Source organism: Spermophilus citellus (assembly GCF_964194105.1).
Source record: "Spermophilus citellus genome assembly, chromosome: 6".
Lineage (NCBI taxonomy): Eukaryota > Metazoa > Chordata > Mammalia > Rodentia > Sciuridae > Spermophilus > Spermophilus citellus.
Window position 1 is genome coordinate 100,282,500 of NC_138187.1, and position 283,768 is coordinate 100,566,267.

The 283,768-nt window shown below is 51.7% G+C and overlaps 1 protein-coding gene and 2 long non-coding RNA genes across 5 annotated transcripts; 2 read left to right on the plus strand and 1 right to left on the minus strand.

Annotated features, from left to right (window-relative positions):
• Positions 1-46,038: 46,038 nt before the first annotated feature.
• Positions 46,039-46,732, minus strand: LOC308651727. Its single transcript, XR_014022653.1, has 2 exons — positions 46,593-46,732; positions 46,039-46,512 (listed from the first exon to the last, which is right to left on the minus strand). It is a non-coding gene; the product is annotated as an uncharacterized lncRNA (long non-coding RNA).
• A 371-nt stretch (positions 46,733-47,103) lies between these two features.
• SIPA1L2 (signal induced proliferation associated 1 like 2) lies at positions 47,104-192,146 on the plus strand. 2 transcript variants are annotated; one of them, XM_081298625.1, is made up of 22 exons: positions 47,104-47,332; positions 114,870-116,595; positions 130,311-130,444; positions 131,343-131,531; positions 135,501-135,675; positions 138,828-138,931; positions 144,631-144,788; positions 146,698-147,274; positions 150,755-151,029; positions 162,102-162,359; positions 163,794-163,877; positions 165,059-165,159; positions 165,536-165,639; positions 166,919-167,307; positions 169,421-169,645; positions 172,819-172,969; positions 174,875-175,094; positions 178,996-179,127; positions 188,246-188,299; positions 188,798-188,921; positions 189,641-189,722; positions 190,748-192,146. In XM_081298625.1, exons 2-22 carry the CDS (start codon positions 115,116-115,118, stop codon positions 190,892-190,894), a joined length of 5,163 nt encoding a protein of 1,720 aa, XP_081154751.1. In that variant the 5' UTR covers positions 47,104-47,332; positions 114,870-115,115; the 3' UTR covers positions 190,895-192,146. The 2 variants fall into 2 exon arrangements, with proteins under 2 accessions (XP_081154751.1, XP_081154752.1); XM_081298626.1 differs by lacking the exon at positions 188,246-188,299 and having other exon boundaries at positions 190,748-192,145.
• Positions 192,147-251,116: 58,970 nt separating this feature from the next.
• LOC308651566 lies at positions 251,117-258,286 on the plus strand. 2 transcript variants are annotated; one of them, XR_014022587.1, is made up of 3 exons: positions 251,117-251,253; positions 255,746-256,606; positions 256,967-258,286. It is a non-coding gene; the product is annotated as an uncharacterized lncRNA (long non-coding RNA). The 2 variants fall into 2 exon arrangements; XR_014022588.1 differs by having other exon boundaries at positions 255,746-256,163.
• Positions 258,287-283,768: the final 25,482 nt, after the last annotated feature.

Consider the following 283,768-nt stretch of genomic DNA (forward strand, 5'->3'; position numbering starts at 1 on the left):
ACTCCTCATGTCATAGAGCCATAATGATCCCTCCACAGAGTACCTGGCTGGTGGGTAGAACATGAAGATCACCTTCTCTGCTTCCTCCTCTTACTGAGAGCAGTTGTACAATTGGCTTTTTATTGCTTTTTATGTTCTAAAACTGTCAGTCACCTGCTGATGGAAGGCAAACCCCACCAGTGACAACTGGCCACAGGCTTGTGGCAACGAACGTCCTGAACCTGTGGAGGCCTGGGGTCAAAACTTCCAGCACACGCTGGCCCTCAGCCTTGTCCAGCACATGCCTCTGTTCTGTTCCACAGGTGGGTCCCCTGTGGGTCCACTGAGCTCCTGCACAGACGGAGCTTGGGAGGGCGTGGGGTCTGGTGAGCTCTCACGCTGCAGACTCTTTCCTCCTCCTGGTGTGGACACCACCCTTCCTTCCCAGCTGGCCTCTAGCCACTGTCCTTCTCCCCACTCCCCACAGGAAGCGTGTTCTCCCAGTGATGGGTGCTAACTTTGCATCAAGAAAGCTGAGGCAGCCTGGGATTTCAGGGCTGAGGTCATGGCTCAGTGGTAGAGTGCTTGCCTAGCACATGGGAGGCCCTAGGTTTGATCCTCAGCACCACATAAAAATAAATAAATAAATGTATCATGTCCAACTACAACTAAAAAATAAATACTTGAAATAAAAAAGCTGGATTTCAGTGCCAACCTGCCAAGTACCAGCTAGAGAACTTGGCCAAGTGACCCTTGTGTCTAGGTCTTGATTTTCTTATCTGTGAAATAAAGATCAAAAATATATTCCAGTGAACACCAATGACATAATAAATGAGGATATTTAAAAACTATAAAGTGACCTATGAATGGAGCTCATCGAAGTCGTCGTTCTATCTTGCCTTCCCTGGCTCCCAGCTGCCACGCTGCTGCCAGGCCTGGGTCAGGCGCGGTGGGTGCCAGGGACATGCCACGCTTTCCTCTCCCCTCCCACTTGGCCTACTGCTAATTTTGTCTTCTCAGGTTATGTTCACTTTTGTAGCTATCTCAAAATCGTCCCTCAGGACTTAATTAATTATATAATAAAAAATAATAAAACAAATAATCAATTAATGGTATGAGGTATAATCCCTACCCCTACGGGCTTATATCCTAATGTGGGACATGACATATCTTTAAAGCCATCTCACAGCACAGGATTTTGGAAGCCCTGGGTGAGTGATGGGTGGCAGGGCACAGCCTGAGGCTGGGAAGGCAGGAAGAGAAAAGGAGGCAGTAAGAGCTGGCGTGAGCGCAGGGCCCTGAAGCCCGGGAGGAGCAGGAGACCTTTCAGGCCAGGGGAGAGATACACCTCAGTGGGAGCTGTCACAGAGGGGAGCCCTGGGGAGGAAACTGCAGCAGAAGGTGGGGAGGTGACTGCTGGGGCCCAGGTGGGGGTGGGTGAAGCTGCTGGCTCTCGGCCACCCACACCTCCTATCCCGATGGCCTGTCAGCCTGACGGCTTGTCGGAGCTCCAAGCCTGAGTCACAGGATGACTCTGGGCTAGGTTTGCAGAAGAACAGTTCTCAGCATCATATGTGAAGGGGCCCTAGGGAATGTCACACACATCATTTGTTGCCGCATGAAGGTGTTAGAGTGGCTGAGAATTTCAGTTAGAAATCACTTATTCAGAATTTCCTGACTAGGATAAAGGGGGTGGGGTTATGGTTAGTGCCAGGTCCCTGGGAGTGTGTGGGCTCATAATCAGAGGTCATCGGTGTGACAGCACCCTAGTGATGTCCCAGCATCAGGGTGGGAAGGAGAGTCCACCATCCTGGAGCCTAGAGACAGATCCGTACACAGTACCTTACTGCAAAGAACGGATCTCACTAGGTCTGGCCTGTGCCTATGAATGGAGAGTCTGAGGACGACTGGCCCTGGAGAGGCGGAAGCCAGTTGCCTGACACTGGGCAGCTGGAAGGGGAAAAGAGCAGGAAGCCCTTGCTGGTTCCTGGTATCCTGTCCAGGCTCTGCAGTTTAGCTAGCTGCATTCACCTGTGACTGTTCTGAGTTGGCTCAGCTTAGCCCTGTGGTCCTGATCTGTGCACCCAGGACAGGCCTGCAGCCTCTGCTCCTTCCTCTTCCCCAGTTCAGGAGGCTGACCTTGATACCTGCCAGGGGGCCCTCTGCTGCAGGTTCATCTGCTTCCTGTTCCCCATGGATTCCGGGAAACGTGTGATTTGAATCTCACTTGGTGCAATGTCTCATACTGTTGGAGGGAAACCTCCCTAGGGAACACCTTTCATTAGAAGAAGCATCTTCTCTGAGATGAGCCCTGTAACTGACCCCGAGCCCTTTACCTCTGTGTTTGCAGCATCGAGCTTCCTTGAGAAGAGCGTGGCTGCACTGCCCAGCACCACTGCCAGCCAAGCACTGTCCCAGGGCTTTGGGGCACTCCCGGGTTCCTGGCATTCTGTGCACCTAGGCACATGGAAGCCCACCACTTTCCGTCTCTCACAGTCCATCCTCCCAGGCCTCAACTTCACAGAGCCCCTTGGACATGAGCAAGAGCAGCACATCTTACGTAAGAGGAAAGTTCACTGCCCAGAGCCAGGTATGAAGGTTCTGAAGTGAGGGAAAAGAAAAAGAGGAGGGCAGCCACATCTCCCATACTCCCCCATGTGCCTGTGAGCTGGGGGGCAGCAGGCCCTGGAACACGGAGGGCTGTTTGCACAACACACTGGGTCGTAAGTCCTCTGCAGGGGCCAGCGGGACACATTTATGGAGGGAGGCAGCATTTCCTCCAGCGTGGGAGGAGGAGGAGGCTACGTGAGTCACCAGTGGCTGACTCAGCAGCAGCCATGAGCCAGCCCCCAGTGGACAGAGGAGTGCGGTCCTTCAACCTCCATAGAGGAGAACTCACACATCAGAGTTGGGCTGAACTGACAGATCTAGGACTATCACTAAACAGTGGGGACCTTGGGCCTGACGATTTTGGAGACTGAAACTAGGAAACATGGATGTTTACACTCAGGAAGCTCTCCGCCTCCCAGGAAGGGTCAAACAAGGCTGCTCAGGTGAACGTCCTGTCCTCTCTGCTCCTCTCACGACACCATGCAGTTGTACTCCTGCACTGGCACCTGGGTACCACTGCCCCAGACAACCCCTGCTGCTACCGCAGAGCCTTTGGTTCCTCATCACCCCCTTGTGAATATGTCTCCCTAAGGGGTCCGGAGGCAGTGGGCTTGGTGGGTCGACCTTCAAGTATCCCCAGCCAGCTGGACAGAGAGTGACAGTGCCCCGGCCCCACCTGGAGGCTCCAGGACAGGAACAGGATCACACTCCTACAGCAGCAGGAGCTGTCTGGAGGAATGGGGCCGGTCACCAGGGAAACCCTGTGGCCAGGCTGGTGTCTTTGCTGCAGGGTGGGCGAGAGCAGACCTGTGCCCAGGCCTCTGCAGACTGCAGAGATGCAAGCAAAGCGCCCACTGCGCTCATGGAACCTCAGCCCGAGCATCACAGGGCAGGGGCTGGTGTGGGCATGCGCTACCTTCCTCTCCTGCACACCCCCCCCCAGCCTGCCCTGCCTCACAGGGGACTGTCCTTCAGGCAAGGGAGGTGAATACCTCCTCCATCCCCACCCCCAGGCCTTGTGCTGTCCTAGACTGAGGTTAGGCCACCTCTTCTTTCCTCTTTTGGGAAATAAAAGTCTGGGTCAGAGTCTCCTAAACTGAAGAAGTTACTTGGAGAAGAACGACTTTCTCTGTGGAGCTAAAGGCAAGCGGAACCCCCATGCCAATGAATCAGCAGCACTGGCTCACGTCCATGAACTCTCCAGAGCAGGGGTGGACAGGAAGAGCCCAACACTCCACAAGTAGCTGGGCTCAGATGAGGGGCAAGTCCTAGAGACCAAGGGCAAGTCCTAGAGGCTGCACGCAGCCCTGACACAGGCTGTTTCCTCGCCCCTGCTTATCTGCTCTCACTCAGATCCCATGGACTCTGGAACGAGGCTGCACCTGCTCCCCAGCCACTTGCTGGCTTTCACCACTGACCCATGAGCACGCTCCTCAGTCCTGCTTATCTGAGATGGCTTTGGCTTCTTGGATCTGGGGCTCATGGTTTCACTCTTTGCTTTCTACTCTGACCTTTTCCTATGCCCCAAGGAGCCAGTTTGGAGAGCCAGAACCCAACTGTAAGTAATTGCACACCTGTGCAGGGCTTGCAGGCGCTGCACTGTGGAGCCCAGCCTCCCCCGCGGTGTCCAGTCCAGTGCAGCATATCTCACTCTTGCTCCCAGCAGCTGAGTCTGAGGGCGGCGTCCCAACTTGGTGTCACTGGCCCAACCCAAAGCCATGACACAGGGTAGCAGAGAAATAGCTGTGCATCTTCATCTCATTCTGCAGAACAGGGCATGGCTTCCCCTAGCCTTTGGGAAGCAGATAAGACTAGAATGTGTGTTGGTGTGAAGTCCATTATCTGATGGTCCTGGGAAGTCCTGTGATGCTCGGGCTGAGGCCCCGTGAGCGTGGTGGGTGACTTGCATCCTTGCATACTGAGCATGTCTGAGAGAGGAGCCTCAGGATCACAGCCTGCCTTAGGAGAGTAGGATCTCGCTCCCATGGAACATGATTTGGATAGAGTGCTCAGCTCAGAAACCGATAACAGGCCTCCGCCCACCACTGTCCGTTAACAGTATCCATTCATTCGCACCATCAAAACCTCAGCACCTGCCATGTGCCTCACCAGGAACAAGCACTGGGCACAAGGTATTTCCATCTTTGAGAATTTGGCCTCATGAAGACGATCAGAGGAATAGGAACTCCTGATACAGAGCCTGAGAGGCAATGCGGAGCCAGAACAGGGGCGATCTCGAGTCCTAGGAAGTGACTGCCGGAGAATCCACAGGAGGCCCGGGGGACCCAGAGGCAGCTTGAGCACCCCTCTATGAATGTGGATCTTGGGGACCCACCTGTCATTGGCGACTGTCTGTGCGCTCATGGAGACAGTCATGGAGACAAGTTCTAAGACGCCATCTTTAGGAAACCGATGTCAGATGGCTTTGTACGTCTTACCCTGGCAAATACCCCCTTCTTTCAGTGCTGTCAAGAATCCCACCCCATGGGATTGGGCATGGAAGGACCCGAGTAGGACTTGGAAGGTCATGTTCTTTTATCCTCGCTTGCTCTTTAGGGAACCAGGTAATCTGCCAGGCAGAGAGCTCTGCTCACTACCTTACACTGGGCACAGGCAGTCTCTCTGTGTCCTGTTCCTGAGACCTGCCAAGGCTCTCTGGTCATGTTGATGTGGCCAGGGTTTCATGTGGGTCTCTGTACCTGACCTGCAGGCTGTTGGGAAAGCCTTGCTCTCCTGCGATCCTCAGGTCTCTGCAGCCCTCAGACTGTCTGGACAAAGCACTCTGGCCTATTTCTAAAGCTGTCCTCAGAGTGCCTCTGGGAGGCCTCGCACTCTTCCTCCTGCAGCACACAAAAAAACCTACCTCAGGAACCTGTGAGGCTGCAGGCAGCGGACTCAGCACACCTATGAGGGCCCGAGGACAGAGGCAAGCTTTTGCCTCAAGGGCTTCACGTCCAGCGGGGAACGCCAAACATCTACAAATTAGGAATGAAACAGTGTCATAAAGAAAGACTCAGACATTTGGCATTTGTTTTTTAGGGATTGGCTAGCTTCACTGAGCATAATCTGCTCTAGTGCCGTCCATTTCCCTGCAAATTCTATGAATCTAATGTATGAAGTATGATATGTCAAGAGCTTTGTAAAGTTGTGAACAACCAATAAAAAAAAAAAGAAAAAAAATTAAAAAAAAAAAAAAAAGAAAGACTCAGCGCTCCAGGAGCTCCATTCTGTTGTTCCTGAAAGACCAGGCTGCCAGGCGGGCCACGTCTCCATTGCCACCCAGTGCCTAACTGCCACGAGGTGTGTAGTCCGTGAGCCCTTGATGGATACTGTGGGCCAAGAGCTGGCAGTTCCCGCGCTTGGTAGGAAACAGTCACAGGAGCCTGCCAGCGTCCCTGTCACATGCCACGTTCAGGGCATAGCATGGTAAGGGTGGTTCTGTACAGTCACCAGGGCGACGTGTGCAGAGTGCCCGTGTCCTTACACACAGGGCTGTGTCCACGCAGGTGCTCCTGGACTTTAAGGTAACACCCAATGAAACCACTGTCAGCGGGAATACCCGGGATGGGAATGCACACGGCACAGCTCAGGCACCTACCACCTTGCCGGCCCCAGGCTGCACTGGGGAGTTTCTGCTCCTGGCTGCTCCCACTCAGGACGGAGACTGCATAGCTGACCCACTGTGCCTGGGAGATGTCAGAACCCATAATTCAAATCCAGGTTCTACTGTGTCCACATTTTCTTTGTACCATTACAAACTGAGAAATCCTGAACCAGCGTCAGGGATTGTGTGTGTGTGTGTGTGTGTGTATGTGTGTGTACATACATACACACAGGTGCACATGTATAATGAGATTTGGGGAAATACCAGGACAACCTCTAATAAAAATTTTTCAAGAGGAGGGGCAGAGGAAGTCTTAGGGACTTAATAAAACAAATTGTATTTGACACATGTTTGATCATGTCAAAATGAACCCCGCTATCATGCCTCACTGTAATGCACTAATAAAAACATTTAAAATTTTCCTACTATTTTCCTAAACCAAAAGATTAATGTGGAAGAGGGAGATCATAGGAGGAGAAGAAAGGCTGATGACATGTGTCAGGAAATGGGGCCAGGTGAAGGGACCCCAGGTAGACTGCCAAGTGGGGGTTCCTGGCCCAGCTTCTGAGGACGTGGGGACAAGGACTGATGGCATGACAAGGCAGTGGCAAAGCTGGGAAAGCAGGGATTTGAGGAGATACCCTGTGGCAGCTGAGGGGCCAGGCATCTGTCCACCTGCTGCTCTGGTGGCTGAAGAGGCCCTGATCCCTCCAGCTGGCCCGGGCGGGAGTGTGTGGCCCTCAGGGAGCCTGCTCTGGAGTCTGAGGAGCCTCGTCCTCATCCTGGCTCAGTTACCCATCGCTGGGGGAATTCTCAGCTCTCCTCTGAGCTTTTCCTCATTTCTGAAATGGAGCTGTGACCTGACCTCGTAGGTTGTTGAGGGAAATAGAGCAGAAATCCCTCCGGATGGGGCCTGCCTGGTAGAAGAAGGTCACGTTCATGGTTCTCTCTGGATGTCCTCTTGCAGGGGTAGCAGCTCCCCCAGGACGGTTGGATTCTCCTATGAGTCCCTGGAGTGGAGCTGGGCCCGGCCAGACAAGAATTCCAGGAACATTTCCTGCTTACTAACCTCCGAAGTCTTCATCGTGACTTATTCCTTGATGTGAGAGGACTTTCCTGGAGCTGGTTTTGATTAAGGCAGGGAGAGGACCAGTGAGAGAGACAGTGGGAGGAATTTCAGGCTCCTAGATGAAAGGGGAGGTAGCGGGAAAGCCTTCAGGGCGTAAGCCCTCCTCACTGCCTGCCCCTGTTTTGCTGCTGCTGGGTAGGGGGCACCCTAGCACCCTGTGGCTCCCCAGCACCCCCACCTGGGCAGAGGGTCCCTCTCCCTCCATCAATGTCCTTCCCCAGCACCCCTGGGGCCCCGTGAGTGGATGTGGCCCCTGCACAGTCACCACGAGGAGCCTACTGCCCCATCACACCCTGCATTTCTGCATCCTGCGCCCAGCTGTGTTGAGAATACTCCAGTCCCCCCGCCCCCCATTCTCCTTTCCATGTTGGAATTAGGACTGAGAGGGTGAGATTAAACCAACTTGACTCTGCCAATTTCAGAGTCAAATCTCATGATATTTTCTTGAAGACTGTGGTGAAAAAAACCCAAAATACTCAAAAGAGTTATTCTGGAGATATTTCTGATTTATCTGGAGCCAGAAAATTGAAGACATTTATAAAAGGCAGATTTCTGTGGGGGGAGATTTTTTTTTTTTTTTAACGATCCCCTTACCTGAAAGCCAGATTGTGTTTAGAATGTGAAAATTGGAAGCAGATTGAATAGGAGCTGCTGCTTGTGGCTTGGGCCTTTTGAAGTTAGAAAAAAAAATGTGCAGCCCTCAGTCTGGGCTGAGGAGGCTGGTGTCAAAGGCTTCTAGGTGACGCATAGGCATGAACACGCCTGCCCACGGATAAGGCATTCATGGAGGCAACAGTGGCCACATCTACTCCATGCAGAACTAGTTCCCCAGCTGAGCGAGTCGGGAGAGTGCCAGACTCTGAACCCACACTCAGTCCTCTTCTTCAGGGACGTCGAGTCTTTCACGTGAACTCAATGTATTCATTCTTTGTGCTTTTTCAAGAATGAGCAGTTAATATTGAGCATTTCCCAGGCTCATTCAGCAATTGTCTTTTCCTCTGAAAACAAGATCGAGGCACCCACGTCCCGAGGCTGAGCCAGTCGTTCATCAGCTGACTGAAAGCGTATGCACAGCCTGCTCTTCCAGACAGTTCTAAATTTGCTAGCTCTCTAGGTTCTTTAACCTTCAACACCCAGGGGAAACAAAAACTCATCACTCCAGCAAAATTAACCAAAATGAGAGCTCGTTCAACAGGAAGCCAGCAGAATTCCTGCATGGAAGATACATAAAATATACATGAACACAATTGTTGATATTTTTTTGTTGTTGTTCTGTTTAAGACGTGGCCGTTATCAACAGAGTCGAGCTTGTTCTTTGTAGATTTCAGACTGCAGAAACATATGGCAAATAACTTGAAATCAAAGAAGATACCGATTTCCTTTACACTGATCATCATCCATTTCCAACCAAAGGAAAAAGTATAGTGGGATTCTCATTCCCAATGGAAGAGAGGAGACTGGAGTCGTGTGACCCAAGATGATATTCATTAGGGTGATGTTGTCCAGAAATTTAGATTCTCGAGGAAACAGTGAGTGCCTGCAGCTTGCACACCTCACTCCAGGCTAGGTTATAGGTGAGCAAACCAGATCTAACTGTGCTGGCCATTGCATCTGGGATTTCAAGCTCAGCATTTTCTCACTGCACTGACAGTGGAGCTTTTCCACTCACAGGCGGCCAGGGGAAGGCAGGAATTTGTCGGGATGAGAGAATCCAAGGGCAATGCTCAGTCTCCTGCTCAGAGAAGGCTCTGCTGCAGCTCTTCTCAGTTTACCCATAGCCTCTATACCCCACGCATGGCAAAGCCTGTCAGAGAGGAAAGTTCATATGAAGTCTGCCCTCCAAGAGACACACGTCTAGAGTAGGGCTATCAGGAGACTCTGGGCTGCGTAGGCAGGTGGGGACAAACAGAGACATGAACAAATGGCTGGTGTGGAGAGGGAGACAGAATTACTCATGGCACCTGAATTTGTCTTTGAAAGATGAGTGGACTTTTATCATATGAGAGAATGTCAGTTTACCCGTTGTCTAAAAGGATACAGAAACCCAGAAGATGGGGGTTCAGTGACAGGTGACAGGCCATCACTGGTGACCGAGAGGAAGGAGGCGTCACTGCTGATGCCCGACAGCTAAGTGGAAGTAACTGCAGGAGGAGGGGAGCCTAGGAGTGGCCAGGTGGGCACGGCATGGAGACCCTGGCATGGGGGCACGTAGAGGGACATGCAGAAGGCACCTGGCACCGTTCTGTGGGTCAACTCCTGATTTGGTCTTGACTGGAGGGGCTGGCTGAATTTCTCCCTCTCTCTGTAAGGAACCTTGAAGGCACCACTGGGACTGTGGCAGGGTGGGGGCGTCACAAGCACAGGCCCCGAGGCCGGAAGCAGCCGCGGTGCTCAGGGACCAGTGAGTCACACACGGGGCTCTGCCTCCTCCGCTCTAGGAGGAACTGGACAGGCATCTAAGAGGGAGGTGGAGACTGCAGACGGATCCCACCTCTGCTCCCGACCCTGAGGGAGCAGTGGTGGGAGGAGCTGCCCTCCTTGGGCAGGAAGGACCCTGTAGCCAGGAAGGCTGAGAAGCAAGCACAATTTTTAAGGCAAGAAGGGCTGGTTCTGAGGGAAATAAGTCCCCACACAACCTGCTCCGTGTGAGAGCCTTGAAATTGTCCAGGCTGCATTAGACCTTTTCTGACCGAGTGGAAAGGGTCCTGTGAATTCAGCCTGAAATGGGCAGCCCTCGACAGGGTGGCCTTGAGGCTATCTGGAGGTCAGGGAAGAGTCCCAGGGGTGAGCTGTGAGACAGGAGCATGGGCACAGGACCCTGGCAGCACAGGTCTTGTAGGGACAATAGGTCTTCCCATCACCCTCCCGGTGCCACACCTGGGCTCCAGCACTGCAGGGCAGGGCTGCTCCCTGAGCTCCGGGGCACTGGCACCGTGTGCACCAGCTTGGGGGCTGCTGGGGGTCAGCACTGAGCTGATGCCCTGTGTGCCTCTCAGACACAGCCCTGGAGGGAGCATGGGCTGGGGATTGTCGTCAGCACTGGCTCAGGGACAGGCCTCTAGGGAGCCCAGGACATTAGCACCGCCGCTTTTGTTCTGAATGAGTTCCGGTGACTCTTCTTGAGGGTGTTTGGGGACAATGGAATATCCCCAGCAAGGGCAGGCTCCGAGGACGCTCACCCAGGAAGGTTACTGACGGCCACGTCAGGCTTTATGAGGAAAGGAAGTCAGAGTTAGAAGAGAACATGGGCCCCAAGAGCCAGTGCTGGGCTTGCCAGCCAAGAGAAGTGCTCCCGAGCTCCGGGGTCAGCTCCTCCTGAGGGCTCACATCCTATTAAGAAATAGACTTCAGCCACATCCTGACAGACAGGAAACTAGGGCATCTGGCCACTTCATTTCTTCAGGGTTTGTTAACGAAAGAAGACCAAAAACATTAGCACTTGCTGTGACATCTGGCTGCACCATGGGGTCCTGGAAGGTAGCTGGTGGAGCCCCTACAATTGGTAGCTGAGTACCAGCTTCCCTTCCTGCCTGTGTGCTCAGAGCTGAGGATGGACCTGGACCTGGAGCATGCAGAGGCATAGTCTGCCTATGGGCCACATCCCGGTTCTTGCTTTCCCTTCTTGAAAGCATCATGTCCAGAGCTGTTTTCCTGGTAGGCTATGCTCTTCTGGGGACCACCAGGCACACGGCAGAGCAGGGTCTCACTGGGGGAATCCGCTCTTGTGTTCCCAGCATGCTTCAGCAGACCCTGATGGACCCTCTAGAGGTCTAGGAAGAAGCTACTGCCCTCATGGCCAGCTGTGGAATCCAGTTGGTGACACTGACCTCTGTCACCAGCACAGCGGGAGATTCCCCGGAGAAGCCTGGAAACCCACAGACGGCCAGTACCCTGCCCAGGTGTGCATGAAGCATGTCTGCAGCCACCATGTATAAGGCACTGCTCTGGGTGGTAGGAACCCAGAGACAACTAGCTCACGTTGGCCTCCCCACCTCTGGGCTCCACATGCTCAGATGCAACCAACTACAGACCCGAAGTGTCAGGGGAAACCCGAGTTTGCACTGAATATGAGCAGAGTTGTTCTACTCATCATTCCCAGCATTAGGGTGTAACAATGACTGGCCTGGTGTGTGCATAGTATCTAGAGGTCAATGACTGGCCTGGTGTGTGCATTCTATCTAGAGGTGATGCTTGGGTATCTGTGGGGGTCCTAGAGCTGAAGGTCCCCTGAGTGATGAGATGCCTTAGAAGGAGCCAGCCCTCCATGTCAAGAAAAGCACCCATCGAGGGCTAGCTTTGGAGCACAGAGAAGAAGGAATTTGTTTACTCTGCACCTGGAACAAGCCACCTGTCCAGGGCCACAGCAGTCTTTTTCCAAAGAGGGGGAGGGGATCTTCTTGGGGCCTTCAAGCCTCCCGTGCGCTACTTGGTGGGGTGTGACTGCCAAGGTGAGCCTTTGTCTCCAGGGACTCAGGTGGAGATACCAATCTCCAGAGGAGTGCTGGCCATGGGACTGCACTTCCTGTCTCCTTAGCCCCTGTCCTCCTGCACTTCAGGACAGAGGAGGAAGTCGTAGGTCCCAGCAGGCCTGCGACCAGGAAGGGAAGCTACTTGGAAGTGGAAGAAGAGCCATCTCTGCAGAGCACCTTCTGTGCAGCAGACCCTGCACCCACTAGCTTGTTGGCTTATCAAGACCCTTAACTCGTTCATACTAAAATGCTCTTGGAAGGAATCACTTCCTTCTTTTCCAAAGACCAGGACACAGAGAGGCTGAGTAACCTGCACAGCATTACCCAGAAGACAACAGAGCCAGGAGTCGCTGGGAGGCCTTGAGCCAGGGCCGTCTCTAACGCCATGGGTGAGTGAACAGATGAGCTCTGGGTGAGTGACAGACACTATCTGTCCACCTGCTGCAGTCGGAGGCCTGCCATGTGACCAGCCACCAGCACTGGGTTGGACACACGGCTGATGCTGGGTCGCTAGGGGTACCACTCTGGTTCCACAGTGACCAGTGGGAGCTGCTCCCTGGCTCCTCGCTTCCTACTCTCTCTCCAGCCTGGTGGCATAATAAAGATTCTTGGAAACACGGTCCCAGCACTGTTTGCCTGCCCACATCCACCCACCTCGAGCTCATGAAGAAAACACCACTAGAGATTTCCAGAAGCACTCCAGGCAATAGCATTGCCCACAGCCACACACTGGACAGGCCGCACCCTGGGCTCTAGTGCCTCATCCTGGCTTTACCTCTGGGAAGCACCACCCACTGTCCACCACGCTCTGCCTGCTTCCAAATATGTTGGAGGCACAGGTTCAAAACGACTGAAATGAGTGGTAGGCTGAGCTCAGAGCAGTGGGCAGGGAGAATGGGATCCCAGAGGCCCAGAACTAAGAGACCACTGGCCACAGAAAGTGACCCTCAACTTGCTGGCCACCAAAAGAGAAATGGCCAAGTGGAGCTTTGCAAATGCGGTGAGGCAGGTCTCTGCACCAGCAGATGTGGACGTTTGCTCTGCTTGGTCCTGAAACAACCCTGGGTGTCATCCCTGTCCCTGGCTTTCCTTTTGGAAGCAGGTCTGTTCTCCTGGCGTTTCCACCCAGGCAGGGAGCCACCGGAGGAGGACAGGGACTGTGGCACAGTCCCCCCTGTCTGCAGAGGTGTCACCTCACAGAGGTTCATAAGTGTTCTGTAATGAACACTTGAGCCAATACGTCCTTATGTCACCATCCCTTGACAGCAAGGAGGAGCAGCCTCTTAGAGATGTGCACATTGTCTCTCTGGCCACGTTTGATGTGGCCAACTAGAGATCAGGCAGACCATCCGGCGAAGCCACCAAGTGTGCTGTGAGTCCCAGAGTCCACAGAGATCCCCAGAAGTGACCTCCACCAGCTTTTTAAAAGACATCTGTGGGTCTTTTATGCACGCTGTGGTGTGTAAGCCCATTTTCTCAAAGAGAGACGCACAAGGTTTAGCACCGTTCCTACAGCCAACGCTGACCACATCCATGACCCAGTGCGTGGCTGAGGGAGGGAGGGTGTGCCTCTGGCCCCTCTGGGCCTCCTTTCCTAATGCATTGAAGATTCATAAGCAAAGGTTTATCTGGTAAGGCCAATTAGGAGTATGCACATGAAGTCAGGTACTGGCCTGCAAGTTCCCAGGCCACTGCCAGTTGCCACAGCCCTTCACTGTCCCTCCCCTCCACCAACCCTGCCCAGCTTTCCATTCCACAATAAACTGGGACATACCAGTGAAAAGACACAGGGCCTCTCTTCTCTTCTGTCTGCATGCCTTCCATGCACATAGCATAGACACCCACCATCTTTGGAGAGAACATTTTAGAATGTTGAATCTGCAAATCAGCATTCGTGTTGGCTGTCTTGGTTTTGGTTTGATTTTGCGTTGGCTTTGGTGCAGTTGGCACTGCCCACAGTGCTTTATCTCCTCTTGCTGCAGCCCAGGTGTCCCGGGCTACACAAGCATGGCCCATGTTTGTCACCTAATGTGCTGTGACAATTCATTAACATGGTCAGAGCCTAACTTTATTCAGGATGGCCATTCCAGAGGAGGAGCTCCAGGTATGCTTTCTAAAAGGCCAGCCCTGGGAACTAACCAGGAAGCTCCTTGAGGCAACTCAGAGGCCGCACTTACCTGGCTGCACAGCATGTCTCAGTGACGTGGCTGAAGAGAAGGTTTTGTAACTAAGGTCCTTCTTATCTCTGGGTGGCAACCAACTGAAAGGGCAGGGACTTTTCTGTCCCAGCATGTGTAGTGTGGGTGGCTCAAGTCCTCTGTCCTGCCCCCTCATGCCCTGAAGGACCACGGGCACTCACGCTTTCCATCAGCCCCACTCAAGGGAAGGACCAATCCTGGCCCCAGGGTCCAGGGGCTCAGGGGAGTCCACAGGCTCCACTTCCCTGGCAGAGGGCCCAGCATCTCCATTTGCCTTTCTTCAGATATAGGAATTATCTTTGGGAAGATTAAGGGCGGTCAGCTGGGAAGCTCCCTATGAGCAGGTCCAAACAGGCCCCAGAACATCAGTGGGAAGGATCTAGATTGTGTGCTGTTGAACAACGTGGGCTGCCAGGCCAGCTTCTAACACAGCCGGCATGATACCGCCTCTGCTTACCGAGGTTTGACAGAGCCTTCGGAAAGAAAGGGTTTAGATGGAGGGATTCTGGGATGAGCCTGGGGCCGATGCATCAGCAGGCCACTGAAATCCTGGGAGCCTTGAGGGCATGGTACCTGCTGCTTGGAGCTGGCTGCTTTTCCCTCCAGGAGCTCAGCAGGCCCCCAGGGGCCTGAGAAGAGCACCAGGCAAGGGGGAGAAGTCTCGCCCACCATTTTGGGATTGTGGCTCTGTTTGGGTCAGTCAAGGTGTGTTGAGTAGCCAACTAACGTGTTTCTATGTGAAATGTTTACTAAGCGGTCACTTTCGTCCTGTCGATGATGCTGAGTCTACATTCTGAAAACATCAAGCTCCAAAGCCACCTTCACCCTCCGAAGTTGGGGGCCAGGGTGGTTCCCGCAGAGAAGCAGAGAGCTCTGCCTCCCACGAGTTGGTGGAATGCAGTTCTGCCCTGCTCCCACTCAGAGCCTGGGACCTGTCTGGGCCAGCACAGGGGCCCCACCTCCCCTGCAGCGTGCATCCCCACCCCTCAGCACCACTGCGTTCTGCTGGCTCTCAATCTCCACTCTTGTGCTGACTTTGACCTCTACTGAAACCTGGTGGGGGCACGGAACCCAAGACCTCAGGCACCTGGGCACGGGCTCCACCACCCAGCCCACATGACTTTCCTTGTCAACCCCAGGAGCTGGCACATGGCCAGGGACGCAGTGGGCACTGAACACGTGTCTGTGGGGTGGGACAGCAGCGAAAGCACTAACTCTGCAGCCTGACCTTGCCTGCCTGCACATGTGCCTCCCACAGCCCCTGCCATTAGAGCTGCTCCCACTCACTGCCTGGCCTGGCCTCACTGCCATCCACGTCCTGCATGAACACATGGTCCCCAGCCAAAAGGAAGTGGTGGAGCCCCAGGTGGACCCTTTGGGTGCAGTGGAAAAGGAGCAGACGAAGAACCAGGCACCCCTCCGAGATGTCCCCGGTGCCTGGCTCTTTGTCTGCTCCTTCGTCCTCCTTGGCCTTCTCTTTTCTCCACCTGAAATGAATCTTTATCTCCCCCGTTACATGCATCCAGCAAAAAGAGCAAAAACTCAAAAAAAAAAAAAAAAAAAAAACCAACAACAAGGCCAGGCTGCAGTACTACTATCAAGGGACAGCTCCTCCACAAACCTGCCCTCAGGGCTCCACCAGGCTGGGGGTGGACCTCCCAAAGCAGCTGCAGGTCTCAATGTTAGCACTTACTCTGGGATCTTGGCGGTGCTCACGTCTCACCTCCACGGCTAGATTGTAAGCCCTGCAAGTCAGGATGTTTTTATCTTGTTGCTCCTGGGTGTGCCCGGCACAGTGGTTTTCAATAAATACGTGTCACACTGAATTGAGGAAAGGTGAAGGCTTCCAGAGAAGCCTCGTGAGAAGACAGTCCTGAACTGGACGTTGAGCTGTTAGACACTTGTTGAAAACCTCCCTCAGGACCGGTTGCACCACACTCCTCACTGACATGGAGATGCACTGTGGCCTCTGGCTACCCCAGGTTGATTTCAAAGGGCCTTAAGGGTTTCAATGACTCTGTGTCCTTGGATTTGATTTACAGAGACAAGAAGTGACTTTCTTTAAAAGCCAACACAAGTGGTTGGCAGAGTGGAGAGCGCAGGGCCTGGCTCAGCTGGGAGCTCTCCCTGCAGGAGCACCTCTCCTGACCACCACCACCATGCAGAAAAGAGGACATCTTCCGTAGGTGGCACTTTTCCCTGTGGGCTGCACACAGAGTTCCATAAACAGTAATTAATGCAGCTTAGACATTGACTCGATTGTTTACCCTGGCTCTCAACTAATTAGTTAATTGCCCAGCTAGGAAGCCTGGGTTGGTGGGTAATTGTATCAGGACACGCACAGGGTGACTCACTGCAGATCTGCTCTGGAGACAAGGGGCACACGTGCTGCTGCAGGAGCAGCCCTGGCCAGCAGGCTGCCTGGGCAGGTGTGCTCAGGACGGCACCCCCACCTTAGTGGGCGGCATGGACCTCCTCAGGCGGGCCGCTTTCCCAGGGCGTGAGCAGGACTCTTCCTGTTTTCAAGAGTGCTCTGCTTGTTAGAATGTGCTTTACAGATTCCAGGAAAGGACTCTTCCTCTGGGTTAACAGAACACGAAGCCGCAGTATTGGTAAGGCACGGACAAGGACAGGGTGGCTCGAGAGGCTGACCTCTGTCACCACCAGGCCCAGGTGGTCTAGGTGGTGGCTCCAGGCAGGCCCTCTGCACTGCCCTTTTTAAAAGCCTTTTGTTTTTGTTTTTCAAGTGATACAGTTGGATGTCTCTGCTACGCACAATGTGAGGTTCTGATGCTTTTGTGGGTCGTGTGTGGGCTAGTTGCCACAAGCCAGCTGACTGGAGTGCCCTCCCCACCTTGGTTTTTGTCTTCTGTCCTGGGGTGAGAACACTTCAGATCTCCTGTCTTAACCAACGTCAACCCGACACACTGTGTGATCACCTGTGATCTCCACGCTGCGCCAGACCCCTGGAGTTGGTCCCTTCTATCCACATCTCCAACAGGGGCTGAGCAGGTGCTCTTTGCAGACGTTTCCCATTACTGCCCTCCCAAGCGATGTCTCTAGGGGCGTTAGGACACTCTGACCTCTGGCCTCTCTGTCTCTAGGAGTTCCCCTATTTTATGATCTGCATAGAGGCAGAGTCATGGGGGATACTGTCCCTGTCATCTCACCTCCTGTCCTCGGGGCTCATCCATGCTGCTGCAGGTGGTGGGCCTTCCTCTTGTTCTGTGGCTCACAGCTCCCCATCGCATACACACCCCGGTTTTGTCTTCTCCCCATCGGGCGTCAGCGGGCACACAGGCTATTTCCACATCCTGGCTACAGTGGGCGATGGTGCAGTGTGTGTGTGTGTGAGGGAGGGTAGATACCCTTCAAGACACAGACCAGCTTCCTTCACGTGCACTGCCCAGAAGTGGGGGTGCTGGATTAATAAGGGATGAGAACCTGAATGGAACTGCATCAGAGAGGCTGTGGAGAGAAGGGAATTCTGGTATACTGTTGACGGGAGTGTACATCAGGACAGCCATTATGAAAGACAATACGGAGCGCCCTTAAAAAATTAAAAAAATAAAAAGAACTTCCATGTGAGCCTGCTCTGCCTGGCGGGATGCAAACCAGGGGTACTGGTGGCTCACCTCCCCGGTAAATGTGCCTGCTGGGAACAGAGCAATCTGCCCCTGAGGGGAGGCTGGCAGGAGGCAGGTCTCAACCAACAGGTCAGAATGGGACTCCAGGTGCAGCAGGGAACTGGGGACACTTATCCCAAGTCCCAGGGCAGAAATGGGTCAGCAGGGCCAAGAAGTTTGGGTCAAGCTGCACTCGACTCCTGCCTCTCTCTTCCCCTTACCAGGTCCCAGGTTCAGGGTCTCAACTCATCTCTTCCTGTCCTGGTCAGAGTGGAGGAGCCGTGGTGAGTGGGCTTGAGCCCAAGGTGGTGAGTTCTGTAGCGACAGCCAAGCCAGGCTGGAGAGGCAGCAGCCACAGCTGTTCATGCCAGGTTAGAAGTACCCCGTCCTCGTAGTAGGGTGACCTGAAAATCAACGCAATGCTTACCCTGAGAGGATCTGGCCCTAAGCTGTGTTTTTGTTTAAGGGTTGTTAGCTAAACAAAGATAGCAATTAGTGTTTAAAGTTATGTCGTGGCCTTAACGAAGGGTTGTCTTCTATAGAGAAATTAATGAAGGTTGAATTGTGGACAATTACTGCTTATCTCAGTGAACCATAGAGGAAAACAGACCTGCTAACTTGTGCACCAATGGACAGTCCCCACTGCTGTTTGCCAGCTGCTGTCAGTATTGAAGACACTGGGGGGACAGTACGGCCATTAGCAGCACTAGACCACAGACTTCCACCAACGTGGAGAGACGTGTCTGATGCCTGGCCCGGCCCCTCTTGCCCACCTGCCTTCCTTTGTGTCTGCCTTTCTCCCTCCCGCATTCCATCTCCCTCCTTCCCACTGTGGGTCAGGGCACAGGGACAACGACCTGGCTGGTAAGAGCCCGCAGACTGCTCACAGAGCACGCTGGGTTAGAGGACAGGGAAGGCTGTCTCTGCCGGGACCAAGAGGCCCTGAGTCCTTGTGGGGTGTGGGCTTTGGCCAGATGGAGGATGTTCTGGGTAGAGGGGGCCCCAAGTATGGAGACCTGGCAGTGTGAAAGAGAGTCACTCACTCAAAGGATGGTCAAGTTTGTCCGTCCAATATTTAACTGAGGAAAGATAAGTTTTATAGAATAATGGCTCTTCCATGGGTCATTGTTAAATTTTCTATTAATTTCTTAGGGACGTGTGCAAAGAACAGTACAAGGTAACACAATTGTTCGGCTCTTCATGCCCTTTATCTCTGATTCCAGGAAAGCAGTGTAATTTTTTTTCGTGGGAACTCAGATCTTGAATTCTGACACCTTTTCAAAAATCAGGATTGGCTAAAACAGATGTCTGATGGTTGGGGCATCAGGCCAGGGAAGTCCTGCCGCTTCTGTCTCCTGTCCTTCTTAATGGCAGGAAAGCACCTGGAGGAGCTGGGCACGTGCCTCTGCCGTGGAGAAATGCAACAGCGTCTTCTCTCCTCGGGGCGATAGGGAGCATTTCAAAAGACAAATTCTAGTGGCTACCGTGGCCATAAAGGCGACTCGACACTTAACCAATCTGTAAACTCTGCTCGTGAGCGGTCGAAATGGTTCATTTTAATCAGAGGGCTTCTTGCAGCTGTCACTGGTGCTGCTACCTGCGGCATTTTTCTGCGGCTAAGTTGTCTGGTGGAATCATAGGAAGCCATGTGCTCCACTAGCATTTCACAGAAGCATTTTACAGGTTTGACTGTGGCTCCGGTGGGGACAGATTAGCAAATCCTATCATCTTGAAGGTTTTCCAGGCGGAGCCATCCGCACCCACTCTGCAGGCCAGCACCACAGGGCATCATAAAGTGCTTGTCCATTTGCTGCAGGAGACCGGAGGCTGCTTCCTGAGCAGCACTGGGGCTTTGCCTGCAGAAAGAGAGGGCAGAGGGGCCTGCTCAGAAAGCCACGGCCCGGAGTGAACTAGCGCACCGGGGTTGGGGTCGGCAGGGAGTCTCTGAGTCGTCCCTCAGGGGAAGAGGCTGGGGCTCAGCACAGGTGCAGCACACAGGGCATTGGCTGCAGTGACAAGGGGATGCTCCGTTATGGGTGAGATGACTTGGGCAGGGCTGGCCATATAATTTGCAGAATCTGATGCAGAAAAAAAAAGCCTGTAGGGCTTTGTTCAAAATTTAGGAATTTCAAAATGGCGGCATTGGAACCTTAGTTTCAGGTGGAGGAAGCAGGCCCTGCCTGTGGGAGGAGATAGAAAACAAGGATTATTGAGGAATTCTAGGGAAGATCAACCTTTAGGGAAGGTAAAAGAAAAGCCAGAGAAGACACTGAGTGGGAAGGACAAAGAAGTAGATGGAGACCCGGGTGAGAGGACCCACAGGAGCCAAGGAGAACACACAGAGTAACCAAGTGGGCCTTCCTCCACCTCCTGGCAGGTCCAGGGCCCGGGCAGAGGACTCGCACCCCTTGATGCAGAATGTAGACATGCTCCTCCTGTTGCCAGCGCCAGGTGATGTCAGCTCCAACGTGTCCTTGCATTTCATAGCTCAGAGGTTGTCATTGATCTGATGAAAAAAGTCTTAGTAATGAAAAAAGGAAGAGCCAGATGTCAGGTTTCGAGGTGCGAAAGCAGAAGGGACTGAGTGGTGGCGGCAGCTCTGGCGATGGGCTTGAGGAGAAAGGATGGAGAGAGGGCTGCGCCCGGGGCGGGGTACACCAGGTGCACCTGAGAGAAGATGCTGAGCTGAGAGAGTTGGCGTGGTGGGGTGGGGCGGTGCCTTCTGTTGGCTTTACGGTGGACAGGACTGAGCATGTTTTCACAGGGAAGTTGAGTGAAGAAAGGAGAAAGGAAAGAAGAGAGGAGACAGGAAAAAATATATTGGAAGAGACACTTGCTGAGTTACGGAAAGGCGCAGGATGGGGGGGGTCTATAGAGGGGCAGAGCTGAGGCTGGGAGAGCTGATGGGCGGTGCCGAGCAGGTCCAAAACTGGTGAGCAGAACTTTAGGAAAGATGTTACATCAGTCCCAAAAATGGTAACAAGAAAAACAAGGACTGGACAAACAGTCCTGGAGCGCCAAGCTCTCAGGCAGGGGAATTTGCCCTTTGTGTATAAGTGGAGTCTCCATGGTGCCTGAGCTCACAGGGACTAACATGTCCATTTCTGAGAGAAAGGGAGCATTTACATTCAACTGTGTGGAAAAGACAGTAAGAATGAGTGAGTGGAGAGTGAAGGTCCGTCCTCAGGAGCATGCTCACATTTCTGGGAAAAGACGGGTCAGTAACTGAAATAGTCTCTGCCTTTGATCTTCCCTACCTCACAGACTAGTGGGAGACCGTGCTGCCTCGTTATCAAGACCCGCCTGGACTTGCCCAGGCCTTCCTGCAGGCCTCCAGAGCCTTCAGCATCTTGGTGGACCCTTGTGTTGTGGGATTGATTGGTTTCTTTTCCACTAATTATTTCTTTACACACACACACAAAAAAAACTTAGAAATTTGAAACGTTTCCATAAAGATTTAACCAGTTTCAGAAATAGATTCTCTCTATTGAGCAATCATGTCCAAACCCACAGAACTCAAAATCAGAATACGATGTCTAGAAATGTGAGACTAACAGAGCAAGCCTCCCCAGGAGAGAGCATCCCCGGAAGAGCACTCCCGTGGGAATTACTCTGTCAATTTTACATCAGTAGTACAGTTGATTTCGTTGCTTTTCTACAGGAAAGATGTATTGGCTTCTGACTTCTCTCCTGTGGGGTTTACCAGTTCTTGGGCTTATGGTCTGCTTCCCCCACTAGACTGTAAACTGTGTGAGAGCCGGGTTATGTTCTGTATCCCAAACACCTGGAGCTGTTTCCAGCTACCATAAACACTCAGTGAATACTTGTCAAAAGAATAAGTGAACATGTTGAATGTTTTCCATTTTGGCATACCCCATCAACCCACATACTGATACACAGCTTGGCTTTTCATTCTGATCCCATTTCTCTTTGGTTAAAGTAATGGGAGCCAGTCTCTTAAAAAAAAAAAATTAGGCTGGGCTAAGAGACAGCTTCATCCAACTGAGATGTCCCACCTCTAACCACCAGAGGTGGTGGGAGGAGATCCACCCATACAGGTCCAGAAGACCCATGACAGGTAACTCCTGGCTGGAGCCAGGCTGGGTGTCTCACACTGGACAAGGCAGCGACTTCTCAAATAGCTTTTTGATGTAATTATTATTTTCTTCTTACACAGGTAGACAATGAAGCTCTCAGAGGTTCATTTGCTCATAGTTAGAAGCTCATAAGTGAAAATGCTGAAGCTAAGCAAAGAATCTTGTTCCCAAATTCTTCCCCACACTGGAAATTGCTCTCTGAAGTGCAGTGTACCGAGAAAAGAACTAAATAGAACACAACCAGAGAAGGAGGGAGGAAGACACATGCCTGCAGATTTCATTAGTGATTCCAACACAGGAAACAAATCTATTTCCAATCTGGCAACTCTTCTAGTTCTCTTAGCAAATCGATACATTGGCTTGGCTCTGAGAAATCATGTAGATATAATTCAAAAATTATGAGCAATTGAGAAATAATTTCTAGATTGAAAAAAATGTCCGAGGCAAGCTTCCATTTCTTCTTAATACAGGGAAGGTCACTTCACTTTGTTCAGGGGTAAGTTCCAAACCTATCACCCCTTTGACTCCACCTCCTCAGAGGTGACTCACAGAGCTGGCTCTCAGACAAGGAGGTGGAGGGCGTGTGTGGGCAGCCACAGCATGTTCATCCCGCTCCTTTTTCTTTTTGGTGTTCATTCATAAATCATCAAAACATCTGGCCAGTTTGCTTCCCATGCAGATGTTTGGTCTAATTTATGTTGCTATGTTTTATGCATTGGCTTTATAGGTAGATGTAGCTTAAACAAAAGTGAGGGAACCCCGCAGCAGTGGGGAGATGGAGCCTTCCAGCCATCAACCACCCAGTCTGCTCCTCCTTCCATGATGGCTTCCTGGATCAATCAAAAATAACGTGTCATCACTGAAGAAGTTCCTAGGGAAGTAAAAATCACTTGGAGTCTCTCCTGATTGGTATCACAGCCTGAGAGAAGCTGGACAGGGCCAGAGGCGGAAACAGGACCGCAGGAGGCAATGATCAGAGAAGACTCTCACACTGTACCAGGGGCTAGCATAGAATGAGAATTCAGACCCAGGTTGTCAGAACCACCAGCACCAGCTCTGCCACCCACACTGTCTCTCTGGCTGCACCTCAGCGTGCCCGTGGTAAACTCAGTTCATCACCTCGGAGGGTGCCAGCCGGTGGAGCCACTCACTCACAGATGACTCTCCACCCTCCCTCCAAGCACCGTCCAGGCTTCAGGCCATGTTGAGAAGGCCTATGTCCATGGTGATGGCAGTGGTCCGCCCTGCAGCCCTGGCCCAGGCAGGCAGCGTGGATGGGGACATCATGCCCTGTGTGCAGTAGCTAGACTGAACCACGTGGGACCATTCCTGTCAAGTCCAAGTTACTGACTCTTGGGTAGTGGGTCACCAGTCAAAACTCTTTTCCTTGTAGGTGCCATGTACTTATTATGGTCTCATCTTTAAAAGACAAAAATACCAAACCTGATTATGAAAAGTCTCAACTATAAAACCATGATTTTGCAACTATTTATTAATAATAAAAAACAAAGAACTTTATTTGATCTATTTAAATATTGCTTATATTTTCTCTATAATTTTTGCTTGTATTGGACCATTTTTTGAACTAAAAAAACAATTTCATATGACTCAGCACAACATTTATTAACTGATTTGTCACGAGAGCAAAGCCTAAGCTGCTTACTTCTTAATATCACATGCAAGCAGACAATGCAGAAGTCCCACATTGTGGCTTGAATGACTTCATGCACCTGGATAACCAGGCCCAGGCAGAGGAAGGCCCCCCACCCCCAGGGAGACCCCCACTCTGGGCACTAACTTATGCCTTCAGTCATTCTCTCCTCATTTAATTTCTTTCAATTGTGTTTTATGATTGCTTCATAAAGATCTTGTACATTTCTATAGATTTATTCCCTTTTGATAGTTTTCAATGTGAATGTCAAGGTGTCCTATAAATTTCATTGTCTGTTTATTGTTGGTATAAGAACAATTCCATGCTGAATTAAAGAGCTTGAGAAGCCACCTGTAGGTTCCAGCACTCTGTGGACCTTTTGCATTCTCTGCCAGGCCTGGCAGCTGTCACCGTGAGTCCTGGCTCAGCCTTTCCTGGGTTGTCTTCTCTGTGTCTTGCCTCGCTGGCTGGGCCTTCAGGAAACTCGACTGGAGTTGGTGGTAGGTGCCAGCCCCTTGGCCTCCTTGGCCTCCTGACCTTTGGTGCAGCACCTCCCCCTGGGCCTTGGGCTAACGTGCTGCGTGGTGATGTGGCTGGGCTGTATTATTGACAGATCTGGAATGTTCTCTCTTCTTCTCTTGGGGAGGATCTATGTGCAACAGGGTGGTTTTTTCCTACTAGTGTTCAGAAGAGCTCACTAATGCAGCTATCTGGGCCTGTAGTTTTGTTTTGAAGGGCTAACTATGAGTTTATCTTTGTGTGTGTAATTTTGAGGCACTTTTCTAAGGATGTATGCAATTTAACTCATGTGGCAAATGCATTCACTTGGGATGACGCTTTGGGGAGGAGATTACTGGGGATCGGACCTGGGGACGCTTCCCCATTGAGCTACATCTCCTATCTTTTCTATTTTTTATTTTGAGTCAAGGTCTTGCTAAATTGCTGAGGCTGCTCTCCAACTTGTGATCCTCCTCCCTTAGCCTCTCAGGTTGCTGGGATTACAGGCATATGCCACTGTGCCCAGCTCTTAAACTTCTTTTATCATCTGCAGAATATGTAATTTTTTGTATTCATTTGTCTTTTTTATTCTTTTTCCTGACCTTTGCCTGAGATTTAGTGAATTTTGTTATTCTTTCCAAAGAACTAAATTTTGCCTGTGGATTCTTTTTGTCTATTTTTTTTTGAAGTCTTGACCTTATCTTTGCTATTTCCTTCCTTGTGTTTCTCTGAATCTACATAAATTTTTGAGATAAATAACAAGTTATTTGTTTTCCACCTATCTTCTTTTCTGATATAAATTTATAAGTTTCCCTTTACCCATGACTGTAGTATCCCCCCAACCTGTTTTGTTATGTAGCAATTTTTATATCATTAAGTTCAAAATATTTTCTAATTTCCAGTGGTATTCCTCATTTTATCAGCATGCTGTTCAGAATTTATTGGTCCATTTTCCAATACACAGACCTTCTAAGTTGTGATCAATGTCACGAGGTGGTCAGCAGACATGAGTGCCTTGTATCAGCACAGTCAGCGTGGCTGAGTGCTTCCTGAATACGGAGGAGCAAGCATATTCTTCAGCCAGTTTGTCAATGTGTCACCAGGTCAGATCTATTCCAAACTTGTTCAGGTTGTCTAGGTCCCTAGGGATTCTTGCACATGTGTTCTGTCAGTTACCAAGAGAGACCTGTGAAAATCTTGAAATCACTGTGATTTTGCATTGTTCTTTTTTCTCTTGGCCCTGCTGATTTTTGCTTTGCATACTCGGAGCCTATTACTAGGTGGCGTGAATGTGTATCTCTCACACCTGTGTTGCTTGTTAGTGAACTTTTTGCCTTCCAAGTCTGTATTTGATAGCATGTTTGTCCTGCTTCCCTTTGCTGGGAATCTTCACAGTCATTCTCAACGCTCTACCTTCAGCCTCTCGGTCCAGAGCTAGTCTGCGTGTCCCAAGTTTCAGCACAATCCGTTTGGCCTTGGTGGCTGCTGCGTGTTCGTGGTCACCGTTTCCATCTTTCTTACTTTCTTTTTTCCAGCTTGCCTTTGGCTGATCAGCATCTCACGACGTCACCCCCACTGCACTGCACACAGCTCCTCAGCACTACCTGGAGGTGAGGGCCACACGGCCATTGAGGTCTGCATGGGGCCACTTGGAGTCCTTGGCTAAAGCCACACAAGACACTGTCATTACTGTTCCCATTTGGATTCACACACACACTGGATGTTCCCAAATAAGATAATTTGCTCCACCCAGAATCGTTTCCCTTATTGTTTATTCTGTTCTATCATGGATCTGCCAGTCATGAATTCCCTTGATTTTTATCTGAGAATATATTTCCCCTTAATTTTTTCAGCATTTTAAAAATGCAATAATTTTCTTGACTAAATGACTGACTTAAAATCAGCATACTAGAGTGATGTAGCCACATTGATGTTTACAGCAGCTCAAATCACAATAGCTAAACTACGGGACCAACCTAGATGCTCTTCAACAGACAAATGGATAAAGAAAATGTGGTACATATACACAATGGAATATTACTCAACCTTAAAGAAGAATGAAATTATGGCAGTTGCAGGTAAATGGATGGAGTTGGAGAATATCATGCTAAGCAAACTAAGTCAATCCCCCCAAACCAAAGGCTAAATGTTTTCTCTGATAAGCAGATGCTGATTCATAATGGGGGAGGGGGCTAGGGAAGAATGGAGGAACTTTGGATTGGGCCAAGGGAGTGAGGGGAGGGGAGGGGGTGTGGGGGTGGGAAAGGTAGTGTAATGAAGGACATTATTACCCTATGTACATGTCATTGAGGAGCTGGACCTCTAAGCCCTACGAATATGTATTGCTTATTTGAAAGGCCATTTGATGCTACTTTGAATGCTTCTTAAAGACCTACCACACTTCAGTGACTCCTGAACCCACAGGAAACCTACAGACCAAAGCTGAGTCAATATTCCCTGAGCTGTGAAGGAGAAAAGGAAGGCACTCAGTCCTTGGTGTACACGATACAGATTGGTGCTTAGAGGAACACTGAAGGGTGAGCAAAAACATGGAAAGCTTCAAGGAGTGAAGAGCATATACGTGCTTCTAGTTCTCACTGGACTTTTATTTAGAGCAGTAGTTTTATAAATCTCCCCCTCTGGCTGAAGGCAGGGCCGAGTGGAGGGAAAGCCGGAGTGCTCATGCTGGGAACGCCTGTCTTCAGGAGCACGAGTCTAACACGAGCTCAGATCAATTTTGAGTTGGACAGAAGTGTAGGTGCTGCCTGCTGGACACCTTCATGCTAAGAAGACGGAGGTGAGCATCTGGGCCAAAGGGAGGGTCGGAGGAATGCAGATCTAGGTAGAGCCAACCCAGAGCAGGCTCCCGGAGCTGAGCTCTGGGTGGGGGGCACAGGATGCCTGGGCAGAGCACTGCAGGGGGAGCACCCGCCCAGCTCCCCGAGGTGATGCCACCAGGTGGGTGGCCTGATGCCACAGCACTAGCCAGCCACTCACCACCACATAAGGCAGGCCCTCCCCAGCTTAGTGTGCGAGTCAGATCCTTGCCTGAGTCCTTGGGGTATCTCCAACCCTTTGCCCAGTGCCAGCCTCCCCCTTCCCAGCCCACGCATCATGGGCTTCACCCTGGTGGGCTGCTCCAGAGCTGATAGCCTGTCCTCTCCCTGGGCATGACCAGGCCCGCTCCTGGGCTCCTGCACTCTGCTGTAGGGAGATGGGCTGCTGGGAACTGGGGTGTGGGGTGCAGAAGGCCTTCCACACTCTCGCTGGGATATAGGAAGATGGTTTCCCTTCCTGCTTTTCTTTTCCTGCCTGTGGAGTGAATGCCTTTCCCAGGCCCTGCTACCAGAAAAGTGTCAGCTTGTTAGTTAAACTCTCAGAGCATGCAGTTGAGAAAACACTGACCATGAAAAGTCCATTCAGCAGACTTGAGAAACGGAGCCGTTTTCTTTGTAGAATTCACATGAAACAACAGAAGAATCTTTAAAATTCATCAACATTGTTTATCTACCCTATATTTAAGTTTTTGAGAGCTGCTTCAAAAATAATGGCTAAAGATCTATATGCTCTATCTTGTGTTTTTTAATAGCTGGATTCATCTGCTTCCTCTGCTCTGTGGTTTTATGGCTCTCTCCAGGCCCATAAATCACATGGTCATTACAGGCCCTTCCAGAAGAGAGGGACAGAATGCCGTAATTGACATCTCCCCCAAACTTATAGTACTTGGGCTCTGTCATTCTTTTCTTTAATGGACCTGTCCCTCAACCTCCCTGCCCTCAGCATAAATCAGATGCCAGCTGCACTTTCCAGGAGCCTGGGAGTCTGAGCAGGGGAGAGCACTGGACAGCGGGTCGGAGGCTTCACCCACCTGGACTTCCAGTGCCTGTCCAAGGCATGGCTCTGTGGCCACCAGCACCTGCCTTTTGCTCTGGGCACGTGTTGGGAGGGTGGACATCCCTGCACAGGGGCACAGCTCACATCTTGGTATTGTCCTTGCTTCTCTCACCAAGCACTAGTGTGACGGCACCAGAGATGTGAAGGACTGCTCATCACAAGGAACAGAAGCAGCTGTGTCGGGCAAAGTCCCCAGAGGGCAACAAGTGGCCCTTCCTTGGGGCAACACAGATATGCCAAAGCTCAGGAGCCATTCTTGGATCATCACTGAGGTGACATGGCCAGATGTGCACCTCCTTCAGCGAGGTCAAGTCTCTGGCTCGAGGTCCTGGCATATTGCCCGGCTTGGTGCATTAGCAATGGTAGCTGTGTCCTTGCAGCAGTGTGGCCGTGGGGGGTGCCAGCCCTGTCCTGCCCTGGCACGGGGAGGCCTGCCACATGGTGCTATTTCTTGTGGCGTATTCATGCTGGTCCTGCCACCTTCCAACATAACCCTGCTCCTGAGGAAGCAGGAGGGCCTACCACCCCGATCACGTAAGACACATTAAATGTTCACCATTGACCAAATGGGCTGATTTAAGACGAGTGGCTTCACTTTTCACCTCAATTCCTTCACTTACAAAAGAGAAAGCTCCCTGCCAGACCCCAGAATACCATTCATCTTGTGGGACCTGTGAGGGGGACCCAGCAAGAGGTCCCTTCACAGAAACGGCCTCTCGACAGACGGCTGCCTCCTGCAGGCAGTGCCTCAGGTGAATGCTGGGCTCCTGGCATGTTCTGTGGGCAGCACTAACCTGCACTCAGTGCTGCAGAGGGCTCCAGGAGCCAAGGGAAATGTGTGACCTGGGGTTCGTGTTGAGAAGGAACCTACCTGCCTAGAGGAAAGAGGCCATGACCGTGGGGACTGTGCTTCTCTAGCCACATGGGGACTTCAGCGTGAGCTGTAAGAGGGCTTCCCAGGGGGTGGTGTGTGAGTGCCATCAAAGCTGCCAAAGTTGGGGGAGACCCAGTTTTTGCAGGCCCCCTTCCCAGGTCCTGGTCCTTCTGGGTCTACCTTGGAAGTGACTGTAAACTGCAGCATGAGATCCAACTGCCCTCTGTGTTTCAGAGTGGGAGGTCAAGCCCCGGCCCCGAGTGGGGGCCTGGTGTCACTGGTAGTTCTTCTGCACTGCTAGCTGCTGGGATGGACTCCCAGCTGGCCCTGCTCGCACATTTTCAGTGGTGTCCTGCTGGCTGTGGGTAAGAGAAAATAAACGTGTCTCTCTTTGTGTAAGTCCTTGCAAACAAGAAGGAAGAGTGGTGTGATGCATGAGAGTAATTGTCCCCACAGGTTCCTCCCCACCAGGCAGGGCTGCGATGATGTGAGCGAGTGGGTAGCCCCCAGGTGGAGGAGACCTGGACTCTGGAGACCCTCCCAGTTCCTGCACCATGTTTTCCTGAACCAGTCATATTCTCTGTCCATGGAGGACATCTGCAGAGAGACATGGAACGCTATCTTCACCCTCCCAATTTGGGCGTCTGTTTTTCTTTATCGCTCTGCACAAATAAAATGTAAGGAGGCCGGTTCCACCTTGGCATGTAGCCTACAGAACCGGATCTGGGTCCAGCTGCATGTGCTTGTCACATGGCTGTGTGAACCCCAGCATTTCTGCTTGTTCACTCGGGAAGTGATCTGAGGATATTGCAAAAGTTTTTCTTCAGTTGTCTCCAGAATTACTTTATGTAGAACTTAAAGTTGTCTATTATCTATTCTGAGAAAAAAAAATCAATTAAAAGGATCCCATTTTTGGCAGAGAGAGTGAGAAAACTTGAAATGCAGGCTCATCATGTTCCTGGAGGGACTGTGTGCTGGACATTCCCTGCCAGCAGGTACGAGGGGCCTGGGTCCACCTGCAGCTTGCTCCAGAACACGATGCTGTCCTGGCATCTGTGGTGCACACTAGGCTGCCTTCCTGAAGCCTGTCCTGCTCCCTCTGAGGGACTTAGAGCCTCCTGGTGCTGGTGCCTCTCTGCTGCCCTGCTGCCTGCTGTCCCTCTCCACACCTGGGAGGCTGAGGGAGTACAGCTGGCCTGGGAGTGACCACAGAAGCAGGATCCTCTGAACTGTGTTTTCTCCCAGGACCATTCTTTGTTCTGCATCTGGGTGTGGCCTTTGAGAAGTTCCCAGAACCTAGTAATTAAATGGCAGATTGACTTCTCTCAAAGTGATGCGGGTTGGTCTGCGCATTGGGGATGGAAGCTTATTGGGGGCGGGGGAAGCAATAAATTATTCCTTTGGGGATTTCTTCCAACACTGAGAACCTGTGATGATGCCTCATAGATTGTTTTAGGGACAGAAAGGAGGAAAAAATTCATGTAGATATCTCCTCCCCCAGTCTCACTCAGTCTGGGTAGGATAGAGACTGTCATCTATTTTATCTTTAGGATTTTGCTCCATAAAAACATGCATATCTCTTATAGAAGCCATTGTTCCTTTGTGGGGTGGGAGCCAGCTCAATACCACATTATACATTTATGTGGTTTTGTGGAGAAGTGAAGATCAATAGGGTCTTTCCAGCCACATGACCATAAGGATGGCTCTCTTCCCCTGCTCTATTTATTATTTATTAAATACCTGCTTGTGAGAAATACTATCCCAGAGCTTAAATGTGATCAAATAAGAGGAATTCATATGGGCCCCAATCTGTGTAATGATATCGCTTGAATCTTTGGGGTTTATTGAAATGTGTTTACAATTATAGAAGATTCGTCCAAGGGAAACATTTTATCAATCACTATCATGTTAGCTTGAACCACAAACTCAGGGAAATACGTGTCTTCCTATCCTTTGAAAATTAACCAAATTTAATTAGAAACATTCTCCATTTTCTAAGATCATGATGAGGAAGCGCCCAGGCAGGAACGCTCCCTGACCAAGGCGGAGCTTTCTCACAGGCTGTCACGCTGGTCACATTTCACGGAGGTTTTTTGCCAAGCAGCATAAGGTAGAGGGATGAGTTTTAGAATGTGGCAAAAGGAAGGGTGAAGTGGTGGGACCTATGTGAAGGTCAGAAAGCTAAGATCGCACGTGACCTTGCAGAAGTGGCCAGCCGGGTCTGCCAGTGCCAGAGAGCAGGACAGAGAAACCCAGAAACTGAAGAGCTTCCTGAGGGACTCTGGGTCCTTCACCCCAGCTGGGGTCCCTTCCCCTGGGGGAGACCATCTGCAGAGCACACGGGTGGCAGGTGAGCCTGAGCTCACTTTGGTCATGAGGCGCAGGGTCTTTTGTAGCTGGCGTGGCCTGGCTGATGCTCTCTCCAGAGCAGACTCATGTCCCCAGTTGCGCGCTCACCTGTCTTTTGAGGAAAAGCTGGGGAGTTTTGGATTGTGCGTCTGCTCAGATGGGAAAGAACACCAAAGGCCTTTGAAGCCATCTCCAAAGGGCAGCCTGAGTCCTGGGCCCTCCCTGTGGCTCTATGGTTTTGCAGTTTCACAGAGACTGTGGTAAACAAAACAGGATGCCATCAGACCTCAAAGTGGGGATAGCTTGTTCAGCTTTATTTACGAGCTGCCTTGGTGCAGAGAGGAGGGCAGGGAAAGGAGGTTTACAGTGATGACCTCACCAGTGACTTATTGCTGAGCCCAGGTTATGCTTTGGCCATGGCTTTCTAGGCGACAGGATGTGTCCAATTTGTCATTGCTTCCCTGTGGAGGTGAAGCCTGTGTTGCTATGGCTGCTCCTGAGCACACAGGAGATGTTAAAAATGAGTTCCAAGTGAAAGTTTCCAGCTGCCTGGAAAACGAGAGTTCTCTTTCTCTTGTGCTTCCATGCAGTTGACTTTTGAACGACTGCTCTGAGAAACTGGATCCCATACCCATGCAATGCCCGGCCTCAGCAGATCAGCTGGCTGTGGAAATAGCTGTTCAGGCAGGGGATGACTAGGGAAGGCCAGAGCCCATGTCCAGTGACCTTGCAAACCGCGTGCCTTGGAGAAATGGTATCATGTCCCAGGGTCTCAGTGTCTGTAACTCAGGCACACTCTGATTGTGGGAGCATGCTCAATTCTCTGCCTTTGAGGTCCAGGCATATCTGTGTGCTGGACTTCACTCCTGCATCCTCTGAGTGGGCTTTGGCAGCTGGTCATCACTGCCCAGCTATCATCAGACTGGACAACATGCTTCATGTGCCCTGATGTTAGGATCCCTATGACAGAAATTATACGCAGACACGCAGACCCTAGATTTTGTGTTCATTCTTCCCTTCGCTCTTTTCCCAATTTGACAACTCATGACTGGGTTCCTTTGAGGCATCAGACTTTCATGCAGCCAAGCAGAGTACTACTAAGAAAAATAGTAGCTAAAGAGCCCTGGGTATCAGATTAAATAAATATAGGCTTGGAGCCAGGCACAGTGGCACATGTCTGTAATTCCAGAAACTCTGGAGGCTGAAGCAGGAGTATCCCAAGTTCAAGACCAGTCTTAGTAACTTAGTGAGGCCCTAAGCAACTCAGTGAGACCCTGTCTCAAAATAAAAAATAAAAAGGGCTGGGGATGTGGTTCAGTGGTAAAGCATTCCTGGGTTCAATCCCTGGTGCCACTCCCCTCCCCAAATAATATAGACTTAGGAATGAGGTGGTATTAACAAAATAGGCATAAAAGCCAAACATAAGTTATTTGTATGATGTCTGAATATAAAAGATGTCTGTTACAGTGGTGCACATCTGTAATCCTAGCTAGTCAGGAGGCTTAGGCAGAACTGCAAGCTTGAGACTACCCTCAGCAATTCAGGGAGACCCTGTTTCCAAATAAAATTTAAAAAGCATGGTGATGGGGGCTGGGTATATAACTCAGTAGCAGAATGCTCTTCTAACATGTGTAAGGCCCTAGGTTCCATCCTCAGAATAGCAGGAAAAAGCCAAAAAGATATCTTTGTAAAATCAATTGCAAAAATCTTTAAAGTTAACAATAGTATTCCTGACTCATGTCATTTAATTTCTGAGTTTTAGTAATTCTCCCAACCTAGGATATAAGAAGAAAGTAGAAAAATTATTAGTCAAACCCCAAGGGAAAATACGAAATACATTCCAAGAATTAACTGGAAGTTTCACAGAGACTAAATTATGTGCTGATCAGTTCCGATAGCTTGTAGTACACACTGAAAAGAAAGACTCAAAGATGCAACTGAAGTCGACATGGAGATCTGCAGCAAGCCCAGTGGGGCAGCAGCTGCCATATCCTCCCGTCCCGGAAAGGAGCAGAGGCAAAGCAAGGTGGCCAGGATTCTGTCAGCAGCAGGCATTCTTCCAGTTCATGCTGCTGAGCTGTTTTTGAGGACCGGGGCAGTGCAGGTGCCTGACAGGGGTGGTGCAGGAATGGGCAGGGATGGGTAGGGACAGCACTACAGGGACACGGGCAGAGGAGGGGTGGAGCCTGGGGCCTTGCGGATTTGCAAGTGGATTTAGAAATAGAGGATTCCTTGGAGATTTTGAAAGCTGTGCAGATGGAAACTTGTACTTTGAAACCGGGAGAGACGGGAGCTTAGGGTCAGTTGCAGATGAAGGCAGAGGAACTGCAGACGGGGTAGACACGGGCATCTTCTGTATCTCAGAACCACAAACAGGCCCAAGTCGAGGCCTCTGTCCTCCCTGGGTGAAAGTGAGGTAAATACACAGATGTCACCTTTCGCGCACCCACTTTTTGTAACTTCCTCAGCACTGAGCCTGTCCACACCAGCCGGGCCTCAAAGGAGGCCAGTGTGCCGCGGGCAGGATGGAGGCCTCCAAGACACTTTCTCCTCCTCTGACTCTGGCATTCAGCCTCTCACTCTCCATGGGGGTCAGGACAGCACTGTGGGAGGTACTGATCTGGGTCCCTTATTGCAGAGTGCAGCGGTAACAGCAGAAAAAGAGCAGCATAGGGACCAGAGGTGGCCAGCAGTCCTTGTGGGCAGCGCCATCTTTGTGATGTTCTTGCAGGATAGGTGCAGGATGCAAAGGGGCAGGTGGCCACATCAGACTGATGAGGACAGTTCACAGGGCGATCATTCAAGCATCTTGTGTGTTCGGCCTGTTGGGCTAGAGGTGAAGGGCCCTCAGTTCACTTTTCAACAGACAATCACCAAGTTCCAAATTCCCACACAAGGCTGAGGTAGCGCTCAGGCAAGGAAGATGAAGCCCTGGGCCTAGGCAAATGCATCTACCTCCCGTGCCCTCAAGGCCTCTGGCTGGATCGCAAGGGGAAGCATAGAGGGGTACACACGTGACAGACAAAGCCAACGGTAAAGGCACAAAAGCACAGGTTGCTGGGCTGGGGTCCAGAGGACATGGACCCCAGGGAGAGATGGACGTGCAAGGCCGGACCTTGGCCCATCATGGAGGAGAGTGAAAAGGAAGCTGGAGGGAAGGAGGAACCACTAGGGATTTTTGAGCAGAGAAGTTGCAAGATTGGACCTACAGGCAAGCTTACTCTGACAAAATTGTGCCCAGAGACGAATTACTGAGGTTCACTCAGACAAGGCTGCAGGGATGAGGAGAGCAAGGGTTCCAGGTGCTCAGACTCAAGACAGCATAAGGCTCACGGGACCTGTGCCTCTGAGCAAGGCTCCCACTAATGTGATGGAGACAGCTAGGGTCACGTTCGTGCACAAGAATCCCGACTTTACGTGAGGCCATCCTACTGTGCCAGCCTGGGAAGGTGGGAGGTGTATCTCTGGTAACACTGAGGTTGCCTTTCTGTGTCCTGTGTCTTGAGGTCTTAAAGGCCCAAGACCCTCCCATGAGTAAATGACATGCATATTCACAAAAGGGCAGGTGATGTTTCTGGGGAGACCGCTCCTGGAGCCACATAAAAAGTTACACGATGACACCAAGCCATGAAGAGCCTTTCCTCCCTGCACTCACAGTGATGGGAAGGAGAGGAGCGTGGAAGGAAAGCGGAAGGAGCTAGCTCTACAGTAGCTTCAGAGAAAAGCCATCCAAGCCCAAGCTGGTTGGCTACAGAGAAAGTGGAAGGCAGCAGAAGCCAGATGCCTCACCCAGGGGGTGAGGGAGAAAGCGCGTAAGCCCAGAGCGCAGGAAGCCAGCTCAGGGTTCGCACAGCAGTGTAGGCTGCAGGACCTGGCTTGGAGGTCAAGGAGTGTCTGACCTCTGATCAACAATTTGGGACTGGAATTTTAGGAGGGGCCTCTGGAGGTATATCTGCAAAAAGGTATTTGGAGAATTGGAGAAAACACTGGTTAGTCAGATAGACATGGAGTTCTGACAATTTCTGGAAATATTAAACATGCTGCCACAGAAGTAAAGTCCCTATCGTTTTCTCGCAGGCACGACTGACCAGCTTCTTCTGCTCCTGACCCAGGCTTCCTCAGCCTGCTACTGCTGACTCAGGCCTCCCCTGTAGCGTGGGGTTCTGGACCATACCCAGCCTTCTCTTTGGCATGAAGGCATGTGCTCACCATTCCTGCTTCCACTCCAGCTGGAGAGCGCCTGCCAGCCGAGGCAGGGAACGGGGAGAGGCTTTCAGGAGAACTGGCCTCTTCCATTTTCCCTTCATCCCTCCTGGCACACAGCATTGCCGCCCTGCCACACTGAAGCCACAAACATATGAGAAGGGCCCAGAGAACATAAAGGCAATGGCCTTGGCAGACATAGCCTCTGCGCCGATGCCAGAGGCCTTCCGCTCCGCTGTGTGTGCTGACCCCTGCAAGGCAGATCTCCTGTGGCCAGCCAGACACAGTCCTAATTCAGGTGCTCTGCCTCTCTGGGGGTTCCCAGGGGTAGGCTCTACTTTCCTGCTGCTGTAATAAATCACACGGTGGCCCAAAGCACATCAACCACTTGTTTTGCTCACAAATCCACAATTGCAACAGGGCTCAGTGGGGGTGGTTCCTCTCTTCCAAGTGGCACCAGCTAACTAAGCAGGACAGGGCACTTGCAAACACTTTCAGGTTGTCTACTGGCAAAATCAGGGCTTGGGGCAGAGGCCTCTGTTCCTGCCTGTGTGGTTCTCTCGCAGTTGCCTGGGCTGCCTCGCAATGTGCAGGTTGCCTTCCAAGAGCAAGAGCAGAAAGGGAACAGGGGCACATTGGTGGCATCGTTCTGACCCAGCCTTAGCACCTTCGTGGCTGGCTGCCCCCACGGCTGTCAGTGGAGAGGGGCATGACACCCACCAAAGTTCCAGGGGAGCAGACGTGGGAGTCCACAGCGTGTGGAGAAGGGGCTGTAGCCTCCTGGAAGATGCAGACCCCCTGGAGGCCTCACTGCTCCTGGGCCCTCTGCTGATGAGAGGCTTCACGGCTCCTAGGGCCTCTGCTGCCCTGCTTCAGAGATGGGTGTGGTCGTTTGCAAAAAGGGGAACAAACCAACACCAGATGCCCGGCTGATTGCAGAAACCCTGTCACGGTTTTCAGATAGAGGAGTCACAGTGGACACTGGGGTCTCCTGCCTCCCATGTGGTATGAAGGGGGATCCCAACCCTTGTCCTGACCATCGATCAGGCAGGTAAAGTCCTCCTCCTGAGCACAGATGCAGGTATGTTTCTCCTGTTCCTGAGCAAGCAAGAAAGCTCTGCTATGAAGCATGGTCAAGCGTGTGCACGGTGTTAGGCTCTTTGGTGGAAAGGAAGGTTGGCATATGGCACAGTGCCACCTCACAGGAGACTAGAATAGTATCCGTCAATCCTAGGGGCACAATTGCCAGGAAATACTTCTCTTTGGATAGAGTCTCGGTGTGTTTGTCCATTATGTCAGAACATCTAAAGGGACAGGATGCCGGGGTTGCAGCCAGGCTGCTCTGGGTCCCATCCCTGCTCTGCATCCCCAGAACCCTGCCTCTGGGGGCCTAGGGAAGGCCATGGGTGCCAGAGAATGAAGAGCCAGGCTCCCTCTCTACTCTCTGCTTTCTCCACTGTCCTTGGTGGAGTCTGAGTCTTGTCGTGGGACAGGCAGCTTCAGCACGGCTCTGAGGCCCTACTTCCCTGCTGTCCACACCCCTGGGGACCCTTTCCCTGTGGTGGGAACCAGACATAGGCTGATGAGGAGAGTATGGCAAGCATGATGGGTAGCCACTTCCAGGCCTGGGGGAGGACCACGGCTTCTGTCTTGCTCACACCCTCCCTCCTGTTCCCACCACTCGCTCCCATGCAGCAGGGGCCATTGAGTGGCCTGAAGCATGAGGCCTCTGGCTAGCTGCCTGGGAGGAGCCAAGGCCTTCCAACAATGGCCTGTGTGAATAGCTCCACCCCCACTGGGACCTTCAGGTGACCACAGCCCTGGCCAGCTTCCTGGCCAGAGCCTCCAGGGCCATGGAACCCTGGTGAGCCACACCTGGAACCCACACCACAGACGCTGAGGTGGTGCACAGTGCTGGGAAAAGCCCAGCCACGGGATGCACCTGGGCAGCTGTCCCTCCAGCATCTCCTCCCTCTTAAGTAGCGAGTAGGGTCTGATGGGCTGGGTGTCGCTGTGGTCACTCAGCCTTGGGGGCTACCTGCTGTGGTAAGTGCTGTGTGGCCCCGTTGACCCTGTGGGGTCTCCACACCCCACCATCCACTTACCATCACCAGGCCCTTCCCACTCCAGTGGTGCCCATGTCTGCACGATGCCTGACTGACAGCAACAGCTCATGGCTGCCAAGTCCACCAGGCTCTCTGTGTCCTTGAGGCCATCACTCACCCTGTGAGAGTCAGAGGCTGGAAGGTAAAGGCCAGAGTCGGGACCAAAATGTCATGAGTGCCCTACCGTGTCCAGCACCAGACACGGGTAAGGCATGGTGCCGCGACAAGGGACACTGCCTATCCCAAGTGTATTTACCATTAAAAACCGGCTTCTTGGGCTGGGGATGTGGCTCAAGCGGTAGCGCGCTCGCCTGGCATGCGTGCGGCCCGGGTTCGATCCTCAGCACCACATACAAACAAAGATGTTGTGTCCGCCGAGAACTAAAAAATAAATATTAAAATTCTCTCTCTCTCTCTCTCTCTCTCTCCTCACTCTCTCTTAAAAAAAAAAAAAAAAACCGGCTTCTTAAAGGCAGCGCTCAAACTTTTTAGACCTCATTTCCACAAACATGGGTCTGTCTCTAATTCAGACATTTTGCAGACTGAAACCTCTAAAAGCCCCAAAGCATACCTTTAATTCAGTGAAGACAGTATTTTACTTAGACCAAACAGCTAAGTATTCTGTTGCCATGTGCCAAAGGCCTATGACTTTTTAATTTCCTCTTGTCCCTAAGACTTGCAATTTCTGTTTTCACTGGGTCAGTCTTAGAAGGAAGCACATAAAGACCAAAGACCACCGGGCTCCGCTTTGTGGTAGTGGGTAAGCTCACAGGCCAGTCGTCTTCCTCAAATGGCTAAGCTGCCTGGCCTTTGCTCAGAGAAGCCGGCCAATACATTTCCAGCTGGTCATTAACCAGGGCTTAGTCCTAGGAGTCACTTCCCTTCGGGGAAAGGTTGGTAGCTAAGAAAGTCAGTTCTGCCTCTGGAGAAAAACAGAAGTCTCCAGGAAGAACCCCCACATGATGGCCATCATTCTCACAGGCGAGGTGGGAAGATCTGAGATTGCTAAGAGCAGTGACTTCAGAGAGAAGAGTCCTGCTCAGGCACCGGGCAGTCAGAAACAGAGCGGACAAACACCAACAAGAAGTAGTGATAAGACACACTGCCACCACATTAAAAGTCTGGAAGGAAAATAAAAATTTAAAGTCCTTTAAAACAAGGACAAGAACAGCAAAGGTTCCAGTTGGTCTTAGATGAAGCCTGGAGACCAGGAAGCTCAGTTTTCATAGTCTGTGACTCCATTGCTCAGTGACAGATTCCACTCCACACAACCAACCTTTAAATGAAATAAAGATCGTAACATGTTCTAGCTCTAACAGCAAAGAGTCAGACAGCTCTTTTGGGTTTAGAAATTTAGAAGAAATATTCTGTCTAAAATATGCTTTTCCCAGAACAAATGAACAACAAACCATACTTAGAAAGTGGTCTCATGGGAAAGGCCAGAGATTTCCTTTTCTGTAACAGAGCAGTGGCCTCTGCTGACCTTGGAGGTTTGCATCATTTCCTGTCCAGGAGCCGGGGGGGTCTTAGAGGGTTCTCATCTCCTTTCCATGGTTGGTAGGTTAACAGATGGAGAAGCTCAGGGATGGAGAGCAGTCCTGCTTCCCCTGGCTGGTTCATGGCAGATCAAGGCTAGGCCTCGAACACCCTGGCTCCAGTTCAAAGAGAGAAGCATGCTTTACCCAGAAAATAATCACTGGTAAGTCAGACTAAAGGGCAGGTTAGGCTCCATGTAGGAGGGTCTCGATTGTCAATCGTGGTGGCAGGACCTGTCTTACCTGAACTGTCAGTGTTCTGTCAGGGTAGCGGGGATGACAGGAGTGACAACACTGTCATGATGAGTCACAGCAAAGAGGGATCACACCGTCCCACTGTCTGTGCAGTTCAGACTAGTCCCAAGAGGAAGTCTATCCAGCCCTGTCCTTGTGCCCTTTGTTATCCTTTTAATGAGCATATCTATTACCCACATCAAGAGGATTAACTTTCCTCACAGCAGCTACAATAGGGATACAGCACCTTGCTTGGGTTCTGTGCTTGTTTCCTTTGGAAAGAGTTAAAGGGCTGAGCTAGCTGAGTTTCAGGTTCTGAAGGAGGTAAGAAAAGCCTGTTATGCCTCTGTAGAACGATTCGATAGCAGAACCTATACACAGAAATAGAAATAAAATCTATATTCTCTCCGGTTAGAAGGAATTTCCCTCTAAGGTTCAATAACTTTCAGGCAAATGCTGACTGCAGTTTTCAAGAACAGAAGGCTAGGCTAAGGTCTGAGTCTACACACACACATCATCCTGGTGGAAATCACTGGTGGTCTCATGGCATCTGAATTTAAGGAAAGATGGCAATTGTGCCCTTGCTGGGAAGAGGGGCTGACTCAGGGCTCAGAAACTCAGACTTTCACATTTCCTATCCTTCAGTTACACTTGATATTTCGTGCTTACTTTTGCAGTCAGAAGGTAAACGTGGATTAACTGATTAAAAAAAAAAAAGCCACGTTAGCAAAGCAACAATTTCAGGTTAGTAAGTAGCTGCTTAGGTTCTGGAGATTCCATTTTAAGAGCAAAAGAATCCTTTTTCACATTATAATCACATTATCTCTAAACTGGAAAACATTTCACCAGATTTGGTTCAAAGTAAACTAGACGCACTTTAACCTTGAGCAAAGACCAAGGTTAAAGTCAAGATTCAAGGAAACACTGTTGTATTGTGTGGAAAGGTCCAGAAAGGTAGAAAATGGAAAGTAGCTCAGAGGGGACGGGGCGGCTCAGAGGGACAGGGCGGCTCTGGGCTGACCTCACCACCATCCCCCTCCTGGTGGCTGCAGTGGGTCCAAGTCCCAGTGACCAGCAGTATTTGGTCTGGTTTTTCTTTCTAGAATTTTCATTCACTTGTTTGTCTCTTCCACTAGAGATACAGCTCAAATTCATCTTTGTGGAAAACTTTTACACTGTTGGTGGGACTGCAAATTAGTACAACCACTATGGAAATCAGCACAGAGGTTCCTCAATGGGCCAGGCATGGGACCACCATGTGACCCAGCTGTGCCACTTCTAGGTATTTATCCTGAAGAAGTAAAGCCCTCTTACTCCAGTGACACACGCATACCTGTGTTTACAGCAGCACAATTCACAATAGCCGAACTGGAACCAGCTCATTTATCCACTTATGGATAAATAATAAAGAAAATGTGGTATCTAGACACAATGGAGTTTTACTCAGCCACAGAGAAAAATGAAATGTTGGCATCTGCAAGAAAATGGATTATGTTAAGAGAAATAAGTCCAACTCAGAAGGTTAACGGTTGAATGCTTTCTCTCATATGAGAAAACTAGAGAGGAAGAAGGAAAATTGGAGTGGATCTTGTGGAAATCAAAGGGAGATCAGTAGAGGAAAGAGATCAAGGGGAAGGAGAGGGGAGGGAGGGGGAAGGGCTGGGGAGTGATACTGGCCAACTTATATAGTTAATATGTGTGCATGTACAAATATGTAACAACAAATCTTATCAATACGTACAACTATAATGCACCGATATAAAATATGTGAAACAAAATTCACCTCTGCAATCATGGCGCCTGCCTAGCACATGTCTTGGCAGACAACAGCACACAAAGAATATTTGATAAATGGATGGATGAGCAGATGGATGAGTGGGTGTATGTATGTATGGACAGATGACTAGAAAGAGTGAGTGGGCATTTATCCTTGGGTTGTTTTATATTCTTGTCACCTGTTCTATACTCGTTGGGGACTTTTCAGCCTCAAAGTAGATATGAACCCCTTTCACCTATGAGATAGGCAGACTTATGGCATTGCTCTCCTCTGAGGGTGTCCAGCATGTAGGAGGAGTTCAATACACACATGTGCAGAAGTGATAATCTTGGAGAGGTGCTCTGATCTCTAGAGAGCACTTAACAAGCTGAGATCACCAACAGCAGGGTGCTTGGGAGGAACCAGCTCAGCACTGTAGTGGACAGCACCTACAGATGCACATTCCTCTTTGGTATCTGCTCCCCTTCAGGCCCTCCCCCTTCCCCCAGTCTGTTCCAGGCAAACCCCTTCCCCAAACTTCCTCTCTTTGTATCCATGAAGTGCGAGTCAAGTGCCAGCAAATTTGATTTTACTGCTCCACATGAATGCTAGCCAATTTTCCAAGTGGGAACCCTGAAGATAATAATTGAACGTTGTCTTGTCTGGATGCGTCCCCTCTAGTGGTTCCCTGGTGGTAAACCACTGACACAAAAGGATCAGAACAGCAGCCAATGGAGTGCAGTGTGGTGTGTGCTTGGCACTCCCAGGCACTGCTGTGTGCAAGGCCCCACTGGTTTGTATGGAGATGGGTGACATGGGCATAGAGGTCCATATTTTTTCTTGGGCAGTTTGGCTCAGGGAGTATGGTGAGCATAGTCAATGAGCCAATTGGGGCTGGTGACCTGCTCCATGGTTTGGGTCCTTGGCTGACTACTATGTCTGTGTCTGTGGAAGAACATGGTGCTACAGAACTTCAGGTACCACTCCTGCTCTGGGGACACAACCAGCAGAGCCTGTCCTTGGTGAGCAATTTCTGGGCAATCAGAAACAGTCTTGAACTACACACTAACATAAGAAATTCCATCTGAGATGACATGGCTTTGTGTTGTATTTCGCCTTCTAGGAGGGAGCGATCATACTCCATTATTGATGACTCCGGCTACTGCACGGAGAGAAGCTGTGGCTAGTGAATGTGATGGGTGACCCTCCTGCAATGGCTTTGCACTGTGAGAGTAGCTGGAGAGGCCACTCTGTCACGATTACTCACCCATAAGTACCTGCAACACTCACCCACACCCAGCTTCCTCATTTCCTCTGGGCTGATGAAGGAGACAGGAAGGGAAGGAGAGATGACTAGGCCAGCACAGTGAGATCACCGTGAAGCTGGGGTTCTGGCTCTGCATGGTGAAGGTAAAAGCTCCGATTGCATTTTATAGGTTTTCCACTCTCAGGAGGCCAAAGCTGAGGAGTGAGGCCTCCGTCTGAGCCACAGTCTCAACAATCCCACCAGCTGGCTGTCCTCATGTTTTCTGCACAGTGGCAGAGGTGCCCAGGGGATCAACTCCCTCACTGTCAGCCTTGGTCAGTGAGACAATAACCAAGAGCTCAAGAAGGTCTCTGTACAACCTGGGAACATGGGCAGTAGACATCTGTGCCACTGGAGACCCCTAAGACCAGCTTCAGCTGCAAAAGGGCCATGTCCAGAGCTACCATTTGTCTTTCCAGGCTTGTGCCCTATCTGCTAATACAGAATTCCAATTCTCCACAAAAACATCACCTTTCTTTTCCTGACATCCTCAGGGGATGAGTTTCTACACACGGGATTGAATCTGCTGGTATCTCTGCAGTGTGCCCTGGGCACACTGTGCAACATCAGTCCAGTTGTCTCTGTAGGACACCACTGCCTCCCAGAGCCTCTGCCTCACCACCTTGGTCTGCTTATGGGCTCTATGGTTGCCTCTGCCACCACCCACAGGGCAATGGGACCAATGTGTCTGTGCCATGAGCAGGACTTGCTGCATCTAGGTACGAGCTCTCTGTCGGGTCATGCTGTAATAAAATCAGAGGCACTGGCTGGTGCCCTGCTGCCACACTGAATTTTAGTCAGTAATGTTGAATAAGAGCCATCTCCTGTTATGCAGAGATGGGGACATGAAGGCGTGCTCCCAAATAAGTCAATCAGTGACAGGCATCACCAGGTACTGTGAAATGTCTTGCACATTGAGGTTGCTTAGAGTTTACTTAATAACTTTTAAAATGTTACAGAAGATTGTTAAAATTAGAAAAATGGTTTGCCAAATTAAACACAGCTCTAGGTTCATAGATACCATTAAAAATAAGTAACATGTAGAAAGTGAATATGTGTTAGATGGACACACACCTTTTCTGTTATTTATTTCCTTAGAATGGTCACCTGGCAGCATACCTGTGGTGCTTTGGAAACTTCCTGTTGACAGACGCCACCTAGTGGACAGGGAGCAGCTGCTCTAGATCCATTCAATGAACATGCTGACTTAGTGTTTGTGAACAGGGGAACCCAGAGAACACTGGCTCCAGAGAAGTGCGTCCCAACTGGCAACATGTCACGTGGAGGGTTAAGTCATCAACTTTAAGTTGGCTATGGCAGGACACAGGAAAGCAGCAACAGTGCTTCATCTCAGTGCTTCCATCCCTGACACACTGACCAGCTTCCAACCAAGCTCTCCCGCTGACAGGTCTGCATAGGGGCAGGCAGTGGTCATGGTCCACACTGGAGATCACAGCATGCCAGCTGTGGAGCTTCAGAATAACAGCATCTTTACCTCAGAGATTTTATTATCTGTTTTTTTTAAGATGAGATAAATGAAAAATTGAGATGTAACTTGTTTATGGTTACATATCTAATAAGCTTTCAAACCAGTTCAGAGCCAGGGTGGTTCGATTCCCATGTCTGTGGGCTTCTAAAGAACCCTGCTCTTTGGGCTACCCAAGTAAGGATATGCTGGAGGATGCTTCTGGTCCCATGCAGTTTCTACTCTTCCCCCACTCCTCTCCCTCTTTATCCTTCCTTCTCTTCCATCTTCTCTCCTCTCTCTCTCTCCTTTTCCCCCTTCCTCCTTGCCTGCCTCTCCCCTTTTCTTTTGTTGGCGAGGCAAGAGGGCAATAAGATATATACAAGCTGTTCAGCAGTAAGCTTGGATTGGTGAAGATGAGACACTAGGAGTAGGAAAACGTGAATTGCAATGGCCAAGAGTTTGAATCATCAGAAAGTAAAGCACCTGTCCTGGAAGGGTCTTGGAGATACATGGGATTGGGCACATTACAGCAAAGACCAGTATATAGGACTTCTTGCTTGTGAAGCATACAATGAAGAATGTAGAAACATTTCCCTGCGGGAGGATATTTGTCCCTGAGCCTACTTACTCCATCCAGTGTCACCTTTCCAGATCTCTATGGCATGTTCTATGCAATATTAAATTCCATGCATGCACATTTTAAATGCATTGCCTTTGCACTGCTCTTAGAATTGTTTCCCGTGCAAAAATCCCAGCTGAGCACTCCTGTTCTTCCCTGGGAATGGCCTTACTATTTAAACATAGGACTCTTCTGTGGCCCCCAGAGCACAAAAGAGCACAGAGTGGGCCTCCAATGTATTTGTAGAGCTGAATTTTTATTAGGGGGCTTGTTGGGCTCCTAGAGATAGAGTGGACTTACACCATGAGACAGTATTCAATAACTCTTACATTACTCTTTTGAGTTCCCTTCTTCTGAAACAGATGCTTTCCTGCTATCAGGACTACTGGTATATTACAACACCAGGGCTTTCTGAGCTGTAACTAAAGCATTTTTAAATTTCAGCAGGACTGCTACTTTATTTTACTTACTAGACCATATCTAAACACATCTGTGCTTTATGAGAGGTTCACATGCTCCTGACATGCTCTACTGCATGGGAGGACATACTTTCTGAGAAGCAAACTGTACTTGGCAGATGAAGTGCCAGGCAACTGTGGTTACATAAGTGGTAAGTTGTGCTTGGCTAGAGGGCACTGCTGTTTCCCAGACAGGCCTGTGCAATTGGTTCCTAGATGTATTGCCCATGCTTCCCTGGCCAGCAGATTGCCTCTTTCCCTCCTTCTTGCCTGGCCCTCTGATAGCCTTGGTCAGGAGGCCTTGGCCCACTGGACCCTTGATTTACCTGCAGGACAGCCTCTCTGCTTTCCATGGGCGCCACCCACAGGCGGTCCTGAACACCTGCTTAAGCTCCACTTGTTCTGAAATTCTTTCAGGGTGGTCAGTAGCCCTTGGGTCCCATGCATCTAACACAATGCCCTGAAGTCTAAGTAATCAGTACCTAGTTATTGCAAATTACGAATATCCATTTCATATTAAATAAACACTTTAAAAATGATTTGTAGTAGAACAGAGAAGGAGGAATATAAACCCATATTAGCCATTCAGGTTTATTATAGTGTGTGCACATTATTGTAGCTTGAATCTTGCCGTGGTTTATTATGGAAATAAAACTCGTTTTGCTCAATTCAATGGTGAATAAGTACAAGCAGCATGCAAGGTCAACGCACAAGCCGAAGTCCTTAGGACGGGTAGATAGCTGGTTTGCCTTTGAACTCTACCCCTTTTGTTTTTCCTAGAGGAAAAGAGGTAAGACTGCCGCTGGAATTACTTCAGAAGGAGTCCACGTACCGAGGCATAATTCTAGATAAGTCATCCCTATAGTGTTTCTTTAGGCTGCCCTGGATCATGGTGAAATTTCCAAGAGGAAGGAGGCCTTTGAGGGGCGGCAAGTGGGGGTTAAGCAGCGAAGGGAGCCGCTTTCGGTTTTAGGGAAGGTAAAAGACTGAAGATACGCTCACGTGAGCTTTTAGGTAACCCCAATTTCATACTTCGTATCTGATATTTTTCTTTAAAATTTACGCAAAACCTACAGCTTTCCTAGAAAAAGCACTCTTTCAGGAAGACCCGAGGCAGCGATGCGCTGTGCAGGTATCTGTACAGGTGCTGAGCTCCTGCAGTCTCCGCCCTAGGGTCAAGGCTGCATTCCCTTCCTGGAAAGCCAGCTACGGGCTGCTGGGAAGAAGACCTTTCAGCGAGGACGCGAGCAGCAGGTCTTTTAGCGTATCCTTAAATGTTAGTGGAATGAATACACGACGGTCTTTCAAATGCTGATTATGAGGTGACAGGAAGCCCCCAAACTCGGAGAACTCAGGAATTTTATCTTGACACAGGATCGCTGCCCGACGTGTTTTATTACACCCGTTGCCATACATCATGCCCATTTAAAAATAAGATACAAAGGACTGTACGGTGTGTTCACAGAGAAATACGGCGCGGGAGGCCCTGTTTAACTTTACCAGGGCTGTGTCCTGGACGTGCCTGAGCTGCGAGCAGAGAGAACACCTCTCGGGAAGAATTCTGCCTCCTCAACTGGACGCCCGACCCAGGCTGGGCACAGCCCCTGGCTCGGTCGCGGCGAAGCCCGCTAGGACAGGCCTCGGTGGTTGGGGGCAGGTCAGCGGAGACCCGCATCTGCCGCCTCGGCTTCCTGCGGGCAATGACTCCTACGGCACCCTGCGGGCGGCGTCACCTCCAGCCACGCTCGGAAGACTCCCCCGAGGCCGCCAAACTTCCAGCGTCCAGGTCGGGATCCAGCGATGCACACTCATGGTTCCGGCGAGGCTTCCTCGCAGGTGATGCGCGTCTCCTGGGAAAGTAGAAAACGGAAAGTTATTTCCCCGCGGCTAGGCGAAGACCCGCGCCTCTCCCGCTCTCCCGGGGCCGCGCCTTCCCAGCCGACAGGTCCCCGCGCCGCGACTCGCCGCTGGTGCCTGCAACGCAGTGCTTCCGCCTCGCTCCTCCCAGCCCCGGGCGGCGGTGCCGCCTCGGCAAGGGGGCCGGCGCTGGCTTCTACACCGCGGGTCGCTGCGACCCCCCAGCCGTCCCGGGCGGGTGCCGCGCAGGGCCCCCGACTACTTTCGCCCCGGCCGGCGACGCTCAGGCCCCGGGCGCACGATCCGAACGCCGGCGGGCGTTCGTCGCAACTCGGGCAAGAGGGTGAGCACGGCCGGGTCCCGGCCCGCCCTGTCCCTGCGAGGGCGGAGCGGACCGCGGCCTCGGGCGGCCCCTCCCGCCGCCCGCCTGGGAACCGCGCACCGCTGCGGGAGCCGCGGACGGAAGGGCGGCGCGCGCACCCGCGGAGGCGGGGCGAGGTCCCAGCGGCGACCAATAGGAGGCGGCATTCCCGGACGCCGGCCAATGGGAGGCGGCGGGCGGTGCGGGGGCGGTGCCGGGCGGCGGGCGGCGGCGGGAGCCGGCGAGGAGACGGAGCAGGAGCTGGAGCCGGGCAGGAGGACGCAGCGCCGCCGCCCGCGCAGCCAGAGCTCCTGCCTCCGCGGTGCGCCGCCTCCGCCTGAGCGCAGCGCGGAGTCCGGGCCGATGGGCCGCGCGGGTCGGCGGCGGGCGGCGAGGTGGCGGCGCGTCCTGCGCGCGCGGGCCGTAGCGGGTCCGGGGACGGCGGCTCTGAGGTGCGTGGCGAGCTCGGGGACCGTCCCGGGGGAGCCGCCGGCTGGGCGGCGGGCGCGCGCGAGCCGGCGCTGTGTTGGGAGCCGGGGGCCGCGGGTCTCCAGAGCGCCGGGCGACCGGCGAAGGGTCGTGCCCATCGCCGCGCGCGGGCCGGGGCGGATGCGGCGGCGAGGCTGGGCGTGCGGGCCGGCCACCTTGCGGGGTGGGTCCCGGGGCCCGCGGGCCCTTTGTGAGCGCGGGCCCGCGCCCTCCCGCGCCGGCCGGCCCGCGCCCCACTGCGTGCGGGATGTCCCCGCGCGCGCCCTCAGATCAATCTCAGCCGCGCCGCAACCCAGGAATCAATTGCGGCTTATCCTCCCCAGCGAGAGCCTGGAACAAGTTGGCGTTGCCCCCCGGGAGGTATTTGTCATCATTAACCTGCTTCGCCGAGATAATTCAGCCCGGGGGTGACTCCAGCCCGAGTGTGGGAAACGGCGGGCGCGCCGGGCGGGGAACTGTGCTCCCAGGACAAAACGGCACTGTAGACCTGGGGGGCTTTGCTTTGAGTTTGAGAGTTCGCCTTGGTGTGGACAGGGCTGGCTTAGAAAGGAAAACGAACAAACAAAAACCTTGGCGATTTTCATGGGTTTGCTCAGTAAGTTCAAAATAGTCTCACAAATTTTTCTTTTCTTTGCCTCTTTTGTCTGCAGTTTTCATTTCTAAACTTTAACACTAGATGGCTTTCTTATGACAAGCCTTTGGTAAACTGCGCATTTGAGTTGCCTATCTGCAATCTAGATTGTGATTTTTATAGTGTTACAAGTAGTAATGAAAGGAAGAAAATCTCCAGGGTTGTTGACTTTTCTTTATTTTAATATTCTCTTCCCTATAAGAGGTATACAAACCAATATTTTGCAGGCTTGGAAAACTGTCCTTTCATTTCTGGCATTCCCAAAGGTGAATTTCAAAGGAGAACTTGATTACCGTGATTACATATTTAGGAATGTCTTTCGTGTTTTGATTTATTTATGGGGGAATTCAGTTATTGGGTGGGCTTTGTAATTCTGTTTAGATAATGTTTCCTCTTATATGATCTTGCGTTTCATATGTCTCTCTGATAATTCGCGGGAAAGGGCAGTCTTTCTTGAGCTGTGAGCATACACTGCAGGGATTGTTCCTGGAGACCAGCTGATGCATTTGGGAAGAGGTGCAGTTGGAGTGTGTCTGCATGATTCATACCAGGGATTGTGTCGGGCAGCTTCATTTCCTCTCCCCAGATGATGTTGCATCTTCATTTCTGAGCACAAACCTTTTGTGACAGGTACAATTGCCTGTAGTTGACCGGTTTGGCGGCAGCCGTCTCCCAGTTATGCTGTTAAATACTTGATTCTAAAGCAAGGATGCAGCAGCCTGTTTAAATCCTGCCTTGGTAGGCAGACTTATTTATAAGCAGGAGAAATATCTTGAAGTTATCTTTATAGCTGTCATTTATTGTGTGCCTTGCTCAGCGTAAACTATGACACATTGAATTTGTTTGTTCTAAATTAGAGTGTATTCATAAGTAGCTGAAGGAAAAAATAAAAGCTACTGAACAAACATCTGGGAAGTAGGGAGTGAAGTGAAATGAGGAATAGCTTTTTATCAGTACCCACCTGCTGCCTATAGATGGGGTGAGGGGAGTTTGGGCAAGAAGCAGTGCAAGCATTTGGTCCAGAAAATAAAGAGAGGGATACACATGTGGGGTGGAGCTTCTGGCTTTGGAGCAGGGCCTGGGATTTCCCCCAGATGGCTTTTTTCGTAAAATGCTTTCTATGTTTTCAAGTGTTAGGCTTTCTTAAAGAGCTTAAATTTTATTGTTTGTAACTTTTAGCTAATAGTGAAATGATCAGATTATCATGACTTGGCATCTGTGACAGTATGGTAGTTAAAGCTGTATAACATGGGATTCGGAGGTTTCTTATTTTTTTCCCTTGAGGCTGGGGTTCCCTGATACCTGAGCTCAGTCAACAGCTGTCCACCTTGGAATCTATTTATCTGAGGCAAGGGGAGAAGTGGGTTATTAATTTTGAAAATCTGTCCATTTCTGAAAGTGAGGAAATAGTAGCAGGTATCTTGAAGGAGTGATGGTTTGGTAATTAAAACTTTGGACATCAGAATCCTTGACTGCATCATGGAGAAGAACTGCAAGTTCACCTGTGTGCAGCCCCTGCTCCCCAGTCCCAAGGGGTCAATGCCCTGGTTACCTTTTGGAACTGAGGAGTCATTTAGTGTTTGAAGAGCTGACCTTCTTGCAATGGTGCTTTAGGGTTATAAGCTTCCAAAGACGTACTAGGTTGGAAGAAAAGTTAGGCTGTTACTGTTAACTGAAAAGCTTAGCTCTTCTTCTCTGTTTTAAGCCTGAGTAAAGTAGGAAGCAGAGCTCTAAAGAACCCAGAACTGTGGCTCTGCTGCTTCTGTCAACACAGCTGCCTCCCTTTCAGGGTGGGCAGAAGGCACCAGGCAGGGTGGTGGAGGGGTGCCGGGGGAGCAAGCTTCCTCTCTACTGCTTGTCACAGACGAGTTGGGATTAGTTATTTCCACAGTCTCCTTCAGTACCAGAAGTTTAGGTTGCTTTATTGTTTAAAATTATCAGTAATGCAAATGTCAGGCTGGGATAGTTTATGTTTTCCTGATTGTGTCTTTCTTGGTCTTGCACGTTTGTGTTTGAAACCTGTTTTGGGTATTAGCTGCTTGGTTTACCTTGAAGTCAATGATTCAGAACTTTTCTATTCCAGTTGCATTTACCTGTGACCCCTTTTAAGGAGAGGTATCTGTCTGGTAAGAATTTAAATGCCTCACAAGTTCAGGGATAATTTATTTTGATCCTTTCTGAACTTGATTCATAAGCTTTGTTCTGAAGAGCAGAAATCCTGGGATGGGGCCAGGTCTGACCAGCTGTATGGGCCCTCTTTCCTATAAGATGTCGTGTTTAGTGTGATTGGCTTCTTGCTGTATTTATCCCTGTTCGACCTTGCATGGCAACCTGAGTGTTGGGAAGGAAGAGGGTATGCAGTGAGTGTCATTGTCTTAGCATCTCTGGGTCAGAAAGGACCTTAAAGGTTATCTTTTCCTTATTTTACACTTTCTATTTCCATCCTCTTGTAAAATTAAAAAAAAAACCCACAAATTTTAGGGATGGGCATATTTGTCTGCATTTAACATTGCTATAGAAGTATATTGAAATTAATAATAGCAGTTACTCTCATCATCTAAGCATTTCATCAAGATGTATTGATACAACCAAAGGTTGTATATGCTGTCAGACTGCGGGGGGCTCTTCCCATCTGGAGAGAACATCTGTACCCAGCTACCTGCACGCCCATGTGCCCATCCGTTCTCCTGTTGTATGGAGCACTGAGAATGTCCCCAGAGGACCAGGATGTGGAAGTCATGGACAGCCCGGCCCAGCCTTCCTCAATGCCTGAATTCTCTGAGGTGGTCTTCTGGCAGTACCCAGGCATGGCCAGTAAGGGGTGGGAGTGCTACCTTTTAGATGGCCTTTAGAACTAGAAAGGTTTTTGACTTAATGGGATTGACCTAATTCTACCTGTTTATCCACATTTTACTGTCTTGGTGGCCTTTAGAACACATCCTTTTATAGAGGTAGTTTAGTTATGGAACAGTCCCTGTAGGAGCTGGGCCTAGGATCCAGTGCCCCACCTGCCCCTGACCTTTCAGAGTAGAGCAGGAACATCCTTTTTGGCCACCTGCTGCTGTGCTACTGTGTTGCTGTGCTCTGAGTTTGCATTCGCCTCTGGGCTTCTCTGACTTGGTGGCTTTCTGGCCACCAGCCCTATGCTCTTTGTTCCCTACTCCTGCCATGGTGTGCCAGACTTTATTGGGCTTTATTTTGGCTGGTTCCTCCCAGGGTGCTTTGGGAATTTGATCCTGTCACTTAACACCTTTGCCTGTCCTCCCAAAGAAACATGGTGCATGCCTTAGCTCAGTATTGTCCCTTGGGCTGTATCCTGATGAGCCTGGTGAGCTGGCTGAGCACTAGCAGCTGTGTCCCATTAGCCACAGGGCTCCTTCCAGGCTTACCAGGGTCACGCCTGGGCTGGGGGAAGTGCTGCTCCATTGCTCGTGATGGCCACCTTCCGCCTTCCCGCACAGGGTTGTGAAAGCGTGTTCTCAGCTGCTTTGCTGGTTCTGCCTACCAGGTTGCTATGAGGAAGAAGCGAGTCATTCTTAATGTGTCCTTGGTAAGTCAAGCCCTGTTTTGCATATAGTTGGTGATTAGGAAATAATACATGTTTCATGACTGAGTGACTAGAAACTAGGGGGCCCCATGACTTCTGAAGACCTTGGGGGTACCAGAAAGGACATAGGAAAAATGAAGAAGTCTTGAACTTTCTCAGCCCATTTGTCATATCATCCTAGTCATGTAACATGTATAAAACTTAAATGTAGTAAAAATACATATGATTAATAACGAAAATTATAACATAACATAAATTAAAACAGTCACATAGATAAGTCCTTGGTAGTGATCTCCAACCTATTTTAATACACCTGAATTAATTTTGTTGCAACATTTACAGAATAGAATCCTTGGGACTTAATGGGAAAGTTTGCTTCTCAGTGTGGTTACGGTAGTATTTTGAGTTGCTTCCCGACAGGGGGGATGGGAGCCACAGTCTTGTCCTGTTTTCTTGGTGCTTTAGTTTATACACTTTTTTCCATTTCCCAGGTAAATCTGCTTCAGCCGTAGGGCACCTGAAGCTCTGCCATGTGGGTGCTCTACTTTCACCCTTGCTGTTGCTGCCTTTCCTGAGAACGTGGCAGGAGACCAGCAGTCCAAAGGCTGCTGTATGTGTCTTCAGTTACTCTTAAGTTACCCACTAAGTCAAAAAATCTGAATAAACCATCTAAGCAGTTAAAAATTGTTTCTTTGAGAAATGGGAATGTTGGGCAGGCCAAACTGCTGTGTGGGCTGAGAAACTTTTGACTGTTGGCTCTGGTAATCCGTGTCCCCAGCACCGCACTATTCTCACTGTGTCCCCAGGTGTCTTGATGGTTCCTTGTGCAAGCAACAGTGGGATTCCGGTGGCCCAGGAATAGCTCTGGGATGTGGTTCCTGTTTGTACTGAAGGTTCTAATAGTGATGTTAGGAATTACAGTTTGATCCTTCCTGCAGAGGAAATGCTACTGTTTCAGCTGTTTAATGCCTCAATCCAAGGAACAATGGTTGCTTGGAAGTAGGTTCCTGAAGTTTCTTCCTCTGTGCATCCTAGCTGCACAGCCAACTCCCAGATGTCTATACATGTGGGCATATACATGTACAACCTTGAATGTGCACATGTGTGATATACATGTGTGCATATATGTACCTTTTGCCATGCCGAGACATCTTGCGCAAGACAGTGTATATCTCATGAAGAATGAGTAGCAGCGGAGGTGCCCTCTATGTACCTCAGTGTTCATTTGTCATCTCTTGAAATCTGTGGCCCTCACTTGGAGCCGCTGCTCCACCACTCTGCCTGTGGAGCTCCTTCCTGTGTTTGAAGAGTTTCTAGGTGCCTGCAGCCTCTCAGGGGAAGCTCCACTCCTCATGGCCCTGTGATTCGCATTCATTATTTTTCCTAAGGGCCTTTCTGACATTGGCCTGTATTTCCCCAGAACTGTTGTGGTTTACATGGTTTGGGCTTTGATTTGGAGGAGAATGATGTCATGGTGCTACCTCCTTGCCGTGACCAGAGCTGTAGAGTGCTGCAGTTGTGCCCTCATGAATGAGAGGAGCATCTACTTCATCAGGCAGTTTTGTTATTCGAAGGTCATTCTAAGTCATTTGCTTGGAATATTGGGTCTCTCCACCCATTCAACAGTTCTGAAGGCCAAGTGTGAGGAGACTGGTGTTCTGGCTCTGCAGCCTGAGGACCACAGGCTGGGTGGTGCCTGCTCTCCCTTCTGTCTGGCAGGGCTTCCCCTTTACAGGTGCAGAGGCTGCATTTTAAAGGGGAAAGTGGCCCTCTGAACCTTATTAGTTCTTTCAAACCCAGGCCTCTTGATAGCACATCCAGAGCTCCCCACTCTGCCCTGCAGCTGCCTGCAAGAAGGGGGCCCTCAGTTAATTTCTGTGGGAGGGGAAACAGGAGGGCAAGGAGTAGAGCAGGAGTGCACATGTGCAGTGTAGGGGCCCACTCACTATCCCTGGGGATGGCGGGGCTGCCTGTGAGCTGCAGGTTCTGTGTACAGAATGCCTGGTCTGTAAGCCAGTGTGCTGTTATCAGCTGGGAACGCTGTGTTTGGTGGACCCCGAGCCAGGCAGTGCCTTTATTGGGAAGCTGGTGGGCTCTTCTGTGGTCATGCAAAGAACATTTCTTTAGCCTCCCAGTCTTTGCCAAGATTAAAGGAAGTATAAGAGGAAAACAGTTTTTATTTTGCATTTATACTTGGCTAGATTTGCATAATCTTTGTTTAAGCCAATTCAATGTGAATCCCTAAATAAATTTCAGGCATTTAAATATTTAAAAGGATTCATCTACAGTACTTTACTCACCCAAAGAATAAATGCTTTCAACAAAGAAAATAACACCCTTGCAGATGCAGCCCATATAGACTTTGTTCACCTTGTCATTGAATTATAAAACATTAATATCGAAGCTGGATTTGAACACTCACTGAAATGCTTAGTTGGCACTGTGCCAAAACATTGTTCCCCTGGTAGGGAACAGGACAGTTTGTTTAAAACTGGTGTTTTGCCAGCCGGCGTGGCTCTGACGCAATCACTGCTGCGCTCCCACGGATGATTTTAGGGCAGTTAAATCTGGGATGTCTGTTGGCGCTGTCGCAGTGTGTGTGGTTCTGTCAGGCTTTCTAAATTCATCCCTCTGCTTGGCACCACAGCCTGGGTTCTCGGGGAAGTGAGCTGTGGAGCCAGGGGATGTGGACCAGCTGGGCTGTGTGTGAGTGCTGGGAGGTGCCAGGCCAGTCCTCAGTCTCACCGTGGAAGAGACTTTTCTGGGCTTCCTGCTTTCTTGGAGCAGGGATATCTCCGGTTTCCCTTGCTGTTCCTGCCACGATTAGTTTGTTAAAACTGAACCTTAACCTGCTTTTCTGGAGAAGGTGAAATGAAGGAGAAGGATGATAATTAAACATACAAGCAGGCCTCTTCCCTTCAAGCTATGTGGAGCATCATAGAGAAGTGAACTAGAATTTCATGCTGTTGCAGAGGACGGAGGTGGGTGAGGGCTGCTTGGTGGTCTTGTCTAATTTGCTGAGTTTCCTGGACAGCAAGGGTAGTCCACTTTTAAAATGAGGATGGGGTCCCCACAGTCTCCAGGTCATTTTACCCTCTGGCATTCTGCCATGGCTTCTAGGAATCAACTATGTGTTGCAAATGCCTCACTATAAAATCTCAAAACACCACCCTGAATTGAAAATATTATACTGTGTGTAGATTGTCATGGCATCCTAGGGTGTGCTGCCCTGAGGGCAGAGACATTGCTCCATCTCTGTCTCCAGCCCTGGGCAGAGTGGGACACAGTCAGCAAATCAACCAACACCTAAGGACTTCAGGCCTCAAAGGGACCTGTGGGTTCTCCTGTAATGAATCTCCCCATGTTGCGCACTTGGAGAAGAGAATGTGTAACTGTGAGGGCTGTCGCCCGTGGAAGGGCTCTTTAATAGGTGAGTAGCTAGTGCCCACTCAGCTGTGAGTGTCTTGTGTATCAGGAGCAGGTTCCTGTGTAAATGAGAACTGAGGACAGATGGCACCACACTTCTTCTGTTGGACATTCTGGGAGCTAAGAACGGTGGGTGGGTGTGGTCAGGGGTCATTTGAGGGTCGCAGTGGGACTTGGGTTGAGCTCGGGAAATAGTTAGGTCTTGAGTGCTTTCTGGGGTCTTCCTGTCCTCTCCTGGTTCTGTGGGGACCAGCAAGTGCATGCAGGGGTCTCAGTTGCCCATTTAATCCTGGGACTCTCACTCGATCTTGCCTGCTCAAAACCAGACTCTTCTTTTGTCTGGGTAGTTTCAAGGCTCCAGAAAAGGACTTTATTGACAAAAGCAGCAGTCAGGAGAAGCAAGGGGCAGCGTCTCCCAAGAGCTGACGGTCTGCTCTTTCATGGAAAATGGGCAGTCTGATTTTTTTCTTACAATTTGTAAAATGTTATAGAGTGTGTCATAAACCTACAAGAAAAGTTACTCTGGATGCACCTGAGAGATAAGCTGTACTTTGGTATGAAATAACTGAGTCTGTTTCACTTGTTTGTCCAGAGAATCTACACACAGTATAATATTTGTAATTCAGGGTCGTGTTTTGAGATTTTATAGTGAGGCATTTGCAATATATAGTTGATTCCCAGAAGCCATATATTTTAGAGTTATGCCATCAATCAGTTTTAAACTGGCACTTAGAAAAGACAGCTGTGGAAAGTGGCAGTGTCACTGCATCCCACCTGTTGGTGGGCTCTGTGGGCTGTCCTCCAGCTGCCCATGCTGTCCCTTGGTTCATGTCTACTTCTGTGTCCCAGGAAGGAAATGCTGGAGAGATTTGCATCCTCATTTGAAATCCAGAATAGGACATAGCCACACATGCTTTCCCTGGACATCTTGCACAGAGATTTCAAATCTCTCTGTAAGAGAATTGAAAGTATCTTGTGGTGTGGGGACCCACACCCGCCACCCAGCCCCTCTGTGGCTGACACTGGACTCTCTTGTCTCTGCCCATCTCCATCTCCCATTCACCCCGGGGCCCTCTCCTCCTTTAGCTGCATCTCCTCCTAAGTTGCGCACACCACATCAGATCAGCTCATTACAAAGCACTTTGGCACACAGATGGCCAGTGGATTCAATACTTGCATTATTTGAGGTGAAATTTATGGAATGAAATTCACAAATACTTAGTATCAGTTTGGGAATGTTGATAAATCCATACACCCATGTAATCCATACTTTTGCCAGAATATGAAATGTTGATACCACTGCATAAAATTCTCTCCTGCTTCTTCCCAGTCACTTTACTACCCCCATGCCAGGAAATGACTGCTTCTTTTTCTGCCATAGCTAAGAGTTGACCAGGTGAATGAAGATCAACCTAAGTGGGATCCCGCAGTTCGTGCCCTTTTACCCACCAGGTTTGCTTTGCCCTCCACTGATCGCTTGCCCTTTTCGAAGGCTGTGTTGGTTGTCAGATGATTTTGCATATGTCTTGGTGCATTTCTGCTTCCCTTTTCCTGCAGGGATGTGGTATCCCATCTGGTCTGGTCATTTGCCCATGGGGTCCTTCCCACTGAGCTTGGGGTTGGAAGTGCCCACTGTGGGATTGCTGATATGTACTGCAGGCTCACTGTCCTGGGCAGACTTTGCTTTTGGAGATGAGCCCTGCCACAGGAGCTGCTTAATTGTGAGGGCTGCTTGAGAGACAAGGTGAAAAAAATATACCTGTGTTTCTGCAGAGCTGAGGGATCCTTTGTAGCTCAAATGTAGCAGTTATTAAAACAAAGGTTTCCTGAGTTCAGTTTTATGATATGAGGAGATTAGCCAACTAGACCCGAAGAACCAGATTTTAAAGTCTGCACCGAGGGGGTGTTGCCTGGCAAGATAGAATCTGGTTGACTTGTAGGTTTCAGGGCCTCATAGCTGCCCCTTGAGCCCTGTGCTGCTGAGCCTCTGGCGCCCTTAAGCAAACTGGTTTTCATCAGCTGTCCTGGCTGATGGTGGTTCTGCGTGTGCCTTGTGCTGTCAGTGTGGAAAGATTCTTGAGGGGCTGGATTGATAGGGTGATCATCCTCCCTGCTCCAGGGACACTTCTGAATGTAGTGTCAGACAGGACAGAGGCAGGCTTTCTTTTTTTGTTTGTTTGTTTTTTGTTTTTTGGTGATACTTGGGATTGTGGGGATTGAACCCAGGGGTACTTTACCCCTGAGTCATGCCCCAGCCCATTTACTTATTTATTAAAATTTTGAAATGGGGTCTCACTAAATTGCCCAGGCTAGCCTTGAACTTGGTGATCTTCCTATCTCAAACTCCCAAGTTGCTGGAATTTTAGGTGTGTGTCACTGCTCCTGGCTAAGAAGCTGAGGTCTGGCGTGTGGGCACTTCTCTCTGGTTTGATGCTTTCAACCCAGGTCCTTCCATCCACCATCTGTCTCTGTCCCAGAGCTTCATTCCAGCACACTGAGGAGTCTGCAGTGGTGGGCCCAGGAAATGGGTCAGTTGAAGGTTTGGTTCCCTGGGTATACTTCACTTCTGCTCTTTCTCCTAGGGATGACATGTCACCTCTAGTTGCTAGGGAATGCCTTGTAGCTGCCAGCCCTGGGCCTGGGCCTATGGAGTAGCATAGTGTCTTTCGGTTCTGCCCCGCCTGGTGTCTGGCGATGCCTCATTTGATGCTGGTGCTGGTATTTGGGGCTTCGCTGGCACCTGCTTCTGTGGTAGGATGAAATTCCTTGTGACGTGGAGACCCTGGCTTCCGTCCTCTGATGCCAAGGCATAGATGCATTCTGAGAGGATCACAGGGATGCTCCATGGGTATCCGGAGGCCTCTTGCTTCCTCTTCAGGAGCCTCAGTTTCTACACCTGTGAACAGGCAGCCATTGACCGACCCTGTGGTGTCCTGAAGAGGGACAGCTGGGTGGGGCACCTGTCTGCTGGGCACTCAGGTGTGTGCACTTACTTTCTCTTGGAGCAGGTGCGGTTCTGGGGCCTTGGGCTGTGGGGCTAGACGAGATGTTGCTGTCTGGTGATTCTGGATGGAGCAGGTTGTGTGATATTTCTCTAAATTGGTTTTAGCTATTTTTTGTTTTGTGGTTTTTGTTTTTTTGTTTTGTTTTGTTTTGTTTTTTTGCTGTTGGAGGCAGTGGTGCCACCCTCTGCTCTAGACTGTGGTGTGGTTTAGTTCTGGCTAAGGAGACTGAGGTTGCAGACAGGTGCTAGAACTTGGGAGCAATGTCACTGGGGCGTGGGTGGGCATCATCGAGCACCTCATTCCTGGTCAGAGTCGCTTGCTGAGTGGAGTCACAGTGCTTGCTTACAGGTCTCACAGGGGCCTGGGGAGCAGAACCCTCTGGCTTGCATGCTGCTTGGGTGCCTGGGGCCAGGCACTGTTAGGAGCTGGGGTCTGGGAAGCACTTGGCCTGTGATGAGCTCATACCACACTGCTTCCACCTGAAAGGAAGCTCACTGGCTAGCACTTTGAGGGACCCTTGAAGCCAGTTCTAACCCATTGATGTGGCCACTTTGAGGGCCACGTATAGCACATCCTATGTTGGGCTCCAGGACAGCAACATGTGGCCAGTGACCCTAGGTGTCAGGGTGTGGCAATGGGGTGGGGCCACTGTGCTGGTCCTGCATTGAGTCCTAGGTTACTCTGTGGCTTCACAAGGATGTGTGGAGCTGCCAGACCAAAGCATCCGTTCTAGAAGGTCAGGTCTTTTTCCTGGGTGCTGGAGAGAGCAGGCTTTGCTCCTGTGCTCCAGGCTGAGAAGTTGTGTCCAGCTTTGCCCTGAAACTTTTATTCTGATGGTTGGAGTGTTCATGTTCTGGAATGATGATGCACAAAAGAAAACTTGGTGATAGGGCTACATTTGTCACTTCCCACTAAAAATTTGTTTTGAACTCCTGTTTGAAACATGACATTTAAATTTTTCTGAGGTGGAAAGGTGAACGGGCTCTGTCACGGGAGTGCTTGTGTTTGGAGAGCCTGCATAAGGTGTCCATCCCCCTTCTGTTGCTGCTGTCTGCTGGGGTGCACTGCTGGCAGGTGGGGGATGCCAATCTTGCTAATTTTTGCCAGGGACTTAAGCACGGGTGGGTCCGGGGAACCTCCCGCTTGAGGGGAGGATGGCTGAGCAGAGGCACGGTCTTGAGCCTCCTTTGATTTGGTGGCAGTGGCTGTGGGTAAGCAGCTGCAGAGGGGGTGTTTCTGACTCTCTAAGGCAGTTGGGAGTTTCTCACATGACTTGTGGGCAACAAGAGCTGTGGCCCTTGACCGTGTGTGTGGACTCTGAGGGCTGTGACTGTCTCAGCTGGAATGTGAAACTCATGGGTGAGTGGGACTGGCCTGTGGTGTAGGGAGTGATGAAACCACGTGCCCGCTGGAGCCAGGCGCTAGATTCTCCTGTAAGGGTCCTACTCACACCCACCTCTGCCCTGGTAGCGCTGCTCCCTCTGTTGGAGCTTTTATCTTTTTCTGCTTCCACAGGCATTGTGGGCACAGGGTTGGTGGTGTTGATTGGTATGTAGCTGGATGGGGGTGGACGGGAGTCCTGCACCGGGCCAGGTTTCTCAGTCTGTGTCCATGGGAGTGGGAGGTGCAGGAAAGCTGCCAGTGCACTGGTGATTCTAAATGAGGTGCTCTGCCCAGCGCCTTTCTGCTCAGTGCTGTCACTGTTAGACTCAGAACAGAGGCCTGCTGGCTGTGCCTCTGGTCCTGTGGGGATCTGTAGGTTTTTTCATTCAGAGCCTGCCTGGCTGCCTGCAGCTTAGAGATGGGGTGCATTTCATGAGTTTAAAAAGCACATAGCATCTGAAATATCATATTTTGTGCTTCCTAAGCTGAGATGAGCTAACTCACTCATCAGCATTTTTGGCATTAATCAACATTATTGAATTATAACTTAATTGGAAGTTTCCAACAGCCTGATCCTTCTAATCTTGCTTTATAGTAGTATTTCTGTTTCACATTTTTAAATCCTTGCTCTGTTCTTCAAGTTTAAATTCTTGGTGACTTGTGGAATTGTCTGGACACAGTTCTGCATTTGACACCTCGAGAGGCTGCATGGTACACTCTTAGCTTGGGGAAGGTCCTCTGGACCCCATGGGGAACATAGTGCTTTGTGGGGTGCCTGCCATGATGCTCCTGCTCCTTGTGTGAGCTTCTGCAGCTTTGCCACTGTTCCCCTCAGGGTTTGCTTCAGTGTCGTCTAAAGGTCCTATAATGTCAAGGCTCCTCATCTGATTGAGGCCTTAGCTGAGATCACAGCATCAGTTAGAAGTGAGGGTTGAAGCTGCTGAGCTGTCTGCCTGGGTGTTGTGCCCATCCTGTGCCTGTGTTCAGGCCCCTTCCCTGGGCCCTGATGTGACCCAACTGCTGGGGATGGATGTGGGTGTGGTGCCTCCTGTGGCTGGTGTGGGGTGACGGTTGCTGCCCTGCATGTGTGCAGGGCCAGGGGTTGTTTGTGTGCTTGCTTATTCTCTTGTTTTTAGAACTCGGAGGCAGACACTGGCTAACATACAGGTGTTTAGCTGTGTATAGAGTTCTCTCTGAATTCCTTACATCTTCCATTTGAATAAAACGACAGAAATCACTGAGGTGGATCTTCCTGCTCTTGTCCTCTGTGGCCCTGGCCTGAGTCTTGCTGCTGCTTGAGCCCTGGAAGCCTGCTATGTCCAGCCCCTGCTGCCCTCCTGCCTGCACAGAAAGCTCCTCTAGGTCAATGCAGGCTGCAGAACTTCTCTGTGGAAAGGACCTAGGGAGCTTCTCTTTCTCCAATTGCAATCCTGTGCAGGTGGGTCCTTCTGAGAACATAGTGAGGGCTAATTATTAAATAGATACAAGTGATTGGACACATTTCATCACAAGATGGAAATAAGACACACTTATAGCTTTGTTCCTGAAAGTCTGCTCGAGAGAAATGAACTTGGGGACAGCAGCTCCTGTGACTCTCAGTTGCTCTGCAGTTGTAACTAGATTCATGCTGGTAGGAGCTCAGTCCCCACGTGAAGTGCTCTTACCAGGCAGCTATTAAGCAGGTTGGTATTGGAAGGTTTCAGTGTGGGAAGTGGCTTCTTGCTTGGTAGCCAGTCAGGCTTGGTTGACGCACAGCTTTGTGGGGGAATGCGTATCACAGCAGGCACCTGTGATAGACTCTCTCCTAGAAGTGTCCATGGGAACTGAAAGAGATTCTGAAACAGTTCCAGCAAGTTCGTTCTTCATTTAAACTTTTATCTGGAAAACAAACAAACAATGTTGCATTCCTTAACTTACCCTATTCTGTCGGCCAAGTTCCTCTGTCCTTTGAGCATGGTGGAGTCTGGGTGTTGCACTCTTCTGCGTTATAGTTGACAGCTAGCTGTAAAATGTCACCATCATGATGCCATCCTCATGGTTTCAGTCACGTGCTCATCACTCAAGTTCTGCCACATCTGGTCTGGTCTGTGGGTAGTTTGTGTATGAAAATTACCTTTCAGAGGATCAGGATAAAATTTTGGGGCACAAACTACTAAAAGAGGTTACTTTTACCAGCTGCCCCTTTTTAAAAGGGAAGGGTGTGGGTTGCTGTCAGATCATGTGTTGACCTTGTGAAGACTGGCCTATTGCAGACAGTGGGCCAGGAGTTCCTGGGAGGATTTATTTGGGGGCTGTGATTTAGAATGTAGTCATGGTATTTTGGAGCCCCTCTGCCTAGTGACCCCTCTTCCCATGTGAGCCTGCCTGGGTGACTGCTGTCTGCTCTTCATTGGCATGGATGTCTGACCCACGCCTTTCCTTTTCTGGGCATGCTGGTCTGTTCTGGGTGCACATGGAGGAGCGCCTGAAGTTTGTGGAATATGCAGGATGAGCACACAGAGGAAAGCCTTTATTAACTTGAGTTACCTGCTGACACCAAAATGCTAAGTAAGCTGTCTTTGAGGGAGAGGACCACATGCTTGGCTAAACCCATGCCAGGAGGGCGGAGGGAGGGAGTGTGTTGAAATGGGGCACGGGCCCTGTGTTCCAGCCTGTTAATTTGTCTTCTTTTGTTTTGGAGTCATTGCCACATGCAAGTGGCCTGTCCTCTGCAGCAAGCCCCCACTGGACATTGGCCTCCTTGCAAGAAGCTCTGTCTAAATATTCTGTGTTCCCAGCAAGACGTGTGCGATTGCCAGGTCCCTGCACCTGTGCCTGAAGGCCCTTCCAGGACAGGCCGAGAGATCAGAGGAGAAGGGTCAATACTGCTTCCCAGTGCTCCCTGCTTCAGGTATGGCTTCTGCATCTTCTAGGTAGAGCTCTAGTTGTGTGTGGGTTTGTTTACCCCAGTGAAACCACATAAGGATACTCAGCGTAGTGTAGGTTCTAGTGTGAAAAATATTGGCAGTAAAATGGACTTCTGATGTTGTATGTAATCAAGTAATTTAAATCCATTACATATCTTATAAGGCTATTTAATAACGTGGAAAAATGTTTGTAGAATAGTAAGTGAAAAAATTTTCTTACAGAGTAGTATATATCTCAGCTTCCCAGGAAAATCAACAATGCATATGTATTGTTCAGACAAAGATACATTAAAAATTTGTGGTATTACTTACATTTTATGTTGTGTTACATGTGTATAATTATCTTTGTCCTTTTGCACTTGTTTTCCAGTTTTTCTAAAATGAACATACTAATTTTGCAAAAGAAGAAGCATGCTATTAAATTATTTGAATGACTTTTATATTTCTTTAAAAATGATTAATCTATCTCATTATAGTTTCCTGGTTCAATATAAGTTGGGTTGATTTTCTTGTATTATGCAGTCTCCCTTGTGCTATTCTTTTGAGTGTATATAACAGAAGTTTTTAAGGAACGTAATTAGTAAATATTGACTAGCCTTCTACTCCTGAATGTTCTCAGTACCTGTTCTTCACCACGAGAGCATCTGTAGTCTGTTGAGTCTCACATAGGTAGATCTCCTTTGAAAGTCATTTGCTGGTCTTGAATGTTGGACCTTAAGCATCGTGCTTTTCCACCTTCTAACTTCTTTCTTTAAACTTGCTACATGAGAAAGAACATATACACATGTGTAATTTTTAAAACATATTTTTATAAGTTATAGTTGGGCACAATACTTTTATTTTATTTTTTCTATTTTTTATGTGGTGCTGAGGATCGAACCCAGGACCTAGCACGTGCTAGGTGAGCTCTCTATCATTGAGTCACAACCCCAGCCCAAAATGTATAATTTAAAAGCATTGAGATTAATTCCAGGGTATTTTTTAGTACTAAGGAGTAATGTCATAGTTTATTGGTGAGGCACTGAAGGAATTACCACAGCAACGTCATTTAACCCTCACAGTTCCATTCCTGTGATGGGGCCTGTGAAGATCACGGGCAAGGGGAAGTAGTTCCGTGTTGCCACCAAGCGGCAAGAGATTCTTGGCATTTGCTTTAAAAATACCATAGAATCTCTCTGCTTATCATTGGAAGCAGACATACCTTGACTCAGATCATTTTCATGTCTTTTTAGCAGAAAAATTGCCAGCCCTTTGATACTATGCTTTTTGACATTTACATTAAAAATACAAATTAGCTAATTTGTAAGTTATAAGGTCTCAAAAGTAGTTCATTACTCTTTCACGCCTGTTAATGCTTCTATTAAAATTCCGAAATGGCTTATTAAATTAAATGCAGTGTCAAAGGCTAATTGTCTCTCTGTGAATTAGCCTGTGTGACATATGGAAGCGTGATTTAAGAACCGTGTTTGAATACTCTGAAGTCAATTCTTAGCATCAGAGTGCAATGGTTTAGGACAGAAAGCTTTAGTGGATGTTGAAGTCCATTCTCTTGTCGTTGCCAAGGACACCTGTGCATACACACAGTATTGACGTGTTTGCAGTGGTGTGAACCTGGGGTACTGTGTGGCTCAGTGCTGTCGGGCGGCTGGGATAACTGTATCTGGCCCAGCACTCTCTCAGGCAGCAAGCAGTAGGGGCACCCGTCTGTGGGCACACACGGGCAGATGCTGGTGACATGTGTGAGAAGTAGCACTGTGCTGTTGGAGACTCAGAAGTCTCTTCTTATCTTTATAATTTAAACAGCTGCATCCCTGGAGTAGGTATAATCTCAGTGAAATGGGCGCAGGGTTTGGAATACCGTGTTCTGTCAGGTCTTTGGACACCTGCCATGGTTTAGGTACAATGATGACCCAGGAATTATTGAGCTGGGTACCCTCTTGGGCCAGCAGACCCCAGTTTCCACACTGCTGCCTGGAGCTAGAATGTGTGCTGGGAAAGGCAGCCGGGAGGTTCTGGGCCATGCTCACGAAGGTGCTTTTCTGGTGCTCGGCAGAGCAGCTGTGCCGAGGTGCTCCTTTTGTGTGCCACTGAGCGCCTGGTGTGTTCCCAAGAGCCCGCAGGCTCAGGCTGGACCTGGGAGCAGGTGGCCAGGAGGGCACAACTGTGACCACCTAGAAAAGCTGAGCAAATTTTGGTGAACGTTTTAAAGTCAGAAGAATTGTGTTCAAGGAGTGCTGTTCCTCTCGGTGATTCGAGCCAGAGTGCAGGTTGGAGAGGCATGGCTGGGGCGTTCCCTCTTGCTGTGCAGCCTATGGAGGGTGAGGAGCAAGGTCTGCAGATGCCATGTGCCTTTCCTCTGACTGCACTTGATCCCTGCACTGGAATTGGGTCTTCTGCTTGATCGGGGCTGGGAGGGAGCTGCTGTAGCTGACAGGTGGCCAGAGGGCCGGCTGAGGACTCTGATTAGTGGGCTCCTGTCTCGCTGCCTGCTCACTTCCCGTCTGTATGTTGAATGCCTCTTTCTGTTGAATACCTTTACTTAACAGGTGGTCAGAAAAGGGTCACCTGGACTCTTCTGGGGGTTGCAACTGGAGCCCAAAAGAAGAAACTCTTGATGAAGATGTGGTGCAGCCATGCAGCTGCTGCCGGGGCCTAAGGACCCCCTGTGGATCTGCTGTCCCCTGGGGTGGTTGGCATCTGCCAAGGGAGGGCTGGCCCTTAACCTTGCCACTGTGCTCCCAGCACCCCTCCAGCCCCTGTGCTGCCAGCTCACTTCCTGGGCACAGACCCCTCTGTGACCCTTCCCGACTCTGTAGGGCTGTGGCTTGCCTGTACACCCGCCCTCCTTGCCTTCTGCTCCTCTGACCCTCATGTAGCCTCTGTTTTAACACCCCAGTCTTGGCTTTGGTGGCACTTCTCTCGCTGGGTCTCATCCTGCACCTGCTCATTTCTGGCTCTGCTGGGTTCCATGGTCGTCTTTCCCTCTGGATGAACATGTCTTCCTAAGGGGCTTCTTTTGCTGTCTCTGAGGTGATGACCTCGAAATCTTCACTTGGGCGACCTTCTCGTTGCCTCTCAGGTGATGTTGGTTTCAGGAGCTGAGTTCACCCTGGGTCTGCTGCCTACCTACCTCTGCAGACGTCTGCGCCCTGCTCCTACAGTCGTGCTGTCATGGCCAGCCTGGCATGCCCAATTGGAGCCCTTGTCCCCCTGCGCTGTTCCTCCTCCACCGCAGCTCTGCCTGCTCACCTCCCGGCCTCCCCCTGTTGGGACACTGGGACTATCTTGCTGTCCTTCTTGGAATGGAAGTAGCTTTCTAGCCTGGTGTGTGCGAGGGTGGCACCTGTGACCGCTTGCATTCAGGTTGTGCAGTTCCTTGGTCTCAACAGCTATGTCCTGTGTGCTCAGTCCTGTGATGCTGGTGGCTGCCACGTGGACAGCAAATGGGGAGGTTTTTCTGGTGGCACAGGGCTCTGTGTGGATACCCCGCACAGCTGACGTCCATGCTCGGCTTCTCTCTTTGACAGCTTCATCCTGCACATTGCTACACACATGCTTTCTGGGCAAGTCCAGCTCTGCCCTCCCTGCTCAGAGCTGCCCCACTGCTGAGCAAACAGGAACCTCGAGCCCACCACCTCTGCACCCTTCCCCTGCTCAGCATGTCTGCGGGCCACTGCTTCTTCAGGTGCACCTGCGCTTGGTCCTCTGGTGACACATTCTCAGGCCCTGAGACATCTGCATCCTGGCTGGCCTCCCCAGAGGATGCCTTCTCTGCAGGCGTGGTCTCAGATGTTTGTCCTTTGCACTCTGAAATAACATCTTAAATGTCACATACTCCGCACATTTCTGGGGATATGTCACACATCTCACATTTAAGCTGTCTGTTTTTGTTACTAGAGGTAGACAGTAGCAGATATGAGGCTTGGCCTGGTTGGAGTCTGTCTTTCCGTGAGTCCAGAGAACTGATTGTAATGGCTGATTGGAAATGTGCTTGTGGAGGATGTAAATGAGGTTGTGGCTGGGTAGCCCCAGCACGGTGGCAAGACTGCCAGGTGTGTTTAGGAACACTCCGTCATCAGCCCATTGACTTCTTGTGTCCTGAATCCAGAATCCCCACATGGGCTGAGTTTCCCAGGGATTGCCTTTGACACTCAGAGCTGGATTCCAGAGGCCAGGTGGGTCCTGATGGACTTCTTGATGCTTGGCGTTCTCAATTGTCCTGGGCCAGTGACTGGAGGGTTAGGACTGGAATGCTGCAGGGAGGTAGGAGCTGGGGAGAACGGAACCATGGGCAAGACAGGGCTGCTGGGCCAGTTTTTGAAGAGTGGCAAGTGGAGAGTGAGGGTCTGGACACTGATCCCTTGAGCTGTGTGCATGGACCCTGGGGCTTCCGTCCCTTACATGCAGCCTGAAGGACAGGGTGGTCTCTGTCACACAGGTCCCTCAGTGGCACCTGCTGTCCCTTTGCAGTGTCCAGGGAATCGCTCTGGAGCTGCTCTCCCTGTGAGTTGTGTCAAGAGTCTTAAGCTGTGCCTTTGGGAGCAGTGGAAGTACTTGTGTCACAATGCCCAGTGACTGTGTTTACGGAGGCCTGTGTGGTGTTGGCCGTTGTGTAGGATGCGATGAAGGCTGTCTGACCTGGTGGCTGTCTGGTGTCACATCCGTGTCCTCCTGGAGTGGCTGCCATCTCTGCTAGCCTCCTGCCCCCTGCAGAGCGGAGCCATGGTGAGTCATTCACTGCCTGTCAGGGAGACCATGCTGTCTCCACATGCAGGCTCCTTTGTGTGGATCGCCACCTGTGTTAGGAAATTATACACAGGCACTCCTAGGCAAACGCCAAAACGAGAAGCTTCTTTCTGACAACAGATAGGTTCTTGGTCACCCCGAGACGTGGTTCCTCATCTCTGCTCGCTTGAACACACTTCGCAGGCCGTGAGGCTTGCTGAGATGAGGCCTGCTCTCTCACATGGAAGCTCAAAATAGTGAGGATGTGTGAGTCAGATTTTGTTGTTGTGACAAAAACCTGGAAAATAACAACTTGGAGGAAAGAATTGTCCTGGCTCATGTTTCAGGTTTCAGTCCACTGTCCACTGTCAGCTGGCCCTAGGGCAAGAATCTGGGGGAAGGAGGTGGCAGAGGGAAGCTGCTCACTGCATGACAGCCAGGAGCAGAGAGAGGGAGGGGCAGGGACAAGACAGTCTCCAGAGACAGAACCCCAAGGCCCTGTGTCTCCAGTTTCCCCGCCTCCCAGTAGTGCCATAAGTCAGCAAGCCATCAGCCAGGTCGTACTCTCACCATCAGTCACCTCTCAGGGCCCCGCTGTGGACACTGCCTCCCACTTATGAGCCCTCGGGGACCTTCTGGATCCAGACCATGGTGGAAGTTAGAAAGGCTGATTGGACAGTGTTGATCTGGGCTATAGCTTACTAGGGAAGGTAACTGGAAGAAAGCTGATTTCTTGTTTTCAGATGCTGCTTAATAGAGCACAGAAATGTACGTTTGTCACTCTAAACGCTGCCCCTTCTTGGGAAACCCTCAGTGGCCACTGTGTGTATAGCCCCTTCTATGCTGAGCACCCGGTTCTCAGATGTTCCCAGGAGGCAAAGCCTGCAGAGTGGTTCAAGCCTGTGAGAGACAAGCTCATCCATCAAGACCCAGAGAATAGCCTGAGGCAGGAGGCAGCATGGAGCCAGGCTTTCACTGGAGGTCTTGCAAGATAGGGTTTCTGGGGACAGGTGCACCCAGAGCAGTTACAACCAGCGTTCCCCCCACCACCACCATGCACAGGGCCCTCTCCTTTCCTCACTGGCTGAGCACTGTAGGGACACAGTCCTCTCAGATATCCCCTGGTGTTGCTGCTGTCCCCTGCTCGGTTACTTAAAGAAATGTGCCTTTAGCTGTCCCCATCTCCCTTTGACCTCTGGTGGCAGGAGGCCTTGTTGGGGTGAGTGCACTGGTTGGTCAGGTCAGCCGGCCTGCTTGAGCTTCCCTTGCTCCTGTTTGTCAAGGGTCTGTGACCGCCATATGCAGGTGTTAACTGTGGTGACTATTTGTTCCATTTCCCTTTGGCATTTTCTTTTTACATCCCCAGTAATTTTACACTGCAAGCTATAGGCTGAAAATTGAGCACTGGACTTTCCAATTCTCAGAGGGCCCAGGGACCTCTCAAGGAGGACAATCACTGGCATGGGCCGGTTCCAATGGCCAGCTGGACTCTGTGTGCGTGCACGCAGAGCCCAAGGTTTGCTTTCTGATGGTGGGTGCATTAGTCTGAATAGCACTTTGAGAAAGGTATTTCTTGTGTGGGATGGAGAGATGCAAAGCAGACAAGTGACTGGTTTGTTGGATGCTCTTGGGCAAGTGTTCCTGCAGAGCTGACCAAGATTGGCAGTAGTAGTCCTCCTGCTGGTGCTGAGTGGCCTCCTATGGGGAGGCTCAGGCCTTGGCTCAGGGCTGCTAGCACAGATGGATTTTCACAGCCCTACCCAGGGCTGTAGCATGGACCCAGGGGAAGCTGGCCTCTGCTTTCAAGGGGAGTTCTGCCCCAGCATGCAGCTGCATGGGCCTGTGGCTTCCCCCACAGTTTCCCATATTTTGACTTAAGGGTGCAGAACATGATGCAGCTTCCAGCAACAGGTAGGAATTTGCCCCTGGTCACCGTGTCTGCTGCTGGGGCTGGTCAGCTATCAGCACTTTGCTGCCCTGGCCCCCCTGCCCTTGATGGCCTTGGGGAAGACAGTGGTGGAGCAAGCTATTGGATTAGGCCTCATGGCCAAACTCAATATTAACTGTTGATGACCCAGGCAAGGTGGAAGGTAGTCCTAGAAGCTGCTGTACTGAACGTGACCAGCAGCCCCTGCTAACTTTAAAATGTGTAATGAATCTGGAACCTGTTCTGTTACGTTCCAAAGAGTAAAGCATATGCCAGGTGCTGCTACCTAGCATATACTCACTCTTACCAAGGGAAATAGAGTCTTTGGGGCTGATGGACTTGGGTCATCAAGGAGATTGTACACTAAAGGGCCTGGAATTATGATGAAATGGACAGGATAAAATCCCTAGAGTTTGGAAGTTTTATTTGGGGGACTGGCTTCTAGTCAAGTAATAGGGTGGTTTTGTGGGAGGCCCTCCTCGACTGCCGACTCACCATGGCCAGGCCAGGTTGTGGAGTCCACCTGCACCTGTGGCCTATTTTCGTTTGTCAGTCTGGCTCATCAGTCTATACGTGTCCCTAGATTCCTGTGCTGGCTCCTCTCCCCCATGGTGCTGGTGGGGCCCTTGGGAGGGGACTGGATCATGGGGGTGATCAGTGCCCCAAGAGGCCCTACCAGCGTGTGAAGGATTGGTGAGAACATATCTTCTGTGAGCCAGGCATGGGATCTTCCAGCGCCTTGATCTTGGACTTGTCTCCAGAACTTTGAGAGAGAAACTTCTTGTTTGTAGGGAGCCCAGTTTGTTACTTTGCTAAGGCACTGGAGGACTGAGACACTGCCTGTTATAGCTGTGTATTTCCCCACACCTTACGGGTTAATCAAAGGACAATAGGTATTGTTGAGTTTGCTGCCAAACTTTTTTTTTTTTTCCTTGTACTGGGGAATGAACCCAGTGGTGCTTAAGCACTGAGCTACATCCCCACCGCATTTTATTTTTTTATTTAGAGACAGGTTCTCACTAAGTTGCTTAGGGCCTCACTAAGTTGCTGAGGCTGGCTTTGAACTTGTAACCCTCCTGCCTCAGTCTCTGGACTTGCTGGGATTACAGGCGTGTGCCACCATGCTCATGCAAGCTCTTTATTTAAAAATTTTTTAAAAAATTGTTGATCAACCTTTATTTTAATTAAAAATTTTTATTTTTTTTATTTTTATTATTTTTTTGATATTTATTTTTTAGTTTTCGGAGGACACAACATCTTTGTTTGTATGTGGTGCTGAGGATCGCACCCGGGCCACACACATGCCAGGTAAGCGCGCTACCACTTGAGCCACATCCCCAGCCCCCCCAAATTTTTGTTTTTTAAAAATTTATTGTACTTAGTTGTACGCAAACAGAGCACACATTTCAATTCTCTGGTTGTATATGATGTGATGCACCATTCGTGCAATCATACATGTACCTAGGGTAATGGATGAAGTCCATCTTATTCCATCACCTTTCCTATCCCCTAGCCCCTCCCACCCTCCCCTTTGCCCAATCCAAACTTCCTCCATTCTTCTCATGCTCCCCCCGCCCCCATCATAGATCACCATCCACTAATCAGAGAAAACATTCGGCCTTTAGTTTTGGGGGATTGGCTTACTTCGCTTAGCACAGTATTCTCTACCTCCATCCATTTACCTGAAAACGCCATAATCTTATTCTCTTTTAATGCTGAATAATATTCCACTGTGTATATATACCAATGTTTCTTTATCCATTCATCTATTGATGGGCCCCTAGGTTGGTTCCACAGTTTAGTTATTGTGAGTTGAGCTACTATAAACACTACTGTAGCTGCATCACTATAGTATGCTGATTTTAAGTCCTTTGGGTATAGATTGAGTGGGGTAGCTGGGTCAAATGGTGGTTTTATTCCAAGTTTTCTAAGGAATCTCCATACTGCTTTCCAAAGTGGTTGCACCAGTTTGCCGTCCCACCAGCAATGTACGAGTGTACCTTTCCCCCACATCCTCGCCAGCATTTATGGCTTATATTCTTGATGATTGCCATTCTCACTAGGGTGAGATGAAATCTAAGAGTAGGTTTGATTTGCATTTCTCTAATTACTAAAAATGTTGAAAATTTTTTTATATATTTGTTGATTACGTATATATCTTCTTCTGAGAAGTGTCTGCAAGCTCTTTTTTAAAGGAATGCTGATGGTGCAGAGCGTGTTTGTCCTTGGGAGCCAGGCTCTGGTGGCCTGAGAGCAGGCCAGGGTGAGGGCATGGTTCCTGGCAGGCTGTGTGAGGGTCAGGTGCAGGCTGCAGTTCATAGGTGGTGCCTTGCTTTAAGAAGGTGGGGATGTAGAGGCAGCCAAGGCTCCTGTCTTGTGAAAGTGTTCTTTCTGGTGCCTGGGCTCAGCCTGGGGCGCAGGGATTTGTTTGGGGTTCCAGTGCTGACTTTGCTCCAGCGTTGCCCTCCCTGGCCTGGGTCATGGTAGCAGTGGCCTGGCACCCTCATCCCCCTGCGACCCCCAGATCGAGTGTTCTTGCTTCCTTTGGCTGGAGTCTGGGTCTGTGCCAGCAGCAGGGCTGCTGCTGCCGGCTCACCAGCCTCCGCCTCCATGCAGACATTGATGCTTGAGAATATGGTGACCAGTGTGTGGCTTGCCAGAGCATTGTGTTAGGATCCTTCCTAACACTGGGCATTCCTTCAGTGTCTTCTCACCTGTGGGATACAGCAGGGCTGTTCTCCTGGCCACGTGGTGTTGGAGGACTCCTCCAGGGCTGTGTTCTTGGTGTCTGGCGCTGTTTCCTGAGGTGGTGGTGAGCTCAGAATCCACAAGGTGTTCTGGGAAGTGCAGAACCACTCCTGGCCAGCCCCTTGCTCCTGTCCTGTGAGTTCTAGACCTAGTTTTCCTGCCTTTCTGCACCTTCTTTTGTGTCTGCCATCCTCACCCTTGGCTTAAACCTGCCTTGACCTCTGCAAGGACAGCCAGGAAGGCACCCTAGTGAATGGGAATAGCTTGGGAGTGGCCAGGGGAGCCACAGGCTTTCCCAACAGTGGAACTCCCAGGGATGCAGCCATTGTGCCCTGCAGTGTTCTGATTGATTCTGGTCTGGTTAGCCCATTCAGTCCCAGGTTTTCAATTCTGTGACTCTTTTTCAATGAACTCGACCCAGGTGCACTAGAGGTGATGTTGTTTTGATTGGTATTAGTGCTGAAATTGTATTCACATTGTTACATAATTGTGGTACATATTATGCAATTATGTCCTATAGCCTGTATTTAATTTGTGCACTTTTCACATCTGGACAATGGGAAAAAATGGGCTGATGTTTGGTGTACTGGTCCCGTCTGAACCTCTATGCTAGCATTTCAATGATGATTTCCATCTGTTCTTAATGAAACTATTTTTTTTGTTTTCCTTTGAAATTTTAAGGGAATAAAAGCTTAATCTTCACATACTGTCCAGAGTCAGACCTTCCCTTTATATTGAACGTTGAAGACAACTGTCATTCTCTGCACGGTGCCAAGGCTGCGGCCGTAAGGTGGCACCCTATCTGAAGTTGGCGTGCAGTCCTGTGCAGATGGTGGTGTCCTTGGCTGGCCTGATGCTCCCTCCTGGAGCAGGGAGCCACGCAGAGTTAGTCTGGGGACACTGCAGACAGAAGGAAGGTGGAGCCGAAGCCTTAGCAGCAGGGCACTGGCACAGAGAACCTGGGCTTCCAGGTTCTGCCTTATGGAGGCACCCAGGAAGGCCATCTCTTCTTGCTGGGTCTTCAGTGGCCGTCAGGAACCGGGAGCTTTACGCTTTCTCTGACCTCTGGCTTAGTTTCTTGTCATTTAATCAGGCCCTGTATGATCCCTGATTGGAACTAGGAGGAATTAAGGTACACAATGGTGCAGGAGGGGGTGGCAGGGAGACAGAGCTCCAAGCCTCTCCTGGTCCCCACTGGGGTGCATGCTGGCTGCATGGGACAGCTGTAGAGTCTGCCTCCTGGGTGATGTGAGAGTGGCAGAGGTCCTGGGATGGCAGGAAGCACCTCCAGGACTGGCTTGTCTGGACCTTGAGGCTTTTCCTCACTGTGGCTGTGCTTGGCCTCTCCCCAGTGCAGTGAATTCAGGGAACAGAATTTAAAGGTGGTTAGGTGGCTTCAGGTGACTCAGAGGCCAGACTGGGCCCAAGGAAGAGTGTGTTCACTTCAGGAGGCTAGAGTCCTCTGAGTGGTGGTGTTGGGAAGGGGGTCCTGCTGCTTGCTGGAGAGCCGGGGAGGTGGGGGGATGGGCCTGGAAGACCACTGAACTGAGGACGAGGACAGGTGCATAGCTCAGGATGTGTGGCGGGCCTGTGCTCACCACGGCCCTCGGCAGGAGCACCCTGGTGAAAGCTCCCCGAGTCCCTCAGCCCCCCTACTCCTCAGCTGCTTTCCAGCACAGCAAACACCCAGCTCTTAGCCCTGCCTTCTCCTTTCTGTGTTATCAGCCAAGTGGCAGGGTCCTGCTAGGCAGGTCCCCTCTAGGGGGTGGGGCCGAAGGAGTGAGGTCATGGGAAGGCCATGGTGGGGGAAAGGGGGTGGCTGGAGAGGCTGTTCTGGAGGCTGCTCTGGCTGCCCTGTGGGAGTGGGCTGAGGCCCCACCTGCCCTGTGGGTGTGAAGCCTGGTTGGTGCTGGTTCCATCCAGAGGAGTCTGCCCATGGTATGCTCCAGACCAGAAGGCCCTGTGTGAGGCCAGGTGTGTGGCCAGAGGGTAGCCCCCAGGACCTGCTCTGAGGATTTTGCTTGCTTGACACAATGTTTTAAGTGGGTGTCTTTATTTTGTCTTACTCATTGCAGAGAATTTTTATCTTCCCATCTGGTCCAGTGGCATGTTGGGAAGTCCTTGTCACTCTGCTGAACTTCCGAGGTGCCTAGCGGTATACTATAGTCTGTGCAGTGTATGTCCCATCGTTTGAATGAAGCTGTAATAAACCATCTCAGGTAGAGTGTCCTGGAGACAGTGACTCTAGGATGGACCCCGAGGCTCTTTTGCTGTAGAAGGCTCACTTCTTGGTGAGGTGTAGTTTCCAGGTACAGCCTTGAAGGGAGCTCACCTCCAGGGATCCCCGTGGTGTCTCCCCAGTGGTGTCCAGCTGGGATCCTGGAGGCAGGCAGGTGCTCTCAAGGCACTCTCCCAGTTGGGCAAGTGTTTGACTTTGGACTTGAAAGGGCACCTCCTTGCTGTCCTCAGTGCTATGGAGTCTGGTGAAGGCTGGTGCGGTGGCTCTCTCCTTGCTGGACCAGGCCAGGAGTGGCTTTCTCACTCCGCATTGTTGAGTCACACAGCAGAGCAAAGTGTTTCCATTGTTTTCCTCCCATGAACATGGGGACAAAGTGCTCTGAAACCTTGAAGAGTTGGTGCTGGTCCTTGTTTAGGCCTGGTCTTGTGTTTAGTTTCTCAGGGCTCTTTAAGGGAGGTTGGAAAGGTTCTGACAACAATTTTTTTTAATTTATTTTTTTATTAGTTGCTCAAAACATTACAATGATCTTGACATATCATACATTTGATTCAAATGGGGTATGAATTCTTATTTTTCCACGTGTACAGATTGCAGGATCACATTGGTTATACAGCCATGTTTATACATATTGCCATACTAGAGTCTGTTGTATTCTGCTGCCCTTCCTAACCCCCCTCCCCTCCCCTCCCCTCCCTTCCCATTACCTCTCTCTACCCCATCTACTTAACACATTTCTCTCTTTTTTTTCTTCCCCCTCATACCATCTTATATGTAATTTTGTATAACAATGAGGATCTCCTTCCATTTTCCGTGCAATTCCCCTTCTCTCTCCCATTCCCTCCCGACAACAGTGTTTTTTGTTTTTTGTTTAGTTCTAGGAAACTTACCAGTCCATTGAGTTCTGGGTAACTGTGCACTGTCCACATCCTTTTCTTTGACTTTAGGTTTTCCTTAGTCCTCTAGCCCTAGGGTAAGGGTTCAGACTGCCCGTCAGTCAGCTCTTGCTTTCATCTATCCACCAGCCATGTTTATTTAAAGCCAGCAGACAGTGTACAGTGGAACACTCTTTTTAAAGAAGTGAGCATTTTAGGCATCCACAGTTGTGGGCCCAAGTCAAGAACCCTTGGAACGCGAGTGGCAGGTGGCCTACTGGCTGCACCAGCTCATACTTGTTCACCTCTGGAGACAGCGAGAGCCACTGTGTTGGAGAGAGCACTGCTCATGACTCGGTGACTGCTATCTGTGTAGCTTCCCGTTTTAATTCTGACAGTAAGCGTCTGCCAATGTCTGCTAAATATTCCTCCGGCTTGTAGAGGGCCTCAAGTATGCCTGCTGTCAGAGCTGGTGATTTTCTCCCCTCCCCTCCCCTTCCTTCCCCTCCGTTCTCCTCCCCTTCCCTTTCCTTCCCTCCCCTCCCCTCCCCTCCCCTTCCCTTCCCTCCCCCCTCTCCCCTCCCCTCCCTTCCCCTCCCCTCCCCTCCCCTCCCTTCCCTCCCCTCCCCTCCCCTCCCTTCCCTCCCCTCCCCTCCACTTCCCTTCCCCTCCCCTTCCCTTCCCTCCCCCCTCTCCCCTCCCCTCTGCAGTGGTTCATGTTCAGCAGGAAGTCAGTGGGAGCTGGTCTTTCAGCAGTGATGGGGCAGAGGCTTGCTAGGAGCAGTCTGGGAGTGGCCCGCTCCAATGGCCCTTGGGGGCTGGGGCTGCTGCAGTCTTAACTGTGGTTTTGTTTCCTTAAGCAAGAGTCATATTGTGTCTTAGTGAATTAAAGATTAGAACTCAGAAGTGCCTTTAGTTCTTTGTGGGCCAGGTGGGTGGGTGGTGAAGTGGCTGACACCCTTCTCTGGCCAGCGGGGGTTGGGTGTTTGTTAGCAGGAGGGCTGAGGTGCATTTCCCTCCTGTGACTAGCTGCCAGGTATCTTTGGCTCTCTTAGATTGTTCTGCTCTGGCCCTAGCAGGGGACCCAGAGACCTAAGAGAGCCATGCCTGTCAGGAGACCCGAGGAGGGAGTTCCAAGGCCACACAGTGCAGGCCAAGGGGCTCCATGGCCATGCCATTTGAGGCCAGAGGTCAGGTGGAGGCTGCTGAATGGGGCAGCTGGTCTGGGAGCCCCACTGCCCACTGGGGTAGACCAGGGCAGCGTTGGCCACGTGGTAGAGAGCCATTGTGGGAAGAGAGCACATCCCTAGTGAGTAGCCAACCCCATGGGGTAGACTTCAGCCCTAGCCGACCTGGGTGTGTGCGTGCGTGTGTGTGTGAGTGTGTATGTGTATGTGTGTGTGTGTGTGTATGTAAACCTCTGCTCAGAAGTGCAGACAGGTAGGTGGTGTTCAGTTTGGTGGGTAGGTGGAGAATCACACTGAGATGTTTATACCAGGCTGTTGCTGATTTTAAGTCTTTCCATTCACACGCTTTTCTTGTTTCCTCATGCTGTCTGGGCAGATGCCCTCAGGTGGGCTGAGCACCCTGCAGTCCTCCTGTGTGGATGGCCTTCTAGAAGCACCCACTGGAGATGAAGAACGGAGTGTGGCTCTCTGGCCTCCCCCTGCCAGAGCTTCACTGGCCAAGGCTGAACACCTTTTGTGGACAGTGCAAGGACTGGCCAGGCACAGCCCTCCTGCTCGCTGTCTTCTGTGCTCTCTCTGGGTGGGTTTCAGCTCTCTTCTAGGGTGCCCTGTCCAGCCGGCTTCCTTTGTCCAGTGCATGTGGGTGAAGTCACAGTTGGATGTGGCGACTAGCTGGGGGCTACGGGCTGGAGATGTTCCTGCTCATTGAAGACTGCACCTTCTTGGTGGTGGGGCAGACTGAGGAGGAATGCCAGGAGGCACTGTCAATGTGTGGCCCTGCTGTGGGCTAGGCCCAGGTGGTGTGTGTCTGCAGGCCAGGGTCCTCCTCTGGAGTGGGACAGTGGGGCTGAAATTGCATTTGATGTCCACACCACCGTGTCTTTGCTCTGTCCCCTCCTTTTCCAGAAGACAGTGTGCGCAGAGTCCGACTGCCTTTCTCCCCGCAAGCTTCAGCAGTCTGTCTTGCTGAGTTCCAATTCCCCCTTTCTCCTTACCTTTTGAAGGTTTGATTTGTTGTTTTCTCCAAACTCAAGTGGTTTATGAACTAAGTTGAGTTTTATTGACCATCACTGTCTGTTGGTGACACATGCCTTCTGGACACATGGAGCCATTGTTAGAGGAGTTCTTGAGATAGACTGCAAGGTGGCTGCCTGGGAGGCCTCAGGGTGAGGGGGGCTGGGCATGTCTGCTGTGTGCCCCTCAGGTGTCCAGGGATCTTGTTGCCTGAGTGGTGTGGAGGACAGGAGAGTGGACGTGCAGGCTGGGCAGGAGGCGTGGTTGGAGAGGAGAGGTGCGTGGCCACAGGTGTGGAGATTTGCTTCTCTCAGCCCTAGTGCTGCAAGCATGCCACTTCACCAACAGGAGCTCACACCGAACTGTACATCACTACTCAGAATTTCTTTTCAGTGCTGGGTCTGGAGCCCAGGGCCTTGGCCAGGCAAGTGCTTGCCACGGAGCTACATGGCCAGCCCCCAAAACATGGATCCCAAGATGCACATGATAAATGAAGTCCTCGATGGAACCGAGGGAAAGACTTCAGTGGAAAGCACTGAGCCAGGAATCCAGTGGCATGCCCGTCTCTGCTCCTCACTGTGCTGAGCACATTTTAGAGCTCAGGGTCCCACCCTCCGCTCTCCAGCTATTTTGTTTCCCTGGCTGACTCCACAGGCACAAGCGAAGAGACTACAGAAAGACAGCTCCTGTGAGGCAGAGGCCAGCGGGTCTCCCTGGATGAGTGACTGGCAGAAGCTGGTGATTCATCGAGAAGTCTCAGCCTGCATGGCGAAGCATGGGCATGCTCCAGAGGCAGGAGGGGAGCAGTGTAGTGAGTTGGCTGGGGAGGTGACACTGCATGACTGCAGGGTCATGCAGTCAGTTTTGGCCATCTCTAGGAGACTGATGGAGACACAGGTGTCCCAGCAGCTCACCGTTTCCCCTGAGACCTCAGTGAGTGTGTCTCGCCCAGTGGGGAGAAGGTGACTTGGCTCGCCTGCTGCCTGGCGTCACAACACATCTGCTCACCTACGTCCTTGATCCTACAAGTGCCTCTCCATACTCCTCCTCCTCATTGCTCCTGGGAGTTGCCATCAAAGTGTTCCCTTCAGTGGTGTCTGAGATGTTTCGGTCCCAAGCCTGTTTTGAACCCTTAAAAACTACTGGGAACACCAAAGAGTTGTTTTATGTGAATTCTGTCAGATCATGTTAGAATTGAAAAGCTAGTGATTTTAGAAATCATTACTCAACTTAATTTTAAAGTGAAAGTAATATGCTCCTTAGGTATTAATGAATATTTGCGTGGGCCCAAGCAGAAGCACTTGAGAGGTTTGCTGTATTGGGTGCAGATCCCTCATGCCTGGCTCCTAGAAGCAGCTGGGTGCTGGGCTGTGCCTCTGTGTCTGACTCTGGTGTGTGGTCTTGGTTGCCATCCTGTCCAAGAGAACCCTGCCTTGCCTGATCTATAATGGGAAAGGAGGGAGGTTTTAACTTCTTTTCAGGTACTTGGGTCTTCTTGAAAGCCCCTGAAAGGGGGCAGCTCTCTGAGAGGGGGTCAGGTGCAGGTCCTGAAATGCATCTGTCACTCCTTGTTTTGGGCAGTGCTGGGGACAGAACTTAGGGCCTCATCTGTGCGAGGCATCTACCCCTGAGCTCCATCCCCAGTCCCTCTGTGAGCTTTTAAAGCTATTTAACCATGTTCTATGTGTTATTTTGAAAATCAGGCATTGGCCATGTGGAAAATCTACCATATATCAATATATTTACTGGCAATATATTGCCAATCAGAAAAGCCTTAAGTTCAGGGACATCTTGAAGGTCTCAGTGGTTAATACAGGTGTTTGGGAAGTCTGACTTTTGCATGAAAGCATGGATCTTGTTTTCCGTGAAAACAGGCCCACTGGTTCCTCTGAATACAAAGACAGGTGGGTATCATTCTTCAGGTGAAGGTGGTTTTCCGTGAGGAGCAGCCCCTTGGGACGACATCGGTGTGCCACACCAGGGCTCACTGGGTGGCCCTTGTGATGTTCCAGGGCCAAGGCTGTCTACCCAGGCCAGGCAGTGAGATGGCCTTTGTTGTCTTCATTTGTAGCAGTGTGGAGTGAGGCCTTCAGGTTGGCAGGCACACTGTCCTGCTTGGAAGGGCTCCTTGTCCTCTGTCACTGCCCACTTTATGCTGGGGTGCTGGCGTTTTTACCTGCTGTTTCTTTAGCCCGTTTGAGTTATTGTGAAATGAGTTTGACCACAGATCCAGTCCATGAGCCTTGAGGACCCGAGGGTCCATGGTTCATGCCTTTCAAGGGCCATTGCTGTGCGGTGCATAGGAAAGGTGCCCAGTGAACCAGATGGGCCCGGGGTTAGTCCAGCATCCCAGAAGTGGGTTCAGGGCCTGGGTGTGTGCTGTAGGTCTCCACGGCCTTCAGGCCTTCACTGCCAAGGCTCGGGTGCTCAGGCCCCACCGTGGCTGAGGAAGGAAGGCCACAGGTGCGTGGGTGGCTTCATGGTTAGCAAGTCCGGCCACAATGCACAGAGCATACAGGCCCTAGCCAGATGCCTTCTTCAACCTTGGGTTCCCAACCTCCAGAACCAAGAGACAGACAACCCTCTGTTTTTAGATTACAGGGTCTATGGCATTCTGTCATAGCACGCAGCACAGAGTGAGTGTGAGATGGGTGTGAATGTCACCGAGCGTGGAGCCCGTTGGAATGCCCGCCTGTGCCCTGCATACCTGAAGCAGTAAGTCATGAGCCACCTCGGTGGTTAGTGGGCAGCAGGCAGAAAGGCAGTACTTCTTAAGAGCTGGCTTCATGTTATGAATAGGCAGACTCAGGGTCAACTCTTCTGGTATTATAAACATGATACACTGGGAAACATGGGACCAGCCCTCCCATCCCGCTCCTGGGACCTGCTGTCCTCGCCAGATTCCCAGTCCTGTGTCTGTGTTCTTGTACCCAGAGGTTGGTACCAGCTGTATGGTCATTCTCCAGGACCACGGCTGCCACTGGAGCTGTGCAGGTCAGGGCAGTTGGCGGTGCCTGTGTGGCTGCAGCACCCAGAGTCCAGGACCTGCCTGGCTGTTGGCTGGTGCAGAGTGCTGCCTCCTATGTGTCCTGTCTTGGGTGGTTGGAGAAGGGCTGCCTGGAGGGATTCCTCTCTGCTTTTCCTCAAGAGAAGCCTCTGGTGGATGTGAGGGCTGTGACTTTATCTTTGTGTCCAGTTCTATCTTAAGACTTTCAGGATGGCTGTTTGCAGAGAGTTGTCACAGAGTTGATGTCCCTTGCTGTGTTTCCTGTTGCATTTCCTGAGTGACTGCAGGAGGGGATACCTAGGTGGAGGAGATAGATATAAGCCCTGTGCTGCCCTTTCATAGGAATTTCTGTCCTGGGAGTGGTGGCAGCAATAGACTTGTCTGGGTATTGAAGTGAGCTGTCCCTTGGTCGCTGACGTGCCACTGTGGCCCGCATGTCCAGGGGAAGGATGTCTGAGCTCTGTGGCAGGAAGGCAGCGGGAGCTGTGCCCTGTGGCACATTGTGCAGAGATGCAGGCTGACTGTAGGTCTGCAGCAGGTCCCCAGCCTGGAGTCTAGCTCCCCTGAGGTGTTGCTGGGCTGGCTGGTGAAGCCATCAAGTCCTTGATGCCTCCTGTGGGGTTTTTTTTATTTTTCTTTTTGGTTTTGAGTATTAAACCCAGGGGCACTCGACCACTGAACCACATACCCAGCCTTTTTTGTATTTTATTTAGAGACAGGGTCTCATTGAGTTGTTTAGCAGCCTCACTTTTGCTGAGACTGGCTTTGAGCTTGTGATCCTCCACCTCAGCCTCCTCAGCCCCTGTGATTACAGGGGTGCGGCACCGTGCCCGGCACCTCCTGTGGTTTTGAAGTACTCCAGTGCCATTGTCCTGCCTGGAGTTCTGCGAGTTGACATTATTTCTACAGATTGGAGACAGCCCTTTCCAGTCTTGCCTGTCCTGGGGCCAATCCTCCGGGTTGTGAAGGTGTACTATGGTCCCCTGCTTTTGTAGAGGGCTGGCCTGTGCCATGCAGATTACCCCAGCCGGCACACTCCCTCCTGCCCCTCAAGACTAAGGCCTGCTGCCAGGTGAGCCTGCCACCAGCCTCCCTCCTTACACCCTGCAGTGGTCACCTGTCTCTCACTCTGCAATCACAGAGCTTTGGGTGTTGGGCCCTTGTATCCCTTTTTGGATTGGGAAGAAGTTTTGGAGCGGGGAGGAGGAGGACAGTAGAAGGAAATTTTTCTTCAGTTGGTTCCCTTCCCTTTCCTCAGTAGCAGAGTGGACTCAGCAGATGGTGTTGGTGGACAGTCCTCCATGGGTCTGGTGTTGGTGAGGATGTGGCAGAGCTGTGCCTCCTGACTGCAGTGGAAACTCGTGTGGGTGGGGGCGATTGTGCTTTCATGACACTTCAGTGGGTCAGTGGATTCTGTGTTTTTTCCCTCAAATTGCACATTGGTTTCAGAAGTCAGCCTCATTTTCCACTTTGATGGATGTGAAGCCTGCATCTTGACCCCAGAGAGTAAATGCTTGTGAGACCTGCCCTTCCTCTAGGGGGCACTCCATGTGCATCAGAGGGGTACTCACCATTCCTTGTTCTCTTCTACCAGTAGCCAGCCTGCAAGGGACTGGTCTACACTGATTCGTTTTCCTTTCTCTTGACTACCTGGTTCTCATGGCTGCTCATGGGTCTGTATAAATAGGCAGTGAAGCACGAGTAAGAAACTCCCTCCCATTTGGTGTCAAAAAGCAGCACTCTAAGAAAGTTCCAGGTGGAGGCATCTGTACCTTTGACAAGCTCCTACAGTCACTTGAATTGGCCTTTCTTGGTTTACTGTGGATTCTATCAACCTATCCTGGAAATGGAGAAGGGACTGGCATTTCACTAGTGTTGTCTTCCCTCAGTGACATACTGAGCATGCTTGGGTTCATACTGCAGGATCCCCAGGAGAAACGTTCTAAGTTGGAACTTGGCTCCGCCCCTGTGGAGCCTGCAGGACACCAGGTTCTCCTTGCGCTCTATTTGATTGGGGCAGCCCGAGGGTTGCAGGTCAGCACTCTGTTAATAAGTGATCCTTGCTTCTCTTTAGTGTTTTGCTTGTCTGGAAGCAGGGGATGAGGGCACTAGCAGACTATGATGGAAAGTCATGGGGCATCAGCTATGCATGCAACATAATGTCCCTCTTTTTTTCTGGTTGAGGTTCTCAACAGAACTTCATGATAGACGTCTTACTTCATGATGGACATCTTTAGCTAGGGAGATTGTTCCTGCTTCCCATTGCTAGATGGTGCCAGTATTTGTAATGTTTCACCATCGGGTGGAAGGAGGAGTGTTCACCACGCATGTCCAGGCCCTGGCTGCTCCACCCCTGCCTCAGCCAGCGTGAGAACAAGAGAGCGGGACAGAGCCAGGCAGAGTTGCAGAGGGCTGGAGAGGGCACGCACCTTGGTTGTTGTGCCTGGAAGTACGGGCTCTGCAGACAATGAAAGGCAGAGCTCATCAGCTGGAGTGGAGCAGGAACACATCAGTTCTCCCACAGGCTTCTGTATCTGTCTTGTTTGTGGGAAACACTGAAAGAGCCAGATACTCTCACAAGTTCAGGGAGCATCTAGGCCATCCCAGGAGGATGACGATTTAGTTATTTACTCCTAAAAATTCAGAGGAGAGCTGCTGCAATGAGTTTCTGGAGGAAGGTGAAGGTGCATGCAGGAGCTCACCTGCATGCCATCCACTGCCCTCGAGGGCCTGGTCCACCATGACCTCAGTCACACCTGCAGACACACATTGGAACAGTGCTGCAGAGGTGGGGAGGGAGAGGTTGGCAGTGTTCTGGAGGCAGTGGAGAGTGGGCCATCTCATCCCAGAATCTCTTTTTTTTTATTATTATTTTTTATTGATTATTTAAAGCATTACATAGCTCATGATATATCATCTTTCATACATTTGACTTAAATTGTGTTTTGAACTCCCATTTTCACCCCAAATACAGATTGCAGAATCACATCTGTTACATATTCACATTTTTACATAATGCCATATTAGTGACTGTTGTATTCTGCTACCTTTCCTATCCCCTACTATCCCCCCTCCCCTCCCCTCCCCTCCCATCTTCCCTCTCTACCTCCCCTGCTGTTGTTCAATTCTCTCCCTTTTTTCCCCTCCCCCTTGCCCCTCATAACCTCTTATAATTTTATGTATCATTGAAGGTCTCCTACTATTTCCATGTGCTTTCCCTTCTCTCTCCGTTTCTCTCCCCCCATTCGTCTTTGTTTACTGTAGTCTTTTCCTCATGCTCTTCCTTCCTGTTCTGTTCTTAGTTGTTCTCTTTATATCAAAGCAGACATTTGGCATTTGTTTTTTAGGGCTTGGCTAGCTTCGCTTAGCATAATCTGCTTTAATGCCATCCATTTCCCTGCAAATTCTATGATTTTGTCATTTCTTAGTGCTGCATAATACTCCATTGTGTATAGATGCCACATTTTTTTTATCCATTCATCTATTGAGGGGCATCTAGATTGGTTCCACAGTCTAGCTATTGTGAATTGTGCCGCTATAATCATTGATGCAGCTGTATCCCTATAGAGCGCTTTTTTAAGGTCCTCAGGGAATAGTCCGAGAAGTGCGATAGCTGGGTCAAATGGTGGATCCATTCCCAGCTTTCCCAGGAATCTCCATACTGCTTTCCAAATTGGCCTCACCATTTTGCAGCCCCACCAGCAGTGTACAAGTGTACCCTTTTCCCCACATCCCCGCCAACACTTATTGTTGTTTGACTTCATAATGGCTGCCAATCTTACTGGAGTGAGATGGTATCTTAGGGTGGTTTTGATTTGCATTTCTCTGATTGCTAGAGATGGTGAGCATTTTTTCATGTACTTGTTGATTGATTGTATGACCTCCTCTGAGAAGTGTCTGTTCAGGTCCTTGGCCCATTTGTTAATTGGGTTATTTGTTATCTTATTGTTTAATTTTTTGAGTTCTTTGTACATTCTGGATATTAGGGCTCTGAGGTGTGAGGGGTAAAAATTTGTTCCCAGGATGTAGGCTCTCTATTTACCTCTTTTATTGTTTCTCTTGCTGAGAAAAAACTTTTTAGTTTAAGTAAGTCCCATTTGTTTATTCTTGTTATTAACTCTTGGGCTATGGGTGTCCTATTAAGGAATTTGGAGCCCGACCCCACAATATGTAGATCGTAGCCAACTTTTTCTTCTATCAGACGCAGTGTCTCTGATTTGATATCTAGCTCCCTGATCCATTTTGAGTTAATTTTTGTGGATGGCGAGAGAAAGGGATTCAATTTCATTTTGTTGCATATGGATTTCCAATTTTCCCAGCACCATTTGTTGAAGATGCTATCCTTCCTCCATTGCATGCTTTTAGCCCCTTTATCAAATATAAGATAGTTGTAACTTTGTGGATTAGTCTCTGTGTCTTCTATTCTGTACCATTGGTCCACCTGCCTGTTTTGGTACCAGTACCATGCTGTTTTTGTTACTATTGCTTTGTAGTACAGTTTGACCTCTGGTATCGCTATACCTCCAGATTCACACTTCCTGCTTAGAATTGCTTTTGCTATTCTGGGTCTTTTGTTTTTCCATATGAATTTCATGATTGCTTTGTCTATTTCTAGAAGAAATGCCATTGGGATTTTGATTGGCATCGCATTAAACCTGTAGAGAACTTTGGGTAATATCGCCATTTTGATGATGTTAGTTCTGCCTATCCATGAATAGGGTACATTTTTCCATCTTCTGAGATCTTCTTCTATCTCTCTCTTTAGGGTTCTGTAGTTTTCATTGTATAAATCTTTCACCTCTTTTGTTAGGTTGATTCCCAAGTATCTTATTTTCTTTGAGGATATTGTGAATGGAGTGGTTTTCCTTATTTCCATTTCAGAGGTTTTGTTGCTAATATACAGGAATGCCTTTGATTTATGCGTGTTGATTTTATAACCTGCCACTTTGCTGAATTCATTTATTAACTCTAGCAGCTTCTTTGTAGACTCTTTTGGGTCTGTTAAGTATATTATCATGTCATCCGCAAATAGCGATAGTTTAATTTCTTCTTTTCCTATTTTTATGCCTTTAATTTCTTTTGTCTGTCTAATTGCTCTGGCTAGTACTTCGAGAACTAAATTGAATAGAAGTGGTGATAGAGGGCATCCCTGTCTTGTTCCAGATTTTAGAGGAAATGCCTTCAGTTTTTCTCCGTTTAGGATGATGCTAGCCTGAGGTTTAGCATATATAGCTTTTACAATGTTGAGGTAAGTTCCTGTTATCCCTAGTTTTTCTAGTGTTTTGAACATAAAGGGATGCTGTACTTTGTCAAATGCTTTTTCTGCATCCATCGAGATGATCATGTGGTTCTTGTCTTTAAGTCTATTGATGTGGTGAATAGCATTTATTGATTTCCGTATATTGAACCATCCTTGCATCCCAGGAATGAATCCTACTTGATCATGGTGCACAAGTTTTCTGATATGTTTTTGTATTCGATTTGCCAGAATTTTATTGAGAATTTTTGCATCCAAGTTCATTAGAGATATTGGTCTGTAGTTTTCTTTCTTTGAAGTATCTTTGTCTGGTTTTGGGATCAAAGTGATGTTGGCCTCATAGAATGAATTTGGAAGAGCTCCTTCTTTTTTTATTTCTTGAAATAGCTTGAAAAGTATTGGTATTAATTCTTCTTTGAAGGTTTTGTAGAACTCCGCTGTATACCCATCCGGTCCAGGGCTTTTCTTGGTTGGTAGTCTTTTGATGGCTTCTTCTATTTCTTCTTTTGTTATTGGTCTGTTTAAATTGTGTGTGTCTTCCTGTCTCAATCTGGGCAAATCATATGCCTTAAGAAATTTATCGATATCTTCATTATCTTCTATTTTATTGGAATATAGGGTTTCAAAATACTTTCTAATTATCTTCTGTATTTCTGTAGTGTCTGTTGTGATATTGCATTTTTCATCCCGTATATTAGTAATTTGAGTTCTCTCTCTTCTTCTTTTCGTTAGCATGGCTAAGGGCTTGTCTATCTTATTTATTTTTTCAAAGAACCAACTTTTAGTTTTATCAATTTTTTCAATGGTTTCTTTTGTTTCAATTTCATTGATTTCTGCTCTAATTTTAATTATTTCTTGTCTTCTACTACATTTGCTGTTGTTTTGCTCTTCCTTTTCTAGGTTTTTGAAGTGTTGCGTGAGTTCATTTATTTGTTGGTTTTTTCTTTTTTTGAGGTAAGAACTCCAAGAAATGAATTTCCCTCTTAAAACTGCTTTCATTGTGTCCCATAGATTCCGGTATGTTGTGTCTGTGTTATCATTTGATTCTAAGAATTTTTTCATCTCCTCCTTTATGTCTTCTATAACCCATTGATCATTCAATAACATATTGTTCATTTTCCATGTGATGTAGGATTTTTCCTTCCTTCTTTTATCATTGATTTCTAATTTCATTCCATTATGATCAGATATGGTGCATGGTATTATCTCCATGCCTTTATATTTACTAAGAGTTGCCTTATGGCATAATATATGGTCTATCTTTGAGTAGGATCCATGTGCTGCTGAGAAGAACGTGTATCCACTTGATGATGGTTGATATATTCTATATATGTCGGTTAAGTCTAGGTTATTGATTGTGCTGTTGAGTTCTGTAGTTTCTTTATTCAGCTTTTGTCTAGAGGATCTAATGGCGAGAGCGGTGTGTTGAAGTCACCCATAATTATTGTGTTGTGGTCTATTTGACTCTTGAACTTGAGGAGAGTTTGTTTTATGAACGTTGCAGCTCCATTGTTTGGTGCATACAAATCGATGATTGTTATGTCTTGTTGGTGGATGGTTCCTTTTAATAGTATATAGTGACCTTCTTTATCCTTCTTGATTAACTTAGGTTTGAAGTTGATTTTATTCGATATGAGTATGGCCACTCCTGCTTGCTTCCGAGGGCCATGTGAGTGGTATGATTTTTCCCAACCTTTTACCTTCAGCCTGTGTATGTCTTTTCCTATCATATGAGTCTCCTGAAGGCAGCATATTGTTGGATTTGTTTTTTTGATCCAGGTTACTAGCCTATGTCTCTTGATTGGTGAGTTTAGGCCATTAACATTTAAGGTTACAATTGAGATATGATTTGTACTTCCAGTCATGCTTCTTTATTTATTTATTTTAGTTTGGCTAGTTTTGCTTTTTGGTTATTTTCCTCCCCCTTTACTGAGATACCTCCTGCTGTTAGTTTTGGGCACTATTTTTCAATTCCTCTTCTTGTAGTGTTTTGTTCAAAATGCTTTGCAGAGCTGGTTTTCTTGCTGCAAATTCTTTTAGCTTTTGTTTATCGTGAAAGATTTTAATTTCATTGTCAAATTTGAAGCTCAATTTTGCTGGATATAGTATTCTTGGTTGGAATCCATTATTTTTCAGCGTTTGAAATACATTATTCCAGGATCTTCTCGCTTTCAAAGTTTGTGATGAGAAATCGGTCGTTAACCTAATTGGTTTACCCCTGAATGTAATCTGCCTCTTTTCTCTCGTAGCTTTTAATATTCTCTCCTTGTTCTGTACGTTGGCTATCTTCATAATTATATGTCTTGGAGTTGGTCTATTATGGTTTTGAATGTTTGGGGTCCTGTAGGCTTCCAGGATTTGGCAATCCATTCCATCTTTCATCTCTGGGAAGTTTTCTAGAATTATTTCATTTAATATGCTGTCCATTCCTTTGGTTTGAATCTCTGTGCCTTCTTCTATCCCTATGACTCTCAGATTTGGTTTTTTTATGACATCCCATATCTCTTGAATAGATTGCTCGTGGGATTTAAGCATCTTTTCTGTGTTGACTATATTCTTTTCAAGTTGATAAACCTTGTCTTCATTATCTGATGTTCTGACTTCTACTTGATCAAGTCTATTTGTAATATTCTCGTTTGAGTTTTTAAATTGGTTTATAGTTTCCTGCAATTCTAGGATTATTGTTTGATTTTTTTTTAAGATCTCTATCTCCTGGTAGAGCTCGTTCTTTGCCATTTGAATTTGTTTGTTTAATTCATTTTCAAAATATACTTTTATTTCTTGGACTTGCTGTCTCATGTCTTCTCTAATATTTCTTTCCATTCGAGTTAGGTATGCCTTGAGTTCTTTCCCTATCCCTGTTTCTGATGTTTCTATGTCCTCCTGTAGAATTGAGTTGTCTTTCATTGTTTGTAATCCTTTTTTCCCTTGTTTTCTCATGTTGTCCACGTTACTTTCCAGCTCTTTTTGATTGTCGTGTTTCTGCTCTCTTCTATAGATTTGTTTTGTTTCTGTATTACTCTGATGTCTCTCCTTTGTGTTGTTAAACTATGCCTGCTAACGTGGATTCCGCTGGGAAGGAATTCCGACGTCCGAGCTCCAGTGACGACACTACTCTGCTATCACGGGCCCCAGTCTCCTTGCCGGGGTGCCCTAATGGGGGGGTGTGACTGGACTGTCTCTGTTTGGTTTCAGCTCCCGGTCGCGACAGGCGGGCAGTCTCCAGTCGCCCAGTATCACAGGCCGCGGGCAGGTGATCAGTCGCCAGCAGGTGGGCGTTCTCCTACTGCCCAGTTACGCGGGCAGTGGGTGAACTGTCGCCGGCGGGCCTGCAGTTTACAGCTGCCCAGTCGCGAGGGCCTTGCCTCTAGTCTCCTGGTTTCTCCTGCTAGTCTTGGTTTCTCCTGTTTTGTTGTTGCAACCTGTCGGAGAGTGGCGGTGGATACTTCAGCTCTCCAAGATGGTGGCCGCTGGTTGCCTTAGTGGAGTGTCCCTTGTGGGTGATGGGACTGTACCGCTTCCTTCCCCGTCTGCAATCCCGAACTCAGCCCGGGGGTCAGTGCGGGCTTGGCTGGTGGGATACCACCGTGTCGCAGCCACTTATCTCCCTGCTTACTAGTTAATCCCGTCTCTGCGGCGCCACGCCTTCTGTAGCCGCGGGGCAGGCCGCGCGAATCAAACAGCCTGGATCTCCGGGGTCACACCGTTGGCTTTTGGGATCCCCGGCACTCTATGGTTTTGATTTTTTCTGCTTGCCCCTCCCCCAGCGCTGGCTAGACAGGTTTTGTCTTGGCTGCTGATGGGAGGGGGGTGTTGAAGGTCAGGTGCCTCTAGCTCTCCTTTAGTCTTTATGCAGGCTCACTGTGATACTCCCTCCCCCAGAAAGTCTAGGAGAGATTTTATGCGAAATCCCCCTATGTATGGGGGCTGAACTGAGTGACACACACCTGTTTTGTTGTTGCAATCTGTGGGAGAGTGGCGGTGGATACTTCAGCTCTCCAAGATGGTGGCCGCTGGTTGCCTTAGCGGAGTGTCCCTTGTGGGTGATGGGACTGTACCACTTCCTTCCCCGTCTGCAATCCCGAACTCAGCCCGGGGGTCAGTGCGGGCTTGGCTGGTGGGATACCACCATCCCAGAATCTCTTTACGGGCTCTCCCTGAGTGTTGGAGGAGGCTTGGCAGGTGGTGAGGGCCGGCGAGGCTGGGAGGGATGCCGGCATCTAGGGTTCTGGGAGCTCCTGGTGTAATCTTGGTCTCCCAACCCCCCAGGACTCAGAAGTCCCTCCCGAGTACAAGGAGCAGGAGGTGGGGACGGGCAAGCAGGAGCCCCTGCAGGTGTGTTCCCTTCACTGCTGGCAGGAGTGCCCTGCGACTTCACCTGGTAAGCTGTGGCCAGAGGGGGGGTGAAGTAAGTGGAGGCTGGAGGGGCTTGGGCTCTGTGGGAGTGCACTGTGCCTGGCCTCTGGACACACAGGCAGGGGGTTGGCAGTTCCCTGTGCTTCAGCCATCTGGTCCCTCCTGGAGGCAATGCCTGGCGCTGGCAGCAGAGGAGGCTGACTGTGCTCCCTGTCCTTCTCGGATTCTGTCCCTGGGAACCAGCCCTCGCCCTGTCCTCCTTCCTGACTAGCCCTCATGCCCTACCCTGTCCTGCTCAGGAACCAGCCCTCATGCCCCTTCTCCCCACCACACTCCTTTGGAAACCTGTGTCAGGTCTTCCTGAGAACTGAGCACAGGTTGGACCTCAGACCTAGGCCAGATCCCGAGGCCACTTGGGCAGAGAGGGGTAGGGTACTCAGAGGGGAGTGCCACGAAGGAGAGGCTTGCAGAGGCCTGGGCCTTGGTTGGTGACCGCCTGTGCTATGGGAAAGAGGCCCTTGAAGTAGCCCATAGCATCAGAGACCCTGGTTTGTGCTGAGTGTCTGCAGCTGTTGGTGACTGTGGGGTGAGTGGTCAGTGTGTTGAATGTTGTGCCCTTGACAATGCCCTGGCATCCAGAGTGCATTTCTGGGAGTGAATGGCATAGTCTGACTTGGTCTCCCAACTCCCCAGGACCCAATAAGTCCCTCCCGGGTATGAACCTCAACTCCAGTAAGGAAGGTTCCTTCATATTCTGGAGTGTCTCCGGGGGCCCTGGGCCCGTGGTGGCATCCAGCTGTGGGCCTGGAGAAGATGCCTGGGCTCTGCTGCTACCTCTGGCTTCAGCTGTCTGTCAGGATGGGGTGGGGTTTGCCACAGTTCACAGGGCCACACACAGGAACAAGGAATGAATCAGTACTTCTGACTTCACTCTTGGGAATCTCACTATTTTGAAATTTATAAAATAAAAAATATACACAGCCGGGCACAGTGGCGCACACCTGTAATCCCAGCAGCTTGGGAGGCTGAGATAGGAGAATCACAAGTTCAAAGCCAGCGTGAGCAATGGCAAGGTACTTAGCAGCTCAGTGAGACGCTCTCTCTAAATAAAATACAAAATAGAGCTGGGGATGTGGCTCAGTGGCCGAGTGCTCCTGAGTTTAATCCCTGGTACCAACAAACAAACAAAAACCTCCAAACAGATAGAGCCTTCCGTTGGTGCTGCTTGCCCTGAATACCAGGACGCCCAGCTCACCAATTGAGGAAGGAGCAGCTAGTGGGGATGTTTTCGTTCCTCTCAGAGGGAAGACGGTGTCCCCTGCACTTTCCCAGAGCTGCCTCCACTTGGAAAGCAGCTGAGAACTTGTTGGAATGGAGGTGGGCCAGACCTGTGTGCACACCTGGTTTCCTCAAGGAGCTTCCTCGGGGTGTGAAGAGCTGCCGCAGTGCAGACCTAGGATGGGGACCTCCTGCCCCCAGGTGTGCCTCGAATTTCATGCACGAGGGAGATTGTTTGAGAAGACTTTGCTAAAACTTGCTTTCCCTCTCTTAAGGCAAGCACTGTAAAGTGCAACAGCCAGAGCCTTGGGGCACCACCTGCCCAGGAAGAAGTGAAGCCAAGCTCCAGGGCCTGCTGCTGCTGGAGAACCGAGCCTTCCTCTCCTACCAGCAGACAAGAGCAGCCAGTTGTTGGGTGGGCCCGGTTATTTGCAGGACGTTTGCCGTATGGCAGGCAGGAACAGTGGCTTCACAGACCTTGTCCATCATACAGGGACTTTGCAGCAGGTCCATCCAGGGAGCACCACGTCAGACAGCAGTCAGCAGACCCACTGCGCAGGAGGGAGAGTGCTCAGGACTGACTTGGGACTCACAGGAGGGTTTGGGGTATGCCAGTGTGTGAAGTAGGGAGGACAGAAGCTTCTCTTGGGGAGAAGCAGGGACTCGGAGCTGAGTCCTCGTGCTTTGAGGACCATGGTGGTTCTCTTTTAATGACTGGCAGGCCCAGCTTGGTTGCCTCTCTCCTGAGGCTGCCCAGGCAACTCCTGTCTTGCAGTGCCTGGTGCCCTGGCCTGTCCTTGGGCAGGGACTGTCATGTGCACATGGTGCCTCTGTCCTGGCAGCTGAAGTCCAGGAAACAGACAGTGAGCCCTCGCTGGGTGGATGGCCACTAGAGGCATGTGCTGCCTGAGTGGCGACAGGAAGGGAGGTTGGGGCCAGGACGTGGATATCCAGGGCTACCTCCTTTCTGGATTGCAGTAGGTGGCAGTGTTGGGGACTCCCAGATGAACACTGCTATGCTGTTTCTGTTGACACGGTGGTGAGTGTGCCACACCATCCTTGTAGAACGGACATTCTGTGGTGGCAGGTGGCTCTCCAGCCCCTCCCCAGTCCTGGTAGCACTGGTGCACTTTCTGTCCCTGTAATGGACTCTGGGAGCCTGAGGCAGCTGGACCTCACAGTAGCACTGTTTGACCCCCCAACCCAAGGATCCCACTATACTGTCCTTTAGTATTTTAACCTCAGAATTGGGTACACTTGGCTTTAAAGTGGTCAGTGAGAATTTCTTTCCCTGCACGAAGTCAAGTTCAGCTGTAGTCGAGAGTCTAGAGTAACTTCTTGTCGACTGTTCTATGCTTCATAAAGATGGAGACAGATTTAAAAAGGTAGGCTTCCTAAGACAGGCCAGTTATGCCTTTGATTTTTGAACTGGACTCCTGTGATTCTTAATGTTGTTTTTAAAGACTGTTTCTACAGCCAACATGTGGATTTGTTTCACTTCTCTGCAGCACACAGCGAGCAGGGGCGAGCAGGCTTTGGGAGCTCATTTGAGCTCTGGAAATGCGGGGGCTGGGGGCTTAGGGTCACCCATGAGTTCATGCCTGTGTTCAGAGGCGATGCTTGCACTGATCTCAAGAGTGTCCCTCAGGTTAGCAGTTGAGCTTGAGCATGCTGGTGGTGATGGTGCCTGTGGCCAGCCTACTGGGAAGGTGTGTGCACCCCAGAGACTGTCCCCTTCACCCGTCCTTAGAGCCGGGGCAGGACTGCCCTTACCTGTGAGGGTTCGTAGGCACTGCTGTTCCTGGAATAGCAGGAGTAGTATAGGTCTGCAGAGGAGCCCTGTCAGGAGTGGCCCGGCAGGACCAGGCCCTTGGCCGGTCAGCACTGGACCCCTGTCCTCCTTTGTCGGCACACGTGCATGCTGCTTTCTCGTGTGCACACATGCACACACACATGGTTTTCTTTGAACTTTCACCCCAGAGTACTTTGGCATCTTTCCTAAGAAAGATGGTTTGTTCACAGCAGTTCTGTTTTTGAGCAGTTTACTGTTGATTCATTATTTGTCCCCATCTATTGTTTGTATTTCAGGCCTGTCATTTGACACACCCTCCCCCTGCATACAGGATCCGTCTAGTGCCCAGTCCTTTTTTTTTTTTTTTTAATAGTTTGGGGAACAGAACCCAGGCCCTTGCCCATGCTGGGCAGGTGCTTCTCCTCCCTGAACTCCAAACTTGGTCTTTGGTAGGTGAGGTGACTGGGAGCGTGCATCTGAGCAGGCGTCAGGATGCATGGCACGGTGGGCCAGCTGCCATCAGTGTTCCCTTACTGCGTGTTACACCTGCACGCCGGTGAGTGAATGGAGTGGGGCCAGCCTCATGGGACTGCAGAGGGAGTGCTTCTCTGATGGGACTGGGCTCAAGTGTCACCTGAGCAGCCAAGTGAATTCCGATGCGGGTGTAAAACTCAGGGAGGCCATTGTCATCTCAGCACAGGAAGCAGGCGGTGTTACCTGGGTGTGCTGGATGGAAAAACTCTCACCCTGTAAGGCTATCTTGTCCCCACTTTCTTGGGTGTAAATTCACTCTGTACCAGCTGACTGGTCAGTTAGGGATAACTGGTGCTACCTGGACAGAGCTGATGACTCTCTGGCCTTTTCTGTGCCCTGGGTTGCAGCGAAGTCAGAAAACGGCTCCTGAAGTGCTTGTAAACATTTGGCTATGTTAATGAAATTCTCACAACCACCTCCTTGAGCTGGGTCCCCAGGAAGGGACTTCCCACAGGGGAAAGTGCACGGTTAGAATTCTGCGTGTCATGGCCAGGTCCCATTCAAGTGTGGTGTCCATTGAGCGTCTCTTGGCAGCTTACAGTGAGCCCATGGTCTCCATCAAGCACGTAACCTCAACATTTTAATTTTCTGATTTTAATATTAAAAATATATCGTCATTTTAATTTTTATGTTCTAAAAAAATCCTGTGGTTAGGTATGTTCACCTGTTTTCTTTTGCTCATTTGTCTTTTGGATCACTACATGTACTGATGTTTTTGTCTCTTGAGTTTGGATGTTAGTCCTCCGTCACCTGTCATAAACAAATATTTTTGCCACCTCTGTTTGCCTTTTAGCTTTAAGGTCCTGCAGTAGTTTTGTCTCTACTTAGCAAATACGTCAGTTTTCCTTGCGTTCAACTGTTGTACAACTTCCAGCCTGATTGCTGGGCTGGGAAAACCTCCCCACTTGGGATTGTGGCACTCCTGTCCCCGTTTTGACGTTAATGTGTGTGGATCATCTTGCCTCTGTATCTGGTGAGGTCCAGTCTGCACCCTTTCCAGTCAGCCAGTCAAGCCCAGGCTCTCTGTTGTTTTTAAATCCAACTTGATTCTCATAGCGAGTGATGTGAAGTGCAGAAAGCCTTCCTAGCAAAGGTGGGGGCCCATGCCGTGTGCACCCAGCTGCTCTGAACAGACCCCCTTTCCTCTAAGCCAAAACCTTCTCTAAAGCTGTTTGACAGTCGTTCCCAGCCCCAGAGATGGCTATTGTTGAAATGTGCAGGTGGAGTTTGGCTGCCAGGGTTCTGTTTTCTCCTCCGCAGTCCCTCCATCCCGTGAACTCATGTGTGGACAGTGCATTGCCTGGAATCTGTAAGCTCTGTGGAGGTCTTTGCCAAGGAGGTGATGTGGCTTGCTGGCTGGTGGCATTGCCCTGGATGGGGTTACTGCCATTTGGTTCTGGTTCCCACTGGTGAGGTCAGGACTGAGTCCTCTTAAGAGAGACTTAGAAGTGACATGGAGGCAGGGGCAGGGGCTCGGGCTCCACCCGGTGCCAAGTCACGCACTTAGGATTGTTCTACAGGTGTCTTAGGACTGGGTGGGCTTCCTGCAGGCAGCTTTGGGGAGGACCAAAGAGAAGGCTGTATACAGTTGGACTCATGCTGCCCAGCACCCACACATTGTCCTTGGGGAGAAGTGTGCCCGGGCATGTAGACCTGCATGTGCTCAAGGACTCGAGCACACGCTGTACTGACATGGGCGCCTACTCTGTTCTCACAGGCAGCTATTCATGCATTTGTCATTCCTAGGACTGCTTGGAACACCCGGCTTCTCAGCATCCTTGTCCTGAGTGTTGGATGCTACGACTTCCCGGCTCAGCTCCCTCCTGCTTCGGTGGCTCTGCATGATTGCTGAGAGGAATGTGGGGCTGACGTGACAGTTGCAGCATCTGGCTTCTCGTTACTAACCCTGAAACCTCTGAAACTTCACACAGGTCTTCATGGTGCTGGTGTTGGAGGTTGCACAGTTCCAGCCGCACTGCCCTGAGCGCCCAGCCTGATCAGCAGGCCGGTGCACAGACAGACGGTGCTTCTGCAAGTTGCTTTCTTTGAGTCAATTGTCTGTATTAAACATCTCTGTCTGGAGAAAGTGTCAGCTGGAGGTTTCACAGAGGAGGTGTTGGTGAGCAGCAGCTCTGTAGCATTGAGACTTTGATTCACTAGTTAGACAGGGGCTTTGGCTCCCCCAGAGCTCTCCTCCAAGGTAGTTAGGGGCATGTCTAGTGCAGGCTGAGAGGAGGGATCCGTACGCTTCTCCTGCCCCTGGGTTGTGGGATCATGGGTGATTTGGTCCCCTGCACACCTGGAGGCACAGTAAAACAAAGGCCTGACCTTTGCCCATTTGAAGGACCATTTATTTGGAGGGGAGTAAAGAGTCTACATGTGCAGCATGGCAGGGTCCTGTCTTGGCTGTCCTCTGATGAGAGTCTTTGGGTCTTCACGCTGAACAGCGATGACACTAGCTCACCGGCTTTCTGGGCCACATCTCAGGCGACCTTCCTTCCTTCCATCTTCTGCTGTTTCCCTGCTGGGGGATGCGGGGCACTTAAGCCACCAGACATGGAGGGCTGTCCAGGTTGCAGAGGTGTGCTAGGCTGCATCTGTGGCCGAGGAAGTAGATCCGAGCCTCCAGTGCTTCGCCCCCCTGCTCCAGCTCCTATGTCCCTACAGCTCCCTACAGCTCTGGCAGGTGGGCTAGGGGATGGGGTGCGATTTCATGGAGGAGCCCAAAGTTGGGTGGCAGTGGGTTTGCCACCCAGGTCTTCCTGTTGCCAGCCTTGGTGCTGTGGGCAATCACCCGACCTGCCACATGCTTCCTGAGGTGATGCTTTTGCAGTCCTCTGGCCTCCTTGTTTTATCTGAAGAATCCACTGAACTGCATCAGATCTTATGAGTATTTATTCTCCCATCTTGGCATTTTGACCTGTCTCCTCAATAAAAACCTCAAGGCAAGATTCTCTCTCTCTCTGTTTTTAAAATAAATATATTGAGAAGAGAAAAGGTGAATGCTAAATTAGAATTAGGGGTGTAGGAGTTTACAGTTCAGCTTTCATTCTCTAGTTCCCTGGGTGGCCTGTGTCTGGGGCTGCCTATCATGACTTGGTGGTTCTGTACAGCTTGGTTTCTGAAGTGAGGAGCCGATCAGCTCAGCCTTGTGGGACTGAGTTGGGCCACTCAGAAGGCTCAGTGGCCAGGGGGACCTTGGGCCTCCTGGCAGCCCAGCAGGCGGGCCACGCCTATGCTGACCCACTCCCTGCTGGCTTTGTTCTTCTGCTTCCCTGGCCTGGGCAGTCCATCTGAGTTGCTCGAAGGCCTTTGATCTTTTAGGCAGTTTTCAGCCCCAGCTGTACACCCAGGAAGCTTTGAAAATACCAATGCCTGAGATTTACAAACTGAACTAAAAGTGGAGCTTCTGATACCTACATTTCCTATGCCTCCAGTGAATCTGGCATCAGTGATGGCACCAGAGGCCAAGCTGGGTACTTATGGTTCAGTTATCACTCTGTTCAAGGAGGAGGGTCTCTTACCACTGGCCCTGGGCATGTGGAGTGTGCATTGGCTCCCCATTTTCCTGTAAGGGCCAACATGGCTCGCTGTGTGTCCAGGGGAAGGATGCATCTAGGGGGCCAGTGGGGAAGCCCAGGAGTGGCGCTCCATCTGAGAGCAGGCCTGGCCCCTTCCCTCTTCCTCCTCCACGCAGGCGCACTCCTCCCTGTGACCCCTGCCCTAGGCCCTGTTAGTAGGCGCTGCCATAGGTAGGCTTGTGGAGAGGCTGCTGGGCCCTCTGAAGCCACTGTCCTGTCTGACAAGGGCTGATTCAGAGGCAGGCACTCCCCTCACAGTTCAGGCGTGTAGGAATTGTTCTTCTTTAGAAAGCACCTGAATGGCTTTAACATGCAGAAGTTTGGCAGCCTGACAGGCAATGCCAGGTGTCTGCACAGCTCTCCTCCAGCACCCTTTGCAGGTGTTTATTAAGTTGCAAATCTTGTTTCTTCTCCTTTTCCTTTTAGAATGTGCTAAAATATGCATAGTTGGTGGTGCTTCCCAGAAAGTGAGCCTGTGAAGTGCTGTCCTGTCTCAGTCTGCCTCCCTCCTGGCAGGGTCTCTGCACTGGGGATCCCCTCTGTCTCCCGCCTGGAAGGGTCTCTGCACCCTGGATCCCCCCTGCCTCTCACTGGCAGGGTCTCTGCACATGGGATCTCCTTGCTTGGGTCTGATGGTGGACAGAGAATGCCAGCACTGTTAATTTGTTTGTTTCAGAAGGCAGGCAGATCTTGCTGGTCTAATCCCTTCTCAGAAACTTGTGCCAGTCTTTCAGGGTGAAGGCATGTGGTGTTCCCATGATTGCCCTGGGAAATTCCTCTCTGGTGTCCATGGAGCAAGTGGCTATTGTCCATGATCCTCTCTCCCATTCAGGCACTTCCCTCATTAGGGTGCTGTAGTAAGCAGTGTATTAGGGTCAGTGCTGTGGGGCCTTGACCTCGAAATTATGTGTCCTCATGCAAATAACTCCCATACTGATTTCTCTCTGGACCAATAGCCAGGCAAAGCTTCTCTGTAGCAATGCTTGGTGGGTCCAAGCCACTGCTGTGGGATGGACCCCTAAGGTCCGTAACTCCTCCTCCTGCTGGTCTTTCCTGAGCATGTCCTGGTGCCCCTCAGTGAGGACAGTCCGGGAATCTTGAGCTTTTCCTGACTGCGTTTGGGTCAGGAAAGCTTCCCATTTCTCCTCATGATGTCTCCACTGCCCTTTACCTTCTGGCTCTGTGAGTTTACTGCTCTGCCTGGACACCAGCTAGTCTGTTATGCCTCTCAGGCCCCCTCAGAGAAGCTAGCGCAGTGGGTGCTGTGGGTTGTGGGCTTCTTGGCCTGCCATGGAGAGGGTTAGTGGCTTCCAACCCGTGTGTCAGAAGTCAGTCTCCTGAGCCCTCCCCATACCTTCCTCGGGTCCCCTCTTCTGACCAAATGTTGATTTGGCAGGGGTAAGGTGTGGGCTAGACCATCATCCCAAGGGAGCTATGTCTCCCTGTGACAGTGGCAGGAGGAAACCGTGGTCTGTGTTCACTCATCCCACTCCCAGTTAAAAGGCGGTTTGGCCTCCAGGTTGGGCTTCTCTGTGTTGGTCGTGTGCTGCTGTCTGTGGGTGTTGTGGTTAGCCCTGTGAGCTGGCGGGGTGTGAGTGTGTCTCCTCAGAGGCACAGGCCCATATCAGAACAGCTGGTCCGTCTGAGTGCCTCTGCTGATAGCATAGTGACCATAGATGTGGATAGATTGTTTAGATAATTGAAGGCTGGCTTCCTGGATTTATCTATGTTCTTCCAGGATAGATGCTGATGGGGTTGGGAAGAGAATCAGGAGGGACATGGTGGTCCTGGAACCCTCCCCGTCACTTCAGAGGTGGTGGCCTTCCTCCTAGTGAACCAGTGAATGGAGTCACAGTCTGTTGGGGACGTGGAAGGTACTTGATTAATGTGTCCTGCTTTCAAAAAGGCTCTTTTATGTCTGTCTGTATTCTAGCTTAAGGCCCTGTAGTTTTTTTGTTTACTTTTTTCTTTATAAAAATTTAGACTGTCGAATCCATTATCTCTAATGGGGTAGCTTTATTTCTTTGTTCCGCAGGTTTTACTTCTTGGTGCTTATGCATTAGTGGTACCTGCCGTGGTCCTGGTCCCCTGTGAGCAGTTCATCCACACAGGTGTTGCTGACATGGCTCAGGGCTGGGTCACTGTGTTGCTTGTCTCGACAGAGTCTCCTGAAGACGAGGCTTCTGGCCCCATCCCAGGGCTGGTAGAAACAGGTGACAGTGGACATTCTCCTGCCTTTCAAGATGGCCAGTAGGCCGCTCCTTCCTTCCCCAGAAGATTGAACAGTATGTCTATGGAGTTCAGCCTTTTTAAAGAGATCAGTGATGAATAACAACTTGGAGAACCATGGTACAAAGATGAGGACTGGGTTAAACTGTGTGTCCCAGGGGCTTTTTTTTTTTTTTTTTTTTAAAGAGAGAGTGAGAGAGAGAATTTTTTTTTAATATTTATTTTTTAGTTCTCAGCAGACACAACATCTTTGTTGGTATGTGGTGCTGAGGATCGAACCCGGGCCGCACGCATGCCAGGCGAGCGCGCTACCACTTGAGCCACATCCCCAGCCCCGTCCCAGGGGCTTTATTAAGAGCCGTGGTGTATTCGATCCCCAGGGTGGAGCCGCTTCTTTGCAAGGTATTATTTGATTAAAGAAGCTGCTAATAGCCAGGTTGAGGATCTCTGACTAATTCCTGCTATGGGGCTGGGAGCTGGGAGTTTGGATGTGTGTGACAGTCTGAGGACAGAAAGATGGGCCTGGCCACCAGGCTGCCACCAGTGTCTTGGACAGAACTTATTTTTTTTTTTTGAACGTGAACTAAATTTCTTTGCTGTCAAGGAAGATGTGGCCAACGGCTGTATATGCCCTGGGTCCATACACTTGTGGACTTTTTTGGGCCCCTAAAGTCCTACAATTGTGTGTAGTAGAGCTGACAAATTAGGGAGTAGAAATCAAGAACAGACAGCTCGGCCAGCAGGGGGGAGTTTTCCAGAAGTTTCCCACTGAGGCGTGGGGGTTGCTCTCCTGAACTGTGGCTCTGGTTTCCCTGACAGGCATTCCTGGTCCCCTGTGTCCGCACTGACTGGCCTGTGGAGCCCCGGCAGCAGTGGAGCAGGCAACTGGTCAGTGTGGACACAGAGCTTCACCTAGTGTGTGGCCAGCTGCTGCTGCGTGAACCCGTGAGAATGAGTGTGCCTCGCGTGTGTAACATTTGAGTGGAAAGGAAGCAGTCACTGCCACTGCCAGCACTCAGGAGGAGGACAGCACTGGGAACGTCCTCCTCACCTCTCCTGTGTCCCTGTGCATGGATTACAAAGTCACCACTGTGCTTTGTGTGCATGTAGGTGTGTGCTCCTGAGGAACTCCAGCCTGGTACAACTCAGTAGTCCATGTTCTTCGTCAACAGCATTCTCTGTGTTAGAACATGCGGCTTTTTTGTTTTGCAGAAGCCGACAGCGTTCTTGTCAAGAACGGACCTGGGTGCAAGAGGGTTGCCCTCGATGCTCCCAGGTTTGGTGTCTGCTCTGGAGCCCTGAGCACTCCAGGTTTACTAGGTCTAGCTAGGAATGCGGACATTTTTGCTAGTATTTACCCACATTGAGCTTCCCTTCTGTATGAAGATGTGGAAGGAAAGATTCGCTAGTGCCTTGTGGCTGAGTTCTGCAGAGTCAAACTGTTGGCTCAGGCTGCTGGGGTTGAGTCTGGGCTGCTTGGGTAAATCCAGATACTCTTCTGCTTCGCATAATTGTGATCACCCACCCGCCAGTGGATGAGGACTCTAGAGTGTGAAATTAACACATCAAGTGAATTTTATATCATGGTAGCCTTGGTTTGGTTTTTGCAAATTAAATTTTTCAGGAATTAGCCTCAGCCTTACAAAAGTAACATTAGTTTAGACTGGAAACCAAGCTGTTTCTGCAGCAGTTCCACCCTGAGAGGTAAGAGGTGGTTTGACTGGGATGAAGAGTCTTGTTGAATCGACTGTTCTTCTGTTTGGTGGAAACCACCATTGATCAAAGGTAACTGCCATCATAAGACCTGACCCCCATGGGTGTGAAGAAGTGCACCCAGGGATGACCATCCAGGAGGTGGTCAGCCGGCAGACACCGCCTCTTCCTAAGACTCCTGGTGAGAGTCCTTGTTTGGTGTTTGGGAAAAGATGGTTTTCTTCTCAGTGCTCTGAGGATGGGTCCATCTCAACCCTCTCAAGTTAACCACGCTCATTGACCCAACTACTAACAGGTAGTAATTTACAACAATGGACGTGGCCACCATGATCTGAGATCTGACCTCTCAGCCCCACATTGTCTCCCTGAAGGTCAGGCGAGGTCTGCCATCAGAGCAAGGAAGAGAGAAATGGAGCAGTTGGACTCAGGCCTGCACTGCCCATGCAGTGGCCAAGGATCCCTCCCCTCTGGAGGACAGACTCCAATCCACTTGGGTTCTTTTTCCATGTGGCCAGTGTGCCTACTGCCTGTCCCACGCTCCTCCCCTAGTCATGCGGTGGCTGATCAGGTAGTAGCTCTCAGGCCTGGGAATTCTTGCTCTTTGGAGTTGAAGTCCAGGGGCCAGAGGATCCTTTTCTCTATTTCCCAGTCCCCTGGGGAGTTTGCCGCAGATGAAGGCTCATGGCAGCTGGCGTCCTGGGTGGGGTTCTGTCAAGCGGGCAGGGGCTTGCCACTGTTTCCAGGAAGGTGGATTCTTTGTTTTGGCTGCTTCTCTGTACCAACACTGCTTTGCTGATGTGGAATAATGATTCATTTAAAAGTTCTGTGTCATTTAGATTTACGATGTTTCTGTCTCCTGCTGATCTGACTATGTCTTGGACTGGCACGGGGCGTCTGGCTTGCTGGCAGGGTGTTGTGTCTTCATGGGCCAGGTTCCCTGTTAGAGTGAGAGGGCAGAGCATGGAGGAGGCGTACCTGATCCCTAGACCCTCAGCCCTGCAGGACAGGTAGGACAGATGCCATGTTGTAAGTGTAATGTTGGGTGGGGTCTGCCAGAACACAAAAGGCAACTGCAGCTTCCTGAATCTGCGAGATCGTGGAGGATACCACTGGATGGCAGGTGCTCTTGGGGAACGGGAGTTAGTGCCTGGCCATGGTTCAGTGGGGTGGGAATGGAGTGGTAGGGCCTGGTGTGCTGGGTAGGAGAGAGAGTGATATGATAGGGTAGAAGGAAACGCATGGGAGACACTGAGACATGCTGAGTACCTGCCCCAGCTGGATGTGACGTGACTTCAGGCGCTTGGAGCCTTGGCCTCTGGCCAGTCAGGATGCTGCAGCCATGTGCTGGTAGAAAGAGCCTCAGGGGTGCTCACCCGGGAAAGGCATGTGGTGCTCTCTCTGTCCTGCCACTACCTTGCACACCTTACCTCCCGTGTCTGGTGGTGGACATGAGGCCAGCCTCGCAGATGCTCCCTCCTTCCTCAGAGGGGATTTGCTGGCACCTGCGGTAGCAGCTGCAGTGTGGCTGCTCTGCCCTCATGAATGCTTGTGAGTCCCCTGCGGGTGGGGTGCAGGTGCATTGCCCATGCTGCTTGCGGGATCTCTGTTGCCTCCCTTCTCTTCACTCTAGCTGCCACCCAGGGGCTCTTCAGTGGCCTTCGGTCTCTTGGCCCACTGGTTTCCTTGGTACTGTGCTCAGTGAGACATAGTATCTAGGTCTAAAAGTTTGAGGGAAATGAAGTGAGTTTTCAAGAGTCCTATTCTGTAACTTTGGGTGAGCTGTCCTGACTTCTTGTCCAAGGTGAAGTCTGCCCCAGGGCTTGATGACCTGGTTTAGGTTTTCATCTGTGGCGAGAGAAGATGCCTACTTTTTCAAGGCACAGGTTGAAAGACTGTCCTGCTGTTGGAAGCAGCTTGGCTCCTCCTGGACAACAGGCCGACCTGATTGGTGGTTCTGAGCTATGGGGTGCTGTCCCTCATGTTCGTAGCGCAGGAAGGAGCACATCTGCACATGTAGTACCTGGGCTGCAGAAATGCACTTGACCATCTTGTCACTGAAGTGGGGTAAGAAGAAGGGTTTTTTGAAGCCTTTCTTTAAAAATGTGCATGTGGTGATGATTTGGTTCCCTTTACCTTTAGCAGCAGTGGCCACCGGAAAACTGGCATGCCAAGAGGAGAGGTGTCTTGAGTGCTTCCTGGTTTTCCTGGGTTGGCCGTGGGGTGCCTCTGGCCACACCCACTGATGACCTGCTGGGGTCTTCCCAGGGTGACCAGGCTGCCGTGGTCCTTAGCTGTGGGTTGTCTTCTGTAAAGGTGGCCGTCCTTACTTCGGGATGCCATCTGAGGACCTGGGGCCAGCGTGGTGGTGAAGGCCTGTGATGGATCCTTCTTGCCCTCGGCGTGGCTTCCTGTGATGGACAGCAAGCTGGCGTTGTGCAGGAGTGGTTCTGGGCACTTCCCAGAACCCTGTATTCCTGCCCTTGTCCTCAGCTGCACTGAGTGGGCTCTCTTTGTACTCGGCTGGTGTTTCTGTGGAGTGGCTCTGGAGACCAGGTCTTTGCTGTGATGCATGCTGACTGCCAGGTGACATCAGGCTGTCAGGCTTTGTCAGGGACTGGAAAGGTGAATTCTGACCCACTGTCTGCTTTTCTGGCTACTCCTGGCATTTTGGTGAGTGCCTCCGTGTGGCAGAGTGGTTTAGGCTCTGTTCCTGTCTGTTCAAGGTCTGTCTTGGGCACTGCTGATAAGAACTAGGCCGTGGGCTGCAGTGGGAGCCGATGCCATCACCGCGGGGTTCCCGCTCCAGGCTGGCCTCAGGGAGGACAAGCATGGCAAAGAGGGCAGACTTGGCCTTTCTTCCCTGGCCTCAGCTTACCAGGGAGGGGGTGGTGAGTCTGGAACAGTTTTCTCTTTTCTCCTGGGCATGGGAGTGACGCTGTGAGAGACAGACGTGCTGGGGGCTTGTTTGGTGGAGGTGTCCCTTGTCCTCAAGGTGTCCCCTGCCAAGATGAGCCTTTCAGGTGTTTGGGTTGTAACTATATTTAAGTGTAAGCCTCTTCTAGAACTGAACGAGTAATGTCCATATTTAGCTGACTTGGCTTCTGGTTTTACTTCTATTCCATGGACACTTATTATCAGGAAGCAAGCCAAATGCTTCACAGAGAGAAGCAGGTTGAATTCTGCTAACTACAGACACAGGTGCTTGGTGTACAGACTCCTTCACTTGGAAACTCACTCCTGGAAAGCATTTCCTTGTTGTTATTTTAATAAAAATAATTGACCTTTTTGAGCCCACCCAAGTGGCCAGCGCCAGCAGCTATGAAAACGGGTGCTCACCCAGCGGCTGCTACAGACCAGCTCCTAGAAGAAGCGCCACCCATGTCTGGTGGCACAGGGTGCGTGCAATGCAGAAGGCCACCTCTGGGAGGATGGCCTGTGCCTCCCTCCCTAGTCTGGCGCCTGTGGCGGCTCTTGCAGAAGCTATTGGAAGGAAATCTGTAGCGTCCTGAGAAGGAACAAAGGGAGCTGTTTTGAGGGACGTGTTGTGGAAAGAGTTCTCTTTTTGAAGGCTCTGGTATTTGATAGGCTGGATAAAGTGTTGTTAAAAATAGACCTCCAAGTGTTTTGTTCCTCAGTGCCCCTCTGGCGCGGTGCCTGTGTGACCACTCACTGTGGCGCTGGGGCGTTTGTCCAGGGCCTGGGGTTTGGGCCTCACTTCCCTGGGTGGGGCGCTGACTGCACGTTCCTCCCCCTCAGTCCTTTCCTGGCCTCCACTGGTGGCTGCACTTGAGTGGCACAAGTGCCTATCACATGTCTTTCGCAGGGACAGACCAGAAGTCAAGGTAGAAGTTTAAAATTGAATTTATCCATTTTTGTTCTTAATTTTGGAGGAAACTCCTGCAGATGGAATGGGAAGCAGCGTGTGCCGCCTCTTCCTCCCCTTGCTGCTGGTTGCCTGTGGGCTTTAGGAAGGCCTGAGCGGGGCTGTCAGAGCCTGGGTTCTGTCCCTCTTAATCAGGTATAATGTGGAATAATGATTCATTTAAAAGTTCTGTGTCATTTAGGAAATTGGCTAGTCACTCAGTGGTCTCCCTAGTGCATGGTGACTTGAACGCATTGTCTGACTAAAAGGAAGGCAGGTCCACAGACTTGAAGGCACTTCCTGCGTGGGCTTCACAGTGGACAGGGACCTGGCAGGTCTGCTGGGACATCGTGCGAGGAGAGGGAGCACGTAAGCTGCGCCCTAGCCCTGGCTGCCTATACCCTCAGGCAGTCTGGGCAGTCACACAGGTAGCAAGAGGCAGGGCGCAGCCGGCTACGGTGCCCTGGTCCCGTCCCATGCCCTGGTCCTATCCTGTGCCCTCATGCTATCTGCTCTGATCCCTCCCTGGCTCTGGCACCTGTGATTCAGCAAATGCAGAGTGCTCACCCTGAGCACCTCGGCCAGGGCCCCTGTCTCAGTTTCAGCTTTACACGTCATAGTCGAGAAAGCATGGGCTGCCTGACAGGGCAGTGGGTGGGCCTGTCTGCCACTGTCAGCGAAAGCCACATCTAGTCGGGGCTCACCCCGTCAGGCTCTGGGCTGTGACTGGCACTCTCAAGGTGAAGGCAGAGTCCCTGTGCCTGGCCCTTACGGCCTAGCTCCTTGATGGACAATTGCCTTCGCAGCGAGACTCTTTCTGGTCACTGGAGCAGGGGGCTCAGCCACACCCATCTTCTTTCTCTCCTCTGGCCTTCTCTCGACCCTGCAGTTCCCACCGGTTTGTGCGGGTGCTGCTTGCTCCTCAGCTCCTATTGCTCAGATGTGTGTGGTGCCCCCTGCCCTGGATCTGCTCCCCCTGGGGGGTATAAGAGCACAGATGGGCCTGCATGCTGTGGCTGGAGTGTCTCTGGAGTGCCTGTTAGTCCTGGACCTGAATCCTGTCATCTTCACCTTCCTGCCAGTCCTGCAGGCTCCTCACTCAGCCACTGCCTCTAGATGACCCTCCCCTGAGCTTGCTCTACGCGCCACACCTGATGAGTTGCCCAGCGTCACCCTGAACGCATTGTCCACCCTTGTCCACCTTAAAAGCTTCTTGAATCTTTTAAATGACCGCTTGGGAAGAGGTCTTAGTGTTTCTGCTCAAGCTGTGCATCTGCTGGGTCTTCTTGGGTTGTCTCCTCCCCAGCAGAGGTGGCTGCTGGTCTGTGCTCTGCCCAGTACAGTGGTCGGGTGACACACAGCAAGGTGCTGCTGCTGCCCTGACCGTGGTAGCCACAGCGGTGACTGATGCTCAGAAAGGCAGATGCACTGCTTTTCAAATGCTTCCTGCTCTGTGTGATCCATCTGGCTACTTTCCTGGTTGATGGCACTGCTGCTACCAGGCTTGTTTCCTGTGAGAGGGGCAGTGGCCACTGGCCCTTGAGGTTGGCAGTCCTCTGTGCATGGGTTAAGCCACCCTCATATTGAAATTTCTATACTGATTTGACGAAAAAGAAGATAAAAATACCAAAAAAGGCACAGTAATCAAGTCTAGCTTATAGTGGGTGGCTGGATAAGAAAGTGCATATTTAAAACACTTGAGAGGTGTAAATTTCGACATGATAGAATGCAGCCATGCACCCTCCAATAGATGGCGGCTCCTTGAATCGTCTGTCGAGCTCTTAGACAGATGGTCCTTTGAGTAATGAACACTCTCCTTTAAATACAGCAAGATGCCATTTGGTAAACTGATGAAGTGGCATTATTAATACATATTTCATGCAGCAACAACAAAAATACCCAGGTGGGTGTGGATAGCTGGAGTTGAGGTAGATTCTGCGCTCCATCTTGTAGGTAACTACGCGCCTGGCCCCTTTCAGCCATCCCAACATGGGTCTCCACTTCTGCACAGGGAGGAAGAGGACATTCCTGGCATAGCTGCCTCCTTTGGGACACTCTACGTGAGAACCCGTTCTTCCTCCCTGCACAGGACTGTCACACACAGAGGTGGTGGGGACACGCAGGGACCAGGTACAGGCAAGGGAGAAGCAGCCTAGCGCTGCTTGTTGTTCCTGTGTGACTTAGAAGGCCCAGGTTCTCCTCGGGTTTGTGCCTCAGCCCCCGGAGTTTCAGGCAGCACCTGCCTCTGTTCATGTCCCAGAAAAGGGAGCTCCTGCCATCACTGAAGTGTGCCTGCCTTCATCACTCAGCTGCATCGCAAGTACATTGGAGGCATCTCTTGGCCTAGCACCCTTTCCCCAGGCTCATGGAGGACCAGGCTGATCCGAGGGACGTGTGGCCTGGAGGCTGTGTGCTTTCTGAGGCCGGTGGTGGCCATTTTTCTTAATCACTGACCCAGCCTCAGGTATTGCATTATGGTAACAGAAAATAGACTAACGGGTGAGCTCTCCCAGAAGTGACCGGGGGACACATCTCTCTCCGACTGTTGTGTAATTTAGCTGTGTGTTCCGCATATAAAATTCTGGTGTGATTTGGTGGGGAGAAGAAAAGAGTTCTCTTCACTTAGAGAAATGTGTTCCCATTGTCCAGAGGCTGCTCAGGGAACAGTTCTCCCACCCCTGCCCTGTGGTGTGGCTTGTGTCTCGTGTCCTTTCAGAGACAGGCTGTGAGCTTACAGGCAACATCTTGTCACTCCTTGTCTAATTTGTGTGCTCTGAAGTTCACTAATGTCTTTGAAAACGACTGCATTGTGAAGTTCTGCTTGTGGGGTTTTGGTAAGCAGGTGAGAAGTGAGTCCCCTGGACTGGCGGGTGCCCCTGCTGCCCAGCTATGAATGCCCCAATGCCTGGTTGTGCTCTGTGGTTGCTTCTGAGAGCAGGAAATGGCTTTCTGTTTTGTGATGGGTGCATCCCTAGCCTCAGAGTCACTGCAGCTCAGTTGTTGATGGTGCATACCTCAGTGACACTGGAGAAGGGAGGGACAGAACCACGCCTCAGTCTGTGTGTAACTCACTTTCTGAAGTGTGTCCAGCAGCTCTGCAGCGCCCAGAGAAAGCTGTGACTTATTTGAACAGAAAATCTTTACATATTGGCAGGGAAGGAAGCCACCAATACAGTGACTGAAAATCACAGCAGTGTAACCCCACTGCTGCTCAGCTCCAGACAGCGAGGTGATTACGTTTGGGCTGGGAAACTGGATGCTGTGTGTATCCAGCTGCAGATGACAGTTAAGGAGAGCCTCTCTGTTCCCTGGTCTTTTTGCCTGGGAGGAAGGACGGACGCTGGCTCCTGGGGCTGGAGTGCCATCTGGTTGCATGCAGTTCATCCTGCTCACCGCTGTGCTGCATGCGTGGACCACTGGTGTAGCCAGCAAACCAAGCTGCTGCAGCTTTGGGGGATGTAGACTCATGGAGCCCCATGATGTTCCTGTCATGTACTTTAGTCCAGAGTCTGGCCTCAGACGGTGAGAGCAAATACAAAGTGTATGCAGTAAGAAGCCAGGAGTTAGCTTGCAGCCACTGTCCCTGTGTATGCTGCATCCTGCATGTCCTGCAAGGCACCCCTGAGACTCTGCCTGCGGAGGTGCTGAGCCGTCTGGTAAAGGCCAGTGGGCCTGAGGCCTCTGGAGATGGGGATGTGCTCTGGGATCTGCTCCAGCCTGGACGGCTGCTTTGCTGCCTGTGGCTGTCCACCTGCTCTATGGCCTCTCTCCTGGAGAGGTGTGGAGATGAAGCTGCAGTGTGTTACAGGCTTCCTGTTCACAGGTGTCTGGGGCCTCTTGGTGCTGGTCTGTGGGCAGGTGGCCTGTACCACCCACTTCAGAGTGCTGTGATTGAGGTGGAGCAGAGCGAGGAGGCCCCAGGCATTCTGGGCTTGCTTTCCTTTTGCCTGTGGAGACCGGGCTGTGCATGTCGTCGGGATGCAGTCCTCTACAGTGCTGATTCTGCCGCGTCACACAGCAGGCCTTCTGGAGAGTCACTGAAATGCTGTGCGCCTGGGCAGACTCATGGTCCTCTTGCCAGCGGGGCTGAGCCAGGTGAAATGTGAGCTCAGAGGCTTTCACTGGTCAGCATGGGCACAGGCTGTCCTTTAAAAGGCAGGGATGTTCAGAGGGGACGGAGATGCTCAGAGCACCTCTGCTAGCGCAGCCTGAGGCTGTGGAGGAGCACATGCTGACAAAGTTTACCGGAAATAGCTTCTTGCAGATTCTTGAAATACTTAGCTGATTTTCTGAGTCAGGGAATTACTAGGCAGCAAAGCCTGATTTTTGTCATGTGCAACTAACAGTGTATACAAACCAGGCACCGTCCATTCATAGCCTCAGCAGACGGTTAGGGAGGAACACACAGAATGGAGGGGACACAAGGTCCTGGTGGGCTCAGCTGGGCCCAAGGATGAAGACAGAGACTGCTAGGACCAAGGACGTTGCTGCAGCACACATGGGGCAGACGCTTTCTGTTTGCCTAACTCACTTCTTTTAGCTCAGGGCCTGGTTTCTTGGACAGTGGGAAAGGCTGGGGTCAGGCATTGCAGGGCCCTGCTTGCTGGGCTGAGGAGTTTGCATTCTCTTCTGTGGTAGAGGGAAATGGAAGAGGTGGGAAGGGTTGAAAGGACCCAGGAGGATCAGATGTGCAAGTGTGAAGGCCATTCTGTGATGATTATGCACCAAATATTTGAGAACTTCTGCAAATAAGTGTTTTCTATGCAGCATATCATATGATTGGATCTCCTTGAGTAGTTCTTGAGAGGTGGACATCACGCCTTGGCATAGATGCAGCTCTGCTTGTAGGTGGAAGGTTCTATTGGGTGACTTTAGTTTCTAAGGTTGGTTGGTCAGCTTACAGTTCCTATTATACGTGCCTGCAGTAATCAACTTGTGAAGAAAAGATGCTTATCTTGGGTCCCGTGTTTAGAGGTTCCATCTGTGGTCGGTTGGCTCTGCTGCTTTGGGGGAGCATGTGGTAGAGCAGAACCACTTGGGTCACTGCCCGGTAGGCCCCAGGAGGCGAGGGCATGCCCCAGTGAGTGGCAGCTGTCCAGCAGGCCCGCCTCCCAGTCATGTCTCACTAGGGATCGCGCCAGGAGCGTGAGGGCCTCGAGGCAGTCAGGGTCCAGACTGCAGTGCTGTGTGTAGAGCACATAAATGAGTCTGTCCCAAACATTTCCGAGAAATAGTTCCCAGCCTGTCCTCTAAGTTAGGAGAATTGGAGCACTCGACTCAAAACACATTCTCTTGAGGCCCCAGAGTTGCTGAAAGCCGCCTGTCCTCTAGGTTATGTGTGTCTGTACTGGGATGGGAAGCCCGTGGGGCTTCAGGCTGTGCACAGCAGGAGTCCCCACAGTCACAGCTCCTGGGTGGCGAGGGTCCCATGTGGCTTCTCTTGGAGGATTTGAAACCAGAAGATGGGGTCCTCACTTCCACTCTCTGCTTTTGGGAACTGGGGCAGGCAGGAGAACATGATGGTGACATGAGCCCCTGGGAGGGGAGTGGGTGCCCAGCAGGGTGGTATGCTCAGTGCCTAGGTAGAAAGACACTTTCACAGGAGCAGACATTGCCATGTTGTCCTTTCCAAGTCCGTTACTGCCCTGCCATGTTGAGAAGGAAGTGTGTGTTGGCAGGGTAAAGAGGCCTCTGCACTTGGTCTTGGCCCTCCCCCACACCCGCATGCCTGGGTCCTCCTTTTCCATGGCCTTGAGACCAGTATCTTGTGGCAGGTTTCTGTGGAGGACCCCGTCTGTGCCTTGCAGTCTGGCCAGTGTTCAGGTGGGCGTGGTTGCGACTGCTGCTGCCTGAGGTCACTTGGCTCAAGAGGTTACCGTAGGGTCGAGAACTTTTCTGGGAGACTCGGAACAGTGATATTTTGCCAGTAGGGCCATACCTACCTGCTCTTGACATTGAAGACATCTCCAGTCAGTGAGTAAACAACAGGTGGGCTCCAATGTCTCAGCTGGAGGCAGGCACAGTTCCCAGAGGGTGCTCCCAGATGCCATCTCACTGGGCCCTGTGGCCTGACAGGTGGGTCCCATGATGATCTCTAGTTTGCAGAGAGGACAGAGACCCAGGTCAGGCCATCAGGCCACATCACAGGGTCACTTAGTGTAGCTGTGGTCCAACCTTTTGCCTGACTGTACTGCCCACCTGGGCCATCAGCCATTGTGACTCTTTCATTCCTGCTGAATGACGGGCACGAGGTCAGGCTTTCGGGGGGCTTTTCACTAAGAAAATCAAGGTGTGCCTGCTTCATGAAGTGCCCAGTCACATCATAGTTTGTGAGTTCCAGCATGTGTTTAATGTACAGATGGAAGACTGACCGTCCACAGCAGTCCTTGGGTTGCTCTGACGTTCTTCTCTTGTGCCGTTGGTGAGCTACGTACGTGTGTGAATGTGAATATTTCTTAATTCTCTTGTTCAGAATGGGCTCTGTTCTGAGAAATGAGCCGATCTTCATTACTGAGTGCTTGGCACAGCTAACTGCACACGCAATGGAGTTATGAGATAGTACTGGTACAGGATAGAACAGCATAGTGGAACCATCCAAATTAAAGCACTTTTTTTTTTTTTGGATACTCGGAATTGAACCCAGGGTCACTTAACCACTGAGCCACATCCTCGGCCCTTTTGTGTATTTTACTTAGAGACAGTTTCTTAGGACCTCACTAAGTTGCTGAGGCTGCTTTGAACTCAGAATCCTCCTGCCTCAGCCTCCTGAGCCACCGGGATTACAGCCTTGCACCACAGCGCCCAGTTTAAAGCATATTCTTTAAGCCTTTTTTTGGGGGGTGGGGGTTACTGGAAATTGAATCCAGAGATGCTTTTACCATGGGACTACCGCTCTAGCCTTTTTTATTTTGACACAAAGTTGTCACTGAGTTACTGAGGCTGGCATTGAACTTGAGCCATCAGTATTGTTAAGTATTTGGACATGAATAGGCTTTTGATGTCAGTGGCATTTGTAGTGAGTTTCCAGGCAGGGGGCTTCTGCTCCCTGCCTCTGGAGTGGGATCACTCCTGGAGGTGCAGTTCTGAGCTCAAGACATCTCCAGTCAATGCGTAAACAACACTGACTTGGCGCAGCCACCCCCGACTGGTCCTCTTGGAGACGTATGATGGCGCTCTGAGCAGTTTCTGGGCCTGTTTGCCCCAAGCCTGCTTTCAGTTCCTAGGCTCTGTGATTGATGTCTGAAGAGGTGAGAGGAAAGCAGCACCCATGGCAGTAGTCCAAGAGCCTGGGAGCTGTCATTTCGCCCTTGGAGCGAGAGTGTGGCCAAGGTTGTCCCTGAGCTCCTGGGTTAAGTTAGATTCTCTCCAGCTTTCCTCACCGTGTTTTATATCCACCGTGTTTTATATCTGAGCAACATCAGCATATGAGATGTTGGGAAGAATGTTTTGCCTGGTGGCCACAGAGAAGAAGCTGTGTGGTGATGGAGAGAGACTTGGGGAAGTGCAGGGCAGTCTTAGGTCACAGGGGCACGGCTTTGTAGGCAACGCTGGCTTATCTTGGCCCTCACTCTCTTGGAGCAGCTTCCCTGCTCTCCTTGACCAACCGAGGGGCTGGAGGTTGTCTCACCAGGTTAGTCCCCAGTGTGGCCCTTTGCTTCTGCGAATTCTGTCCTGCCTGGCTGCAGAACCTGCCCCTCAGGAGAAAGTCCCTTGAAATGTCAACGTTTGTAATTTTGATGGGACATTGAATCTCTTTTCTGTGGAGCATCTCAAGGTTCTGTTCAATGTATATAAAATCAGCAGCCCTAGTTACTGGTAGGAATTCTTTGCTGCTTTTCAATATTTATAATGCACGCATCATGAGGAACTTGCTGGAGGAAGGCTCACTCAGAGTTCCTCTCCGTGAGGCGTAATGTGTGGACGAAAACCTGGAGAAGACCCTGCAGTGATGTGGGACCGAGGTGCAAGGTGAATGCCAGTCCTTCAGGTGGACAGTAACTGACCTAAATAGAGAACAAATTGTGCTTGAGAACCGAGGATATAAAATGTATATCTGAAGAATTTTCTACAGAAGCTTTGTTTTTCTCAGACTTGCTTCCTGACGTTTTGATTTTGTAGAAAAACCATTTTGCCGATAAAAAGCATTAAAATTCAAACTTATGCTTGTGTTTCATACTAACATGTTTTTCAATCAAACCAGGAAAATGTGAAAACAGATTTATAATGGAAATGTTGATGTAGTTTGAGCTGAAGCCAGACACTCAGGAGGGAGACTGGGTTAAGCGGAGAGGCTCACAGACACTACATGGCAGCTTTGGAGGCTCCTATCCCTGTGTTCCCAGGTGCTGGTGTGCTTTCCATTGGCGCCTGGCTTGGGGCCCTTTGAACCCTTTGGGGAACTCTTTCTTCTGCCTGGGACCAGAGGGCCCAAGGTGTGCCGCATGGGTCTGGCTGCGGGGTGTGGGTCTGGGCATACACCGCTGTGGGACCGTGTATCGGAGGCTACCCATCATGCCTCGTGTGTTCATGGGTATAAATCACAGTTGTAGAATTTGTGTGTGGCACTCCCTGTTAGGATAGATTCGTTCCATGAGTCACAGCCTGCATGCTCCGTGCTATAGTTCAGAGGTGGGGAGAGTCTTGAGGTCAAGGGGAGCTGTGTTGGGGGTGTGTCGATGGGCTACTTGGCCAGATGTGACCACCCAGGCAGCCTTCCCGGTGTCCAGCACCACAGGACTGCTCTGCGGGTGCCAGCAGGGCCTGGTATGAGCGTGGGGGCACGCGGTATGGCTCCCGCTGAGGCCTTAGCTTCACACGGCTCACCAGTGCCACCCCCTCCTGCCTTCTCACTCAGCTCTGCTGACCGCCAAGGTTTGATTTTTATGAAGTCCAGTTACAGTTGCTTCTTGCTGTTGCCTGTGCTTGTGGCGCCACAGCCAAGTCCAGGGTCCTAGAGTGTTCTCTTGGAGTTCCTGGTTCTCACGTTCATGCTAGGTCTGTGGTCCACCTTGAGTTGGGCAGCAGAGTTGGGCAGCAGAGTTGGTAGGCTCTGTGGAATCCGAGCCCAGTGAATCAGACATGCTCCAGAAGACGGAGGGCTGTTCTCTTGTTCTTCTGTTGTCACTGTCTCCATTTCCAGGGATGCATCTCATAATGGCTGCACTGTGTAGGAAATTCCGTCACCCTGCGTCGGCCTGGATGCTCCGCATGGGAGTGTGGGCTGTGTGTCTACACGATTCCAGGCCCCTGCTGTGAAACCGCGTGGGTCATGCCCACACTGAAACTTTCCTACCGAGGGGAGGGCTACTGTCCTGGTCCACCCACCACTGGGCGTCGGGGGTCTCGGCTTCCAGCTGAACTGCAGCGTTCCTCACACTTGGAGAGGCAAGGGAAACGGGTTTGATCACGTCTTTCTTAGCGTTGCTGTTTTCAGAAGAGGTAGAGTTTCTCTTCTGAATTAGACTGTCATACGTGTGCTGGGAAAATATAAAATACCTATCAATATTTTGTCTCATCAGAGACAGAATAAATGAGAAGAAAAACATTTTCAAAGAAGAGTTGATCACATTGTTTCTGCCAGGTCAGCCACAGAGTTAACGACTTGCAGGTGTCTTTTGTTTTATCCAGCACGTTTGACAAAACGATTGTGGGACATACGAAACTTACTCTGAAATGCCAAATCCCTAAGGACCCCTCCCACTCTTGGGGGTCTCTGAGATGCGATTTGACCATGAGTGGTGGGTAGGAAAAGGCCTTGCCAGTGCCTGGTGTTGGCCCACACGGAATGTTGCACCCATGACTGCTGTTGCTCTCGCAACCGACGCAGCCTGTCAGGGTGGCCGCCATTAGGCTGGGCTGTGTGATGTCACCATGGCTGGGGCTGAGGGGCAAGGCTGCTGGCCTAGAGTGTGGGTCAGCCGTGGTGGGAGAGGGGAACACTGTTGGATTGACAGGTACTGCAGGACCGTGGAGTGTGGGCTGTGTGTCTACACAGCCTGGTTCTCACATTCATGCTAGGTCTGCCCCAGAACGTGTGACTGCAGGCATCCTAGGAAGGCCCTTGAGTGCATGGAAGGCTCTGTGTGTGGCTTCTGGCCACCCTCTCAGGGAACAGTGCTCCAGAGAGGAGAGGTGGCAGTAGCTCTGTGGAGACCTGAGGTTTTGACAGTTCAGGGGAATTGATGTGGGCAGAAGCAGGAGCAGAAGGAAAGAAGCCAGACCACAGAACCTGTTGACCCTGAGCTTCATCAATGCTAATGTCTGTTTCCTATCTTGACGTAGGTGAAGAGAATACCCCTGGTCAGCTGTCTGGAGGAATGCTGTTGAAAAGTAGAGGCAACCGAGTTGTCAACAGCCGAGAAGTGGGTTGGCTTGGAGAAACTAGACTCAAAGGACGTTGATTGCTTTTGGTGACGAAGAGAAAATAGTCCAGGCTTTTATGTGCCTGTATTCTAGAGTTGCAAATGGCAGTGGATGTAGGTTTACAGCAGTCTTACTGGTGACGCTCAGCTTCTCACCAGGTTGGACATGAGTGACCCAAGACAGCCACCAGCAGAGAAGCCCAAGCTTGGCAGAGCCCCTTCCCAGTTCACGGGCCCTCCTAGAATCATGCAGTCAGATGATTATTTTGCTCGGAAATTTAAAGCCATTAATGGCAACATGGGACCTGCTGCTTCCTTGAATGCCTCGAGTTCCAGCGAGAGTGGTGGTGGATCAGCCAGCAGTACCCCAGCCATGCCCAAAATGGGCGTTAGAGCCAGAGTGTCTGAGTGGCCACCTAAAAAGGACTGCCCCAAGGAGCCACCCTGCAAGACACTATGGGACAGCCGGTCTCAGAGCAGCCACGAGAGTGTGACATCCATTCTGCAGAATGGGCAGAGTGACCAGAGCGAGGGGCAGCAGGGGGAGCAGCTTGACCTGGGCTTGGTGGAGGCCAAGTACACCATCGGAGACATCTTTGTTCATTCTCCCCAAAGAGGGCTGCACCCCATAAGGCAGAGAAGCAACAGTGATGTCACCATTAGTGACATCGATGCCGAGGATGTCTTGGACCAGCGTGCGGTCAACCCCAACACTGGGGCAGCCCTGCACAGGGAGTATGGAAGCACATCGTCCATCGACAGGCAGGGCCTCTCTGGAGAAAGCTTCTTTGCTATGCTGCGAGGCTATCGCATGGACAACTATGACCCCAAAGCAATGGTCCCACTTGGGTTTCCTGAGTTTTTTCCCTGTGACTCTGCAATCTCCCCCAGCCTGCAAGCAGCAGCTCAGATTTCTCGGGGAGAATTTGTCCGCATCTCAGGATTGGACTATGTGGACAGTGCGCTCCTGGTGGGGAGGGACAGGGACAAGCCTTTCAAGCGCAGGTTGAAATCAGAGTCGGTGGAAACCTCCCTCTTTCGGAAGCTGCGGACCGTCAAGAGTGAGCATGAGACCTTCAAGTTTGTGTCTGACCTGGAAGATGGCCGCCTGGACAGGGTTGTCCGCCCTTGGAACTGCCAGCGGTGCTTCGCACATTATGACGTGCAGAGTGTCCTGTTCAACATCAATGAAGCCATGGCTACCAGGGCCAACGTGGGGAGACGGAAGAACACTACCACGGGGGCCTCGGCCGCCTCGCAGACCCAGGCGCCTGCAGGCCAGGCGGGCGGCTGCGAGTCCCCTCTGGGCAGCAAGGAGGACCTCAACTCGAAGGAGAACCTGGACGCTGACGAGGGGGATGGGAAGAGCAATGACCTGGTTCTCAGCTGCCCTTACTTCAGAAACGAGACGGGCGGGGAGGGCGACCGGCGCATTGCACTGTCTCGAGCCAGCTCAGCCTCTCTGGGCTCCAGTGAAAGCTGCTCCTTTGAGTCCTCCCTGAGTTCCCACTGCACCAATGCAGGCGTCTCCGTCTTGGAGGTGCCACGGGAAAACCAGCCTGTCCACAGGGAGAAGGTCAAGCGCTACATCATAGAGCATGTCGACCTCGGGGCCTACTATTACCGCAAGTTCTTCTATGGGAAAGGTAGGAGCCCGGCTGGCTGCGGTGTGCTCGGGGTGAGTCCTTAGGCCAGTGTGGCCTGCTTTGCATTGGAGCAGGTCCCTCAGGGTTCGGAAGACCGGCCCACTGGGCCTGGGCTCATCCTTGCCTCAGTCCTTGTTGCTGATTTGGAAACCCAGCTCTGCCTTCGCTGATTAACGATCCCCAGTGTGGAAGTGCCTTCTTTCTCTGTCCCTTGTCTCTCTCTCTCTCTCTCTCTCTGTAACTCTGTAACTCTGTCTCTGTCACTCTGTGTGACTGTTGCTCTGTGTCTTGCTCTGTCTTATCTCGGCCTCTCTGTCTCACTCCATCTCTGTCTCGCCCTGCCTGTCCCTTCCCGTCTGTGCGCATCACATCTGTCAAACTGAACTTACTCCTCACCCTTTTAATAAGCCTTCCCTGACAGGTTCTGTGTGTGGACAGTTCTGTGGCTTTTCCCACTCCTGTCTTCCCTGTATTTTGCTTCCACCATGTTGCTTTATGTACTGGACATGCCAGACCCTGTTGAAAGGACATGTGGGTTAGCATGATAGACAGGTGGAGTTTCTTTGTAGTTCTATGATTCATATATTAAGAAACAATTCCCTGGTGGTATTGTTTTTAAAACTCGTCAGTCCCAGGTAAAATGAATTATTTTGCTTTTGTTTGCATCTTTAGGCTGGAAGGGTACTTCCTGCAGAGGGATCTAGAGTCTTTGGCCTTCCACTAGTGTCCTTGATTATTGGGTTCCACGGGTGGCAGAGCACCTGGCAGTAGCACGTGGGTTTCCCATGTCCTCCTGCTTGGTGCAGTGGGCCCCTCAGCCCCTTCCTTCTTTCTCGGGGTTCTACTTGTCTGTTGGTCTCCACCTGCCACCCCTCTGCCCACAGGTGCTGCCTGGCAGAGCCCTCGTCCCTAGCAATGCTCTGTTCTGAGTACTTGCAGTTTTGGACTCTGGGGGCTTCCCTTGCTAGGGGTTAGTGTCACTCAGACCTCAGGAGGGCCTTGGGCCCCTTACAGCCCTGCAGTCACATGGACCCTTTCCCCAGGGATGACCAGAGTGGGAAAAGTCATTTGCCAGATAAGTTGCAGTTATAACATTGTTTCCCCCTTCTGCGTATTGATGTCGCCTATCACCATCACCACGCTTTCGCTAGGTCACGTAGGTCAGAAACGGTCACGAAGCTGGGTGAGCAGCACAGCTGAGCAAGCTGACATTCGCCCTGTGACACAGTGGTCACTGTGCCCAGAAGTGGTGTGCTGCCACAGTCTTGGTCTCACTGTGGCCCTTCTGCGGCGGTGCTCACTGTTGTGCTGTGTTCCAGTGGCGGAGCCCAGGAACCTTTGGCCTGTCCTCGGCCTGTGCAGTAATGAGCCATGACACGGGCAGCCCAGGTGTGACTCAAGGCTGGTCTCTGGGGGAAGTCGGTCGCTTCCAGAAAGGGAGGCCCTGGAGCAGTGGGCTTCTTGTGAAGGCTGCTTTTGTTGACGAACTGCGGCTTCCAGTGCTGACTGTGAGGTCGAGGCTTCTAGGCTTCTCATGCTCAAGATCCCCAGGTGGCTGATGCCAGAACATGCCAGTTCCGCATGCGTCGACATTCTGCACATGCTTGGTGCCAGTGACTCTTTCTCACGTCCCAAAGTGCATTTGGAACAAGGAGCTGATGTTGACCGGGTCACCTCCTTTGGGTTGATTGTGTCCTTAGGAATGCTCCAGGGGTCTCTGGTTGCTAGGTGCTCTCCCTGCTCCTGTGATTGCTCTTTGTCATTATTCTTTTAAATTCTGATCTATCACCTTTAAAAAAATTTTTTTAAAGTCAACATACTTTTTCCACATTTTTTAGTTGGTGCATTTTAGTTGTACTTATTGAGGGTGATCTATGACTTCCTGATGACTCTTCCTCTGCAAGTGACATTTCTTTTGCTTTTTCTGATTTACTTATAATTTTTGAGGGCATTGGAAATGACATCAGACTTGTTAGATTGGAATGTGAAATAAAAAATTAATAAGCTTCAAAGAAGAATCTGTGGAGATGCCTATGACTCAGGACAGGTAGACACAGACGTCCAGGGCCGAGGTGATCCTCTCTGGGCCAGGGCTTGGCTGAGGCCCCAACCCGGGCCTCCTCTGTGAGGCCTGCAGGAGTGGGGAATGCTTGTCTGCAGGGTTCTGTGGCTCTGTACTGGGCCAGGAGGGACCCACGACCCATGCTCCAGTGCAGCCGTGTGCCCAGTGTGATTGAAGGTCTCCTGCTTCGTCTGGTCTCTATGTGGTTCCTGGTTCCCAATTAGTCAGGTGCCTAGGCCGAGGCCACCTCCAGAGCAGCAGCCCATGGTGGCCTCACCCCGTTCCCAGCCATGTCATGCAGCTGGTGGGGCTCTTCTGTCTGCAGGCTCTGGAGTCTTGGGACGCCTGGCCCAGACTGGTCCTGCTGCTGTGTGGCAGATGCCTCCTGCTGTGCTTCGTCCCTTCCCAGCACTGAGTGCCTCTCTTCAGAAACTGGCTTCCCGAGGTCTTTTGATTCCTTCTGAACACGTTTTATTTGTCCTGTGTTCTCTGTGTAAGTACATTTCAAAAGTATGATATGGCTCCCGATCTCTGGGAGATGTTTAAGGTGTGAACTTCAATAAGGCAGCTGCTCCTTAGAGGCCTGTGGTGTGGAAGGGCTGCTATCTGTGGCAGGGCATCCTCGGGGCTCCCTAGGGATTTGTGGGGGCCATGGCTTGCCACTGTGAGCTGCATGCATTGTGGCTTGTCCAGGCAGGTACCCCTGTAGCCTTCAGTGAAAGGGCTTGGGGAGCAGAGTTGCAATAGGTCCTGTCCCTTCCTCTGCTGTCAGTGGCCATTTGCTGCCCTGCTGTTCTTCTAAGGGAGCCCCTGGTGAAGATGTGGTCCTCTCTGCTCTGAGCTATGCCTTGTGGTACAGAGGGTGGCAAGTAGATCAGACCTCGAGCATCCACATGCCCAGAATTGGGCGGCAGGGTCATGTGCTGGGCCTGTTGTGCAGGACAGCTGGACATCGTGCGTGTCAAGGTGCGAGGTGTCAAGGCCCTCACGCTTCCTCCTGAGCCTTGGTGCGCTAGCGCTGCCACATGGGACAAGCTCTAGGGGAAAGCCCATCGTACCCGCTGCCCTGGCCTTTTCCCTGCAGATGGGCCTTTGGTGATGGCTTTGTTGAACCACCTTAGGGTTCCCACAAGCTCCCCTCCACTGTGGCTTCAGACAGGGGAGGCCTAGGACAGCAGTTGTGGCTCCTTCCTGCGCTGCACCGCAGGCTCACTGTGGGGTGCAGGAGGTGAGGGCAGCATTTACTTTTCATGTCAGCTTTACTGAGCACGCTCTGCCACCATTCCTCCTGAGCCTCGGTGAGACCTGCATGAGGAGGTAGCACAGCTGGGGACATGGTTTAGGGTGTCCTGTGTGAACAGGTTCCAAGCTCCCTGAATGACTCTGAAGTCAGCCTTTCTGCCAGATTCATTCTGGGGATTTCCCCTAACAAGTCCATGAGAAGAAACAGGCCTGGTCTGCAGCTCTCACAGGGTCCCTTACGGGAGCTTGCCAGGGCTCCTGTGTGCCCAGCTTTGAAGCTGAGATTGTGTTTCTGTGTTGGCTACAAAACAGTGTGTCCCAGAGGACCTCCTTCATCTACCTGTGCCTTAGTGGCTTCCCTGGACTTCTGGGCCCAGGGCAGCTCAGGATTCTTTTTGCAAGAACCTTCCAGAAAAACGTTTCTAGCTGCTGCCCAGTGCAATGAGGCCCCACAGGAGCCGCAGCCCTGTCGTTCCACAGTATTGCAGGCCCAGCCCTCTTGGGTCCCTTTCTGCTCCAGGGTGCGAGCCCTTATGCTCTGGGGCCCCACCTCACTGTGAGTAGGTCCCTTTGGGGGGTCCATGAGGGTGCTGGATCTTTCCAGGCTTCCTTTCTGGGAGCGCTTCAGCTCTGCTGTTCCCAGCCCTGCGTCCTCACATGGCTTCTCTTGAGCCCTCTTCTTCAGCACTAGCCTTCGCCGTGTTAGCCCCTCACTGCAGGACAGTGCCCACCAATCTGCTCCAGGAGCCACTGAGAACAGAAGGCTCCCCTGGAACTGGGGAGCGGCCCTCTTGCCTTTGTGGCGCCAGCTTCTGTTTTGTGGCTGGGATTATCTTTTGCCATTAGACACAAGTGTCTGTTATAACTTTTAGTTGGAGGTCCACACTCCTGGGAATCAGAGGCCTGGGGGGCGTCCTTGGTACTCAGGTACCACTCAGGGTGGCATGTGCACCTGGATTCAATCCCAGAAGCTTTTGGGAGAGTCCTTGAACTCGGGCTGGCGTCTGCCTGCTACACAGTTTGCCGCAGGGTTTCTCTAACAGGTAATGGTTCTCCCTGGGAAGAGACCACTGCTCACCCACTGGTGCAGGCTTCAAAGGGTGGCCATTTGTTTGAATGGTTTAGAGATGGGGAGAAGCAGAGCAGTACGTGGGGTGGCCAGGGAACAAATCCGATGGTGCAGCCACCCTTTCCAAGCACAGTCCCTCCTGTGTCCCTGAGATGGCAGCTGCAGGACGGAGCACACCTTTACATACAGATGGGTCTCACTGCTGACTGGCGCATGCTTTGAGTTTCATGCCTGGTGGCTTCTTTCTTCCTGTTTTATACAGTCACTGACAAAAATTAATAGGGAGTTGGACACTATTAAATTCACACGGTTGAACGGAGTGCCATCTAACAATGGGACTATTCTGAGAAATAAAATCTTCCCTCAGAGGACATAATCGCCTCCACGCTTAGCTTCTCTCCTAGCCAGTATTGCTGTCACAAACAGAGGTCCCATTGAGTCCTGGGGGCTCCTAGCCTGGTGACTGCCCAGCTGCACGTGGGACTCATCCCTGTGGGCCATGCGGGTGATATAGAAACGCTGTGCCTTCTCCTGCAGGGTGCAGTTGGGGCCTGGCTGTGTATCCACTACAGCATGTAGGACCCCATGAAGGGCCAAGCACCACTAGGCCTGTTGACCTGGCCTGAAAGTCCTCAGCTAGTCCTGGAGCAGGGGGAACTGGTGCTGGAGCCTGGCCGGGGTTCTTCTGAGCGCAGATCTCAGCACCACAAGCCTAGTAAACCCACCCTGTGTGCACAGGCACTTACTTGGCCCCAGCCCCTGGGGTGCAGGAAGCCATGGGTGGGCTTCCAGGGCCTTCCCCTTCCCACATCTTCCCAGTTTTCCTTCTTCCTCCTGAGCAGAGGCTGTAGAGACATGGGCCCCTGAGGAAACCCAGTGAAGGACACCTCCCTCTCCAGTCTCTACTGTTCTCGATTTCCTTAAAGTGGCCTCTTGCAGGATACCGTCCCCAGCTTCCAGGAAGCTCATCCCAGCAGTGCCCCCTCGCCTGCATTCATCAATGCAGCCGAGCCCTGCAAGTGAGCCTCTCCCCCGGGGCTGCTTCATGAGAGCAGCTAGAACCAGGCTGACCGTGGGCAGCAGCCACCCCAGATGGGAACCTTGACCAAGTTGCTTCACCTCTCAGCCCTGTCCTGTTTGTAACACGGGGACTTAGCTGTGTCACCTGGTTGGTCGGAAGGAAGTAAGTTGCCTTATGTAAAAAATGCTTAATATTTTAACCATTTTTTAATTTTTCTGTAATGCCGCAGATTTTCTTTTATTTACTTATTTATTCTAATTTGTTATACATGACAGCAGAATGCATTTCAATTCATGGTACACATACAGAGCGCAAGTTTTCGTGTCCCTGGTTGTACACAAAGAAGAGTCATGCCATTCATGTCTCCTACATGCACTTAGGGTAACGATGTCCATCGCATTCCATCGCCTTTCCTACCCCACTGCCCGCTCCTTTTTTCTCCTTCACCTCTGCCCTATCTAGAGTTCATCTAATCCTCCCATGCTCCCCACCCACCCCCATTATGTATCAGCGTCCACGTATCAGAGAAAACATTTGGCCTTTGGTTTTGCTAACTTCACTTAGCATTATATTCTCCAACTCCATTCATTTACCTGCAAATGCCATGATTCTATTATCTTTTTAATGCTGAGTAATATTCCATTGTGTATATATGTATACCACATTTTCTTTATCCATTCATTTGATGAAGGGCATCGAGGTTGGTTCCACAGTTTAGCTATTATGAATTGTGCTGCTATAAACATTGATGTGGCTGTGTGCCTTAGTATGCTGTTTTTAAGTCCTTTGGGTATAAACTGAGAAGTGGGATAGCTGGGTTAAATGGTGGTTCCATTCCAAGTTTTCCAAGGAATCTCTGTATGCTTTCCGTACTGGCTACACTAATTTGCAATCTCACCAGCTCTGTATGAGTGTTCCTTTCTCCCTGCATCCTCATCAACTGTTCTTATTATTTGTATTCTTAATAGCTGCCATTCTGAGTGGAGTGAGATGAAATCTTAGAGTAGTTTTGATTTGCTTTTCTCTAATTGCCAGAGATGTTGAACATTTTTTCTTTTTTTTTTAAAGAGAATTTCTTTTTAATATTTATTTTTTAGTTTTTCAGTGGACACAACATCTTTATTTTATTTGTATGTGGTGCTGAGGATCGAACCCAGCACCGTGCACATGCCAGGCAAGCACGCTACTGCTTGAGCCACACCCCCAGCCCTGAACATTTTTTCATATATTTGTTGATTGATTGTATATCTTCTTCTGAGAAGTGTCTTGGCCCATTTATTAATTGAGGTTTTTTTTTGGTATTAAGATTTTTGAGTTCTTTATATATTTACTAACATCTATCTGATGTTAGTGTGGCAAAAATTTGCTCCCATTCTGTAGGCTTTCTGTTTACCTCACTGATTGTTTCTTTTGCTGAAAAGAAGCTTTTTAGTTAGAATCCATCCCATTTATTGATTCTTGATTTTATTTCTTGCACTATAGGAGTCTTATTAAGAAAGTTGGGGCCTAATCTGACATGAGGAAGATTTGGGCCTACTTTTTCTCCTGTTAGGCACAGGGTCTCTGGTTTAACTCCTAGGTCCTTGATCCACTTTGATTTGAATTTTGTGCATGGTGTGAAATAGGGACTTAATTTCATTCTGCTGCCTATGGATTTCCAATTTTCCTAGCACCATTTGTTGAAGAGGTTATCTTTTCTCCTACATGTTTTTGGTGCCTTTGTCTAATATAAGATAACTGTATTTATGTGGGTTAGTCTCTGTGTCCTCTATTCTGTACCATTGGTCTACATGTCTATTTTGGTGCCAATACCATGCCATTTTTGTTACTATTTCTCTGTAGTATAGTTTAAGATCTGGTATAGTGATGCCTCCTGCTTCACTCTTCTTACTAAGGATTGCTTTAGCTATTTTGGGTCTCTTATTTTTCCAAGTGAATTTCATGACTGCTTTTTCTATTTTCTATGAGGAATATCATTGGGATTTTGGTTAGAATTGCTTAAATCTGTATAGTGCTTTTGGTAGTATGGTCATTTTGACAATATTAATTCTGCCTATCCAAGAACAAGGGAGATCTTTTCATCTTCTAAGGTCTTCTTTAATTTCTTTCTTTAGTATTTTGTTATTTTCAATGTAGAGGTCTTTCACTGATTTCCAGGTATTTTTATTTACTTTTTGAGGCTATTGTAAATGGGGTAGTTTTCCTAGTTTCTCTTTGAGAGCATTTGTCACTTATGTACAGAAATGCCTTTGACTTATAGGTGTTGATTTTATATCCAGCTACTTTACTGATTTCATCTATTAGTTCTAGAAGTTTTAGGATGTTTTTAAATTTTCTAGGTATAGAATCATATCGTCTGCAAATAGTAATAGTTTTGAATTCTTCTTTTCCTATCCATATCCCTTTAATTGCTTTCATCTGTCTAATTGCTCTGTATAGAGTTTCAAGGACTTTGTTAAATAGAAGTGGTGATAGAGGGCATCCCTGATAGAGGGAATGCTTTCGATTTTTCTCCATTTAGAATGGTGTTGGCCTGGGGCTTAGCATAGATAGCTTTCACAATGTTGAGATATATTCCTGTCATCCCTAGTTTTTCTAGTGTTTTGAACATGAAGGGGTACTGTATTTTGTCATGCTTTTTTTGCATCTATTGAGATGATCATATGATTCTTTTCTTTAAGTCTGTTGATGTGATGAATTACATTTATTGATTTCCATATGTTGAACCAACCTTGCATCCCTGGGGTGAATCCCACTTGATTGTGGTGCATGATTTTTTTGATATGTTTTGTATTCCATTTGCCAGAATTTTATTGAGAATTTTTGAATCTATGTTCATTAGAGATATTGGTCTGAAGTTTTCTTTCTTTGATGTGCCTTTGCCTGGTTTTGGAATCAAGGTGATATTGGCCTCATAGAATGAGTTTGGAAGTGTTTCCTCTTTTTCTATTTCATGAAATAATTTGAGGAGTATTGGTATTAGTTCTTCTTTGAAGAACTTGTAGAACTCGGCTGTGCATCCATCGGGTCCTGGACTTTTCTTGGTTGGTAGGCTTCTGATGGCATCTTTTATTTCATTGCTTGAAATCGATCTGTTTGAATTGTATGTATCATCCTGGTTCAGCCTGGGTAAATCATATGACTCTGGAAATTTGTTGATGCCTTTGATATTTTCTATTTTTTTGGAGTACAAGTTTTCAAAATAATTTCTAATTATCTTCTGTATTTCTGTGGTGTCTGTTGTGATATTTCCTTTTTCAGCATGGATGTTAGTAATTTGAGTTTTCTCTCTCCTTCTCTTTGTTGCATGGCTAAGGGTTTATCAATTTTATTTATTTTTTCAAAGAACTTTTTGTTTTGTCAATTGTTTCTTTTGTTTCAATTTTATTGATTTCAGCTCTGATTTTAATTATTTCCTGTCTTCTACTGCATTTGGTGTTGATGTGTTCTTTTTGTAGGGCTTTGAGATGTAAGGTTAGGTCATTTATATGTTGCCTTTTTTTTCTTTTAAGGAATGAACTCCATGCAGTGAACTTTCCTCTTAGTACTTCCTTCATAGTGTCCTAGAGATTTTAGTGTTGTATCAGTGTTCTCATTTATCTTTAAGTATTTTTTAATCTCTTCTTTGATGTCTTTTATAACCCATTATTCATTCAATAGCATATTATTTAGTCTCCAGGTGTTGGAGTAGCTTTTATTTTTTATTTTATCATTGATTTCTAATTTCATTTTATTGTGATCTGATAGAATGCTGAATAGTTATCTCTACTTTTTTGTATTTGCTAAGAGTTGCTTGGTGGCATAGTATATGATTTTTAGAGAAGAATCCATGTGCTGCTGAGAAGAAAGTGTATTCACTGGTTGATGGATGTAATATTCTATATATGTCAGTTAAATCTAAGTTATTGACTATATTATTGAGTTCTGTAGTTTCTTGTTTAGCTTTTGTTTGGAAGATCTGTCCAGTGGTGAGAGAGGTGTGTTAAAGTCACCCAGAATTATTGTGTTGTGGTCTGTTTGACCCTTTTGAACTTGAGAAGTTTGTTGGATAAACATAGATGCTTCATTATTTGGGGCATATATATTTATAATTGTTAAGTCTTGTTGGTTTATGGTTCCTTTAAGCAGTATGAAATGTTCTCTTTATCCATTTTGATTAACTTAGGCTTGAAGTCTACTTTATCTGATATGAGGATGGAGACCCCTGTTGTTTCCGTGGTCCATGTGAATGGTATGTTTTTTCCTAACCTTTCACCTTCAGTCTGTGGATGTCTTTTCCTATGAGATGAGTCTCTTGGAGGCAGCATATTGTTGGGTCTTTTTAAAATCCAGTGTGCCAGTTTGTGCCTTGATTGGTGAATTTAGGCCATTAACATTCAGGGTTATTATTGAGACATAATTTTTATTTTCAGCTATTTTTGTTTATTTTTGGTATCTAACTTGATTTGGTTTCTCCTTTGATTGATTTTTTTCCTTTAGTGTAATCCCTCCCTCTGCTGATTTTCATCATTGTTTTTCATTTCCTCCTCATGGAATATTTTGCCAAGGATGTCTATAGTGCAGGCTTTCTAGTTGTAAATTCTTTTTTGTTTATCATGGAAGGTTTTTATTTTGTCATCAAATATAAAGCTTAATTTTGCTGGATATAAGATTTTTGGTTGGCATCCATTTTCTTTTCATTTTGAAATGTGGGATAGCATGAAAAGACCAAATTTAGGAGTTATTGGGATACAGGAAGGCATAGAGTTCCAAACCAAAAGAATGAACAATGTATTCAATGAAATAATATCAGAAAAATTTCCAAACATTAAGAACAAATTTTAAAATGAGGCTTACAGGACACCCAATGTACAAAATCACAACAGATCCACACCAAGGCACGTTATAATGAAAATGCCTAAAATACAGAATAAGGAGATATTTTAAGAGTCACAAGAGAAAGGAATTAGATTACATATAGGGGGAAAACAATTAGAAGTAATACACAAATTTTGGGCTTCCCAATTATTTTTTACATATAATTTCTGATAGACTTAGTGAAATGATTACTTGTTTGGTTTAATAGTAACTTCAGAACCACTAACGCACACACAGGACCCATGGCAGGAGCAAGTGGAGGTGGCTGCTGGACAGGCAGCATTTGGGATTGGCAGTGAGTCTCCTTCGTGTTGGTTCCAGACCCCTGAAGGACTGCTGGTGATAGAATCGCTTTTTGTTCTGGTTTGGCTTTTCTGTCAGGAGCACCTCTGCTTTCAGCTTGCAGGACAGCAGGGATTGTGTATTACATGTGCATTTTAAGAGGTGGTGCTGAGTTAAAGAAGGTCACGGAGCTAAGCCAAGAGTAGGTGGGTGGTAGGAAGCCAAGCCTGGAGGCACAAGCTGGTAGCCAGGTGCACTAGAGTTCCCTCCCTCAGGAGAACACCTAGCAGTAGGCCCAAGGACAGGGCTCTTTCTCCTCCCACAGTGAAGCCACAGTGGAGCTCAGCACACAGTAAGCCTACCACACTCCCTTATTTGGGCTGAATACCTCCAAACTAAACGGATGACCCTTCTCCAGGACATTAGCTCTGGGAAGCACTCACCTGTACCAGCCACTGGGCCCTGGCCTGCATCTAAACAGAGATATGAAGAACAGGACAGAAAGCTATAAGACACTGTCAGGAGCAATTGAATTCTTAAATAAAGGGAGGGATGCATCATTGTCCTGTTTTAGGTTATTCAACATATAGAAATTTAAAAATCCTTAGGTGGGATGATAGACGTTCATTCAGAGGGTGTAAATTCAGAATCAGAAAGGACCAGTGAGGCTGTTGAATGGAGTGGTCAAGTTAGGAGAGGCCCGAGGAGGGGCCCCACCTGATCAGGGAGATGCTCTGAAGGAGATGGGTGCCCTGGCAAGAGAGTCCAGGGTGCGCAGCGACAGGCCTGGGGAGGCCTGGCCTGGAAGGTGGGACTTAGACTGACACGGGGTGCCACGGAGACCTCGGGCAGAGTGCTAGTGTGGAGCAGCGGTGTTGGGTTGAGAGGTGGTTGGAGGCTGGGAAAGGAGGGTGAGTGGGGACATGGGGAATAGGCGCTATCTTCGCTGACAGTCAGTGGGGGCCCTCGATGGAGTGCCTTGTCTCTGAATAGAAGGCCTTTTCCCCTGGACCTCCCGACCCCAGTTGTAAAAGGGAGGTGTGCTTCTCACCCTGAAGGCAGTGCGGGTCTGTCGGCTGTCCCCCTGGCTTCCGCTGAGCATGCTGCTCTTACTTGTTAGGCATCAGGAGCAGTGACCTGCCCAGGTGATCTGGGCTCTCAATTTTGCCATGAAAAGGGGTTTTATGTATTCACTCTTTCTCCCTAAAATATTTTGAAACTCTAGGTTCGTCTTTTGGGCATTACCAAACCTGGAGCCTGGCGCCTGGCACATTCTGCAACCACCTCCCTGGGTGGTGTCCTGGGGGCAGTGGCGCCCTGGTGCCTGGCTGTGTTGTCATTTGCTTTTGGAATATTCTTCTCAACACGTCTCCAAAGGGACACAGAAGTCATCAGGATAGTTTATGGCAGCAGAGCAGGCTGCCTCAGTGTGCACTCTCACGGACAGTGTGATGCTGTGGGTCCCCCCACTCACCTAGATTCAGGAGATGGCCCATGTTGGTGTTGGTGGTCTGTTCCTGTGACTGTTTCTACTGAAGTTGCAGATGACTGCTCCTGGCTCAGTTTGCCTCCGACCCGGCCTTTTTTAATGAATGTTGCTTTCAATGGATTTTGTTAGAATAGTTACCTGGCCCTTAAGAGGATACACTACACCTGAAGGAAATGTCCCCCTTAAAAAGATCTAATGGCTCAGTCAGTAATGCATCTTCCAGCCCCTTACATGGTGTCCACTGCTCCAGCCAACCCGCTCTGTAAGAAGATGGTGTCGGCAGTCCCTGGGCTGGTTTCTAGGCAGCCCAGGTGGAACTTGCCTCCCAGGACCGTTCACATTGTGCCCTGGTGGCCGTTGCTCTGTGTGAGACTGGGAGTCGTCCTGCTTCTGCTTTCTCAGTAGCACGTTCTCCCCAGAATTCTTGTGGCAGGCAATGTTAGCATAGCCGAAGCCTTTAGGGAACCATGGGTTTCCTCTAAGTACCTGGTGTTCACTGTTAGGTTTTTTTGTAACTAAAAACGTAAGTCAGGCAAGATTAGCCAAAGCTAGTAAGGTGACATTCAGAAGGGTTAATTGGTGTTCGCAAAGAGGGCAGAAAAGTCAGTTGTGTGAGCATGCGCCCTGGAGAACCAGCTCTCCACAGTTCATTAAGACGTGAACAAAAAGCACCTGAGGGTCTGCGTCTGCCACCTGCTCCACATGAACGAGTAGAGCAGCTGCTAAAAATAGGCACGCGTTTGAGCAGCATTAATAAACGTGGGTAATTGCTCCCTGTTGGCGCAGTTGCGCTGTACCTCTGTGTGGTGTTGAGAATTGGCTGTTTCCGTGGAAGTCCTCATAAAGTGTGGCAGGTGCATGAAGCACAGTAACGCCTTCAGCAGAGCTCGCTGACGGGAGCCCTTGTCCAGGGGTTCAGGAGAACTGTCCACAGAGCGGTGAGCTCCCATCATGGACATCTCTGGTCCATTTCAGGAGTCAGAATTGCTTCCCAGAATATTCTTTGCTACCACTGCTGACCAATGACTGGCCACATGGTCATTGTCACAGTCATCCTCCAGGAAGCTGGTGCCTGAGGGTCCTGTGCTAGATGGGCAGGACAGCACCAGGTTCCTTTCTGCCATGGATTGTATGATTCTAGGTCCCTTCAAGGACCAGCAGTTTATGGGAAAGAAATGACTGACAAGCGAGTCTAGTAAGAGATTGGATTCGTAGATGTGGTGTGACCATAGCAACCTCATGACCTCTTATGTATTTCCTGTTGCTAGATTTTGACCTGGACATGAGAGGTTTTAGTAGCAGTGTAATGAAAGGTGACCTCACTCCTCCACTGATGACCAGGGTCACTCTGGCCAGCCTGGATGGTTTGTTAGGTGACCCCAGGAGCCCTCATTCAGTCCAAGAAGTTTCCTCCCAGGTGGAAGGGGCTGTGCTGTGCGGTCTGGCTTCTGCGAGGAGCAGGGACCAGCTTTGGGCAGCAGCCAGGAGGGGCGGTGCACTCTCTGCGGCCATGCCCTCCACAGCTTTGGGCCGAGAGTCTTCTGCTCTGATCTAGCAAAAGCAGAATGAAATGAGGAAGATAAAAAGGAAGTGACGTGAGATGGAGTTCTTTGTCACATGAATTGGAGGGGCCACTGAGGGCCCTCGCTGCCTGTGTCCTCTCTCCTGATGCCACCTCTCTCTTGCATTGTAGAGCACCAGAACTACTTTGGAATAGACGAAAACCTCGGCCCTGTGGCTGTCAGCATCCGGAGGGAGAAGGTGGAAGACCCCAAAGAGAAGGAAGGGTCCCAGTTCAACTACAGGGTGGCTTTCAGGACTAGCGAGGTAACAGGCTGCCCTGCCCTGCAGCTGTCCAGGCTGAGTCTCCAGAGCACCACTGCTCTAGCCAGACAGGGCCTGGAGGGCATTATTTAGTGTATGACCATACATTTAAGGTAATTGAAGAAGGGTTGCAGGATGTTATTCTAAGTGAAAACTTTGGAAACCTGACTCATATATTCAATGGCAATGATTTTGCTGCCACCTTACAAGGTAGAATGGGTAACAGGATAAAGACCTATAAAGGGCTGGACACAGAGGACAAAGGCTATAATGCACGTCAAAACCAAAAATTAGTTTAAAATCCAACATAAAACTGGGTGGCCTGAGATGGGTGAGTGTTCTCCGGTGCTCACACTAGTCTAGGGGCGCTGTGTACCCACACTCAGTGCACTGCAGACCCAGGTTAATTTCCGGCCTGACTCTTTTTAATGAAGATTGATATTGGTCATTTCCAAACATACTTTGTATGGCCATGTGAATGTGACACCGGAAGCCACTGTGTGGTGAATGTGCACTTACAAGACTGCCATGGCCACCTGGTGCAGGGTGGTGGCTCAGTGGGCAGCTTCACTGGTAGTACAGAGTCAGAGCTCATCTGCACTGTGGTTTTGGTCCCTAGCCTGTTGGATTCAGAGGGGTGTCTGCTTGTTAACTGTCTGGAATGTGTGTTTTGATGGACACTTACCCATCTGGGAGGAGAGAGCCCTGTCCAGTCCTGCAGCTTATGTGGACACGTGTGGCCCTGTGTCTTGCCTGGGGTATGCAGCTATTCTGGTGACCTAGGATCCATGCTAGATATATACACATGAGATGAAATCCCTCTCGGTGACCTGGTGGAGTGTTGCCCTATATAGATAACCAAGAATAAGCACTAACTGCGCTCTGGTGGCTGTTCCTACAGCTCACAACCCTGAGGGGCGCCATCTTGGAAGATGCTGTGCCCTCCACTGCCCGGCACGGCACCGCACGGGGACTGCCACTCAAGGAGGTGCTGGAGTATGTGGTCCCGGAGCTGAACACACAGTGCCTGCGGCAGGCCTCCAGCTCCCCCAAGGTCCCAGAGCAGCTGCTCAAACTGGACGAGCAAGGGGTGAGTATGGCGCGAGGGTGTGTGAGTCTGTGTCTTATTTATGAGACCTTGAGTGTCCTCGTCATCGGCTTTGAAGACCACTTCCTGTAAACACTTGGAGCTCTGCTCTGCAATTTCCCCAGCACACCTTCCTCCAGTTCAGAAACCTGCTGCTGCACGGCGGCCGTCTTGGCTGCATTGTTGGTGTGTGCCAGCGAGCAGGAGTGCATCCCTCGTCTGAGAGTAGATGATGTGCAAGCCTGGTGGCCCTTATGCTTATCCTTGTCTGTTCTGAGGACAGTGCTGACAGGTGGGTGTCCCAGACTGCATAAGGAAGACCAAGACTGATGGGACTTTGTCCCTCTCCCATGGGGGCAGCGAGGCCAAGACCACCAGGGCTTCCCCAGGCAGAATAAGGAAGAGAACTTGGAGACATGGAAGTGCAGTGAGCACCTGTACAAATCTAGAGGAGATGGCCTTTTGCTGAGCCCTCTTTGGGTAGAGTTCACGGGTGCTACACGGGCAGCCGCTGCTCAAGAACCCTGACCATTCCAGTTTCTTTACAAAGAAGGAAGCTTGCGAGATGGGGGCAGTAATGCTAAGGCGAAGCAGAGTGTAGAGCCCTGGAATGCTGGGCAGGGTCTTGTGTGAAGGTTTTCCTCTGGGACAGCTCAGGGTAACGGGAGTTGTGTGCGGAGCAGGTTGTGCTGAAGAAGAGGTCACAGGCTGAGGAAGAAGGAGCAGGGATGACGTGGAGCCCATCATGTTCATAGACACTGCTCAGGAGCCCACCAGTGCTGCACAGGCTGGGATGGTGGCATGGTGGGTGGAAAGGAGTCTTTCATATTTCATATGCAAAATTACTTGTAGGGGAAACTGAGCGGCAGGTGTCTGAGTGCAGATGATTTATTTTAGTGAGTGAATTAGTTTTTAAATCCAGGATTAAAATTTTTAAAAGGTAGTAGTCACGTGTACTTCCAGAATTTCTCAAGGAAAATATTTTGCATGTTTTAGAGGACTATGATATGAGTCTTTCTAGGTAAGGTAACACCACACTGGAAATGAGAAGCTGGTATGGTAACACTCATATCAAATACTCCTGAGATCTTACTGTCTCAAGAGCAAAAGCTGGCATGTCAGAACACTTGAGTGGTCAGCCTTTCAAGTGGCAGGATGCGCAGAATATGGTGACCCTGATCGTGGCTAGTAGAACGTGGGGAATAGGAAATGTCCTAGAAGCAGTCTTGCAAATGGATTGTGGAGGGGTAGAGAGGGTGTCTCAGGGCTGTCCTTCCCTCAGTCAGCACAGGCTCCACAAGAGTTGTACTCCAGCTAGGCCATCTGGGCAAGACTGTTTCTCCTTATGGTCAACCCCTCTTCCCCTTCATGGCCTCTCAGCCCTTGTCCACCTATTTACCTACATGGCAGATTGCTCAGGAACAGACTTCATTCTGCCTTAGTGAGGCCTGTGCTCGAGGAGGTGCAGGGCCACAGTGAGGGCTCTGCTCAGAGAGGAGCTGGACCACCATGAGGGCTGTGCTCAAGGGGGTGCAAGGCCACAGTGAGGGCTGTGTGTGGAAGGGACCTGGGCCACAGTGAGAGTGTGCTCGAGGGGGTACAGGGCCACAGTGAGGGCTCTGCTCAGAGAGGAGCTGGACCACCGTTAGGGCTGTGCGTGGAGGGGACCTGGCCACAGTGAAAGGCTCTGCTCAGAGGGGAGCTGGGCCACTCTGAGGCTGCGTGCTCTATATGAGGACTGAGCCACTAGGTATTCAGACTAGTTTCAAGACAAATCTGAGGCTTTGTTTTTATCACCTTGGTTTTTTGTCAATGATCACAATACTTCTAGCCTTGGGTTACAGAAGCCAATTGTGATCCTGTGCAGAAAGGACAGGGACACATGTTGGTTCTTCTGCCATCCGTGTGTCCGTTCATTTAGGACCCTGACACCATGGAGGTTGTGACAGTGAGTGTTTTTGTCTGCAGCAGTGCCCAGGGGCAGCCTCCTCTCACCTAGGGCTGGTATCTGCAGGGAGAGTGGTAGAACCTGTAGAATGGTGTATGCTCAATAAAGCAAAGGTCAAGCAGCAAAGGTGAGACCCTCAGAGCAGTGCGTGAGAAGCCCAGCTAGCAACATTATGTCCTGCAGCTGCTACTTGGGGCCTTGATGCCGCATGTGCTGTGACCAGAGCATCTGAGGAGAGCAACTGAGGGGAGGTGAGACTTATTCTGGCTCTCAGTTTCAGAGGCCTCAGATCATGGTACAGAACTGCATGGTAGAAACAGGGCAGGCAGGCAGAACTGGAAGCCTGCTCCTTCCAGGGCAGCCAGCAAACGGAGAGCAAGAGAAGAGAGTCCGGAGGACAGATGCAGCTCCCACGGCCACGCCTGCAGTGACCCACTTCCTCCAACCACACCCATCTGCTTACAGTCACCACCAGGAGTTCATTCAAGTTATTAATCACTAAATGGATTAATCCTGATGAGGTTACAACCTTCATGGTTCAGTCATTGCTGAAAAGCCCCATTCAGAACCTTGCTGCATTGGGGACCTGCTTTCAGTCTATGAGCTTTTAGGGGGACACTTCTAATCCAAACCCTACCACTAAGTATCCTGATTCCACAGTCACTCACTCATCAGTGCTTGTATGACAGTTGTGAATCACAAGAGTGTCCCTAAGGTAAGATCTTGGCAGATCTCCTGACATTTATCATGAAATGCCATAGGCATTTCTATTATAACATTATGTATTTATTTGTTCATTTTTGGGGGAAATTTCTTTTCTTGACCCTGCTAAAGAACCAGTTCTTTATTGACTTGGTAGCTTCTGCACATCGTCTCCCGCCCACACGGAGGCTGGGACCCTGGTCTGCACTGTGCGATGGGGAACTTGTGGCTGCTGAGTGGTGCCCAGCCAGGGCCTGGTGCTTTCACTGCTATGGCGTCCGTCACTGCATGTCACTGACTTGCCTGGCCATGAGCAGAGGACGTTCCTGCCACCCAGGGAGGTCACTGCAAGCAGTGTTTGTGGTCATTGGGAGGCAGTACAGACAAGGTGCTGCACCTGTGCTGCCCTGGAAGTGAGGGCACCGTGCCGTGTTTTACGTGACAGGCAGTTGTGGGTTTGGATCCAAGGTTCTGCTTCACATCTTGGTGATAAATATGCACAGTGACAGACCCATGTCTGACTGTCTGTCCCTTTCTGAGGCTCAGGTGCTGGTGAGAGAGGCTCTGATGGCCCGACTGGGAAGCTCTCCTTGGAGGAAAATGGAGGCTGTGAGAACAGACACAGTTGTGCCCTGCCGTGGAGGGCGTGCCCCGCTTCTAGCGCCCTGGTGGGGACAGGGAGCAGTTGGGCAAAAGCCCGCCCAGCGTGGCTGGAGCTCTTCCTGGCACAGTGCATCTTTAGCAGACAGGGAAGGATGTGAGAAGTGGCCGTGTTATTCAACCAGAGTTACTCCTGTGGAAACAAACAGCTCTCTGTTAATGCACATCCATCGCAGGTCCCACTGGGATCTTTCCTTAGCAGACCTTCTTTTTTTTCTTTCCTGTCTTATATGTTTCCATGAATGTTCAAATACATTAAAGAAGGAAATGGCATTAGAACCACAGGGGGAATCTTGCTAAAGTTCTTGGCTTTTCTCCTGCCTCTGCAGGCCTGAGATCAAGTATTTGCCCCCTGGCCTGTTTACTGAGAGCACAAACCTGACTGCCTGTCCTTTTGGAACCCCAGCAAATCCCACATGATTGGCCATTTGTTGGATCTCCTGGGGATTCCGACACTTTTCCAGCTGTGTTTGGGGTTTCCTGGTTGTTACTTCTTTGTAGCACCTCATACAGAGATTGTGCCTTCTTTTTTGCTCCTTTGCTTGTGAAAATCATCCTGTGTTTCCTGAGGACAGAGCTCCAGTCTTCTGTTATTCTCGTTTTCACTGGAGTTAGCTCATCTGGTACTCTTTGCAAGTAATGACATTTCCTCCCCATTTCAGCTGAGTTTTCAGCACAAGATTGGGATCCTCTATTGCAAAGCAGGACAGAGCACGGAGGAAGAAATGTACAACAATGAGACAGCGGGACCAGCTTTTGAGGAATTCCTGGACCTTCTGGGCCAGAGAGTGCGGCTGAAAGGATTCACTAAATACCGCGCCCAGCTGGACAATAAAAGTAAGCTCCATGCCTGCGTGAGCTCAGGTCTACTGAGTGGGGTCCTGTGCACGCCTGCTCTTGGCCCCAGGAGCAGCCCACCGAGCTTCTTGGGTCAGTATGGATATCCTCAGGTGAGCAGGGAGCTCACTGTCCTCAGGAAAGCAGGGGCTCATTTCTCAGTGGGTGTGTGTCAAACGTTGCATGCCTGACAGCTAGTGCTTTGTGACACTAGCAGAGATTCCCCATGTTTCCCAAAGAATCTCAGTGTGGTCCTCCCCTTTTGCACACCCACCTCTGTGACACCCTTGTGTTGTCACATCATGGACCAGCACTGTGTTCATTGCTGAGACAGAGCATTGGCACATTGGTTGGTGTATGTTATTGGGCTCATTCATTTCTAGATTCATGAGCTGAGCAGTGGAGTTGAAGCAGTGAGGAGGAAGCCAGGTGTCCTGCTTTCCAGGGACCTGAGTCAGGTTGCTTGGAGTGGGACACACATCAGCTCTCAAGGGCCAGATTGACTACCTGATTCAAATATGGGCTTTCTGCCCCCGGGGGTATGTGAGTTGTCCAGTATCTTCCAGATGTCCTCAGAAGCTCTGTGTATTTCATCTTCCTGCTATTATTAGATTGCTATCAGCACTTGAAATACCAGGCAACATAATTTTAAATATTTGGGGGAATTATTAATTATTAATTCCCCCAAATATTTAAAATTATGTTGAATTCCTGCTCTTTCACTGAAAGGAGATAAGTAGATGATAAGTCTGGGATCTGAGAGCTAGTGGGAGGGTGAAGCAGGAGCTGTCCCTGTGGGTGTCATGGTATGGCCAGCCCTGGAGCAGAGCTGGCCATATGTGAGCCTGCCTGCCCTTCTTTTCTGTGTCCAGCCCTGCCCAGTGCCTGCTCGGCCTGATGCTCTGTCCAGATGAGGGTGGTGCCTGAGTCAATCTTGGGTTTTGATGTGTTTCTAAATTTGAATGGTGTTGTCTCATGTGGGCCCCATGTCCTCCATGTGTGCCAGGCTGGAGCATTTCCCCAGTGCATGTCCACTGCTCGTGCCCCAGGTATGTAAAGGCAGGGAAGTGACCCACGACACCCCACATATGAATATCCACATGCATTCAGAAGGATCCACGTGACCTTTCTTGATTTTCTTGTCTAACTCCCCTTTGCTAAAAACCATAGCCCAGCTGCTAGAGGCCACTGTGGTGCCCTGGGGACCTCCTTGTGGACAGCCACTGTGGATATGGCTCCTGTTGCCAGTGGGGGGGGGGGGGCGTCCTCTCTCTTCAGTGGGAGGCACTGAGAAATCCCTTTTAGAATGTGTGGTCCGTGAAGTATGTGGCACTATGTCTTCCCTCGTGTAGAGTTGACAGCAGCCTTGTGATCTCAGCAATGTCCCCAGTGCAGTAAGCTCAAAGATTTTCTTTCTGCAATTTAGGGAATCGGGTACCACATTAACACTCCGTAGGACTTGATTCAAGTCTGGGCCCAAGAAGAATGGAGTAGGAATGGGGCTGACCACTGAGACACCCTCGTCACTGGGCAGGAGTGACCAAGTCAGGACAACACCCCCTTGTTCTCTGCTGCCAGCCCCTGAGCGAGCCTTGTTGGTTTCCTCTTTCCATTGCGTGCTGGTGTCTGGGGTAAACCTTCACGGCACTCACTTGGCGTGGCCTCTGGGTGCTGCTGGGCCAGGCTGGTTATATCACAACCTCAGGAGCACTGCTCCCCCGGGCTCTCACTGTTGGCTGTGCTTCTCTGATGTGAGGTGGGGCTTCAGGTCCAGGAGCGACTGCTGTGCTGGCTGCATTGGGTGCTCTGTCTCCCACCGCCCACCTGGGCTTGGGGGTCAGTGAGTCTGCCCTTTCTCATGTGGCTGAGCTCCCGCATCCCAGCTGGGTCCACTGTCAAGCTCTGAGCCAAGAGAGTTCAAGGGGATCATTGCTTCCTGAAGTCCTGTGAAGAAGGGCAGTGTGCGTTTCCTGAGGGTCCACAGGCGGTTCCCTCATCTTGGCTACTGATGGCAGAGACAGCAGGTGCCTTCTAGGATAGCCGAGAACCGCACAGGACTTCTTCCAGATAATGTCTGGACTGTCTCCAAGTCAGATGTAAATACCAGAGAGTCATGCTACAGGGCTCAGAAGGAAAGCAGTGGAGGTCCATGAAGGTTGAATATATTCCTATTTCAAAGTAAAAATTTTAGATTTTAAACTAAAAAAGATTTACCCAAAATGACTGCTCAAAGGTTTCCCCAGAAGGTGCAGCAGGGAACACACAGGTTAGAAGTGTTATCTCCTGCTGTTTAAGAAATAGAAGAGTCACAGAAGCCAAGGAGACACTGAGGGGTGGCCCCGAATTCTGCTGGCCTTGCTCCTACGCAAGTGTCTGTCTTCATTGGCCCTGTGCAGAGTGGTCCAGAACTTCTCTCTAGAATTATTTTAGAGTTGCTGAGTTGATTGGAAAGTCTGAGACTCAATCTGTGGCAATCTCATGGATCACACAGATGGTTTTTAATTTGCAAAGAATCACTGTGCTTGACAAACTCTGCATGATCAGCAGGGTTCAGGTGTTGGGCAAAAGATACAGCAAGACACCACTCTCCTCATTCTCCATTTAAAAGATGTGTCATGCTGCTGTTTTCTGGTGAAAACATCCTTTAGGGAAAGAAAGTTTTAAAGTAACACTTTGTTTCCATCTCAGTGTTGTCAGCCCTACTTCATTCTTCTGTATTCTGGAAGGTCATGCATCCCCAGATGATGTAGAATTAACAGTAAATGCACACACAAGAGTGTGGCCAGCTTCTGGCTGCCCAACTGTCACTTTCAGGTGCTCCACCAGGGTCTGGGAGGGCCTGGTGCCTTCCCCCTCACTACAGACCCAGGCCAAGGCACCTGGCCCTGGGTGGGTCCTGAGGTCCAGAATGAAGAGAAGCAGGTGAAGCCAACACAGTAGCGAGAGGGTGGGGAAAGTAGAGGCCCTCGAGTGCCAGCCTCAGTGGGAGGTTGTGGGAACTCCTCCAGGAGCGCGGGCGGCAGCCTGTGCTACCAGTTCAGTGTGGCACCTGTTTTGTAGTTGAGTCATCTCTTGTGGGAATGACCTTCTGGGTGTCGATCCCCACAGTCTGCTGTGGCCTAACTTCTTTTGTGATTAACCTTGGTTTCCAGCCGACTCCACGGGAACTCACTCCCTCTACACTACGTACAAAGACTACGAGCTCATGTTCCACGTGTCCACCCTGCTTCCCTACATGCCCAGCAACAGGCAGCAGGTACGTCCTCCCCCTCGCTTCCTCCAGGCTGGCCGCAGGTGTGGGTGGTGCCCTGGGTTTGCAGAGCAGTAAGAGAGGTTCTTCTTGCATAGCATTAGCAACCTTTGACTCTCCTGGAAGGGTTTGGGTTTTAAAAGGAGCATCATTGCAGTTATTCGTCATAAAGCTCAGACTCCTACACCTTTATTGGGTGTTGGCAGAATCTCAAAAGAGACCTGCATCAACTGTGTGAGTTACAGAAAGGCCAGCTCCCCGGCATGACTGAGGTTTCTGCACACGGGTAAATGACTTCTTGGAAAAAACACTGTTCACAGTTGTTGCTGATTTAGTTTGGTTGTTCTTCCTCATTTTGTTTCATTGTTGTAAGTGAGTTTATTGACATTTTAAGAGAGAAAAAATCACTGTGCCTTATGCTTTGAATGTAGCCACTAAAAATTAAGAATCTTTGAAAACTTGAATGATGCCTAAAACATCCTAAAATAATTTACATAATGCTTTGGAATAGCTATAAAATGGGCTGAACAAGTTCTTTTGTAGAAATTACTAGAAATCGTAGCTCTTGTTCTCGTGCTGAAACCCTCACAGTGCCGAGCCTGCCTGATGCGAGGACCCTTGGGGTAGAAAGGAGTGGCATTTGGGATAGGCTCTCTGGGAGGGGCGGTTCTGCCCCATCTTGTGTGAGTCTTGGGCTGTCCTGAGTCAGAGCCAAGGCTGAGGCTTGTTCAGGCCAAGAAACGCTGTCGGTGTTGGTAGAGGTGAATCAAGCGCAGGCACTCAGACCTCAAAGCTGCCAGCTCGCTGAGTGCCCAGCCTTCCACAGGGGTCAGTCTCTGGGGTTCCATGTCTGCTGTCACCAGAACTCAAAACTGTTTAGTAATTGGGGGACTTTGGGGTTCTCTGTTCCTGACTTTATTTCACTAAGTTTTCCTGAAAAAAATTCTGTATACAAAAACCAGAAACTCGGTAGAACCAAGAAGAGAGTGGAACTCTGGGTAGAAGCGACTAGTGTTTTCTGCACTTTCCAAAGTGGGGATCAAAGGAAAAGTCTCTACAGTTGCTATTTGTAAGTGACTGTAGCCTAAAGACCTGCTCAGGGGCTGAGGATGTGGCTCAAGCGGTAGCGCACTCGCCTGGCATGCAGCGCGGCCCGGGTTTGATCCTCAGCACCACATACAAACAAAGATGTTGTGTCCGCCGATAACTAAAAAGTAAATATTAAAAATTCTCTATCTCTCCCCCTCTTTCACTTTCTCTTTAAAAAAAAAAAAAAAAAAAAAAAAAAAGACCTGCTCAGATGGCAACTCTGTGTTGAGCTTGAGTGACAGGCCACTACATGGTCTGGATCTGCTGATGGGCTGAGGTGGAAATGGAGAAACCTGTGGTTCCATTGCACTTAGTGTCTGTGGGACAGTTATGATCTTGGATGTGGCCCTGGGAGGGCCTGCGTTTGTTCCTATAGCCAGGAGCTGATTCTGGTCCATTGGAAGTCTTGAGTCTAGAATGCCTCTGACTCTTCGGGGAGGCCCACTAACCGAGGACAGTGAGAAACTGCTCAGGGAGTGCTCCCCTCCTCGCGAGCGAGGCCAGGCCTGTCGGCAGTCCGTTCACCTCTCCAGGGCCGTGTGCACCCTGGGTGCTCTTCTGCCTGCACTACAGACACCTGGTGACTCAGCTGTCATGCGTTGTTTTCAGAGGGAGGAGCTTCACAGGCAGCCCTAGACTTCTTTGGCAGAGACGCCCTTTCTTTGGATGAGGCATGTGACAGAGGGAGATGCTCTGGTGCTGGCACACAGTGACCTTTGCTTTTTTAGTGCTTGGAGGAGTTAGGAGCCCCTGAGGTACTTCTGCAGTGAGGCCGAACCCTAGGGTTCAGAGGTCTCGCTCCCGCGGCCTTGACGCCACAGCGGTAACAGCACAGAGCTCATCAGGCTTGGGCTGGCAGGACCCTTCATCCATGTCGGCTGGAATTGTAGTGGCCCCTGCAGTGGAGGGCTTGTATACAGCCCTGGTAGACGCTGTGGAGGCCTGCTTCCTGTGCCAGCTGGGTGGGCCTGCCTGTACTCTGCTTCTCCTGTGAACCCTCCATGGGAGCATCCACCAAGAGGAGAGCTTTGTCCCAGCCTGAGGTGAGAGAGGAGCGAGTACTCACCAGACCTTCAGGGTCCTGGAATCAGAAGAGGGGCGTGGGCAGCTCATTCTCCTGTGACGTGAGGTCACTGAAGCCTGAATTCCTGGCTTGCCTTTGCTTCTCCAGGTGTGAGTCCTGCAGCTTTGCTTACCTGGTTTGTAGGTGTGCTCCCCCGTTGGTAAAGTCCATGGTCGATACAAGGTGGTAAATGTTTCAAATAACACACCCTGGAAATGCAGAGAGAGCTTCCTGTGATTCTCATGCTCTGAGGGAAGAACCATCAACTAGCTTTTCTTTTCTTTTGTCTGGGGCTCCCAGACGTCCCTTCCATAAGTACAGGCTTTCATACTCAGGTGGAGATGTGTGTGAGCTGCCCTCTTGTCCTTGTTATGGTGGAACCAGGCACCGTGGCTGTCTGCCGGGTCGCGGTGGTTATGGGGTCTCATAGGCCAGAAGGGATCGGGTCAAACAGGTTGGCCCTGCTTGGTTGACAGGGCTTGGATTAGAATTCCAGGGCCAGGATCGAGAACCTGGGCTGCTCTTTGTGGGCTGTAGATGTGCCCTTCCTGAGGTCTCATGTGGGGACCCACCTTCCCCAGCTTCTGACACCCCACTGCTCCTAAACATATCATGCAGCCCCTGGAATGAGGTGCAGTCCGCCTGTCTCTTCCTTCTGTTAAGATAAAGGAGTAAATAGTTCAGGCCCTGAAGCCTTCACAGAGGCTGCGGACTCCATCATCTGCGGCGCGGCCACTGGATCAGGGCGGTAGTGGCTCTGGGACCTGGTTATGAGCCTGAGGGCTGTGTGCAGCACTGAGGCTGACCCCCAGGTGCTTTGGTGGCCATGTGGTGCGGGGAGTCAGCCTCCCTCTCCTGGTCACACTGGGGCTTGGGGATTTGGTGGGACCTGCTGTGAGCCTGAAGCGCAGTCTCTGTGAACTTACTGCCACAGTCGGAGACACCTGCTGGCTCTGTTGCCCGCACTGAGAAGTGTTGTCAGCTGTGGGTCTCCAGGAAGAGCCCGCCCAGGAGATGCCTCTCCCTGGTTCCCTGGTTCCCCCAAACAAACAGTGCCTCTGACTGGCCAGGCCACGGCTGTTCACAGCATGCTGTCCTGTCCCCTCATTAGGACTGAGTCCACAGAACCTCACTGCCCAGCAAGGAAACCCAGGAACTAACTACCAAAGAAAACGTTTGCCCTTAATGAAGCTCATGAAATGACTTGTTTCACGTTTCACAAAACCTTAAAACAATTAACGTTCAGGATGTATTTCTTGAGTTTTATTTCTTGAGTCGCTAAACTTAAGGATTGTGTGGGTAGGGCCTGTTTCTCCTAGCTGAGTCCCCTCCAGAGAGCTCTGGGTTTCACTCTTACTTACTGCCCTTGTGACCCCCAATTTCTGTTCTTACTCTGCAGTATGTTATGTGGCCATGATGGAATTAACTAGACTTTTAAAGACACTTTTTGGCCTGTTTTATAAAGTAAAAGAATATGCTCAGCAGGCACTAAGGCAGGGTAGCCAGTGTGGCAACTGGATTTAAAGCTCCCTCAGCTCGTGTGCAAGTGTTTATGGTGAGGCCCAGCATGGGACCTGGACACAGCTGTGTCCAGCAGGGACACGGAGCAGCCTGGCATTGCAGCATGTGCCCACAAAGCTCTGGACAGCAGGTGAGTGCCTGTCAGTATAGGCTGGTGCTGGCTTGGGCAGAGGTGGGGAGCCTGCCTTCCCCCATCTCCCCACCACCCAAGGGGTTCTGTGTGTCGGGCACTGACAGGCAGGCAGCCTGAGCCTCTGCCCTGCTCTCCACAAACACACTGAACACGGTGTTGCTTCGCCTGTCCTGTTACACAGGTGAAGGGAATCTGCATTTCCGCTCTGGGGGAAGAGAGAAGAATGTCTTTGCCTCCTACAGTTTCCACTGACTTATTTATACACATTTGAAATGCCACGTTTTACTTAAAGATCTAGCAAACATTTTTAAAACTAGATTTAAGCGAGTCACCCACTGGGTCTCATCAGGTCCTCTTAGATGGCACAGTGAGCAGTATGTGTGCGGCTTCACCCATGGGGTTTGGACTGGAATTCTCCAGTGTTTGGGTCAGCAGTTTCACTGGCCATAGAAAACTCTGGTGAATGATGCTCCCTCCTCACTCCTCCAAGCCATTTGTCATGCTGTGTCACCAGGCAGGACCTGGCAGGGAAATCTGTATGCATCTGGGCTTAGAGATTTAGAAGTCGAACCTGATGCTCTTTGCAGTTGAATATGCTCTGTAGGTGCCAAATAAACTCCAGGGCACCATCCTTCTGTAAGAGTGATTGCCTGGGGTGGTTCTGTCCTACCTCGGTGTTGCCAGCCTGGACGCTGGCCTCCCCAGAGTGCCTGGCATGTGGATATGCTTCAGGAGTTCACAAGAGAGGCACCTGTAGCCCGAGGCTCACTGGTATGTGTCAGTAAGCGTGGGTTCTGCCCTGGTCCATCAATGGCAAAGCCCTGAGGAAGGGCTTCTGCAGGGGAGGTGAGACCCATGGTGACTGCTGGGCTGTGGCAGGTGTTTGGAGTGAGGTGCAGGTTTGGCAGAAGGAACCTCTAAAATGAGGGCACCCAGGTTCACGGTAACTAAGATGTGGCATCTGCCAGGTGTGTATCAGCAGTTGACTGGGCGAGAAAGTGTGGCTATGTACACTGGAGTGGTATTCGTCCCTAAAGAACAAGATCCTGTTGTTTTTGGCAAATGGGTGGGCCTCGGGGAAATGATGTTATGTGAAATAAGCCAGACACAGGAGGACAAATGCCACCTTCTCCCCATAAGTGGAAGGTAGACATCGTCAACCTGCAGGTAGACCAGTGACCGCTAAAGGCTGGGGAAGCACAGGAGGCGGGGGACGGGTTTGGTCAGTTAATGCTGTACTGGAAAGTACCACACCGACCTCCCTTGATGTGTCCAATTAGTACATGTTAATAAAAGGGTGGGTTCTTAGAATGTTACTGCTCTGGGGTTCCTTCTCTTCTGCCAAACTCGTGATTTCTCAGATTATAAACTTTTGGGTCTTCGGCTGTCGGTCTGGTGGAGTTCTGTGTTGTGGGATATATTTAAAGGCCAGCGTCTGGCCACTTAGTCCAGAGATACTGCCACCAAGAAGACAGCCCTGTGCCATGTCGCAGGAGCCTGCACTGATACCGAGCCTGGAGCAGCAGGGCCTTGGCAGACCTGTCCCTCCTAGTACTCTGGCTCCCTCTTGGAGTTGAAGAGTTTAAACTATAAAATTTCTTCAGTGTCTTGAGCTATAATATGCAGCTCTCAGGATTTTAAAAGGGAGCTACGTGAAGATGAAGAGTAGAGCCCACCCAGTCTGGATTTTAAAGTCGGAGGTGAGCATGGCCATCCAGGTCCTCCTTCCTGGGCCCTCTGACACAGCCCGTCCTGCTCTCTCTGAGCGAGGTCGAGGAGCCCTGAGCTTCCGGGGGTCTCCTTCCGGACCTCCTGCATGGAGAGAGGGTGCCCTGTGTGCGTGTGTGCACGTTGCTTCATGTCCTGCCCCTTATATTGTGTTTGCTTCCTTGGCCGCAGCTTCTGAGGAAGAGACACATCGGGAACGACATTGTCACCATCGTCTTCCAGGAGCCGGGGGCACTTCCCTTTACCCCCAGAAGCATCCGTTCCCACTTCCAGCACGTCTTCGTCATAGTGAGAGTGCACAACCCGTGCACCGAGGGCGTGTGCTACAGGTGAGCCCAAGCCAGTGCCCACCCCGTGGCCTTCCAGTCACTCTCTCCTGTCCCATGGTTTTCTAGTCCTGCTTCTCAGTTAATCACTCAGCTTCTTTCTATGAGAAGTAATTGCCTCCTTCCCATCTGCCCCCATGTCTGAAGCAAAAGCGGGGTTGGGGTGCGGCCCAGTGGTGAGCGCTCGCCTACCACGTGCAGGGTGCTGGCCCCATCCCAGCATGCACACACGTGTACATGTACACACAGGCAAACCACCGAGCAGGTCAGAGAGGTGGACTGCGCACTTTGTTTGCTCCGCTGGACCCACCCTGAAATGGCGCCAGCCTCTAAGTTAGACCTTATGGCCATGGAAGTCTTCCTCCTGTTGGAGAGGAAAGCCCAGTGGCCCTACACCACTGTTTGTCAGAGGTCCTGGGGACACTTCCCAGGCAAGCTGCCAAGACCAGGCCTCCAGCAAGCTGTGGTGACCTATGTGTCCCCTGATGTCCTGAGGCCATGCTGATAAGGACTGCTTTTAGTCTACCCCCAGTCTGGAGCTGTCCCGCTACAGCTGGATGGCCAGCCGCATGGGTGGTGAGGGGCCTTCCTTCCAGGCTGGCTTCCACCACTGCTCACCATGGCCTCACTGGCTTTGTCTGACCTTGTCTGAAAGTTGAGGGCGTGTGCCGGCTCCAGAATGTGGCTATAAGAATGGGTATCTTAAACTGAGCAAAACACCCATGGGGTTCTTGGCATTCGCCCAGGCTCGCTTTCCTGTACAGTCTTCAAGCGGTCATTGCCAACCCAGCTGGCCACAGATGTGTACCATGTGGAAGGGGCCTGTGGGGACAGCAGACCACGCCTGGAAGGCAGAGAAGACCAGTCTGTTGGCTCACACCTGCCCAGCCAGCACATCTGAAAGGAGCATCTGAAAACCATAGTTCTTAGCTCAGTCTGGCTCTAAGGCACAGGTTCCATAGTGACAGGAGTCGCCTTCTCCCGTGGCAGGAGGGTTCTGTCTTCTGTTCCCATGGCAGTCTCACACCCTGGGCTTAGGACTGTTGGCCTAAGTGCTCAGGAGTACTTTAAGAAAAGGATGTCATTAAAAATATAATGTATTGCCAGGTGCAGTGGCACACACCTGTAATCCAACAACTTAGGAGGCTGAGGAAGGAGGATTGCAAGTTCAAACCAAGCCTCACCAAAAGCGAGGTGCTTAGCACTCAGTGAGGCCATATCTCTAAATGAAATACAAAATAGGGCTAGGGATGTGGCTCAGTGGTCGAGGGCCCCTGAGTTCAATCCCTGGTACCCCCATCCCCAAAACAGTGTCTCTCTTGTACATATGATATGCTTAAAAGAGAGAGTATTGGTGCAAACATGGCACATTGGCCTTTTGCCTGGGATTGCACCCAGGGAACCGTTAAGTATAATCTGGAATTTTTCAGAATGGTCTGGAAACTTAGGCCTGCGGCTGTTTATTGGCTGCTGTTTTGGGGTCAAATCAATATTTTACCTTTTTGCTTATCTCAAAAGTTGGTTCATTTGCACAAAAGTTCTTAGGAAAGATAAGGAAAATCCATTTTTTTTTTCTTATAAACTTTCTGGTTTTAATTAAATTACTAGAATAATTTCAGTTATTTGAAACCCAGCACACTGAGTCATCTTTCTGTGGCAGAAGATAGTTTTGCACAATCTGTGGGACACAGTCACTGATTTAAACAGCACACTATGACCACGAAGGTGGTGTTTGCTGATGAGGTTAGACATACAGTCAACAGAGTGCCTCCAGTTTCTAAATCACCTCCTCAGCTTTATTGGTGGACCAGAACCTATAGCCAGTGGGTGTGCTTGCAAGGTAGGCTTTGGCACGATCAGAACCTAGATGTGGAGCTTCAGCTCATCAGTGTTTTTTTCCTTTCTTCTTCAGCGTTGGTGTTTCCAGATCCAAGGACGTGCCACCATTTGGTCCCCCAATTCCCAAGGGTGTAACTTTTCCAAAGTCGGCAGTATTCCGGGACTTCCTTTTAGCCAAAGTAATCAATGCAGAAAACGCAGCCCATAAATCAGAAAAATTTCGAGCAATGGCCACTCGAACAAGGCAAGAGTACTTGAAAGACCTGGCAGAGAACTTCGTCACCACAGCCACAGTGGACACCTCTGCCAAGTTCAGCTTCATTACCCTGGGCGCAAAGAAGAAGGAGAAAGTGAAGCCCAGGAAGGATGCCCACTTATACAGCATTGGAGCCATCATGTGGCACGTGGTAGCCAGGGACTTTGGCCAGTCCGCGGACATCGAATGTCTCCTTGGGATTTCCAATGAGTTCATAATGCTGATTGAAAAGGACTCCAAGAATGTGGTGTTTAACTGTTCCTGCAGGGATGTTATCGGGTGGACGTCTGGACTGATGAGTATCAAAGTGTTTTACGAGAGAGGAGAATGCATCCTCTTGTCCGCAGTGGACAGCTGTGCTGAAGACATCCGGGAAATTGTGCAGCGGCTAGTGGTGAGTACACACGTTGTGTTTCCCACCCAAATCCTAACAGACTACACCAGGGAAATCACACCAGGGCTTCAGCCCTTAGGGAATAGCTCCTCCTAACCGACATGGCTTAGTTTTAAATGTTGGTTCTCCTGGGAGTTACGGAGCTCCAAACATGGAGGAGCACCAGTCCAAAATGATCAGGAACGTTAAGCCAGTGTTCAAAGGAGAAACGGGGTCCTGTTCTTGTGGTGTTTGAGGGAGACTCCCATGGGTGGTGTGACTGTGGGAAGTGACATTGCACACCCGGTCAGTGAGTAATGGGCATGAAATTGCTGTTCACAGCCAAGTGAGTCTCTGCAGCTTCAACCCTGCATATGTTTACATAGCAGGTATTTTTGTTTAAATATCTTATATAGATTAAATATATTACTTATCATTCAGCCACAGTTTGTTGAAGAGTTTTTATAAAATTAGACATTAAATTAAAAGAACCCCGTGAACAAGAAATGTCTTGAGATGTTTTGTAGATATGATTTTCAATACAAAGCACCTAAGTCATGTTCACTGTGTTTGAACAGTTGTGTGTTTCTGCTCTCAATTTTAACAAAGTGAGATCCAGATTTTAGCTGGCATATACACAATAAAGTGAATAAACCCAACCGTTCTGCTTTAACCATAGACTGTCTCATGTAGATTTTCCTGTAAAAGAATGTGTTATATTTTAATTTGAAAAGTTAGTTAGCAATGAATCATGAGAAAAGGAAAATTTTCCATTTCTTCTCACCACCAAATACACGTCTCCCTTTTGTTGTGGAGCTTTGTATAAGCAAGAGTGAGGTCATTTTGGTGTCTGGGAGCTTTAGAGAGATGGTGTGTCCCTGTGCAGACACTTCTCAGGGAGGGCCTAGGTGCCTGGTCAGGTGTGTGTGGACCAGATGGAGCATGGGGACGCTCGACTGATCACCCTATGTGCCCAACAGGACTGGCTCTTGAGCCGCACCGGGGGTCTCAGCTGGGATCTTGGTAATTGCAAATACTTTTTTTGCGGGGGGAGTATACCAGGGATTGAACCCAAGGCACTTGGCCACTGAGCCCCATCCCCAGACCTTTTTTGTATTTAGAGACGGGGTCTCACTGAGTTGCTTAGCACCTCGCCATAGCTGAGGCTGGCTTTGAACCTATGACCTTCCTGTCTCAGCCTTCTGAGCTGCTGGGATTACAGGCTTGGCCACCGCATCTAGCAGTGTTTCTTTTACCATCATTATCTGTGTAGGCATAATCTGTGCTCCTAGAAGTACAGCACCAATGCCATGTCCCCAGTCACCAGAGGCCCTTCCATAGGTCCGTGTCCTCCAGTTCCCTGGATCTGCCTTGCCATTTCCTGGATGTCACCAGACTCCTAGAGTCACTAAGATACCGAAGGTCAGAGATGTGTTTGAGGATGACCTGGAACATTAGAACCACTGAAGGGCCACAAGTGTGAGGTGGGGACGGAGTGTCAATGACAGTAATGTGGGGGGGGGGGGCGCCTGGGAATGACAGCCCGTGTGTCAGGTGGTAAACCCAGCAGTCATCGCTCAGCAGCAGGCATGCTCACAGGTGCCTGTTAGGCAGCCAAGATACAGGATAGGAAGGGGAGCTGACGCCCGAGGCACAGGCAGGCTGGCCTGTGGGTGTGCCACCCGTGAGTCCCACAGGGCTGGCTCTCAGGAGACCCCTTGGTTGGTGTGCAGAGCTCTACTGTGGCTTTCTTGGGATTCTTGATAATTTTTGAGGAGGCAGCTTGTGTTTTTATTTTGGGCCACAAATTATGTAGCCATCCTGGGTATGTGGCGAGGCAGCCACTGTCTTCATGTGGTCACTGCGTCCAGGTAAGTAAGTGTATGAGGAACTCAAGATGCATGGAGAGCACGGTCCTTGAGACTTTAGGATGTTCAGAAGATGAAGGACAGAAAGTGAAAGTCGGGGAGGTGGCAGGGGCTTGCGATGGGGAGACAGGAGCCCCAGGACTTGGGCAAGCTGGGCCGAGCCCTCTTCAGCTGACAGCTGCATCAGCGTCCCAGAGAAAGCTGGGCACATTGCAGATGGTACCTCTTGGTCAGGTTGCCCAGAACACAATGGAAAAGAAATAAAGGAAAACTTTATTGAGGTTGCATGTGCAGCACAAGTGCTTTGTCAACAGTTTTAAATTAGTTTAGTTCACAACCTTGAAAACCTCAGTCTTTCAAAACTTGCCCTAACACCAGCTAGCAATCCCAGTCCCAATTCTTTTTTTTTTTTTTTTTTTTTTTTTTTTTGGTGCTGGAGATTGAACACAGGGCCTTGTGTGTGTGAGGCAAGCACTCTGCCAACTGAGCTATATCCCCAGCTCCCATTCCCAATTCTTCTACGTCCCGAATACCACACTTTCTGGGAGAAGCTGATGGGCAGTGTTTGGTAACCATGGAAACGGACACAGGGCTGGTAGCAGAGGCAGCCTAGTCCCACAGCTAGAGCAACAGTCCTGAGTCTTGTTGAGCAGGTGTTGCTCAGAGCCTGTCCTGGAAAGGGAGCATTCATCACACTGGGGCTTCCACAGCCCTGGCCAGAGCTGGGTCGTGACACCTCCCGACTTGAAAAGGCCCACAACAAAGTGATGTCCCAGTCATCAGAGGGCATTCAATGAGCCTCGGTCTCCCTTCTGTGGCCTGCCATGCTTTCTTCAGTGCTTCTGAGGGCCACAGTGACTCATTGCTGGCACTTACTGCCCAGTGGGACAATGCCACTTCACTCCCTGATTCCTTTTTGTGGACTCTGTAGGCTGCCACTCCTCAGGAAGGATGTGTACTGGAACCCTTCTTGGTGCTGCCCCTCGCCCCCAGGCCTCTCTGTAGGCACAGATGGTCCCACTGCTGTGCCATCCTGCACAGTGCCCGTGTTGACAGATGGCCAGGAGTCTGGCTAGTGCACCCCACGGTTGATCTGAGGGCCCTCACCACTCAGCCCAGCACCAGCAGACGCTCCCAGGAGAGGGCCTGGGAGGTGACTCAGGATGTCCACAGGCCATCCATGGCCCTCCTGGTCCAGGGCAGTCACCAAGCCTGGGCTCATGAGTGTTTTGGGCCACATTTTTGTAGTTGAATGAAGTTGACGAACTGGTTTCAGGGCTTGATGGTTGAGGCTCATGGTCTCACTGTTGCCGTAATCTATCTAGAACAGTGGAAATCTGTGCTTCAGAGCCAAGTCAGTTGGCACAGAGGCACCAAGGGCGTTGCCAGGCCTGTGCTGAGCTTGCCTGCCATGGTCAGTGGCATCTGTAGACTTGGCCCTTGAAGAACGGGACCTCGCTGTGCTGGTGTTGCTTCCTTTGAGGCTATTCTCAGGGCTAGTTGTGAGACTTTGAGGGCAGGACAGGAGGGTGGTGCTCTCCAGCCCCGAGTCCCTGCCTGCTGAGGTGGCAGCCCACTGTCCACCTTGGGATTGTGTCAGACAGAGTCCACCTAATAGAGCTCTTCCCTACAGATAGTGACACGAGGCTGCGAGACTGTGGAGATGACCCTGAGGAGGAACGGGCTGGGCCAGCTTGGCTTCCACGTGAACTTTGAAGGAATCGTGGCTGATGTGGAGCCTTTTGGCTTCGCCTGGAAGGCTGGCCTGCGCCAAGGGAGCCGCCTGGTGGAAATCTGTAAAGTGGCCGTAGCCACTCTGACCCATGAGCAGATGATCGACCTGCTCCGGACTTCCATGACTGTGAAGGTGGTCATCATCCAGCCACATGACGATGGCTCACCCCGCAGGTAAGGCCCAGCAGGCCAGGCAGTGCCCACGTCTGTTGAGCTCTTCACGGGTCCTGTGCAAGTCCCCTAAAGCGTAGTTGGGTTTCTCTGTGGATGGAGTTGGGATTCTGCCACTAGAGCAGCACAGGAGGTCCTTGCTGGGTTCTGAAGGAGAAGTTATGACTTTCTAAGCAGCCTGACGGGATCCTGGCAGCATGTAGACCCAGGGAAGGGCACTGGCCAGAAGGCCTGGCCCACATGGCCTACTTTGTGAGGAGACCCTTCCAACTGGCACTACCACCAGCAGGCCACTCAGTTCTACACAGCTAGTGGCTTTCTATGGCATGACGTCCTCGATAATAACAAAGACACCCGTGACCACTACTGTGTGTCTGGGGGACTATATCTCCACTCGTGCCCTATGGCCACTACCAATCGTGCATACGGCAGCCGCAGAGGTATTCCACTGGTCCAGGGGTTCTCATAGCCATGTGGAACATAGGAGAGAAGTGATGGGCTGGGAGCCCAGAGGTACACAGTGGATGGAGGGAGAGGAGGGGACTGAGGAGGAGAGGAGGGGAGGGGAGGGGAGGGAACTGAGGAGGGGTGCAGAGGAGGGGATGGAGGAGGAGAGGAGAAGATTGAGGAGCAGAGGAGGGGAGGAGTGGGAACATGGCGCCCATCCTGGGCAGGTGGCAGTGGCTAGTGGTAGGTGTGGCAGCTCCAGTGCAGTCTTCATCCTGGCCAAGGTAGAGGCCTCTGGGCTTCCTGGGATATCTGACCTTGGAGATTGAGGGACTCAGGACCCAGGTCCTCGCCCAGGGGCCTTGAGTGGTACTCATGAGTTGAGCCTGCTGTCTGTGGGATGAGGCTGTGTGACCCTCGCTTGCTGTGATTGCACAGAGTTCTTGTGAAGTGACATCCTAAGGCAGTTAGGGCCTTTTAGCATAATCAACACACTACATTTTAGTTGAGCAAAAGAAAGTTTTAGGATACCCATCATACATTCCCCCAAAGAGTAGGACCCCGTGCTCCCTGGACTGATTGGCAGAGGTCAGCGGTCTCCTCCCCCCCTCTTCCTGAGCTTCAATCATGCTGCCCAGGGCATGCGCTCTGCAAGGCCGCAGGTGCCCTGCCGAGCTTGGGGTACATCTGCACTTTTTCCGTTCAGTTGGCCCCACGTGCCCTATGCCATGCCATGGTGGTCTGCAGCAAGCAGACCCGTCTGCCTACCTCACCTTGTGCTTACTGTGTAGGGTCTGCGCAGTCTGCTTCTGTCCACCCTACCACTGGCTCCCACTGACTGGCAGTGACTCTGGTTGGCCCAGCATATTGGTGACTTGCAGATTGGGCCAGCTGAGGCCCCCAGGAACCCCAGTGCCACACCAGGGAGACGGCAGGCTGCTGCTTGCTGCCTCACCTGGTCCTACCCTCCAAGGGTGCCTGACCACACTTGGGGTGTGAGCGCTCAGAAAGTGAAGAGAAGAAGCTAATTCATTGAGAATGAGACTTGGAAGTAGCAAAGGGAAAATCTTTTAGGACTTAGAAACTAAAATAATATGTAAGCAAAAAATCTTTTAGAGTAAATTTTACGTCTGTTATTAGAAAATTTTCTGCATGGTGAGATGTATCTTCCCTGGTGGAAGTAGAAGTCATGACCTGGTGAGATCTTCGGTCCTGGAGCCTATTGCTATAGAATGGAACAAAACCACTTTCATGATTTGTCTTTGGATTAAAAAGTAACAGTTCTTGCCAGTTTATAAGATTTTGATCTGTTGCTCAGTAAGAAAATTTTCAAGCTTTTAAGAGATCTCGTTAATAAAAATGGTCATTTATTTGGCATTTGCAACATATAATTTAGAAGAAAAGAATTTCTTAAGAAATACTGAATTCTTTTTCAGCTAAAACAAATAAACAGAAAGTATCATTCAAAGCTCTGCCTGTCATGTGTTTTCCCAAGAGTACATCTTTCCTCCGAGAAGACCCCTTACCCACTTGGTCTGCACATGATAATTATTTTTGTTTTAATGCAAATTCTCTGATGGAAAATAGCCAAGGTTTTTCTTTAATGATTTTGCTGTTTCCTAAAAGTCTCATGAAAGTCGTTGCCTGAGTGCAGACCTCCTCCCCTTAGTCTGGAATTACTGTGCTCTGGATACCACCTGTAGTCAGAAGCATAGGCTAGCCTATTGCCTGGCATTCAACGTCGCCCACCTGTGAGAGGGACAGCTATTGGCCCAGCCAGTGGCCTTCACTGCCTTCAGTCAGGATCGCAAGTCCCTGTGCATCTGAATCTGAGAATCTTCAGGTGTGGACTTTTGCTCATTTGGGGCTCGTTCTCTGCCTGCCATCATCTGGTGCTTGACGACGCTGCTATGCTTTGTGTGGCATCCACCGTGGGTTAGGCGGCTGCAGAGTAAGAGCCACCATTCCCTGGGCCCCCTGCCCAGTGCCACTGCCGCGCTGTCAAGCTTGTGCAGGAGGTGGAAAAGAGAGCAGCTTCACCCATTTCACCTGGAAAATCACAACACGGCCCTTTTAGAAGCACCTTCCCTTGGCTCTGTCACCTTGAGGTAAACTCAAGGGCCAGGCTTTAAGACCCACTTGGTGCGTGGCATGGAAATTACCTCCCTCTCCTCTATTTCTCAGGTTGGCTCTTAATGTTTGTCGGGGAGGAAAAAAAAATAATTTAAATTGATGGGGATATATGCGTGTGCACAAAAATAATTTTTCCTATTAAGCTGTTCTTACTGTTACTGCCCAGAGAACTACAGAAATGGCCAAGTTTTTAATGCAAGGTATATTAATAAACATCATGAAATATGCTTCAGTTCCTGATATCTCTTACAGGAATCAGTAAGAGTAATTGACCTGGAGCCCATTTGCTATGTCAGCAGAAAGAGAACCCTATCATTTAGCCTCTGGCTTTAGGCTGTCCCCAGGTCAGAGATGCCTGGTTATGGCTTGGAAGCAGCTGAATTAAATGGAGTCTTTCTTAGGAAAAGCATTTGTTGAATCAGAAGCTACTTGCATTTTGAAGTTCCCTTTTCAGCTCAGGATGAGGACAATCTACTTGAAAGGAAGACAGAGCCATCTTTAGCTTTCCTCGGGGAATTCCAGGGAGTGGGGGCAGCGAGGACTGCTCTGGGAATGCTTCTTAAGGGGTTGCCTGCTGGGGATTGGTGAATAAACCCACTGACATGGGGATTGAAGGACTGGCAGCACTTGGAGACAGCACCCTTCCCATGGAAGTGAGGCTTTGCAGGCAGAGGGCCTCTGCACAAATGGGCGGAAGAGTCGCACTTTCCCAGACACTCTCTTAGGACTTGTCTTGTTTTTTGGAGGGATGGTCCACAGTCCTTGGTGTGGCCCAGCCTGTGTCCCTCAGAGCTGAATGGCATTTTCTCCATTAAAAGGTTCTGGCTGACTGAAGTAGCAGCTCCTCAGAATTATGCATGAGTTACTACACACTGCCAGTAGATCCAGCAAGTACATCCAGTAATGCAAGTAGAACCCTCACTGTGAGCTCTGTTTCACAGGATTTTTCATGCTTCATTGATGTATCACCCAGACGTATTTTTTTTATAGTGCAGAGCGTGGAAGTCTCCTTGGGTCATCATGAGTCTGAGTCACTGTTCTCATCATTCTGTAAGGTTGGCAGTTAGGTTCTCATCTTCTACTTTGCCACCGTTCAGCCCCTGAAATGCGCAGAGGATGGGTTGAGGAAAAGGGAGGATGACCTAGTCCCGTGGGCTAGGCAGCAGTGTGAGTGTGTGGGTTCTGTCACAGGGAGGTTTGGAGCAGAACGCCTATTTATATAGAAACTGCGCTGTGTCTGGTACCGTCTCACGGACTCTCCAGTGATTAGCTTATTGTGGAAACAAGACAGAACTTGGAAGCTGCAAAAGCAGCTGAGTCCACTCATCATCTGATCCTCCACCCAAGCTCCACAGTGTGAGGTTCTGCTTGTTTTCTCCTCCAGGTAGGAGCATGGGACACAGAACCAAGCTGGACTGCCCATGCTCGCTCACTGGCCCTCAGCAGGTGGGTGCCAGGAACCGTGCCGGTCACTAGGCCATGAGAGGGACAGTGTTTCCCCATGTCGTGGACTCGCAGTCTGGAGTACAGTGCTTCCTGTTCATGTTTTAGCTACTTAGAAATGGCTTGCTTGCACTCAAGCGAGAACTTGTTACTTAGCAAGGCTCTCAAGCCAGCACAGAGGACGCCTTCACCTGCTCATCTAGTCCCTGCTCTTTGGTGCCCTCGCCCACTGGCACTTTGCACTTAGACTTTGCTGAAGGACTCGGGGGGGGGGGGGGGGGGGCTGGCGGCATAAGGCCTGAGTGCTCTGTTGGGCAGACAGTTGCCCCGGGCTGGCCAGGCCGCACCCGGCTTCGATGGTGGACAACGTTGGTTGCTCCATCTCGGGTGTGTCAAAAGCTGGGCAATAAGTAGCTATTGGGCACCTTCTCTGTATAATCTCTAGGTATTAGAATATGATGGGACATTATTCCTGCTCAAGCTTTCAGAGAACAAGGAGAGGAAGCGGCTGGTTTCACAATGAACTTTCTGAGCCTAACCCTGGGCTGCGATAGGCCCTGGGGCACCAAGGTCACCCCTGTGCATCCAAGCGAGGGGAGACAGAAGGCTGTGACTCAGCACCAGAGGCCTCACTGCCTGTGTCGTGAGGACACTCCCAGTCAGCTGAAGGCCTCCTCCTGAGGACTGGCTCCAGTGGGTTTGTGGTCTGTGCCTCCTCTACATAGTGTCCAAGTCTGAACTTGAGGAAGGTGTGGAAACGGTCGTTCATGTTTCCTTAGTACCCAGTCCATGTCTAACACCACCTTCCCCTTCACAGTGATGTTACTATGTACCAGAGAGCGTTGTGGCTCTAGTGAAGGAGCATCAGTTCCCTCTGTGGTCTTGTTGGGTGATTGGAAAGAGTGTTGAGCTGTTAGGCTGTTAGCACAACAGACACTAAAATGATCAGACATCCCTGAGGACTTTAATTCCTGGGCTACAAAGTATATGGTATTAAAGGAAGCAGGTCCTTTAGTTGACGGGAATCTGCATTGTTTACAGAAATTCCTTTAGTACCTAGTGGACAAAAAGCACAATGTGGGCATACTACCCGCTGCACCTAGTGGGAGCGCAGCAGAACATGGTCGCTATACCTGCTGCACCTAGTGGGAACACAAAGAAAGTGGGACATCCCTGAAAATTTGTGGTTTCCTGTTGGTGCCCTGTTTTTGTAAAAGTGAAAGCGGTGTTGTCTGTTTGTAAGGAACTTCCTCACCTCGCTCTGCAGCCTTCCAAGCTGCAGGCTGATTTCCAGCGCAAGCTGCCTCTCTCCAGTGGAGGACAGCCTGGCCTTGAGGCTCCTCAGGAAGCACAGGGAACAAGGTGCAGCCCAGCTGTCTGCAGCACCATGAGCCCCACAGAAGCCCCAAGGCTGAAGCCAGGGCTTCAGAGCCCTCCAGATCCACCAGGCCCACTCCTCTCTCAGGTGTCTGAATGCTGATGGCAACGGAGGTTCCTCCGGGACACTAGGGATGCTAGTTGAAAGGAATGGGCCCATGTAGCTGCCATCACGGGGACCCTCCTGGTGTCCCTGAAGTTCCAGCCTGCAGACACAGGGGTGCTGTGCATTGTGCAAGAATGGACACCACCTCTCAGCTGGTCTGCCCAGAAGAAAGGAAGTGGGGCCTCTGGGGACCAAGCAGAGGAGAGACCTGGGAGAGTGCAGGAGTCCATGGGGGCGTGTCCCCGGTGCAGCACAGAGCCATCTGAGGATGCCTGCAGTGGTGAGTTCAGAGAGACACATCGTGCCATTTTCAGAATACAGCTGTGAAAGGGAAGGTCCCCCCGAGGGTCCCAGCCAGGGAGCTTCTTGTGATTCCTGCAGGGTTGGGCTGCCACATTTGGAGAGCATGCTGTCTAGAAGGGTATGCTAGTGAGAGAGATCTGACTCAGAAACGACACAGGCTAGGCAAGAAATGTTAAAATAACATTCTAATCCTGAAGTAGAGTCTGTTGACACATACCTGGCATGGCAATCAGGTCCCCGACTCCATGTGCACACTTGTGGAACAAAGAGGGAATGGTGTGCTCGCGTGGGAGTGACCCTGCACCCTGCCCGGGGTTCTGAGTGTGGGAAGCGCGCCTGAGGAGCAGTGCGACTCCGTCCATCCCCAGCCTGGTTACTCTGTCAAGGGGGAGCCCAGCGTGTGCTTCAGTGAGCTCTGAGTTTAAGGCTGGAGTGTCATCTTGATGTCCCAGGTGCACAAGATTAGCAGCTCATTTTTTCAGAAGTATCTTTTTGTCTTATGACCTTTGTGCTATCTGGGGCCTTTCCTACCTGGTCCGAGGTACTCGCTGCATGTCCTTCCACAGAAGCCCCAGAGGAGCAAGGCTGACCTGCCCCAGGTTCTGAGCAGAACCCGGGACAGGGTGGGCATGAGGGCAGGTGCCACAGCCACAGCCCTCTGCAGGACCCTTTCTAATTCTCCCTCTGTCCCCCTGCCCAGTTCCCTACACGTCAGTTGAGCTTTTCAACACATCACTAAGGAATTCTGCATACATAGGAGCAAAACTCAGCTTCAGAGGATCTAGTAACCTGGTGTCTGGCATCTTAGTCCTGAAAGTAAGGTCCAGTTCTAAAGTCACATTGTGACAGGGCCACACAATAATATTGATTTTGATCCTAAGATAAAACCCTTTACAAACAGCAGATTTTCATTAGTGTGCAAGTGCCAGTTTTCAGTATTCAGAAGCCTTCACATGGACAGCCTTCTATGGGAGGCTGGAAAGAAAGACTTTGCCTGGTTCCTTCTGGTGCATGGAACAGATTTCTGCCAGCTTGCTCGCCAGCCTGGTCCTGATGGCTCGGGTATGTGATGTCCTTCTCCAGTGCTCACGTCAGAGTGCCTCACAGAAGCCTGCGGTCTGGGCATGCAGTGAGCAGACAGCGTTAACTTAGCAGTCTGTCTCCCTTGCTGCTGCCTCCTGTGAAGCAACCCAAAGGGACATGAAGTCTGAACAAGCGCTGGAGGTGCACGGTGTCTTCTTGTCCCTTCTTGTTCCTCTCCTTCAGAAAACAGGCCCAGGACTTGGTGTCCGTGGGGTCAGTTACAGGTTCCTTGACATACACTGCTCAGATAGTAGCAGCCTCAGGGACCCCAGCACTCAGGTCACCTGACCCTCCAGCTGCCCAGCGTCCCTGAGGGTGGAGGCAGGAGGAGGCTACCTGGGTGCTCCGTGTCCCTTGCTATAATATCCCATGTTTGTGATTTCCAGGTCAGTCACTGACCATGCAGAAGAATCAGTAGTCCCAGGGGATGTGGTGTTCAGTGTGAGTCCATGAGGAAAAGCCACAGCCTTGCCAGAATTTTGTAAAAAAAAATAAAGCCGTCTAGTGTAAATTCGGCCTTAATGAGTTTGACCTGTAAGTAACTGTTGAGCTCAGTTCAGAGACTGTCAACTGGAGTGAATTTTGCTCTGGGGAAGGAAGTGGAGCAGGAGTGCTGTGGCAGAGCCTGCTGATGGGCAGAGAATGATGGCATTGCAGTTGGGGGCTCCAGCTGCTTAGCGGGATTCCAGAGTCATCTTCCTCCTCCTCCTCCTCCTCCTCCTCCTCCTCCTCCTCCTCCTCCTCCTCCTTGGCTCTCAGAGGACAGTAGTACCATTCCATTCCCCACCCGTGAGTCAGGACAGAGTCTGGTTTTTCTCTGTTCCAAGCACCAATTACCATTGATGTGACAGTCCAGGGAGTGTCTTCATCCAATTAAGCACATGACTTCCAAGACACCTGTGCCATCGCTCAGCTGTGGGGAGGACTTCCTGTGCCCGCCTTTCCTGCAGGGCTCCTGTCATCTTGAGCTCTCCTCTTGGATGCGGAGGCTGAATCCTGTGGCATGTTTCCCAGTGGTTCTTCCTCCATCGTGGGCTCCTGGGGGCCTGGCACCCTGGTCTGCACGTCCCCGCACTGGGGTTTTCTGCAGTGCCTCTTACCAAGTCCCCCTCTCCCCTCGCCTTTCCTGTTTCTTCTCTGCTTGCTGGATGCTAGACTGGTCTCTGGTTTTCTAATGTTTTCCCTCCTGTTCTTTTTGGGACAGTTCTAGGTTTACCTTCCAATTGTCGTAATAGAATTATAGTTTTAGATTCAGCATCATGTTTTAAATAGCAAGAGTTCTCCTTATTCTCTGAGGACCTGGCTGTGGGCAAGTGTCACCATAGGGCTTGGGTGATGGCGTCTGCACGTTGCTCATCTTGGGAGGAAGTATCCTGCGCAAGTCTGGAGGAGGGAGCTCTGAGGCTAGGCCCTTCTTTCTGGGACAGCTTGGCTCAGCCTTACTTTCCTCCCTGCTGCCTATGGTGCTCCAGGCCTGGAGGCTGCATCCTTCAGGAGTCCTGGCTGCTCAGTTCTTGCCTCAGAGGCTGGGGAGAGGCTGGCTGCCCGGATGCCATTGGGAACTCAGGCCTGGAGCCAAACTTCCCTTTGTGGCCTGCTTTCTAAGCAACTGCAGGTCTTTAGCTCCCTCTTTTCATGGCCTTGGCTGTGCCTGATGCTCACCTCCTGTGTGTCTCAGGTCCTACAGGGAAATGGCCTTGCATCTGGGTTTTCCACCTGCATGCCTGTGGCCTTGGGCTCTGCTAGACCTTGCTGTTCTTCCACTCCCCTTCCCAACTGACACTGTGTTTTAGTCTCTAGTATCTTCCTGTTCACTTCCAGTTCACAGTTGAGGTGGTTTGTCTCATTCTTATTTTTTGTGACGAAGTCTGAAATGCTTTTACTGCATTGATGTTGGAGGCATGCTCTTTAAAGGAGCAGTTCCCTGCTCTCGCAGAGTTAAGGGTAACTACTGACCTAGAGTGTCTGGAGAGAGGCACTGGCCTTAGATGCCTACAGCCTGGCCAGCATGGTGGATGGAGTATTTGCCTGGTGCTCAGATCTAAGACTGTCCTGTCTTCTCGTACCCTGCCCCCTGCCCAGTTAGCTCTGCAGGCTGGCTGGGAGCAGCTTGATGATCTGTTTGCACTGTGCAGTTATTGGGAACCTTGGGGATGTCTGACTTGATCTTTCTTTCCAAGCTGAAGGGTCTTGAGTGACTGACGAGTCATTTGATCACATGGGTGGCTCTCTAGGAGGTGACCTGAGGGAGCCACAATTTTAGTTTCAGAGAGTGATGTAGTAACTAAGACCCCTACCAGCATTGGCAGAAGGGCCACTCAAGCTTTCCTGGACTGTGATGGCTTTTTTAATTGTTTTTCATATTTCTTAAGACTCTGTAGAAAAGCAATATGTGACTGGTTTCTGGTTACATAGCTATAGTTTCAAATATCTGTTCTGATTCTACAGATGAAGTATTTACAGTCCATTATAGTTTCTCACCATGGTCAATATTCTTGATTTCACGTATACACATTAGTAAATATCGACTCAAGCTGACCCTGGATATCTGCAGACTCCCTAGAAAGGCAGGCTGCATGTGTATAGTGCCTGGCAGGAGCACCTGTCAGCTAGCCAGAGCCAAAGGCACATTGCTGAACCACACCAACAGTCCATCCCGGACTGTCAGTAGGTCCACCACGAGCCAGAGGCAGGGCCTCTGCATGCAGTCACATGGTTTGTGTCCAAAAGGTGCCTTCCCCAGGGGCAAGTGAGCCCTGAAGTTCAGCTATTGTCTTCTGTCCGAGCCTGTGCCACCCAGGGTACCTGTGTAGGCACACACTTCTTTTTACATTCAATACCGTGGGTTGCTGAGCTTTGCACTGGTTTGGCAGAGTTGGCAAATCTCATGGGTGAGATTTGGGCAAAATTGGGAATGGCGATTGCTAGGCAGGAGCCTCGAGGGGGACCAAACAGTTGGGAGAAGACAAGGGACTGTGGGTAGGCCAGGCTATTGATTGGCAGATTCTTCTATAGCAGGAATATTTAATTTTGGATTTTCTGGTAGCCTTAGCAAAAGACTTAATATCACCAAAAATGTTACCATTTCAACATCCTGTAAACATTAAATAGTAGTAAGATTTTTTTATTTTTTTTTTATATTTACAGAGTATCTCCAGTCAGAAGTTAAATTTTCAACTTAAATACTTATTATCAACTTAAATACTTATGTTGAGATTACATAATACTTACAGTTGAAAAACATTCATATTCCCAGGTTATTCCAAACATACTTGATAAAATGAATCCAAGCATCAATCTTAAGATATAAACTGATGAGAAAGAAACCCTTTCCTGTGCCCTGCTCCCTGTCTGGTGGCATAGGGTGCCTTGTGAACTGTTAGGCAGTGTGACCCTGCAGGTGCTTGGGAAAGCCGGCGCTGGGTAGTGGCCATCAAGTGAGACCCCAGGACCATGAGTAGGCACTGAAGATTGCAGATGAGTCCCTTGTGGGTGTCATAGGATGAGGAATAGGGAAGGACAGAGGAGCCAGGCCTGGTCCCCAAGTGAGCTGACCATAGCCACTCTGCATCCCCCATGGGGCACCTGGGCAGAGGGAGTGTTTCTCCTACTTGTGGGGCTCTAGAGCTCGGAGGCAAGCTGGGCTTAGTACATTGTGTTCATGCAGAGCTGCTCAGAGGGTTGGTCACAGGTGACGCGGTTGCACAAACAGAAAGTGGGCTCCACGTGAGAGGATCCTGGACCTGGGGCTAGCCACAACCCCTGTGTGTGACTCTGAACAGGAGTGCAGTGTATCTGGCTTTGAGTTTCTTGAGTAGACAGCACTGCTTTCCCCAAGGTGTTTAACTCTGAGCAACCCATCGTGTTGGAGAGGCCATAGTGCCAGGCCTGGATCCTTGCCCTTGGCCCCCAGGTTTGGGCAGCAGTTCCTTACCCACTTAGGAGTTGAGAGTCTCTGCAGCCATGCCTCTACCCTCTCCTCCCCAGCATGGGTGATGCCTGCAGCTGCACAGCAGCCAGGGAGGGAAGAACTAAGAGCCCCCCGGGGATGTGCTATGTCCCTGCTGTCAGTGTGGCCTGAGTAGCTCTGGCGTCCCCGAGCCTGAACGTCGATTGCCCGGGGGAGTGAACCCACTGCAGCTCCATGGGGCCACCCCCTCACTGTCTCCTGTTGCCCCGACAGGGGGTGTTCGGAGCTGTGCCGAATCCCCATGGTGGAGTACAAACTGGACAGTGAAGGCACACCCTGCGAGTACAAGACCCCCTTCAGGAGGAATACCACGTGGCATCGGGTGCCCACCCCTGCCCTGCAGCCCCTCTCCAGAGCCTCCCCTGTGCCCGGCACACCTGACCGCCTGCAGTGCCAGCAGCTGCTCCAGCAGTCCCAGGCCGCCATCCCCCGCAGCACCTCCTTTGACCGGAAGCTGCCTGACGGTACAAGGTAATGCTGTCCCCACCCTTGGGAAGCCTCTGGTGGACTTGAGTGGGACTGTGGCAGTGTGGGGTCCTCTTGCTCAGCTTACCCTCTATTCCATCAACTTATAGGCCTCAGACTCAGGGGCACTGCATCCAGCCCTTTCCTGGCCCTGCCTTGGTGCTGCCTGGGTGCTAAAGAAAGGCTGTCATGCCCCCAGGGCCACAGCCCTCCCCTTTATTGGGCACCCACCCTCCATGTCCACTGGCCCTCCAGATCTTCTTGGGAGGATTCCCAGAACGGTTCTGTATGCAGTTCTGGAAAAGCATGAGCACATTTGGGTGCACAGGAGACAGATCCCCGCATCTGAGTGTGAGTGCCATTATCAGGAGGCACCTGGAGCATTAGCAGCTCTGCTTTGCTTCTCTCATCCCTGGCAAAGTGAGTTGATTCTAAAATCAGCTTCCCATTGAAAGAAGGCATGTGTTTCCAGTGAAGTCCAGGAGCACTGGAGCTGCCCTGTAGGGAGCCTCACAGTGACCCTGCTCTGTGGGGTCGTTCGCCCACGCCTACTGTCTTCACTGCAGCTATCAGAAGCGGGGACTTCCTTCATATGGCTTGTCAGGCACTGGTCTGACTGTTGCCAGCATAGGCCAGGAGGCAACTGCCTGGGCTCGAACTCAGCTCCAAGGTATTTGATGTGCCATTCCCTGGAGCCTGCCGCTCCCCTCCGTGCCCCTCATCTGGCAGATGATCCTTCATCAGGGCATGCTGAGACTGGATGACCTATGCAGGGGAAATGACCCTGAGTAAGCCTGTGGAAGTACTGACCAAGTCCACACAGTAAACTTGAGGTCATCCTGGTCCTTCTCAGTTGGTTCTTTCCACAGATGCAGGAACACTTGGCTCCAAGGTCAGAGCACCCTTACTTCAATAGAGCTTTGTGGATTCCAGGGAACCAGGAGGTTCTCGTAGCCAAGGAGACAGACGTACACCCCATGAAGTGTGTTTTCACAAATATCACTCATTTTTGTAAAATAAAAGATAAACAAGATTCTATTCAATAGATGTGTGAAAACAAATGGTTTTGCCAAATTTCAGTCTTGCTTTCTGTGTAGCATCTGGCGGGGAGCCAAAGCATAGCTGGCACCGAGTTCTGTGGCAGGAGGTAGTGGTGTTTTCCTGACTGCCCAGGGTCATGCTCCTGGTCTTCCCTCCTTCACTGGGGGTTACTCTCTCTGCTTTAAATCTCCAAGTGGAGGGCCTGGCCCATGCGTCTTCCTATGTAGATAGCCACCGTAAACCATCAGAAGCCTCAGGATAACACCCGTTCCTGTTTTACGTCTGCGTGATTTTCTTCCTTCTCTTCACTGTGAAAGTGAAGTTTAATGTCCAGCAGTTCAGGGTTGGCGTGCCTGGCGGGCACTCAGTGCCTTATAATGACTCTGCTCTGCCTTTCAGAAGTTCCCCCAGCAACCAGTCGTCCTCCAGCGACCCCGGACCTGGTGGGAGTGGACCCTGGAGACCACCAGTGGGCTATGACGGGTATTGCTTGCTTACCTTTCTGCTCTCCCTGGGAGGAACCAGTGTGGCTTGTTTTAAAGCATTTACTATGCACCTCCTACACACCCAGGCCATTTGGGGAATGTAAAAATTTGCCAGACTTGCTTTCAGTGAGCAGCAGGTATAAATCAGAGAGCGTACCTCTTCGGCACAAACAGTGCCCATACTCTGAGAATCAGAAATGGAAAGGGTTAGGGTCCCCATAGCCGACCCCTGTGGGGAAGCAGCAAGGTCACCTCAGCACACCTGGCTGAGTGCGCCCAAGTCATGCACTGTCTCTGGGAGATGGCAGCCCAGGCAACACTCAGGCTGCCCAGAAAGAATCCACTGAGGCCACACCCTGGAAAGGTGAGTGGCCTGGGCTGGGGGAGCCTCAGCTTTCCTCCTCCGCAGGCGCTAAACCCTTGAGCTTTGAAGTAGATTCCATGTGTGGAGGGCAGACAGAGTTCCCAGGAGTTGTGTGATGTTTCCAGATCGTTACATACTAACAAGGGAGGTTTCCCTTCCTTGGTATAAATTGCAAGCCTTTTTCTGACTTTCTGTGCACCAGAGCCTGTGACCTGAATTCTAGAAGTAAGGATCACATCATAATGTGAATAGTTTTCTTTATTTCTTTCCCAAGAAATAAAGAAAACTATTTTCTTTTTTTTATTGGTTGTTTAAAACATTACAAAGCTCTTGACATATCATACTTCATACATTTGATTCAAGTGGGTTATGAAAAAAAAGAAAACTATTCTCTTATTTTCCTATTTTGAGATTCCATGAAACAAAGCCCACTTGGATATAATCTGAAGTTAATCATATTTTTTTTCCTTAAGATGATTTAACCAATAGATGTGTCAGTGTTCTTGGCCCAAGGGAAACAGCCAAGAGCAGGGGTCCTCCTGGGTGGCAGGGCGTTGACCTGGGTGGTCCCTCACCCCCTGGCATCCACAGCACTCTGTCCAGTGCCCTGGACCTGCAGCACAGACAGACCCCCATCCCTGGAGCTCTGGCTTCTCTGGAGGGGTCAGGCCGTCCAAGCTGTGTGTGTATCCCCTGAGGGCACCTTCCTTGAGGGCGCTGTGCCATGCGGCCCCTGTAGAACCCGCATATCTGTCCCCACCCGTCCTGCCCTAGCAGCCTAGTGAGAAGAGTGCTCAACTCTGCCTTCTTCCTAGGTGCCAGTCCCCTCTGCTGCTTGAGCACCAGGGCCCAGGCCCTCTAGAGTACGATGGAGCCAGGGAGCGAGAGGATGCCATGGAAGGAAGCAGGCACCCAGGTAAGAGTGACTGCTGGTGCTCCTGGTCTTGCCACTCCCTCTCTGCCTTCAGGCATTCATGCACCCATGACCCGTGGGCACCTCCTCACCATGCTGAGGAGATCACCTGAGTCTCTTGACAGGAGGGTGTAACTGGGGGCTGTGATGGCTGGGGAGTTGGAGGTGGCTGTGGTGGATGGAGTGGAGTGGTGTAGTACTTGTAGAAGTAGCAAATGTCCTCTGTGGCAGTTATTCTGTCTCCTCTCATGGCTCACCCACTGGGAAGACCCAGAGCCACAGTCCTGTACATGTTTATGGAGCCTCTTGCTGGCTCCTGCCTCCTTCCTCCTTTGCTAATGCTGGACTTTGAGACTCGACTCCTCTCTTCACGTGGCAGAAACTAGATGGCATGGCCCATCTTCCAAGGTCCTGGGCCCCTACAAGGAGCGAGCCCTGCAGAAGGACGGAAGCTGCCGGGACTCCCCCAGTAAGCTGTCGCACGTAAGTCCTGTTCCAGAAGCCCTCGCCAGGGAGACCGAGCTCTCAGCACACAGTAGGGCAGCACCATGGCCAGCAGTGCTCAGGGGGTCACATAAGGAAACAGGGTTATTTGGTTCCCGAGTTGGGAAGGACCTCAAAGAAAGGTTGTGCAGCTAATCACTGGAAGAGCCAAGCAAGGTTACATCTCTGCCTCAGGGAAGCCATCACAGGTGCCATTCACAGGACAGTCACCAGCACCCCGTGGTGATCACAGCCACTGGCACGTTTTCTGTCCCAAAATCGCCCACTGTGCCGAAGACCCCAGGAGGTGGCCACACTGGAGATTGCCTGGAGGCAGGGCTTTGGCTGAGGTGGAGAGAGGGTTTTGTCCGCAGTGCCTAATGCAGCCTCTGCCTTGGAGAGGCTGGCGCAGGCCCCTGTGCCTCTCCTTCCTCTCCACTCATCTCCAGCCAGCCCCCAGTGGTCTCCTAGTAGCACATATGTTCCTCCTGCTTGCAGCCAGCCTCACCATGTCCACCCGGCTCTCGCAGGACTCTGGCGAGGGAGGCGCAGAGGGAACATCCAGGTGCAGCCAGAGGGTTGGATCTGTGTGGGGATCTGAAGGGACGAGGAGGAAACAAGGCCAAGCCTCCTTAGGTCGACCCGCTCCTCCTGGTTTGCCAAAGCCCTCTGCTGGTATCACAGGAACAGTCGTGACGTTCGTGACTGCCTGAGCACAGGGCAAGCCAGGGACCCCAAGGCCCCGAGCCCCTCTCAGAGCTCCGTCTCTTCAGCCTCAGTGTGGCTTGGCCTGGCCCCCAGAGCGCAGGTCTGCATGGCGCTTCGCAGCTGCTGGTGCTCCTGACGTGTGTCACCTCTTGGTCTGCACAAGAGCCTCGGGAGCTCAGTGCAGCAAGCACAGGGTGCTGTGACTGACCCAGAGGCCTGTCGTGATCACACCTGGATCTCCTGCCCATACCATCACTTGTAACAAGCGTCTTCTGCATAAACAGCTGCCCCCTCCCTTCTGTTATTGTCACATGCCAGTTCATAGAACCCACATAGGTGACATCATGGCCCTGCTTTGGCACTTCATGCACCAATATCAGGAAAAGACTTATAGAAAAGATGCTCATTTAACTTAAACTGCTAGACACATTATGACTCGGGGACTCTGCACCCATCCAGTCCATGTGTGAGGAGAGTAGCGGGCACAGGCCACGCCTCAGCAGCCACTCTAGGTCAGCAAGAGGCAGCTAGCCCAGGGTTTCCTCTGAGGTGCTCTGTCTCCTACCCCCAGATTGGAGACAAAGGCTGCTCTAGTCACTCCAGCAGCAACACGCTCTCCAGCAACACCTCCAGCAGCAGCGACGACAAGCCCTTTGGGTCGGGGGACCTGATGGACCCCGAGTTGCTGGGGCTGACCTACATCAAGGGGGCGTCCACTGACAGCGGCATCGACACAGCTCCATGCATGCCAGCCGCCCTCCTCGGCCCCGTCCACCTGACAGGCAGCAGGTCTCTGATCCACAGCCAGGCTGAGCAGTGGGCTGATGCGGCTGATGTCCCCGGGTCTGAGGACGAGCAGGCTAAGATGTACGCCATGCATGGTTATGCCACCGCCATCGCCACCGGCAGCGCCACCGAGGGCAGCATGGGTGACCTCAGCGAGATATCATCTCATTCCAGGTGAGCCTCTGCAGGCTACCCCTGCTGTGCCTCCTAGCCCTGGGGTGGCGAGGGCCAGGGTCCTGGGGCCACTGTCACATTGGCCCAGCTATCTGCCTTCAGAGGACAGGCTTGTTTCTAAACCTAAATTGTCAAGGTAAGTATGTTAAGTCATGTGTGTGGTTTATTTCCCCTTCTCTTGTTTTAAATTTGAGGGGAAAGTCAGTGGAGATACTGAGTGCTCCAGCCAGGCCACTTAGGTCTTTCCCAGTGCTACCTGTGATACCCACCCCCCCCACACACACACCTTTGGAGAAGAGGTAGGGCCTGTGCAATAACAGGGACCGAGGGGAGTGTGCACCAGGGACCCAGGGCCCCGTGTGCAGGTGTGCAGCCTGCCCTGTTCCTGAGGCCTCACAGCAAGCAGGACAGACCTGCCACTTGGGCATGCTGGCCACAGCTCCATATCGGGCAACAAGCAGTTGGCAGTGGGGACTTGAAACAGAACAGATACCAGCTAAATCTACAGCCATACTGGGGACAGATGTTGCTTACAGAGTTAGGATTGGCTTTGACCTCCCGTCTGGCTTTCTGTCTTTGCCCTCAAAGACCAGGCACAGACCTCATCTGTTTGATTTGTGGACAGGATCGAATGCCTCAGTGACATCCACTGGTGTTTTCCTCCCTGTTTCTGAGGCCTCCATAACTTGCCCCAACTGTGACTTCTCTGAACTCTTCTGCTACTGGGCAGGGTTAGAAGAACCTGTGGCAGGAGAGTCCCCCAGGCACTTAGTGCAGCTAGGAGCTTTTCTCCAGGGGTGATCCTGGTGGCCCATGGACTTCACAGGCCCACGGAAGGGAAAGTCAGTGGAGATACTGAGTGCTCCAGTCAGGCCACTTAGGTCCCTCCCAGTGCTGCCTGTGACACCCCCCCCCCACACACACACACACACACCTTTGGAGAAGAGGTAGGGCCTATGCAATAACAGGGAACGAGAGGAGAGTGTGTCTTTGCCACCTGCCGCCATCCTGTGCTCATGCCCTTCTGACCCAGGCATGGCTCTCCCTGGGGTCCACAGAAGAAACAGACCCCCACCTGCTCAGATCTTCACGCGTGTCCCTGGCTTTCATCACTGTGGCACAGGATGCCATTGCCCAGGTCAGCAGGCTTCTGCCAGGCTGGGAGTCTGACCAGCAAGCCATATACCCAAGCAGTGGTGCTCAGGAAGGGCTGTGTGATTCCCTGTGGCCACATTATCCATGTCACCGTGCCCTCAATACCAACGACTGGAAGTTGGCACAACAGTGCTAACATGGGAATGTGGAAGGAAGAAATGCATACAAGGTGTAGTGCCAGTATTCTAGAATGTTCCCCAGCCACAGGGAATCTTTCATAATGATGTCACTGCTAGTGAGCACAGATTTCTGCTGTCTCACTAATCAGATTGACTTGGTTCTTAGCACTAAATTTAAAATATGTTACTTATGGAATAAAAAACATTTTTAATTCAGTCTAAATTAGAAAAGTATGTCATATAGAATAAATGGAAAATACATACGCTCAGATCACGTTAAACATTGCATATTTTCAAAAGTGTGGAAGTGTGAATAACCTGGACAGATACGGTGTATCATGTCTGCCATGACTGGTCACTACTGTGCAGCCGGGGCCTGTTCCCAGTTGCACTGGGGTGGGGTGGGGGGAGTTGCACCCTTGGCCTGGGGCTGCTGGAGCCCAGGCTCTGCCTGTTCCTCTGTGCTCCCACACACAGTAGGCCGCCCTCTCTTGAGTCCTGGCCAGCTGTCAGTGGTAGGGTGTGATGGTGCCTGTGAGTCTGTGCTAACCTCTTTCTGGAGGCTGGAGGCTGGCCCCTCGTGAGCCTCCCCTCTCCGGCCTCACTGTTCCTGGGCTCTTCCCATCATTTCAGCACCCCCCTACAGAGGCACTCAGTTTGCCCATGGGCTCCCGGGCCTGTGCAGGTAAGGCTTTCCAATAGGCCTGTAGTGGAGAAGGCTGCCCTGACTCTGAGCCCAGGCCTGCTTATGGACCAGGACCCCAGAAAGGCTGGGGACCCACTGGCTCTGCACCCGCCACTGGCTCTGATGGCCTCTGTTTCATGTGTTCTCCCCTCAGCGGTTCCCACCATTCAGGAAGCCCTTCAGCCCACTGTTTCAAAAGTAGCGGGTCTCTGGACACATCCAAAGTCTATATCGTGTCTCATGGTGGCAGTCAGCAGGTTCCTGGCTCAACATCCAAGCCCTACCACAGACAAGGGTCAGTCAACCAATATGTCATTGGCTGGAAGAAGACAGAGGACAGCCCACCGCCTGAGGAGCCTGACGTGACAGAGTGTCCGCGGTAAGGTGGCTGACTATTCTTTGGACAGTGTCGGGCATTTTGGAGATGGGGAGGGAATATATTTTCTAAGAATAATCAAGAACTATCTTTTTTAAATGCTTTAAATGTTGATATTTATAACTCTCTTTCAAAGTCCCCATTTTTCTTAACTTTTACAGTTTAAAAAAAAATGTGTCCTTTGCTGTCATATCCACAAAACTGCCTTCATTAGAAAAGGCATGATCATGTGCCCGGTGGTATGAGTGTGTTCTGTCATTGCCAAGGTCAAAGACAGTTGGACTCCCAGTTGTGTGCTGCTTACTGTAGCTATGGAAGTTGCAGCACGAAAAGAATCTAGCAGGACTTCTCATTTCCTTTTCAGGGTTAGGTTTTGTGAGGCAGGGAAGGAGGGAAGCTGTTTGTACATGGGAAGAGGAGAAGTTCTGACACCCTGTTTGTAAGGGTCATGCCAACGGCTGATACCTCTGGGGGACGGGTGAGGAAGTGGCATTACAGAGTGCTGAGCAAGGCCAGCTCAGGCGCTGAGCGGTTTGCTCTCTGTTCCTAAACTCCAGAAACACTGGGAACATACGAGGGTGTCGCAAGGCCACTGAGGGTCTCCGTGTGGTCTGTGAACCAGTGTCACTCTTTTGATCTGATGACCCCAGCCAGGCATTGTGGCACATGCTTGCAGTAGAGCCCAGGAGTTTGGCATCAGCCTGAGCAACATAGCAAGACCCCATCTCAGAAAGGAAGAGGAGGAGGTGGTGATGCCATGTCTTAAAGACAACTACCATGTTGTTGATCAAGGAAAAGACCTCTTAGGGCTAAAACTGGACATGAACTCTTAAAAAAAAAAAAAAAAGTCACGTCAGTAAACCTCAGGAAGGAAGTCTCATGCACTCTGTGTTATAGGTGTGAGAGTAAAGCCAGGGGTCTCCACCGCAGGATGGGAGGGCTCCAGGTCTTTCACTCCAGCCTTCACTAGCTTCTGGGAAACACTTGTAGAAGTATTGGTGACATCACAGCAGCACTCCATTACAAAGGACTCTCTGCAAGGGTCAGGTGTGCGGAATGCCCCTGTACAGTCCACCCAGAACCCAGGGTCTGTCTCACGCTGCTGGCTCGGCACCCCTGCATCCAGAGGAAGGGCTGTGGATCCCTGGGCAGCAGTGGGCACACCCAAAGGCATCTGTCCCTACCACATTCCCTCAGAGTCTCAGTCTCCACACCCTAGTTACCCAGATGGGGCAGGTGGCAGCCCCCCATGTGCTCTCAGACATGTTGGAGGGAAGGGGCTGCAAAGGGCCTTCATCCTGCCCCCATTTCCTAGAGATGATTAGAGGTCAGAGAGATTATTTCCACCCCTGACCCAAGTAAGTGCTGGGACCTGGGGCTAGGGCTCCCAGCCAGCGTGGCAGCTCACCTGTCAGGGTCACAGGCACGTCCAGTAACCGGTGGCTCTGAGGTAAGGGTTGAATAGGGCCGCACAGCAGTGTCTGGAGTTTGGTCTTGTCACTGAGGTGTCCTGGGAAATGGTCAGCCACACCCTGCCCGAAATTCCATGTGGCTCTGACATCACCACATATTCTTTAAAAGCCTGTGCAAAGCAAGCCCACCAAGTGTTTTGCGGCCACAGAGACGGGTTTGGAGCATCTGCTGAGGCCTTCGTATCGCTATTCACCCTGCCCTCTGCCTACGTGCCCTGCCCAATTCCTGGGTGTGCCCTTCTCCGTACCACACAGCCCTGTTCCCACCTGCCTGCTGCACGTGTGTGTGTGTGTGTATGTGTGTGTGTGTGTGTGTGTGTGCGCCCCAGGGCCCTTCGGGGGCCAAGCTCTGCCACCTCTGTGCTCTTAGTGACTGACACAGACTAAACCTTTGGTGCTTATTTACATATGTCACTGTACACATTTTTTAAAAATTGGTACTGAAGCAGAGAAGGCTAGTGATTCTTAATCATATGAAAACAAGAAACTGAAACAGCCCATTACAACTGTGACCTAGGTGTCCTCTTTACCCACGCCGTTACCAGTGCAGCCTAGGTGCCTCCCACATCCTCCCAGAACAGAGGGCCTGTGGCGGGAGCACCTCGCAGCCCTGGGGCTCAGGATCAGAAGCCTCTCTGTAAAGCCGTGCCGTGGTTCTCCCCATGAGGCTGTGCAGAAGCCTGCCAGGTCTTGGGTTCTTTGTCTTGTCATGCCATTTCTCCTCGTGATGCTTTTAAAGTTTTGCATAGCTGCTCTCAGTGCTATCTGCTCATATGGCCAGTGTGGCCTGCTGAGATGGGAGGGGTAGGGGGGTCTTTCCAGCTGCAGGAACAACACAGGAGCCATAGATGGTCTGCTTGATTCTGAGGGGCCTGTGGCTGTTTCTCAGTCTAAGAATTCTCTAGAGGCTGACACGTGCAGCAAGGTGGCCTCATTCAGGATAGAGTGGCATCTTGACACATTGTGTGCAATCAGCTCTACAGCTCACTGCTGCTGCAGGCTGTGAATTCCTGGGGCCTGGCCTTTCAGACTGCATGGCAAAGACCATCCACCTCTGGAAAGTCCACTGCAGACTACCCTGCGTCCCAGGACTCTGGCTGTCTGGGTTGCCTTTTCACAGTGAGTCCCTGCAGAATAGCTGAAGTCAGTAATGCAGTTCAGCAGTCCTTCATTATGCATAGACACATTTTCATATCCTGATAATCAAGGGACACAGCTGCTTTATTTATCCAAATAAGTTTATGAAGCTACTGATAATAAAACATGCTTACACACACCTACGCTGATTACTCTTAAACTGCAGGCTCCCCAGGTAACCTTCTGCAGCCTGAGAGCCACTGTGCATTGGCTATCAGCCTCAAGAGGGGGCTCTGTTTTGTGTGTCAGAGACCAGCGTTGCTGCAGAAGACATACTCGTTCCTGATGTGTTCTCCAGCCTGATTCCCGACAGCTGAGGCAAGGGAAACATGGCCTTATTTCTAAGAGTTGGCACACTTTTTCTCATCCTGGGCTTTGGGGATCTGGTTTGTTTCTGCATTATTCAGAAGTCTGACTTCCCAGTTGACTTGTGCAGGATGCGAAGCTGTGTGAGATTTGGTGCACTGGTGACCACGGTGACCTAGAGAGTGGCACAGTGGCCCACCTAGCCACTGGCTTTCCTTCTCACCACCTAGCTCCTGACTCCCTATCCCATTGTGTCAACAGGATGTACAGTGAGGTGGACGTCATGTCCACAGCAGCTCACCACCAGGCAGTGGGAGATGCCATCTCAGAAACTCAGCATGTGTTATCCAAAGAAGATTTTCTGAAACTGATGCTTCCCGACAGCCCCTTGGTGGAGGAGGGGAGAAGAAAGGTGAGCAGTGTCATGAGGTTCTAGAGTTACCAGAAACACTGCAAGCAGGATTGTGGCACCCCGAGGGTCCACCTTGCGCTACATATCCTCTCCCAAGGCCCTGCCAGCAGCTCGGAGCAGGATGGCCTTGCCTGGAAGGTGGACTGGCTGGGGCTCAGGAAGAACAGCTTCTGTGGCAGGCAGAGCTGAGAGGCAGGCAGGCTGCCTCTGGCCCCAGCAGTCGTTGCCTGTGTGGCTCCCTGCAAGTGGTGTGGCTTCAGGTCCTTCAGGCAGAGGTAGAGTAATAGTTGGAAGTGACATGTGCAGAGCCTGGCACGTGCCTGGACACGGCCAGTGACTAGTTGTTGAACCTCACACTGCCTGACTCTGCTCCCGAGCCCCGGACTGAGCCCACTCCACCTTTGGCATGCACACCCTGTTCCAGAATTGGGCGGGGCTCATCCCAGCACTGGACCTGGCACTCTGCCACAGAGAGGTGCACAGAGGTCCCAGGGGAAGGCATGCTCGATGGGCCTCTCCCCGGCCCCTGCTCAGCAGTACCTTCTTTTGCTTACGGGCAGCAGCAGTATCGCCTGTTGTGGGTGGTTTTGGCTGCGTTGTGATTACAGTCTCTTAAGCCACTTTTTTAAATAATACAGAGTGAGGTAACAGAGCCCATTTGCCCTGTTCTGCAAATAACTGAGACTTAGATGACGAAGTTTGAGGTGCACAGAAATGTTTGGTGCCAGAGTGCAGAACGGAACCCTTCAATGTAGCACATCACCTGTTCAAGTAGAGAGGCGGTGAGAGGCGCGGCAGCCACCTTGCCTGCAGTCAGGGAGACAGCTACAGCAGCCCTGTGTGTGCCTAGGCAGCACACCAGGTGCCACCCCACAGCTGCTTTAATCTTGCCTGCTGCGCTGGCTCTGGGGAATTTGCTGGTGCTATGTGAAGGGATCCCATAAGAACTCATCATAGCAAATCTTTTTTAACTGAGCTCAGGTGCAAGTGCAGACAGCTTTTCTTGTAGGGATAAACTTTTTGATGTGGGTTTTTCCTTCCTATGACAAACTACCACCTGCTTATGGTACAGGTTTAATGCACCATGGTGCTTGCTCCTCGTTGAGAGAAAGGGCTGACAGAAGGGGAGCAGCACCCGGGAGAAGCACCTTAACCTCCTGCCACGTTCACACATGTGGACACCATTTGGTGTTGCATGATGTGGGCATGCTGGCTTCACTGCTGAGTGGGCAACCGTGGAGGAGCTGGACACCAGGGACCCTGATGTCCCTGAGTACCAGCTCTTCTTCCATCATCTCTCCTACCCAATCTATGCTGACCCACAGTAATCCATGGTTCCTTTAAACCTGGTGATGATCCACTGCTGTAACTCAGTTTCCAGTGATTGTAATGCTGACTTCTCTAAGTAGCACGTTCAAGTGGAGAGTAGGACTTTCCTGCCCTAAGAGCGTGTTCCTTGAGCCTGACTGTGTGGCTCGGGTGGCCTACGTATTCAAAATTAGTTTTGTTATGGGACTTCACTTATAGTTAATTGATAGAGAAATTGCCTAACTTCCAGTTAGAGCTAGGCCAGTGCTTTTGTGGCTTTGCACACCTCCTTCCTGACTGGCAGTCTTGGGTATGTGCAAGAGCTCTCGCCTCCATCAGGTCACATAAGGTTTAACGTTTTAGAACCTGTAAAGCCGTGCATATGCACTTGAAGATGACACTTCACAGAATGTCAGAAGAAAGCACTACAATCCGGTGACCACACAGGAGCCCTGGTACACTTGCCTTGGGGCCCGTGTGCCTGGCTCAGCTTTTCCAAGCTAATGGGGAAGCCTGGAGAAAGCTGCCCAATAGCTGAGTCAGAGGCACTCCTCCCCTTCAGTGCTTAACGTCCACTCCCATCTTGTTTATCCGCAGTTTTCCTTCTATGGGAACCTGTCTCCAAGGAGGTCGCTGTACCGCACCCTCTCTGACGAGAGTGTGTGCAGCAATCGGAGGGGGTCCTCCTTCGGCAGTTCCCGCAGCTCCATACTGGACCAAGCACTGCCCAACGACATCCTGTTCAGCACCACCCCACCCTACCACAGCACGCTGCCCCCCAGGACCCACCCAGCGCCCAGCATGGGCAGCCTGAGAAGTAAGTGCAGTGCTGCCCGCCACAGGCCCAGGCTCAGGGCCCCTCAGGTTGTGTCCCTGTATAGGTGGGGGATGGTCAGATGCACGTCTTTTGATGTCATATATGCTTTTTCTTTTAGGTAATTTTCAAATGTAAAAGCTCCAGAATGGAAATTTTTTAAAATCAAAATTACCTGTTCATAAGGGAGTTGAAAACTTAGTGCTCAACTCCTTTATCAGGTCAGATAGTGCCTTCTGTTCCAGTCTCAGCTCCTCAGACTCCCGTGCCTGAGACTGCTCCTGCAGAGGGGAGGCTGTGGTGCAGGTGGGTCTTCTGGCAGGAGGAGTCTCTCCAAACTTTATTAAAAAGAGACTGGGACCAGCTCACTGGGGGGCCACCCCTGGGCTCAGTTGCCAGTCACACTCGTGCACATACACAGGGTTAGGATAAATGAACTAGTATTTCAGGGATAACTTAGTACGCACAAGTCACTACAGACCCAGGTGTGTGCTTGCCAATTTTAAGTCAGGGGAGAAGGGCTAGCAACATAGCACTCCCAGCCAGTGTGGAAGGACCTCCCAGAGGCAGGCACTCTGCTTGCACAGCCTCCTTCCTCCCCTACACCTCTCATCCTGGCCTGGAGTGCCTGTGACAGGATAGCTGAACCCCAGGGGTCTGACCACCAGGAAATGCAGTCTGGGAGGCTCACTGGCAGATAGCCATCAGTGAGGTCAGCCATCAGTGGATGGCTACTGTAATCTCAAGCTTGGTGAACAAGCCTAGGCAGAGGGGCCTGGACCCACTTCCTAGCCCCTCCAGATGGCCTAAGAGAGGCCACCAGCACAGAGGCAGCACTGCAGTTCTCTGTCCTCTGCAGCAACATCTGTGCCCTTGCACCCTAGGAGGTTCCTGTCAGTGACTTCCCTGCCTGTGCCGCCTCCCCCTCAAACCCCAGGAAACGCTCCAGATGTGAAGTGGCACTGGGGCCACTCTGGGACTTTCAGTTGCTTTATTTCCCAAATCAACCAGAAGAGCAGTGTCTGCCTCCGAGCTAGCCCAAGGCTGGGGGAGCTGGATTTGGAAAAGCGGGCTTTGGTACTCACGCCAGGCAAGGGTGCCCCCTGTTCAGTAAGCTGAAACCAGAGACAGCCTGGCCCCTGCCATGGTGTCTGTGCAGCCCAGCCGTGGCTCCTGCCTCCTTGGGCTCTACGCTGTCCGCGGCTCATCAGATCCTGACAGTGAGCCTCCAGGGTGGGCCGGGCTCCTCCTCGAGGGCAGGCCTTTGTCTCACTGCTCACTGGACACATAGTGTCCAAATACCATTGGTGGTGAGGCAGCACGTCAGTGGACGGTGTGTGAAGGCCACTGCTGGCTTACATTACAGGCAAGGTTTGGTAATGTCCCCTGATTCAGAAATCATTTCTGTAGTCACCATGGTCTCAGGTTTGGGGTGAGAAGAGAAGCCCAGGTGTGAACTTAGGAGCTGCCGCTCCAGCTTTCTAGGAGGAGCCCCCCTGGGCTCTGGGCCGCAATGGGGCTGCCCCTGGCACTAGGCTCTTCCTACCCAGGAGAGGCACTGGTTCAGGCTCCCACAGGGCTCACCTCCCAGCGTTGCTTTGCACCCCTCACCACGGGTGCTGCCCACATGGCACCTGATGTGGGCGTGCCTTCCGCAGGAGCTTGGTGCACTATGTTCTGTTGTGTGTTTCCTTGTGACCTCTTGCCTTCCCCTGTAGCCTGAGCCGTGTCTCCCTGACCCAGTCAGAGCCACCCGGCAGGTGGCATGCTCACTGAAGACTGCTCCAGCAGACAATGAGGGGGCTGCAGACTATAGGGAAGGCTGCACTGCAGATAAGCCAAGAGGGGCAGCTTCCATGCCCCTGATGTCCTTGGCCCATTCTGCAGGTCCAGTCACCCAGGATCCCCTCCTTTTCCTCCTGGTCCTCTTTAAGAGTGGAGGAGGCGAGGGCTGCCAAGCTGCCTTGGGCTGTGGAAGGGGCACTGAGACTGTCTCAGACCCTGTGGTCACCAGTGCTGCTCAGTGATAGCACCTGCCTGAGCATTGTGCCAGGGCAGGAAGCAGAAGCCAGGGGCTGGCTGAGTGAGATTCACCCACCCACCCCTTCTGGACATTAGCCTTTCAAGACCAGCCTCAGAGAAAGGGCCACGTGTCCTAGAACCTCAGGGTGCCCAGGAACAGAGACAGCTTTAGCTGCTCAGCCTAAGACACGCCAGGCAACTGCTCCTCGGAGTATGGAGGAATGGCGCCTCGCGGCACCCTTCCAAGTTGGCACTGGCCACTGTCCCTCTATTCATTGTCTTCCTTTGCTCTTTGTCTCTCCACCTGTCTACAGTAGACCCAGGAAGGGTATGGCAGTGTGGTGAGGGGAAGGAGGTGCTCGCAGACAGGTTTTGGGTTGGTGTCCGCCTTTGAGAGTGCCAGGCCTAGAGGGAAGGTGACCTCCTCTCCAGGGCTCACCCAGCGCTGGCCCTGGGACTGCTTGCACACCTGAATGGCATTCCGTCCTGTTGTGTGCCCTTCTTCCTGCCCCTCTGGTGGGGAATAAAGGAGGGACCAGGCCAGCATCCAGCCTTCCTGCCTCTGCACCCCTCCAGATGTGGTGCCTGCTCAGCTTCCTGAGACTCTGTACTTGGAAGCCTGCAGCAAGGGTGGCTGCCACCACCTCGCTCCGGGGCTGCTGTGCACTTGGTGAAGCACCCTGCTTGGAGCACAGCCCACGCGTGTTTGACAGCAGAAGGGATGATCTGCCCAGAAGCAAAGGTCCCTGGGTTTCTCACCTCTCTGCTTAAACTAGAGCCAGCCTTCTCCTCTTGCCCAGCTCCCACTCCAGCCTGGCTGCCGGCTCACCCCTTGGCCAGGACTGAGCGCTTCTCCCTGGAGCATGCGGGAATCACTCTTCTTTCTGGCGTGGGAGGGACAGGACACATGCACAGAACACCCCTTGCTGGGTTCTCCTCAGATTGAAGGCTGGGAGAAAACTGTGGTGTTGGTGGCACCCCATCTTGAGAGGGCATGGCTGGATGGGTCTCCCTGCCACGGGGAGAGGTCTGTGAGGACTGCGCTTGTCAGGAGAATGACAAGATTGTTGATATCCTTCAAGGCCAGATGCATAGACCCTGTCTTGGTCCAATTGCCAGCATCTCACAGCTCCCCAGAAGGATGTAGGAACAGGAATTACAGGTGCATTTGGTTAATTATGTCCCTTACTTTACTTAATTGCAGGCTCAGACAGCCAGGTGGTGATTATTGTGAGTGGTCTCATTAGGCAGATGTGTCCATGAGCAGCTGCATACAGCACTCTGGTGGGTTCAGAAAGGCATGCTAGAGTGTCCTCAGGTGCATAACAGGTCCTTACCCCTGGTGCAGTACTGACAGAATCCAGACCTTGATGGCAATTTAAAGGGAAAAGATCCGTGTGTGCAATCAGGGCATGTGAGGTCCCATCATGCTGCTGAGTCCTATGAAACAGTGTCCTCTCTCTGATCGTAAATTAGAACAAAGCAGGTCTCACCACACTTTTTAATAAGCTGGTCTGTGAGGCATCTCGAATTTCTGGGGCTCAGCTCAATAGTTTTGTTCTTTAGTAACCCTTTAAACATCAGGAAGGAGGAGGTTCTAACCTCAGTCAGGCAGACTCCTGTGCTCAGGAGACAGCTGGAAAGTGGTGATCCTGTGTCTCCACCCTGAGCCCGAGCACCCACCGCCCAGCTTGGTCTCATGGACTGCTTCTTTTGACTGCCATTTCTCTAGCCCTTTGGGTGATGTAGCTTGATGCTGACCTTTCCACAGGGAGCAAGATATCCTTAGTGCCCTGCACCACTTGGGAGGGATGAGTGCCTGTGGTTGTGAGATGACAGCAGTGCCTGTGCTGGCTGACTCCCTGGTCTTGTTTCTCTTTAGATGAGTTCTGGTTCTCGGACGGGTCCTTGTCGGATAAGTCCAAGTGTGCAGATCCTGGCCTGATTCCCCTCCCAGACACAGCCACGGGGTTGGCGTGGTCCCACCTGGTGGATGCTGCACGGGCATTTGAAGGTAAACACCCTAACCCTCCTGGCCTCACACCTGCCCTGGGAGCTCTTGGCAGCTTGGGGCAGAGCCTGTGCATCGTCCTCTGGGTCAGGTGCTGGGTGTGTCACCCATCCTTGAGAAGGAACTCAAGCAGAAGGCTTGGGCTCTGAGGAGCTTCCTGAGCCTGTTTCACCACATGGAATGAGCAGTGGGCACAGGATCCCAGTGGAGACCTCACTGTGGCCTGGGTGGGATGAGCCACTTTTCCTCTTGGCCATGTCTTCTTGAGGCATGGTGAGGTGAGGTGGAGGACCCTCCAGGGGCCACGGTGTGGGTTTGGCAGGATACGACCCCCCAGGCGTGAACGTGGCATGATCTGCTCACCCCAGAGACGAGCCACCATGTGGGCCTTCCCCCAGTCCTGCTGTCTATTGCTCAGTGCTGCTTGGGGGACACATGACCCAGCTTATAGATGGTGGTGGCTACGGGAAAGACGCCTACTCCTTGTATCTCTGGCCTGTGTGTAATGCACAGCGAGCCAGTGGCCCAAGGTCAGGACTCAGAACTTCTCCTGTCTGTCTTGTCATGATGGCAGCTTCTGCCTCTCTCACCCCCTCTACCGTACCCGTGGCCTGGCAGGCCTCATGAAACAGGTGGGGTCTGTCTCAGGAGGGCACCAGCAACCTTGCTTCTCGGCCACTCGAGAGGCCTCCTCTGGCCAGCAGCATCCTTGTGTGTAGGGCAGAAGCCGAGGCCATTCTTCAGGTCCCGGGGGGCAGGGGTTGTCCAAGAGGAGAATGGTGTATCCTGAGCCCGCTCTGCCTGCTCTCCTGACAGCATAGAACCAGCTCTGGAGTCCCTGCTCCCCAGAGCCTTGCTCCCATGAATAGCCTGAAACATGCCCATGGGCTTGCTCTTTCACTGTCGAGCTCTCAAAGGCAGTTTGAGGGTCTCGTGGGACTCAGGACCCCCAAGCCCATGTTTTTCTTTTTTTTTTTTAATATTTTTTGTAATTTGACCAATACATTTATTTATTTATTTATATGTGATGCTGAGAATTGAATCCATGGCCTTACACATGCTAGGTGAGCACTCTACCACTGAGCCACAGCCCCATCCTCGGGCCCATATTTTGATGTAAGTGTAGCCAATGCTTTTGAAAGCAGGCCTTCAGAAATGGAGTGTTTTTGCCTGTGGAAGTGAGACCCAGGACCTTTATAGAACCCAAAGTGTCATTCCTCTTTGCAGGCTTCTCCCCACAACCTACCTCGTTCACACCACACATCTCATCTTGTGATATGTTCGCTTTTGCCTAAGAGCTAAAGTCGACATTGGACACACAAATTTAAGGTTACAGATTTACCATACTGTTCAACAATAGGGCAGACACCAAATTTATTCATCTGCCCAAGCATGGCTTCCTGTTTCAGTCAGCTCTTTTGTTGCTGTGATCTGTGATCAAAAGACCCAACAAAAACAACTTAAGAGGAGGAGGTATTTATTCAGGCTCTTGGTTTCAGTCCACAGTCGGCCGACGCTGTAGCTCTGGGCCTGGGGAGAGGCAGGACATCATGGTGGGTTGTGGTGGAGGAAAGCTGCCCAGGGATAGTGGCCAGGAAGCAGAGGAACAAACACAAACCTCAGGGCATTCCCTCGTTAATCTAATCACCAGTGCATCGATCTGCTGATTAGGTTACAGCTCTCATGGCCTGATCACCTCACCTCTGAATGTCCTCACATCATCTCACACGTGAGATCCTGGGCGATGCTGCACGTCCAAGCCACAGCATTTGTCTCAACAGTAGGAGGAACAGATGTAGGCTGTGTGAACTCGGGTGGGTTGTCAGGTGTCTGCACACCACATTCACGAAGCTCCCTCGACCATCACTGGCCATGAGGTAGCTTAGAAGCACACCAGCAAGAAGCTCTAATAACCTTCAGAGATCTTAAGTATCGAATAATGATCGTGCTGGGAGGAATGAAAGAGTTCATAGAAGCATTTTATGTGTGTGTGAGCGATGATGGGAGAAATGCTACCTGTTAAACCCCTGGACTTCAGCCAGAGTCAGGCCTGAAGGAACGTTAGAGTGGAAGAAGATGTGGAAATTGGCTAACTTGACGATACTTCAGAAAGATTCCACAAAAACTAAAAACCCCTACAGAAAAGAAAGAAAATGAAATAAATCTAAACCTGGCAAAATGAAATTTCAGTGAATTTTATAAGTAAAGTCAGTCATCAGTTTTTCTTTGAATATTGATAAACCATTAGCAGATTTGACCCAAAAAATAAATAGTACAAATGAACAAAATTAGAAAGAAGATGAAATTAGCCTGGAAGAGGACACGTGCCGCCTCCCCAAGCAGGCTCCTCAGACTCCAGGCCAGATGGCTGGTATGGCCACAGTAGGGGCCCCTCCATGGTTGGAGTCCTTGCTGTCCCCTCCAGAAGACATACCTGGACACCCAGATCCCTAATATGGTCAGGACAAGACCCTGCCCTTGCTCAAGAGCTGGGTCACCTGGTCAATTCAGTGTGCAGTTGGACAGTCCTAGGAGTTAACTGGAGAAGCTGAAAGAAACCTGTGACAAGTCTGTCCAGCACTGCCAGCTTAGAGCACCCCTCAGCTCACAGCACTCACACTGGAGCCCTGGGCACGGGGCTCTGCCCAACCCTACAGAGGCTTTCTGTCTCCATCCTGGTGCTGCTCTTAGACTGCAGCTGGTTCCCTCTGAGCCAAGTAGCAGCATGCTGCCTGGCCAGCACGCACATCTGTGCTCTGTGCTTCCCAGTAAGCGTTCTCTGGATGCCCTTGGAGGGGGTTTTAGAGGAATTAGGAATGTCAGGCACTACATAGGAATGAATCCAGTTAATGCGGGGCGGGGCGGGGGGGGGGGGGGGGCATAAGAAATAATTGAAGGCCAGAATGCGGAGGTCATTGTAAAGGTCATCTGGAAATCCCCACATCCCAAATGCCACTTGAAACTAGTAAGTGTACAGTTAATTGTTTTCAGTTTCAGAGAATAATGATGCCCTTGTTTAAAATTTTCTTGAAATTTAAAAGCAGCCTTCTTGCATAATAGGATTCTTTCCTGATTAAATACACACACAAAAAAGAGAACCATTAGACAATTGTCTAATATTGATATGGAAAAACTTAAATGAAATTTCAGTAATAGATTGAAAAGATTATGCATTGTTCCTGGCAAGAGCTTAGCTAGTCTAATAAAAAAAAAAAAAACTTTAATTATAACAAGTTATAGTAGTTGAAGTAATTAAACTGATCATATCACTTTCCAAAAAAAAGTATATCTAACAGAATTATGACCTATTTCTAATAAAATCTTGAATAAAAGATTGAAATTTCTAATAAAAGATTGATAAGATACCTCCAGTCAAGCACAGTGGCACACACCTGTAACCTTGGCAACTCAGAATACCAAGAAAGGAGGATCACAAGTTTGAGGCCATCCTCAACAACTTAGTGAGACCCTGTCTCAAAATTAAGAGATGGGGATGTGACTCAGTAATAAAGTGACCCTAGGTTAAATTCCCAACCCAAAAAAGAAAGATATCTCAAAAGCCTTGGAATGTGTACTTTATTCCAAATAACTGCATGATACCTGTGGGAATGTTTCCAAGCAGAGCCCTAAGTCTAGAGGAGCCAACTTGCCCTTTGAAACCATGTCCTTTAACTTTTGCTGGAATCATTGACATTTAGAAATTTTTAGGGATCATAAACATAAACAAAGTAACTTGGTATACATCATTTCAAAGTGTTAATTTTTTTTAGTTACCTGTGTCTACATCACAAAACACCCCAAAATGTACAGCTAACCCCGATGATTTCCGTTATTTTCTATGCCGCAGGTTAGTCAATGCTCAGCTGGGTGGCTCTTCTGTTCCACATTTTGTCACTCAGAGTCACTCATGCGGCTGGAGCCTAGCTGAGACCTGCACGTCCCAGGGACTCCACTCCCTTGCAGTGTGGAGCTCCAGGCTGTGGCAGGGACCCCATCCCCAGCAGGGTGATCACACTCTTCACAGGAGGCGCTGGGAATCTGCAGAGCAGAAGCAGGTGCTCTGTGACTGCCAGACCTGGTGCTGGAGGTCCCAGAATAGCATCTCGCCACATGCTGTGGTCGGAGCATGTCTCAAGGCCAGCAGCCCTGGGTGGGCACAGGCTCCGCCTCTCCTGCTGGGATGGTATATTTCCCAAGAGGCTGACTCTCCACAGTGGTTGCTCAGAGTCTCCTGCTGAGATGGCCGCAGAATCAGAAGATGGAATTCCGTGTTCTTTGGAAAGCAAGCCACCACTAGATTACAGTGAGGTAGGTCCAAGAAGTACTTCAGTGACTAAAATTCTTAACATGAGTAAGAATGACTGTCCTTTTCAAATTAATTTGTAGATTAGAACAATTTCAATTCAGCTATCCAAAAGTAGGTTAAAGTAATTGCATCTACTCAGACAACAGAGGAACAATGTTCAACCAAAAAAAATCTATTATAAATAATAATTAAAACTATTACAATGATTCAAAAATAGAATAAGTCCTTTTGAAGAAAAATAGAACACACACTGAAATCTGAATATATTTCAATAATTAAATGGCAAAGGGCATACCTTTGGATTTAGGAACTAGAAAAGTTGATTTTAGAAACAGTTAAAAAAAACCACCATTTGGAGGTAATCTTTAGTTGTGGGATAACAAGAGAACACAAAAGGTAACATGACCAAATAAAAGTATTTCACAGACCTTGTACGCACCTTCAAGAGAAGATTTGAGGGAGGTGTGCTGGGCACTAGGGTTTGCCTGTACCTATGATGGGCAAAGCAGGGTATCTAAATTGCACTCAGGATCTTGGCAAAAGAATAGCACCTCTGCAGCTGACAGCCCACACACACGGAGCACAAGGGCCAGAAGGCGGCCATCAGTCTCGGGCACCACAGGGCGGGTGAGCACCAGCTCCACCTGTGGCAGGTGGAGAATGAACTGGCATCTCTGGGAAGCAGAAGGTGCCCTGCAGAGCACCAGGGCTCCTCTCTTGCTTGAGCACAGCACCTTGCACAGCTCACCCCACTGCTCAGACACCTCATTCCTGAGAAGTGGCTATTCAAAAGAGTGAAAAGGTGTTCTGTAGAGAAATACTGTGTGGCATCATTAAAAATTAATAAGTGAACACACCACCTAATTCTACCCCAAAAGCCACATGTCAGAGAAAGTAGAGCTATCTCCTGGGTCCAGAGGAGGAGGTGATTTGGGTGCTGAGCGCACATGCTGTTGGCCCAGCTGCAGTCCTCCCAGGCCACAGTGGGAAGCCGAAAACCTGGCTGGCCACCGTCCAGGCTTTTTTTCAAATGTGCATTTCCTTTCTTCAGTGGGGCGAGCTGCCCTTTGCACTTCAGAACTCCCAAGTAAGATGCACTGACCGTGTGCAGCAAGGCCCTTCAGCCCTGGCAGCGCAGCACTCAGCGGCCTGGGTGTGGACCAGAGTGTGTATGTTGACTTCCTGGCTTGCTCCTCTAACAGATGTTAACTGTCCCATAGTGCAGAAGCACTGCGTGTTCCATGGAAGCTGGGGTTGGGTTTTCACGCAGAAGGAGCCTCTGACGCTGGGCAGGGCAGCAAGGGATAGCTCCCTCAGCCCTGGGACCCTGAGTGGGGCCAGCAGGGCCGTGTGCTGTGTTGTTGAGCTATGAGTATGTTTAACTTGGGACAGGCTTATGGAATGTCACCCCATCCCAAGCACGGGGTGCTCTGCCATAGTCTCTACCCCCTCAGGCTTGGAGACAGGGACAGAGCCACTGGGAAAGCTGGCTGAGGCTCAACCAGTGGGGCAGGGGCAAGGGGCATGGGAGTGGAGTCTCTCTAGAAGCCCTGGGATTTAGAGCAGCTCCCACATATCAAGTGTAGTTTGGAGCACTTATGGCATAGATGTGACCAGGAGCGGCCTTGAGAGGAGAAATAGCAAGCAGGTGATCAGAGTTGTGATTCCATACCCCCAGCCAAGGAGACCTGTGCTCCATCGCTCCACGTTTTCCATGGCTGGCAACTGCCACCAGGTCCCCAAAGCCATGGGGGCAGTTCAGGCACTGCAGCAGGAGTAAGATGACCATATAACCATCTTCTCTAAAACAGCTTTCTGTGCTGTGGCTCGGTTTTTTAGATCCCATGGTAACCATAAACTTTCATAATGAGAACTTTTTCAGTTCTAAAGTTTCAGCTTAAAGCTGATGACGTCAATTTAGTGATGTGTGATATGCACGTGTGTTTACACCAGCATAAGGAAACGGTGGGTGACAGGCTGGGTGCTCCTCATGGTAACATGATTAGAAGAAAGAAAAAAGAAAAGTGACTGCACAAGAAGAAAACTGCAAGGTGAACGTTTAGAGTAAATCAAAGTGTAAGTCTCCAGCTTAAGTTAGAATTTGCTTCAAGCCGATTCAGTTGCTGCATCTCAAGTCAAGAGCGAGGCCAGGGCTGTCTTTACTCGCTCCTCAGGGGAGATTCCAGCCATTATCTTTCTGTATTCGCCAGTCAGTGGCCACAGTCTGGCCCAGAGCACTTTGTGCCGAAAGCCCATTGCAGACCTGTGCTGCTTCCTGGCAGTCAGTTAAGTCTACTTCCTGCAGCCCAATGAGCACAGACCTCAACCAGAGCCTCTGGTTCTTCGGAGGAGCTACAAGGCCCTAGCTTGTCTCTGGCTCGTGGTTTCAGCAGAGGTGTGCTGGAATGGCGCTGCTTTTGGAGATGAGTTTTCTTGATCTAGCCTCTGGCTTCTGGCAAGTTATGCTGCTGTCAGATAAACAACTTAAAGGTGAAAAGGTTTACCTTGACTCGTGGTTTGAGCGGCTTCAGGACTTGGTCATCTGGACCCATGGCTTTGGGGGCTGCGGTGAGGCAGGACATTGTGGCAGGAGCATGTGGTGGAACAAAGCTGCTTCCCTCTTGGCAGCCTGGAAATAGATACAGGGCCAGTGTCCCGTGGTCCTCTGCAGAGCTCACCCCCATGACCTGCTTTCTCCAGCAGGCTACCAGCTGCCAGTGAAGCACCAGCTGGGGACATCCAGGTCCTGTTGGCCACACCCCCCCATACACTGTGGTCCTGATCCATCCCTGCAGCCAGAACCTGGCCATACAATTCAGCCCGCCCTTGCGGGCTTGGCCTGAGGCCCTCAGAGCTGTAAAAAGCCTGGGTGGGCTCTGGGAGTCACTCGGCCAGCCGTCTGATGGCAGCCCGAAGTTGTCACAGGTAGCTATTAACTCCACCTCCTCTCAGTGTTAACATGTTAAACGTTTTTAAAATGTAGGAGCAAGGTTTAAATTAAGTAAAGGGGTAGGGGTGGGCTGTCTCATGTGAGCCACGCTGATGTCCCCCTGGCCCCACCTGCTCAGACAAGAGCTGGGGAAAGGGAGGCTGCACATGCCGTGCGCTCACGCAGCCCTGGCTCCCGGGCCTTTGTGGTTTCCTTTGGGCTGTGTGGTTGTTGGTCAGAAGTCACTTGATTACTGAGTGTTTATCACTGTAGAAGCTTCCCCTGGACACCCTCGGGAAGATGGGCCACATTACACAGGAGCTTCAGCGCAGGCCTGGTTATGGCCGCATGGCCCTTGTGGCCTGCCTCTTGACCAGCAGGACATCGTTTCTCCCAGGGAACATCTGGGTAGCTGCCAGGAGCCAGTCCTGTCTTGGGGATGTCTTATCAGTTAAGGTTGGCACAGCTGAAGCCTTTTCACCCAGGTATGTAGATGTGGGCCTTAGAGCAGGTGTGTTAGGTGGGATACGAGCCTGACCAGACACCCCCTTGGTGGCGCACAGTGAGGATGGCTCCAGCAGATGCCCCCTTGGTAGTGGACAGTGAGGATGGTGCCAGCAAAGCTCTTTGAGAAAGTGGGGAGATTAATTCTGTGACATTCTTGGCATTGCTCTTGTAAGCAGTGAAATTCCCCAAGGAGCATGACAGCTCTGGTCATTGAGTGGGACGCGCTCTCCCTAGGGACCTTACAGACAGGGCTGTGTGGCACACCACAGCAGGCAGGACCTCCCCAGCCAGGCTGCCCTGGCTCTACCCCCACGTCTGCCGGGCACCTGGAGCCCTGGGTGAATCTGGGCAGCACCCACATTATGCTGTTGGGGTTGTCACAAACCCATCCTCTGCAGAAGTCTCAGTGTGCTGTGCTGAATGGATGACAGAGTTGTCGTCTTGGGACTGTAGAGTTGCAGTGTTGTCTTACAGAAGATGAGACCTGTGGGATTTTCAGAAAGGTTCACTGAAAGACATCTGGATGGCTATGGCAGGCGTTAGAAAGGGGCCCCTGACAGAACCCCACAGTGGTTATGAGCGGGCTCAACGGACTCCGGGATGCCAGGCCTGGGGCCGCCCACCGCCAGCACTATGCCTGCAGCCCCGGCTTTCCTCCTAGGCTCCTGGCAGCCTCCACATGGCCGTTCTTTTTAATTAACTGGAAGTATGTGCCCCTCCATAAGCCAGACAGGCAGGTAGCTTCGTTAGGAGGCTCACTGAGCAGCCAGGGAGACAGTGGGGTGAATTAAGAACAGGGCGCACCTAAGTGCAGCTTCTCCCCCATTAATCAGCCACACAAAAGAGCTGCCACAGCACTGACGCTCAAGCTGTGCCTCTCGGAAACCAGGAGTGAGGGCCAGGGGAGGGAAGTGGCCCTGGGTGGATTGTAGCCCACGTCCACCTTGTGCAGAGAAGGACTTTCCCGTGCATCTTCAGCGCCTCTGGCCAGCATGGCCTGTGCTGAGAAACAACACCCGCTCAGCTGAGCCCTGGGCTCTGGAGCTGCAGGTGCCGTGCCCTGACCTTCCTGCCCAACTTCCAGGGACTGGCTTTGCCAGTTTCTCTCCTTCCCAGTGTGTGGAGTGAGTCAATGGCGCTTGTGCTTGGGTCCGCGTGCGTGGCGCGCCAGGTGTCTCTGTTGTCCACAGCACGAATACACGTGGTACACGTGGTCTCAGTTGTCTGGCACTCAGCTCCTCCCAGTTCCTGTCTTCCACATGGGTGAGCGGCCACACTGCGCTCTGCACTGCACACCCCATCACTTGAGCCTGGGAGGCCCGAGAGCCTCGGGTACAAGGGCGTCCCTGCTCATGGGAGAACTCTGGATCTTATTTCAGGTCTTGACCCAGATGAGGAACTGGGGCTGCTCTGTCACCACGCGTCCTTTCTAGGTGACTGTCTGCGGCTGGCTGCTGCCTCCTGTTGCTCTGTAGCCTGCTCTGTGTCTGTGTGTCTGCATGTCTGCATGGCTCCTTGCTCTCTGGGCTGGGGGTAGTGGGGGGAACCTTACTGGGTGGTCCAGGAATGTTCTCGAGTCTGGGGGAGCTTGCCGACAGGCCCACCTCCCCGGCCCTTATCATCCAGCTTGTTCTTCCGCACGGAGCCAGCAGCTTGGGGTGTGGAGAGAAGAGAGTAGATTGGCTCTAGCAAACCAGGATCTGCCGCTTGTCCCTGCCACGCAGCCCTGTGGGACAGCCATCTTCATGCTTTCGTTGTCAGCTTGCCTGAGTTTCTGTTTCTTTGTTTTATTTCAAGCAGGGAAATAACTGATTTGGAGGGGGAAACAGATTTCATTTTGTACTAAATTCATCTCTACCAAAAAAAAAAAAAAAAGTGCCCTGGAGCTGATACTGACTCTTCTTTCTGTTGTTCTTCTCCCCCGCCCCCAGACCAGAGAGTGGCATCCTTCTGCACCCTGACGGATCTGCAGCACGGGCAGGACTTGGAAGGGGCCCAGGAACTGCCCTTGTGCGTAGATCCAGGCAGCAGCAAAGAGTTCATGGACTCAGCTGGGTACGTGGACCCCTGTCCCACTGGGCCTCCTCAGGAATCCAGGGGAGGGACGGAGGGGACTGGCAAGGCTTCCTGCCTTCCTGGAGGAAGGTGCTCGGCCACATGGCTGCTCCTCTGTGCAGGCAGGTCCCATCTGCTAAGGCTGACAATACAGGGGCACGCCTCACTGGTAGAAAGGGACAGGAGGGGCCAGAGGGTCAACCTCTGCTGCCTAGTCATCATGACAGTGCCAGGCAGTGATACCAAGCAGCTTTCAGGCTGCCAGGCCATGCATGCTGTGTTCCCACCAAGGGCAAGATTCCTCTAGAACCTGCCCCAGACCCGGCTTCAGATCCCGTTGTCACCCTGCATTCATGAGTACATAGCCCGGGAAGTGGCGTGCTCCCCTCTGTGTGAACTGAGCTGTCCTTCACTCGCACGTTCCCTTGAGCTTTATGATACGTTCATGACAGGCAAGCTGGGCGGTGGAGTCCACCTGCAGCTGCCAGGGCTGCCCGCTGGCCTCTGTCCACACACTCCACCCTTTGCTTTCTTCCCAACCTCTGTGCCTGTATACAGAGTGAGTCTTTTTTATAGCAGTGAGGGGACACCCTCCAGTAGGACATGACATCACTCCTTTCCTTGCCAGGCTCCCAGCACAGGAGTAATGTCCAGTGCCAGGTTTACCAGGGGTGTCCTCCCTCACGTCCCGAGTCATTCTAATTAGACCTGTTTGCTAGGGAGCGCTCTCCATCCACTTTGACCGGGAAAGTCAATCAACTGGAATTAATTCTGCGACAACTGCAGACCGACCTTCGGAAGGTAAAGAGACAAGGATCCTGGGCATGCAGGAGGTGCGCTCAAACCAGGGACCAGAGTCCATGCTGAGGAGGAGAGACACCATCTCTGTGGGGCACGTAGCTGTTGATGGACAGTGAGGCAAAGGGAACCTCGACAGAGGTTGAGTGCTGGCCTTACTGACAGAGTACAAGTTTGCGGGGTCCTAAGAACATTGGGGAGATGGCTGCTGAGGAGCAGTGGGGTGATCTGAGCTAAAGTGGAGTCTGGCTGAGGAGAGCAGGATCCCAGGAAAACTGCCTCAGCCTTAGGGAAAGTCACTTCAGCTGCCTCTTGGGATCAGGGACTTCCAGCGCAGAGGAGAGCCTAGAAGGAATAGGGGGACCTGAGGGTGGGGCCAGAGGCACCAAGAGCAGGAACAGCCCCTGACTGGCCACGTCCCACTTGGCCATGCCCACACAGTACTACAGGGCCATTGGTGGACCAGTGATCAAGTCAGACCCCTCTGGCAGGCGCTGCCAAGCTCCGCTGGGGCGAGGGTCTCTTGGCCCCGGAGAGCTGGGGCTGGGGCTTCACACTTCTTGTCACTGTGTGTTGCAGACTCCAGGTGGGACTGCTCTGAAATTTTTAATCATTCTTACATAGTTTTGAGTGGCACATTTTTAAAAGTCAGTGTGGAAATATAGTGTAGCCAGAAAGCATGTGAAGGAATGAAAGGCCTCTGGTCACTGAGCACACTAGGGGCACCTGGGTTCTGTCCTTTGTAGCGGGAGGCTGCTTGGGAAGCTCAGGCTCATCAGGTTTTCCTCCCAGCTGCCCGCTGTGGTCTCCCTCTGGGTGGAAGATGGCGGGCACCCTGGTCATGAAGGAGCAGGAGCGTGGTGGGATAAGCGGAGAGGCAATGGACTGCTCACCTGTCCCTTTGTCATTGGCAGGTCCCCTCCCTGAAGGAAGCACGCCCCCTCCCAGAGGTCAGGAAAAGTGAGAACAGGGACTCCTGGGCCCCCGGGGAGCAGGGGCCAGCCCCTGACTTTGTTGTGTTCCTGCAGGAGAAGCAAGACAAGGCCGTGCTGCAGGCCGAGGTGCAGCACCTGCGGGAGGACAACCTGCGGCTGCAGGAGGAGTCCCAGACGGCCGCTGCCCAGCTGCGCAGGTTCACCGAGTGGTTCTTCAGCACTGTGGACAAGAAGTCCTAGCCAGCGCCTCACCAGGCCACGGGGCCTGCTGCTGCCCCCCCAGCCGCAGCAGGGTCCTGAGTGTGCTGTCACCAAGCGTAGCGTTTGCTGTTCCATCTCGTGCAGTGCCATTCACCCCAGCAGGACGGGGCCTGGCTCCTCCAGGCAGCCACAGAGGGAGCAGTGAAGTGCAGATGAGTGTAACTCACAGGGCGGGGACGTGAGCCTCGTCCGCTGAGACCCTCCTCTGGCGATGAAGTGGGGCCTGGCTGCTCACCTGGCTCACCTTGGGGGCAGAGGCGGGCTCCATTTCCAGTGCCAGCCACTGAGGCGATGCCAAGCAGGGCCCTCATTGGGTGTTAGTGTTGTAAAGTAGACACAGAGACAAACAGTCAGATGTACACTTTAATGGTAAAGGTGCTCTATTTTTTTGGATGTACAGTAGCTTTATTTCCACAGCCACATTATCATAGCAATAAAGAGGGAGGCTTAGTCAGTAGTTGGAAAGCTTCATGGAGAAGCACTGGCCTAACACTAGTTTGAATGCAGTTACTGTAGAGACTTATTTATTTGCAGGAACAAATGGTGCCTGAATATTAACAGTGTTCTGATTTTTTAAAAAAGATACTATGCCTTGTAAATGGCTCGCCGAGTGGTCTGTAGTCCCTCGACTCTTAGCTCACTGTGTATAGTTGCTTTGCTGGAACGAGAGATCCACTCACACTGGAGCTGCCTGTGTGCTGGGAGCCAGGGGCTCCCGTGGGCAGCGCCACATTCGTGTATCTTTGTACAGAAGCTCTGATGACATGTCTTGTATTTAACACCCTTATTTAAGCTTATTTAACCTTGAATTGTTAATTTTATAAGATGTGGTCTTACCTGCACTATGATGGGGAGGGAGGCAGCAGACAGCTTGGGGAGGAAGAGGCATGCCCAGGGCAGAGAGGCTGCTTGGGGGGGACCACGGCTAGAGGCTGCGAGGAGCGAGTCGTTGGTATTGCTTTACCATTTTTAACTGTTATATTTGAGATGAATATACATTTTGCTTTTTTAATAAATGTTCAAAAGAAGTCCACGTAAGTAACAGCCTTGTCAGGTGGATGTAGACCTTTTATGATCTGTCAACAGTCTGTGGATTTATTTTGGGTCATTTAAGATCTCGTTGTATACTGAATACCATTTAGCTGCCTTGTTAGAGAATCCCAGGCTGATTTAAAGTAAAGAGTAACTAGTATTTATTAGTACCTGCTCTGTGCCAGACCCTCATCTGTGTTTCTTGTCTCATTATTGAATCCCTACAGTGTCCTTGGTAGATAAGGTGTGGTGTCCCATTTTACAGCTGGGTTAACTGGGGCCCGGCTCGCGTAATGTGCCCGGTTTGTCTTCCTTATTATCATCTCATTTACATAACGTGCTATTCTTACAACACATACAATAAGACTAGTCCAGAGTCGTCAGGAAGAGGATTTCACTGGATTTCAGTCTGGCTAGGGCAAAAGACATGGACAGGCACCTGGTGGGAAGTGGGTACTGTAAGAGACATAGCCCTTGGCCTTCCAGAGATGAGACCACAGGCAGAGCTGGGTGGGTGCCAAGTGGTTCTTAGGCTGCCCTGAGGGTTTACAGTGAGGGGCACGTTAAGCAGTGTCCTTGGTGCCCCCACAGCTGTAGCACCAGCTTCACAGGCTGTGCCTTACAGCCACCTCCAGGTGCTCCCAGGGATCAGGACACCGCAAGCCAGACCAGTCTCCTCGTCCTCCCTCCCTCTCTCCCTTCTTGTCACCATGTTCTGGGCACTGTGCCAGGAGCTGAAGCCCCCACAGGACTTGAGATCGCTGTCCCCACAGGGGTCCAGTCTAACCTGGGGGGCGGTGCTCAGACAGGTGGACACTAGAAGGTGCTGCAGGCTCCAGGCCCTGGCCAGCCCTCTGTCTCTACACAGCAGCCCCCGGAGCAGTGTCCTGGCCTCGCCCTTCTTGGAGGGGAGGAAGCAGGATGTCGATGGGGGCCCCAAGGCAGGACCATGGAGCAGGAAAAGGGGACGCAGGGTTCCACAGCCCTGAGACCCAGCATGTTCAAGGCCCACCAGTGTCCATGCTACCTGCAGAGCAGGTGGTGAGGACAGGTGGCAGGTGGGTGGGTGGGTCGGCCTAGCCATGCCACTAAGGCACCATGGGCCTGTTGCAGTTGTATCTTGTCCTAAGTCAAAGCCACTGATGCAGGAGCATGCGTGCTATGGACTTTAAGTGCACTATTCTGACTTCTGAATGAGAAAGGGTCATGTGAGTCCTCAAACTTTTCCTGTACAAGGCTTACTGTCTCTGTAACATATTGAAATTGTATTCACTCCCCTTTAAAGATGGTGAGACTACTCTTGGCTTGGTAAGGCTGGGTCATGGCTCAGTGTGCCAACCCCAGGTTCAGGGCAGCTGAGGAGGAGGAGAGAGACGCAGTGAAAGTGGGGTTTGCAGGCCGAGCCGCAGAGCTGCTGGTGGGTTGGAGACAGGAGAGGTTTGACCCAGGGTTGAGCCCTGAACTAACTCCATTGAAATCAACGAACTGGTTGTTCCATGAGTGCTTCTTGGCTTTGGTGAAAGCCTAGCAGACCATGTGCTTCTGACAAGGCACGGAACAGCTCTTCAGCAACACTGGTCAGGCATGGGTGCATCTACTGCAGAGAGCAGCCAGCCAGGAAGAGGCGGTCACAGTGATGGAGCCCCACTGAGGTGGCCCACCCTCTGCCAGCTCACTGTGGACAAAGCCAGAGACATTTTTTGGAAAAACAGTCCTCTGCACTAGCAAAAGAACAAGTCCCCTCTCAAGTCCGAGACCTGCACAGGTCATGCTGAACACATGGCCAAAGTGATTTTGGTCTGTTAAACCTCTTCAAAGGGACATTTCCAGTTGGCATCAGGCCAGAGAAAAACCTCCACACACTCCTAGGGTACCAGGGGTTTTAGCAGCATGGCATCGCGGTGAACACCACTGGCCACAACAGGCAGATCCAGGCGGAGTCTCTGCTACCACTGTGTAAAGCCCCTGCATGACTGCCCATGCTGACTTGCTATAACTTGACTGTACAATGTAAATGTCGGAATATCCACTAGGAATTATTTTGGAATAAGCAGGTGTTTTCTCTCTGCTTGGAGAGCCCTGTTGTGTATCAAGACCATTCTGATGTGTGACAGTTGAAGTTAATTGGCATGTCCAGGGTCTCTCCCTGCTGTTCTCTGCAGTAGGGGAGCATATTAAAGCTGCAGCCACAGTGGAGGAGGGTGGGGCAGCCCTGCCTTGCCTGTTCCTCACGTTTGGAAGTGCCAGTGGTCGTGGTCCTCCCGATCAGGAAGATGCAATGTCGGCTGCATGTTGTTAACCAGCAGAGTTACTCAGGCCCATGAAACCCTGAGCCACAGCCTCGAGCCTGCAGAGCCAGAGAGCTTGAATGGGGAGGATACAGGCACAGCAGAGTGCTTGATGGGAAAGTCGCTGCTCCTGGCATGAAACATCAGCCCAAGAAAGCCAAGGAGCACTCTGGCAATTCAGACTGGGTGCAGATGGCTCCTGTGAAGATAGAGGACGACTTGTGCCTAAAAAGGAGCCACAGTCTGGCAGAGCAGCAGGCTCTGCCATGGCCATCCCCACGCTGCTGAGCCATGAGTGAGGGCTCCGGAAGGGATGGAGGCCCATAAAGGCAGGCCCTGGATCCCCAGCTTGGCATGGGCCGGAAGAGCCAGTGAAGCTCTCACGGTCCTGGGCTCATAAGAAACCAGCCCAGTTCCTCGGTACCTGGATTTTGTGCTTAGAAATTTAAAACCACCATTGCAGTTCTAGTTTCAGCAGGTGTGCGTGCCCCCGGTTCCAAGAACAGAACCTGGGTGCAGGTGAGTGGGTTCTGATCAGCATCTGGTAGAGGTGGGGGGGAGTGAGCTATCTATTAATTAGGACCCACAAGGTAGAACCTAGGCAGTGTGGCCTGAGAACTCCAAACTATCCCAGAGGCTGAGCCGCTGACCTTCAGCAACAGAAACTGGACAGAAACTGAAGTACAAAGTCCCCCTGTGTTTTATGAAGGCCTGAGTAAGCGTTACCACTTCAGGGTCGCATTCGTGCATTCTAACTAACAAGATCTGGGGATTTTTTAGTTGTTTTAAAACAATGGGGATTCTGCAAGCCCTCTTGTTCATCTTAGCTCGCCAGCCCCTAAGTTCCTCACTGACCTCGTGCTGCCAGTCTTTATCCAGGGTCACATCTGCAAACTCTGCTTCCGTGCCTCATGCTCGGGCTGAGATGTGCTCAGTAGGCTGTTTTTCACAAAAGCAAATGAAAACCATGAGCCCCCTTGACATGTTAATTCCCTTTGGCTGCTAAACTGTCACCAAATTATTAAAAAACACAATTAAGGGTCAGACTTCCATTGTCCTGGCCCTCAATACCCATCGATCCAGCTGGAGGCATTGGTGGTAGAGGTTTGGATGTCAGCCACTCTCCCAGCCCCACTGTGAACCTGCAGAACTCACAAGGAAGCCCGTGTGTGCCAGGGACTCGGAGTGAGGTGTGTTAGGGAGAGAAGGGGACCAGCCAGTGCTGCTGCTAACGCACAGCTGCAAATGGAGGCTTCATGCAGAATCTGTGCTACCACTGTGTGTAAAATAAATTGGGCCTGGGCATCTGGCCTAGCCCCCTTCCCATGCCCATCATCGTTGATGGCAAACCGAGCGTATCTGACCCCACTAAGTTGGGATAATTAAACACAGTAGCGGCGTGCCCTCTGGAATTTGATGAGCACCTCGTGGGGCCCCATCTGGGCTGTGGGCCTCACAGGCAGAAGCTATGTCTGCAAACCTCTCCTCTGAATGCAGAACCCTAGGCGTGGGCACTCTGCCCCTGTAAATGAAGGACGTGAGAACTCGGGCAGCACTGCTGGGGAGGACCAGGCTCGCTTACGACTGGGCACAGGAGGCCACTGGCTTGTGCCCTGCCTGATTCCTGTCACTTGTAAAGTCTGTCCCACTACCATCATCCAAAACCACCTCGTTTCTGATGGCTGTGGGGAGGGCAGTGTGAGGGGCAGCCTGTCACAGCCAATTGTGAGACTGGTTTACCTGGGCCTCACCACTGGTCCCGATCCTTCTATTGTTGAAGTGAGTTCTCAGACCAGGTTTTCCTCCCTCATTTAAGAGGTTCTGTCCTTCAAAAGCAAAGCCCTCTGTGTGGTTCGTTCTACATTACACACTTGACCTGGCCTTGGCTGCCCTGACTGTCCACTGTCATAGCATTTAAGCACCATTCCTGAAACAGAAGCTGTTTAGGTGTTATCCACCAGCTGGCTACGTCAGGTGCTGTACAAATCTGGCCCTCGCTGTCCAAGGAACTGTGTCAACAGTGCACCCAGTTACTTTTCCCTAGGAATGCTTCACACTCGTTGGGGGAGCATCCACCCTGTGCTCACAGACACATTTAGAAAGGCAGCTGCCAACTCCAGTGGCCGTTCCAATACTCTGCTTGGAAAGTTTGACCCAACCCGTGGTTCACATGGAGCCCATGGCCCCTTGTGCATTGCCTTGTCCCCACCCCCAAGTTATGGCTTGTGATGGATTGTATCTGGTGACACCGGTAGGAATGGGACACGCGCTGATGAGGATGGGGACCTGGGAACTCTGGAGCACAGCCAGTGGGAAAGTAAGATGGCGCTGCTGGTGTGGGAACAGCCCAAGATCCTTTAAAAATCAAACTCAGAACTACCATGTGATGCAGCAGTTGCACTCCAGGTATAAATGCCAGGAGCTAAAATAGGGTCTCAACGAGGTATTTCTACATTCATGTTCATAGTATCGTTCCCAACAGCCAAAGGATGGATGCAATCCAAACAGCCATCAGTAGATGAACATTATTCAGCCTCAAGAATGAAGAAATCCTGACTTGCGTTCCAACAGGGATGAACCAGACGTTATCATCTGAAGCCAGTCTCAGCAGACCAACATGGTGTGATTCCACCTGCCTGGGGCCCGCCAGGTACCAGTCAGACTCCAGCAGATGGGGCAGGGCAGGGTGGTCACAGAGCATCAGCTGAGGAGACACAGAGCTCCTGGGCTGGTTGGGGGGCGGGGATCACCCGACAATATGCTGAACTGACTCCTGTGTGGTCAGTGGTAGACTCTTAGGTTGTGTTCATTGCACAATTAAAAATACACACTAAGGAATGGAGCCTAAGTGGGTGAGAGGTGGGAACCTGGGCAGATACACACAAGGAAACCTCACAAGACTAAAGACCTGTTGGAAGAAGTGGAGGGGAATGGAGACACCACGGAAGTGCCCTCTTGTGCCCAGAAGTTGACTCCTCAGTGCTGGTGTTTCTGTCACGGAGGAGAGTGGCTCTCAAGCTTTGCCCTAGGCCTGCAGGAGGAGCTGCAAGGAGAGACCTCTGACTTGGTTGACTTCGTCATCGATGCCAACAAGAGGAAGAGTAGCTCATCCCTGGTGGATGGCAAGGTTGGCTGAGCGGAAAAACAGCTTCAGGAAGGGGTTGAACATGCTGGCCACGGGGGCTAGAGGGTGTGGACACCAGGAAACCCTATGAGAAGCACTCACTTCAAACAGGCAAGGGAAGGAAGGGTGTTGTGGGCAGCCCTGGTGCTGACTGGAAGAGCCTTGGAGCAGGAGGGGGCCAATTCCAGGGGTCGGTGGGGAGAGGAGAGGCTCTGGGGGCCAGAGCCACACAGCTGCACCAAGGGACCCTTTGGCCATGGAGGGAGTGCATGCTAGTGAGCACATGCCCTCGTACATTTTTGCACTCAATGATCAATTGGCCAGTGCAGTGGCCACACCTGTCATCCCAGTGGCTTAGGAGGCTGAGGCAGGCAGATGGGAAATTCAAAGCCAGCTTAATGAAACCCTGTTAAGGGCTGGGGTATAGCTCAGTGGTAGGCACCCCTAGGTTTAATCCCTAATACTGCAAAAAAAAATTATTTTTTAAATTTTCATTGGCTTAGGACAATCAAGACCTATAAGTAAAAATAAGAAAAATAGTTTTTAAAAATCAAACATTTAATAATCAAATTTAAAGGTCTTATTGGAAACCTTTGAGAGGAGAAATTATTGGGGAAAGCTTGATTTTTCAGTTCTGCCTGAACTCTAACCTACTCAGCCCTGCCCACAGCCTGGCTCTCACTGAACACCTCAGGACAGGTGGGATTCAGGTCTGTGCACATCACCAGCCGAGGGGCTGGTCCCACCCACTTCTTGCCCTCAGGGGAAGCTCCTCTCTGCCCCGCATGCAGCTGCCAGCAAAAACACAGGGGCACTGCGCGTGGACGTCCGGTGAGCCCACTGAGGCCTGGGACCCGCCCGCTGCAGCCCCGGGGTCAGGAGCAGGTGGAGGCATGGGCATGTGCTTCTGCTCACTGGATGGTTGGCAGGAAGGAGGTGTGTTCAGGTGATCTGTGGCTCTGATCCCTGTGGCTCCCTGAGGCGGTGGCACCTGGCAGACCCCCCTGGGAAGGTCCTCGACCTTGAGGTGGCTTTCCCTTGCTGTCCTCACCTGTCAGTGCGAGATGGGACAGGACCTGGAGAGAAGAAGAGCAAGGCCACCATCACACATGGCTTCTGCCTCGTCCACCAGTGCAGCCGTCAGGAGCTGCGTGCGGCTGCCCAGGCCGTTCAGGTGGCAGCTGGGCCTAGAACTCACTGCCGGATGCCACAGAACCCAAAGAGAACCTGGCCTTCCTCAGGACTGGTCTCAGGGCTGTCTGGAGGGTCCTTTCTTCCCTTGAGCGGTTCAGTGACAGACAGTTCTCAAGCAGTTGGCACTCATGGGAGTCCTGGCCATGACTGGCCCTCCCCGACTGAAACCCACTGCAGTGTTCCTTTAGCCCAGAACAGGGACTCTAGGGACACAGCAGCATGTGGAATGACTATCCCATCTTGGGGCAGTCAGGAGTGTATGGCAGCAGGGGCTGCCAAGGACAGCCACACCAGAGTCCGCCCCTGAAAGGTGAGCTGGGCTGGTGGTCTTCCTCCTGACCCCTGCTGTGGTGCTAAGTGAACAGGCAGGGTAGGAAGAGGACGACAGGACACCATTGAGCACCCCGAGTGCCAGGCTCATGTGAACAAACCCAGTTGTAGACTTGGGTGCTTTGTTCTGCCCAAGGGCACCCCATGGTGGGCACCCAGGTGGTGGTGGGCCCCCCGGCTGTGGGCTCATAACCTCCCTGTGGAAGTCCCTGGTGCTGGTTTGAGGGGTGCTGGTGGAGCCGTATGCCAGGCAGGTAACTGCAGCTCTGCCTGGGAGTGCATCTGCTGAGGCATGTGGTACAGCAGCAGTGGAACCTAGGTGCCTGGGGAAGGCCAGCCGCACACTTGGTTAGGCTGAGAAGCCCAAGCATTGAGAAGCTCCTGGACAGGTAGGCACCACAGCCCATTCCTGCTGGGGTCTCTCAGGTCCATGTAGGACAGATTGATCCTGGGGGAGGCACAGAGCAGACTCCAGGCAGTCCTCCTGCTGCCCCTGGAAAGCCCAAGGCTGGTGGGGAACCTGGCTGGGCCCAGCTCGCACACCCAGGCCAAGCACTGGCTCTGACAGTTGCTCTGGGCATCGCCTGCCTCTGCCAGTTCCTGTAGGCTTGGAACCACCTATCCAACCACCCTCTGGTGACGAGCTGGCATGGCCTCTTTCCCATGCTGAGCATCTGCTTGACTGGGCCTCTGTCTCTGTCAGGGTCCCACTTCAGGCCCAGGGTTTCCAGAACAGGATGCTCTTCTGTGTGCAGCTTGCTCTCAGTTTCAGTTAACACACTCCCAGTTGGAACAGACTGGCCCTGCGGCTTGTTGGGGGGCAGACACGCCAGCAGACCTCAGAGCTGCTCCCCTCTGGCTCAGTTGCAGCCCCAGACCCTCTTCCTCAGCCAGCTCCCCGCCTGCCCCAAGATGGCTCTCCAGCCTCCGAGGGGGGTGATTTTTTCTCATCCCTGGATTGGGGGAAAGGGCCAAGATGGGAGTCCCGCCCTGCCCCATGGCCAAGAGGACTCCTTTTTGCTCTGGTTGGGTGGGGTGACCTGGCATCTCGCACTTAGGAAGGTAATGATTTGGATGAGGTCATGAAGATGGCAGTCCCTACACACCCTGGAGGCCAGTCCTCCGGCCTCCTCCTCTGCTAAACCTCAGCACCCCAACCTGGGATGCAGGGCCGGACTCTGGTGGTCTCTGCTCTGCCCACCTCCCTCCTCCCTGGGCAGCAGCCGCTGAGACAAGGCCTCCTCCCCTGGGAGCTCCTGACAAATGCTCAGACTGACCCAGCTCCCTGCCCTCCAGGGCCACCCTCTCCTGTGCCCACCTCCCTCCTCCCGGCCCACTAGGTCTCTAAACCACACATTACCTGGCAGCCAGCATGGCACATCCTCTCCTGCCTCTGCCTTTGGTCCTTGCTGGGGACTGCTCTGCCCCTGGGCGCTGCTCCCTCCCTCCAGGGACCATCAGCCACCGCCCCTGCAGCCCAGTACCCTTTCTGTGCTGCATGACACAGTGCTCCTGCTCAGCTGCCTGGCCTACCCTAGAGACCATGTTTGCCCCTCTGTTCTTCCCTCAGCAGGCATGATGGAGCCAGTGCCCACCTCCTGCAGACACTGGCTGCATGACGCATGTGCCTGGTTCACACTGTGTCACAGAGCCTTGAATGTGGGGTGAGGTCCTGCTGAGGTCCCGGTGCCCTATGTAGGCAGCCTGGCCATGAGGGCACCTTTCTGCACGTCTTCCCATCAGGACCTGGTGCAGATCACCGGGGTCCATGGAGACTCACCCTCAGGAGCCGTGTAGCCACTTAGCCTCGCCATGCTCAGTGTCCCCATTATAAAGGAAGGGTGATCACGGTCCCTCCTTGGGAGCACTGTCCTGAGAACCTCAAATGCACCCAGGGGAGACACACAGGGAAGAGCCCGGCACCAACACAGCTGCTGAGTGGAGGTTGCCAGTGCAACTGCCCCACCAGCCTGGAAGCCGCTTGCCCGGTCCTGTGCACACTGCAGACGTGCACTGTGCCCCAGAACTGTGCCCCAGCACTGCACTCCAATACTGTGCCCCAACACTACAGATATGCATTGTGCCCCAATACTGCACCCCAACACTACAGACATACACTGCACCCCAACACTGTATCCCAGCACTATGCCCTAACACTGCACCCCCGTACTACAGACCAGCACTGCACCCCAACACTGCACCCCAGCACTGCACCCCGACACTGCAGGCATGCACTGTGCCCCAACACTGCACCCCAGCACTGCACCCCAACACTGAAGGCATGCACTGTGCCCCAGCATTGCACCCCAACACTGCAGGCATGTACTGTGCCCCAGCACTGCACCCCAATACTGCAGGCATGCACTGTGCCTCAGTACTGCACCCCAACACTACAGGCACGCACTGCACCCCAACACTGTGCCCCAACACTGCAGGCATATACTGTGCCCCAGCACTGCAGACATGCACCAGGAGCTCAGCAACCACATGCCAAACACATGTTGTCTTGGTGCCATGAGGTGAATATGGATGAGCATCCCCCAAAGCTGTGTGCTCAGGCTCCATCCCCAGCCTAGGGCTGCTGGGAGCTGGTGAGGCCTTTAGGAGGACTTCTTGGGAGATATTGAGGGCACTGGGTGGGGGGAATTCCCCTGCCCTGGCTCTTGGCTCCCTGGCTGATTAAATGAATTTCTGCTCTGCCACACGCTCCTGCCATGGTGTGCCTGCCTCATCAGGGACCCTTAATGTGCCTCCCCATCTTGGACTGGAACTTCCAAATCTTTGAACCAAAATAAACCTTTCCTCTTTATAAGGCCATTGCCTCAGGTGTTTCAGTTCAGTGATGGAAGCTGACTGACACACTTGGCCATCGCACTCTCCTGGTTGTATTTTCATGGACCAGTCTCCAGTTGGCACAGGCTTCTTCCCCACATCCTTAACTAGATGTTTCCCTTTTTCTCAGCACCCTGCTGCCAAGGCACTTGGTGGATGGCGGATGGCAGGGGTGTGAGGGAAGGAGTCAGGTGGCCAGCACCTCACTCAGGCCCAGAGTGCTTGTCACTTCCCCACTAGGACACTAGGGCCAGGTTAGTTCAGCTCTCCATGCTCACAGCTTCCACAGCCTACCTGAGGGGACAAGTGGAACCACAGGAAGCGGCCATCTCTCTTGTCAGCATGACCGTCAGAGATGCCACAGCTCCTTGCCAGGACAGAACACAGCAGCCTTCAGTGGCAGCCCCCAGGGTTGGGTCTAGAGCTGTGTCCTCAGGGTCCGGAGGACATGAGTAGAGGCTCACCATGCAGACCAAGCCCTGGGGGACCACAGCTCGTGTGGTGTGTGCTATCTCTGCACGTGTGTGTAATTGTCTGTGTTGTACTATGGGTTTGAGTGTGTGCTTGTGTGGGTCTGTGTGTGTGTGTGTGTGTGTAAAAATTATAGAACTCCAACCCAGCCCTTCACCCAATTAAAGTTTAAAAATCCCCTGATTCATCAAATACCTACCTACAAAAGGTAAAGCTAAATATTCAGAAGAAAGATTTCATGCTATTGAAAGTACAATGCTAGAAAGAGACACAGAGAAATGTCTTTGTAAAAACTTTGATTGGGGTCATCTTTCATTTTAAAAATACAAAAAAGATACACAGAAAGAAAGATGTAATTGGTTCAGTAATTTGAAAGCCAAGATTTCTGTTCAGTGACTGCATCGGATACTAAGCTCATAGGTGGGTATACGTGTTTTCTGGAAGGAAATACATCCACTTTATATACCTGATGGAAGACTGGTGTTAAGATGTGTCAACTGCAAATGACAGGAAAAAAAGAATGCTGTAGGAAACCAGTGACCCAGTGGGCGTGTCACAGAGGGGAAGCTGAAGCACTTTCAACCTCCCCAGCCCCCAGTACCAGTTAAGATTCCAGGAACGGTGGCCTCTGGCTGTCGCCCCACCTAGGAAGGTGGGAGGAATACCGAGTGTGGAGAGCTCCCAAATTGGGCATCTAAACACCAGGATTGAGGCAAAGGTGACCCTCAATTGCGTGATTAGACCTCTCACCCACTGGTACTGGTGGCACCCATGGGGTCGTGGTCCTGTGCTCTGCTGGGTCCTTGGCCTCCCCTCTGCGTACCGCTGCACCCACCACTCTCAGCCCCCCAATGCACCCCTGTGTTATGAGCTACTTAGTGAGGAACTGTGCTTCTCTGCCCTGGGGCTGGCCTGCTCCTCGTGCGAGCTTGCCTGCACCCTGACCTGGAGCCTCTCCTCCTGGAAATATGCTCTAGGCCCCTCTCATCTGCCTAAAGACAAGCCCCTGCTGGCCCTGGGGGTGTGGCCAGACCTCCCAGCCACTGGACCTGAGCCCAACTGCAGGGGGAGCTTCCCTGGGTGCAATAAGCCTGGGCTGGCCACAGGGAGGGGGCTGCCTGGACTATGTCCCCAAGGTGCCGACCCCCTCACTGTATCCCTGGGCACTCGTCATCTGCCTGCCACTGGTCTCCAGGATGGTGGGTGGACTCGTAGTCATTGAGGTCTCTGCAGAGCTCCAGGGATCATGAGAATGGCCCTCCTGGAGGGAGGAGGTGCGGAGAGGGTGAAGTTCCCCAGCTGGCCACTTAGCAACTGGAGCCTCAGGCCCTGTCCAGTGGCTTGACAGCCAATTGCTGCCCCAATGGTGCAGTGAGAGCCGTTGCTATTTGTTCTGGAAGCCAGTTGTCTGGGCACAGTTTTGAATAATGGGGAATGCCTGTAGGAAGAACAACTGCACAAACCTGCCCTCTCCAGGGGCCCTGGCTGCGGAAAGTGACCATCCAGGGGGCAGCCTTCTGGGGAGGGGGCTCCTGAAGGAGCTGGTTCTCACCTGCCTGAGACCTGGGCTCCCAGGGGGGGCTTTCCCACCACCCTGCAGGCTAAGGCTGCAGAAGTGGGAAGGAGGGTGACCTTGTGCAGTCTTCCCTCCCCCAGCCACCACAGGACAGAGCCAGCGCCCCAGGCAGGAGCCAACAGCAAACCATACTCAGGGCATCCAGGCCTGCTGCCTGCAAGATCCCACCCAGGGACTACCAGGACCCTCCTCTCTGACTAGCAGGGCTGTGCTTGGCTTATGTTCCCTGGGGACCCAGGACAGTCAGCAAAAGAACTCCCAAGCCACCATGCTTTGCCCCATGTTGGCCTGAGCTCCTATAAGTATATCATTTCCACTTGGTTGTTCTTGGCTTGAATCCTTGAGCAGGATCACTATAAGGTCAGGGATCATATTTATCATATACCCACCATGCCTAGCAATCGCCGATGCACATGTGGTTCTACTGCGAGCTGAGCACTGTGATGTAGGGACAGGAACTGCAATCATTCCCTTGTCCTTGGGGACAGGCTCATTCCAAGGCCCCCCCCAGGATGTGTGAGGCCCAGTAAGCCCCAGCCCTGTATGACCATGTCTCCTGTGGGGGCTGCAGAGCCACCGTGGGCACAGTAACCTGCCTCCTGTGGTTCACGCCCCGGGCCTCCCTCCCTCTTGCTCTTGTGCTTTGGGCTCTTCTTAAATGAAATAAAGTCCCTTGAGCCTGGCACTGCAGCGCAGGTCAGTTGATGTGAGAGCCAAGGTAGTACTGACCAACAAGCACTAGGCAGCGCGGACAGTTGGACACACTGGGGAGCACGGCAACCCACATCCTGGGCAAGATGGAATGAGACAGGGAAATTTCAACATCCCACTCAAATGGCATGTGGTTTAAAATCAGGAACTGTTTATTTCTACGGCTTTCCATCTCGCTGTGCTCGTTTACCTGTGCTCCTGGTATCTCCCACTCCTGACCTGACCTCCCATCTTGGATTCCCTAGGGTGGTAAGAGAATCCAGCTCCACTGTCTACCTTGAATGGCCTTGGGAAAAGGACTGTCTGTCTGGTCTGAGGCTTGGTGTCTGCAAAGTGGGGACAGTAACATAGCAATGGTGCCTGCCACACTGGGTTCCATTGGGCACTACCTCTGCTAATGCTTCCTTGGGGCTCTGAGTGCCCAGGCCCTGGCGAGTGCTCCCCAGGGTGGATACTCCTGCTGGACACAGCACTGTCATCCACATGCTTTCTCTGGCCTCCACCCAGTCCTGGCCTGTCTGCCTCGCTCCACTGTGGCCCTGACACAGGCTGGCAAAGCAGCACATCCCTATCTGGGCAGGTGCTGCCGCTGGCCCTTTCTCTGCCTGGATCTCAAGGAACATGACTTTAATGACCAATGGCTGGCACAGAAAGAAAGCAGGTCGATATGGTGGCACCAGGGCCAGGGGACTGCCCCCTTCAGGGTTGGCCAGCTCACAGGGACAACAGACAACTCACCTGCAGCATGCCTTTCGAACCCAGACCAACAAATCCAGGGTCCTCACCCACCTTCTCCAAGGGGTCTGGCACTGTGGGAATGACCCCTAAGGCCAGGTCCTAGACTACCAGGAGTGGCTCCTCAGCTCCAGCACCTGAAACCACTCACACTAGACCCCCCAGGCATGCTCACCTTCCTCACTTGCCACCTCTTGCAGGATCCACAGAGGCTCAGGCTTAGATTCCCCTCTCCCTCTGCCTCTGACCAAGACCAGCCTTCCCCGGGTGCCCCTGAAGGGCGCTTCCTGCCTCTCTAGAGAAGCACGAACTTCTTTTATGAGAGACCCTTCCTGCTTGTGCTTCTTACCAGACCTGATCCAAACAAGACTCAGGAACCCTTGAAACTGTACATAGGTTGGTATGTCGACAGAGATACGTGGAGGGTGCGGACACACACAATGCAGGTGACAGTAGGTATGCAAAGATAAGGCTGTGTAAGTCACGAGATGGAGGTACAGGCAGATAGTCACGCAGGGTGGTTCATCACATGTAAACAGGGAGGAGGGACAGCTATAGACAGTGGACACAGACGTCTTGCTCTGGCCCTATCCTCACTGAGCCACTTCGTCACATTTTGCTTTCCACAGAACTCACCTGCAGGGAGAGAAGGTGTCAGGCCAATGTGACCATCTGGTCCACCTGATGGTTGCATTTCTCATCCTGAAATGAAGAGCTAGCACATGGCTGATACCAGTTCTGTTTGGTTAGAGTGAGTCAACGTCCCCAGACATGTTGTTCTTGGAGTCACATGCAGATCAGAGTGAGGGTGAGAGTGGTGGTCAATGGGTCAGCTTAGGAATCCCTTTGCCACTTCTAGAGGGCCAGTGTGCATGGCCACCTGCCTCCCTGCCCCCATGTGGCCTTCCTGAGTGGTCTGTGAGCTGTCCCGTGCCTGAGTCTGCCCAGCCAGCCACCATTATCACCAGAGAGCCACCAAGGCACACGCAGGTGTCTGGACACAGGTGAGAAGCCGGCCTCAAGCCGGGCTCTTGGGCTGGTAGATGGCTCTGGGTTGAATTTCAAAATGAGAGAAAGTCTGAGTAGTGGGAAAACCTAGACCTGCAGCTGTCCCCGAGTAGTCGCTCCTCCCAGAGGTGGCCGGGAAGGACTCAGACCCTGAGCCCAGCTGAGGTGCTCGGGAACCTCCAAGTGGAGGTCACCCCGTGGCTCTAAGACCCTCAGGACTGGCTGCTGTTTGCTTGTCACCTCTGGCCTTCTTGTTGTCATCTCGGCCTTCCACCCACAGGCTCCTCCGAGGATGGTCCCTCCCTGTAGGCTGCTGGTCCACGGCAGTGCTGGGCAGATGGCTATTGGTCGACAGTTTTTAAGTTGTCCTTGTTCCTTACTGGAGCGTGCTTGCATGTGCCCTGATTCCAGATGGGCCCTGCTTACAAACCTGCACTGCTGCACTGCCACAGAATGGCCACCGAGAGCCCATCGGAGAGCCCACCAAGGAGAGCAGCAGGTGAGGCAGCTATGCTGCCCACCCGCACTGGCTCTCGGGTGTGCCTTCCCTGGGAGGTACCCGTGTCTGACCTCCAGCCTGCTGTCACTTCCCAAGTCCTTCTCCCACCAGGCCACATGTCTCCCTCTTCAGTGTGGTGGCCCAGGGTCTCCTGCAAGCCTTCATCATGGTGACTAGCATGTGTGTGGTTCTTCTAACGCCCATTACCCACTAAACTAAGACGGAGCAGGGCCTGATGTCCTTCAAAGGGTATTTTGACTTTTAATTCTTCCATCTCTGACAGCCACAGCTGCCCCAAGTGCCTCATGGCCAGCCGAGGCCACATCAGATACCACCACCACCTGGAGACTCAGCTTTGGCCATGTGTCCATCCAGAGGGCTCCACGGCCTCTCTGGTTGACTGGCCCCTCTGTAGCCCTTCAGCTGTCCCCAGTCCTCCCACTTGGAACTCGTTTTCATGTGCTGTGAGCATCTAACTTTTCCTTTCACAGATGAATAGTCCAGTTTCTGCCTTGATTCACTCAATTACTTAATGTAATAATTTCATTATTTTTCTACTGATTTGGAATGCAAATTTTCTTACATATTGAGTAAGTATGGTTCTTGCCTCTCCTTTGACCCACTGACCTATTGCTCTATTTATCTAATAAGGCTATGAAAGGTGTGGGTTTTTTCCAAGTTATTTCTTTTTCTTACGTAACTTTTCTTGAAAAGCAATTCACCTATCAGAAGTGCACAGTCAGCACTTTCAGGATAGCCACTTGTGTGTGCAGCACCCAGAAGGAACCGCACCTGGAGCAGTACTCCGTCTCAAGCTCCTCAGGCTAGGCAGTCAAGCAGAACATCATGCTTCTGCGTTTGTCTCTGCAGAGTTGCCTGTTCTGCACGTCTCATAGAAACAGAGTCCCAGAACACAAGGCCTTTCACGAATGGCTCCTTCACTTAGCATAACATCATCAAGGTCCATCCACGCCGCAGCATGTACGATGGTTCATTTATTTTCTTTTTGCTTACACTTATTGCCAAAGACTGCCATGTAAGCGCTGGGACCTTCTGTGTGTCCGCGTCTTCATCGACAGGCCTGGGTTGTTTCCAGGCTGGGGCTTTGATGAATAATGGTGGGTGAGCGTTCACACATTTGTGACGTAATTGTTTTTGCTGTTGTGTGGTCTGTGTTGGACCTTCTGCCCCAGGTTGTACAGTCACACCAGTACTGCCTGCAGTCCTGCCGGCACCAGCCTGCCCATGTTGGTTGTTGTCTTGTTCATGACCCAGCAGCCCAGAGGCTGTGGCAGGGAGTTTCCTTGTGTTTTGAGTTGGATCTGGCTAATGGCATCAGCGTCTCCTCATGTGCTGCGTGAGTGAATGAGGCCTTACACATCTTCTGGAGATGGGCCACGTGGAAGCCGGCCCTCCCCGACAGCCTCACCTGCTCAGCCCCACCTGTTCAGCCCCACCTGCTCAGCCCCACTGCACCCATAGTACCTCAGCTATGGGGGCTTCACGTGTCCTGGAACAGTTCTGTGTGAGTGGCGGGTCCATTTCCACCCTTCACCTTTGCAAATGCCTGTGACTGGCTGTTTGAAAACGCTGACTGGGCTCACTCATCCGTTTCTACTTTCCATAGCTCCTTTTGGCTGTGCGGATAAGAACTGGACTTCTGGTTTTGTGGAGTGGCTCTCTGGGATGCAGGTTTTGCAGGAAGAGGGTCACCATCTGCATCAGAGTCCTTATTTCCTGTACTTTAATGTCCCGTAGTCCCAGATAACTTACTGAGGTCCGTGCACCTGTCCAGTCCCACAGACCTCAGGCGAGTGCTCCAGCAGGTGCGGAGCCGGTTTTTTGGGAGACGTGGTGGACGGAAGGTGGCATGGCTCTCTGAGGTAGGCTCTAGCCTACACATCAACCTTGCCCTTGGCCACAGCCTTCCTTACTGGCCTGTTCCCTGCTCCACAGCGCAGGTCCTGGCGACCTGAGCACAGCTGCAAGTGCCCTTCCCCTTCTCTCTTTCTAATTCTCGTAAATGGGTGTTTTGTGCCCTGGGTAGGAAGCCCCTGCAGGGTTCTGAGTGCCCCTGGGAGGTGGGGGGCTGGCAGGAGTTCCAGCAGAGCTTTTCCCAGGACTGGGGTGACAGCTCTGTCTTCACCTGCTGGAGGAGATTCCCCAGGCGAGAGGCCACCAAACACCTCGTGAACACAATGACGAATCTCTGCTGCCTCGGATTGCTGAGTTTGGCAAATCTCTTCAGCACTGTGAAAAGCCCATTAAAACATCCCACAAGAGGGTGAATTCCGTGAAGCAGGTGTCTGCAGGAGAGAACTGAACAATCCAGTCAGCTGGGGTGAGCTGGTACCAGCCCTGCTGGCTGAAAGCCTCATTTATGTTTTGTTGACCAATTAAAATGGAGCTTTAGGCAAACATGTCACCGCAGTGTTGGGCCCAACGTTCCAGTGCCAGGATATTGTCCTCACTTTGCCCACTCAGTTTGACTGGGACAATCTCAGTCTTGAAGCATCAAACTTCATACATCTTCAAGTATGGGACAGTTTTTTAATGTATTTCCTCCAAGATTTAGAGGCATAGAGAGATGGAGAGAGGCTGGAAGAAGTCCAGGGTGTGTGGCAGGATGGCTTGCTGGAGGGTTAAACCAGGGCCAGCCATCTCTGCCCGTTGGCCTGAAAGGTTCTTTGTACATTTATCACACTTGTCTCTCAGACAGGATGCCCACTCCCTGGGAGGCCTGTGCCCGAGGAGCATCGCTGACTGGTCACAGACTCTTACTATGGAACCACCTTCTCCACGTTAGGCCCCCGTCAGCCGCTGGAAATTGCCCAAGGTTGGCATGCCTCATGAAGAAAATCTGCTTGGGGGGCATAACTTTTACTGGGTTCTGTGCCTAAAGAGAAACTTAAAATCTCCAGTCTAAAATTCCCTTAGAAATAAAAATGGAGGCTCAGAGTAGTCCAAGAACACACCACAAGTTCACAGCAGAATCAAACGTGGAATTATTGTCTCTTGCCCCAGAATACAGTTTCACTTTCCTCCTGATCTTTGCCCCACCACATCTTTGCCACTGTCCACACACAACTGTCTCTTTGGAGTGGCTACCCAGGCACTGAGTGCCTGCCCCTCTATGCAAGTGGCCTGTCTTCCAGAGAGCAGTCATTGGAACCCAATGATTCTGCTCCTCTTTGCAGTCCAAACAGCTCCAGATGCTCCAGGGTTCATGCAGACTTTGTACCCAGCTGACAAGAGGAGGAGGGAGGGGCAGGAGGGAGAAGGAGCAGCCTCACTGAATATGGTATGCCCAGTTCACAGGGCCGTCTCACCACGCTCGGGCAGTATCCTCATAGGGGAGAGCAATGCCCCATCACAGCAGAGGCCAGAAAGAAATGCCCCTGCATCCCCTGCCTGGGAAAAGCCTTGTCTAGATTTGAACCCCTAATAATCTCACCCCAAAGCCTATGCCTTTGCAAAATTAAGGAATGTACAGACTTACGTTAAGAAAAATAAAATCCCATAATTTTTGAATATACATCACAAATCTGGTTTCACTGGAGCCCAATTTGAGAAATACTATATGGGAATTGAAGGATTACAAGTTTGAGAAGAAAAATGAAAAAGTTAAAAGCCACCAAACTCTGAAGCCAGAATGCTCAGCCAGGTCCCCTCCCATCCATCTAGCTGTGTGCAAGAGGGCATGCCACAGCTGATGCCTGGGGCCTACTTTCTGCCCGTAAAATGCCAATGGTAGGAGAAGCCACCTCGCAGGTTTGCTGTGGAGATAAATGAGCACATGCATCTAAAAATATGTGGACTGGCACCTGACAATCGTTAAGGTCAGGTTGGTATATGAGGAACCACAGGCAGACACAGAACCCTGCTGTAGTTACCAGACAATGGTCTCAGAATGTACATGTGGTGATTTTTAATATTATTTAGCAAAATGTAATACAAATTAAAAAAAAAAAAACAATAACATTCTCACGCATTCAGATCCCTGAGAACCGTCCCCTCAGCCTAGCCTGAGGAGTACTGTACTCTTGAACTTCCTGCCAAAAACTGCAGTCTGTTAAAATATCCAGTGACCCTCAGCTCCTGCTGTTAACAGCGAGGTACACCCACACCCTCCTGCTCGTGACTGTGAACAAGTCCTAAAGAGACTCGGGGCAGCTGGAGAAGGAGTTCAGGCCTTGCCCCAGTCATGCATGAGCAAGCCCAGCCCAAGGCCGTTGCCTCTCAGGGAAGCCCCGGGTCCTGGGTTGTTTCCTAGGCCAAGTTTCAAGTTCTTTGTCATCAACAAGATACAGGAGCTTTTAAGTCATGCTGGCCATGCCTGTCGGGTGGGAAGCAGAGACCTGACAAGAACTGCCCAGGACTGTCGGTGCTTCTGCATCAAAGGAGAAGAGGCAAGAAGCAAGAGAGCCGTGCTGACCAGCCAGCAAGCAGTGTCCTTTGCCTGATCCCTGGTGATCTGCTCTCGGGTCCAGACTTCTGGTGTCCAGTGTACCCAGGAAGCAGCCGGAGAGCATCAGGAATGTGTTGGGGACAAGGGGCTGTCCATGGAAGAGGGTGAAGGTGGAGAAGGTGCTGGGCAGACAGCAGGGAGCTGAGGCAGTGAGGAGGGCTGAGATCTTCCCACCACACCCCTGCCTATGCAGGCAGCAGCCAGAAGGCCCCAGAGCCCATGAGAACAGCTGCCATTGCTAAGGTGCCTCCTAACCCTAGCTTCCCCAGAGGCTGGGCCAGAGACTTGGTTGACAGCCAGCTGACCTCCATGAACCTGTGTATCCTCCTCTTGCTGCCCATGAGGGCTCATGTTAAACACTCAGGAAGGACCAGCTGCCCAAGAAGACAGATCTGGAGTGTATGACGAATAAAGTAACGTAGCACCATTATTAACAGCAGCACGTCATTCTCAGGCTGTTTCATGGCTCATTTTCAATACATCATCTCTATCTGAGGAAGGGAAATGTATTTCTAGGTCCAGGGCAGTTCCCATGGTCAACAACGACTGGGGCTCCTCAGGCAACCAATCCATTTCTTCATGGTTGGCAGGTGAGTAAATCGGGTTTTACTGGGAGCCATTAAATATGGGTTTTGGCAGATTTGCCCCCTGTAGGCTGCACGGAGTAGAGTAGTTAAAGACAGCGGACAGCAGCTTCAACCTTTATTCTTAACTTGCAAACAGGAAGTGGCAGTGGGGAGGCGGGGATTTGGGCTCAGGTCTGCTGCTGAGAGCATCTCTGGTGCTGGGAGGGCACGGCCCTGACTTCCTTCCACCTACAAAGAGGCACAGGGAGCAGGCTCCTCCAGGGGACCCTGGAACTGTTCCCAGCCTCGCCCAGCCGTCCTGACCCTTGCATTCCTGCCCTGGGTCAGCAAGTCTGCTGGGTTTGGGAGCTCCAGATGGTCCAGGGGTCACATAGCAGCTCCTTCTTGGTAAGGCTACCACAGTCCCTGTCCTCTCTGCATCTCTCCCATCCCCAGGAGTCCCCTCTCTGCCTCTGTAGAGACCAGCACCAAGAAGCAGGGTAGCACTGGAGTGGGCCGAGCATCTAGCCTAAGGACCACGATGGTGGTCACCACCCACCTCACGGCTCTGCCGCCATTTCCATAGGAAACCCCAGCTTCTCTGGCTACCCTCCTTGGGACCACTGTCCCCCTGGGGCTAGCTCATCCTCCACCCTGACACAAGCTCCCAGGGCTCTGCTCCACCCACTCTGTGCTCTGGAAATCAGAGTAGCCATGGCCTCCTTGCCTGACCTCTGCTCTTGTGGGACACCCCTCCATCTGTGAAGGCCATCCTGGCTTCTCCTGGAGACCCCTGTGTTTCAACATGGCTGTCCCCGACGGCCTCATCCAGGCAGGTGTGGTCCCCTCCTCCCAACCCAGCCAGTGGCCATCATTTATGGACTCTTGCCCTCATCCATCAAGGGTTTTGGGCACCAGCTGGCTGTCCCCTTCAGCATGCTTTCATTGTTCCTGGGGATTTCAAAGTCACACAAACATGTTCTCCAACACTCTCATCCCTGCCAGTGACCTTGTCCTTTAGCTGGAGCCAGCTAAAGGAGAGTCTGGAAATCTCTCTCCACTGCCATTAGCCACAGCGGCTCAGAATACCTGCTGCAGGCTTCCCGGCCAATCTCCACTTTCCAGCTCACTTCTCTCTGTCCACCTGGGCTGCCCCGCTACCTTGTACCCCTCCATCTCCTCACTTACCTTTTGTCCCAGCCTATGGTCCGTCACTCTGACCCTGTCACTCTGACTGTGTGCATACATGGCCCACACGCCTGCACCTAACCCAGACACTCCTACCTGTCTGTCGCAGAGCCCCTGGCAGAGGGTTAATGTAGACCCTGGGCAGCCCCATCCATTCCCTAGCCCCTGGGGCTCTGCCCCCTCCTCAAGTGAAACCCATCTTTCCCCTCCTGTTCACAGTCAGAGCCCTTCCTTCCCATGTCACTGCAGTAAGGCAGTGTGGGAGGCAGGCGGCCGCCCTGCAGCCTTACCTGTGGATGGCCTGCTTGCCCACTGCTCTTCAGGCACTGCACTGTGCCCGCCCTGGGAGGCCACCCTGAGCACATGCAACCCTGTTCATGGCCTATGCAGCAGCTGCAGTCTCCCTGCACCCAGCTCACACATGCATCTCCGTCAGCCCTTGGAGGCTACTTGCTCACCTCCTCCTGGCTGCCCTTGAACCTCCTTGGAAATGTCTTCTGAGCATGCTTTTAGTGTTCCTGAAATGCTGTGCATGCTGTCCTCCCACCTCCTCTGAGCCCATTACGAGGTTCTGGTCCCTCCCGTGTCCTGTCTGCACATGGAGGAATCCCGTGACTGGGTCTCAGTCTGCTCCACTCCACATGACCAGGACCTCTGGTGAAGTTCCCGCACCCTCTTTTCTGGACGGCACTCGTTGTCTGGGCATCCACCTCCTGCTCCCTCTTGCTTCCTGGGCTGCTGCTGGGTTCCTGGTCCCCTCCCTTTCCAACCTCAGGGCATGGGAGGGCCTGGGTGCTGTGCTGGGGGCCCCTCTCTCTCTCTCCACTTCCAGACTCTTCTGAAGATCACGTTCCTGAGTGTGTGACGCTGCCTTTTCAGGAGATTCCAACACCTATTTCAGTGCCGGACACTTTATATACCCTATGCAGGATTATTGGACTCCACCTCCTGGGGCCCAGAGAACTTGCCCTTCTTTCCATGTGTCATCTCAGGAAACCCTGTGAAGGTGGCCGTGTTCCCTGGAAGCCATAAGCCTCGCCCTTTCCATGCTCAGAATCCTGGCTTGTGTGACTGGTGACAGAGTCAAGCTTCCCTTGACTCCGCTGAATATGTCCACAGCAAGCCTGCCCCATCTCCACTGTGGCCTCAGCTGGGCCTCAACCCTCCTGCCTCCACTGAGCCCTGGCGGCCAGCTGGCCTCCCTGGCCTGTGTCTGCACCCTGAGGTCTGTTCCCGTACAGAGGGCCAGCCACTACCTTCCTTGAGGACCTTCCCCTGGCTTCCCAGCACCCTGAGGGGCCAGCAGATGGGCCACCTCTTTCAGTGCTCCCTGCCAGTTCTGCAGCCCCTCAGCTGCTCCTCGTCCCACCTGGGGCTGCTGCTCTTCCTCCCCCCAGAGCAAGGCTTTTCCTGTCAGGTCCCTGCTTTTCTCCACCTTCACTGCCCATCCTGGATGTCCTTTCACTGGGAGGTCGTGTTGCCACCTGCCCTGGGCTGCCTGGGTCTCCTCAAGCCAGCACAGTTGATCAGACCCTGGAGGGTGACAGCCTGGGAAGTCCTCTCCAGCCAGCGTCCACTGAGGACAGACTGCAGGGTGCCGCAGGCCTCCTGAGTTTAATCAGGTTTAATAACAATAACATGGTGTGCCCGGCACTGTGCCCTCACATTTCCACCCTTTTAAAGATGACATGGCTGCTGTTCCCCACAATTTACAGACAAGGGGTGAAAGTGCAAAGGCTAAGGATCATGCCCAAGGCCATGTGATTGGTGAGAGGCCCGGCCTTTGTGACCACCTCGGGTGGCAGCCACTCTGGGAACCACCTGCCCAGAGTGGCTGCCAGGTCACTGACCCAGTGCACTGAGGATTCCAGGAGAGAGGGCCTGGCAGCTCCACTGGACACTGAATTTGTTCATGGGATTTGTCTTACCGGCATGTTGGTGCCCGGCCCCCCTCCTGGATGGCTGGCTTCCGTGCTCATCTTCCCCAACTGCCCAGGGCCCAGTCCCCTCCCATATCTGCACACATGGCCCAGCCAGGTGGCCTGTGCGATGGTTTGGACACGGTGTATGTGTCCCCCCAGGCTTCTCGGGTGGGCATTTGATCCCCACTGCCAGGCAGTAAGGGGGGAGCTCACCTGATGTGGTGCTTAGAGGTGGGCTTTCAGGAGGTGACCAGCCTGGGAGGAGGTCATCCAGTGAGCTGCACCGGTGAGTTCCTGGTGGGGCACATGCTCCCTGCCTCTGCCCAGGTGATGCCCTGCCCTGCCCCAGCTAGAAGGCAGATGGGGCACTTCAACTTGCACCTCTGGAGCCACCAGAGCCACCACAGCCTCTTTTCCTTGCAAAGTAACCTGCCTTGGGATTTGTGGTAGTGACAGCAGTGGACTCATAGCCTGAATCCTGACCCAAGGTCCCCCGGGCTGATACTTGCTCCACTGTGCCAAAGGCTGAGGTCTGACTCACTGGGTGTTCTGCACTGCCATCTGTAACCTGCTGTCACCCTAGGTGTGCTCGAGTTATTAGTGTGTTATAGCATTGTTGTTGTTGTTACAGCCGCTGATTTTGTCAAGCACTTCGTATTAAGCATTTCTAATAATTTTTCACAATTGTCGGTGAGATAGGTGCTGTGATTCCTCCCATTACATAGAGTTCAGAGAGTCTAGGTAAATTGCCCCAGTCACCACCATATGGCATGTGGCAGAGGTGGGATTCAGCCCCTTGCAGCCTGGTTCTCAAACCACCTCCTACTTCTCCAACATCAGCATAGGCACTTGCTGGGCTGGGCGGCTGGCCCTAGCCATCTGGCGGCTCTCTGAGGTCAGCCCTACACCCACCCAGGCTTGCCCCGTGCCTGTCGGCTTCTGTTGGGCAAGACCGTCCAGGGATCTGGGGCGGTGCCACTATGTCCCACACGTCCCAAGCATGGGCGAGCCATGGGCAGCTCCCTTTGATCCCCATAGTGCTCCTTGTGGGCGGTGCTGGAGAAACTCCTTCTGTGGATTACCCCAGGTCTTTAAGGGCATCCCCACCCAGGAAGTTATTTCTCATAAAAAACAAAGTGAAGAGAAAGACTCGGTGCTGGGAGTGAGAAAGATTCTTTGAGAGAAGTGGGGTAAATTTGGAAGACTATGAGAGGAAAAGAAAAAGTTCAAAGAAGCCCCATAAATCATAGCAGCCTTATTTTTACCTATATTGTCCTTCGTTATTTTATGTCCCTGGCACCAAACAATTCATCATTCTGGTTTCATGCTACAGAAATAGCATTTGGCCCAAAACTTGAATGGAGCGAGCCACCTAGGAGAACAGCAGATGCTGAACCTTCTGAAATCTAGCATTTTGGCAGAGTCCACCCGCTGCCACCCCCACTGCCCCACACAGATGCAGAAAGGTCTCCAGCAGCAGATCTGAAGGGCGGAGCTCTTCCGATGGTCAGTGGTGAAGCTGGGCATGGGTTCACCTCTGTCCTGTTCCTGTATTTCCGTCCTGCTTGAAGCATCTTACCAGGTTACTCTCGGCCATGTGCACTGGGGGCAAGTGGAGGGTGGCAGGGGCTGCTGTAGCTCTTCCCAAGCTGACCGCGGGGGGTGGAGGACAAGAGGGACAACAAAGCCTTAAGGGCAGAGCACCTGGGAAAGAAAGCTTTTCCAGGCACTGAGTGTGCACCCACCCCACCCTGAGCTCACAGAGCCAAGGATTTCTGCTCTTTGCTGGGAGCAAATGCTTGGCAGCCACTCTTCAGAGTAGATGTTGTACTGCAAATCCACCTCCCCTCCCTGGAGGCTCATCTAGGCTATTAGTGCTAAATCAAAGGAAGGACTGGTTTTCCTTGGAAAAGTCCACTTTGCTGTCAATACATAATGAAGGCCAGCCTGTCCCCAGTGGGTGAGACTTGGGGAGTCCTGGGGCTCCGCTTCCCAATCAGCCAAACTCCCCGTCAATCCCCCAGTGTTTGACAGGCCCTAGAGATGGTGCTCAGAGATTCATGCACAGATCCCGCTGGAAGTACCTGCTTGTTTGAACCTAGGGCCTTGCACACGCCGGGTGAAGGCTCTGCCCCAGAGCTACAACCCAGCCCCACTGCTTTCCAGGCTGAGCGGACTCAGGTTGAAGGGCTGGGCTGGGCTGGGATCGAAGCTGAGGCTGGCCTAAAGCTCAAGTGTGTTCTGAGTCACCAGCGTCAGTGGAAGGCCACACCTGTAGGCCAAAGAGCCGGGCAGCACCCACACCCAAGCTGCTCCTCCGGCTGCACCCTGGCTTAGCGGCTCTCCCTCCAGTCAGCCGGACAGCTAGAAAAAGCACCAGGAGGCACGGGCCTTCTGTCACAGGGAGGGCCGTCCTGCTTACACCCCCCGCTCCGTCCTGAAGTCCTCCCCTCCCAGGCCCAGCAAACACTTCTGCTGTTCCTGGGGCCAGGCTGCAGTTACAGCCATGCTCTCCTGCCCTCAGGCTCTGCAGGTGGCAAGAAGTGATCCCTGGGACAGAGATTGCGCTCACCTCGTCCCACCTGAGGTCTGTGCTCCCTCCGGAGCTAATTCCCCTTGCCTACTCTGTGGCTCTGGCCTGGGTGGACTTCTGACCCCTCTTGGTCTTTCCAGCAGTTCCCAGCTCACCGGGGTACCAGAGTACCGGGATGCCAAGGGCTTTCCTCCTGCAGGAGGCAGGGCCTCTGAGAGCAAGGGGGAGGTACCTGGCATGGTGATCCCTGGGACCAGCAAGGCCGCGCTCCAAGCCAGAGCCTGGGCTCCTGTGGCCACAGAGTGCCAGATGCACCTGTGTGCTGCCATCCTGGACCTGCCGTCTGGGCATCTGCTCTGCTTCCCGGTGTTCTTGTAAGGCGTGCTGCCTTCTTCAGCTCCCCCAGGTATCCGTAGCCCTGGCTCTGGCATTTCTGGGCTAACTGAAAGAATGCTGCCCTCTACACGCCATACTGTTTGAGAACTGCCCATCACCCCTTTTCCTGGCCAGCTGTGCCTCTGCACAGGGAAGGTATCTGTGGAGCAAGAGGACCACTTACCTGGACCCTGTGACCAGTCTCTCCACCACTCTTCTCTGGGCCAACCTGCCCACCCCCAAATGTCCCTAAGCCCACATTCAGAGCCTGCTGGACCTCAAACCCACAATGTCATCCTGGGCAGGCTCTGTGCACTCACCTCCAAGTCTGAGGACACCTGGGGACAGCTGCTGGTGGGGTGTGAAAAGTCTGGCCTGTGGGCAGGGGGTTCACACAGGTGCATGGCAGGGTACCCAGGAGGGTTGGCAGCTTGTAGGGCGGGGTGCAGGTTCTAAACCCTGAACTGACCTTTGAGAAAATTTATGAACCGAGGCTGGCTTCACATTCCACGAATCCACCCTTGGAGCCCACGGTTCTGTGGTTTTTAGTAGAGTCGTGAGGTGGCCCAACCACAGTCCCTGGTTCCAGAACACTTCATCTTCCCCACCAGAGTCACGTCCCTGTGGTTGTGCCTGCCCCAGATGCTCCACACAAATGGACATGCACATGTGCTTCCTTGCATACTGTGTCCAGAGTCACCCTGTGGTCACCTTCCACGCTCCAGTGCTGCTGAAGGGCATCTCATGTCACCACCATTGTCTGTCCACCACCGGGTGCTGGATGTTGGGTTATGCCGCAGTCTAGCTGGGTTCAAATCATGAGCCACTGAAGCAGGAACAAACTTTATTTCCGAACTCTCACGAATGCCACGCACACGGCACTCTCCCGGGACACACCACACCAACCGAAAATCCCTCCTCCGGAATTCCCTCCTCCCGCACTTCCCCAACAAATGGGAACTCTCCGGGAATCCCTGCGAAAACTCCAAAGTAGCAGGCCCAGGCGGACAGCAGGGGTCTAATATACAATTGAATACACAGCTTAACATAACCATTATCATCTCAATGGCTTGCTGGTGTCACCTCTCAACCACTCCATTCTGGCAAAAATGCCAAGCGTCATTCTTGGCTATGGCTCTCAGCATCTCCCCCCTTCTGTGTAATTAAACACAAAGCATGTGGCTTAGGGACCGTGCCTGTTAGGCTGTCCAATACTACATATGGTCCTTACCCGTCATCAGATGAGCTGACCTCAAGGCGTCAGCCTCCTGTCTTAGGTTGGTACCACTGCAATTGGATCTTACCCGTCACTGACTACCCGTCCAGCATACAGCTATACTTGTGGATAGGCCTATGCACCAGTGGGGGGAGGGGGGGTGAGGTTCTTTGCCTCACCTCTGTTGGCCCCCAAATTTGGCCTTTGCACCAGTGGAGGGGGTGAGGTTCTTTGCCTCACCTCTGTTGGACCCCAAATTTGGCCTTGGTGCCAATGTGGAGGGGGTGAGGTTCTTTGTCTCACCTCTGTTGGACCCCAAATTTTAGACCATCACTAGCAGAAGGGAGGAAGATACAGAAATGCCATGACACCAAGCCAATTGACAGCTCCTTTGGAAAAATTGTACCACCAGTGACACCATCAGCAAAGATACTCCAGCACTACCACAATTCGCTGCACCAACAGATGGTTCACAATGTATACAAGTGATACATAGTCCAGGCAAGTTCTGCAAGCAGTTCAAAGCAGAGGAATCTATCAATATATCCATTTCCTCCCAAAGTAAATCAACTCCTTGATTGAACATTACTTGTTGAGTTATTATTCATTGATGCATCAGTTTATACAGTTTACTGTGATAGCTATCGAAGAAGCTGTAGTTTGGTTTTATCTCCACTTTGGGCAGTTGTGGATAGCGCTGCTGCGGACACACCTGGGTTCTGAGCACTTTTCTTAGGTACACACCTAGGTAGGAGTCCTGGGTCGCGTGGTAATCATAAGGGTGACTTCTGAAGAACTTCCCCTGTGTGGCCACCTGACTTCACACTCCCCGCTACAGTGGAGGGCTCTAGTTTCTCTGTATCCCTGCCAGCACTGGGAGTGGTCTGTTCCTGTCTTTGGGACCCACCTGCTGAGTGTTACAGGTGTCTCACTGTGCTTTTAATATTTCCTTAGTGACCAGTGGTGACGAACACCTTTTAATCTGCTTTCGGGTTGTGCATAGACTGTCTTTGTAGAAATACTTATTCCAATCCTTTTCTATTTCAAAAAATTGAGTTGTCATTTAACTGACACTTTAAGGGGTAAAAGTTCTTACACATTCTGGATACTAGGCGCTAGTCAAATCTGTGATTTGGAAATATTCTCTTTGTCATTTCACTTAGTGGTAGTTCCTGTGACTCACAGACAGTTCTGATCTTGGAGGTGTCCACTTAGTCTTTTTGTTCTTGTTGCTTTGCTTCTGGTGTCCCATTTGAGGAACCACTGCCAGATGTGAGGTGACACCTGTGTTCTAACTCAGGTCATTTAGAAAGAAAAATTGTCGGGGAAAGGCAGGAAAAACTTATCTACTTTTCAGTTTATTAGCTCAACTTGGAAGTTGTAACTATGTTGTTGAGTGGCATGTGACCCTCCATTTGTCCCAGCCCTGCAGCGTCCACAGTAGATCTTGTTGACCACGAAGTTCTGAGGTAAGGGAAGCGTTCACTCTGCTCTCTGGAGGTGTGGTTCTAGCACATTCTGCCTTCGCATTCCCCGTCTCAGAATTTCCTCACCCTCGTACGCTTGAGCCTAGGTGTATTTCTCCTCTCTGCCATGTCTTCCGAGTTTCACAATATCTATTTTAATTTTAAAAACAAAATGTTTTTGATCTCACACTCACACTTGATATTTTGGATGACCCAATGGTGAGATGCACTCAACAAGTCTTCCTGGATTGCCATGTGTTCCTCTCCAGGACCCACTGCGGGGAAACGCAGTAAGTCTAGTGTCAGTGTGGTTGGGGACGTCTGAAGACCTCAGAACCTCAGAGGAGGTGCAGAGTCAACATCAAAGTTTCAGAGAGGCAGACTGAGTCCCAGGGCAGAGACATGACTAGCTGGGCAGGACAGGGGCAGGGGAGTCAGGCCTGTGGCCGAGTCCACAGCGGCTGGCTTGTAAGGGAAGCCAGGGCACATCCTGGGTTGGGGCCTGCCTTTGTGCTGTGGCCCACCTGGCCAGGCTGGCTGTCCCCTCCTCCAGGGCTCACTGGCTGCTCTCCGGCAGCCCCTTCACCTGCAGGCCCCTGTCCCTCATGTTCAACAGTCACACATGGTCAGGGGGGTCCAGATGGCCTTCTGTGGACAGCTTTTTCCCCAGGTGGATGTCAGGTACCTGAAATCCTCCATTCCTGCCTTGGTCCCCTTCCTACTGGACAGGGGTCAGAGTTAGCACCTTGCCCCTCCTTGGCACCAACCCCATCTCCTGTTGTCTGTTGAGGCTGAAGGGGCAGCAGTCCAGTAGGCAGTATGATTCTGCACACAGAAGGCTCTGAACAGGGTGTTCTGCAGAGCCAAGTGCTACCAGGCTGCAATCTCCCCAGTCACATGCTGTCCATCAGTCCTGAATTCCCAGGCTGCACTATCCCCTCAGGCTGAGTTGTCAGCATGGAACTCAGAACCCAGGGCTGCTTTTCCTGCGTCAGGGTCTCCAGAGCGCACGCAGCTGTGCCTTGTACTTTCCTAGACAGACTTGAGTCCTGGGCCAGCACAACCACAGATCCTGACTCAGCTGCTCCTGGTCTTTGGTAGCGGTTCCTCAGGTTTAGTAGGCAGACATCAGATGGCACCTACCTTGCCCATCCCTCAGTTGTGAGACTTTGTTCCGGGGCGTGCTGGGCACCCAGCAGGGCAAACAGAGGTAGAAGCAGCCTGGTCGTGTACAGGACTGGGCTCAGGGGACTCACACCCAGGAGCCGGGCCCCAAGCGGATGCTCACCCCTGCCAGTGCAGGAAGGAGGAGGAGAAAGGCAGACCACAGTGTCCTTGGGAGGAGTGGCCCGAGCTCCCGGGGTCCCCAGTGTGGCCCAGCCTGCCCTGCAGCTAGTAGCTCCACTGTCGGTCCCTCTATTCGCAAGCTGACTGCTTATTTCCTGTCAAGTGAAGCCCCATGTGGGCGGCAGCCTCTGGCCGTGAGCGAGGAGGGGAATCCCGCTGCCCCACAGCTCCGACTGCATCTTCTGTGCCCTGCTCTGGCCGTTGGCAGTACATCCTCTGACCACGTTGATGTTGCTCCTCCTAGAGACAAACTTCTAGCCTCTGGTAGGTTTGGAGTGGCCCCTGGACCTGGCTGGCCTCAGAGCACAGGGTTCTTCCTGCTCTTTCCTAGGGCATTCCCATTAACCTTGGGCCAAGGCCAGCTCGGATGCCTGGAGCTGCTTCAGAACAGGAGTCCAAGTGTGCAGGGGACAAACAACCCCCTTAGGGCCACAGAGCAGGGGTCACCACCACACAGATCTCCACACCTGAGCGCTTGCCCAGCCGCCCTCACCGAGCCTTCTCATTGCAAGTGCCCTGTATGAGTCTCCAAGCCCTGGCTGCCCAAGCCCTTGAGCCCCCTCCTTCTGGGATCTGCTCATGCCCCTTCTGCCCACCTCCTTGACCACTCCCTCTAAGGTTGTGTTGGGCATATCTTCCCTGAGATCTGGCAAAGTGGTTGAGCAGGGAAGTTGGGAACTGCGGACTCGAACGTGTGGAGGGAGTTAAGTCTTCAGGGACGGAGAGGAGACCCCAAGCGGAGAGAAGCATCAGAGAGAGACTCACGGCAGCCCTGGCACCCCTGGGCGCTGATGTGAGGTCCTGGGTGTCCTTGCCCAACTGGCCAAGATGCATGAGCCTTGTCTTGAAACTGAAGCTGCTGTGGTTATTTCACACAGTATCTCACTGGGGTGTCCCCGCGGTCCCATGAACAGGCGTGTCACTTGATTCTCCAGTCCTGCCACTTCAGGCCCAGAGTGAAAGAAACTTCCACAGGCCCAGTGAGGTCCTGAGAAGACCCAGGCCTATCCTGTCCCTCTGCCTGGCCCTCCAGCCTGCCGCAGCCATGCAGGCCAACCCCAGGGGCCTTTGCGAGTGGGGCAGCCATGGCGAGGAAGACCTGCTCCCTGGCACTGTCCCTGGCCTGGCTTGTAGACAGTCCTGTCCACCACCTCTCTAGCTCCTGCCACCACCACTTGTGTTTCAACGCATCAGCTCAGCCGCAGATGGTGTCACACGCTGTCCATCAGTCCTTTATTCCCAGGCTGCACCCTCCCCAGGACTCCAAAGACCCAGTGCCCAGGTGCCTGGACCTGATATCCAAACTAGATGCTTTGGGAGCTCATCATGGGAGGGCCAAGGCCACAACCCTGGGCGTCAGCTCCTTCCTGTCCCTATCCCCTACCCTCAGCAGGCCCCCATGGCCACAACAGCACCAGAGAAGCAGGGCTCCACTGTGCTGTCCCCACAGCCCTGCAGTGATCAGAGAAGCCCTGGGGACAGGTGGCAGAGCCTGGCCCTGCAGGCCACATGGCCTGAGGGAGCTCGGCTAGTCCCTGGGTCTCTTCTCACTTTCCCCTTTCTGGCTGGGAACCTGGCTCAGAGCCCGGGCAGGTGCTGGCCAGCCATGCTATTTTGGGCCCTTTGTAACCAATAATTAGCACTGGTGTGGCTGAGAAAATCAGGGTTTTAAACATATTCTTTTCATCTTTTCCTGAATCCCACATGGAGGAAAACAAGAACTAAACCACAAGGGAAAAAAAAAAAAAGATGATTTTGTTAAACAAAGAAAAAGAGGAATTCTGTGTAGGCGGTCTCCTGAGTTCTCCTCCATGGCTCCTGGCTTCCCTGGCTGTCCACACCTTGACCTTGAGAGGGGCAGTGCTGACTGTCTGAGCTGCCTCACAAATGTGCTCCAGGACTTGGAGGAAAGACAATGGTAGCAATTGTGTCCCTGGGTCAAGAACCTTTGTCCCTTTATAGACACATCTCTCTCTTCAAGTACAATCCCTGGTAAAGAACCCCGAGTCAATGACTCAGGACGTACCGCCCATGGGGTCTGCTCTGTCTAGGCTGTGTGCCCAGGCCCTCAGCAAGACAACTCTCCCTGTTTTGAATACAACCTCGTATTTTTCTGCTCAGTCACGTGGTCGTGTGTATTTGGACAAATGGTAATTGTCCACCAAAGAGCAACATCCTTATTCTCTAGCTGTACCCAGAGCAGGCAGCTGGTGCCAAAAGACAGCTTCCAGCTACCAAGCCTTGCTGCCTCACGAAAGGAAGCCCAGAAGATAGGACCACCTTTCATGGTAGCGTCTGAAGCAAGGAGACCATTCACAACCCAGATGGTCTCCGGGAAGTCCGAGCACAAAAGGGCTGTGCTCTTGAGCCTTGTGAACAGAGGGTGCTGTGTTCTGAGTGTCCTCAGAGACCCGGGGCCTTCTGGGCTCCCAGGGCTGGCAGTCTTAGCGATCCGACACGCCCTTGAAACTTCCGCCTCAGAGGTCCCAGAGAATGACTGCTCCAGATTCCTCAGGGCGTGAGCTGTTCTCTCCACTTAGATGCTGCTCAGGCAAACCTCAGTGAATAGAGGGGTGAGGCAGGCAGTTCCCCCTAGGAAGGGACCAGGGTCAGAAGGAATAATAATGATGATAAAGTCGGTTACACCCCTACTTTGTGTCTGGCGTTGCCCAAAGTATTTTACCTGCCGAATGTCTGCAGCCTGCTGGGCAACTCTGAGGCCAGAGTCCTTCTCCCCTCCACACTTCAGAGGAGGCACTAGAAGAGGGACCAGAGATGGTATCTGCTTCACAGAAGAGGCCGTCTCAAGGCTGGGTTTCAGTTACACATGGAGGTCAAGGACACTGCGTCCTAAGCCACGTGCAAAGGTAACTGGACCCGGGGTCAGGATGGACGCCCCGGCAGTGTCAAAGGAGCAGATGGACTCACCTGCAGGAAGTGGGACTCTGGTGTTGACTTCACCTACAGCTGACTCGTGTGGACAAGGCCTCAGACCATTTCCTCTAACAGAATTCGGAGGATGCTTGCCCAGCACTTCTTCTGGGCTGTAGATGTTTGGATGGACAGGAACCCAATCAAGGCCGGCAAGGCAGCCTTGACTGGGGGCTGAAGCCAGCACCCACAGCAGGGGAGTCGCTGAGTTGAGATAGCCTAGTGGGCCAGGGAAGCTGGAGAGTTTGGAGAAGGCTAGGCTTGCTTTGGACAGGGGTGAAGGACAGACATGCTGGAAGCAGCAGGAATATCCTGAGAAGCTTCTGGGGGTAGGAGTGAAACTGAGCAAGTGTTTTGGAAGGGTCGGGGAGCCTGCAGCATGAACCAGGGAGGCTGAGATGGGAGGCTGGGATGGGAGGGGCTGAGACGGGAGGGGCCGCCAGAGTCCTCTGGGAACAGATCTGTAGAAAACAGCAGGTAGCAGAGCGGCCTGCCCTGCCCTGGGACACAGAGACCAACCCAGCTCCCTCCAGCAACAGAGAGCTGGTCCCTTAAAGACACCTCTCAGAAGCTCTTGTTTCTCAACTGGAAGGAAACAAGAGACAAGAGTGAAAAAACCCAAACACACAGACCGGCCAATGCCCACACGGACCTTCCACACATGAAGCCACTGCTCCCTCAAGGCCCCTGGTTACTTTGAATTTAGATTCTTACTTCACCCACCCATGCCAGCTGCCACTCTGCTGGACTGGTCCCTGATATAGCCTTCCTGCTTCGTGTCCACTGCATACTCCTGGAGTCAGGCAGGCCCTGGTCTAATGGGAATAGCCGTGAACTGAGAACCATGTCTGTCCACTGAGCTTTGACCCCATGGGCAGTTCTCAGACACTCCACAGGGTGCCCAAGACACCTCCCAGCCAGGAGCTGCCTCTGTCCTGCTGCATGCCGAAGGGCAGCTGCCAGAGCACCCTGCGTTCCTGAGCAGTCAGGTGGCCTGAGCAAGAGCTGGGGACAGGGAGGAGCGGAAGGAGCAGGAAGTCAATGTGAAGAACTGAGGAAGCAGAGAGGCCCTGGCCCCAGGGAAGGCCGGGGGTGGGAGCCAGACAGTGTGTCCCGCCCACACACCTCAAGGCCTGGAATTCCAGAGCCACAGTCTCCACAGGGTGGTTTGTGGGTTCCCCCGATAGCTTCTTAGGAAACGCTAACCACTTTTGGGCTCTTGGAGGATGTAGTCAGCTTCTTGGGAATATTACAGATAAGTGTGTGCATTTGTTTGTGGGGCAATTTGCAGAAGCTCCCATTGTCTCAGGAGGATCTACAGCAGCATCCAAGAAATCTGCACCAAGCTGACACATTTTCTAGTTAGAGACAGACGCTGGGATTTAGAGACATGAGGGAAAACCTGTGAGCGTCAGGGAGGGAGCTCATACTTTCTGTTTTTGTGTGGTGCAAACACCGGACGGGTGTTTCCATATTGATATTCTCAGCCCCATAACCGTGTCCTTCCCTCCACTCACACGTGCACGTGAGTAGAACTCGCATCTGCACACATCCTGCGGGTTCTCCTGAGGCTGGGCCTTGGCTGGGGCATCATTTGGGGTACAGAATGGCGGGTGAGAACAGACTTGGGAGCAAGACCTGTTTCCAGGGCACCATCTTCTGGAAGACTGTATTGGCAGAGTCCCTCTCGCTAATCATGGTCAACTGACCAGATTCTTCTACCCACGGACAGTGCTCCTGAAGCAGGGGCAGCACTCCCTCTGTGTGATAAGCTCTGTGTCCTGTGCTGGAGTGCTCTAGAAGCAGGCCATGCCTGTCCACTGAGCTGAGAACCAATGCCGTTCAGCTTCTCACTTTCTTCTCCCCTGGGCACTAAGCACCCAGGGGCAGGGGACTGGCCCAGTGCTGAGGCTGGTGCCCAGTGTGGACAATGTCTCTGGGCAGGCTGGGTCTCCAGTGGACATCTCCTGGCCGGCTGCAGAGGTGGGACTCTGGGGCCAGTTCACTTACCTCCCCTCTCCCACCGTAACCAAGGCAGCGGCTGCTCTTCTACAGCAGTGGTCCTGCCAGCTCCACCCCTTCCCTGTGCGGAGATGGGGACTCTGGGTGCAGTTTGTGGCCTGGCTCAAGAACAAGAGACACATGGGCTGCAGTGAGCTGAGGCTGCTCACTGGACACATTTCTGTTCTGAATTCCCAAATCAACAACAGGGGCCATCATCACAGGCTGTGACGTTTGAAGGATTCTCCATGCCCTTCCCTGGATCCTTGGCTCTATTGAAATGTATGTGTGCCTTGCCGTTTTCCAAACAGGACCTGAGACCAGCGTTGCTAGGGCTTAGTATCTTAAGCACATTATGGCAAGATTCAACTTGTCCTTCCATGGTCTGGCCCAATGCCGTTCTCTCTGGATTCTCATGCAGGGACACCTGTGGTGGTTACACACAGGCTGGATGCCCTGGCACACCCCTCTCAACTGGACACCTCTGTGCGTCCTCCAGAGCCACCTGCCTGCCTCACCACGGAGATCCTGAGGCCCTTGGGCAGGGCCAACTTGGGGCACAGACACAGGGATGGTGGGCATGAGCCTGCAGCTGGGGGAAAAGCTTTTCCACGGTCAGCCTGGGCTCTTTGGAAGCATGGCCAGGAAGGAGGGCAGGACTGGGCCGTCTGCTGCCCTCACTCCCTGGTGCTTTCTCCACACCTGCAGCCCATCTCCTGTATCCTGAGCCTCACAGCAGGGTCCTCTAACTGCAGGGAACACTCATTGGGAAGAGAGGCGTGATGAGGTGGCATTTCTCCTCCTAAGTCCCCGTCCTCGTCCCTTTTCTAAGACATTCCAGACGAGCCCTTCTGGATGTCAGCCATGCCACCCACCAGCAGCTAAGTTCATCCTACAAAATCCTCAGGTTAGTAGACGGCCTGCAGGGCCAAGAGGGGTGGCCTCCTTAGTCCTCTGCCCTCCTATGGGCACTGTCTCCCCCACCTCACTTCTGTTCCCCCCACACCTCTGCTCCTCGCCACCCCGAGGACATGCCTGGAAGCTGCAAACTCTACTGTCCCTCCAAAAGCGCTCCCATCTTGGAAGTCCTGAAAGATCCGCAGCCCCTTCTTGGCTTTCCGGGAGTTCATGGTGTAAAGGGAGCTTCTGATTAGCTCCAGAGTGGTTGACTTGTTCCCACGACCCCAAAGTCTCCTTAAATACCATCGAGACGCCACGGGAGAGAGGCGCAGACCTTCTCTGGCCCATAGAAGCTGCTGCCCTTCCCTGCTCAACCCCTCTGCCTGGTGGGTGGACACCTCAATCCTGCAGCACCCATGCTTGCTGGGAGAAGGGCCTCCTGAAGTAGCTGCCGGGCAGTCGGCTGAGCAGCTCCGACTCTTGGCCCCCTCTCTCTGCCCTCCCTCTGTGGCTGTGGCTTGGCCAGGCTTTGCCCCTGACTGCGTGCCCAGAACGTGGCAGGGGACATGCAGAGGCTGGCTCTAGGACACCTGAAGGAGAAACAGCTAGCAGAGGAGGGGAGGGCACCTGTTCACTGTGGAGAGAGGACTGTGCCAGGCGGCTCTCAGGCACGACCGTGGGCAGGCACAGGCCTGCCCTCCTGCTGTTGCTCGCCCTGTGTTGGTGGGCAGAGCTGCGGGCAAGGCAGGGAGTTCTAGGCCAGGTACTTCCCCTGGTTCTCGCTGGCTCCACCCCCGGGAAACGCTCTGTCAACCCAGCTCATCTCTAGGGCTGAGGCCCAGGAGCACATCCTTCCCAGGGGGGGACTCCAGAGCTGATAGCCAGGGGCATGTGTGTGGGCAGCTTCGTGGGAGGACTGGGTAGCCGTGGGCTGCAGGGGTTAAGGGATCTACTGGAAGAAACACGGAGGAGGGGGAGCAGGCTGGGGGAGCAGGTGGGCTGCGAGCTGGGCTGAGGCGCCTGGGAGAGCACCCTGGAGAGTCTGGCCTCCTTACAGGGTCCGGACACTTTCAATTCTTTCAGAAGGAGATGCACAGACTTGCTAGGAGTTCACACCCACTCTCCAAGGAGGAGGAAGATGGCCATCAGCCCTCAGGGGATCAGGGGAAGGTCTGGGCAGATCTGAGACCTGCCTGGCCTCCACCTTGCAGGCTGGTGGGGACCTGTCCCCTGGTGCTCAGGTCCGAAAGGTGCAGGACACTTATCCTCTCCCCAGGCCAGTGCAGCACAAATCAAGCCCGCCACCCCCTCCAGGGCCCCTCCCTACCATCTCAGCACGCCCAGGCAAGGGTGGCTCTCTGCCAGCGGCTGGTGCCACATGTGGAAATGTGTAACGATCCTCATCATTTGCATCTTGATGTTTCAGACCAACAATCATGACGCCTTGTGTGAAAAAATAAAGAATTTACAGAAATTTGGTCTAATTCTAAATCTTGATGAATTACACCTAACTACAGAAGCTCCGTGATGAAGCTTTTTAAAAAGCCTACTGAAATCAATTTACCTCTGAGAAAGGTGCCAGATGGGAACTGAACCAAACACTGACATTTCCTCAAGCCACAGTTGAGAAATTACAGGAAAAATAAATCTGCCTCTTTACAGGCCTGTGGTTATGCTCGGCTTTTAGCTGGATTCGTGCCTGTTGTATGTGCACAGTAACCATAGGCCTCAACCCACCACCAAGCACCTACTGTGTGTGAGGCAGGCTGGGAACCCTCTGCAGCGCTTGGCATGTGGGCACCAGGTCCAGTCCTGCCCAGTGCCTGCTCTGCTCTTGAGAACACTGCCTGTCATCCCCAGCCTTCCATGGTGCTGGCATCCTGGGACCCACAGCTCCACCAGGAATTGGGAGGGTGTAGAGTCCCCCTTGGTCAGGTGCCCAGGTCCTGACAGCCAGGTCGATGCCCACAAACCTCCGTGGGTCCAGCAGAGCCCTCACGGCGCCCACTGTGTGGCAGGTCATTGTGACAGGGAGGCACTCTTTCCTGTGTCGTGAGCACAGTGCATCCAGTGCCACTTGGGCTCCACAGGGCTGGGTAGTGTGTGTGGACAGAGCTCTCCAGCATTCCTCCACTGAGCACACCTGAGGCGCCACCTGCCCAGCTCTCAGCCAGGTGCTGAGTGAAGCCAGACCCTGTTCTCAGAACCTTCCCTGGGCAAAAGCCGAGGTTCCCTGCTGAGCCATCCCCTTACATGAGCCCCTTTGCCTGGAGGTCCTTGGTCCCCAACACTCAATGGACCAGCCAGTCCCTTGCTTGCTGATTCGGCAAGTTCTAGAAGGTTGCAGGATGAGGAGACTTGCTCCCACTCAGCCACAGAGGCCCAGGGCGCAGGCTCTGCCACCTTGAGTCACAAGTGGCCCATCGGGACACGGAGATCACTATGGACCCCTTTGGACTACTTCCAACTAAAAAAATGGGCCTCTGGCTTTACACCTCGTAGTTGGCGGCTGGTTTGCTCTGAATTGCTTTGAAAACTGATCCCAGGTGCATACACATCCAAGGCCACATGGCTGTACTCTTTGTGTCATTGTTGGACATGAACAAATGGAAGCAGAGCCGGGGATAAGGATATGCAAAATGGGCAAGTCCCCCAGTCACCTACTATAGTCACTCTTTCAGCTAAATGAAAAACAGCACAGGACACTCAGTCGAATTTGCCCTTCAGGTAAGTAATGGTTTTAGTAAAAGTACATCCCAAATATTACATGGGACATACTTATGCTGACACCTAAAGAACTTACTGGTAGTTTACCTGAAGTTCCGATTTTGCAGTGCACCCTGTGTTTGTCTGGCCACCTGCTGCCAGGGGCGAGTCCTGTCCTGGCCTCTCTCAATACAATCACCGTCTTCTCTTGAGTGCTCCCTTTGCAAATTTAAAAACAGTGCAGTTCTGGAAACAAACTCAACCTCTAAAACTGGAGGCAGATAATCCACCGTGCTCTCACGCTGGCAAGACCAATTCCCCTTCTGCACCCCTGAGTGTGTGTGTCCGCCTCGCCCCTGCCCCCCACCAGCCATCTCTCCCCTTGGTTCAGCTGCAGATAACCTGGTTCTTCCCATCCCCCAGTGGCTGTATCTCTGTGTCTAGTGAGAGGAACACTAGCCACAGCAACCCTGGCTGCAGAGAAAGAGGTCGATACTTCAGCTCCGTTGAAGGGACAGTTTGATGTATCCCGTCAGAGCGCCAGCAGATGCGTGAATCCTGGCTTGGGAACAGCTGGATAACTCTTCCCGCAGAGTGTCCCCAGGGCCAGATTTGTCAACGAGAGTCAGCCATTGATGGCAGCACCATCTCCAGGGGCTAGAGAAGCTGTCGAAGTGACTGAAGGAGGACACACCACACCTGGCCAAGCTGCCAACCTGAGCACACACCTTGGAGGGCAGCAGTGCCCTCACAGAGCCAGGCAAGGTGCAGGACGGGTACTGGGCAGGCCTCCCCCAGCCTACAGGGGCTGGATGGGACCTGGGAACAGGAGCAGCCCAAATGTCTTTGACAGGTCCAGGCCCTCGACCCCAGCTGGGGCACTGGCGTGAACCCACCAACCGTGAACAGAAGCTGCAGCCTGTCTCTGCAGCTCTTGGAAGGATTCAAGTCCACAGGATGACTAGAAAACCTGGTGACACATCACCTGACCTCACTAGAGGCTCCCTAAGGGGCTCCAGTCCTGAATGCCAGGTGTCAGGCACACGTGGTCCTCACCTACACATCTAGAGCCACACCTGCAGGCTGCCATGCTAGGAAAGGCTGAGAAAGACATCACTTGAGTGATTTTCTGAAGGAGTGTAATTTGCCAGAACCTCGCAGGCGAAGAAAGGCAAGTGAGGCTGCTGGCCCCTCCGCCCCCATGCAGAGGCCCTGCCCGGCAATGGCAGATGGCCCGGAGCCCCCAGGAAAATGGCCATGGGCAGCTAGGCAGAGATGGCTTGGGCTGTACTTCAGCCTGCATACGTCCAGCTGAGACAGCGCAGTCACTTCTAGTGTCCACTGCCACTTTGAATGACCCAGATCTTTGCCGTATAAGGCCACAGACGCACCCTTTAAGAATGGCACCCGGGATCCAAGGGCCAGCAGAGGTGTTCGAAGACCAGATGCTGGCTTAGACCTCCTTAGGTCAGCAGCCCAAGGTCTACTTGTGGCCACAGGGATGAAAGCAAGGTCACTGGCCCAGGCACAGGGAAGAGAGCATTTCCCAGGCTCAGGCACAGTCTGGAGCAGCCGGTCTGCGCCCAGTCTGGATGGGAGAGGTTTTCTGCACTCGACTGATTAGGCTGACATTTACGAGCAAGAAATGAGCTTATCTCACCTGGAATCTTATGACTTTAAAAAGTAAACTCAGGGCTGGGGTTGTGGCTCAGCGGTAGAGCACTCGTCTCGTATGTGTGAGTCCCTGGGTTCGATCCTCAGCACCACATAAAAATGAAGTAAAGATATTGTGTCCATCTACAACTAAAAAATAAATATTTAATAAATAAATAACCCCATTGGTGAGCTCCAACTGTGTACCTGCAGGACGGGGACATAAAGGAGAGAAAAGGGGAGAAAGGATCCCCAGGCTTGTACCCACTTACTAAGGCGGGTTTGGGCAGTCCCCTGCTGTTGTTCTAGGGCTTCCCCTGGCTTTCTCTTGGTGGTGTGTAGAAAGGTTGGGAATTCGTGGCTGGAGATCTTCCTGTCACGTTCAGAAGACAGGGAGATTCTCCAGTAGATACAGATGTCCACTGAGGTCAGCAGAGCATGGCAGCGGGGACGCGTGTACCATGGGGAGTGAGGCGGTTTGAAGAGGTGGAGGCGAGCTTTAAAGGTAAAAATGACAAGGGTCGCTTGAGTTACCTTGAAACAGCAGCAGGGCCCTCAGAAAGCGACCTTATCTGAAGCCGCTGACTACAGATGTAGTTAGTTAAGACGAGGTCTTACTGGAGGAGGGTGACCCCAATCTACACGATGGTTGTGCTTAGGACACAAACATACGCACAGTGACAGCATCATGTGAACAGGAGACAGTCACCTCAAGCCAGGCAGAGCTACCCGTCGGGAGCCAGCCTGCCAACGCTGACCCTGGCTGTCCAGCCTGCAGAACTGGGAGATGGTGGCCATCTGTCACTGAAGCCACCTGGTCCGTGGGGTGTCACTCCCATAGTCCTGGCGAGGAGCAGCCCCCAAGATCTCAGCAGCTCTGCAGGACAGTGCTGTGCAGACCAGGCGACGCCAAAGTTATCTGGTTACCAACTTCCAGGGGAAACGAGCAATGGAGAGGGAGGATGGGGAAAGTCAAGTGTGGGGAGAGCGGTTGTCAGAGGGCACAGGCTGCCTGCGAGAGGGTGGCCCCCGGGGGAGGCCAGGGTTCCCGGCTCAGTCCTGCCCACCGCTGGGGTGAGACGGGAAGACTAGTGGGGCTTCCTTTCTCATTTTCTCCTTGACTTTTAGCTTATAAACCACAGAAACTCACGCAGCATGAAGGCAGGGCACCCGAGATGGCGCCAGCCGACCTGGGGCCCCTGGGAGCTGCCGTGTCTGTATCATCTCAGGGGACGAGGATCATCGTTTAGAGTGTAAGGTTTGAAACATCCAGCCTTGTAAGACCGCTGTTGTCCTCAGGCTCCGCAGACAGGCTGAGCTCACTGCTGAGGCTCCACAGCTTTCCTGCCCACTATCAGGGTGGCTGTGGCTGCAAGACTTCTGGGCACACAGGACTTGCAGCTCCTCCAGAACGCTGGCTCCAGGGTCCAACGTGGCTCAGGCTGTGTTATGGTTTAGACATCAGGTGTCTCCCAAAAGCTCACATGAGAGGTGACACGAAGGGCCTGGGATAGGAGAGCTGAGGGGTGGGGTAGGAGAGCCCTGACCAGGCAGTGCCTTGATCCCCATGGGGATGGTTTGAGCAGTGACTGGCAGGTGGGGCATGGCTGAGGAGGCAGGTGGATAGCGACCTGTCTCTGGGTTAGACACTTGGTTTGTGTGAGGGGACTCTCTCCCTGCTTCCTGGTGCCACTTCCCCAGCTGCTTTTCTCTGCCACGTATTCGGTCTCCAAGGAATGAAGTCTATGGACTGACTCCTCTCAAATTGTGAGCCCCAAATAAATGTTTCCTCGTTCATCATTCTTGTCCGGCCTTTTGGGCACAGCAGTGAAAAAGCTGGCCTTGATCACCGTGTTCAAGGAAGCGGGGATTGCTCGGTTTTCAAGGGACTCTCGCCAAAGCCATCAGAGAGGTTATTTGAGGCTGTGTCTTGTAAGAGTGCTGCTATTTTAAGATCACACCTTAAAATCTCGTGAACAGAGAGTAGAAATGAATGTGTGTGGGAGGAGGAGAGTCCCCCCTAGGCTGTCTGCAGTGTCACGTGTTGATGGCTCCTGCTCTGCCTCTGTCACTTGCTCTGTGGGCAATAGGGCTCTCACATCCCTAGGAGCAGCCCCCCTTGGGTCACTAGAGGAGGGATGAGGAGTTGAGATCATACCAAAACACTTGTCCTGCTGGCCCAGCCGCATGCCGGGTGCATCCCGAGGGGGCAGGGGCACCCCTGCGCAGCCGCTTACCCTCTGTCCAGGTGCATGGGTGCCGTGGGCCGCACTCTTAGCCCCAGACCTCTGCTCTTCCCCAGAAAAGAGTCCACCTGGTAAACTGCTGCACACGCAGGAAACAGCGGGAAAGGCGACATGGGTCCAAGGGGTGGGGTCTTCCGATGCGCCCTGGGTGACTCCCCTGCATGGGAGACACGAAGCTCTGTGAGCTGCTTTCGCTGTGTAGGTGCTCCAGCTAGAAAGTTTGTACTGACATGGGAAAGGAATCTGCCCCTGATTTTGCCCTTTAGAGCCACAGAATGAGGAACCCGGCGCACTCGGGCCACTTTGCATATGCTGGAACACGGCAGTGGGGCCCCGTCAAGGGCAGAGCAACTGGAACGTTCCTCTGTTGGGCTCAGGCAGGCAGCTTCATCATCCTGAGCAGGAGCTCCCACGGGCTTCAGGAGGGACGTTTTCCAGGGTCCTTCCTCTAGCCCTCACACTCCTAGCAGATGAAGCCCAGTGGGCCCCATGGGGTCAGCGTAGCCTGGCCACACTGGGTTTCCCCCAGGGGACGCTCTCAGCTCCTTCTTGCCAGCTCTAACCTGGCAGTTCCCCACAGCCCACTGGCACTTCCCAGATCTAAGTGCTGACCCAGCCTTGACCAGCCCAAGAGATGCTTTTCCTAGAGGAGGCTGGAAGCACAAGATCCAGAAGCCAAGCTCTGGCTCCCCAAGCCATACCCTGCCCAGCCGGGAGGACGTGGGCCCTCACCCTCCAGAACCAAAGGTGGGAGAGATGGGGCCCCAGCTGCAGAGGCCACGAGGCTGAAGAGGCTGTGAGACCAGGGTCCTGATGAACTCACCTTGAGGTTCCAGCATGGTGAACACTCACCACCACCGGAAGCCCTGTGTACTCTGCAGGTTTAGAAGGGCCGCCTTGTCTCTGGTTCTTGGCCCTTTCTCTCTATCCATCTCCCAAGACCTGGGAGGTGCTAGGTTGGCGACAGAGAGGCGGCTTCTCTGTCTTCTCTGGGGCGGTGGATCAGTGCGTCTCAGCCAGGCTTGTTACCACAGTGTGTTGGGCCTAAGCCATTCACCGGGCCCTGTGTGCTCACGTGAAGTGAGACAGTTAGGATCGCGTGCTTCTCCTGGCTTGGCACATGCTGGGACACAGCAGCAGGGTCCTATCAAGGGCAGAGCATCTCTGGAATGTACCCAGCTTCAAGGTGTGGGTTTCTGAGGACTGAACTCAAGGACCTGCAAAGTTTCTTCCCCTTGGTGTCTGCAGCCATGGAGTGGACCTGTCTCTGCCCATGTCCCCTCCTCCTGGGCCAGCAAGTTTGTCTGGAGACATGATGACCTGTCCTCAGCACTGAGGTCAGGCCCTGCAGGGTGACTTACCAGGGCCACTTGTCCTCTGGAGGTTTGCTGCAGGGCAGGACATGAAGTCCTGCTTTGCCTGGTGTGGCCCTCACCCTGTGAAGGTCACAAATATAAAGAGACCTACAGGATCAGTGGACCTGAGCCTGCTTTCTCTCCCTGGGGACCTCAACTCAACAACACATCTCTGTTGGTGTGATGGTAAAGGAACCATCTTTGTGATTCTGGAAAATGGTCTGAGAAGGACTTTTTCACCTACTGCTCAAGTACCTGGCCAAACCTCAATACCAGCAAGGACTCAGCCAGTGTGGGATGTGTCTAGCCCTGATGTCATAGGCCTGCCCACCTGTGCCTGTCGGAGAGCATGCCAGAGAGCATGCCAGTAACCTGGGTGTTCCTGTCCACCTACATACATGGCCAAGGAGGGGTGGAGAAATTGGTTTTAAGGAATAGGCTTGCATGATTGTGGATTCTGCAAGTCTCAGATGCATGGAGTGGGCCGTGGGCCAGATAGGATGCTCAGGGGAGGCTGATGCTGCAGCCGGAGTCCATTGGCAGCCTGGAGGAGAAGCAGTCTTTTCTGTACTACAGCTCGACTCATTCTTCTGCTCTGGGGAGGTCCACAACATTGTCAGGGGCACTTTGCATTCCTCACGTCCACAGGGTTGATGTTAATCACGCCTGAGATGTGGCTTCACGGAAACAGCTAGGGTAACAATCGGCCAGACATGTGGGTTCTGCACCTCTCCAAGTTGACTCCTAAAATTAACCCTGAAGGTGACACCATCAGGGGGTGACCAGATCCCTACCGCGCACTCCTGAGGAGTGGCTGGTGCTCCTGAGTGCTGCTGTCCTGGACGGAAGCCATCAAACCCATGAGGCGTAGGGAGACCACGAGCCACGGGCTCTATGGGGATGGACAGCATGGGGACAGCAGGAGCAGAGCCCAGCCTCTCTGGAAAACAGGAGAATGGAGGACCCAGGAGGAATGTGTCAGGCCGAGTGTGTCACCCTTTCTCACAGCCTCCCTGTCTCTGTCAGTCCTGCGACACAGGAGGAGCAAGACACAGGGCCAGAGCCGAGTACTGGGCTCAGGAAGTCAATGCAGACACGCAGGTGAGAAGGCATCCGCCCCATCGGGGCACTGGAAAGCCGCGGGGAGGTTGACACTTTTCTCACATTGTACAGCACAGTGGTGTTTCTTGCTTACACAAGAAATGACATTACATAAAATTACATAAAAGCAATCATTTGGAATCTGGGAGTGGATGACATATACCAGACTCAGATAAAAGCTTAACCAAAATAGAAAAGCAATCTGGCACGGCTGACAATATTGTCACAAAAATATGACATCTTATGAAGGGGATTTCTCAGAATCCCATAACAGCATGTTTAGCAGCTCAGCGGAGTCATTTACATACTGTGGAGAAGTAAAAATCCACGAATCTGATTGTTGCTGCCTGGCATGACTTCCTGGGGCGGGCCTGCCGAGCAGTGAGGTCTGGTCTGTGCTTTCTGCCCATTTTTCCCACTGTGGGCCTCGCTCTCTCCCCTCCCTGTTGCCTTGATTTTCATTGCTCCTTCCCACCTCAAGCGTCTTTCCACCTGCAAGGGCCTCAGCTTGACAGCGAGTCTCCTGTTACTGCGCGAGAGTGGAGAATGTGGATCCACCTTCTCATCTGTTTCCTTCCTGGACCTTCTGTGCCCTCCAAATCTGGCATCATTATTATTGTTACTACTATTGTTATTTTCCAAGAGAATTGTTGGACTGGGTCATTCACCAAATTCTAGAAAAATAAAATAGTATAATAAAAGACCATAATTTTTCTTCCATTTGTATTTTTTATAAAGCACATACCTGTTTTAAACCAAAATCCTAACCCTGTATCCTGGGTTTGTGATACTCAGAGATGTGACATAGATAACAGCGCTGACACGGAAGGGGATTAAGTGACGGTGCACCCTGCTCGAGTCTCACAGTTCCTGTGATGCGGGACAATGTCAAAGGTGCACATCGGATTCCTGGGACAATCAGTAGAGAATTATAAAAGGAGGACTAGGGACATAGCTCCATGGCAGAGTGCTTGGCTAACATGCTGGCGTCCTGAATCATCCCCAGTAACAGAAAAAAAGGATGTATAGTAAAAAGCCCACATGAGTGACAATAAAATATCATCTTAAAAGATCTTATTAACCCAAAAGAAGGCCAAAAAGGAAGAAAAGGAAAACACACACATACAAATGGAACAATTAGAAAACAAAAGAAAAATGTAGACCAAAATCCAAACATACATGTAATTGCACTAAGTACAAGTGGATTGACCCCTGCTGCTAATGGGCAGGGACTGCCACACTGGGCTAAAAATAAGACTGAACCATATCCTGCTATGAGAGACAGCAGATCATCTCTCTTACAAAAGAGATGAACAGGTTGAAAGTAAAGGGATAGAAACAAATGTTCGGTCTAAATAACAGACACACAAAGGCAAGAGCAGCCGTGTGTGTCTGTAGGAAGGGCTCCAGGATGAGGACCGTTACCAGAGTTAAGGAGGGATGTCCAGAAGGAAGAGGCTTCAGACCCCTGGGGAAACTCCCAACCAGAGTGCAGTGGCTCTGGTCAGACACCCCTTTCATAAGAGAAGGAAATCTATGCAAGAGTCGCTGAGATACCGAGCAGCTCTGTGTGTGGAAGACACCAAACCTGCATGGGAAACCCATCCAGCCACGGGCTCCTGCCAGGGGTTCCCACCGGAGAGATTTGGGAGCACTTAAAGAGGAATCTTGGCCGGCTAAGATTGGAGGAGGACGGTGTGCTTCCCACTCCAGTCATGAGGCCTGCGAAGTTTGGTCACACCCTAGGACAATGACAGAGAGACTGGTGAATGCAGGCACAGTCCCACAAGAAGTGTCAGTGACTGGAGCCCGGCCACGGTAACGCAATGCCAGGCGGCGGGAACGGAGACCTCTCCTGTCTTCACGGTGCTTCTTGGTCCATGTGGGATGTAAAGAGATGCCACCTGACAGATGAAGGGACAGAAGCAGAGCCCACAGGAGGGTGCTGGGAGGACCGTGTTCACGGCCTCGCGCTCACTCCCGCCTTCCTCTCGAGGTCCATGGAGCTCCTGCTCCAGGCTCTGCGCCCCTGTCTGGGACATGAGGGACCACATAGGGCTTGGGGCCACTCTTGGGTGTCTCATTCTAGTTTGACCCATGATAACCTTCGCATCCATCGCTCAAGCATCTCCTGAAACTCGTGCTACGTACTCCTCAGTATGTTGGCGTGGGAAGGGCACTGGGAGCAGGAACGACCTGGTTCTGCCCTCAGGAAGCCTTTGGTCATGTGGAGGGGAGAAGAAGGGTGAGTGCCTCCTGATAAAGGCAACTGTGCAGCTGAGACCTGTGCTCCCCGGGCAGCGTCCAGTTCTCTGCTCAGTGTGAGCAGTCAAGGAGGGCATCACAGAGGAGGCCAGGAGGTCTTAGACTCCAAAGAGAAGTGGGGATTAACATGGTGGGTGGTCAGGAGTCCTTGTGAACAGGGCAGGAGAGGAGGGGAGCAGCAGACTCTGAGCTCTGTCCTCTCCAGCCACGCAGGCTGCAGGGCACTCGCAGTCTGCATCCCAGGGCAGCCACCCAGGGGCTGGGGCAGGGCGGAGTCCGTGGGTGGAAAACCGAGCACAGTGCAGCTGCTCCTCTACTCGGGTCCCAGGGCTGAACCCAGGTCCGTGGAGCTCCGTCCCAGCTGTCAGCTGCGCAGTTCAGGGCCAGGTGCAGGAGGCCTTCCCTTCCTTGCTGACGCTTGGTCGGGTTTGCTCTCAGTTCCCAGAGGCCGCACTCAGGGCTGCTGCTTCGCCTCCTAAAACAGGAGAGCGGCCTTGGTCCCGCCTCTGGAGACCCCCCAATCCTCTGTGAAGGAGCCCGCAGTGTGGGATCTTCCCAGGTCCTACCTGTGGGGGACAGCCTTGGGGTTCTGCCTGCAGGTCCAGCCTGCTACGTGGGCTCTGCTGGAAACTGCAGCCCTGTTTCCCCTCCAGGGCTCACCCCTGACATGGAGGGTGACGTGGGGGTCGCCCTGAGCCTGTGCCCTCGTCAACAGGCCCTTTGGAAGGATCCTGCAAAGGTCACCTTCAGCCAGTAGACCCTCTTCCTACAGATGGGTTTCCCCGCAGAGTTAGGAGGCAGGGGCTGTGCCTCAAGCTCTGTCGGGCTGTGGGCTTCCTAAAGCGGCAGCTCTTATAACAATCTTCTACAGTTAACAATTAGCTACTAACACAGAGCCCACCCTTTGGCTTGTAAAGAAACCATCTTAACTAAACCTAACAGGTTAAAAGAGCTTTCTTTCAACTTGTGTAAGTGGAGATAGTTTTTAAAACTGCAAGGCTGGGCCTGAATTGGAGAGCTTGGAAAGGTCTGGAAGGCTGGCTTCTCCTTATGCTGCAATCCAGCCCAGGCTTCCTGCAGACAGCCCGAGAATGCGCTGGCTATAAACCCAGCCGGCTCCGCACTTCCTCCAGAAGAGGCTTCTCTGCCACAGTCTTCCTGTGATTCTATTCAGTCAGGAAACTTCCAGGGCCACTCTTCCTTTGGCTCTGGATTTGAGAACAATGACAAGAGCGCTGACTGGCTCTTCCCCAGGGCATCGTCCTCTGGCCCACTTGCTGGCATTTTCTGTGCCATTGATTATTGATTGGGTGTTTATTTTCCCAACTTCTGTGCCTTGTACTAACCAAACAGCTCTGGACCTGGCAGGCGGAGGGTGGATACAGGGCAGAGCTGCTCACTTCTCTGTGGGTCGCGCATTTCTGGTGCACTTTGGTGTCTTTAGGACTTGATCCTGGAGGAGAGGAGAAGGAAAGGGAGTGAGGAATCAGAGGAGCGGAAGGAGGGGCTGCAGGAGCAGGACAAGCCTCCGGGAGGGACGTGGCTCTTGCAGTCCTATGAGAAACCACCCCAGCCAGCTCTCCTGACCAGCTTGGGGAGTCACTCCCTTCTCCTGGGGACTCCAGCTCCCAAGCTCTTTTGTGTAGCAAAAGGAGAAAGGTCTGGCAGCTTGCCTTCCCTGGACACAGGAGAATTGGAAACAAGTTCTCTCTTCCTCTAAGAGGATAAGGGACAAAAGGGAACAAAGTCATTAACTGCAAACCACCGAGTCGTGCCAAAACCATACATGACCGTGACTTTCAGTGACGCCTGCCACCTTACCCCGTCCCAACTTCTAAACAATGAGACAGCACAGGGACAAGGACAGAGGTGTTGCCTGGCCCTGGCCTTGGTGCCCCACAGAGCTATCTAGGGGGAACCCTCTTCTGGGCCAGCCTGTGGGTCTGTCCCTGGCCCCTGCTGAAAACCTCAGCTGCAGATCCTCCAGTCAAGGCTGCCCCTGCTTGGGCCCAGCTGCAGCCAGGCCCCAGGCAGCCTCTGGTTTTTCTCACCTGTACCTGGAGACTCCTAGCGCAGGTGGCCACCAAGTGCCCACAGACTCCCCGGCGGCTGAGCATGAGCAAACACAGGGTGTTTTTTTGCTTTCAGTGGACCAAGTTTACACAGCACCCAGGAGCGTGGAAGGGAGAGGAAGGGCCTCCCCTACGGCACATCCTCCACCTCAGAGGGGGACCACACTCCTGGTGGGAGAGAGCTGAGGATCTGGGCCCTCCCAGTCCTGCAGGAGAGAAGGCAGCCCTGGGGTTTGTGAAACCTAAGCCAAGTGCTGCAACCCGCTCCTCCCAGGGAGGGTGGGGGAGGAGGCAGCCCTGTGCCTGCAGGCAGGAGAATCCCCGGCACTCTCAAAATACACATCCATAAATAAAGTTCTCCTTGGCAGCCCGCTGGGCTGAAAATAAAATCCCCTGGGAATGACTTTTCAAGACAAGTGAAGGGACAGAATTTTAAAACAGAAGTCAAAACAAGCTGCTGAAGGAGGAGGGCAGAGGGCAAAGCAAGCGGTGCCTCCTGTTGAGGCTGACTGGTTCTGGGCTTAGCTTTGACTCCCCAACCTGCCCTGCATGCAGGAAGTCGGCTGGGAGGCGCCAGCTAGGAGCAAGAGGCCTGTGGGAAAGCCAGCTCAGTCCTGCAGGCCCTAGAGGGTATACTTCCCACATCATTCCCAAAGAGGGGAATTTCGATTCCCACCAGGGAAACTGTATGCATTTAAATAGACATTTCAATAGCAGGATGGCCGGACCATGTATTTTACATGCCTTACAACTGTAAATTTCCTCCATCACAGTAACAATTCCATCATGCCACAAAGAAACTGGGACTTAGGTGAGTGTAGTGACTTGCACCAAATCGCATGGATGGCAAATGGCAGAGCCAGGCTCAAGCCCAGGCCCAGGCTCCCAGTCCAGGGTCTTCACACCCTGCCACACCACCTCTCTGTGCCTTCTCTTATTCCCATGCAAACAAATTCATGCTCCCATTGCATAAGGTCGTCCTCTAGGTGTGATATGCTCAGCCAGGCTCCTCAGTCATTGCCTCAGGTTCAATCCCCCCAACTGACTGGCTCAAGATGATGGAGGAAAGGAGGGGATACCAGGCCCCCTGCTGGGCGGCCAAGGGGTGAGCAGGAAAGAGTACAGGATCCTGCCCCAGTGTTGTCGTGGGAAACAGGTCGAGAAGCAGCAAGCAGAACTTGGAGAGGAGACTCCAAACCTTATTTGACACCAGCAGGCCCAGAGGAGAACAAATTCCAGATTCTGAGTCCTGATCCACAGTTTCTGACAACATTTATGGGGTATTTGGCATCATCTTAGACCCATCCTGTCATTGGGGTTTTCTTCCTCTTTAAAAAAAAATCCCTAATCTACTGGACTGGAGGCCTGTGCAGGGAATTCAACATGAAGCATGCTCACAGAAACAGAGAGGAAGAAAGGGCTCTTTTCACAGGCATCTGTTAAATCTCCAGCCATGAGAACTTGGCCCAGGTGTTTACATATCAAGAGGGAGTGGTCAGACTCCTGGGCAGTTATTTACAATCCAAAAAGTAGGGACCCATGGTTAATTAGGCTTCCTGGAGAAAGGCCGAGAGAGGAGAGGGGCACTGACCCTTCCCCAGGCTTTGGTTTCTTACCATAATATTTTTATGATTCCATTTCACGACCAGGTCTGGTTTTGCCATCACACCAGGACTCACGGCTGGGGAGAGCGACCATTGACAGGTGGGCACCTAAACCCACTGGTTTAGAGAGCAAGAATTGTCCCCAGGAGCCCAAAGAGAGCAGGGCACAGGCCTGAGAGCCCATCTGAGAGGCTTGCACATCTCTGGCAGAGAGAAGGAGCCAGGGCCAGATCTGAGGAGAACGTTCCAGGGGACAAGCCTGCAGACCCAAGTGGGACACCAGGGGCTGCACAGATGCAGGCTCTGCTCCCCCACCTGCCCAGGCAGGCTGGCCCACCAGAGGCTGTCCCTGGGCTCTGCAGCCCTGCACCCAGGGCCAGCTTCTCAGGGCACCCGGCCTTGTCTCTGAACCCAATAGCATCATAAGAACAGATACCATTTATTGAGCTTGGGCCCTGGCTGGGGCCTTTCGGGGGTTTCCATGCCACTCTCACAGAGTAGGCATCTTGAGTGCCACGCTGCACACCAAGCCTGAGGAATGGATGACTTTCCCAGGGCTCCCAACGCCCTAAACTTTGAACTCAGCCCTGGTTCCCAGCTCCCTGTGACAGCCAAACTTTTAAAGCAACAGCCTCCACCAGGTGGAAGGTCTCCCTCAGAGCTTGTGTGTTGAGCAACCTTTCATGATAAGGAGAAGGATGATAAATTAGAAATATCAGAACAAAGGGAGAGAGCTCCAGGCAGGACTGCATCTGCTGTCTCACTTGGTGGGTCCCTGCCAGGTAGACCACCCTCCCCCAGCTGGCAGGTAAGGACGTCAGGCTCCTGGTGGAGCAAGTGGCAACATGGCCCAAGTCCCACCTGTCCTTGTGGACCAACTGCCAGATGCCCGTCTGTGAAGACCGCTGACTGTGCCTTGGCCTTTAGGCCACACACACAGAAGGAAAGATGAGCATGCAACTGCCCGCAGGTCTCAGGCTGGACCTCTCTGGAGGCCAAGGCCGAGGAAGCTCGCGTCACCGTGGGATGCAGAGATGCTGACCTGGAAGACCTGAGGAGCCCCGACGTTGACATTGACCCAACGCTTGAACCTGAAGTCACGTCCCTTCACCAAACTCTGATTTCTTCTTGGGTATAATTGACATCATAACGATATTAGGTCAGGTCACGCCATGAACAGGCACACGGACTGTGCGGTGAGAGTATATGATGATATCTGACCCCTCACAGATGATCGCAGAGGTCAGGAGGCGTCACGTGAAAACATATTCTGAGCTCTAAGCAAATGGAAGAGGCTGACCCTGAGGGTGACAGCCAACTGTTCCAGCCTGAGGATGGCAGCCAGCTATCCCAGCCCTGGGGGACTGCCCACGGCCTGCAAAGCTGAGGCCCTGTGGGGGTGGGACGAGAGCCCTGGACAGCAGCCACGCACAGAGCAGGGCCCCACGGGAAACCATGGACCCGGCTGGGAACCCCTTTCCTTCAGAAGCGGTGCATCTTGCTGGGCGAACTGTGGACGTTCAGGGTGGCTTTGAACAGGTCCACCCTCAGTCTAAACAGATGATGACGGTATGATCTTCTGCTGGGTTGGTTGCCTTTCTGTCTTCACGTGTCCTCCCCTTCCCATGCCCCCCGCCCACAGGGCCAATGCCAGGCAGGTAGTGCTGTTGGCAGAGACCGCTGTGCTTTAGCCTCTGGCTGCACTGGGAACCTGGGCGCTGCCAGGGCTGCAGGACTCTCACCTCTGTAAGCCCTACTGTATGGCTGCCCGCACCCAACATGGGCAGGTGGGCTGGGTGTGGGGTGGGCAAAGGAAGCATTCGTGCCAGTCTCCCGCCCCGCTGCTGCCGCCGCCGCCACCACTGCTGCCGCCGCTGTGTGGTGTCCATGATTTCCTTGGCTGCCAGCACCTTCCCCTCTCTCTGGCACCCAGGCTTTTCCTGCCGAGCAGAGCTAAGTGAGACAGGGGCAAAAGTTGGGCCTTGGGCTGGGGATGTGGCTCAAGCCATAACGCACTCACCTGGCATGCGCAGAGCACTGGGTTCAATCTTCAGCACCACATAAAAAATAAAATAAAGATGTTGTGTTTACCGAAAACTAAAAAAAAAAAAAAATTAAATTCTATCTCTCTCTCTCTTTAAAAAAAAAAAAGTCAGGCCTTCTGTCCTCAGGGTGCCACACTGTGTGGCCTGGGCTGAATGTCTGCTGCCGGCTCCTGAAGAGGTAGATCACCTGCAGCCTGCAACCAGGTCCCCTCAGTGCCTGCCCTGTGGGGATGGGTGGCAGGATGGAATGGGCACTTGCCCGGCCTCGAGTGGCCAGCGAAGGATTGGAAGGGGTTGGGAGTGGTTTTCCAGCCTCCCCGTCCCCTCTGTGGCCAGTGGGACGTCCTCTCCTCCAGGGTGCTGCAGACACTACAGTCTCCGGCTGGGAGGGGGCATGAGCCTCTGATGGGCCACCGGGCTCTGCAGTGTGGGCCAGATGGTCACTGCCCTCCTGGTGCCCACGTGCTGCTCTGACTCACTGGAGGCAAGTTCTTGTTTTCATTTATTATTATTTTGCTTGTAAGAGGATGCTGGCCACAGTCCTCCCCAGGCACCCCACCCTCCAGCCCTGCTTCCTCACACCTGGCTGCCTGGCCTGCAGGACAGAGTTTAACCAGCACCTGTGGTTCCAGGTGGTGGGCAGACTCCCATCCGGTCCTTGGATCTGGGGATTGCAGTAAAGTCACCTGGTCCTTCTTTTTTTCTGGAAGGTGGGATACCCAGGAGTGAACCCGGGGAGGGGCTCAACCACCGAGTCACATCCCCAGCCCTTTTTGTTTTTTATTTAGAGACAGGGTTTCGCTAAGTGCTGAGGCTGGCCTTAAACTTGTGATCCTCCTGCCTCAGCCTCCCAAGCTGCTGGAATGACAGGTGTGGCCATGGCGCCTGGCTTGGTCCTGCCTTGACTGCTTTCCAGCGCCTGCTCAGGAAGCCCAAGGCTGGGAGGTGTGTGGGTGGGGGTCTCCTCATCCGTCCACAGGGTCTTTCAGAGTCCAAAGCCTCGTTGTGCACATAGGGACAGTTCTGCTAGCAGCTGCTCTGCTCGGCTTCAGGACATTGTGACCAGCTGCCAGGGCGGGGCTGCCTGTCCCGGGGCTGCCCAGGGGAAACCTTCTGTGAAAGAGTTGAGGTCACCCGATCTTTTTCTCTGCTATCATTTTTCCTCATTAATGAGACAGCCACATTATCCTTTTAGCTAAATGAAATAGAGTATCAATGTGCTTCATTGATCATGAATTAGGCGTCCCTGAGGGACTGGGCAGAGGGGCGGCAGCAGCACTCCCGAGTCCTTAGACTTCAGGGGAAGCCAGAGAATTAAACTATTTTACATGTATTTGTTTAAGTATTTTTTTAATTATTTTTAAATTTCAGAAAAAAGTCAGAAAACTACCCCTTTCAGAAAACTACTCTGGGGGCACATTTAGCCTCGTGGTTAATTATAAAACTTGAAGACACTGCTGTCTGGGTAGTGGTGGGGGCGTCCTTTTTTTTTATTGGTTGTTCAAACCTTACAAAGCTCTTGACATATCATATTTCATGCATTAGCTTCAAGTGGGTTATGAACTCCCATTTTTACCCCAAGTACAGATTGCAGAATCACATCGGTTACACATCCACATTTTTACATAATGCCATACTAGTGACTGTTGTATTCTGCTATCTTTCCTATCCTCTACTATCCCCCCTCCCCTCCCCTCCCATCTTCTCTTTCTATCCCATCTACTGTAATTCATTTCTCTCCTTGTTTATTTTCCTTGATCGCAGCTTGGGAGAATTATCAGCCTCATGGTGACTCTGCTTCCTAAGTTACACTGAAGGACAGTGACAGGATCTGCCTCAGGGGCTTCCATGAAGGCCAGACGGGAAGCTTTAAGGGCTGGCTGTTAGGTGCTAAAGTCACAGAGGGTCACCAGGAGGAGCTGTGAAAAGCCCTCTGACTGGTGTCTGGAAGGACTTTTCAGCACACTGCTGCGGGAGATGGCCACAAGACTCCTGGCGCTCACTGTCCCCAAAGTGCCAGGCTGAGGACGAGGCAAGAGGACAGGAGGGGAGCTGAGGCCACGAACTCTAAGGGCCTTTCCATTTCAGCAGAAGACAAGGAGACCAGGGCCAGGGCTGCCAGGGCCGCCAGGGCCAGGGCCAGGGCCAGGGCCAGAGTCGTAGGGGGCATGACATTGGCCAGGTCAGGATCCCAGGGCAGAGCACCTGGGGCTTAAAACCAGCCCCTGCTGGGTAAAGCCTCTCAGTGGTGTTTGTCTGAATTCCACAGAGAAGAAAGCCCCACCTAGGAAGGGGTCGCCAGGAGAGCGCAGAAAGGAGGCGGACCTGAGACTGCCCTTCTGTAGCCCAAGGCAGAGAACTCTGAATGGGGTGAGCCAGCACAGCAGCACTCTCCCCTGTCAGTCAGGGTTCTGACACTGTGACCGCAAACGCCTGAGGCAATCGCCTTGTAAAGAGAAAAGGTTCACCTTGGCTCACAGCTCTGAAGGTCTCAACCCAAGACTGGTCAACCCTTCTGCTTTGGGTCTGCAGTGGGCAGAGCATCATGGCAGGAGAACATGGTGGAGCAGAACATTTCACCTCATGCCAGAGGCAAAGGAGAGAGAGAGGAAGAGACCAGGGTCCCATGTGACTTCTAGGGCATGTCACCAGTGATCTCTCATTAGCCCCCACCTCTTAAAGTCCCCACCACTGCTGACAGCCCCTGCTGGGGACCGAGCCTCTAACACCTGACCTTGGGGACATTCCAGACCCTCTGAGAGAGGGTACCGAGTCTCCTTGGCACTGAGCAAAGCAGGGGTCAGGAAAAGAATGTTCCCAAGCTGGCTGTGATGGTTTCCACCTGTAATCCCAAGTTCCTGGGAGGCTGAGGCAGGAGGATTGCAAGTTTGAGGCCAGCCTGGGCAATTAAGCAAGACCCTATCTCAAAATGAAAGCTAAAAAGGGCTGGGATATGGCTCAGTGTTAAAGGGGCTCTGGATCAATACCCAGCAGGGCAAAAAACAAAGCAAAACAACAACAACAACAACAAAAAAAAAAACAATAAATCCACTGCAATGTAGTGTTAAAAATCCTCTCTCTCGTGTATTTGCAGTCCCAAGTCATTATAATTGTGGTCTTCAAACCTGCAAGCCACGAGTTTAGTTTAGAATTATTTTGGATGGCGAAGCCATGTGCAAACCCCTCCTGAAGAAAGCATCATCCTTCTAATGCCCCAAGGAATCCCAATGCCATTTCCACTGACTGAGCAACTTACAAGAGCAGTCACCAGGCAACACAAGTGGAAACCAGCAGAAGCAAAGCATGAAGGCTTCAGCATTTGAGTTACATCAAACTATATGAACTACACCCAATCACACGGCCCAGTGAAAGACAAGCCTCATGACCTGCAGAGAGTAGAAAAAAGTGTCTAAATGCTCATCAGGTCTGCAAAGTAGAAGTCCAAGGAAATTTTCTAATTCGGATTTAGACTGTAATTATTGTAGAAACAACACATTAAAACTAGATAAAGGGACAGATGGTATACTGAAGAAACTGAAGACATTACCTGGAATCCAGCATAGAGAATACGAAAGGTTTGAGAGATGAGAACCTGAGCAATGGAGGAGAGAGCAAGAAGGTCACATCAGAGTCCCAGAAGAGGGGGAGAAAGAAAATGGGGAAACCACATGTTTGCATAAATAATGCCCAAGGATTTTGGAGAATTGATTAATGACACCGCAGATTTAAGTAGCCCAACACCTTCCTTGTGTGGCAGATAAAAAGAGATACAGTTTACAATCACTTTGGTGAAATTTCAGGATCCCAATATACAGAGGATCTGAAAAGCAACCCAAAAAAGAATCCCACTGTGCTCAAAGGAGGGCCAGACTGACACCCCACGTATCCATGACCCCTTCACCATTCCAATGAGTGACAGAAGAGTTGGAATCCTATTATAAAGGTACTGAAAGAGAATACCAACCATGTTGCAATTCTAAGCAGTAAGTGTGTTGTTAAAAGGCTATGGCAAAATAAAACATAGAGAGGGACAGCTGTCCACCCATACATGGTAACTGAAGAAAATTCTAGAAGGTCCAGAAAGGAGGTCCAAAATATAAGAACGGAAGGTAAGCAATGTGAACGGTGGGTGCGGGGCCAGCATAGGGGACCCAGGGGAGAGCAGGGGAAGAGGGAGTCATGGGCGCCTGTGGGGTTCCTGGAAAGAAGGGTGGTGGGTAGTCGCATGGATCACAGGAGACGGCTGTGAACCACTAAGAACCCCTAACAGACAGCAAACTGAGAGCAGGTCACCCTCTGAGTCAGCCCTGCTGTGACCAGCCAGTGACCTCTGTACCCGCAGTGAGGTGGGCTGTGGAAGTGGGCCTCCTAGGGTCTGGGGTTGGTGGGGAACCAGACTCCAGTCCTGGGGCATCCCTCCTCCCCAGGCACAGCCTCCTGGGGGCCCAGGGCTCCTCCCACTGCCTCTCTCTCTGCAGGGGTCAGCGCCACTGGTGGACAGCACATCTTTGCTGTTGGCATTGGGAGCTGGTGAGGTCCCAGGCTAGTTCTCTCTGGCTGTCACTGGCTGCTGATCATACTCTCTTGGCCCCCTGAATGGCCCCTGGAAGCCAGTCAACAAGGACAAGCTCTTATATGCCCTATGCACTGACTACAAGACATGGAGAACTAATAGTTCAAGTTGTGTCTAGTTTCTTTCTTTATTTCTTATTTAGTTGTTGATGGACCTTTATTTTAGTTATTTGTATGTGATGCTGAGAATTGAACCCAGTGCCTCACACATGCAGCTTTGCTCAGTGTCAAGGAGACTTGGTGCCCTCTCTGGGAGAGTCTGGAATGTCCCCAAGGACATTCCTACCATTGAGCCCCAGTCCCAGCCCCAGCCCTGTGTCTAGTTTTAAATACGTGCACACTTGACTTTAGCTCCTACTACGTGCCAGGACTGAGCTGGTCCTACCTGGTCTGTTGTTTGTGCATTAATTCAACCAGCTTTCACTGAACACCTACTATGCACCAGGCTCTGTGTAGGCCCTGGGGATAGAGTAGTGAACAACACCAACTGACCAAGCCCTGCCCTCGAGGCACTTCTGTGTGAGCTAGGGGACAGTACACTAAAGGGGACATGGTGCCTCAGTGGCACTGAACCACAGAGGAACAGGGTGAGGGTGGAGGGGAAGCCTCTCTGCAGGAAGATAATTTGAGGAAAGCAGCTGAGCTGAGACTGAAGGTGGTAAAGGGAAAGTCTCCCAGTTAATGGGGAAAGAGTGGACGCGGAGAGGCCACGTAGGTGGGCCCTGCTCGCCCTCTGTGGTGGAGACCAGGGGCTGATGTGTCTGGACCAGAGGGGCAGGAGGTGGGGTGGGGGGTAGAGCCAAGGGGCTGCAGGGGCAGCTGGGGAGGCCAAGCAGGCCTTCAGGGACGTGGGCCCTCACCTGCTGTTGGGGAGCCCTGGGGGGATGTCGGCCCTTGCACACTGTTGGGAAGCTGTGCCGCGGCCCAGGAGGGCCCTTGAAGCTCCTGTGCAGGAGCAGATCTGGGGGCGCTGGGGAGCGGGAGCCTGTCAGAAGGCAGCTGCCACCTCTCGTGTCCCACATTGATTTTCTGCAGAGGGCAATGGTGAGAGTGTGGGGCATCCTGGGCACAGAGCTGGCCCAGACAGCATAGAGGGCAAGGTCTGATGTCCCACGAGATGGTAGCAGGATATCAATGTCTGCAGCTGCTTCCCACCTAGCTGTGAGTGAGCTGGCTTCCCCTGAGCCTTAAGGAGCCAGAGCATCTGGAATCAAGGACACAGGCGTTGGGTCTGGCAGGGGGCCTCGGGTTCCAGGTGCAATGCTTGAGGGCAAAGTGACCATAGCACATCCTTATCACCTTGCCTCAGTCTCCTGTTCTGTAAAATGGATGCTTCCAGGGTACATGCACCCAGAGTACCCGGGGGCAATGGAGCGTGTGGAGTAGCAGGCAGCTGTGGTCTCTGGGAGTCAGCTGGAAGGCAGGTGATGTGCCCTTTTACAGGCTTTTGTAAGTGCACTGACTCTGACAGTGCTCGCTATGAGGGCTGATGGGATCCACCCTGCAGAGGGGGCTCAGAAGCCACCCTGGCACCTAATTCGGTGTTGGGCCCCACCTGGTACAGTCAGGTTCCACTGAACAGCTGGACAGGGCCAATCATGTGGGTGGGAAGCCTGAACCTGGGCACAGAGCTGGCCCAGACAGCATGGAGGGCAAGGGCTGATGTCCCCGTGTGGGCTGCCACTCTTCTGTAAAGAGAGGCTGGTGTTCCCAGCAGAGGAGTGTCACTCGAGCACCCTGCTTCACGCCTGACCCATCCTATGAGGTTTTGGTGGATGGTGCCACAGGCCTTAGAACTTAGGACATCCTTGCTAGGTCGTGTTTACACCATGGAGAAGCTGAAAACAACAGCTATGTGCACGTCTTCCAGGTTACCCTTGGACTTGGGCTTCTGGACGGTGCCAGGTGCAGACATCTCTTTCCTGTCATTTCCCAGGCCCTCGTCATGCTGATGAGACAGCAAAGAGCTGTCCTCAGGAAGGTTGCTCCAGAGCTTTATCAATTGGGTAAGTTCTTCCTGCCTTGCTGCCTCTTTCTTTTTTTGCTGAGAGTTGGACACATCTTCTGCCCTGGTGCAGTCTTTCCATGCTCTGTCGGGAGCTAGCAGGGAACAGTTTGAAGTGCACACTTGGTAACGTCCTTGTTCCCACTAAGACTCCAGAAGGGATGCTGGGAGTCTGAGGGCACCCTGCCCCAGGCCCGCGGTATCTTGCCCTTGGGGCCTCTGGCTGCTGCTCTGTGAGCAGGACTAAAATTCTACCTTCCCAGTGTCCTTCCAGCTCACAGGAGTTCAAATATGCACTTAAACATTACCCTCCATGAGGCGGAGTGGCAGAGCAACAGGGGTGGGTTGGCAAAGCTGGGCTGGAATTGGGACCTGCCACTTTCTAAGAGAGTCTAGACGTCCCGCTGACCCAGCTTCCTCCACAAGACCTGTGGCTGAGGCTGAGGGGACTCGGTGAAGCATGAGCAGGGCCTGGCGCACCTTGGCCACTACCAGGTGCAAGTGGTCAGCACTGACGCATGGCTGGACCTGTGCAGGTGCCCGTTGGCAGTGCTGTAGTGGTGGTGCCCCTGTGGTGTGGGGACGAGAGACGCTGAGCCCCGGGAGCAGAGCAGATCTTCTCCACTGTGAGTTCCTGAACTTCCTAGTGACATGGAACACTGTGGCTATTCTGGGGACAGTTCCCATGCACAGGCCAAGGGGGGTAAACTTTTTCCATAATAGCTGCATGACAGGAGAGGGGCAGGGACAGTCACGGGTCCACTAACAACAGGCCATACTCTGGGCCTGAGGTTCCCTCAGCCCCAACAAAGGGAGGGCTTCCCCTCACACGAGTGGGCGAAGACCAGGAGGGGCCTAGGCAGGACTCTGTGCACCAGAGCACCACCTGTTGCCCGTGGGGCCAGAGCACAGGCCAGGCATGTGGAGTCGGGTCCCTACAGGGCCACAGGCTGGGTCTGGATGCAGGTGCTGGGCATGCAGGCTCCTTGCCTTTCTCACTGTGCCCATCAGGGGAGCAGCCGGAGGGCAGTTGAAGGCCCTGATTAAACATCCAAAGCAAAAATCATGGGCCAGAGTGGGCCACGGAAGGCAGTTGCAGAGATGCTGGTGCAGGGCGAAGGGCTGTGAGGCCCTGGGAGCAGTGGATGTGGTCCAGCCATTACAGCTGCCCATGCATCTCCTCGAGGTCCACTCATAGGAGGTCATGTGAGCCCCGACCATGGGGCCAGTGGGTGGCTCTGAGCATAGAGACAAGTGTGACCCTGATGAAGACAGAGCATCTGTCTCTGGCAATCCCAGGAGGCTGAGCGCGTGGCCACAACACATTGCCCGGCCCAGCCTGCAGTGGGAGCTGTCAGGGTCTTCCCCAGGTCAAGAAGGCTGCCCCACTCTGGCCTAAGATGCAGCCATCACAGTGCCTGCCTGTCCCCAGGTTGGGGCAGCTGGAGAGGAAGCCAAGTACAGACATGAGCCACCTCACCAGCCCCACAGGCCACAAGGGTGGCGGCTGGTTCTAGGCACCTGTGTGTAGTTACCTACCAGAGCCTGTCTTAGACGGTCACAGATACCTCGCAGAAGGCACGTCAAGACCAACACGACGAAACGGGCTGGAGAAATGACTGCCTGGAAACCTATGTGAATCCTGCCCCAAATGTATGTGAGATTTTTCCAAGTGCAGCCCCTACCCAGCAACCCTTCGATGCCCACAGGGCAAGGGAGTGTGTCTGGGGTCATGGGGGAGAGGGCTTTGCCAAAGTCCAGAAGGGGGCCTGAAGTGAGCGCACCCTTTCTGCCATTTAGGGAAACCAAGTCAATCTTTCTGTTGATCCTGGCAGTCACACCCTTGGGTCCAAACTGGGTCCCCACTCTGCAAAGCATCCCTTCATGCTGGACACACATTGCAGCAGGCAGAGTGGGTGCCTGTCATGTCGTGTGCTCAAGGCACTGATGGACACCCCTGAGAACCAACAGCATGCTGACACGGGTTATTTTGGGCTTAATGTTTCAGTAGGACACAGTGATTTTTGGACCAGATTCTCACCTGGGAGAGAGACTGGGGAGCAGATGCCTCTCCCTTGTCCTCTCTCCTTCCAGAGGCTCTCACCCTCCTTTCTGCCCACAGCACTGTGGCAACGCCTCCACAGAAATCCTTGTTGATCTCACTCCCCACAAGCAGTGTCTGTGTTAAAATCGTCCTTTCTCTTCCCCACACCACGGAAGCTCTGCAGCCACAGAAGCCTGGCAAGGTGAGCTCCTCAAAGCATGAGGGGCTGGAGTGCTGGAGCCCCAGGACCCGCCCCTGCCCCTGGGTAGTTATGCCTGCTGGTTCCTCGGCAGTGTCTGGCACAGAGAGGGTTCCCAGCAATCACTAGGGACAGAGCAGACACACCAACCCAGCAGGACACATTGACCAAAACTGTTCTTGTGGTGGCCACTAATCCTGGTGAGTCCGCAGTGGCCACCAAGCCTGGTGAGTCCGCGCTCCCCCGAAGCACACACACAGATTTGCGTCACGCTCTGGACCGACTAGCAGTATCCAGGGTGATGTCCAGGAATTTGCATTTTTACTCACTCCCACACAGGGTTCCTGGGCTGGCAGGGCCTGGACTGGCCCTCAGCCACCACCAGGCTAAGTTCTAACAATGTTGCTGTTTACTTTCCCTGTCCCACTATAAATGACAGATGCATACAGGTGATTAGGTGGCACATGGGTTCCCAGACCCCCCAGCCGCTCTGTACTGTCTGAGGACCTTACTACACAGGGTCTGCTGGGAGGCACTCAGCCCTGGGAGGGAACAGGCTGGACCAGGCTGGCAGGGGCACCTGCTGACCAGCTGGTTTCAAGTCAAACTTCAGGGCCCAGGGAGGCCAAGTTCTTCACCTGGTGCTCATCCAGAGCAAGGTCCAGAGTCTGTGTAGACATAAAGACTTCTTTTGTTTGTTTAAGTGGCTTTATTTTTTCATACTTTTTATTTTTATTTTTGGTACTCGTGATTTAAGCCAGAGGCACTCTACCAGAGACTTTTATTCTTTATTTTGAGACAGGGCCTTTATTCCCAGACCTTTTTATTTTTTATTTTGAGACAGCAACTTGCTAAGTAAGTTGCTGAGGCTGGCCTTCAACCTATGTCCCTCCTGCCCCAGCCTCCCGAGTGGCTGGGATCACAGGTGTGTGCCACCATGCCTGGCTGCACATTTGTCTTTGATGCACGATAACAAATAACAGTGGGATCCAGGTTACATATTCATACGTGCACACTCTGTGACAATATAAGGAGGCCAGTACAAGTCCCCAGGGTTTCCCTTTTCCTTCCCCCTCTCTCCCCTGGTCCCTTTCCTCTGCTCTACGATCTCCCTTCAGTTTCATGAAGACATTTTGTAGCTAGCGGCTGCCCCAGAGGCCAGGTCACCCACTGAACAAGGCACTAGCCGGGAGGGAACAGCTCCTACCCTTCCCAAAGTTGCGCAGTGTGAAGCCACAGGAATGCCTAGGGCAGCTCCCGGGCAGCAATGGGAACCCTGGCGGCCTGGCAAGCCCCACTTGCAGGAAGGAGAAGGCAGAAGGCTGTGATGCGCGGGGTCTCCCCGCTGAGCCCTCTGTGACGGACCACAGCACGGTGTAAATTCAGGACCCAGATCCTAGCATTGCTTTTACCACCAAACAAAAAGAAAAGCCTGGTGCTGGGTCCTCACTCTCCCTGGAACCGTTTCTTTGTCAGGGTTCCTTTTACACCTTATTCACATGATCGTGGTGCAACACCATGTCTCCGCCAGCCCAGAGCAGTGGACAGATTCTGCTCCCCTTTCTCCACCCGCCCCAGCTTATCCCCAGCCCCTGAATGCAACTCGCCCCTCAGGCCTCAGCTGGGCTCCATTTTCCATCTTTAAACCACTTTCCCGAGGGGCCTCCTTTCATTTCCTTGCACAGAGGGGAAGCAGGGTAATCCTTGGAGAGTGGCTGGGGTAGAGGCGGCAGGAAGGGCCCGCTTCGGTGGCCTCTCATCTTCCTCCCATCCTCTTTTCTGCAGGAGGGCACTTGTAAAGCAGGTCATGAATAAAGGATGCAGAGCCAAAGGCTGCGTGCTGTTATTAGCATGCCCGGGTCAGAAACCGCCTCCCTGGGCACCAGACGGCCCCTGCGCTCTCTGCCGTCCAGGTGCCGCAGCACGGGCCCCACGGTGTCTGCTTGGCATTCTCCCTGCGTCTGGCTGTCCCCACATCATCTCTGATGGTCGCTGCTTGCTGGCTCCTGAGCTCTAGGGTCTGAGCCTCGGAAGGCCGGCCTTTGTCTTGGCTTCCTCTTTTCTTTTCCTCTGTTCTCATTATTTTCCTTCGGGAGGTTTCCATCTGGCCTGGTGGAGCCGAGCGCCTTTCTTCTTCCCCCTCAGAAAATATTTAATGGTGCTAATTCCTGAGACTCTCTGCGTGGTTCTTGCTGGGCCATTTCATGTGTTTGAGCTCTGTTTTCCTTTCTTTGCCGTCTCTCCCTCCAGGTCTGAAGATTCCCATCTTCCTCTCCATGTTGGCGTCCACTCACGTGACTGTGAGTCAGGGCTCTTTTCTGCAATAGAAAGCATGCCTCTTCCAGGCCTGGGAGATGCCCCACCCTGGGCACATGGAAAACACTTGCAATTTGATCTAAAGGATGCCTCCCAGGCCAGCACCTGACTCCAGGATTTAGAAGAACAGATTCCAATGCTAGCTACACGTCCAATGAGCTGTTACCTAGTGCAGATACACAAGGCTCTGCAGGCCTCGGTTCCTGCTGTGGAGGCTGATGCTCCGTCGTGAAGCAGTGTGATCTTGTTCTCAGTAAATGTCTGAGATTAGACGACTACTGCAGGGCAGGTGGAGAAGTGCTCATTGAGGCAACCAGGCAGTGCTTGGGACAGGTGGCAGGCTGGTTGTAAGGTAAGGAAGAGGCAAGAGAAAGGAGGAAGTCCTGGGGGGCAGGGAGAGAAAGAGAGAGTAAGAGAGGGAGGGGCAGGCTGTAGGTGGATCAGCTAGGGGCTGCAATGTATCAAAATCATCAAGTTTTCTTGTGTTGGGTTTTTCTTGTGTTAGGTTAGGAGGCAGAACTCACGTTCAGGGACCTTGGCCTCTTGAGCCCACTCTTTGTGTGGCTGCCTGGCTGGGGGAAGCTATGCACCTATGCTGGGTTTAACCAGTGCTGCACTGTGTACCTGGGTCATTTTGCTCTTTCTGGCCTAGTTTCAGTGGTGGAAGGTCCTATGAGGTCAGCTGACCCTCAGAGCAGCTGTGGGAGCAGGCAGGACCCTGGGAACACAGTGTGTGCCCGCCAGCCAAGAAGAGAGACTCAGAGAGGCTACACACCCTCCAGAGTGCCCCATGAGGTGGGAAGGAGAAGCAGGATCTCCCAGCCAGCACCGAGCTGTGCGGAGCAAACCACTGCCCAACACACAGAGCAAACCACTCTCCCAGCACATCCACTTCAGGCCCACTCCCTGGTGACATCCCCTCTTCTCTCCACGGAGCACTGTTGCAGCTCCTTCCTGCCCTGGCCCTGAGAAGAGTCACCCTCTAGATACAGCAGGTCCACCCTGCCACCCTCGTTGGGTCTGTTCCGGGCAGGGCTGGCAGAGCAGTCACCCAGAGCCTGCCCCTCCTCACTGCAGCTCACAAGTTGGGGCTCCCTTCCTGGCCTGGTCTTGCCCTGACCTCTTCTCTCTCCTCCTCTCTCGCCTGCTCCACAGAGAAGAGGGTTCACAAGAAAAAGCCCCTCCCATTCCACAGCTCCTGCCGGCCTCTCCTGGGTCCACCCAAGGAGCTTGGAACCCAGATGAAAGCTTCCCATGGCCTCCCTTTCTTGGGAGGCTCCGTGGACCTTGTTGTGGATGCTGGCATACCAAGGCTCTTGTTCTATCAAAACTACTCAGGTCAGCATTTACAGACTCTTGATTTGTAATAATGCGAAGCAGAAGCAGCTCGATATCCACTTGCAGGAGAAGGATGGTGAACCGTGGCTCGGTGATAGGAGGTTCCAAAGGAACGTGGAGGAAGGAACTTGCCAGGACCACATGAGGATATGGTGCAGTGTGGAGGCCCGGAGGAGGAGGAGCGGCCAGGAGGAGTGGCGGAGGTGCTCACAGGACACCCAGTGACAGCTAACCGACCTGTGCTGTGGAAACCAGAGGGATATCTCCGGGGGCGATGGACATGCTCTGCATCTCTTCTGGAGCTCTGGCCTTTTGGAGTTCTGACAGCCTAGCAGTTGTCAGAACTCACCCTTCTGGACACTTGAGATTGTGCATAAACCTTATTAAGCTTCAGTGTGAATACTGACAGTCTTCCTTCCAAGGGTGTCTGGCCTAACATTGTTCAAACATCACAGGCGTCTCTTCAGCCAGGCCTGTCACCCTGAGCTGTACTGAGCTGGCTTGAGCTGAGCCGGGTGCCCTTTCTTCAGCTCCAATTAGGACCACTTGCCTGTGCAAGTGCAGGGACAGCAGCAGGTGTACAAATGTCTGCAGGACAGGCGGGCACCACTGTGCAGGGGCTCTGCCAAGACATCTTCCCATCACAAGCAGCCAGGAGCCCGTGCCCCCTGGGGAAATGGCTTTCCCACGGTGCCAACCCAGCTTCCTCAGCCACCTGCTGGCCTCTCACTGGGTATAGGGACAAGGATCCCGGCACAATTACACCTGTCACTCAGCCTCTGTGGCCAGGGACAGCCTGCGGGGTGTGCCCCATTGGAGGGGCGGCCCTGGGAAGCACAGCTGGAGCTGGCAGTGATCATTCTCCCTTCCCAAGAGGTGTCTGGGATCTAGGTGTGAGGAGAGCCTCCAAGGCTGTGACCAGGGGCCCCTCCATGTGTTGTTTCACACCGTAAACCAAAGACAGCAACCATCAGCACCGATAGCCGCTCCTAAGCCCAGCTAGCTTGAGTTAGGGGACAAAAGCTATTCTGTGCACAGCGACGGGGCTCAGGACCACTTCCCCGGAGTGTGTGCCTGCTTTGGTATGCTGAATGCCTTAAGGTGGAGGACTTCGAGGAACAGCCAGGGCTGGCAGGACCTGACCCTCCCCTGAAGCAGGTCACAAAACCCAGGAAGGGTTTCCTGGTTCTTCCCCTGTAACAGGGCGGAAGACAGTCTGTGAGGGTGTCCTCGTCCCTGGGAGAAAGGAGCACCCTTGGCATAGAGGACAATGAGAAGGCAAGACAGGGAGGAGGTGAGCCAGGTCCTCGATAGGTCGGCTCACGACACGGCTCTCTGCACTTTGCTTCTCTCCACAATGGTCTGCTTGTTATGGTGTGGAGGTGAGGTGTCCCCAAAAGCTCACGTGAGAGACAGTGCACAAAGGTGCAGAGGAAAGGGGTCAGGTTGTGAGAGCCTCAACCCAATTAGTGATTCCACCCCTGATGGGATTAACTGAGTGCCATTTGAAGGGGTGGGTGTGGCTGGAGGAGGTGGCACGGGGGTCTGGCTATGGGGTGGACATTTTGTGTTTGGAAAGTGGAGTCTGGGCTTCCTGATCACCATGATGTGAGCCGCTTCCCTTGGCGGCCCTCTCCCAGCATGATGTCCCGCCTCACCTTGAGCCCTAGGGAATGGAGCCGGTCTTCTGTAGACCAAGGCCTCTGAAACCACGGGCCCTCGAATAAACTCTTCCTCCTCTGATGGTGCTGGTCAGGCGTTTAGTCCGAGCAGTGAGAAAGCTGACCAGAACACTGCTGTCTTCACACCTGCCGTAAAACCCAGCTTAGCTCATGGGGGTTCTTCACTTCTTTATGCTCCTGTCACATAAAAGTTATGTAAGTAGACTGTATGCTTTTCTCTGGGGGATTTTCCTTGTCTACAGCAGGACTGGTCAGAAGGAAGGAGCATTCAACGTTGTGAACACCTGTCCACGGCCCAAAGTATAGAAATGCAAGAAATTCCATGTGCAAAAGCATCCGGACACTCTCCCTAAGATCCCCACACATCCTGGAGGAGAACGCATCTGCTCTACGTGCCCCACAGACGTCAGGTGGGTGAAGGCACCTGGCGACTGATAGGGGCTGGTCTGCACAGCACTGCAGCGGCTGAAAAGCCACAAGGAGCCATGTGGTCACTAGAGTTCATGGTGTTGTGAGAACAGCCGGGTCACACCATGCAGCTTGCTTATTTGTGCCACTTCCTTAGCTGCTCTTGTTCCCTCCTGTCCTTGGCCCCTCTCCCAGCATGCCTTGAGGACTCCAAAGCTTTGCCTAGTGCCGAGAAGCTCAACCCTCTAGGGCCAACGTCTAGGGAGATAGCTCGTCAACTCGTTCAGAGCTGACCACTGGCTGTTACAGGCTCACTGTCCCCTCTTCCAGGAGAGTGGGCCAGGTCGCAGGAGACAAGCTCCATCACAGGATGGGACAGCTGCCCCTGCAGACCCGGCTGTTCTCACGCCGTGGCCGGGCCTCAGATCCGTATTGCAGAAGGAGCAGGACACTCACCAAGCGCTGCCAGCAATGGCCGCCTTGCTCCGAGAATGGCTGTGAGGCCCCAGAGGGCCGTTCCAAAGGGACACCTGCACAGGGCTCACATGTGACAGCAGGGGGCCATGTGCTGACCTCAGTAGCACAAGGCATCAGTGGGACCACAATAAACTGACCCGAGTCACTGGGGAGATCCCCAGGTGACAGGGAGCCTGGCAGTCCCTTTGCTGAGGTGACCTTTGCCTTCCCTGATGTCGCTGTTGAAGGCGAACTTCTTCTGCTACCCAGGCTTGGCACCTGCATCTGCCCCAGATTTCTTGTGGGCTGCCATAACTAAGCACCAGCTTGAAACAGGAAATGTGTTCTCTCAGGTCTGGAGGCTGGAAGTCTGAGCCCTAGCCTTCTCTCCAGCCTCCGGGGAGGACGCTTCCCCATCTGCTTGGCTTCTGGGAATTGCCAAGGTCCTTGGTGTCCCTGGGAAACCCCTCCTCCATCGCCACAAGGCCTTCTTGCTTGTTCCCATCTCCAATCACTCTTTCCTGTGAGGGCACCAGCAGCTGTATTTACAACCCTGATTGGTGGATTCCTCCTGCCTGTTGATATCTGCAAAGACCCTCTTCCCCACCAAGGTCACCACCTGAGCTCTGGGTGGCATGCACTTTGGAGATGCCATCTTCCTAAGGAGTGGGTATCTGACAGCTCAGGTGTATCTGCTGCAACATCAAAAGCACATCAGCAGATGAGTGGATAGAGAAAATCTGACATATATATTCCATGGAATATTACTCAGCCATAAAGAAGAATGAAATTACGGCATTTGTCAGTCAATGAATGGAAGTGGAGAATATCATGCTAAGTAAAATAAGCCAGTCCCCCAAAACCAAAGGTCAAATGTTCTCTCTGAGATATGGATGCTAACCCATAACAAGGGAGGGTGGGAAGAGGAAGAATAGAAATTCAGTGGATTAGGCAAAGGGGAATGAAGGGAAGGGAGGGAGAATGAGAATAGGAAAGATGGTGGAATGAACAGAAGTTGGACAGAACTTTGTTGGACAGAACTTTCCTGTACTCATATATGAATGCACGACCAGTGTAACTCCACATCGTCTTCAACCACAAGACTGGGATCCAAGTTGGAATGGGTTGCATCCCTTGTAGGTACACCCCACGGTCCTGTAGCTAAACACAAGCAGGAAAGTGCATCTGGAAGGGTCTGGAGTCCTCACATCAGTGAGGAGCTCTATCCTAGGGTTGGTTTTCCTAAAGAGCCTCCAGAGCTTGAGCCCGCTGATGGGCACCCAGCCAGGCTGCCTCCTTAGGGCTCAGCTTTGGTTTGAATTATTAGCTCCCAGCACATCTTTTTTTTTTTTTTTTTTAAAGAGAGAGTGAGAGAGGGAGGGAGAGAGAGAGATAATTTTAATATTTTATTTTTTAGTTATCGGTGGACACAACATCTTTGTTTGTATGTGGTGCTGAGGATCGAACCCGGGTCGCAAGCATGCCAGGCGAGCGTGCTACCGCTTGAGCCACATCCCCAGCCCAAGCACATCTTAATCAGCAATACTGGAAGGAGGTTATCAGCCTCAATATTAGAGTCACGTTTTATCAGAGGTTCCAAAGCAGTGGTGGAGGGCCACAGACCAACTCCTTCTCCAGCAAAGCCCCTGGGTCCCTTGTTCACACTTGGTCTTCATGTGCAGGCAGAACGTTTGTTACTGGCCAATTACTGCAGTGGTCTTGTTCTATGCAACTCGAGCTCCGAGCAGGTTATGGTAGAAAGCCTTGGGGCGAGGGGAGTGCTCGTGGAGAAGCACGTGCTGAACGTCCTTCCTCGGGTGCGAGAATAACACCCCTGTTTAAAGTTACAACAGGGGATCTGCCCCAGCATCTGAGGCCCCCAGTGGCCCCCGGCCCCCTTCCTGTCCTCCACAGGTGGCTGTGCTTTTCCTACCCTCTGCTCTGGTTCTCACTGTGAGACAGTGAAGAGATGCCAGGGAGAGCCCTCGCCCCTGCACCCAGGCCCCTCACCTCTCCTGGGAAACCCCTGAGTGGACCCAGACCTGCTGCTGGGTGGCCCTCATTGGAACTCCTCTTCCCAACACACACTTACAACTTAAAAGACATGTAGCACCTACAGGCACAGGGAGAGGGAGTCTTGTAGCCCAGCCTTGGGGCCCCTGTCCACGTGGTAGAGGAGGAAGGAAACCACAGGTCTACGTGGGCCAGACCCACACTCCTCCCACAGGCCAGGTCCAGTGCCTGGCCAAACAGCCAAGGCAGGGAACAGGGCGTCCAGGCCAAGGGGAGTCAGGAGGGCTGACCGCCCAGGGCTACAGCCTGGCAGCAAGCACCACCATGGGGCTGGGCATAGTCTCCTTCCTGTTGTGGGAGGCTGGAACCCGTCCCCACCCTAGGTCATCCGCAGGAGCCCCCACTCCAAGTAGGGAAGGGGAGGCCACCTGAGAGGGGCCGGCAGCAGGAGGAGGCAGCAAGCACGAGGGCCAACTTAGGACTGAGACGCACTCTCACCCCCGCCAGGAAACAAGGGAGGAGATAGCCACGGAGCAGGAGGACAGTCCAGGAGAAGCAATGGGCACCAGGGAACGCAGCTGTGGAGACGAAGCCCCAGCAGATATGCTGAACATCCATCCAGCTGGGTGGAGTGCGAATGGAAGGTCAGACTGAAGGTCAAACTGAAGGAACTTTCCAGAAGGATTACAAATAAAACGTGAAGGGGGCAAAGGATGAGGAGGACAATTCCAATGTCCCGATATTTATTCAGTGAGAAGATGAGAGGCTCCTCGAGGAGAGTGTGAAAAGTAACACACGGGAATTTCCTGGAAGAAAAGGAGAACTTAGTCCTCACACAGAAAAGAGGTCTCACACAGTTACAGGCAGATGAAGTTTTAAAAACCTGCACCAGACACACTTTCTTAAAAGCTCAGGACCTACAAGGAAAAGAAGAAGCCCCTGAGAGCGGCTGAACCCCACCCCGCGCACACACACAGGGCCTCCTAGGATCTCCTACAATGTGCACTTAAAAGGCAGCCGATTCGTGGGTTGCAGGTTGCTTTCTCAGGGCAACATTGTGAAATTCCATCTCAGTTTCTGGGTCTCAGGGTGGGGGTGGGGGGCAGCAGCAAAAATTTCCTGACTCGGCATCTCTGTCCTAACTCCTGTCCGGCGCCCGAGACCCTCAGGGACCTGTCTCAGGAAGCCACTCCTGCAGCAGCCAGCCCACACCTTCGATGACGCCACTGACACCCAGGCCTGCCCTCGCAACCCTGGCACCTCTCTGAGTGTCACCTCCCACACAACTGCAGTGGAATGCGTTCCCCACATGTCCCCCCAGCATATGGACCATCCCCATTGAAGCCCCAGCAGCACCCCCTGGAGGACAGCTGGGGGGGTCACTCCCTCAGGAGCCAGGAATCCAGCCTCCTTCCAGCATGAGGGCCTTCGGTTCCTCCTGCTCCTCCCCTGGGTCCAGTGCCTTCGACTATAGTCCCTCTGGCTGGGCAGCCTGCAGAGTGCTTGCCTGACAGATGGAGGGACCCACTCGCTCCCAGAGAGCTCCTTCAGTGGGTAGGAAGAGGGCACTGGGGCAAATCGGACTCAAGCCCGGAAGGCACAGGTGACTCTGGGCCCACCCTTCCTCTACTGGGCGCTCCATGGTGCTGGTGGTGCTGGTTACCGAAGCAGTGAGCGAGCTTGGAGCGGTGCCAGAGAGCAGGAAGCCCGGGGCAAACCCAAGAGCATGTTCCTACAAGCCCAGGAGAGTGCCCGGAGAAGGAAAAGCAATACTGGAGCAGGGCGGGGTGCTCCCCATCTCCAGAGATCACCGTCCCACTGCCACAGGAGGAGCCAGGGGAGGGACAGTCCCTGCAGAGCCAGCTCAGCTGGGCACGGCTCTCACAGGGCTTGGTCATCTTCAGCTTCCACCAGCAGCGGGCGCAGCAAGGGGCTGTGGGGGCGCAGGAGTCTGGGCAGGAGAGTCCCTCAAGGGGCTGGCCCAGGAGAAGCTTGGGAGGCCACCCCCACCTGGGCGGAGAGAGAGCCCTGAATATGTGCAGAAAGACACGCCTGTGGGGATCCGGACCTGTAGGCACCGGAAGAGGGCATTCATCAGTCAGTGCGAAGGTGCTCGGAGCTGGGAATGGCCCAGCTGTGCCCAGCAGGACCAACAGCAGGAGTTAGAATGGGCAGAATCCCCAGGAGAGCTGAGGGGAGGAGGGCCACAGGACAACGCCAGGCTGGCAGGCCCCTGAGAGCAGTCTCCCTCTACTAGGGGTGGGATCAAGAGGCCAAGGCTGGGGTGGGAGCTCCAGGACACCTGACAGGGGTTGTCCAGCAGCCTGGCTTCCAGGACACTGGTGGCTGGGCCAGCACCTGCAGGATGGAGAACCAGGGAGTCAATGCTAAAGCCACAGGCAGGCAGCACCCGCTCTCTTGTCCCCCAGCCATAGAAGCCCCTCAAAAGAGCCGCCTGGAGCCCAGCTGCTGGGGTCCTAAGGCCTTCACAGGGGCTTCCCAGGCTTGTAATCCAGAGAGAAGTGCACAGGAGAGGAAGCCTGTCACCAGCCACCCCCCCCCCATGACATGCCATGGGCTGGGGCTGGGTTTGGATGAGGATATAAGACAAGGAATAGCATTAGGAGAACGGCCAGCACCTCCCATGCTGGATGAGGGGACAGGATTTCTCACTACTGATGGAACAGCTTTCCCCACCTCTACACCCTGTGGGCTGCTGTGGAAAATAAGACAGTATTTACTTCCCAGGATTATTCTGAAGAATTTTTCAGGTAGAATAAGGGAAAGAGTCTTTGTGCATTGCAAGCTGTTATAAATGACGGTGATTTTGTGGGGGTCCTCTTTTCCTCTTTTGAGTCTGAAATGAATCCTGTTGGACAGATTCTCCATTGGACCTGCTCATAGAATGCTGAAGTAGGTAGCAGTGAGCGTTTGGTGACCACTGGTGGTGACATGAATCAGATCCTCCAGCTGCCGCCACCCACAGAGATGTGGCTAGCTCAGCAGTCCCTCTGACCTACAGCCCCACCTGCTCCTTCCTCTGAGAGCTGGTGTGGCCAGCAGCCATGACTGGGGCCAGGTACCAGGTGTCCGCCCATGGTACCAGTGGAGGGCCTGCCCTGGGCCTCCCGGGGGGGGGGGGGGCTGACTGCCACCTCTGCAGCCCTGAGTGTGACAGCTCCACCCTCAGGCCCTGAACAGGCTGCCTCGCCTCCCTTAGCAGAGCCACTTCCAGGTGTTGGACTGGTCCCAGCAGGGGTTGGACTGCTCCCCAAGTTCCTGAGGACACAAGCTCTTAATTAACATGATGGATCACCACCTCCTCTCTAGGAAAGCTGACCTTGGGATTGGTCATTAGTCCTTTTGGGGGAGGGGGGGCTGGGGACTGAACCCAGGGCCTCACATGTGCTGGGCATCCCCAGCCCCGGGATTCGTATTTAACCGGACTGTTATATATTAGAAGGAGAGGAGGAAAGGAGGAAGGAAGGGAGGAGGAGAAGAGAAGGGGGAGGGGGGGAGAGGGAGGAGGGAGGGAAGGAGGAAGGGAGGGGGGAGAGGGAGGAGGGAGGGAAGGAGGAAGGGAGGGGGGAGAGGGAGGGGGAGGGAAGGAGGAAGGAGGGAAGAGGGAGGGAGGAGGGGAGAGGGAAGAGGGAGGGAATGGGGAGGGAAAGAGGAAGGAAGGGAGGTGGGGGGAGGAAAGGGAGTGGGGAAGGAAGAAGCAGGGGGGCTGGGGTTTCCCTGCAGGGTTGGTTTTCCAGGGCCTCACATGTGCTGGGCAAGCACTCTACCACTGAGTTAAACCCCGGGATTTGTATTTAACAGGACTCATATATTAGAAAGGAAAGGAGGGAAGGAGTAAGAGAAGGAAGGGGGGAGGAGGGGGGAGAGAAGGGGGAAAGGGAAGGGGAGGAGAGGGAAGGAGGGAGGAGGGAAGGAGGAAGAGAGGGGAAGGGAGGGGGGAAGGGAGAAAGGAAGGGGGGGGGAAGAAATTGGAAAAAAGCTTCATGCAAATTTGGTGTTTGTAATTTAAAGAAAATCAGCCCAGCAGGGCAAAACTAGAGCAGGGGACTGGGCAGCCTGGGACAGAATTCAGCACAGAAGCTCTGCACCTTGACTCAAAACCACAGCATTTCCATCAGCCAGAGATGTTTCCTCTCATTGTCCCCAGAAAAACCAGAGTCCACCAGAGGAACTCTGGTTCCCCCACTACACCGGTACGAACAAGCGCAGCAACCTCAGAGAGGCACCGCAGAGCAAGGCCCCACATCCCCTGAAGCCCCAGGGCTGGGGCCCAGGCACAGCCTCCAGCATGAACCACCCGGTCCACCTCAGCTTCTTTGAAGAAGACCCCTTTGGGTTCTTAGCCAACAGTGCAGGATGCCCAGAGTCTGTCCTGTGGGAGAGACTCAGGGAGGCAGCGGCACTTTGGGGGTCTCTGGGAATCCCTGCTCAGCCCTGAGCTCAGAGCTGGGATTCTGATCACCGTGAAGACCATGGCTTGGCCCCTGCTAGCTCCCCAGTGGGCACTGCGCCCTTCCATCGCACTGCAGAACACACACAGGCAGTTAGTTCCTCCTGCTGAAAGCTGCCCTGTCCTCCTCTTCAGGAAGCTGGTGCTGGCCTGGTGCAGCCAGGGCTGTGCAATGTGACAGAGCGGCCCTCCTACAAGAAGGCAGCACTAAGGCCAGTGGGAGGCTGGTCCTGCCTGCTCCTCCCCGCTCTGACCCCAGCCTCCACCACAGTCTGCCATAGGCACCCACCAGCTTTGCTTCCCTGAGCCCTCACCTGTAAAGTGGGAAAGTCACAGAGTGTCACGTGGGCTAGTTAAGCAGGATAATGTTCAGAAAATATCCTGAACAGTGAAGCTACACACAGTTATGATGATTAAACGGCTGCAGAGAAAGAGCAAATGTCACCCAAATAGATGTTGCACTGGCTGTGAAACTTACCACCAGCTCATTAAACTTTCCCTTTAACGATGGCACTGAACTTTAAGAATTTCAAAGCTAATCCCGTGGTGGTTTTGAGGTGAGTTTGCTGTGTGGACAATAGGTGCTGGCCCCGCCTCACTGTCTGGTAGAGTGTTCAGGATGTCCTTGGTGTCACAGAGGCTCAGCAGTGGCAGCAGCTGTGGTTTGAAGGAAGGTAGAGGCTGAGGTTTGGGAGGGGCTCTGGGCTCCCCTGCTTGGCTCTATTCTGACACTCAGGCCTCTGCTACTCAATTCCCAGGCCCACGGCCCCATAACTGGGTCTCCCAAGATGCCCAGCTCCGGGCATCCTGCCATAGTGTCCTGGGCCTATTCCCGGTGGCCGTGAGGTCAGTGCCTGGTGTGACAGCAGTGCGTCACCTCCCTGAACCACGCTCTTTGGAGACCCTTCTCCCACTTCCTTGCACCCTCCTCTCCATGAGAAGCAGGGAGGCAGGCCTCAGTTGGAGGCCGAGGGCAGGTGATGAGGGAGAACCACTGCCCTTTCCCACGCCGCCTGCCCATCAAGTCCTGGCTACTCCAGGGTGAACCCTCAGGCAGCAGAGGCCCCTAGGGACCAGATGGGCAGAGGGGAGCTCAGTGGAGAACGAAACCCGTGAAAGCAGGCTGAGCAGCAAAGGGCCCTATTCACAAATCCTGGGGTGTCCAGAGATTCCGGCTGGGGGTTCTCACAGGCTCTCTGGAGCCCAGTGGCCCTGACATCCTGACCTCTCTCTGCCTTGCTCTACCCCCATGTCAGCAAATGCCATCCTCTCAGGGATGCTTCGTCTCTTACGGGGGTCCCATGAGCCAAGTGTAAGTCACCCTGGGGGCCAAGGAGGCTGGGAGAGATTTTGTTTTTGGTCACATCTCCAGCTGCCACCTGGAGAAGCCCCTGCCTTGTGTCCAGAGGAAGCTGGGACCCAGCGGGCCTCTCTCCCTAATGCGTCCTTTCTCCCTTTCTTCTTCACATGCTCCCTGGACAGTTCACCTGTGGCTTCACTGTGTGCAGTTGTGGATTTCAGAGGCTTCCTCTCCTTTTATCATTCAAAGTCCCAATCAGACAGGGCTTCATCTCATAGTCTCTCTCCTCAGCTTGAAGTGGCAAATGTTCTCAGCATTAATCTCTACATTGTGTTAAAAATATAAATATCAAACTATTATTAAAAATAAGCACAATGTCTCTCATTCTAAAGTCAATACATATTTTAAAAAGCATTTCTACATTTAAAATATTTTCAACTTTTCTTCACCATCTTAAACATCTGTTAAGTTGTCTCTCTGTAGACATTTGCTAAATAACATGGTTTATTTTGGACAACTGATTATAGGACACCTTCCAGACAGCTAAGAAGTGACATTCTTAATCACATCTTCTTTCTGAGTTTAAAGAACCAAGTGATTTCCTTATCTTGACATGATTTATCATTTGAGCAGGAGCCAGGGTCCTGGGAGGATATTATCTCTGGCCCTTCACCCGAAGGGTTCTTATCAAGCTAGCAGAGTTTGTGATCACAACCAGGCACCAGGAGGACAAATGGCACAGGGAATGCTCTCTGCAGGGTTTGTTTTCCAAGTGATAGTATCTGCAGACCCATTCCCCTAGAACTCACAGACAGGTGATTTCCCATGAGCTGCAGACATGGGTGAGCCATGTGGTGACACGGTTTTCTCTTCCCACTGGCTATCAGCTTAGGCTCCTCTTCTATTTCTTTCTGAACACTGGCTGGGTTTTTTTTTTTTTTCCCTCTGTAGCTCAAAGATTTCGTTGTTAAAGCTCTCGCCCTCATGACTGATGGTTTTAATCAGAAGCTTGAAAACTATGAGCTCACCAATCTCCATCTCTGTTGTTCTTCCCTGCTCCCTTGGGCTCTGGTGTCCAGTGGTCCAGCAAGAGGCATGTCCAGCCCTTCCCCACCCAGCAGCCGACCCTGCTTCCTGCTTTACTTCCAGGCCCACTGTCCTGTTTGCCCAGGCTGAGGGTTTCCTAGGATGTGGGGTCAGTGCTGGGACAGGCCCAGGAGAGCCAGGAAGGTTGCTCACTCTAAAATGTCACCCACAACCCCGGGACACAGGCTAAGTCACCAAGCCAGGCACAGAAGGGGCATGGGGAACAGGGTCTCACAGTGAACCCTAGGAAAGTGAGCACACAGAAGCAAAGAATGGTGTCCCTGAATAGGGTCCTGGGGGTCCCCAAAGGACACAGACCTCAACTCAGCCTGTGAGTGTCCTTGATGTCCTCACAGAAAGGACTTAGAAGATGGGTCAGAGTGAGCACAGATTGGCTCATTGAGGACAAGAAGCGGACACCTATCTTGAGTGTCAGTGGAGTTGGGTGCTGGGAGGAGCGCAGAGCTGCCCCTCAGCTGGGCACACTGACGCACAGGAGGTCTGCAGAGCAGGGAGACTGGCTCAGCGTGCTATTGGCCCTCCTGTGCTGAAAACTGGCACGTTGGCCACGACCAGGGCCACAGACCATTACTGACCTGTTGACCATGGCCAGGAGGAGTCATTTCCTGACCCACTGACCACAACCAGGATGGGGTCATTTCCTGGCCTGGTTTCCACTACCAGGAGGGTAACCAATTCCCTGAGTTAAATTCTTTCTTTTTAAACTCTGTGGACTTGGTCTTCTGGTGGACACTGGCTGTCACCCTTGGTCTCCTGGGAATGTGCACAAGGGCTCCTTGGTATGGTGGCCCATCCACATGGCTGATGCCTGGCCAGGGTCACCATGTCTCTGCGGGGTGTGGTATAGAGGAGGTGGAGGTAAGCCACCTGGGAGTCAAAGCCCTCATAGCCCACAGCGTGCATGTGCTCGCTGCTTGGATGGGAGATGAGAAAGATTCTTATGAAACAAGTTATGACAACCGTGGGCACCGGATTCAGTGCCAGGAAGCCTGGCAGACCTGCATTGCCCAATGCTCTCCTCTGCTGGGGTTGCTGCCTGTCCCTGTCCCTGTCACTCTAGGATGGCACAGAGACATGCACGGCCACGGCTGAATCTCTGGGAGGCCGCAGGGCACATGCTGGCTCTGCTCCGGCTGCAAGGAGGACAGTGGCCAGGCCCCACCTGCAACCCACAAGCTGCTTCTCAAAGTGCAGTTCTTTCCAAGAGAGGATGGCTCACGCCCCAATGCCCAGGCACCTGGCCCGAGGATGGCTGTTTTCTGGCCGTCTTGCAGTGAGGTCAAAGCCGAGGTCACTTATAGCTACTTGGTGACACTCACTCATTCAGCAAAAGTTGTTGGGCACCTGATTCAGTCTGGAAGTTACTCGACGTCTGGAATGCAGTCCTTCCCCATGGAAGCTCTGTGCACACATCCCCCAGGAAGGGCTCTGCTGCAGGCCTGTGCAGTGTCCAGGAACATGCAGCAGGACATGGTCCCCTGCAAGTGGAACCACTGGAAAATGAACTTGATGTGATTCCATAATGTGGATTTTTTACTTCTTTGCCAAAAATCTCAGGCAGAAATTTAATTTTAATGTCATTCTAAGTTAAAGAATTTTCTAAAAAATATTTTTTTGTTAGAGATGGACACTGTTAGGTGCAGGACAGGCTGAACTATGCTGTCTGCAGGACAGGCCGAACAAAAGTTAGCTGCAGGGTGACCTGGCCACTCAAACCCTCTGTCTGGTCCTTTATCACCTGTTTGCATCAAATCTGAACACTCAACCCCACTCAAGGCTGAACACTCGACCCCTACTGGTCTGGTGCAACAGAAACCCACATCTGACCCCTGCCCCATCTGCCTGAAGGCAGAAGATGACACTACTGTATGATCTAATCATCGTATGCCAACAAGGCAGCTTGCAGACCCAGAGACCCCATTAGATTTGGACTATAAAAATTCCCTCCTGCAGGCCCCTCTCTCTTGCTCTTGCTCTTTCTGTCTCCCTCTCTTGCTTTCGCTCTCCCTTGCTCTCTCTTTCTCCCTCCTCCTCCTCCTCCTCCTCCTCCTCCTCCTCCTCCTCCTCCTCCTCCTCCTCCTCCTTCTTCTCTCTCTCTCTCTCTCTCTCTCTCTCTCTCTCTCTCTCTCTCTCCTTTTTTGCACTGCTGCAATAAAGATCTCTTGGTGGCTCCGAGTGTTGTGGTCACTTTCCTTTCAGACACAATACCTTTATTTTATTTATTTATTTTTATATAGTACTGAGGATCGAACCCAGGGCCTCACGCATGCCAGGCAAGCACGCTGTCACTGAGCCACAGCCCCAGCCCCTTAAAGAACTTTTATTAAGTTTTTAAGTAAGGTACAAAAATCATTTAGAAAAGTACTCCATGAATATTTCTCTCTTTGAAGAATTATTTTCTTGCTCCGAAATACATTTTCCCCTCCCTCACCTATATCATTAGTTTCTTTCTATTCCTAACCTGGTGGTCACCTGAAACTATTTTGAGATAAAACATCTATGTACATCTTCTTTGTCAAATTTCATAAAAATAATCTTTAATTCCATTTTAACAAATTTTTGAAGATTTCTTTGGGCCGATTAAAGGATAACTTATTGACAAGTTTCTATTCTGCTTTACTTTTGAACTTTAAATTGAACTGCATTAAGATATAAATAAATCTATTAATAGGATGTCATATTTTTCTACTCTCAAACATGTTCCAGGGGTTTCAAAAATACATACATGATCAATTTTGAAGAGCACATTGTCAATAACTAAGAAAAGAGCTATACAGTGGTTGTATACCCCTGAGTTCAGTCCCCAGTAACAAAATAAATAAATAAGTAAAAAGCTATAGGCTCATTTGTTCTTTCTTAGTATTTAGAGGTTCCAAGTTGGAAAATGCAGATATCTGACTTATTCATACCTAACACAATGTGTCCTGAAGATCTTTACCTCAACATCGAAGGCGATAATCTGTGCATTTGGGAGTTCACATTTCTATTCCCTCATGAGCATGTGACTTGGGCATTTCTGTGGCTATTTCTCTTTGTTGGTGATCTTCAGTCAGGTGCTCTCCCACGCTCAGGTGGCTGAGGACCAGGACTGGGGAGGACACCGGCATCCTGGGAGGCAGGAGCAGAAGCAGCTGGGTTCTACCTCTTGGCTGCCCGATGCACTCCCAGCTTCCGAGAGGGAAAGCCACCAGAGCCCGAGGGCATAGGCAGACTGTGCCCTGTCCTTACTCCCTCCAAACTAGCCCCGGTCACAGCCTCTCCCCCAGGCCTGGGTCTTCTGCACCTTTCCCACAGCTGGGTGATGCTAAGCCTTGGAGGCCAAGTGGTCCCACACTGAAGGACAGAGACCGGGCCACTTCCAGGGAGAATGTCACACCTGCCAGGTGTGTGTCCTCCCAGCAGCCACTGTGTATCCTCAGTTCTGACATGGCCTCAGAGGCACCAGGGCACAATCACATCCGACACAGCAGGGCAGCAAGGTCACTGGGTCTGTTGGCTTCGTGAGGGACTTTGCTGAGTGAAACCCTCCTCAGGACTGCATCTGAGCTGCCACCTGCAGCTTTTGCCTGAGGGGTCACAGGGGCAATAGAGACTCCTGTCCCTTCCCTTCTAACTCAGCAAGGAGGGAGCACCGTGGGTGAGCCAGCCCCTGCTGAGTAATGTCCACTCTGTGCAGCGTATTTGCATCTGAGGATAAACCAAGGAAACTCTGATCTGCTGTGCTCTGCGGGTTTTATGCTCTGCCTCTACAGCGTGTTTTAGCTAAAAAGTAGTAACTCCTCATCAGGATGCTGCACAAGGGCCTTCAGGTGCCATGGAGACCACCCCTGATGAGCCGCAGTCTTTCACTTCCCCCAGAGGGACCACCTCATCTGACGTTGTAACAGCAGTCAACATTTGGACAGAAAAGGAAATGTGCGTTCACATCCACGCTGACGAGTGTAGGTGTTGCTTTAACTCAACACCTGAGACTGGGAACATTGCACAGGACGGGACACACTTGGCTCCTGGTTCTGGAGACTGGGCAGCCAAACAGCACAGTGCCAGCGTCCACCCTGCCTCGGGTGCAGGCCTCAGGCTATGCCATAGCAGGCAGAGGGCCTCACGTGTGGACACAGAGCAAGCAGAGCAAGGGCTGGCTCTATAACAAAGCTGCTGGGAAGACCCACTGACCATCAACCTGTGACCATCAGAGCCCTTGTGACCTGGTAACCTCCCAAGGCTCACCTGTTGTAATGGGGACCCAGAAGTGAACTCCGGGGCCACAGGGTAGTGTATATTAGAAATAGACTGTCCCTAATAGAGCACACACCCAGGCGCAAGTCTCCAGGAGAACTCCGCTGGCCCTGGTCTCCCCCGTCCAGGGAGGTGGCACCAAATGCCTCCCCAAGTGCTCAGCCGAATGTTAAGGCTGGCTCTGCGCCCAGGAACCCACAGATGTAGGCTCCCTATGACTTAAAATGGAAAGGAATTCAGATGATCTGGGTCTCTCCTGCTTCTAATCTGCGGGCATCCAGCAGTGGAAGCCTGGACAGGGCAGCTGCAGCCAGCAGCAGAGTGCTCGTGTCCTGTGTAGGCAGCTCCGCACAGGACGAGATGGGGGCAGGCAGAGGCGGAGGGATGGAGGCCCCACCAAGAGAGGGCAACCTCGTGGATTAGAGCTGTCCTTCCAGGGGGACCACTGCAACATGGGTGGGCTCCTTGTCTCGCAGATTCAAAGAATAAGACTCATGGCCAGCAGAAGGGGAAAGCAAAGCCCGGCTCCCACCACTGGGAGGGGGCTGAGAGGGTTGCTTGAGGATGACCATTGTCCAGGTAAACACTGTGAGTCTGTAGGTTTAAGGAGTCAGCCTGACCCCATCCTGAGTAAGGCACGAGGCATTCCCGAGGCCTCCGAGCAGGCTTTAGTTCAATCAAAACACCCATCAGGCGTTTTCCTTCTTTGGAGAAGCCTTGGACTTCAGGTCACAGATGTCCTGTTTTAAAAATAACCTTTTTGCAAGTTTCTCAGCAAAATCCTGCAGCTGCTGTGTGTGTTCTGCTGCCAGGAAGTTCCCCAGGGCCCATTTCCCTCTCTGTCCAGCCTTATCTCTTCCTCCTGACCTCAGCATCTTGGTCTTTGACTGGTCAAGAGAGCAAAAATTAGATTTGCTAACACAGTTCACAAAAGCCACCCCCAAAAGCCTAGGACACTGTGATGATTAAATCCGAAGTGCGGAACTTCCGGTTGCAGCTAGGACAGACCTCCCTTCTCTCTCAAGGTGCTTTCGTCTATCAAACCTTGAACTTGAAACAAGCTAATTTAAAATCTTAACCAATAAGATAAATGGGACTCTGTGCATGGATTCTGTGTGGACACGACCCCCCAGGCACAGCCTGGGTCTGGCATCCCGAGGCTAGTGGAGCCCACAAGGTCAGGCAGGATGTGATGGATCCACTCCACAGACCACCTTTCCCAAACAGGAGAGGCCATGCTGGAGTGCCAGGGTCAGCTGGTGCTCACTCTATTGGAGCCTTGCCAGCCCCAATTCATGCCATCTCTCCTGTCCATTGCTGCCCACAGTGCTTCCGGACACTCACGTTCATGTGGCATTTATCAGATGTTCCACCGTTGACTGTCTTTTCCTTTGGGTGTCCTCTTTCCCGCCCAAGCAGCAAATGTCCCAAGGGCCAGCAGAACAGCTGCAGGGTGCTGTCAGGGTGCTGTCCTACCATTTGCTTGAGGTCACTGACTCATCATGAGGCCCCTAAGAAGCTCCTGTGCCTGTGTCAGTCTCCATATTATAGATGAGAGAACTAAAGCAGAGAGGGCAAGGAGATCATCCAAGGGCATGCAGCTAGCCAGTCCAGGTGCCACTGAGCTGGCAAAGATGAACTCAGATCAGCCACCCCTGAAGAGAGCAACGCAAAGCCCTGCTGCGTGTAGACGTTAGCAGCACGATGTTACTGCCTCAGCGTCAGATGTTTCGCTATCGTTCAGGCACTCGAGGAGCCTTTCTTAGTGTGTTTTCTCAGGGAACCTCAGTGGGGGACTCGATGGTTGTCTAGAACGCCAAATTCTGCTAGAACCTGCAGTTCCCTTGGTGCAGGAGGTGGTCAGCCAGTGGGTGGAGCTGGGGAAGCCAGTGTCTCCAGAGGACTGGACAGAGGCCCTTTCTGAGTCCAGCCACTCCTCAGTGGCATTGTGAGGCCAAGGCTGGTTCAATCCCGTGTCTGCATTGCTACTCACAGACGTCCAGCTAATTTAGCAAACACCTGTGGAGCACACGCTGAGAGCAGCCACTGACCAGGCCAAGGCTCTGCGGGAGTGCCCAAGTGGTCCTGTCCTCCAGGGGCTTGTCCTTCGGTTGGGAGAAACACATATTGGATAAGTAAATGGCGGGCAAGAAAGATCATCTGAGAATGTCGGGCATGACGTGACCAGGGCACATTGTTTCAGTTGCTGGTGGAGAGCAGGGAGGGAAGGGGCGCCAGGGAAAATCTCCCTGAGAGATGACGTTGAGCAGAGCCTGAAGAAACAGAGCCAGCAACCCTAGACCATAAGGAAGAGGTCCATAGCAGATGGAACTGAAAGGGTGGAGGCTTGAGGCCGGGAGAGTCCAGTTTCTCAGCAGAAAAAGATCACCAAGGCCGAGGCAGTGAAGGAGGGGGGCGGCCAGCGCTCAGAGAGTCCACGCTCTGAGGGGGAGACAGGAGATATACTTGAAGAAGGCCTGTGTTCAGGTTCAGTCTGAGCCATCTCCTGTCACACCCTAAGGGCTTAGCTCTGCTATTTAGGGGACAGCCATACCAAGAGGTCAGCATGTCCTAGGGACAGTAACAACACCAGCTTTGGCATCAAAAAATGCCCCTCAGGTGGGGGCGCAGCTCAGGGGCAGAGTGCTCGCCTAGCAAAGCCCTGGGTTCCATTCCCAGAACAACAATGAAACCCCCCAATGCCTCTCCCGTTGCTGGCTGGTTACGTCTGCACACGCCAGCGCACCATCACCGGGAGCTTCAGTGCCAGGACGGGCTCTCCGAAGCCTTCCTTTCTTTTCTCTTTACTTGCACTTTACACTACACGTCATGCTCCCGCTCCCCATCACTTTGATCATTGTGAACTTTCTTTTTTTTTAATTATCTCTTTAGAATTATATTTATTTATTTATTTATTTTATTTTAAGGTCATCTTTTTTTTTAATTTATTGTTGGTCGTTCAAAACATTACAAAGTTCTTAATATATCATATTTCACAATTTGATTCAAGTGGGTTATGAACTCCCATTTTTTACCCCGTATACGGATTGCTGTATCACATCAGTTACACTTCCATTGATTTACATATTGCCATTCTAGTGACTGATGTATTCTGCTGTCTATCCTATTCTTTACTATCCCCCTTCCCCTCCCCTCCCCTCCCCTCCCCTCCCCTTTTCTCTCTCTACCCCCTCTACTGTAAATCATTTCTTCACTTGTATTATTTTTCTCTTACCCCTCCTTTCCTCTTATATGTAATTGTGTATGACCTTGAGGCTCACCTTCCAATTCCATGCGATTTCCCTTCTCTCTCCCTTTCCCTCCCACCTATCATCCCTGTTTAATGTTAATCTTCTTCTCAAGCTCTTTGTCCCTACCCTGTCCTTGGTTACTCCCCTTATAACAAAGAAGTCATTTGGCATTTGTTTTTTAAGGATTGGCTAGCTTCGCTTAGCATAATCTGCTCTAATACCATCCATTTCCCTCCAAATTCTATGATTTTGTCATTTCTTAATGCAGAGTAATACTCCATTGTGTATAAATGCCACATTTTTTTATCCATTCATCTATTGAAGGGCATCTAGGTTGGTTCCACAATCTTGCTATCGTGAATTGTGCTGCTATGAACATCGATGCAGCAGTGTCCCTGTAGCATGCTCTTATTAGGTCTTTAGGGAATAGACCCAGAAGGGGAATAGCTGGGTCAAATGGTGGTTCCATTCCCAGCTTTCCAAGAAATCTCCATACTGCTTTCCAAATTGGCTGCACCAATTTGCAGTCCCACCAACAATGAACAAGTGTACCCTTTTCCCGCATCCTCACCAGCACTTGTTGTTGTTGGACTTCCTAATGGCTGCCAATCTTACTGGAGTGAGATGGTATCTTAGGGTGGTTTTGATTTGCATTTCTCTGACTGCTAGCGATGGTGAGCATTTTTTCATGTACTTGTTAATTGATTGTATGTCCCCCTCTGAGAAGTGTCTGTTCAGGTCCTTGGCCCATTTGTTGATTGGGTTGTTTGTTATCTTATTATCTAATGTTTTGAGTTCCTTGTATACTCTGGATATTAGGGCTCTATCTGAAGTGTGTGGAGTAAAGATTTGTTCCCAGGATGTAGGCTCCCTGTTTATCTCTCTTATTGTTTCTTTTGCTGAGAAAAAACTTTTTAGTTTGAGTAAGTCCCATTTGTTGATTCTAGTAGTTAACTCTTGCACTATGGGTGTCCTATTGAGGAATTTGGAGCCCGACCCCACAGTATGTAGATCATAGCCAACTTTTTCTTCTATCAGACGCCGTGTCTCTGATTTAATATCGAGCTCCTTAATCCATTTTGAGTTAACTTTTGTGCATGGCGAGAGAAAGGGATTCAGTTTCATTTTGATGCAAATGGATTTCCAGTTTTCCCAGCACCATTTGTTGAAGATGCTATCCTTCCTCCATTGCATGCTTTTAGCCCCTTTATCAAATATAAGATAGTTGTAGTTTTGTGGATTGGTTACTGTGTCCTCTATTCTGTACCATTGGTCCACCCGCCTGTTTTGGTACCAGTCCCATGCTGTTTTTGTTACTATTGCTCTGTAGTATCGTTTGAAGTCTGGTATCGCTATACCACCTGATTCACACTTCCTGCTTAGCATTGTTTTTGCTATTCTGGGTCTTTTATTATTCCATATGAATTTCATGATTGTTTTATCTATTTCTACAAGAAATGCTGTTGGGATTTTGATTGGGATAGCATTGAACTTATAGAGAACTTTTGGTAATATCGCCATTTTGATGATGTTAGTTCTGCCTATCCATGAACAAGAAATATTTTTCCATCTTCTGAGGTCTTCTTCTATATCTCTCTTTAGGGTTCTGTAGTTTTCATTGTATAGGTCTTTCACCTCTTTTGTTAGGTTAATTCCCAAGTATTTTATTTTTGGGGGGGATATTGTGAATGGAGTAGTTGTCCTCATTTCCATTTCAGAGGATTTGTCGCTGATATACAAGAATGCATTTGATTTATGTGTGTTGATTTTATATCCTGCCACTTTGCTGAATTCATTTATTAGCTCTAATAGTTTTTTTGTAGACCCTTTTGGGTCTGTTAGGTATAGGATCATATCATCTGCAAATAGTGATAATTTAAGTTCTTCTTTTCCTATTTTTATGCCTTTAATTTCTTTCGTCTAATTGCTCTGGCCAGTGTTTCGAGGACTATGTTGAACAGAAGTGGTGAGAGAGGGCATCCCTGTCTTGTACCAGATCTTAGAGGGAATGCCTTCAATTTTTCTCCATTCAGAATGATGCTGGCCTGTGGCTTATCATAGATTGCTTTTACAATGTTGAGGTATGATCCTGTTATCCCTAATTTTTCTAGAGTTTTGAACATAAAGGGATGCTGTACTTTGTCGAATGCCTTTTCTGCATCTATCGAGATGATCATATGGTTCTTATTTTTAAGTCTATTGATGTGGTGAATAACATTTATTGATTTCCGTATATTGAACCAGCCTTGCATCCCAGGGATGAATCCTACTTGATCACGGTGTATAATTTTTTTGATATGATTTTGAATCCGATTCGCCAGAATTTTATTGAGGATTTTTGCATCTAGGTTCATTAGAGATATTGGTCTGTAGTTTTCTTTCTTTGAAGTGTCTCTGTCTGGTTTAGGCATCAGGGTGATGTTGGCCTCGTAGAATGTATTTGGAAGTTCTCCCTCTTTTTCTATTTCCTGGAATAGCTTGAAAAGTATTGGTGTTAGTTCCTCTTTAAAGGTTTTGTAAAACTCTGCTGTATACCCATCAGGTCCTGGGCTTTTCTTAGTTGGTAGTCTTTTGATGGTTTCTTCTATTTCCTCTATTGTTATTGGTCTGTTTAGGTCACCTATATCTTCCTGACTCAATCTGGGCAGATCATATGACTTAAGAAATTTATCGATGCCTTCACTATCTTCTATTTTATTGGAGTATAAGGATTCAAAATAATTTCTGATTATCTTCTGTATTTCTGAAGTGTCTGTTGTGATATTGCCTTTTTCATCCCGTATGCTAGTAATTTGGGTTCTCTCTCTTCTTCTCTTCGTTAGCATGGCTAAGGGTCTGTCGATTTTATTTATTTTTTCAAAGAACCAACTTTTGGTTTTGTCAATTTTTTCAATTGTTTCTTTCGTTTCGATTTCATTAATTTCCGCTCTGATTTTAATTATTTCTTGCCTTCTACTTCTTTTGCTATTGTTTTGCTCTTCTTTTTCTAGGATTTTGAGACAAAATATGAGATCATTTATTTGTTGGTTTTTTCTTTTTTTAAGGAATGAGCTCCAAGCAATGAATTTTCCTCTTAGAACTGCTTTCAATGTGTCCCATAGATTCCGATATGTTGTGTCTGTGTTTTCATTTAACTCTAAGAAGTTTTTAATTTCCTCCTTAATGTCTTCTATAACCCATTGATCATTCAGTAACCTATTGTTCATTCTCCAAGTGATGCATGATTTTTCCTTCCTTCTTTTATCGTTGATTTTCAGTTTCATTCCATTATGGTCAGATAAGATGCATGGTATTATCTCTACTCCTTTATATTGGCTAAGAGTTGCCCTGTGACATAATATATGATCTATTTTTGAGAAGGATCCATGTGCTGCTGAGAAAAAAGTGTAACTACTTGATGTTGGGTGGTATATTCTATATATGTCAATTAAGTCTAGGTTGTTAATTGTGTTATTGAGTTCTATAGTTTCCTTATTTAACTTTTGTTTGGAAGATCTGTCCAGTGGTGAGAGAGGTGTGTTGAAGTCTCCCATGATTATTGTATGGTGGTCTATTAGACTCTTGAACTTGAGAAGAGTTTGCTTGATGAACGTAGCTGCACCATTATTTGGGGCATATATATTTATGATTGTTATGTCTTGTTGGTGTATGGTTCCCTTGAGCAGTATGCAGTGTCCTTCTTTATCCCTTTTGGTTAACTTTGGCTTGAAATCTATTTTGTTTGATATGAGTATGGACACTCCTGCTTGTTTCCGCAGTCCATATGAGTGGAATGATTTTTCCCAGCCTTTCACCTTCAGTCTATGTATATCTTTTCCTATCAAATGCGTCTCCTGTAGGCAACATATTGTTGGGTCTTGTTTTGTGATCCATTCAACTAGCCTGTGTCTCTTAATTGGTGAGTTTAAGCCATTAACATTTAGGGTTATTATTGAGATATGGTTTGTTCCTCCAGCCATATTTGTTTATTAATGTTACTAAACCTGATTTGTTTTCCTCTTTGATTACTTTCCCCCCTTTACTGTCCTACCTCCCACTGATGGTTTTCAATGTTGTTTTCGATTTCCTCTTCCTGTAATGTTTTGCCAAGGATTTTTTGAAGAGATGGTTTTCTAGCTGCGAATTCTTTTAACTTTTGTTTATCGTGGAAGGTTTTAATTTCATCTTCCATCCTGAAGCTTAATTTCGCCAGATACATGATTCTTGGTTGGAACCCATTTTCTTTCAGTGTTTGAAATATGTTATTCCAGGATCTTCTAGCTTTCAGAGTCTGTGTTGAGAGATCAGCTGTTATCCTGATTAGTTTACCCCTAAATGTAATCTGCTTTCTTTCTCTTGTAGCTTTTAAAATTCTCTCCTTATTCTGTATGTTGGGCATCTTCATTATAATGTGTCTAGGTGTGGATCTCTTATGATTTTGCACTTTCGGCGTCCTGTAGGCTTCTAGGATTTGGGATTCTGTCTCATTCTTCAAGTCTGGGAAGTTTTCTCGTATTATTTCATTGAATAGATTGTTTATTCCTTTGGTTTGGAGCTCTGTGCCTTCCTGAATCCCAATGACTCTTAAGTTTGGTCTTTTAATGTTATCCCATATTTCTTGGATGTTCTGTTCATGGTTTCTTAGCAGACTTGCTGAGCTGTCTATGTTCTTTTCAAGTTGAAATACTTTGTCTTCATTGTCTGATGTTCTATCTTCTAAGTGATCTACTCTGCTGGTAGTATTGTCAATTGAGGTTTTAAGTTGGTTTATTGCTTCCTGCATTTCTAGGATTTCTATTTGTTTGTTTTTTATTACCTCTATCTCCCTGTGAAATTGGTCTTTCACTTCCTGGATTTGTTTATGTAGTTCCTTGTCAAAGTGATCTTTCATTGTCTGGTTTTGCTGTCTCATGTCTTCCTTGAGACTCCAGATCATCTGAAGCATGTATATCCTGAACTCTTTATCTGACATTCCATCTGTTGCAGCTATTACCTCTTCTAGAGTTGAGATGACCTGCATTGCTTGTGGTCCTTTCTTTCCTTGTCATTTCATACTGCTTGCGTTTCTTTCTGCTTGGTGAAACTGTTGTGTTTTTGAAATTTTCCCCCTATTTATTTATATTGCTCTTGTATAGTTGGGAGATCTCTCTTGCAGGGCGGGTAGTGGCTGTGCTCCTCCTCTAATTAGGGTGATCTATCTACCACACTGGTTGGTCGCAGGTCTGCCCACCCTGCGGGCGTGGGTGGCGGCTCTACTCTGCCCCCACTCCAATTGTGGTGACGTAACTACCACACCCTCGGGTCGTTGGACCTGATCCGGATGTGGGCGGCAGCTCTGCTCCGCCCCTACTCCAATTGGTGTGACGTGTCTACCACGCTGGTCGGCCTCTAAGCCTGTTCCGCCGGTGGGTCGCAGATCTGCCTACCTTGCGGGCTCGGGCGGCTGTTCTGCTCAACCCCCACTCCCAGTGGGGGTACCTAACTTCCTCTCCAACGGGTCGCTGGGCCTTTTCTGGACACAGGCGGTGGCTCTGCTCAACTCCCACTCCAACCAGTGTGACGTGACTGCCTCGATGCTACTTGGCCACCACACTGGCAGGCTGCCGGGCCTGTCCTGCCAGTGGGTCACAGGTCTGCTTACCTTGCAGGCTCAGACGGCGGCTCTTCACAGCCCCCACTCCAAATGGGGTGACTTGGCTAACGCGCAGTCGGGTCGTTGGTCCTGTTCCAGGCGTGGGCGGATACTCTCCTCGGCCCCAGCTGCAGTTCGGGTGTCGTGATACCACGCCGGCGGGGTCACTTGGCCTGCTCTGGGCGCAGGTGGCAGTTCCACTCTGCCCCCCAGGCCCCCACAGCACCCAGCAGGACCCGGACCGAGAAGCAGACCCTTAGGTTCCCCAGCCCTGGGCCAAAACAGCTTCGGGAGCCAGAACCCGGCCTCTCCGATCCCAGCCACGCTCTGCTAGGAGCAGGCTCCACAGAGCAACTGCCGTGGATTCCCAAGCCCCAGGCCAAAGCAGCCCCGGGAGACCGAGCCTGGCCACTCCAAACTCTCCCAGCTCGGTGCACGCTCCGCTAGGAGCAGGGTCAAAGACGCAGTCCCCGCGGGCTCCCCAGCCCCGGGCCAAAACTGTTCCGGGAGTCAGAGCGCTGCCGCCCCTCAGCGCACGTTCCACCTGGAGCTGGCGTCAGCTCGCAGTCCCCGCAGGTTCCCCAGCCTTGGGCTAAAGCAGTTTCGGGAGCCAGAACCCGGCCTCTCTGATCCCAGCCACGCTCTGCTAGGAGCAGGCTCCACAGAGCGACCCCAGCGGGTTCCCGAGCCCCAGGCTAAAGCAGCCCCGGAAGCCCGAGCCCAGTCGCTCCAAACTCTCCCGGCTCGGTGCATGCTTTGCTAGGAGCAGAGTCAAAGACGCAGTCCCCGCGGGCTCCCCCGCCCCGGGCCAAAACTGTTGTGGGAGTCAGAGCCCCACCGCCCCTCAGCGCACGTTCCACTTGGAGCTGGCGTCGGCACGCAGTCCCCGCAGGTTCCCCCACCCTGGGCCAAAGCAGCCCGGGGAACCAGAATCCGGCCGCTCAAAGACCGGCGCACGCCTTGCCAAGAGCGAGCCCCGAAGAGTATTCTCCTCAGGTTCTCCAGTCCCGAGCCTGAGCAATCTGTCTGCGAGACGCAGGCAAATACCAGCCTGGAATCACCTGTTCCGTGGTTGAATGAGCTGAGATCAGTAGAAAACAGGGATCATTACATCAGCTCTCCAAGATGGTGGCTGCTGTCCTCCTCCGTGGCCCGACCGGTGTCGAGAATCAAACTGGACCGCTTCTCTCCTCTGTCTCAAAGCCGGAACTCAGCACTAAGCACCGCTGGCAGGAGCCCCCAGTGCACCGCTGGCAGGAGCCCCCAGAATCCGCATCGCTGTACTCCCGCTTCGGTACCTCGCGGCTACTCAGCGCGCGCCCCAGACGCCATTCGCGGGGTGGTCCGCCGAGCAGGTTCTGCTACCCTTCGTGCGGAGAAATCGCCCGCGATCGAGCCCCCGCAGTCGAATCCCGCACACTGGAAATCCGTCCTTTAGATTCTGGAGCACCTCGATTTCACTGGAAATTCCCAACAAGGTAGCCTTCAGCCGTTTCACCTCGTCTTACTCCCGCACAGTGACGTGGCGCACTGGGGTGATGTACTCCGATCGCCGCCATCTTCTCTAGCCATTGTGAACTTTCTGAGACTGAGTATCAACCCTGATGAACGCTGGGTCCCCCAGGCACTCACTTGGGATAGAAACAGTCATCAGGACTGCAATTGCAGCCATTTAAACCTTCCTGTCTGGAGAGTAGACACCGGCCTTGATAACAGGAAGGAACTGCTGGTCCTATGCTTTCCACCTGCTAGGGTCTAATTTGTCCTCAGTTCACTGAGAGTTGAGCACTCTGGGTCCTCCAAGGGAGGAGGACAAGAAAGCGATGTTTAATATTTAAGCCCAGCCTTTATCATCCCCAAGGAGGTGGAGCTGCATTAGTTAATGGTTGTTTCACCCTTAACACTGTGTGAAAAATCACTCCAATAAGCCCATCCCAGTGCTTAGGTTCCGGCTGCCCACTGCGGAGCCAGTGGTGAATGCACTCAGTCACCTGCTTAGTTACCACTTAGTGGAGAGTGAGCGGCTGTGCAGAGCGTACTGGGATTTCCTCTCCTCTTCCAGCTCCGGTGGAGTCTGGTGTTCT

Bases quoted from the DNA above. Each gene is read 5' to 3' on its own strand.
- SIPA1L2 (XM_081298625.1), top strand. From the start codon at position 115,116: ATGAGTGACCCAAGACAGCCACCAGCAGAGAAGCCCAAGCTTGGCAGA. The intron at 138,932-144,630 runs GTACGTCCTCCC...CCTTGGCCGCAG, and splicing joins TGCCCAGCAACAGGCAGCAG to CTTCTGAGGAAGAGACACAT. The intron at 189,723-190,747 runs GTAAAGAGACAA...GTGTTCCTGCAG, and splicing joins TGCAGACCGACCTTCGGAAG to GAGAAGCAAGACAAGGCCGT.